Source organism: Microcebus murinus, chromosome 8 (assembly GCF_040939455.1).
Source record: "Microcebus murinus isolate Inina chromosome 8, M.murinus_Inina_mat1.0, whole genome shotgun sequence".
Classification (NCBI taxonomy): domain Eukaryota; kingdom Metazoa; phylum Chordata; class Mammalia; order Primates; family Cheirogaleidae; genus Microcebus; species Microcebus murinus.
In genome coordinates this window covers 38,085,365-38,373,722 of record NC_134111.1, presented here as the reverse complement: position 1 = coordinate 38,373,722, position 288,358 = coordinate 38,085,365, and the positions used below count along the sequence as shown (strand labels likewise).

General features: G+C 39.3%; 1 protein-coding gene, 1 long non-coding RNA gene and 1 pseudogene across 4 annotated transcripts; 2 read left to right on the top strand and 1 right to left on the bottom strand.

The window, feature by feature from the left end:
- Positions 1 to 66,716: 66,716 nt before the first annotated feature.
- LOC105860470 (uncharacterized) lies at positions 66,717 to 72,179 on the bottom strand. 2 transcript variants are annotated; one of them, XR_012920553.1, is made up of 3 exons: positions 71,891 to 72,179; positions 71,055 to 71,318; positions 66,717 to 69,587 (listed from the first exon to the last, which is right to left on the bottom strand). It is a non-coding gene; the product is annotated as an uncharacterized LOC105860470 (long non-coding RNA). The 2 variants fall into 2 exon arrangements; XR_012920552.1 differs by lacking the exon at positions 71,891 to 72,179 and having other exon boundaries at positions 71,055 to 71,806.
- Positions 72,180 to 72,506: 327 nt separating this feature from the next.
- Positions 72,507 to 200,704, top strand: ACVR1 (activin A receptor type 1). 2 transcript variants are annotated; one of them, XM_012745259.2, is made up of 10 exons: positions 72,507 to 72,835; positions 141,464 to 141,537; positions 159,232 to 159,495; positions 161,532 to 161,743; positions 165,219 to 165,318; positions 168,822 to 168,968; positions 172,813 to 173,088; positions 180,240 to 180,437; positions 198,590 to 198,720; positions 199,491 to 200,704. In XM_012745259.2, the coding sequence occupies exons 2-10, from the start codon at positions 141,471 to 141,473 to the stop codon at positions 199,623 to 199,625; spliced, it is 1,530 nt and encodes a 509-aa protein (XP_012600713.1). In that variant the 5' UTR covers positions 72,507 to 72,835; positions 141,464 to 141,470; the 3' UTR covers positions 199,626 to 200,704. The 2 variants fall into 2 exon arrangements, with proteins under 2 accessions (XP_012600713.1, XP_075861670.1); XM_076005555.1 differs by lacking the exon at positions 72,507 to 72,835 and adding an exon at positions 72,965 to 76,461.
- On the top strand, positions 82,825 to 82,957 carry LOC142872789 (uncharacterized; annotated as a pseudogene).
- Positions 200,705 to 288,358: the final 87,654 nt, after the last annotated feature.

Sequence of the window (288,358 nt, the reverse complement as noted above, 5' to 3'; positions counted from 1 at the left end):
TTAACTTATTTCTATTTTTGGTAGAGACGGGGTCTCGCTCAGGCTGGTTTCGAACTCCTGACCTTGAGCAATCCGCCCGCCTCGGCCTCCCAAAGTGCTAGGATTACAGGCGTGAGCCACAGCGCCCGGCCTGGAGAAGGTTTTTACTAACAAGAACATATTACATGGATGGATACTTTCTGGATAGCCCTTGTATAGCATCACAATAACTGGGGGCTACTGGCCTTTAGCGTATTAGTACTGGGAATACAATATTTCTTAAAATGCATGGGACTGCCCCATGCAGTAAGAATTGTCCAACATCCGCATACTTTTCAATGTCTACCAAAGACATATATTTAGATGAAAAAGGAGTTTTTAATGATCTGAACTTAGAACTTAACTTCATTTTATGAATAAATACCAAGTATTTCCTGCACATATTTAATAGATCCAAATTGTATGGGAATATTTTGTTAGAAATTTACCATAAGTTGTTCAACATTTAGGAAAATCATACCACCAGTAGCAATGCTGCATATGGTTCTAGAGTTTGCAATATAATACACCTGTAACAGGCTACATTTATAGCTGTCTCATGTATAGTGATTCTGCATATAGGTGTAAGCATCTGGTTATTATGTCTACTAGTCACTTCTAGACATTTACTTATTGAAATACATACTACTTCATCATAAACAACTTAGTTTTTTATTACTTCTTTATATTATTATTAAGCATTATGTTGCTTTATTGAAATCATATTCATTTGTAAGTTATCTATTAATGTAATGTCAGAATTAAAGCAGGTCTTATAAAATATCTATTATAGAAAGGGGACTTGGGCTTTGATAGAGTTAAAAATCACTGGTTTTAATGGCAATCTCATTTCTTTAAGAAACTTTTAGATAGTATTTAGTATTTTCTATTCAAGATGACGAGAAAATGTCTAAAGGCAAAGAAAGTTCCTGGTTGTTTGGAAAGCTTGACCCTAAGCAAGAAATCCTCAGATTTTGAATAACCGAGTTTATACTTTCTGGCTGTTGACTCAGATCACATTTAGCTTCACTGGGTAGCAGAAGTTCCTGCCACTCATCCGCTCCTTGCTGCCTGCCGGGGAGGGTTCTGAAGAACCTGCGTTTCCAAGAACTTGGACGTCATTCCTCTGAAGGAGAGAACACAAATAAGGAGGGCCTACTGACTTATACATGGAGAAGGAATGGTGGAAGAAATATAACTTGTCTAAGATAATGCAAAAAGGAACGAGTGTTAAGAGTTAAAATTCAAATTCAAATTTTCTGAATCCTGGGGCTAAATAACGTTTAACTCATTAGTGTGTGTTTTCTGTTTGGAAAAAAAAGAAAAAAAAATGAGAATATCTGTGTGTGGTTCAGAAAAATCTCTCCACTCTTGAAGCTTAATGACTTTTAAAAAGTGGCTTTTTTAAAGTCCACCACAGGCAACAAAAGCAAAAGTAGACAAAAGGAATTATATCACATTAAAAAGCTTCTTCACGGCCAGGCGTGGTGGCTCATACCTATAATCCTAGCACTCTGGGAGGCCAAGGCGGGCGGATTGCTCAAGGTCAGGAGTTGGAAACCAGCCTGAGCAAGAGCAAGGCCCCGACTCTACTATAAATAGAAAGAAAATTAATTGGGCAACTAATATATATAGAAAAAGTTAGCCAGGCATGGTGGCACATGCCTGTAGTCCCAGCTACTTGGAAGGCTGAGGCAGAGGATCACTTGAGCCCAGGAGTTTGAGGTTGCTATGAGCTAGGCTGACGCCATGGCACTCACTCTAGCCTGGACAACAAAGCAAGACTGTCTCAAAAAAAAATTAATTAATTAAAAAAGCTTATTCATGACAAAGGAAACAATCAGTGGAGTAAAGAGACAACCTACAGAATAAGAGAAAATATTTGCAAATAATACATGTGATATGGGGTTAATTTCCAAAATGTATAGGGAACTCCTACAACTCAATAGTAAGAAAACAAATAACCCAATTTAAAAATGGACAAAGAACCTGAATAGACATTTTTCCAAAGAAGACACACATATGGTCAGCAGGTATGTGAAAAAAATGTTCAATATCACTAATAATCAGGGAAATGAAAATTAAAACTTCAATGAAATATCACCTTATGCCTATTAGAATGGCTACTATCAACAAGACAAAAAATAACAATTATTGATGAGGATATGGAGAAGAAGGAACCCTTGTACGCTGTCGATGGGAATGTAAATTAATACAGTCATATGGAAAACAGTATGGAAGTTCCTCAAAAAATTAAAAATAGGCTGGGTGCAGTGGCTCATGCCTGTAATCCCAGCACTATGGGAGGCCCAGGTGGAAGGATCACTTGAGACCAGCCTGAGCAACATAGTGAGACCCTATCTCTACAAAAAACTTAAAAATTTAGCCAGGTATGGTAGTGTATGCCTGCAGTAACACCTACTCAGTAGGCTGAAGCAGGAGGATCACTTGACCCCAGGAGTTTGAGGTTGCAGTGAGCTATGATGATGACACTGCATTCTAGCCTGCGCAACAGAGCAAGACCTTGTCTTAAAAAATTAAATAAATAAATAAATAATAGAACTACCGTGTTTCCACGAAAATAAGACCTACCCATAAAATAAGCCCTTGCAGGATTTCTACGCATTTGCGCAATATAAGCCCTACCCCAAAAATGAAAATAAGACCTAGTCATGGGCATGGCTACACAGAGTATCTGCACAACCCAAGCATTTTGTCGTGGAGCAGTAAAGAAGATGAGCAGCCCTTCTCATCTGCCCCATGAGAGCTCTATTGCTCGACATGGAAGATTGGGGCAAATGGTTCTAAAGGAAATAGAGTCACAAGAAATTCAGGATGGAATTCGGGGTTTGGAGAGTTATAATGATGTTCCACAAGAAGACAACTTAACTATATTTGAATAAATGTAGATTGTTGTACCTACCATACTTAAAAAAAAATAACACATCCTCTGAAAATAAGCCCTAGGGTGTCTTCTTGAGGAAAAATAAATATAAGACCCTGTCTTATTTTCAGGGAATCATGGGACCACATGATCCATCAATCCCACTTCTGGGGACATATAACCAAAGGATATGAAATCAGTATATGAAAGGTATATCTGCACTCTCATGTTAATTGCAGCACTATTCACGACAGCCAAGATTTGGGGCTGGGCACAGAGGCTCATGCCTGTAATCCTAGCACTCTGGGAGGCCAAGGCGGAGGATTGTTCCAGGTCAGGAGTTTGAGAACAGCCTTGACAAGAGTGAGACCTCCAGTCTCTACAAAAAATAGAAAACTTAGCCAGTGTGGTAGTGTGCACCTCTAGTCCCAGCTATTAACATTTGCGAGGCTGAGGCAGGAGGATGGCTTGAGCCCAGGAGTTTGAGGTTGCAGTGAGCTATGATGACACCACTGCACTCTAGCCAGGTGACAGGGCAAAAGTCTGTATCAAAAAAAAAAGAAAAAAGCCAAGATATGGCATCAACCTAAGTGCCTACCAACAGATGAATGGATAACGAAATTGTGGTATATACTTAATGAGATACTATTCAGTCATAAAAAAGAAGGAAATCCTGTCCTTTGTGACAACATGGATAAACTTGGAGAATGTTATATTATATAAAATAAGCCAGGCACAGAAAGACAAATATCCACATGATCTCACTTACATGTGGAATCTAAAAAAGTTGAATTCCTAGAAGCAGAGAGTGGAATGGTGATTACCGGCCTGGGAGAGAAGGGGGATTAGGGAGGTAAATGTTGGTCAAAGGACACAAAATGTTAGTTAAACAGGGGGAATACATTCAAGAGGTCTATTGAACATTGTAGTGATTATAGTTAATAACAACATATTGTATACTTGAAAACTAAGTGTTCTCACCACTCACGAAAAAACTGATAAGTGAGATAATGTATATGTTAATTAGCTTGATTTAGCCATTCCACAATGTACACATATATCAAAACATCGGAGCCGGGCGCGGTGGCTCACGCCTGTAATCCTAGCTCTTGGGAGGCCAAGGCGGGCGGATTGCTCAAGGTCAGGAGTTCAAAACCAGCCTGAGCAAGAGCGAGACCCCGTCTCTACTATAAATAGAAAGAAATTAATTGGCCAACTGATATATATATAAAAAATTAGCCGGGCATGGTGGCTCATGCCTGTAGTCCCAGCTACTCGGGAGGCTGAGGCAGCAGGATTGCTTGAGCCCAGGAGTTTGAGGTTGCTGTGAGCTAGGCTGACGCCACGGCACTCACTCTAGCCTGGACAACAAAGCGAGACTCTGTCTCAAAACAAACAAACAAACAAACAAACAAAAAAAACACATCGTGTTGCATATCATAAATATGTATAATTTCCATCAATTAAAAAAAGAAAAGGAAATAAAGGGTGGCTCACACTTCACCTATTGAATCTTCTTTTTTTCCTAAGTACAGTTGTCCCTCATTATCTTCAGGGACTGATTCCAGGACACCAAAATCCATGGGTGCTCAAGCCCCTTACATAAAATGGCATAGTATTTGCATATAACCTACACACATCCTCCCCTATACTTTAAATCATCTCTAGATTATTTATAATACTCAATAAAATGTAAATGTTATGTAAATAGTTGCTATACTGTATTCTCTTTTTTTGTATTATATTTTCTGGTTGTATTTTCAGCTTTTCTTTTTTTTCCCCCCCAAATATTTTTGACTGAGTTTGATGGAATCCTTGGATGTAGTATGCATGGATCCAGAAAGCGTAGATATGGAGGACTGAGTATAATTTCACTTGCATAAGTTCCTTTGAGCCTCACAACAATCCCATTGTCCCATTTTATAAATAAAGACAGTGAAGGAAAAAAAATTGCAAAGGTCACAGAATTATTAATTGACAAGGTGGAGGTGCAGCTTCCTGAAGTTGTAGCCAAGCTTCTTTAATATAGTAAAATATTTATAAAGGGAGTTAACCTCTTATTATAGATTTAAAGTGTCTCCTTTGCTTTTGTCACCACTCCCTACTCTTGCATCCTCATCTATCTTCCTGGGTCTGTGACAGTTTCTCGCCTCTCATACTGAGCTCTTTCCATTTTGCTTTACCAGACAAATTTCATTTAAGTGAATTATTAGAATCAGATGAGAGATATCAAAGGCAATGTGGCACTGGGAATAGTCTAAGACTTGGGCAAATGTCTGGAACTCCCCATACCCCAGTTCATTGTAGCTTCCTATCTCTTTATAAACACCCACAACAGGGTTATAATATCCCAGATATTAAATGAAGCTGTTAAACTGCCTGCGATTTCAAGTGGAGGGGAAAGGGAAAGAGAGAGATCTGATTCTGCTGAGAATCCAACAGGGCTTTGGTGATGTGGACTTTTCCCTATTTTGCCTGTGGAGCTAGTCCAGAGCTAAAGTTAGAAAACTTGTGGAGGATGTGGATGTGAAATGCAAGGCAAAAAGGTAGGGAATCGATAAAAGAACAATAATATTTGTATTGTATATTTTGTAATTAAGAATTTAAAAGGGAGTTGGGATCAGTGGTGAGCACCTACAGTCCTAGCTACACAGGAGGCTGAGGCAGGAAAATCTCTTGAGCCCAGGAGTTTGAGGCCAGCCTGAGCAACATAGCAAATACACACACACAAACACTGAATCAACAAACTCAGAATTAATAAGGAATTTAGGCAAGATTGATAGACATAAGTCTGTACTGAAAATTGGTTGCCTTTAATCTCGATAACCAAATACAAATATTTTTTTAAATGATGTGATTCATTTTTGAAACAAAAGCAAAGTGTCTTAAGTTAACCAAGATATTTTGTTAACATTAACAGTAGCCAGTTGACCTCTTGGCCACAGAACATCTGTGGAGGAAATTTTAAAATATTAATTATGGGCATAGATATTATTTTAATACATCAAAAGACTTCATGCTGTCAAACTTCGTATTTTAAACATCTAATTTCTCCACAAATTAATCAATAGATTTAACGCAATTCATTAAAACTCCAGTTGGATTTGTAAGGAAATTTATCCTCTAAAACTTATATGGCAACTAATATCCTCAAATAACTAAGTTGACTTTAAAAAATCGAATAATACTTTGAATATTAAAACATGCTATAAACGATAGTAATAAGGAGCAGGATAGCATTTATGTGGAGGAGGAATTGAAAAGAGAAGCAGAACCTCTATGAGAGGTATAGAATAATGGATTTATCATAGTGTTAGACCTTAAGCTATTATGGGAGCTGGAAGAAGAGTCTATATAAGCTGTTGCATCTGCATCTAGTGTTGAAGTGTTTACAGGTCAGATAGACCAGCAGACAGAAAGGAAAGCTAGATATGGACGAGAGGATGGGCGAACTGGGACTGGTGAAGACAAACTATGTCCCCAGGACAAAGTAGAGCCAACATGTGTCTCTCACCATTTCCAACCTTACTGCTAGGAGTGATCAGTAGAAGAAGGTGGGACCTTTCACCATGGAACTGCCCATACACTTGGGACAGAACGTGGAGAAGCTGGAGCTGCAGGATCTGAACGTCTCGGTTGACCCAACAATATAAGTTGGCAGATCAGTGACAATGTGTGCAAGATATCATTGTACCTAGCACTTTCCACTGACCTTCAGAACATTTGGAGAAATATATATTTGTCTATGGCCAAACCACCCTGAGCACACTTGATCTCATCTGATCTCGGAAGCTAAGCAGGGTCGGGCCTGGTTAGTATTGGATGTGAGAAATACATACATGCATAAATAAATAAATGGCTAGTCCTTCATTTTACCACATTTCAAATATCACACAAAATGTCTCTCGTGGCCAATACTAACTGAGCCACCATCCAGAAAGATAGGAAATATAATTCCAGCATAGGTAATCTGACACAGTTCAAAGCCACCACAATATTATAACGTTGGTTTCGTTCAAGAACAAACAGAGACCAAAAGGAAAAGAAGGAATGTTTATGTGGGAACTTAATAGACACTAAAGGAAAACTTGCTATATGCAATGCACACAAAACTGGATCTTTGTATAACACAATAAAAAAGATGGACTCCAGATTAGATTTACAAATAAGTATGAAAATTACAACTATAAATTCATAAAATAAAACATAGAAAAACATCTTGGTGACTTAGGAGTAGGGAAAATGACTTCCCCCAAACTTCAGAAGTACAAAGGAAAAAAGTAAATTAATTTGATTATATCTAAATTGAGGCTTTCTGTTAAAAAAAAGATACTTTGGACAAGTTAGAAGATAGATGACCAAGTAGAGTCTGAAACTGATAAGGGATTAATATCTAGTACAGATAAGAAACAATTATGAATCAAAATGTAAAAGTAGCAAACTCAGTGGAAAACTGGACAATGAACATTATCATACCATGGCTTTCTCCAAAAGTAGAGCCTGAGGCCAAGGATTATGTGCAATTGCACATGTGCATTATTAACCCTTTGCACTCAGATGTCGAGTGTGGATGATGTCAAGTGGATAATGAGAAAAAAGCAAGGGTACAAAGGGTTAAGGAGTTCAAACCCACAGGTCAGGAAAGAGGAAAAGAGAGTAAAGAAAAAAGTACAAGAAGGAGAGACAAATAACTTATTTATACATGTATAGACTCATAGCTTTCTGTTTTATTCAATGGGTTCTAATTCTTTAAACTTAGTATTTTCATGCTCAAGCTTTCCCTAACTTGGCCAGTTAGCACTTCTTTAAGCTGTTTTATGTGTCCTTTTGATATATCTTTTAACACTCTACGAGCACCCTTAAGAGATTATCTTCCGCAGATATCTCATGTTTCTGCACATCTTGCAAGCAGAAACACTAACTGCCCTTTTGTTGTGAGTCATATTTTCAAGGATATTTGTATAGCAAAGAGCTTTGCAAGATAGAGATGGTAACCCCCTCCAGAGCGGAGGTCAGGCAAGTTGCTTACTGCCCATTATAAAAGTTCAGCTTCACTAAGCTCAGGGTTCCTGGGCTGTGACGCAGCCTCACCGCACGTGCAGCTTCCCCTCTTGGCACGCCCAGGGAGGGTGGAGGGAGGTCCGCGGAACAGATACAAACAGGAGAAGCTCCTGCTGCGTGCTGTGCCCTGACTAATAAAGCTCCGTACATCTGTCCCAGGAGTTTCATGTCTTCTGTGGGCATCAGTGAAATCATGGCTTGTTACTTTGCAAGGATGGCTTGTTACTTTGCAAGGAGAGTAAACTCTCTGACCCTCCACAAATCTTAACAAACACTTGCTTTCTAGAACAAGATGTTTTTTGAGCATATTGTACTTTTGCTGCCCCAGTCCTGGAATCAGCCATTTTTTTCCATGAGCCTTAGGTCCTTCCAGTGGAAAGTGGTATTTAAAAGCCTTATCTGAGTGTTAGATTGGCAGTACTATTGGCGTGCCACTGCTCTTAGTTCCCTTTGGTGGGCACAGCTAGACATGCACACACACACACTCTACAGAGTTTCATGTTTTTTTATTTCTATGTACGTGTATTAAAAATCAAGAGTTCATTCCAATGTCTAGAATACTAATCCAAGACCACAAGATTTATTCTGATTTTCTCCTTTGCCGTGTTGATACCGACCTGCTCCAACAGTGAGCAAACTGGCTTCCATTGTCTTTCAAATATTTACTTGTTTGATTAATTCTCTTGGTGAATCTCCCAACTCTGCTGCCACTCTCTCTTCCACAGCTGTGCTTTCCTCCCCTGATCAGCTCTGACTCTCTGTCCCATGCTGGTGCCAGCCTGAGGACGCCTTCCTCACATCCACATGGCAGGGTGGAGGCTTAGCAGTGGCGTTATGGTTGAGTTCTCCAGGAGTAAACCCCGAGACAGAGTGTACTGTGAAGGACATTTCATAGGCATCGACACTCATGGCAAGAAGGGCAGGAAGCAAAACTGGGCAAGGGGAGAAGCTCTACTACAATGCAGTCCTGGCAAAGTCTTGACTAATGCCACTGGGAGCTCTGGACTGTACATGGACAATTGTCTTGAACTGAAGGTTTGTGTCCACCCAAAATTCTTTTGTTGAAATCTAATTGCCAATGTGATGGTATTTGGAGGGGGGCCTTTGGGAGTTAATTAGGCCATGAAGGTGAGCCCTCCTGAAAGGGATTAATGCCCTTATAGGCAGAAGCCATAGAGCTAGCTCGCTCTCTTCTCTGCCATGTGAAGATTCGATGAGAGCTCAGCCATCTGCAACCCAGAACAGGGTTCTCACCAGAACCCACCATGCTGGTATTCTGGTCTTGGACTTCCAGCCTCTGTAACTATAGGAAATAAATTTTGGTTATTTATAAACCACCCAGTCTATGGTACTTTGTTATAGTAGCCTGAACTGAGGAAGACAACAATCAAAGTTGTTCTACAATAATCCGTATTGGCTGGGCTTTTATCTCCCCACATGACTAGTCGCTGCATATAGGCTACCCAGGACTGGGCGTGCTCCTGGGCAAGGCAACTCTCTGCAGCCAAGGCCACCCCTGAAGGAGCCAACAGCCAGGGCAAGTCCTCTCTTGACAGGGGACCTATGTAACTCATTTCCATACCCATTACAGTCCACTCTTTGTGTCCCTCTTTCATGGAATACTGCCCACAAGTCTGGATTTATTTAACATCAGGCCACTTCTCCTTTTACACAAGGTGGATAAACAAGGCCGGGCACGGTGGCTCACGCCTGTAATCCTAGCTCTCTGGGGGGCCGAGGCAGGCGGATTGCTCAAGGTCAGGAGTTCAAAACCAGCCTGAGCAAGAGCGAGACCCCGTCTCTACTATAAATAGAAAGAAATTAATTGGCCAACTGATATATATATAAAAAATTAGCCGAGCATGGTGGCGCATGCCTGTAGTCCCAGCTACCCGGGAGGCTGAGGCAGAAGGATCGCTCGAGCCCAGGAGTTTGAGGTTGCTGTGAGCTAGGCTGACGCCACGGCACTCACTCTAGCCTGGACAACAAAGTGAGACTCTGTCTCAAAAAAAAAAAAAAAAGTGGATAAACAGGTGAACCCCCCCCCAGACTGCCTATAGGAAGATTTTCTCTCACTACTATCTTTTAAAGCCATTTCAGAATGAGGCTGTAGTTGAGTTGCTTTCATTTTTTAGCACCCACATACTAAGCTGTTCTATTGTAAACTGAGCCTGGAACTTTTGTTGTTCCATTAGCCGGTGATGAGAGCTCCCCAGTGTGTTCATAGCGAGATTTGGGAGGGACCCTGGTGCGTGGTGGTGAAAGTCACGGGAGTCTGGGCTACGGGGTTATGCTGCTCGTGTTCTGCTCTCTAGCCCTTCTCATGCTCACAGCTCATGCTTATCTTATGATAAACTGCTACAGGCCCCAAGCAACCTTATGACTTGGGGCCTCTGTGTGACCCCAGCTGAAGACGGGCAGTTCTGGAGGCATGGTCATTTGGTGTCTCACAGTCAGGCATTCCAGCTCTACTGATGCCCAGCAGTATAACAGGAGTTGTTTTGTTTGTTTCGTTGTTTTTCAAGTATGTAATTCTTGCTCCAGAATCTCAGGGCCTGCACTGTTATTCTCCCACTGGGACTTTCCATAGCCCCATAGCTTTCCATATATTTTCCATAGCCCCATTGCCACACTGTATCTTTTCCTGCCATTGATGTCTCTAATACCTTAGGATCTGCAGGGTCTTACGGACCAAGAAATAGGGCCGCTAGTACTACAGCTTGGATTAGTGAGGAACTCTTTCCTGCATTGGGATCCTCTCAAAGCTGGTAATATTTCTTTTTACTTGGTATATGGGCTGGAGAAGTATTCTCTGGTGTGGAATATGCCATCTCCAGAACTGAGGGCAGCCTATAAAGGACAGGGATTCCTTCTTTGTAGGGGGAGGTTACAAGATTTCTTACAAGATTTATCTTTGACTTTGAAAGGCATGCCCTGGACACTCCTGACTATAGGACCCCTAAAATTTTACTTACATGTCAAGCCCATGGTTCTTTACAGGGTTTATATCATATTCTATGGAGCATGTGCATCTTACTAAGTCCTCTAGTGCACTAGCTACTTTTTATTCATTATCACCAATTAAGAGAATGGCACTGATGTGGGAGGTCATTGTGAAGTTCTTTGGGATGTCCAGATGGTCCAGATCTCTTTGTATTATATTACTACAGGAAGTGGGAGAATTAACATAGATTTGGGACTAAAACATAGTGTGTATCATTACCCATTCCATGTGAATGCAGACTCTTTCTGATCAGAATATAAAAGAATATTGTTTCTAAGTCAATGGCCATGTACCATGTACATGAAATCATGTTAATCTTCTCTAACAAAGATATTAATCATATCTAGTGCTGTGGCTGCAATTAGGGGATAACTGAAGTTTTCAGTAAGCTGCCATTTTCTACGATCAATCTGGTTTCTTCTGGGGCCAATTGGCAAATTAAATGGAGATATAATAAAGTCCATCATCCCTGTACCCTTTAAATCCTGAAAGGTGCCACTAATTTCTGCCATAACCCCTACTCTGGGGTTGTTACATTGTTTTTGGTCCTTGGATGATGTCTTAGTCCATTCGTGCTGCACTAACAAAATACCACAGACTGGGTAATTTATAAAGACCAGAAATTTATTTGCTAACAGCTCTGGAGGCTGGGAAGTCCAAGATCAAGGCACCAGCAGGTACTGTATTTGATGAGGGCCTATTCTCTGCTTCCAAGAGGGCACCTTGTTGCTATATGCTCATATGGCAGAAGATGGAAGGGCAAAAGGGATAAACACTGTGTCTGCACATGGCAGAAGAGATGGAAGGGAATAAATCTGCTCCCTTAAGGCTTTTTATCCTTTTATAAGGGCCCTAATCCCAACCACTATTGCTCTGCCTTCATAATGTAATCACATTTCCCCAAACCCTATCTTAATACCATACATCGACCATTAAATTTCAATATGTGGATTTGGGGGGACAAACTTAGGCCATATCAGATGGGATTGAGGGGATGGTGGAGCATTTTAGAGACCTCCACTGGCATTTCCCACTGTGAGAGCCCTTACTCCATAGGCCAAAGACCCAAAGTTAGGCTTGTGCCAACTATTACATAGGGCAATCTCAGTTACACATTTGGGGACCAGAGAAACAACTGCTGATTGGGTAAACACATACAATAGGTCCACTGTAAGCAGGACTTTGATCATAACTTCATAAGCTCTTATTCTAACAGGGAGACCATGATGTTACTTTGGGTCTCTGGATATCAAGGTCAACTCAGACATTTGTGTCCCACAGTCTCCAAAAAGTTTGGGATACCTAATTAAGTGGGTATTGGTCCCTTTTGTCATGAGGTGAGGGTCCTTCCTTCTGAAAACCTGGCCCCCTCTTCAGTCAGTGGGTTCTGTACCTGAAAACTCATTTAGATCCAGGAGGTAAGCAAGGAATTATAAACTTTAATTAGAATAATTGCCCTCAATCTAGTTGTGACCCACTTCAATCTCTTCTGATAGTGCAAGGTGAGTTGCACCCATGTTCTTGCCCATATATTTTGCCTCTAGAGATACTGTGTTCTATTAATCACCTCCTTTATTCTTTGCAGGTGAGTCCCCGTTGGTTAAACCTATAACTTTGACTCTTATTAAGATAACGATGTCTGCCTGGCTTCCGGCAGTGCCACATCATCACCCACCCTCCATTGTTTTAGATTCCTAATATCCCCATTGCTATCATTTAGCTTAATTCTGTAATGGCCTCTCCTACTAATAACCCTGAGAGGATCCATCACTAAACTTCTTAGTGATGCTGGTACCCCTCTCATCAGTGCATTACTTTTTATTTATTTTTTATTTTTATATTTTTTACATACAGGGTCTCACTCTGTTGCCCAGGGTGGAGTACAATGGTCCAATCAGTGCTCAATATAGCCCCAAACTTTGGGACCCAAGCAATCCTCCTGCCCCAGCCTCCCTATAGCTGGGACTACAGGCACACACAACCATGCCTTGCTAATTTTTAAAATCTATTTTGTAGAGATAGGGTCTTTCTATGTCACCCAGGCTGGTCTCAAAGTCACCAAGGTATTACTTGTGGCCTTGGTAATGATATATTCAATAGTCCTTCCTCTGGTACATACCGATCTGGTGAGTTTTCCAGCATCACATAGATAATCCACTTGAGCATGTCCATTTCCCTAAGCCTATTAATCCTTTCCTCTACTGCCTACCATAGCAATTCTGACATTTCAACTTTATTTAGTATGAGCTGTTACTTTTTTCCATGCTTCTAGGATCCATCCTAGTAGTGAGTTCATATCATTTCATTGGATCCTTGATGGGTGTTAAATGTTATATTTTGGGAGAGTGTCTCTAATCAATAAACTCTCCCCCATCTAATATATTGTTCTTGCCTACTTAATGGAGCACCCTCAGAATTCAGCCCCGATAATGCTCCCTCAGCCCCTACCAATACATTCTGTTTGGGCCTTGCAACTCCTTTAGATAGAGCTTCTTTCCTTCCTTTGCAGGCCCAGCATGTCCACAGCTGTGTCATGTTGGAAGAAACTCTAGTAATAGATCTGGTATCTAGGAAGGGAAATGGGAGAAGAACATGAGGGAGGCACAGGTAACCCTACAGGGAACATTGTCTTCAAGCAAGGAGGGTATGCTGGCTCTTGGAGACGGATGGTATCTTCCACAGACCAGGAGAATTTAGAGAAGCCTGGGGGTTCAAAATCTTGGGGTTTTTGTTTGTTTGTTTTGGTTTTTTTTGAGACATAATCTCACTCTGTTGCCCGGGCTAGAGTGCTGTGGTATCAGCCTAGCTCACAGCAACCTCAAATACCTGGGCTCAAGCAATCCTCCTGCCTCAGCCTCCCAAGTAGCTGGGACTACAGGCATGCGCCATCATGCCTGGCTAATTTTTTCTATATTTTTAGTTGTCCAGCTAGTTTCTTTCTATTTTTTAGTAGAGATGGGGGTCCCGCTCTTGCTTAGGCTGGTCTTGAACTCTTGAGCTAAAGCAACCCTCCCACCTTGGGCTCCCAGAGTGCTAGGATTACAGGTGTGAGCCACTACGCTTAGCCCGGGGTTCAAAATCTTAAATGACATCCACCCAAACATTCCCAGCTCAAGGGAATCTTTCCTAACCTTGGCCCTAATCTTGGCATAACAGAGTTGATTTGATTCAGCATTTAATCTTTTCCCATTATTATTATTAAGACAAAACAGCCCTATATGTCTGTATGTGTACAAGTCCACACACATGCATAGATATACAATGACATGCACATTAATTTTTTAAAATTTCTAGGAGGAAATATCAAATTTTTAACACTGATCAAATAAATACATAGCAAGGAGTGAAATGGGAAGATACAGAGAGAGGAACTGGCATCATTTACTGTACATTTTTCTGTGTCTAAATATTTCTTAAAATATTTGTATCACATTTGTAAGTATTAGGAAAAGTAAAAAGATAATTGCTTTAGGGGTAGAGACCTGGAGAAGGAAGAAGACTTTAGCAATGTCTTTTATTCTCTTCAAAGAGGTTACACCTCACTTGGCCCACCCCAATGAGAGAGAAGGAATGGAGGAAGGCCATGGACAGCTGTGCCCCGAGCCATTCCCCTGCCCCTGGGGAAGGTGAGAGTGAAGGGAAGGGGGCTTCACTATCTGCAGTCGGCCTTATTCTTTCATTCCTCCTTCAGAGGGAGCCTAAGGGTTTGGGGATTGCAGCTTTGATCCAGGGGCAACAGAACCACATCAGAAACATGTGAACCGGGGTGCCTGTTACGGAGGGTGATTCAGCTAGGGGTGGTCTGTGCATAACACCGCAGGCGGATGTGAGTCTGTACAGAAACGACTCGTTACAGTTTTTTTTTTTTTTTTGAAACATTACCAGAGTAAGAAAGGGCCAAATAATCTATATAAATAAAATTAAGTTTCTGTTAAAACAGTTAGACAGATTTTCAATATATTTGACAAAGATATTTAGAATAATGTATTCATTTCCTATAGCTGCTGCAGTAACAAATTGCCACAAACCTGATGGCTTCAAACAACATGAATTTATTCTCTCACAGTTCTGGAGGCCAGAAATCCACAGTCAGTTTCACCAGGCAGAAATCGAGGTGTTGGCAGGGCCATGCTTCTTCTGGAGGCTCTAGGGGGAGAATCTAATCCCTGACTCTTTCAGTTTCTGGTGGCTGCCAGCATTTCTTGACTTGTGGCCATGTCACCCCAATTCTAACTCTGTCTTCACATCATCTTCTTCTCTGTGTGTGAATGAAATTTTCCTCACCCACTCCTTCCCCCCATAAAGGCACTTGTGATGACATTTAGAGCCCACCCAGATAACGCCAGATCATCTCATCTAAGATCCTTAATTTAATCTCATCTTCAAAAACCCTTTATCCTTATAAGTTAAACTTTAAAGGTTTCAAAGATTAGGACCTGACATGCCTGGGGGCCATTTTGCAGCCTACTGCAGATGGACGGATTTAAAACTCGTAACACACATGAAATTAACTAATGAGCAGTCTGCTTCTAAAGAGCCCAAAATTGAGAAACAATAGGAGTTTCACTTATCTGCCAATCAGAAGAAAGCTACCATATATATTAAGATACCATAACTGAAGAAAATAATTGGTGGTTTCAAACTTGAGCTCTGCCTCACCACCCCAATATACTGAATCAGAATTTCTACATCTGATTCTCACCTTCACTAAGGCTAAGAGTGGACACCGATGTGTAGTCTGCAGTTCGCAGTCAGGCTGCTTCTTACACAAGCAACTCCATATGGCCGACTTCTTTGTAATCAACAGGGAGGTATTTGTTTAACTGTGTAAAATTCATCAGGTAGGAAGTCAAATTGTAGTATTACTAGCTAACATTTATTAAGCGTTTATTTTATCCCCAGTAATGTGCTAATTACCTCACATGTATTATCTTATTTAATTCTCAAAGTATGGCTTGATTCATTAAGGCTCTCTGATGGTATCCTACACAAAAAAGATTTATTGGAAGGTCTCTGGGCTGGCTCACAAATCAGAAGAGCTGCAAGACAGGGTTAGGAAGGACAGAAACAATAGCAGTTTGATTCCAGTCAGCTCTTGGTGCTTTCCTCAGTCTGTGCACCATCATCATTGGATAACTGTTTAAACGACCTTCCACCTCTGTGGGTTTTCACTCATAGTTTGAATTCCAAGCAGAGTTGTTAATCCAACCTGGTTGGGACAAGGGTGCTATCATTGGCTTTGCCTGGGACAAATGGCCACCCTGGGCCAGTGCAACAAGTTCAGTTATGAAAAAAAAGAGTGAGAAAGAGCAATGGAGGAGGCAAAAGTGATAATTGCTTCATAAATAATGTTATTGTTCTCATTTTATAAGTGGAAAAAATATAGCCTCAGAGAGTTTACAACTTAATAGCAGGTTGCAAAGACACAATTTGAACCCAATTCTACCCAACCCAGAGCCCATATTCTTAACTGCTGTTCTATTCCCAGTATCCACTACAACCAAAAAGGACAGATTGTGAAGCAGTTTCCATATGCAGCTACAAGGAAGAGCTGAGGTATTCTGGTGAATGTTGAGACCCAGAAAAATATTTGTATAGTGAGAACCCTCTCTGTTCATTCTGAACAGGTATCGAATGCCAACACTGGGGACACCATGTTGAACAAGATGGACACATCTTGTGCCTTCCATTGCTAAAGTGTGGTTGTGAGGAGCAGAAACTCAACTCAAATGAGCTTAAACCAAAGAGTCATTATTGACCACGGCCATGGGCACTCTAAGGAAAGACGGGCTTCAGCAAAACTGAATGCAGTATCATCAGAACTTCTCTCTCTTGATTACTCCCTCCCTCCTTCTCTCCCTTTCTCCCTCTCTTTATCTTTAGGTTTTATTTTTCTCTGTGTTAGCTTCATTGCCAGGAAAGTGCCCTCTATATGAAGGAAAAGGTGGCCATCTTGTTTCTCCCAGCATTCCTGGCAATTCTCTAAGAGGATTCTGACTTGCCCTTCATGAGCCCTTCATGTCCACACCTGTGGTGGAATAAGCCGGGAATAGGTCAGTATGATTGGCAGACACATTATGATCACACTTCCCCCCAAAGAAAAAAGCAGAGTGCTATTCCAGAAAAAGGAGGAAAGGATAGTAAGCAGGAAAAAAAAATTCAGATTATATGCAAATCAGATGTCTGCTCCCATGACCTGGAGAGTTTATCTTCTCAAAGCGTTTTCTGTATCTGCCAGTCATCGTTGTACGTACTGGAAGTACGAGCTGATCTTCCCTCTAGAGGAGAAAGGAAAAAGGCACAAACACTTTGTACAGGTCAGCTTGTTAGGAAGTCTGAGGAGCTTGTCTACACAGCACTAGCATATTGCAGGTGTGATCTACCAACCAGCCACAACATCACCACCTGAGAGCTTGTCTAAAGTGCAAAGTCTTGGGCCTCTCCTCACCTAGTGAATCAGAATCTGCCTGTGTGATTCTTACGCATGCTAATGTTTGGTCTGTACCAGAGTTTATAGAATGAAAGCAATTTCAGGACAAACACTGAGGCAAAATAAGATTATAAAGTGACAGAAATAAATCAAAGCTGGGGTGAAGAGCAGAAAATTAAAGAATGAAATAAAGGGGAGAAAGGGAAAGAAGAAAGAAAGCAAAACACAAGCAGTAGCAGAAGCAGCATTTGGGTAGACAAGGCATGTTCTCAGCAGGGAGAGCTGGGAGGCAACTTTACCCTCATCCATCTGAGGAGTTTGGGGTAGAAGACATGATTTCCCCAGCATGATGGTGGGAAGAACATGGGCTTAGGAGGCAGAAAGGCTGGGGTTTGAATTCTCATTTTGCCACTTTCTGGCCTTATGAATTTAGGCAGATTACTCATCCTCTATGGCATCAGTCTTCTGATCTGTAAATTGGGGAGAGTGATATCTCCTTCACAGTATTCTCCTGAGGCTTGAGAGAGATAATATGTGGGAAATACCCAGCAATATACTTGTTAGCTGTATTAGTCGCCTCCCACGTCTCTTAGTATTTTCTTAACATTTTCCACAGAAGTAAGACAAAGAGGTGGAATGTAGGAAGAGAAGTTTGGGCTTAATATGAAGAAGAGCTTTCTAACAATTTAAGGCCCTCCATAGTCCATTGAGCTGTGACTTCCCTGCTTTGGACTGAATGTTGTTCCCCTCACCACCCCAATGTATGTGTTGAAGCCCTAACCCCCAAAGTGACCATATATGGAGATAGAGCCTTTATGGAGGTGATTAAGATTACATGAGATCATAGGGTAGAGCTCTGGTCTAATAGGATTGGCGTCCATATAGGAAGAGGTACCAGAGAACCATCTCTTACCTCCTTTCCTCCCTCTCTGCCTCTATGACACAGAGAGAAGGCAGCTGTCTGCAAGCCAGGAAAAGAACCTCAGCCAGGAAACAAACCCTGTGGGAACATTGACCTTGGGCTTTCCAGCCTCCAGAACTGTGACAAAATAAATTTTTGTTATTTAAGCCACTCAGTCTATATTTTGTTATGGTAGCTGGAGCAGACTAAGCTACTCCCCTCCCTGTAATCATTAAAAAAACAGAAGCTGACAGCTACCCTCCATAGATACAAAAGGACTTTCTGCAGGAGGAAAGTGGAGTGAGAGCCAACTATCCCTAAACCACGGCATTTTGACATTCTCTATGCATTAGAGCCACCTGAGGAACATTTTAAAAATACTGATGCCCAAGATCTTCCCGCCAGACCAATTAAATCAGGATCTCTGGCTGTGTGCATTTTTAAACATTGTCCCAGCTGATTTTAATGTGCAGCCAAGGCAAGGTTGAAAATCACTCCCTTAAGAGATCTGAGACCCTTTCTAGCTCTTGGTTATTGTTAATTTACTGAAGCTTACATTTGGTGACATAAGAAGGGAGTACGTTTCACAAACTCTGTTTTGCTAGAACGAGAATTGTGAAGTTAAGTTTCCCAAGTTACTAAACAAGCTGGTAGTGAAGCTATTATATATTTCAGTCTGTGATCTTTGGAACTCTTAAATAAGATGCAAACTACATTTGGCTGTGTAGCAGACATCTGATGTTTTTGCTAGGCCAGTGCTAAATTGTGTTCCCCCCAACCCCAAATTCACATGTTGAGCCCCTAAGCCCCAAAGTGATGGTGTCTGGAGATAAGGCTTTTGGGAGATAATTAGGTTTAGATGAAGTCATCAGTATGGAGCGTGCTCTCTCCCTCTGTCTCTTTCTCTGTCTCCTGTGCGAGGACATGGTGACAAGATGGCTGTCTGCAAACCAAGAAGAGAGTCCTCACCAGAACCCAACCATGCTGGCACCTTGATCTTGGACTTCCAACCTGGAGAATTGTGGGAAAAAAATCCGTTGTTTAAATCATCCAGTCTATGGTATTTTGTTATGGTACCTCAAGCCCAGTAAAACAGCCAGCATCCTTTTTCCTTGTTTTAGAAGTAGCTCTCTTCTTTTGGGAAACTACCCCTTCCCAATTCTATTTAGTCTTAATGGGACTGTCAATCAATACGGTCCCCCATGTGACCCAAACTAAGCCAATCAGACTCTCCAGGAAGAATGACAACAGGACTCTATGTGGGTGGAATAGGGTTATTCCCAGGTATGACCTAAAGAAAGTACTTATATTTCTGAAAAAGTTCAAGTAGCTTCTTGCTTTCCTTTCTTCCCAAGACCTGGCTTTTCAGTATTTCCTTGAATTCTGTGAACTGCATAGTATCCTTCCAAGAAATTCCCTTTCCTTCTAGGTGAGTCAGAGCTTCTTTCAATTGCTTGCAAAACTGATTCAGAAATTGGTACCTGGAAATGAGCACTGCAAACAACAGAACTTTGCTGTGGAAATAGCAGAATTAGGTAGATGCACACAGTGAGAACTCCCTAATTCAGTTGAGAAAGTTGAAGCCAGTTATTTTTCTTAAACTCCCCAAGTTTTACACTCACCAATAAATTTCCCTTTTTGCTCAGTCTAGTCCTGATTAATATAGGCTATTTATGCAAAATGCAAGGATTTATACTAGCAAAATGTCTCTTTCCTTGTGGTTATTTGGTGGATTGAAGTGGGCTGACATTGGGTATGTGCCTGGTAGCACTTTTTTTTTTAACCCATTAGAGTAGCCTCTGTGCACATCAATACCTGGCCCCAAACCAAGCATTTTGCTTTTACAGCCCTCAAGCCAATCAATGGGAACCGGAAATTTAGGTGCAGAGAGAAGTATCCAGCCAAACTCCCCGTCTTTCTAAAATTAGCGTGCTAGAAAGAGCCTATGGAAAGCAAAAAGGCAGAGCATAGCAGGTGAGCATGATAATAATGGCGATGCCCACCCTTTGTTAAACCCTTACTATGTGTCAGACATTGAGCTATTATGTCATTTAATCCTAGAAGAGCAATACTATTTTGTTTTGTTTTATTTTGTTTTTAAGGTTGAGCTACAGAGGCACAGAACTGAATTGATTCAATCAGTCCCTCATTTCCTTGGCCGGCATGATATAATCATCTGTCTAGACATGACCCCAACTTTTCCTTATCGTCTTCATCCTTCATCCCCAAGTGTGTCTAATGTGTGTCCTTCCAATCTATTTTCCATAGACTTACAGATCCGTAAAAATATGTAGTATAGTGTCTGCTTTTAAAATGTATATAAATGAATCATACTGTATGTCTCACTCTGCAATTTGCTTTTTTTACTCAGCATTATGTTTCTGAGATTCCTCCACGTTGATATATATAGAGCGAGCTAGTTCATCTGTTTAAACGGCTCCATTGTATACTATCATATCAATATACTATACCTTACTTATGTATTTTCTCCTGATGGATATTTATACAGTTTCTAATTCTTTCCTATTACAAAATAAAATATTTCAATGAATACTCTCGTATATGTCTCTCAATGCACTGTGCAAAAGTCTCTCTGAGATTTACCTACAAGTAGAATTGCCTACTATCTGCATTTTCAGTTGTAGTAAATCCTGCCAAATTACTTTTCAAAGTAGCTTTGCTAGTTTACACTCCCACCAACAGTGTATGAGAGTTCTTAAGATAGATACTATTACTATCTCCATTTTACAGATGAGGAAACTGAGGAAACACACAAAATGTCCAAGGTTAAACACCATATCTATCTGAACAACGTCTATGTAACTCCGGAACTACAGTATACAATGTCACTATGTGATAGAAACTAATTAACAGTTAGAAATATATTCAGCTGCAAGTGAAAGAACCATCTACCAGTAGCTTAAGCAGTTTAGGCATTTCCCATCTCACCAACAGACTACAGGGAGATCATTGCAAAGCAGGTGAGTCGGTCAGCAGCTCAGCTGGTCAACACAGGCACTTTTTAGTTTTTCGTTTCACCACTCTTAGCTGTCGAGTTTTTTCCCTTATCTCCTCTCAGTCCTAGGATGGCTCCCATTGCTCTGACATCGTGTCTGAGTTCCAAGCTGGAAAAAGGAGGACACGGCGGCACCATGAAGCTCCTTTGCCCTTATCCTCATCCCTCTTCTGGGCCAGGTGCAGTGGCTCACACCTGTAATCCTAGTGTTCTGGGAGGCCGAGGCAGGAGGATTGCTTGAAGTCAGGAGTTTGAGACTAGCCTGAGCAAGAATGAGAACCTGTCTCTACTGAAAAAAAAAAAAAAAAGAAAAGAAAAAATTAGCTGGGCTGGTGGCGTGTACCTGTAGTCCCAGCTACTCGGGAGGCTTAGACAGGAGGATCACTTGAGCCCAGGAGTTTGAGTTTGCTTGCTGTGAGCTAGGCTGACATCATGCACTCTAGCCCAGGCAACAGAGCGAGACTCTGTCTCAAAAAAAAAAAAAAAAAAAAAAAATGTCTTCTGGAATCCCTACTCCTGCCAGTTTGCTTCCCTTTTCTTATCTGATTGGTCAGAGCCCACTGGACCAATCTTCAGGCAAAGTGGGATGAGATGACCATGTCTGGTTTAGATCAACCATGACTCAGCCACTGGGGCTACAGGAAGGATCTACTTCCCTGAATCCAAGGCTATCCCCAAGTCTAAAACTGGTTCTGTTAGCAAGCAAGAAAGGGAAGAACTCCTGGATACCAAAGTGGTTTTTCTGCCAACTTGGTCTCTTCTTAGATTTCTTTGTTGACTTCTCTTCCCCGCTCAGTTATTTAATTCTTGCTTGGTCTTGGTCCTCTCCTTGCAAGTTCTTAAAAGGAGGCCAACAGATCGCCAACAGGCCATATTTGAGTTTTTAACCTCTGTTGTGTACTCCCTAGGCTGGTAGTATCCATTTTCATAGCTTTAATTACCATCTACATATTGATGACTCCTAAATTTATATCTCCAGCTTCCTCCTCTGTCTTGAGCTTCAGATCCATATGTACCATTGCCTACTTGGATATTCCTAAGACACATCAACGTCAATGTGTCCAAAACTGAGCTTTTCACCTCCCACCCAAACTTACTCTTTCTTTTCTGGTGCACACTGTCTCAGTGAACACCACCCCCTTCCACCCAGTTGCCCAAGTTAGAGCCCGGCAAGATATCTTGATACTTTCACTCACTTCCCACATAATAGCTCTCAGATTTGCTTTTCTTCATCTCCAGTGCAACCCTGATCTAAAACTTAGTTACTAAAGTGTTTGTAGCAGGGAATGGCAGCATAGGCACCTGGGAGCTCATTCAAAATGCAGAATCTCAGGCAACACCCCAGTCCTACCAAATCAGAATCTTTTTAATTTAATTTTAACAAGACCTCCAGGCAATTCATTAAAATTTGAGAACTACTCATCTTGACTTTTGACAAAACTCACTCAGTGATCTCTGCATCAACCTCTTGCCCCACAAAACTCTTCCTCTTTACATTGCAGACCTCTAAGTCACTGCCCCCATTAAAGCCCATAACTAGCTCCCCAGTGCTTTAGAGACAGACTGCAAAAACCTCCCAGTACAAAGCCCTGTGGAAGCTCCCCTCCTGCCTGTCTCCAGCCCCATTCTGCCTTGCCCTGTGGACTCCAGCCACATTACTCTCCTTCCAATTCCTGTGCCAGGCCATGTTTTTCCCAAGTCTAGGCCTTTCTGCCTGCTGCCCCTCCCCCCCACCGCACCACCCCCAGACCCAGCATGGTCTCAATTGCCCTGGCACTTAGAGAACTAACTCCTACCCTTCCACTTCCTCCAAAAAGCCCCCCTCTCTCACAACCCAACTGAGACCAGCCACTCTCTTATTAAGCTCTCTTTGCCACACTATGCTCCTTTAAACATTTATCACAGTTGTATTTAAATAATGAAGTGTGCGTTTCATCGTTCAATGTCAGTCTTCCCGATTGAATTGAAGCTGTAAGACAAGCGTGCCAGCTCTGTGCATTGTTCCATCCTTTCAGCGCCTAGCACGGTGCTAGATCCACATTAGGCGCTCAATCAGTGTCAGTTGACTTAATAAATATGAATGAATAATCGTCCCCTAGGAGCTGTTCTGGCTCAGGGTGGTCCTGCTTTCTTAGTTCAATTGGGATCAAGAATTGGAAAGAGTGCAGAGGGCCAAGGAAGTAGAACTTGCCCACCAGCAAGCTAATCAGGGATGCAAATGTCCAATTCTGATAGATGTACCCCGTGCGCGTGCTAAAAGGAAAACAGAAGCAGCCCGCCTGAGGGTGATGGTAAACATTTCGTTCCGGGGCCAGTGCCCTCCTCCTCAATACACTCCCAAACTGACCTTTAGAAGGACGTTTGTATAGTGGGAGGTCTCTTTTAACCTCCAGTGAATAGGGGTATGAAGTGGTGTTTGCTTTTTGCCCTTTGTTCTCTGGCTGAGAAAAGTCTGGAGGCGGTGGAGTGAGGCTGAGTAATACAATTGCCTTCCCTTTCAAATGCTAAAGAGGGTTTTTGCTCCTGGTTTAGTATAATCTGAGAGTTGTGAAGGTCTGGAAGGGATCCACTCCTCTTCATTTTTGGCATCTCATTTCCTGCAGGCTAGGGGTAACTGCAATTAATTTACAAACCAGAGCTGTGGAAATGTAGTCCACGTCGCCCTCCAAGCATCTCTGCGAGGTAAGGCACTGTAGGAGAGTTAAATGCTCAGTTTACAGGAAGGACATCTGGGTGAAAAAAGGGGATATATAAAATCCAGCAGTCCTGAACACCTGACCATGGGTCCTGGTGTTCCTGGGATTCTCTGCACACAGGAGAGAGCAGAAGTCCAAAAGATGACTTACTCAAGGTGGCATCTTGTCCCAGCCTTTGATTCCCACAGAGTCATGGATGTCAGTTTTGGGGCATGGCATTTGTACAATTTGGAGGGCTCTCCAAATTAAGAAAGAGAACATTATGGATAAAGTCAGGTACAGGGCTTTGGAAAGATCTAGTGTAACTGAAGGCCTTCCTTGGCTTCATGATACATTCACATCCCAGCCCTCCAGCCCCCAACCAAGGACCTGGAATAGTGAAAGCTTGGAAGCCCTTGGACAAGTGACTCACTGCCTAAAGGCTTTATTGAGTAATCTGTAAAATGGGACCCTCAATTCTTTTTCCACAGAGATAATGTAAAGCTGCCTGAGATAGTGGTAGAGAAAGTACCTAGTATTTGATAGGAGGGCCTCACTACAAATGTCCTTATGGAGAACTTCTTCCTGTGTGTTTACAGATTCCTTCTGGGCTACCTTCTTCCCTTTAGTATCTCCTTTGTCTTTATTGAAGTTTTTGCAGATACTGCTGTAATCCATCTAAAATATGTATTTTTACCTGGAGACCTAAGGAAAGTTCCCCAACTGGAAGCTGAAGTCAACACATTTTTTTGTGTCAGGTTTTAATCTGGAATATTGGTTCTTAGTGCGCTCATGGCCAAAGAATGTCAGATGCACCAAAGTAAGGCAGTATGAGGTGAGTTTATTGAGGGAGAGCAAGATAGGATTATAGAGCAAGAGCAAGACAGGTTTACAAAGCATGATACAGACACTACAGATGATGACCGGACCCCTTGTCACAGCAGAAACAGAGAGAGAACTTGGTTATGGTCTGGGTCTTGTTTTATGGTGTCCAGATAGGGACCTCCCTGTGGTTCTAACATCACCATAGAACCACTTTGATTGGACAGTTGGGAGCTGCATGACCTGAGTCTTACTTTGCACCTGGGTTCCAGGTCACTTTCCAAACTTGATGGTACCTATGCTGCTTGGCCCATGGGCTAGAGAATCCTCTGCATTCTTTTGCAGCTGGAGCACCAGGTTCTGATTGGTATTCCCTGCTCCCCCAGGTATGGAGAATCAGGGTTGGGCAGGACCCAAATGGGAGCAACAGCACCCACCTTCATCCCTACGAGACCCAGAATCCCTCACTATCTACCTAACATTTAGGCATCACAAGATTTTTTTAATAAATTCAATTTGTTTCAGTTTTTTCTACCTTTGGTTTGTTTAATTTGATTTGTTGTTTAATTTTTTGCCACTGTGCAAAATGTAATTCAAAGGTCATACTGGGGTTGGCTGTGTGTGTGTTTCCGTACAGGATGAGAACCATATTGTTTACTGTCCCTCAGCACCTCCACATTTATAATTCTGAGGGCATCTGAGTTTATAATAAATCAAAATCAGCTAGTACACCTATAGAAGAGTGGGAAAGGAAGAAGGAAGATGATGATGACATGAAGCAATATGTAGCAAGCAGGGCAATAGTATTGGAGTTAGGCGGGGAGCCTCTGGCCTTATACCACCTAGTTCAACTCCCAGATTTGTCACTTACCAGTTTTAACCTATCACTGTATTCATTTGGATTTTCTGAATCTCACTTTGCTCATCTATAAAACTGGGATATTTATAGAATTTTTCTAAGAGTTTCACCGTGAGGATTAAATGAGAAAATCCTCTTGAAGTGCTAAGACAGTCACTGAGACAGGGTAAACCCTCAATAAATGTTAGTTATTATCAATAGCACCTCCTGTATAGCCTATAGTGAGCTTTATAGATGCCACCTCAAGTTCACAGAACTGGGAGGTTAAACGACCTGCCCAAGGTGGGAAAATGTAAGAGTTTAGACAAGAAGGTAGTTTCGGCCAGGCCTGGTGGCTCATGCCTATAATCCCAGCACTTTGGGAGGCTATGCTGGGAGGATTGCTAGAGACCAATAGTTTAAGACCAGCCTGGGCAACATGGTAAGACTCCATCTCTTAAAAAAAAAATTAGCCAGGTGTGGTGGCCTACACCTGTAGTCCCAGCTACTCAAGAGGCTGAGGCAGGAGGATTACTTGAGACCAGGAATTTGAGGCTGTAGTGAGCTATGATCGCACCACCACACTCCAACTTGGGTGACAGAGTGAGACCCTGTTTCTAAAAAAAGAAGTTTTAATGAGGTTTCATATACTTCTTTTTACCAAATCAAAGACTCATGGATTTGTAAGATGAATGCCTATTTCTAAGCATAAAAGTGTGGAAAAACTGTGTGTCTCAAAAATGAAGCATAATGGTGCTCTTTCTACCACACTATATCTTGCATTTCTTCCCTAAATTTCTTTTCATTAGCACCTTGTCCAATAGTAGATGTGCCTATTGCCAGCATTATTTATTAGCTGGATTATATAGAGAGACATCAGTGTGGAGTCCTGTAGAGTTTTTATTATACCTTCCCTTGTCATCACTTTAAAATATGATCCAAATATGTGGCAGATCAAGCTGAGAAGGTGACCTTTTTCCCAACTAAAGAAAGCCACTAGGCAACTTTCTGGCAATGTTCAATTGTATCCTACTTCAAGTTTTGAGATGACCTACTCTGTAGACCACCTTGGCAGAGGCTGGGGAGACTTGGTTGTGGAAATCTCCCTGTGGGAAACAGAGTAATATAGGATACAAACTCAGCATTTGGTGTGGAAGACTTGAGTCCAGTGGCAATTCCTCAGCACATGTAGCTATGAGACTTTGGGCGAATGTCATCTTCCACAAAACGAAATTAATAATCCCATCCTACCTACTTCTGAACATCAGAGTGAGAACTCAAGACGTACAGGTTGAGCATCCCTAATCCAAAAATCTGAAAATCCCTAATCCAAAAATCTGAAATTTGAAATGCTACAGAATTTGAAATTTTTGAGCATTGACAGGATGCCTCAAATGGAAAATTCCACACCTGATCTCATGTGACAGTTCACAATCAAGATACAGGCACACAACACAGAGTTATTCAGCATTCCCAAAGGAAAAACGACCCTCCTGGACTGCTTTAGCTATGAAATCTTTTCCGTGCACACCCATGTTCTGCCAGGAAGCCAGGCCCACAAAAGATAGAAAAATTGCAATGCGCAGGCCAGAGGCACCAATGCCAGGCTCCCCCAAATGCCCAAATGGGGCCAAGACCTAGTGTGCAATGCTCACTGTGGGTTTTTGCTTATTCTCTGCTCTGTGTGGTAAAGATATTTTTGAAAATATCACAAGGGCCTGCAGATACCCTTACAGGTAACAGTGATAAGCAAAAGGAGAAGCAGTTATGTTTATCTATAGAACAGAAAGTCAAGCTATTGAAGAAACTGGACAGTGGTGTAAGTGTGAAATATTTTGTAGCAGAATATGGTGTTGGAATAACTACCATAAATGACCCGGAGAAACAAAAGGATAGACTGTTGAAGTTCCGTGCTGAACGTGATGAACAGAAGTTAATGAAAAATAGGAAAACACCACATAAAGCTAAAAGTGAAGAGTTTGATTGTGTATTGAAAGAGTGGATCTGTCAGCATTTCAGTGAACGCAGGTCACTTGATGATACGCTGATTATGAAACAAGCAAAGATGTATCATGACAACTGAAAATTGAAGGGAACTGTGAATATTCAACAGACTGCAGAAATTTGAGAAAAGACATGGCATTCAATATTTAAAGATTTGTCGTGATAAAGCGCTTGCTGATCACAAAGCAGTGGAGAGATTCATTGATGAGTTTGAGGAGGCCATTGTTGATGAGAATCTGATGCGAGACCAAACTATAACGCTGATGAAACATCACTGTTTTGTGGTTATTGTCCTAGAAAGACACTGACTGCAGGTGATGAGTCAGTCCCTGTAGGAATTAAGGACGCCAAGGACAGAATAACTGTGCTAGGAGACACTAATGCAGCAGGCATGCTTAAGTGTAAATTTGCTATGAGAGGCAAAAGCTTGCATCCTTGTCTTTGTCCTCGTTATCACTGTTTTCAAGGAGTGAATTTCTTACCAGTTCACTATTATGTTAAAGAAAAGTCATCGATCACCAAGGACATCTTTTCTGATTGGTTTCACAAACATTTTGTACCAGTGGCTCATGCTCACTACAGGGAAGCTGGATTGGATGATGACTGCAAGATTTTGTTATTCCTTAACAAGTGTTCTGTTCCAGCTGTTTCCTCCAGCTGAAATTCTCACCAAAGGTAACGTTTATGCCATGTACTTTCCCCGAAATGTGACTTTATTAATTTAGCCATGTGACCAGGTTATCCTCAGATCAATGAAGAATAAATGTAAAAACACTTTCTTGAACACCTCTGGCAGCAGTGAACAGAGGCATGGGAGTGGAAGGTTTTCGAAAGTTTGGCCTGAAGGATGCCATATATGCTGTTGCTGGTGCTTGGAACACAGTGACTAAAGACACAGTTGTGCAGCCTGTCACAACCTCTGGACCGCGATTATGTTCAGTGATGATGATGAACAAGATGGTGACTTTAAAGGATTCCGTATATCAAGTGAGAAAAAAATGATGTCTAACCTCCTTACACATGCAAAAAGATATACCTTCAGGGGCTGTCCTCAGCAAGCTGGAAGAAGTGGATATTGACGGTTTTAACATCGATCATGAGACTTCAGTTGTTCATTCATTTTCGAATGGTGAAATAGCTGAGACGGTTCTGAATCAAAGTGATCGTGATAACAGTGACATGAAGATGACATTGTTAACACCACGAAAAAAGTGCCTATAGGCGACATGGTGAAAATGTGTGATGGGTGTTTTGAGGAACTAGAGCAGTGTGCATTTGTAAGAGAACAAGCTACCGTGTCAGTTTATAACATCAAAGAGAGACTTTGAAGACAAAAACCGTTGTTAGTGAGGCAGATGACTCTGGAGGGAACGTTTAAAAAAGCCATCCGGCAGCATGCCTCCCTGTCCCTAGAGGACCCACTTCCTGGTCTCTCAACTGCTTCTGATGTTTCTTCTCACCTAAAAAACAATACAGTGTGCAGCAGTAAGCTTGTAATCAAAATATGGCACTGTAGGTGGAGACTGAAAGGCCAGCGCTGCTTTTGTTGCTGTTGTTTAATAGCTGATGCAGGCGCTCGGGTGATGCTACTGTGCCGTGTAGTTAATCTGAACACAAATTTTATCACTGTATTAATCGTATGTCAAGTACTTGAGTGTGAATAAGTGTAAAAATTGCCTCTTGCTAGCATATAAATTCAGAGTCAGGAATGATGGTGACAACAAACTACCATAGATTGGCCACATGGGTGTCTAAGATACAGACATCCATGCTTTCTGATGGTTCAATGTATACAAACGTTATTTCATGCACAAAGTTATTAAACATAGTATATAAAATTACCTTCAGACTATGTGTATAAGGTATATATTAAAACACAAATGGGCCAGGCATGGGGGTTCACGCCTGTAATCCTAGCACTCTGGGAGGCCGAGGAGAGAGGATCGCTCAAGGTTAGGAGTTTGAGACCAGCCTGAGCAAGAGTGAGACCCCAGCTCTACTGAAAAAATAGAAAGAAATTATCTGGGCAACTAAAAATATGTAGGAAAAAATTAGCCAGGCATGGTGATGCATGCCTGTAGTTCCAGCTACTTGGGAGGCTGAGGCAGAAGGATTGCTTGAGCCCAGGAGTTTGAGGTTGCTGTGAGCTAGGCTGCTGCCATGGCACTCTAGCCTGGGCAACAGAGTAAGATTCTGTCTCAAAAAAACAAAACACACACACACACACACAAATGAATTTTGTGTTTAGACTTGGGTCCTAGCCCCCAAATATCTTATTATGTATACACAAATATTCCAAAATCTGAAAAAATCCCAAATCTGAAACATTTCTGGTCTCAAGTGTTTCAGATAATGTATACTCAACCTATAATGCATGTGAAATGTAATGTGTGTGAATGTGCTATACACACGTAACCTTTATTAATGTCATTGTTAATTGCTACAGCTTGTTATTTGGGGGGAAATAGGAAATAGGATGGTGGAAGTTGGGCAAGTCACTTTTGGAAGATATATGCACATACAATTGTGTATATTTTCCAAAGTCTGAAAGGGTATATTACAAATTGTATGTGGTAGTGGGGCTTTCATATTTGCTTCTGTATCTGAATCTGAATTATTTAGGTTATTTTTACAACAAACACATTTTTTAAAACTTGTATTTCAATAAATTCCCATAAAGACAACAAAGAACCCCTGTGCTAAACAGCAGGTCTTTCAAAAGCTGTGGTTTGATCAAATTGAATCCATTTTTAAACAGATCATGGGAAAAAATAACCCCTACTAACCAACTGCTCTGTAAACTCTCTGACCTAATTTTTGGTAGTGGTTGGTTTTAGTGTGTTTTTTCCTTACAGAACTTTAGTTACAAACCATCACATAAGAAAGGGATGCCCTTTTTGAAGGAAAAAGCAACAAATTTGCACAGCACTAATTATTAAGATTTATAATAAAAAGGAACCAAATTTGAGCCGGGAATCTGCAGTTTCCTCAAATCAGAAGCACAACATCTCAGAAATTGAAATTTTCTTATAAAAGGTTAAAGACCAAAAAATATTACCTTTTAGGAAAACTAAAACATACGTAATTTCACTGCAGTGGCCAGTCTTTGACTGGCTCTTTTGCCAGTGGGACTCCCTTCTCTCACCTATGAGATTGACAAGATGTTTATACTTTGCCCTCAGACCCAGTCTGCTCCCTTACAGGCTCCTTTTTGGAAATATATTTCCCTCGAGTTCCTCAACATCTGACATCACCTCTTTACATCGAATTTTCAAATATTTTTCTTTGGCCTTAACCACCCCTTTCAGTTCTGTAAAACTTCTCAATTATCAGTTAACTCAATTTACGTTCATTGCTGGTATCTCAACCCAAACATGCTCAAAACCAAATTAATCTTTCTTCTTTTCTTTTGCTTTTGCTTTTGCTTTTTTTTTTTTGGTACACCATAATTCTTCCCAGTGAACGAAGGCAAGCCAAGACTGTTATTTTTTCCTTTGAGTTCTTCCTCCTCTGTGCCCCACAATCCTTCATTTAGATTTTTTATTATTACATCTGTTGCTTCTTCCCATATCTACTACTCCTACCTCCATGGCTCAGGCTCTTGCTTTCAAAAAAAAAGTGGAGAATGACAAGCAATAGAAGGTCAGAGAGCACTTACAATAGGTCTAGCATGTGACTCAGAACTTGAAAGGTACTCTCCTCCAGTAGAAAGATATTCTAAAATAATAGAACAGTATCAATAGAGGCACCCCAGGCACAGATAAGCCTGGTGTCATGAAAGAAAGGCAAGGAGCTGGTGGGGTTTTGTTGGTGTTGGGTGAGTATAAAGATTCTCAGGGATTAGGTTGGACAGTTATGTTCATTCCAAGAAGACTTTGAATTCCATTCTCTAAGCACTGGAAAAATACAGTTATCTGGCAAGAAAATCTGGTCTAAAACTGTTGTGATAGCCAACGGGGCAAATCATGAAAGCATGAATTATGGCACTAGGAATTGATTCACGACCTCTTTTGCCGTTAGACTCCATTGTTTTGGTGACTCGTTACTTGTGGGAGGGGGGACAGGTGGGGGATAGAGATGCCAGAGATGACTGAGTCTGGTCGCCTGGGTACTTAAAAGCATGACTAGCCCTGAAGAGAAATGCAAATTAAGCTTTGTGCTTCTGAATGACAGTCAAGTTCAGCGTTAGGCATGCAGACTGTGACATGTCAGTGGGATATACAGGTGGAGAGGTCCAAAACACACTATTACCTCTGCAAGGATGATCTCCTGGGAAGTCTATTCCCAGCTCCCTGTTGGATGGATGGCTTTTATTTATATATCCCATCAACCCAAAGACAGCCTGTCTGTCCCTGAATCTATCATGGCTCCTTTGCCACAAACCACCCTCACCTTCCCACTGACCCATTTTGGCCGACGATATTTTCATTTTCCAAACTCCTTGTCTAGGATGTATGGGTTTTCAGTTTCTCTCCATCCTTTAATGCTCATCTTCATGTAGGCGGCAAATCTCATTGATTTTTCTCTCACAGTGTCTCTCATTTTCACTTCTTCTGCCTCTTCTAACTGCTACTGCCTAACTCTGGCCCTTATATTTTTATAGCTTAGTAGTCACCCCTTCATGGGGCCTTTGCCTTCAGTCTGTCCCCTGACAACCCAATCTGTCCACCACAATAATGTGACTCTTCCTAAAACCCTAAACTGATCTTGTTACTCTCTCCCTCACAAACCCTCATTGACTTTCTGTCATCTACAAGATAAAGTTCAAATTCCTTAATATTATACAATTCATAGTATCTACACTCTAGCATTCTCTCCAGCCAAACTGATCTATTTGGCATCCTGGAAACCAACCTTCTCTCTCTGAGCCTTGCTTCATTGCCTGCTGTTTTATTGGAGTATGTGAAGGGTGAAAGATAATTTTACAGAAATACCTTGAAATGCAAGAAAAGAGGTGCTTGGTATCCTGGCGAAGTCTCAGGTGGAACTCTGTTGAACACATCTGGCTAACTTGCCAAGCTGGGTGGGCTCCAGTCACAGATCTAAAGACTAGGTAAGGAAAAGGAAAGAGAAAAGAAGAGAAAGTAGGAAAAAGGAAGGAAGAAGAGAAGAAAAGAAAGAGATGCATAGGAGTTGGCCACAAATGACACAAATATCAGCATTCTGAGGCCTGTTTTAAATAACCAGTCTTTATACACTTAAAAGTGGTTATCTTCTTGTCTCTGAGCTGTTCAAGGGCAGGGACCAGGTCTTGGTTGCACCTGTCCCCCAGCACAAAGGCTGGCACACAGATGGGGCTCCAGAAACGATTCTCGAACGAACCATGGGCATTCGACTCACCTTCAATTAAAGGATGTCGTTTCCTTCACCTGCTCTCAGGTTACATTTTGCAACTGTACAGATTTTTTTCTTTCTTTCTATGTGCCTTTTCCAAGATGTTCAGAACAACATTGAGGGGGAAATAATAAAAAAATAAAAACAGCACTCAAGAAAGGATTTCAAAAATACAGTATATAATGGGAAAATTGATTTACCCCAACATACTCTTATTTGTCAGTGCATTTTCAGCACCACGCTTGACTTTCTGTCTCATTTCCAGTTAGGAGCAACTTCCACCATTAACTCTTTCCAGCCGCAGTCATTCGCGGTTAGTCACTGCCCTTGCTATGTTGGGATAGTCTGTTTTCTCTGTTAATAAACGTATTACTCTGTGATCATTGCTAATGAAGTTCATTCTTTTTGCCTCCACCTCTTCTCCATCTTGCCAGACCATTTGGATTCTAATCCTGTCCTGGATGCCCGCCTTCCTCACTGACGATGGGTGTCATCTGCTAGCAGCATGCTCTCATCTGTCAGCTCTAGGAGCTTATTTTCTGTTCTATCCATGTAAATCATTGATGAAATATTAAAGGATCAGTCCCAGAAGGGAGTCCTGGGGGACATGATTTCTGATGTCCCTGAGTTTGACATGAGTACCATTGATAATGAATTTGTTGCAAAACTACCCACCGCAGAGCCACAGTTCCCTGGTGTGTTGATTGAATACAGTCTTGAGGAGGGGACTCACGATGTCTTTCTGGGGCCAAATAGCTATGGAAAACTTTAGGGAGAAGACTGACATACTGACGGCCCACATTTCTGCTGGGTACTTTATGTATATTTATTTAATCCCTCTGCAACTCTATAAGGCAGTATAGTATAGTGGTTAACACCAGGGATCCTTAGTGTACCTGTCTGAGGTTGAATTTATACTCCATCGCTTTCTAGCTGTATGAACTCGGCACAATATTGAAATTCTCTGTGCTTAATTTTATCATCTGGAAAATAAGAATAATAGAATTCACCTCAGGGGATTGTTTTGAGGATTCCATTGCATGGAAAGCACTTAAACAGAACCTGGCACACACTGAATTTTCTACAAATATTAGTTATCTCATTATTATCTCATATTAAAGTTGAGGAAATTAAAATTGGTATGCCATGGAGCCAAAATCTGAGACCCAAGGGTGTCGGATTCCAATTCTCAAGCTCTCTCCATTCTATTTGCAGACTTTTAAATTCATATTCTATATATTTCCAAAAGTGACTTTAGAAGAAAATGGCTCTAGCAATCAGAAATGCATAAGATTGTACCTAAACCTCGTAATTTAAGCCACTATTTCTTTGTTGGAGAGGTATCTATATTTGGTTGAAATCTTTTTTAAAAACACATTGCTTTATAAGAGAAAAAAAAACCCTAAGTTTAAAATAAAAATCACAAAATATTAGGTTTGAAAAAAACTTCAGGGATCATCTAGTTAAAAATATAGCATAACGAAGTCTCTTTGGGGTTTTTTTCTTTTTATCTTCTTTTTTAATTACATATGGAAGTGGTAAGTGCTCAAAGTAGAAAACTTGGTTTCCCTGAGAAGTCCAGAGGAGAAAAAAATCACCCATAATTCAAACACTACTGATAATCACTATTAATGCTTTTATGCATGTACTCTTTCGTATTATCCTTCTTTGCAAAATGAAAAAATTACAGAATGAAAAAAAAATTATTTATCTTTCTTTACAAAATGATATCACTATATATATATACTAGTTAGGAGCCTTTTTTGACTTAGTAGTAGATCATCAATTTTTTCCCATGTCATTATTTTACTGATTTTTAATATTTATAAAATCTATAAAAAATAAATCATATGAAAGTACCATAAATAACCTACCTAATCCCCTTTTGTTGGACATTTAGGTTGATCTATTTTTTTCCCCTACTATTATAAATAAAACTGTCATGAAGAGCGTTGTATTATGTTGTTGCATAATTCCCTCATTATGCACAAATCCTTCTTATCCTTAACAGATGGTTAGCCAGCCTCTGTTTGATCACTTCCAGTAACAGGGAGCTCACTTCTTTGCCAGACAGCTCATTCCATTTATGGACAACTCTAATTGTTAGAAAGTTCTTTATTTTTAACCAAAATCTGTTCCCCTTAACTTACACTCATTGATTCTAGTTTTGTGGTCTGGAATTACCCAAAGCAATCTTTCTTTTTTGTACTTGGAAGTCCATCAAATACTTGAAGAAGGCCATAATGAAACTTCCTAAGTATTCTCTTCTTGAAGATAAATATCCACACTTATGAGTCTTATGACAAAAAAGGATGAGAAATTGGTAGTGGTGGGGGTTTCCTCAAGAAAGATGTAAATTTGGTGACAGATCATATTTCCCTTTTTGCTTTGGCCTCCTGGAAGCTCAGAGCCTAATTGGCTGCTCCATTTTTATTACAGTAGAACCATGTCACCTCCATATATGTATATTATCTTTTCCCTTGGATCTAATCATCCTATTTTTGCCTATAGTCTTCCTGGCTATAATTTTTCTTTTAAAAAAATTCGCTGGTTGATCTCATGAAGATAGAGTATGGAGTAGCAGTTACTAGAGGCCAGGAAGGGGAGGGGGAGGGGGAGGAAGGAAGTTGATTAATGAGTTCAAATACACTATTAGATAGAAGAAGAGCTGGTGTTCAGTAGATCAGTAGAGTGACAATAGTTAACATTAATCTATTATACATTTCAAAATAGCTAGAAGAGAATAATTCAAATGTTCCTAGCATAAAGGTAAATATTTAATTTAAAGTGATGGATATCCCAATTATCCTGATTTGATGACTTGATTATATGAATGCATCAAATTATCACATGCACCCCTAAAATATGTACATTTATAACATGTCAGTAACATATAAAATGAATGAAAATTAAAAACTTGCTGAATTGTGTCTCTATAAGCTCTCATAAATCCTCTGTGGTGCAAGATATATTATTATCAGATACGTTTCTCTATTTCCTTTATCCACTCTTTGCATGAAATCAGTTGGTCATTTGGGTTCCCTCTCACCATTTTGGTACACATGCCTGTCTTTTGCTTCCAAACGCTATCAGAACAATAGAATAGTATTAATTCCCTGCCCCTTTTCTCTGGTGGAGAAGCTGAATGGAATGGCAGGATAGAAAACATAATCTTAAGTTTTCCTGAATCCTCAGTAGTTTCTATCACATTTTCAGTATCTCCTGTGTCATCCAGCAGCACCGTTTTCTATCTTAAAGGGCGTTGGAGCACACGACTCGCCGACTCCCAGAGTAACCATCACCACGTGTGACACTGCAGGGTCGATGGCCTTTCCATGCCACGTGGGGAGGGGTGATCCTCTCCACAGTAACCCCGAGAGTAACATGGTACTGTCCTCATTCTACCTAAGGAAACAGAGGCTCAGGGAGAGAGAGACTGTAACCCAGGCCCCGTAACTCTCAGTCTAAGCGCCCATCCATCCCTGCCCCTGAAACACACAGGCCTCAGAGGAGCTCCGGGCAGACCCAGGCCAAGAGGATTTCGCTACTGTTGGACAGGAGGCAGCAGCCCTGCGTGCTCCTGCTTGCAGTCGGGAATCCAGCTCTGATTATCCTCTTCCCGCAGAGAGGAGCGTGGTGGCTGCCAGTTGCATATGGCTTGACGAAGATAGGAGAGGACATAAAGACACCCCCCTCCTCCCTGTGCCCCCGGATGAGAATCAAGCAGATTGTTCCCCACGTGGAAGAAGTAGACGTGAGAAACCTAAGGCAGCAGGCAGACCTCAAACGGGGAAGAATAAAAACCACTCCCCCGACCCCCTGGCAAGTTCCGTCTAGAGGAGCCAGGTACGAAGCCACCAGGGCTGTCTGTGGGCCAAAGAGCTAGAACATTCCCGCCGCGGGAGCTTCCTTCCTGAGATCCCCTCCTGAAGAGAGGCCTCGTTTGCCTTCGGCCTCCCTGGAGGACCTCCGCTGCTGGCAGGCTGGCCGATGGAACAGCTCAGAGTTGAAACCCTCTTAAAAATAGCTCTGTTCCCTTCTGGGTTTAGCAACTCACACTTGAAAAGCTCTTTATTCTCTATAATGAATAGAGAGCAGGGACTTTTCATTGACAAAGAAGAGCTCTAATACAAAATCCAGGCAGACCGATGGTAGTTATTCTTTTTGAAGCGGTGGACAGAGAAGGCTGCGGCACTCAGCTTTCACAGATATCAACCCTTTCCTTGGGTTATTCCTGGAATAGAGGCGTGGAGAGGCTTTTGAGTGGCTCTTGCTGTCAAAAGCTCATGTGTGGTGGGCAGTATTTCAGGTGACAGCATTAGCTAGAGACCAGCAGAGCAGCTTGAAGTTGAAATTTCAATCTAATTAATTGACTGAAGGAGCAAAAGACCTGAAAGAAGGGCTTAACTCTTCGCTGTCCAGACCTCTGAGGCTTGTGGTCGTACCGAGCAAGGACTGGGCAAGCTTGAGAGTAAAAGGATGGGAGGAAAATGGTCGGGAAGCCGACACTCACCTTGGGGGGAAGAACTGCTGCTGGGTATGTGCTCAGGGACCCTGTGTCAGAGAGGCCATAAATTCCTCAATTTATGTCTTTTCCATAAAGAAAAAGTAATTCAGATAGAGAGATAAAGTAAAACTCTTACTCTGTAGTGTTCACTCTTGTTTCAGAGTAATTTATTTTCTTTAAATCAAATGGAATGCATCTCTCTGAGTCCCACTGAGCTAGAGAGAAATTCAATCTCAGCTATTAGTTGGGTCTCCTCCCCTCCTTCCAAATATAAGCATCTGGGAAGCATATGTGTTGCATGGGAAAGAGGGGTAAGACATCTAAATTAGGCAGGGTAATTGAAGCTGGTCATGTGCTAAAAACTCCAAATCCCACTGTCTTAAGATAAGAATTTTATTTCTTGCTCACACAAAATCCAATGTGGATGGTCATGGTCAGGAAGCCACCCCAGGCGGCAGGCAGCTGTCTTCCAAGCAGTAACGCAGGATCCAAGCCCCTTCCAACACGGGGCTCTGTCATCACCTGGGCTTTGGAATCCTTTGATTCCTGCCACTCAGACTGGAGAGGACTTGGAGGCACAGATAAGAGACATCATGAGGACATCTTTAAGGGTCAGGCCCCAAAGTGGCATACATTATTGTAGCCCACACTCAGTCAGTCAGACTCAGTCACTCGGCTCCATGTAGACACAAGGGGCCTGGCAGACAAGCAGAATTGAACTGTGTACCCAGTAAACAGACACCTATGGATGAAATTTAGCAATCTCTACCAAAGTATCTAATCTTCAGACTATATATGTATTTTTTTCAGTAATTCTCCCTGTTTACCGCACATGGTCCATAGAAGCCTGGTGCTCTGTTTCTCAGTGAGATTCAGTGAGCCTAGAAACTGCACCTGCAGCCATCCTGCTGCTTCTCCTAGAGAGGGGCATCATGGACCCACCAAACCCTGACCCTGCTCTGCCTGGGGAAAACCTCTTTCTCTCTCCTCTAAAGCCCACGTCTCTCTTCCTCTAAGACTCCTAGCATAGCTTTTCCAACAAGCTTAGCCTTTCTCAGAAGACAAGCAGTAAGGCCACCAAAACTCCACTTCAGCTTCAACCAAGCAATGGCCCAACCGTTTCCTTGGAATGAAGGGAGGAGAAAAATACGGACAGCACAACACGAATCAGTACTTCAATAAATTGCCACACTACCAAAGTACCTGAACCCCTTGAAGTTCCTGAAGCATTTGACTCAAGACCACCACAGACTTCCAAATTCAGGAATGTCATCTTTTTTAGACCTTTTTAAACTTTTATCAGAATAGGAGATAGCTTTCTTTTCAGCATCATTTTCATAAAGACAGAAAATTTATAATCACTGTAATGAGATAAAGAGTAAGAATACAAGTGGGGTACAGTGGTTTAGGCCTGCAGGCCCCGCTACTTGGGAGGCTGAGGTGGGAGGATCACTTGAGTCCAGGAGTTTGAGACCAGCCTAGGTGATATAGTGACACTCAATCTTTAAAAATAATGAAAAAGAAATTAGCCGGGTATGGTGGTGCACACCTGTAGTTCCAGCTACTCTGGAGGCTGAGGCAGGAGGATGACTCGACCCAAGGAGTTTGAGGCTGCAATGAGCTATGATTGTGCCACTGTACTCTAACCTGGGAGAAGAGTGAGACCCCATTTCTTAAAAAAAATAAAGAGTAAGAACACAAAGCACATAGTTGAGTTGGGCATGACGGGCAGTTAGCTAGGCTCAGACAGTAGCTGGCAAGCTGATGCCAGTGGGCCAGAGTCTAATGCAGGGGTCCTCAAACTTTTTAAACAGGGGGCCAGTTCACTGTCCCTCAGACGGTTGGAGGGCCGTTGGAGAGTGCGGTGCACATTCCACACATGAGCACTGTGGGCCCAGGACGAGTCGACTGCTAAGCAGGACAGGAAGCGGTGGCAAAAATACCAGACGGGCCAGATAAATGTCCTCGGCAGGCTGCATGTGGCCTGCAGGCCATAGTTTGAGGACCCCTGGTCTAATGCCTCAGCAAAGTAACAAATTTCTACCTCTCTGTATCTCTGAATCTCTTCTAGATAGTTGAAAACTCTGATTGACAGTTGCCTAGTTTGTTTAATTTACCTAAAAGAGGCAAGATTTGGTAAGAGTTCACCTGGTGGTTTTTATGAATTCAAGTTTCTAGACCTTGGGAATTACACTCCATGGGACTGAAGGAAATTCAAGTACCATTTAACCACCACAGTCGGCAATCTCAGAGGAAATGTGGCTCATGGCAGTGGCCTCAAAAGACAACAAACGCAGAGGTGAGGTGGGAGGATCACGTGAGCCCAGGAGTTTGAGGCTGTAGTGAGCTATGATGACAACACTGCACTCTAGCCCTGACAACAGAGTGTGAGACCCTATCTCCAAAAAAAAAAAAAAAAAAAAACCAAGAAACCCACAAACAAACAAACACACAAAAGACAAGAAATGGAAAGGTAGCTTGATTTTTAAAAGGAGGAAAAGTGAGAATCACAGGAACTAGAAATGTATACGTTCAAGGCCAAATCTTTTTAATACTCATCTAGATTTTACTATTCAATAGATAACTTATAACTTTTAAAAGAAACATAATAACCTCTTAATAGTATGATGAGTTTGCTCAAAATAAGTCACATTTTTGAGCCAAAATGAGTCAAACTCCTTTCCTTTCCTTTTTTAGTCAGATTATTAAGTTGTCAGCTTAGGGGAATATGATAGATCCACTTTATCTGGAATATGTTGAAGGCCTCAATAATAATATGTTTTGATGGATTTGAAGCTGTTGAACAATTAAACTTACAGTGTTGATTAAGATTGTGCTTTGGGAATAGTCAATTAATAACAAATTGCTCTTACCTGTCTAAGTTTAAAGCGATGGCTAAATAAACACAGGTGTCAACCAGATGGAGGAAAAAAAAAAAACCTCACCCTTGTTTTTGGTAAAACTAATGAGAGAATATGGGATCACCCTATTGTTCTTATTTTACATGCCAAGTTAGGACTGCACAGGGAGGGACAGAGTGATTCCTTCTGCCAAACAATGGGATAATCTACAGTCCTCTCTTCTTGCTGCTGTTACACTCAACATTTGCTATTTGATGCATATGAAGGCATACAAGGAATATATATCTTTTTTGAAGTTGGTACAAAAATAGGAAGAATGATGGGACCACAATTAAAAATTATCTCAACTGAGTACAACCTAAGCTGAAATCTCCTACCTAGATGCAATTCAACAGCAATAAATATTGTGGCCTTTCTTTAGATTAAAAAAAAAAAACAAAACTCCATACACCATGCAACTGCTCAGATACAGGGTAAAGAACCATACACCATGCAATTGCTCAGATACAGGCATCAATTTATATGAAAATGTTCTAGAGGCTTTAGGTCACCTGAACTGAATATAAGACAACTATTATGCACCTGCTAAAAATGTTAGTGCAGTCTCCAGCTGCATTTGTTCAACAACTGATTGTTGAGCATGTATTCCATGGCAGGCACTGTGGTGGGCCCCGGGAATTAGTGATACCATAGTGTCTGGAGTAATCTGCACACTTAAGAGCATATACTTTAAAAGCACCATTAGTGAGTTAAATTAGAACATTAGTGGGTGGAGACTTAGTCTTATTTCTTCAGGTTTCCATGTGGCAATGCTGCTAACCATAGGAACAATATTTGAGTATTTTATTGGTAAGAATTCTATTAGCTGAAAATGACAGAGACACTGGCATAATTAGCTTAAACAAGAGGAAAATTAGTATATAACAACAACAAAAACTTTAAATGTAGAGCAAACATGTTATAATTGGGGCCAGAGATCTATTTCTCAGCCCTTCTTTGAGCTCTTCCACCTTCTACGAGGATGATTTTTTTTTCTATTAACTGGTTCTTCTTGGTGACTGCCATCAGTCCCTGGAATAACATGCTTCCTCATTAGAAAATCTTTCTTCCAATCTTCAGTCTGGTTAGGCTAGTTTGTATCACGTGCTCAACCCTGGTCCAATAGCAGTCTCTAGAGTAATGTCATGCACTGACTGGCTGAAGCCTAAATTCTAGAACCAACCATTTGCAAGGGGATTAGAACTACTATGATTGGGTTGAGTTGAGGATAGGGTCAGCTTCCTAAGATATTTGGGCAGCGTAAAAGAGGGAGGGCTTCTGTAAATAGCACCAAGGTTCTATTTGAAAGGAGGAAAACAGTGGGAATGGATGGTAAATAAGCAATCCTGGGAGAAGGAAGGTCTCCTTGGATGGGTGGCTTTGAGGGAAAAGAAGTTGGCATCTTTCTTGTTTCTCTTCCAGGAAAACCTGACCTTTCTAGTGTAGTTGCCTTTCATTATGTGATAATAGTTTTAGCTCATGCCTTCAAAACCTTGCACAGTGGTGTAGATTCAGTTGTCCTGCTTCTCGGTATGTGACTGTGTCAGATAAATTCAATTAGGGTAGGGATTAGTAGGAAAGCTGGTTGTGATCAAGGTCCAAATCCTACTCTCAAATCCATGTTTACTGGAAATAAATATGACCGTTTGACCTTCATCTTTTGGATTCCTGTGTCTATTTCTAATTAATTCATAACCGGCGGGGGATGTGATGATCACCCCTAAAAACTTCTGGTGTGACCTCAGGAGCAAACCGGAATCTAAAGGATTCTGACAACTCTGGCCCATGGAAGAAATGCAGAATTTGGCATTGAGACTTTCTGCTGCCATCAGACAGCTAGACACAGCAAATATCCGGAAAGTCCTGAGGACATGAAATTTGTAGGGCATAGGTGTAGAGAGAAGAGGGCTCTGCTCATAGTGGAAACCTTGTCTTTGGAAGTATTCACACACAGACTGGATGATTTTCTCTCCAGGATGCTTTAAAATGGAATTCTGCACCTTTGGGAGAATGGACACAGTTATTTCTATGGTATAGTCCAGGGTGAGGGCCTCAGAAGCCAAAGTTTTTCTCTGCCTTTCTGTCCTCCTGCCTCTTAGACCCATTCTCCCCCAAGGTAGCCATAGAAACCAGAATCCCTCTTCCCCAAGGCAGGTCATAAAACCTGAACCCCTTTTCCTGAAAGCCAGCCATAAAACCTAAAATTATTCTGTATAAAAACTGGCCATAAAGAAATTATCTGATCTACCATATTTGATTGTAGGTCATACGACCCCCCATTCCAGTGAGGGTCCTGCCCCACTCCAGAAGGAAGGAATGCATGCTCAGAGAGGCCAAGAAGAATCTAGACAGACAGGCCCCGTTGGGTTTCCCCACTCAATCTGTTAGCATTGGCTCATACCCTTTTTGTCCAATCATATTTCTACACAGCTATCCATAGTTTCTTGAATCTAAGCATAAAAATGGACAATTTCCCCTGTATCTTTGGGTCTTCATTCTGAAGGTTTCCACACGTTAAGTAAAGTTGCATGCCTTTTCTCCTATTAATCAATCTGCCTCATGTCAGTGATGTTTCAGTGAACCCTTAGGGGGCCAAGGGTCTTGGTCCCTACATACTCCTGCTATAGTCATTGTTTGACTTGTGATTTTCAAAGTGGTCCTTGGAGAAGCATCAGCAGCTGCTGGGAACTTGTCAGCAATGAAGATTCTCAGGTCCCACCCTGTCCCTACTTTCATGGGTTGAATTATATCCCCCAAAAGATACGTTGGACTCTTCACACCAACAACCTCAGAAGGTGACCTTATTTGGAAATAGGGTCATTGCAGATGTAGTTAGTTTAGCTAAGATAAGGTCATACTGGAGTAGGGTGGGCCCCTAATCCAATATGTCTGGTGTCCTTATAAGAAGAGGAGACAGAGACACAGACACACAAGAGGAGACCTCCATAAGGTGATGGAGGCAGACAGTGGAGTTATAAACCTATACACCAAGGAACATAAAGGATTGCCAGCGAACTACCAAAAGCTAATAAGAGGCAAGGAAGGATCTTCCCTACGGGTATCAGAGGGAGCATGGCCCTGCTGACACTTTGACTTCAAACTTTTAGCTTCCAGAAATGGGAGAGAATACATTTCTCTTGTTTTAAACTACCAGCCACTTTGGAATAATTTGTTATGGTAGTCCTAGAAACTAGTACATCTACTAAATAGGAAGCTCACATATTGGGACCCAGCAATCTGTATTTAATAAGTTCTCTAGATCTGTCATCCCCAACTCCTAGGCTGAGGACTGGTTCTGGTCTGTGGCCTATTAGGAACTGGGCTGCACAGCAGGAGGTGAGTGTTGAGCCAGTGAAGCTTCATCTGTATTTGTAGCTACTCCCTGTTGCTGACCAACCTCCCCCTACACCCTCCTCAACGCTGGTCTGTGGAAAAACTGTCTTCCGTGAAACCAGACCCTGGTGCCGAAAATGTTGGGGACCGCTGCTCTAGATGATTCTGATGCATGCTGAAATTTGAGAACCATTAATTTCTATTCTAGATCCAGAGAGCAATGCCTCTCTCACATTGATATGCATGTGAATGAAACGGGAATTTTGTTGAAATGCAGATTCTGATTCAGTGGATCCAGAGTAGGGCCTGAGACTCTGCATATCCAATACGCTCTTATGTGGTGGCATACTGCTTGTCCAAGGACCAGACTTTGAGTAGCAAGTGTCTAAATCAGTGATACCTGGTAGAACTTCCCATAATAATGGAAATGTTCTATATCTGTGCTGCCCAATAAGAAAGTCACTAGCCACAGCTAGCTATTAGATGCTTAAAATGTGGCTAGTCTAAGAACTGAATTTTTAAATTAAATTCAATTTAAATTAATAAATAGCCACATGAAACATACAGTGTAGGTCACCATTTTCCTGTTTCTAATCTTAAATGTCATGTATTGCAAAGCTTTCAGGCCTCTCAACATTTGTTCATCGGAAATATCCATAATTTAGTAGTCAGGACTGGCAGTGTACACTATACAAGACTGTGTGTGCTCAGTAGTATATTAGGAGCCACTGGAGAACGTAAAATAAATAGATTACAGGGTCTTTGCCCCTGAGGAACTTCCTGTTTATTAACTAGCTCTCATTGTGTTTCTTCCAGTTTCTGCCAAGCCTGAAAGTGTTAGTTCAATGTTACAGGAGGGGGTGGGGGGAATTAAGCAATAATTAGGAGAGATGATGCTTGGCAGGGACTTTTTTATCTCAAGGCTACCAGATTTTGTTCATGGAATTTGAGAACATGAGTGATTTGCATATGTTGCATAAATTTGCATCTTGTATTCAAGAGACCTGACTCCAAGTCCATGAAGTACAATTTAATTAATTAGTGGAACCTACTATGGTTGCATTCAGAACAGAATTCAGGGCACAACACACATGAAATAGCTAGCTGTTGACAACAATTCAGGAGATTCTAAGACCAGGTCAGGAGATACACAAAAACAGAGCTGAATAGGTTGACAGTGAAAGGGGAAGGAAAAATATGGGGGCTTTAGTGTTGTTATGCCTGACCCCTGGCTTCGGTGACCCGCAAGCCTTTGTCTGTTGGGCGGCTGATTTCCCACAGACTGCGCTAGGTACAATGAAGTTCCACAAAAGTGTAGAATTTTGCCTTATGTGCCCACTAGTATCTATTTCCTTGTCTTTGGCATACCCCACACTTCTTGCCTTGCTTCTTTGCCTACAACTGAATTCTGCAGGGATGTTAGCAGATAGTTTTAAAGAGGAAAGACAGAGTAAAAGAGAGGATGTCTAAAGAAGAGAAGTGGCAGGTCCTTTTTTTCTGCCCTCTCTTCTTCATTCCTTCCTCTCTCTTCTGCTAACCACTTACTCATTGTGTGTGCCAGGTCTATGGGAGGCCCTGGGGTGCGAAGTTAACTAACGCGGGCTCCTGTCTGGAAGAAGCTCAGCCCTGCGGCAGGGGAGGCAGCCACAAAGGCAGAAACCATCACGCTGTGTGTAAAGAGAAATGATGAAGGCGTATCTGGGGAAGGGGGCCCCAGAAGAGAGAGGTGCACTCCACTCGCGTGGAGGGGTGGCAGGAAAGTGGTCACACAGGAAGAGCTTAAAGCAAGAGAAGGACTGTGGTGGGGCAGTGCATTCCAGGCAGAGAGAACTGCATGTGCAGAAACAGGACGATGAGTTTTGCACGCTGTTACGTATCTCTAATGTGAAGGGGAGGAGGGAGGTCAGGGAGAGGAACAAAATCCAGACCAGCCTATAAATGCCTTATTAACTTGCTTTCAAGAACTGGGGGAATGTAACTAAAAAAAGGTTACATTAGACCACCTTGCCCAGGAATGAAAACATGGCACAAAACCCTGTAGAAGGGCTAAAATATCCCCCCCTACGAACCAAGTCCTAGCACGTTAGCTGTGACTCTTCCCTTAACATTTCTTACTTGCACTGCTTTCTAGGAGAACCTGAGGTTTTGTTTTTTTTTTTTTTTTTTTTTTATGGCCCAAGTTGATTAGAAATAGGCACATGTATAATATATACCTGCTCTGTTGGCTGCTTGTAACCAAATATACCCCCACCTGGTGGGCAGGCTGTAGAGGTCAGTTAGAGCAGAAGGATCATCTTGAAATCATCCTGCTAATCACCTGAAGGACTCCCCTTTGATTCTCTTGCTGCCCCCTTGTGTTGGTATTTACTCCCTCTTTATTTTGGGAACCTCAGAACCAAAACGTGGCATCTGCATGCAGACCCCGAGGTACTGAAAGTTCATCTTGTCCTCTCGGTGGCCAAATCTGGGAGCCACAGAGCTACCCTCTCCCTGCAGGACGGCACAAGGATGGAGGCTGTGTCTAATGCCTGCCTCGCCTTGTCCCTCTGCACCGTATGGCAGGACTGGCTTCCATATTTCAGTGATTTACTGAATATTTTAGAAAAACAAAAAGTACAGAGTAAACAATAACTAATAGGTACCTGATCTTCAGCTTAAGAAATGTAATAAAACATTTAAAATTCAACTGAAACTCTTCCCAACCCCTCCCTAGTTACATTCCTTTCCTTCCTCTCAAGAAGTAACCACTATTCTGAATGTGGTGTTTATTATATCAAATGCTTATCTTTATATAGATACCATAGTATATTGTGTTGTTTTAAATATTTTAATATTTATAAAAATGTCATTCAGTGATATCCTGGTAAATGTTTAACAACTGGATCTCCAGGGAGGAGAAGAAAAATTTGATTTAATACATTGACTGCCACACAAAAAACCTAGAAACTTTTCCTTGGGGACACAGTGCTTTATTAATATTACAAAAATAGAATAAAAACTTTGAGTGTAATTTAAAGGTAAACATAAATAGGAAAATGAAATTTATTGACTTCTATTCATTTAATCAGCCACCCAATAGACAAAGGCTTGAGGGGCACCAAAGCCAAGGGGCAGGCATAATACTACAGCCCCCATACTTCTCCTTCCCCTTTCACTGTCAAACCTATTCAGCTCTGTCTTTGTGTGTCTCCTGACCTGGTCTTAAAATCTCCTGAATTGTTGTCAACAGCTAGCTATTTCATGTGTGTTGTGCCCTAAATTCTGTTCTAAATGCAACTATAGTAGGCTCCACTAATTAATTAAATGTTATTAGATTTAAATTGTCAAATTAGTTGTAACCAGAAGAACGTTGACAAGTAAGATTTTTTTTTGAGACAGAGTCTCGCTTTGTTGCCCAGGCTAGAGTGAATGCTGTGGTGTCAGCCTAGCTCACAGCAACCTCAAACTCCTGGGCTCAAAGGTCCTTCTGCCTCAGCCTCCCAAGTAGCTGGGACTACAGGCATGTACCACCATGCCCGGCTAATTTTTTCTATATATTTTTAGCTGGCCAATTAATTTCTTCCTATTTTTAGTAGAGATGAGGTCTTGCTCTTGCTCACGCTGGTTTCAAACTCCTGACCTTGAGCGATCTGGCTGCCTCAGCCTCCCAGAGTGCCAGAATTACAGGCGTGAGCCACCGGGACCAGCCGACAAGTAAGAATTTATATATGCTTCATGCATCCCCAGGGTCAAAACCAGAGTGAGTTAAATACAACTTTCATGGCAGTTAATGTGTTAAAGCATCTGTTAATTTCCATGGTGTAAATATTCCCACCATGGCCAGTTTCAAGCTATCATGTCAGTAAACAATGAATTAGGAGAGAAGAACCCAATACATGTGAGCCCACTCCAGCTCTCACTGAATTGATATGCTCTATGTCCTTTATTAACTTGATTTTTTTGCTCGACATTATTGTATTTGAGATTTATTGACATTGATACATGTATTTCTAGTTTTTTTTTTTCTTTCACTTCCACTGATATATAGGGTTGATTGTATGAATGCCCCAAAATTTATTTTTCCTTTTTTTTTTTTTTGGATGGATATTTAGGTCGCTCCCAATTTTTTGGATCTTAAAAATAATGCTGGAAAAATAATTTTTGAATGGACTTCATGATGCACAGATGCAAAAGACTTTCCAAACAGAGTGGAATTGATGGATCTTGGATATACATGTTTCTACATAACTAGATTTTGCCAGATTTTTCTCCTAAGTAGCTATGATAATTTACCCTCCCACTAGTTGTGCATGTGTTCCCATTACTTTCATTTTCTCCTGTTCTTAGTTTCGATAGATGTTCTAAACTAAATTGTGTCTGCCCCGAATTCATATGTTAAGTAAGCCCTAACCCCCAGTGTGACTGTATTTGAGAAAGGGCCTTTATGGAGGTAATTAAAGTTAAATAAGGTCATAAGGGTGGGGCTTTAATCCAATAGAATTGATGTCCTTATAAAAAGAGAATGAGACACCAGACGTCCCCCCAGCATGTGCACAAAGAAAAGGCCACGGTGAAAAGGTGGCCATCTACAAGCCAGGAAGGGAGCTTTTACCAGAAAATGAATTTGCCAGCACCTTGATCTCGGACTTCTAGCCTCCAGAACTGTGAGAAAATGAATGTCTCTTGTTTAAGCTAGCCAGTCTACGAGATTTTTGTCTTGGCAGCCTGAGTAGACTAATACAGTAGACTTTTAAAATTTTGCCTTTGAACAGGTGTAGTTTTCCTTTATTTATTTTTATTTTTTGTTTTATTTTTATTTTTCAGAGACAGAGTCTCTTTCTGTTGCTCTGGCTAGAGGCAGGCGTCATGATAGCTCACTGCAACCTTAAACTCCTGGGCTCAAGCGATCCTCCTGCCTCAGCCTCCTGGGTAGCTGGGACTACAGGTGTGCACCACGACGCCCAGCTAAGTTTTCTATTTTTTGTAGAGACGGGGTCTCATTCTTGCTCAGGCTGGTCTTGAACTCCTGAGCTCAAGGGATCCTCCTGCCTCAGCCTCCCAGAGTGCTAGGATTACAGATGTCAGTGACCACACCTGGCCCTCCTTTATTTTATTTTTTAAAATTTTTTGTTTCCTCCTAATCAAATCTTGACTCGTACCTAGTTTGAAGAAACTCTCAAACTGGCCTCTCCCTTAATAATCCATCTAATTTATTTATTCCCAACTTACCTGTTTCAGAATTGCTACATTCAGGTTGATTTTCTCAAATTCCCCAGATATACCATGCTCACCTCCACACTTTCATTCAAGTAGCTCTACTTGCCCAGAAAACCCTGCCTTTTCTCCTAAGCATATCAAGATGCTAATTACCTCTCCTCTTCTGAGTTGCTGCTGTAGCTAGGGCATCTCTTGCTTAATTAACAAGTATCTTGTGTTTTGTGCTAAATCATAATCTTAAAATTAGGGATTATCCCAACTACTCAGGAGGCTGAAGCAGGAGGATCACTGGAGTCCAGAAGTTGGAGGCCAGCCTGGGCAACATAGCGAGACCCCATCTTGGAAAAAAATATAGGGATCATATCTTCACTTATTGTGTATCTTGCACAGTCCTTAACAGAAAACTGAGCATATATCAGACATCGAATAAATACTTACTGATTCTCAACCTGTGACCTGCGGATCTTTTAAATCCATTCCTATTGACTTCAACTGCAGTTTTAACTCAAATTACAATTGTGAAGTAATAATGAGATTCTGGAGGTAACATGGCCAAAATTGTGTATAGTGCATTGCAATTTAGAAAATACTCTTATAGTCTATGATCTTTACAAATGGATAGGAGGCATGCACTGTCCCTATTTTATAGATGAGGAAACTGAGACTCAGTGTGGGTAGTCATCTTGCCCAAAGTAGACCCGCTGGTAAGTGACAGAAATAGATTAGCCACAGTATGACAGGGCCATGGGAGCAGTGTGCTTTCTGTCACAGCCCTAGAGAGAGCGGAGTGTTAAGGGAGGTGTGGTGAGGGACTCTTCTAGAAACACAGCTCTGCGGGGAGCTTTCAGGAAGCTCTGATCGTCGCTCCATTGTGTGAGGGCTCCATGAATGGACCTGTGGAAACTCTACCTACATTTGGGCACCCGCTATCTGGAGCATGTGTTGGAAGCCCAGAACCAACCAAAGCATCTCTGTGGCCCTGAATGTTACTGAGGAGAGATGCAGCCACATTGAAATGCCAGATGATAGAAGCAAGTGGCCAAGCAGTGTAGGCATTTTTGCCAAGTTGGAAGGGGAGCAAGTGTGACTAAGCCAATGGGACTAGAGGTGGCAAACAATTCGTGTCTGGTTGGAATCAAGCTCTGTGTTGGTGATAACACTTCCAGAACAAGCAAGGGTGACCATAAACTCGTGTTCCAAGGAGCCCTGTAAAGGAATGAGCTGCACACACTCATGCTATTTAGCAGAAACCCACTAATGGGGCCCATATTCTAACCTCAGCAAGAACAGCGATGTCGACAATGTCATTGCCAGGCTTCCCCTGCCTGCTGCTAGCCCAGCAGAAGCTTGTAAAGGCAGAACCTCGGGGCCCAGACGTCTTGTTTCTGCTGCTTTTGCCAAAGAGTTGCTCCAGAGGAGGTTTGCATTGTGTTATAATCACATGGTTTGCAAAATGATAGTTAAGAGTCTGTTAGCATTTCCACCCCAAACTTCATATTTTCAGCTGCTCACAGTGACTCAAATATAAGAATTCTCTTTAGGCTGAAATTTGGCACACAGGGTCTCAGGCCCAGCTGGGGAGCAATTTCAACCTTTTTTTGGGACCGGATTTCAATAACATCCATTTGGCTGTTTTTGAATAACAGCAGAAGTACAACAGAAGAGAAGTTAGCATTTTTATAGCAAAATGTTGCCATTATGTGACTCAAGAATTGGTACGGAGGGGTGCGGGGAACCCACCCTGGCACCTCCCAATAAACCCTGGCAGGTAATTAGCCTTTGAGTGGACTAAGCATGTATACTTTTTTCTTAAATATGTATTAAAAAACCCAACTGCTAGTCTGTTGTTCAGAACAGAGGAGAGATTGTGTTTAATAACATATTGTGTTTTTGAAAAGCAAAGTTGACTCAGGAACAATGACACATACCAGTGGATATTGAATTTCTGCTACACCCACTCCTTGGTGCAACTGGGGCAGTGGCAAATTATAGGATGCAACTGAGTCCCCAAATGTACGGGGAAAAAACTGTGAGGGGGTAGGCGACGGGGAGGGGAGGGCAGCATTGTGACCACAAAGAGGATATGAGGAATATTCCTGATGATCTAAGATCACGGACCTGAGATCGGGTCCTTCTTTCTGGAAGGAAGAAGACATCGGAACTCAGATCCTTTTCTGCTCCTCCCCACTCACTAATGACAGTACATCAAATTACAAACGACAGATTCCAAAAAAGCAAAATGATTCCAAGCTTGTTTTGTTTTTAATGAAATATTTCAGGGGGAAAAAAAATAAAGAATAACAAAACACATACTCATGTATCCACCACTTGTTATATGAAATAAAACATTGCAAATACAAAGTTCTCTCTGTGTATTTATTTATCAGCCATTTTGATGATTTCCTTATCTCTTAATGTGAAGATTTATTGTTCTCTTAATACACAATGTTACATCTCCAATTTGTATTTCATGGAAGTAATTATCTATGATTCCTTCTCCTCTTCCTTCTATCTTATTCAAGCTTATCTAAATTCTGTTTAAATTTATGCATTTTCTTCCTAGAAGTTCCTGGGTTTCACCACTGAACAGTAGTCACCTGTACGAAGGTTGGCAACCTGAGATTCAAAAGCACCTTTCCTAGTTAAAGTCACATGAAGACCATTTTCCTCAACCTCTGCCAAAATGGTACCCCAGCATACCTTAGGAATTTTCTGGTAGTTACATTATAGGGATTGATCCCTGGCACCTTCAAATTCCAGCCTTCATATACATTCTGCCACATTGAACTGCCTCTTCTGCAGTCTAGGAAATCCACCCCTGGCGTGGCCATCAACACCACCCCTTCTGTGCTGACCAACACCTTTGCGAACAAAAAACCTTGATTTACAGGCACCTTGATTCCATGTGAGCTGTAGCCGGTGCTGTCCTGACGGGCTAACCATGATCTCAGAGACAGCTTCTAGCCAGACTATAAAGAAACTCAGTCACGGCCGGGCGCGGTGGCTCACGCCTGTAATCCTAGCACTCTGGGAGGCCGAGGCGGGAGGATTGCTCAAGGTCAGGAGTTCCAAACCAGCCTGAGCAATAGCAAGACCCCGTCTCTACTATAAATAGAAAGAAATTAATTGGCCAACTAATATAATAGAAAAAATTAGCCAGGGATGTCAGCGAATGCCTGTAGTCCCAGCTACTCTGGAGGCTGAGGCAGCAGGATTGCTCGAGCCCAGGAGTTTGAGGTTGCTGTGAGCCAGGCTGACGCCACGGCACTCACTCTAGCTTGGGCAACAAAGCGAGACTCTGTCTCAAAAAAAAAACAAAAACAAAAGAAACTCGGTCAATCATCAGATCTGGAGATACATTTGGGGCATGAAGTCTCAGTGCAGCTGTGTGTGCAAATCATGGTAGTTCCCTCTTCAGAAGCCACCCCCAACCATTCCCCTCTCATAGACCCCTGATTTTGTTCGTGTGCCTCTGGAAGGCTGGGCCCCTCTCCAGCCCCAGGGCAAAAAGCAGCACAGCATAGTGATTAAGGGTCTGGGTTCACGATTCCTTCATTTAGTACTTGCGTGACCTTAGATAAGTTACTAAGACTGTGTGGGTCTCAGTTTGATTCCTCTTGTCAGAGATTGTTATAGCCAATATGCTATGGGTGGCAGAGTTACAAATGCAAAAAACAAAAAAACTTGGGAAATTGTTAAATGCTGTTGAGTCACCAAATTAAAGCAACCATAGAATATAAGCTCCCTGAAGGCAGAGATTATTGTCTCCTTTATTCACTCATAAATCTCTAGCACCTAGAACAATGCCTGGCACATAGTAGTTGCTCAATAAATACTGACCAAATTGAACTGATGTGAATCCCAGACTCACCAAATGTCAGGCAAGACTTTTTGTTATGTGAGATAATAAATACCCTATTACCCTGTAGCCCAAAACTCTTGATAAGCAAATATCATTTGTCTGGACAGTATCATCCTTTTCCAGCAACTGGCCCCTCCCCACATACACAAACATGGTTATGATGAGAGCTGAGTTAATACATTGTGACCCTGTGGCTACCATTAATTCATTCAGGGGTAGGTACTCTACCCAAACTGGACCAATCTTAGTCCTTTCCCAGGAATTTGGAATCAGAGTGAGATTCGCACGCAGTCTTGCTGCTGATTGAAATGGAGGAAACATGAAGTTGTAGCCTACTGGCTGTCGTGTTTCCCAGGTGCACCAGAGCAGGTTAGCTGTCAGCAAGGCGAGAATGAAGCAGACCGATGGGCGAGACAAAGACAATAGAGAGACAGACAGAGAGTCCCTGTGGTATTCAAGTGTGGTTCCAGTTGTTTTTGAGACCCACCTACATTCCAGTTCTTGGAGTCTGGGAAACATGGATTTTCTTATAATAAAGTCTCGTTTCTCCTTAGGCTATTCTGAGTTGGGCTCCTGCTAATTGCAGAGAAAAGATCCTACGAGTTTTTTTGTTTTTAATTATAACTATGAATTCTGAGCAAACCACACCTCACTTCCTATAACTATTATGTAGACCCATGAAAAGTAAACACTTTAAATAAAATAGAAACACTGAGGGACAAATATAACCTAAAACATAACCCTAAAACCTTTGCAAACTTACATGACGAACAAACTATAGAAGCCCAGTTCTCAAATCTACCTTTAAGCCGCTCTTTACAACACTTCCCAATCCAATCCTCTTTGTCCATACAAATATGTTGATCAAGAGCTTCTTCAAGGTTTCTAAAGCTGTGCTCTAATACCATCCCCTGGCTTTTCCATGTGGAAAACTCAGTACCTGGAAAACCTTTCTCTTCTAGCTGTTTGGTACATAATTCCTGAAGTTCTCCCTTTTTCTAATCAGCTTCAAATGACTTCATAGTTTTGCTTTTATTTTTCTTTGAGGTCTCAAGGCACAATTGCAAGTACTAGCTATGTCTACCAACCTGAAACTGGCCGGGTTCCATGTTGATAATTTTTCACCAGATCATAGGGACCATCTGGTCTGAGGCCACGACTCTGTTTGCCATTCATGCAGCTGCCTGCACATCTGTAGGTTCTGATGCATTCTTTTATTATTGCCTGCTTCCCATTGCATGTTGTCAAAGACCTGGGGACTGCATCTGTTTGAATTTTGTCTGTAGAGCTCCGAACATAGAACAGTGTGTGGTTAAAGAACACAGAAAACATTACTCTCAGCAAACTGGATTTATAAAAGAGTCATGATGAATGGAAATGATGAGATAAATTTGAGCCCAGGAATAGGGACTGAATTCTGTATTTACCTCCTACCTAAGAATGATTACTTTAAATGTTCCCACATTGAACTACCTTATCAATGCTTTGAGCTGAGACCCGCTCACACAATGATTATTTCCTTATAAATACTTGTTATTTAGTTGAGTTAGCTGTTTAAATATTAATAGTTTTTATACTGGGTTTGTAGAATTGTTCATCATATATTCTTACTCTTTAACATGCATTCCCCTATTCTCTCTCTTTCTCCCCCACCCCAACACACACACACAGACACACACGTTCATTTGAAAAATCAGGCCTTAAGGCTGGGTCTATACTTGGCCAACATCTTCAAGGTCACTAATGTTACTTCTTGCCTCTCCTGTGTGGGAGCCAGAGAGTGAGTCATCAGGGTGAATAATGACTCTGTAATACTACCAGATTGTGTTTGTCTCCACTTCAAAGCTCTTAGTTTGAACAGAATAGTATTTCTCCATTCCGCCCACCCAAACAGCAGTCTAGATGGCTGAGAGCTAACAGTTAGATGAACAGTAGTATCATTTCCATAGGGTGGACTCTTACCCCACCTACATTCCTCAAAATACTAGCAGGACCCCCTGCGGAAGTTCTCATGTTATATTCTAGTTGGGTTTTGTTGACTAGAGATCACAGCTCATCACCTGTTTTCCTTTCATTTCCTCTCCTTTCCTTTCCCCTTTCCTTTCCTCTTTCTTTCTTAGCCTCATCGAGGACTATAATTATGCCTCTCCTGATCAGTCTTCAGTTACTTCTTGTCCCTTTAGCTCTTCACTTTCTTTTCCATAAACTCATCAGTATTTATGACTTTGAGTTGGGGATGGGGGGGGGGGTTGGGAGGGAGAGAGAACTCTTCAGATCCAGGAATCTATTCCCATTTCACAGCGTCCTCATGTCTCCTCTTGTAATAACTCTTAGTTTTAAAAATCATGTGACTTTGGTGACACTCAAGCGCAGAGTGGCCAAGATGGACAGAACAATGGTGGGACTGCCATTACTGAGCATCTAACCCTGGTGTCAGGTGGTTCATACACACATTTCATTGACTCTCCACAACTGAAGGAAGTCTTATTATCTTTTTTACACACAAGAAAAGTGAGATTTAGAGATATTGAATAACTTGCGCAAGATTATAACTACTAAGCAGAAAGGAGGAAAACATCTAACTCCGTGTGGTCCCAAGATCCATGCTTTATTTTTTGCTCAGCTACTTGGTGAGAGAGGATATATTAACCAGTCTAGATTTCCTAGTTTTTCCATGCTCTGCTTTTCTTGATGCCAATGTATAGGATAATATGAAACAGTACAGTTTTCTCTGATCATTCCTACATCACTTCCCGAAGCACCTTCTTCTTGTTGCCAATGGCATTTAGGTATAGCTTCCCTACACTAGTGAAGAACATATCTTAGAAATTTTGATGGTCCTTACTCATGTCCTATGTGTGCTAAGCAAATTTCATCTAGGCCTAGTGGTGTGATATACTCTACCATCCAAACTGGGACACTTTTGAGATGAAAAAGAGTGCTGTTAATAATTATGCTGGGCATCCTGGAATCTATGGCCACCCTCTTAGAACAAACTAAAGCCAACTTAGTGTCTCCTGTGGACAAGGAAGGTGGCACTAGTCCAGGCTTAACTGAACACTATGTAAAACAGGAGAACAGAGGTTGTGGGTAAGAGAAGCTAGATCTGCCAGATGCCAGTAGCTTTGTCTTGCTAACAACTGCTGCATTTCTGGGTCTGAGTGTGTATGGTAGAAAAGGGAAGGTAGCTGGAATCACTCAGTATCCCCACTTCTTAAGGAAGTGGTGCTTGAAAGTCAGTGTGCTTGAGAATCACCAGTCATTTTTAAATAAAATGCGGATCTCTGAACTCTATACCTTAGAGATGCTGAAAATATAGTCTGACGTGGGCCCAGGAAACTGCAACTTAACATGCTCCTCTAAAAAATTTGATCTGGGTAATTTTTCAACTACCCTAGGCAGAAAAACAGTATTTTATGATATAAAATCTCTACATACTCACTGTACAAAGACAGGCACAATTTCAGAGGAAGTTCCTGTGGGACTCAACAACACAACAGGTTACAAGATTAAGATTTGTTCACAGATACTATCTGTATGGCCTGAATCACAATTGGAATAAAATAATTTAAACCACATGAACCTTATAATTACTTTCAACATAGATGCTCAGGGACTCTTAGCCAAATATATATGTGTATGTGTGTGTGTATTTATGTTTATATATATGCTATTATATTTATTCTTAGTATCTTTATCTTGTATTCAGAGAAAAGAGAGAACATTTTGTGTGCTTTCTGATAATCATAGTAATAATATCTGTCATATATTGAATAATGTACTTATATCAGGCATTTGTATACATCACCTTGAAGACAGAGACCATCAAAGATAAGTTATAGGAACTTTGTTTTATACTTGATGGATCACAGGCTCAAAGAAGTTAGGTCACTTGCCCGAAGCATCACAGTAGTCTCGGGCAGAGTCAGAGTTGCAATCTGAAACCAGGTCGGCTGCCTCACACTTGAAATATTTAGTGAACTCACAAGCACCCTGTGAATACTGAAAAATACTTGTTGGAAGGCCACATCATGCATGTTAGCTAGTGTGATTGTTCAAGAATACTAATTCCTAGACAGAGAGAAGACCTGAATGGTGACTTTGAGACATGCTAAAGCATTTTTTTTTAATATAAAAAAGCTAAATAAAGCCAATATTGGTTAAAATTTGGGAAACTACGAGTCAACAGTTAACCATTTTCCAGGCTAGCCTTTGGATTTATTTCTCTTTTGTTGCCTGTGCTGCTGCTACACTCTTTATTCATATTTTCAAGGAAACACAAGCAAAGCGAATGTTCTCTAATTGCACTCCCTTCCTGCAGTAAGCCTGCTCCCTCTGAGCACCACGGGCTGGTGCCACACGCAGCTCATCGTGTGGAAGGGCTGGTGGCAGCTGCAAGTTGGTGTGTGACACATTGAGTAGTCATATTTCTCTTCTCTGTGGCCCTCCAAAGCCCTTTCCAACATAACTTTTCCCCATCTGTTCTCGTTTGCACTGCATAATAGGGGACAGGTTTTGGAACTTGGGATTCAAAAAAACATTAAGAGAAAATAAAAATGAGATGGAATTTGAGTAGAAAGAAACTCACTGGCTTCCCCCCCCACTTCCCCTCCTCGGTTGCTGGGATCACTACCAGAGTATTAAATCGATTAAGTTTTTACTCTGGTCTATTTGGTTCTCTTTATGAGGTAGTGGGGAAATGTGAGAGCATTAAAAAAAATCTTTTTAAACTGTCTGCATAGCAATGAGATAGGTGGCAGGGCTGAGTCATTAGCAGGGATGGCATTGCCCAATACCTGACTTAAAGTTTTTCCACATTTGCTTAGAATCTCTAATAAGTTACATTAATTGTCTCAGGCTTAAGGTTCTTCTCTATAAAATGGATGCCTGATGTGAATTTTAGGATATTTTGAGACAGCGTTTGCTGAAGTGCTATAAAGCCACCTCTGTGCATATCCTGAGTGATTTTGGAAATGATACAAACATCTTTAAATTTTAATAGAGATAAATTTCTTCTAATATGCATTGGGGGAAAAAAACTGCCAGTAGCACAATATACTTTTGATTTCACAATGTATTTCTTTTTGCTTAGGATGTGGCTAAACTAGGCATTTAAGATTAAAAAATGAACAAATTTAAAGAAGAATATTCGGTAAATAATAAAAGTTAATATGGTAAAACAAAAACAGAGAACAAGAATGGCTGCGTTTAAAAGCACCTATATCAGAGCAGTCGTTCTTTTATTTTTTTGTTTATGTTTTCTGAAAACCTTTATTGTATAGGCCTCAGGTTCCCAGTGTTAGATCAGTCATAATCCTTGGGTCATGCACACTATCATCATTGGTCCAGCAGGGGCTTATATTCCTTCTCACATAGCAGCTGTCTTTGAAAATCTGATGAAACTTATAGATTTCTCTGGAAAAAGTATATTCCCATATACAAACTTATATGGGATTTTTCTGGATTTTCAGGACCATTTGGGGTGAATCTGTGGTCTCCTGGAGGTTTCAGGCATGTCCAAAATTGTGTCTACTTGTTTCTCTGCTTTCTGGAGTTCACAGGTCAGCAGTAGAGAATTTATGCCACATCTTCTTGTTTTCGTTTGTTTCTTTTCCTTTTAGAGACAGGGTTTAGCTCTGTTGCCCAGGCTGGAGGGCAGTGGCATCAGCCTAGCTCACTGCAGCCTGGGCTCAAGAGATCCTCAAGAGCTCAAGAGCTCAAACTCCTGGGCTCAACAGATCCTCCTGCCTCAGCCTCCCAAGAAGCTGGGACTGTAACCTTGCATCACTGTGCCCAACTAATTTTTTTAAAAAAATTTTGTAGAGATGGGGTCTTGCTACGTTGCCCAAGATGGTCTTGAACTTCTGGCCTCCCAAAGTACTGGTATTACAGGCATGAGCCACTGCACCTGGCCAAGCCACACCTTCTATATTTCTGCAAGAAACACCATGTTCCCTCACTGTAAGCCCAGGGAAAACCTACCCAGCCTGCTGCCTGTGATCATATAGATAGTATAGAAAATATCCACTCTCTTGTCTAGCTCCCCACTTCCATCTTTTTTTAAACAGAAATACTACAAAAATGTCTGCAGTTGGAACTTTTTATTATTGTTTTTCCAGCTCACCTCCTCATCCCTTGGGATCTGCTCCTTCCCACTCCAACAGCATGGTGCCATGAGAGCTGCCATCTCTGCTGGCGGGTCCACAGACAGGCATCTGTCCCAAGCCAGACCAACCAGTATCTTTCCACTTTCCACATCAGAACTTGGAAAGTACATGCTATGAAATTCAGGGGCAAGGGGGGCCTTGTTTGTTAACTATGTGGAGAAGAGTGCCAGGTGTGGACAGGGGTACTATAAACAGTTATGACGATATTGATTCCCTCGGCAGAGCCCTTTGGAGCTGAAAATGTTTTTAGTAATCAATTCCATAACTCCCACCATCACTCTCCACCCTGTTCTCCAAATACCCAGTTATTATGAGGAGGATGATGATAATATTAATCAGAAGAGCATCTACTGAATACATCCCAGGCACTGTACTAGCTCCACTGCATATATATCTATGTCCTCATCAACATCCTCCGCTCCCTCAGGAGGCAGGTAGCACTATCTGCTCCATTTTACAGAAAAGAACACTGAGATTACAGGGTCAGAAAGTGCTAGAACCAGAATATGGAATCAGGACTGCCTCACTCAAGAAACTATTCCTTCTTTTCAATTTTTGAATAGGTAATTTATTCAAATAGTCTTTTTCGGTTCTGTTCAAACTTAGCGAAACATTTGCCCTGTCCTTTCCTTCCTCCCTGTTGTTCCAGGCCCCATCCTGTCTCTGAGAATTTGTGTCCAATTATACCAGCCAACACAGATGTATGTCCTTCCTCCTTTTTCCACTTAAATGGTAGTATATGGTAGCAAGTGATCCATTTTCCTGAATCTTGCAGAGTTTTTTTTTTTTCTTCACTTACCACTATATTGAGGAGCTCAGTTCATATCAATACATTAAGAACTTCCTCATTATTATTCTTTTTAAAAAGCTTCATAGAGTTCCATTGTAAGGATGTATCATAATTTCCTGATTTAATATCCTATTGATAGACATTTAGGTCATTTTCAGTCTTTTGTTTTTATTAATATATATATATATGTATAGTGCTGCAATGAAAACCTTCTACATCCATCTTTTCACAGTTGGGTGAGGAGATCTGTAGGAAATATTCTTAGAATGGAATTGCAAGGCCAAAGCGTATGCACATGTATAATTTTGCAAGGGAATGTTAAATTGCCCTCCATAGACCTTGTACCAACTTTCCACTTTGGCCATAATGTATGAGAGTAACTAGCAGCATTCTTCATGATTTCAAGTTCTTCTACACCCACGTTTTAAAGTTTCATCTGCTCCAAAATGTCTTAAGTTGCTTTACTAAAAAGAAAAACAAAACTCTTATGCTCAGTTTCTGCCCCCTACCCACCTTCCCTACACACATACACATAATTTTTTGTTGTGCATTTTCACCTCCTTTGCTTAGAGCTCCCCCTATCTTCCAAAGGAAGCTCAGGGAATAAAAGGTGGGTAGGGCTCGGGACACTCAGCAAGTCACTCTGGCTTAACCACTCAACCAGCTGATGGTGGATCAGGCATCTCCAGCCCAAAGGCCCCTGCCTCCAGCCTTCCTGATAGTTCGCCCCAGTTATGAATACATCTTTGGAACCCTGCCACTTTATTCTTCACATTCTTTGGAAGGTTAATGACTTTTTGAAGATCTAAAACAGTCCCTCCTCAGGAAGTGGTAAAAATCTCTTGGAATAACAGAAACAAGTCTTGAAAGAGCTGTTTAGTTCATCTGCGTCTTAGGCCAATTAAAAATCACAAAAGAAACAATGATATGCATAAAAATTCCAGATGATGTAATGGGCAGTGACCAAACTCTGATAAATGTATATGGATACTGTCCTTTATGGACAATCAGAAAATATCTAAAAGAGGAACACACACATCCCCCACTCTCTCTTCTTCACAAATTCAGGCCCCTTCCCTCCACTTTAGGTCATTTTAGATATCAATTATTTAGCCAAGAAGCAGCAGAAGCAGCATCCTCTTTGTGGTAATAAGGCTTAGTCTTCACAGGAAGTCAAGTTCAGTTCGGAAACTTTCAAACATGGTTTTTAAAGGCTTTTGTGAGTCCACTGTTAGTGAATCACACAAAAGGGGCTTTTATTAATAAGCATATTCTGTTCATTACAGATAAATGAAAGCCTCAGAATAATTCACCAAATGTTTAAAGGGAAAACAAAAACAATATGGTAAACATATCAGGCCTTGATGAGCTGTCTAGGTAATTGGTTGTTTCTGCGCACCTGGTTCAAAAGACAATATTTAATGTGTAATCTGTTTCGTTTGCTTGGGGAAGTTAAGTGTAACTCTACCCCCTGGATCACATCTGCATTAAAATGAGGGGAAGGCAGAGTCTCGTTTCAGTGAGTGGAAATTTATGCACATGAGTTGTCTTTTACATGGAGACAGCAATTATACCCCTAGAAATGCAGTCTGTGGGAGAAAATGACATATTCAACACTGGGGAACAAAAGCCTGATGCTAAGGGGACATTAACAAGGTTGGGAACCCCTTCCCAACAATTAACATGATCATTTACAAAATCTGCAATCTATAAAATTATTTTAAAAACATGTTTCTCAAAACAATGTGGTTTTTCTTTTTCCCAAAAAGAAAAAAAAAAAATTCAGCAGCAACCATCTAGAATCTATTAGCTACTCCACGGTGGCAAATAATATTTTAAAATCTCTACCATATATCTGAGGATTGAAATAAATAAACATCAGGGAGTGGTACGTGATCCCGGGTTTAACAGCCGTATAAGGACCCAAGGGGAAAATGTGGCCAAGAATTTTTCATTTTTATGTGGGGAAGTTATGATGTTTAAAAACAACAATTCTTAATCAGAATTTTAAAATACAGAAAGATTTTTTTTTTAATCGAGCATATTCAAATAAAAGTCTTTCTTAGCTAAAACTCTTTTTTAAAAAAGTGATTTGTTGGTTGATTTTATTAATGTCAAAAAGCGCAAAGCTGGAGCCATTAAAATGAATTTAAGTTTTTGCTTCTCCTATCTTCTTTGGTGACTTTAAGAAATGGATGAGGAAGGATATGTTTTCTGTTCTGAATGCCCGTGTCCTCTCCACCTTTGTACTTCCTGGACAAACGGACAGGATTTATTTCTCACACTGAACTTCACTTCATGTACTCATTGTATCACCAACAGGAAACTACAGGCCCTGCTTAACTAAGGTAGAACACAGTAAGTCAATGAAACCTGTCATTTGTTTTTAAAGTTCTCTAAGTTTTTAATGCTTAATCTTAATTTTTGGTACATGTGTATGTGCATAATCTTTGCTGAAGTAGTTTTGCTTCAAAATCTCAGTGAAAGCACTAGTACTTTTTACTGATTTACTCTGCTGTTTATTTATTTATATGGGTTTTTGGAAAATGAATGGTTTTTCAATTAATTTTGATATATTTTCAGAAAGTAACATTGATAGGGTAACTTCACGGGGTAAGCTGCAAATTCTAAATCCTGAAAAATACTAGGTATTTTAGATGTAAATAAACATGGAAGAAGGAGAGTTTTAAATGTTTCTAATATTTTCAGAACCACCATGACAGTAAAATCATAGATATTGTAAAATTATAGCATGGCAATGTGATATATAGGAAAGGGCACAATAGAATAGGGTTAGAAGACCTGAATTCTACTCTGTATTAACTACTTCTTTTGGAGGAATTCACACAAGCTCTTTAAGCCTCTATTTCTTCAACAGTTGGGAAAAAAGTAAAATGGCGAAGCCCACTGACCTGGTTTCACCAACAAGTCAATGTCACCGTCACCATCATCATCATCATCAAGAACAATAGTAACCAAAATGGGTAGGGGAAACAAAAAAGAAGAGTGGGGAGGACTAACTGATTTCAAAGTTAAAAGAGACTTAAAAGGCTGAACAGTCAAATGCAGTAAGTGGTCACTGCCTGGCAGCTGATTTGACAAAAGGCCTTTCTGAGAAAATTCAGGCAATTAGAATCTGAACGGGGATCGAAGTATACAAAAGAATCATTAATTTTGTTAGGAACCATTACTTTTCTTAGATGAGAAAATGCCATTATGGTTATGTAAGAAAATGTCCATATGTCTTAGAGATGCTTATTGAAATATGTAGGGATGGGATGACATGATGGTTGAAGTTTACTTTAAAATACTCCCCCCCCCCAAAAAAAAAAAAAGTAGAAAATAGATGAATCAAGCCTGGCCTGATCTTGATAATTGCTCAACCTGCTGATAGACAAATAGAATTCGTCATACTGTTTTTTCTCTTTTTGCTTTTGTTTCAAAATTCATTAAACAGAAGTCCTAACATTATCAAATTCCCTAAAAGAAAAATTAGAGGCTGTATTAAATTATTTATAAATTCTCTTCAAAATTGAAAATTTCATCATTCTATTTCAAAAGCTGAATAGTGATGACTGTAAAAATACAAATGTTTGTTTTAGTTTGAAAATCAAATACTATCTAATTAAGACTGTGTTCTCATGATTAAATTTCACTGCTGCCTAATATGTAACTAAGAATCAAGTGGAAGCAGACAATTCACTGTGGAAAAACTTCTGATGATCCCTTGATTTGTCCACAAATCTACATTTGCTTTGCCAACAGGGAGCCTCTGGATCTTTAGCAGTGATAGAGTAAGCTCATCTCAGCTCCATGGGACATGGTGGAGAATGGCCTTTGATGTGCGACAACCCAGATCAATATGTTGCCCTTTTTTTCTCTCTTTTCACCAAATGGATGATGTGGCTATTTTCTATCCAAAAATAATCACTGTCACCAATACTTTTTTTCCTTATTGGATGTGTATTTCTTTTCCATTCCAAGGTCCTTCCCTTATGGAGAGATTCAAGTGCTTTCACATTTCACATTTTGAAACTCCAGTTTCGTAGATGGGATCAGTGACATCTTTAGCTGTTAAAGAGTGGGACGTTTATTTCCTTCATTCCAAATTGGATCTCTGTGTTAGCAACTGAAGGATTTGGTAACCTTTCGTAATCTGTGCTAGAGCACTAGGAGGAACTGAGTCATAGTCAAACTTCAGACTGTTCATTGGTTTAAAAACTCATGTTTGTCAAAGAGAAAAGTAAAATGAGATTTGGTGCATTTTATACTCTAGTATACCCTAGTCTATCTGGCTCACTATTGATATTAACCTTTACAGGGATGGATGGACTTGGTTGAACACAGTGTATCTGACTACTTAGGAAAATCAAACGTTATATAATGTAGTTTTTATATTATTATTAGTATCTACAATATTATTTTCGGGGCTTTAGAATGAAATTGGCCAATAATCGTTTTATCAAAATATTAAAAACTTCTTCCCAGACCATTCCTCCCTCATCTCTAGCAATTATTTTGGTACAATAGACATGAAAAGAATCCCCGGAAGGAAGGCAGCCAAGTACTGCTGCAAATATGTGGAAAGTAATAAGTGAAAACCAGGTTAATCTTTAAAAGTTGTTTATAGATTCAGATTTTTACCTGGTCAGTCCTCAGTATGAAAGAAAAAAAAAAAAACCCACTTCTTTATACTCACTAACATTCCAATGGAACAATAGGCAAAGGGCATTAACTAAAAAGAAAACTAGAAATATACCAAAACAGTTAATATATTTATGAGCAAGGTATACCTTCATTAACAAATACATTCAAATTTATTTAATTAATTTAAATGTAAGCAGATAATTTTTTAAATTTCCAAATTGGCAAAGATAATAGAGGGTGGGTGACAAAGATAATAAAGGATGTGGTGAGATGGACAAGCCACTGGAAAGAGTTCAAATTACTTACCAATTGGAAATACATGATCTGGATTCTGAATTTTAGGAATCTATCCTAAAAAAATAATGAGATTCTGTCAAAGGTTGTGGTACATCCGTAAGTCAAAAAATCCTATTCTCATAGAACATCTAGTGACCTGGGAAAATACTCATAGCTAAAAAGAGTAAGAGAAAACTACGTGTACTTGTATGTAATATGTGAATATGAATAGAAAAGATGAAGAGAAAGTTATCCGACATATTAAATCTATTTACATTGGACAGTAAAATTAGTTTTACCTTCTTTGAAATACTTTATTTTCTCTGTATGTTTTTTATCATCTATGTCATATTATTTTAACTTTATTTCTAACACATTTGTTTATTTTTATTATAAAAGTAACAACTATTGCAAAATTTTTAGGAAATACAATGTAAAAATAAAAAGTGTAAGTATGGTAAGAAACTGCTAATGGATGCAGGGTTTCCTTTGGGGGTAATGAGAATGTTTTAAAATTAATTTCAGTGATAGCTGCACACCTCTGTGATATACTAAAAATCACTTAATTGAACACTGATTAAAAATCACTTTTAAAATGGGGGAATTGTATGGTATGTGAATTATATCTCAATAAAGTTGCTACCAAAACTAAAAAAACAATATAATGATCACCAGCACTGCCACCATCCCAAGATTACCACTGTCAGGACCTTGGTGCACAGCCTTCCAAACTCATTTCTGTGCATCACACATGCTAGTTTAAAGAACAAAAATTGGATCATACTATGCGTACCACTTAAAAAGTATTTTTAATTACAAAATGTATAACTTCATAATCGAAAGTAAAATCAAACTGGAGGGTGGTTAGAAGAACCAAGTTCTAGTTCCAGCCTTGCCTTAACTAGCTAGAGACCTTGAAGAGTCACATGGCTTTTCAGGGACAAACTTTTTCTAGTATAAAAGGCAGGGTGGGAATAGATGAGATCTTTGGTCTCTTTGGAGTCTAGAGTTCTGTGATTCCCTGAGTGGGCAACACAATAGGATAGTGAAAACTTGGATGTAATAACTTTGTTGTAATAAGGAAGACGATTTATCAATAGGAGACTAGTAATCTGCAAGATGAACTACTACGTTAATTTTAAAAAAGCAAAGGGTAGAAGATTGCACACATTGTTCTTACTCATGTCATCATCTGTGTTAAGGCAAAAGAGAGTACATGTATAATTTCATATATCTAGAACATTTTCTTTAAGGATGTTAAAGAATTATTGAAAGGGAACTCAGTGGCTGGGAATCGATAGTGGTTCTGGAATTTACTTTTCACTATACAATATATCTTTTTGTATTTGTGTATCTTTTAAAAAATAATATAATAATAATTAGGAAAAAAATCTGGTTAAGAATGGAATATGGATGTCTTGGGTATAGCAATAAATGATGTAAAGCAAACTTGTTACTCACTTCTTGCTTAAACCCTTTAATCATGTTCCCCTCCTACCACAAGTGACTTGTGAGACCTGCGTAATTTGGTCAGGCCACCTCAGTCCTCCTCCATGGCCACCTGGCCACTTCACTCCAGTAACCCTGGCCTTCCTAGAAATCTTAAGCTCTTTGTCCCCAGAAATGTCAAATGCAGCATCAGTGACTTCAGATAAATTAGCTTCTTAGGAATTCCATCTCAAGTTGAGGAATTTCAAAACTCAGAGACCTCTAGGGTGCAACTCACTCTACACCTGAGGAAAAACTAGGCTCTGAAATCTGAAGTTACTTGCCTAAGGTCACACAGCTAGTTCTCCACTACATATATGTAATTAACCTTAGCAGCTGCTCTCTGGAGTTTCATTAAACAAAAGTAGGTTAATAAAAAGGAAGCCTTTGGATTTTAGATATTGGTAGAATGGGGCTACATTAGGACTTAGAAAATTAATTTGATTTCTTATCCATGAAATTGTCTTCATGATGCCAACGCTCAGAGGGACCAATCAGGAAAAAGAATGTTTCCTAAAAATGAAAGGCCACTGTAAAGCTGGATTCTACCAAGAACCATGCAGTTATATTTGAAATGTATTTGTTTAATTTGAGGAAGAAATTAATTTGATCTTCCTGGGGGCATTCATCCAAGGAACTAGCTTTTAAAATCCACATTTAAACAATGTAGCTAAATTAACCATAGTTAAGTAAATTAGAAACTCAAGGAACTTCAGAATGTGAGCAAGACCATGGAAAGTCCTGACGGCCATCTATCCCTCCAGGCTTCAAGGAAGTGGGTCACAAAGAGCCCAAGATTCTGGCAAAGGTTGCAGATCAAGGCTGAGTCCTCTGGGAAGTTTTCTTGCGATGGAAATGGACCTACCAGCAGAGCACAAAAATGTCAAATTTGAATTCCATTCTCAACACTGCACCTCCCACTTTGCAAATATAAATCCATATGCATCCCTCACTGGTTAGATTTTGTTCCACAACTATCAGACCTTTTAAAAATATGTGTCTAAGTTACAGAAAAATTGGAACACAGACACATGTAAAGAAGAAAGTAATAAGTACTGAATAAGTAATAATTACTGAATAAGTAATAAGTGCCATGATAAGTACTGAATATCCTAGAATATTTCCTTCTAGTCTTTTTTCTTTGTGTATATGTGACTATCAGGGATGAATGTGCTTATAAGGATTGAAGTCTTATTTATACCTTTGTGCTCTATTTTTTTTTCAATTTATGCTTGTCACCATTTCTAAAGTTATTAGATGCTGATTATTCTTTTAAACAAATTTTTGTGTAACTGATGATTATTTTCATAGCATTAATTCCTGAAATGGGATTAATGTGTCAAATGTTATAAATATTTTTAAGATGTTTGATACATATCACCTAATTACTTTCTAGAAATTGCTTTCCAGTTTACATTCTCCATGGCAACTGTGTCCTTTATAAAGTCAATCTTACCAATAGACAGTATTCTCAATTGCTGACAAATTGTATGAAACATTTTATCTGTTTTGTTTCCATTACTTTTTCTTCAGTTTTTACAGTGAGTAAAATTTTTTTCTAATTCTCATATATAATAGATTTTTTTCTCATCTATTCATGATATTTGTCCAACTTTCTATAGAAGATTCATTTTGTTGATTTGTAAGACTTCTTTCATATATTAAAGATTTTAACCCTTTGAGCATATGTTATAATATGTGTTAATATAATATAGTGTTGCTTCTTCATTTCTTCTTTTGTCTCTTATTTGTTTGGTTTTTTGCTAAAAAAAATTTAGGGGAAATTTTGAGAAAATAGGGAAATATTTTTATGTAGTCAAGCCAACCAATCTTTGTTTCTTCTGCAGCTTTCTTTCTTCCATGGTCCTTTTCCAAAGTAAAGATAAGTATTTACCTATATTTGCTTTGAGTTAATTTATGATTTTCTAAAAAAAATATATTTAACATCTTATTCCTTTTGGAAATATTTTCAGGAATGGTATGAGGGGAGGCACTAACAGAATTTTTGGCAAGTGCTTCAACATCATTTAATGAATAATTTGCACAATAATTTGCACAATTTTGTGATGCCTCTTTTATCACATAGTTGGCCCACAGTCACACACTGGTTTGCACATAACCTGCTGTGTGCCAGGAGTGACTGCACCAACTTCCTTAAACCATAGGCAGCATGAGGACTCCCTGCTTAGCTCTCACAGTTCCCTGAATATGGTAGATGGCCAATAACTCTTGTATGAAATGCACGATTAATGAGTCATTGATACATTTGGGAAAGTTTAACTTGAAGATAAACAAATGTCTGCCCTGACTGGTTTAAACGTTTACCTTTTGGGAAAAAGGGTGCCAAACCCGACAGAATCTTTAGTGCAACTTTCGGCTTTTGATTTTCTCTTCTTCTCTCCACTATTCTGATTTAGTCACTTCGATTTTTAGAATATAATATCAGTTTCTTAGGGCCTCAGGATTAGAACTAAATTTCAGATTCAAGGCCTTTTAATTCATCATTCTCCAAGAACAGTTATGATGCATGCAGCTGGGGTAAGTAGTGTTTCTCACACTTAAGTAATATACAAAACTTTAAAAAATTACCATGGAACTTCAGTGATGCCCCGTTGTTTTTCATCAAAATATTACTTAAATAAACTGCACGTCCTTATAGGTACATAGCAAAAGAGGCAGTAAGATTGTGGTTGCACTCATATGATCCAGAATTTGCATGATTTTGATTTCTTTAATACAGCACTCATTCTTTTAAAAATATCGTAATTGAAGTAAAAGCACAGATTTCATGGATTCATAGAGAACTTGGAGACTCTTAAGAGTGTACGTTCTGGTTCTAGTCTAACAAAACAGAAATTGGAGAATCACTTTACCATAAACCACATTCAATTCTCAAACTTTGCCATTTTTCTAAGCTGTTTGGATGCCTACCCAGTTTTCAATGCTCAATTTTAATGTGAACAGTCACTACACTAGATATAAACTAATCTGCATATGCTTATAACCATTACACAGTTATGAAACCAAAACTAAATATGAACAAAACTATAAAACCAATGCTTCAAATAACCTTAATTAATGAGACAGATGCCATTGTGTCGCTGAACAAAAATGTCTGCTTACATCATAAACTTGGTACTATTGTCTACTCGGAAAACAGGGTTTTTTTTTGGTTCCACATGCCCATTACTTACTTAGTAAACAGGCTTATCTGAATTTGTTCATTCCTTCAACAATTACTCTATTTTTCTTCAAGAAACCTTTAGAAATTGAATGGCAGCACATCAATGCATCAGGATTTTCATCAACACCCCAGTTCTTGAATAGCCCAGCAATATTCTGAAGAATTTGCTTCTGGAAGTTGATAACTAAGCTGATTTTTGCTTTATAGGTTTTAATAAAACATATTCTTATCCCATTATGAAATGAAAACTCTGAAACCAAAAAGAAATGGCTTCAAGATGAAAGAAAATTACTCAATGTAGTTACTTAAATATTTTAAGTGAAATAATTTTTTAAAATTATGATTTATAACCTGTGTCCTTACAATCTGAGTGCAGACAGGATGTGGTTATTGTTTGTAAGTCTAAGAGCTTCACTGCAACTGAGAAGCTTCTCTGCAAAATTTTATAAAATGAATTCTCCAAATTTTATAGGAAAATATCATACAGGTCTCTTAGGTTGCTTAAGACCCTGTTTCCTAATAGTTTTTGAAAGCTGTTGACTTTTAGAAATGAACATGTTGATCTGGGCATAAAGGAGGAGGATATGCAGAAAACAGAAGAGATGCCAATTCACAATGCAGCAGGCAATTAATTAACAAGAGTTGTGCTCCTTGAAACATACGACCGAGGAGATCTGAGAATCTCAGAATAACAGAAGATGTATTAATATTTCCTCCAAGTAAGTATACTGGTGTGATTTTCTACCAGAGTTAAATCAATGGATTAGGTCTTGGGGCATGGTGGTGGTGGTTTCAACAGGGGGCTGATTTTGCTCCCCCCCAGGAGACATTTGACAATGTCTGGATCATTTTCAGTTGTCACAACTATGGGGGGAGGGTGTCCTACTGGCATCTAGTGGGTAGAGGCTGCTAAATATCTCACGATGTATAGGATAGCACCCACAACAATTATCTAGCCATAAATGTCAATAGTGCCAAGGTTGAAAAACTCTGGATTATGATGTCCAAGCTGTATCCTTGAGTGCACAGGCTTGTGTAGAGGGCTGGATCCTAGGGTATCCTCTTGCTTTATATATATATATATATACACACACACACACACACACACACACACACACACACACACACACAATTTATGCTGCAAGGCTACAAGTACCACTCAGAATCCTACCAGACAGTCTCCTAGAACACACGTGGGTCCCAGGAGGGTTGTATTAGAGGGTTTTGCCTCAAGCCAGCTACACAACAAGACACTACCAAAGGAATTACTTAAGGAATAGATAACAGGAACTGTTCAAAACATAACAGAATTCATTAGTTCATTTAGTCACTTATTCAGCAAACCTTTATTGAGCATCCTCATGTACCATTCTGCTAGGCTGGGTGATGCATGATGAACACAGCCAGACCTGGTCCCTGCCCTCATGGAGCTTACAGCCTAGGGGGGACGCTAACGAAGGTTACCAACAAGAGGCCAGTTTGGACAATGGGGATTCCATAAATGTTCATGATTGAGCTTGACAAGCTTTCACATATGTGTAATCTCATATGAACTGCTGCACAACCACCTCATGAGACAGCCTTTATTCCCTTCTTAGATTAACAATGTGCTCAAGGTCATAACAGTTTGTAAGTGGCAGGGCTGACACCACAGCCCAGTGACACTGAGTCCCTATTATATTGCTCCATAGAGCAGGGATACATATAGGCATCTTACCTTGAATGGTCCTGGAATTTCCTCTCCTGATCCCCAGCAATCATATAGGTACAAAACTTCTCCTTGTGAAAAAATGCCCCCACCTACTTCATCCTCTTGCTTATATAACACCTGGGGATTATTTTCTAGTTGTTTCATGTACATATGCCTTGTGTTGCTAATTAAATTGTAAACTCCCAACCTGCAGGGGACAGATCTTCCATTTCCTTTGCAACCTTTTGCAGCACTGCAGTCACCCAATAAATGCCCTCTGCATGAATAAACCTGTAGAGATAAAAATACTTTATGGTATTCCCATTTATTGGTTTCATGCTTTTATTTTGCTTTGTGATAGGACTGTACGTTATAAGCTTCTACAGGGCAGAGAAAACGGCTTGGTGCTTTCCTTTACACTCAGCAGGCACCACGCAAAATTTGATCCTTGCACGCCTTTTTTGATGCTCTGGCATACTGGGGTGTTTTTGTGCATCGAAGGACCAAGGTTGTCAGCCTCTCTGCAGCGAAGAATGTCCCTTCCCTTCCAGTGTAAGCTCCCATGGCGCCTAGGACAGGCTAGATTACTGCGGAAGCCCCGCCGTGCTTATTTTTATTGCTAAGGAAGACGACTGCGAAAATGGCAAGCTCTTGCATAACCCAAGACCCTGCGAGGAAATGAGCAAAGTGGAAGGGGATCTGAAGGCAGGTCAGAGATGGCCTGGATGAGAATGCAGCCCAAGTCTGACAAGCCGCACTCGAGCCGCGCGCCGCCCGCAGTCCCGGGGCCCGGGACGCAGCCAGCCCGCCCGCCCGCCCCGCGCGCCCCCGGGAGCTGTCCAGACGGCCCCGCCCGCGCCTACCTGGGCACTCACCCGCGCCGCGCGGCCTCTCCTCCTCCCACCCAGGCCGCGGGAGCCCGGCTCGGGCCTGCCCCGCCGCCTCCCCGCCTCCGAGGAGCCCCGCGGGCCGCGCGCCCGCAGCTTCCACCGGCCGCCCGCCCGACCGGCCAGACAGCGCCAGGCGCCCGGGGGCGGCGCGGGCAGGCTCGGCGGGGTTCGGCGGGCTCGCCCTCGGCCGGGCGCCTGCAGGGGGCGCGGGGACGGCCCCGCCCCGCCGCCTTCCCTCTCCCTCCCGGCTCCCTGGATCCGCGCCGGGAGGAAATGATGTGTTGCTGCCTGGTTAATCACAGCTCCAGACACTCATTGGCCGAGCGCTCCGCAGCCACTTCCTCCTCCTCCTCCTCCCGCTCCTCCCGCTCCGGCTCCTGCTCTTTGCAGCCGCCGCCGCCGCCGCAGCCTCCCCCTCGGCGCTGGGGGAACTTTTCTACTCTCTGTGACCGTCTCCCGCACCGCCCCCGGGGGCCAGCCCCCAGCCTGCCCGCCCGCCCCGCCCGCGGCCGGCCTCCCAGCCCGAGCCTCTGCGCCTCGGGAAGTTTATTCCGCCCGCCCTCCTCCCCTTCCTCCTCCTCCTCCTCACCCCGCCTCCCCTCCCTCCCCCGGCTCTTTCCCCCGGGTGGCTGCCGCTGCTGCCGCTGCCGCTGCCAGCCTGCTCCTCGGCCAGCCGCGCCGGCCCGAGGGCTGGGACGCCCGCGGCTCCACGCACCGCCCCGCTGCAGCCGCCGCCGCCGCCGCCGCTCGGGGCCGGCCCTCGGCCCCCGGCCCCGGCTCCGCAGAGTTCCGGGCTCCCTCGCCGGCTGCGCCGCCCCGCCCCGCCCCGCGCCGCCCCGCGCCGCGCCGACCTGCAGCGCCCGGCTGCCTCGCACTCCGCCTCCCCCGGCTCAGCCCCCGGCCGCCGCGGGACCAGAGGTGAGGGCAGGTCGCCGCCGCGCCTGCGGGAGCCGGGAGGACCGAGGGAGGAGGCAGCCTAGCGGGAGAAGAGGCAGGGGTTGGCGGTGGGAGGGTGGGCGTCTGCGGTGCCTCCCCCTCGCTTTCATTCCTTTCTCCCCCAAGCCCGAGCCCCTCTCGGCGGGGGAAGCAGCCGCGGAACGAAACTGTCTTGCTCTGGGCCTGAACTGCTGGTGGGATATGGGGGACGGCAGAGGCTTGGAGCGGGGGGCGCGGGGTTGCCTGCACTGGTGTGTGCTCTGTGTGTGTGTGTGTGTGTGTGTGTGTGTGTAGTGAACTCCTTCAGGGTGTGCACCTCCGACTTGTAAATCGATCTGGCCGCCGGGCCACGGGGCTCACCTTCCTCGCTGAGCTTGGTAGAGTAAAGAGATGGGCGAATCACCCCCACCCTCAAAATATCCATCTCTTCCAAGAGGAATTTTCTGCTGGAGAGACAGCCAATAAACTCTGCTCAACTCCCGCCCTCCCTCAGTTCTTCCTAGCTGCAGTTTCAAAAAGCTTCAAAGCCAGGAATGTGGGATTCATCTTCCGATCCCCAGAAGGCAAATGTGGTTACAGATGTTGCACGGTACTTTGCCAAGTTTAAAACCCTTCCTTCAACACTGTAACCAAAACAGTGAGGCTAGAACCTTGGGCGCGCTGGGGAGGGATGTGGGCCTCTGGGGCCGCTGGATTCAGTAACTTCTGTCGGGTTCTAGACCGGCTCAGCTCTGTCCAGTTTGTGCCAGATATGTCTCCCACCCTCTCCTCACCTCCTCTTCTTCCCCCTGGAGGTTTGAATGCTCCTTGCATGGGAGAGAAGCTACTTAGGGAAGAAAACATTCCACTTAGTAGTAGCAGAAAAGTCTTGGTTGAAAAGTTGTCATTAATTTGGCTTTTGGAGGGAGGTAGCAAGGTGATACCATGGATTCGTTAATTTTATTGGGCTTTTCTTCCTTGTGTGAGGGGTGTATGATAGGCGTTAGATGATGGGAAAAGGAACCGGTTCCATGCACGTGTTAATGTATTTTTGAAAAGAGACCCTTGAATTGAGACATAACCCAGTGGTTTTAAAGAATCCTGTCCCAGAGATGCAGATTGCTCTGACAGCCCAAGGGAAGGCGGTGGCAAAAAATAGACACCACCTCCCTTTTCCCCAAAAAAATTCTTCCTGGAAAGGTGGTGTTAAGAAATTTCAGAGATGGGCTGATCCAAGTGGCGGGCCTTAAATGGAAACACTATAGTATGTCCTGGCACTTGTCTCTGGAGGTGGGTTGCTGGCCAGGGGCCCGGGCTTGGGCAGCCAGCAGACACTAGGCTTGTGCTGACCTCAGACACTGCCTTGCCATGTGGCTTTACAGTGTGCAGACTGCTTAAATATGAAATAAGGGCCTCATCCATTTCACTGGTGGGGACATGGGTCAGGAGGTTATCTTAGGCTTGGATCGGACCTGGATCACTGTATTCTCAGATCAAATCACTTATTTTGTGATTCATTTGTTTTTGTTTTCTGTCTTGGAATGAAAAAACAGAAGTCTTTTGAAGCTGAAATGTAGACCTTAAGTTGATGTAATTGGGAGTCGGATAATACTATCACTGCTGTCACCCCTTATACAGATACTCACAGTGTTCAGATAAATTCTGGTTAGATCACAAAGACCAAGGCTTGAGATGGGTATAGATTGAGTTCATTCTCTCCTTTTCCAGGTGTATTAGTGAGTTTTACTTGAGGGTGGTTTTAAATAAAACTTGATGTAGGGAGTAGTCTTACAACTTTCGTATCTTGGAAGAGAGTGATCATTTGAGTCCAAATAGGTTTCTTGCTCTCTGTAAGTAATTTAAAACAATATTAAGGATGTGGAATAAAGATGCCATATTCAGGAATGTAATGTATTAATTTCAGAAGTGAGGAACTTAATTTGATTAATAGCATTGTAATGATTTTTTTTTTTTTTCAAAGTAGTGCTTTACCAAATTTTCTTCATGTATCCACGAAAGAGATAACAGTGATTGAGTCAGTAAATAGAGGTTATGCCTCTGGTCTTACCCTAGATCAGACCAGACTAGTCTTGTGATGATCATGACAGGCTTCTAGGTAATTCTCAGGGCTGGATTGAGTAGTCCAGCTTTCTGAGGGAGGGAGGGGAACAGGACAGAAATGGATTTGAAAAATGATCCTGCTCTTCAAGGTCATGAGGTGAAGATGGAATCAATGCTGGGACTGGGAGCTGTCGTCGGTGGCTTGTTTGGCTGTTGGATCCCTGCATCTTGATTTATTTTTATGTGAAGAGATCTCATGCCCAACTGGTTAGGAATTCTGCAGAAGCAAACCGGTGATGGTGGCAAGACCCTTTGATATGTTTGGGGTGATTTTAATGATGGGATAATTTGGGGGTACTGGATATGTGCCAGGCACTGTGCTCAGCTCTTTCCATGCACTTTTTCATTCCATTTTCACAACCACCATATGTCTTATTATCATTTTATCTTCTACAATAAGAAATCAAGGCTCCGCAAATTTAAGTGGTGATGTGAGGATTTGAACCAGGGGTCTCCGGGACTCCAGAACTCATGTTCTTCAAGCCGCTTTTGCCAGTAATCACTCAACTAGCATTCGTTCACATATGGTCTTTGTGAGTTTACCATGGCTAAGTCTCACTTAATCTATTAATTACTTAATATTTTTATTTAAAGCAATGATTCACTTAAAAAAAAAAGACATCATCTTTTAAGAGGAAACAATATATCACTGCCACATTTGGAAAGTCAACTCACTTGTTAGGAATAGGAGGTAGTCATAAAGATGCATTCATACTTGTGCTGAAACCCCCCAATTCAGGATAATGGTTGGGTGTGTGTGTATGTGTTGTAGGAACCTGGAATAAGGATGGAGGAGGTAGGTAGATGATACAATATTGGTGATGTTCTGGTTTTTGGATTGGGTGATGGGTTCATGGGCGCTGATTTTATTTTTAGACTTTATAACCTACATACACGATACATAGACATTTTTGTAAAACGATAAAGAAAATTAAACACATAACCATTAACAGTGATTACTTGGGGAATATTTTATTGCGCTATGCTGACTATATAGACTTAGCTTGGTGCCTTGTAAAAAGTAGGCACACAAGACTATTGGCTGATTGACAGGACCCCAGGTAATAATTTTAAAGCAAGCTTATTGTTTGTTATAATTGAGGAAGGTTGAGGTGTGCCCCCCCCCACTCCCGCCCTCACTATTTTCTTCTGCTTCCATTCTGATTTCCAATATTGTGACTAAAATAATAGTGTGGGCTACAGCGAGGTTTTGCCTGACTCCAATTATGGCAGACATGGTCTGGGCTGAAGCTGGTACTTTTCAACATCACCTTGTCTTATATATCTGGGACTTGGGATGGGGCAAAGAATGCTGTGGTGAAGTGTTAAAATGCTTTCGTATTTTTTTCCTAGTGGTAACCTGTGTGACCGTTCAGAGCTGGAAGTGGTGTTTAAGTTAAAGCAGTGCCTAGGTAAAATGTTAACAACATTAAACTGGTGAGGCTGGGAAATACAGCCATCCGAGACTTTAATTGGAATCCACAGAGTCTCCTGTTTTATTTTCCCAAGTAAGTATTGGGCACTGTGGCTTTATTCCTGGAAATGAGGATTTGGAATTGAGTTTCCTGGTACAAAATGCCCTCTTTGATCTTTTGGAGTGAAAACTTTGTGTTTCTTTCTGTGGCCAGTTCCAGCTCTCAGAAGAACCAAATGGAAGATTTACCTCTTCTTTTTTAGTGGTTGGCCAGGGATGGCTCCTGCTTGCCATGCTGGTTTAAGAATCAGAAATTCCAAACCAGGATTTGTGTGTTGGAAAGGACGTTCAAATGAAAGACTCCTTTTGAAAGAGCTTCATCAAGTTGGTGTGGTCAGCTTTTGGTTCAGATGGGAGGTAGCTTTGCCTGAACTAACACTCTCAAAATTAACTACTAAGAGATCCAGGAGCTTCCTTCTCAGAGTTTAAAAAAAAAAAAATCCACCCTCTGTTCCCAGGATTCAAACTGACTACACAGTTGAATAATATTATTGTGCTCTTATAGGCAAGTTTTGGAAATCTGAGCTTGTTTATATGTCCAAAGGCTCTTATGTGATCCATGAGAGCTTTGTTTTTCAGAGCTGCCACTACTCAGTTGTTTGATTTTTGGGTTTCACTCTCTGACCAACATTCCACTCTGCCCATTAGTGTTGCTTCATTGTTGACTCTGGGTATTTGGCCTTTATTTCTGTGACTGGGAAGGTAACTTTAAATTTCAGTCCTTCCAAATTTTGTGGAGGTCGTTTTTTGGGGGATGGGGCGAGGTGAAGGGGCCACATTTAGCACAGGTGATGCTAAATGGGGATGATGTCCAGGAGGTCAGCTCGCCTTTGTTCTAAGGCCAAGCCTTGGCTGCTCTTGCTCTCTGCATCACCCTTTCCCCTCTCTTTTGTGGAGAGCCAAATCCTTCAGGCTCAGAGTGATCTCCTTGCAAGAAAGAATGCTTCCCAGATTTTGCCATTTTGCCTTTTGACAGGCTCCTAGCATTTTATTGTCCTCACTTCTCATTTTGGGATTTGATGGATCTCTTTGAGGGCAAGGATTTAAAGTTATTTATTTCTCCATTTATTCTTTTGACATAACTCATTCCCTTTCACTAATTTAAAACCTTCCAAGTTCTCTTACTGGGCTCCTTGAGGGCAGGGACTGTGTTTCTTATTCATCATATGTGTATCTTTGCGCCTAACACAATGCCTGGCCCAGATCATACAGTCCATAAATCTTTTTTTAATTGCTAAGAGAATGAATGGATGATTGCATCTGAGGGGAGCAAAGGGACCCAGTCCTCTAGGGAGTTAGGGAAGTCTCAGAGAAGACGAGGCCAATCACTGTGGTCCTTAAGGATGAGTTTGGGAAGCAGGGATGAGAGACACTCTAGGTAGAAGGAACTGTTTTTGATACTCCTCTATGCTTGATGTTGTAACTTGTGCTAAGTCAATTCAAATGTTTATTGTGTTCTTTCCAGTGTATGTTTCCTTTTTGGTTTGTTTTTGTATTTAAAGGTGACACTTCCATTTTGGGGAAGAATATTTCAACTAATTTTTTATATTGCACAGAGCAAGAAATCCTGCAGTAATGTGTATGTGGCCGGGACCCAAACACTCAGCGAATTGACTCCTTTACTCCGACTTTTTCCTGTTGCATATGTTCCCACAGTCGACGTTGAAAACACAGGGTGGTAGACAGTGCTTATGTGCAAGGTGGAAGAATGTGTATGACCTCTTTAAAAAAATGGGTGAAACCCAAATTAAATTCTTCTTTTGATAGGTTTTGAGGGCTGATTTGAGTGGACACACCACATAGAACTTCAGCTTGCATACTTGATGGCTGGGTGTTTTGCTTATCTGTGAAAGCCAAGATTGGCCATTGCTGGTCACTATGCAGCATAGATGCCATTGAGAAATAAGATTGCTCCAGTTTTGGGGATATTTCTTTAGCCATTATGGAAGAATTATTGATTAAACCTTGAGTTTGATGAGAAATGTATAGAGGGAATAAGGAAGGTAGGGGGTATATTGCACAGAGCTGGATGTTAGAAGTGAGATGATAATTCGAGTTTGGAGAGTGACTACTGAGAGGACACTTTTCACGTAGCCTTCTGTTGGCCACGGTTGAACTGTGCAACAAAAAGAATTTGAGAAAAAGCATTCTGGAACAAAGGGATAGGTTGAGGTGATATTGTAAACCAAGTTCTGAATCTTCCACTGTTGCAGCTATTGATGAGGGAGGAGTGCTGCACTCTGGGTGAAAATAAAATGTGTTTGACTACTGTCCTTAAGTGGTGGGTTAATACTTGTAAGCAAACATGACCGTGAAAGCTGGAGCTTTTGGACCAGTTTCTCTTGTCTTGATGTCACGGACTTATAGAAGGTAGAAATGTACCTAGGAACAAAAAGCGTAGGTGGTTATTCTAGAGTGACCCTTATCTTCCTTTTCACGAATAAGGAAAATGGTAAGGGACAATTGTGCTGATGATATGTTTCATATGCTTTTTTGAACTTGAAGAACCTGTACTGTTGTGAACAACAGGTGGCAAGAACAAATATCTTATGTGTATGGCCTAGTAAAACATGGAAAAAGCTCAGTCAGTCAGCAGAGATTACTTTATATAAACATTAAATGATCTGTTTCCGTGTTTTTAAAACATTTTTGACTCCCAGCAATACATTTTACATCATGACCTAGTATATACACATACACACACGCATATTGAAAAATAAAGCTGAATTACAAGTTTTACAAAGCAATATTGTAAATGTTTTGTAGTTTCTATTTAATTTTTATTAAAATTCTGGTCTCTATCTATTAAATTGATTTCACAACTTGCTAATGGGTCCTAATAAGAGGTTAGAAAAAACTGTTCTAGGTGTTGTGGAAATTAGCCTAAGTTTGTTTATTGAATAGTTGCTGGTCTGGGTGGTAATTTTTTGGGGGGAGTGGGGTATGGATTTCAGTCATTCTACAGAAAGTCCACACTCCTGTTCTATGCTCTCTTCCCCTGCCAAATTATATTCTCTGTGTAAGGGTCTTTGCTTGTTTCTCCAAATCAGATTAAAGTGAGTAATGTGTGGTTTGGACCAGCTCCAAGAGTGCATCATCATCATCTTGATCCCAGTCAGCATCAAAGGTGGGGCAGCTTCATCTAAACTGGTGGCAGGAGCCACTTAGCTCCCTGTTTATTTAGATTCTATTCGAATAGGATGGCAACTTCCAGTAATAAGGGGGAAAGCAGGAGTACCTTCTGAGGTCACATGCACTCAAAGGGTGAGAGGGAAGTGGAAGACATACCCCATATATTGTTAGTGTGGACAGCTCTTTGCAATTAAAGACGTAAGAGCTTAACTGGTGCCAGCAGTCATCATTATTATCATTGTCCTCTTCATTAAAATCTCCTTGTTTTCCTGCTCCTTCATCTTGCCCTGTTTTCTTTGTCCTTCATTTATTAAGCATTTATCAAATCTTTTTGTACTTTGGACTGGACATGAAAAACTCAGTAAAGCCAAGTTGATCTTAACATGCACTTGAGTAGGACAGTGAAGAACTACACTTCCAACTATGAATGACAGAATGCTGAGTATCTTGGTCACAAGATACAGAGGGATAAGGATCAGCCAACACCTTTGAGGAAGTGGCCTTTGAAAGAGGTCCCAGTTTGATGTTATCATGTTGAGAGGTATCTATATAGCTTGTGGAATAGGCACCATTCCAAAAAGAGGGAAGAGGGCAAGGAAATACGAGGTGGTTGTTTTTGCTTAGGAGCCGTGTTGTATAAAACATAGTTGCACATATTTTTAATCACTAGAATCAGACTCTGTCTCAAGTCGCAGCTTCTTAGGGACAAGAAGACAAGACTGGAGACAACCGAAAAGAACAGCAGGAAAAAAGAGCAGGTTCGTTATTAAAAGTGCTTTGTGATGTGACTTGACTGTACAGAGTCAGTAAGGTGAGCATCCTAGAAGCAAGCCTAGGAAGGAAGATTGGGAGCCAAACTATGATTTATTTTGAATGCCAGGCTGAAGGTTAAGATAATACATGTACAACAGGCCTGGATCAGACCCCCCTGTAGTATCTCATTTAACGCTCACACTACTTTGTGAAGTACTTCCTCTTATTATCCCCATTTTACAGAAGGAGAAACTGGGACCGGGAGAGGTGACGTGACATGTTTGAGGTCACACATCTGGACTTTTAACCTCTCTACAGCAGAGGTTGAAAACTGGTGGCCCCTGAGTTTAATACACCTCACATTTGTGCTCTGCCTGATACTGTATTTAGAACTTTTTTTTTGTTTTGGCAATGGTTACCATCATTTAAAAATGGGGAGATTTCATTAAACAATTTCAGATTTCCAGCGGCTCCTGCCACGTTGAAAACTCTGGCAGCACCAGGATGGTGTTCCTGCAGGAACCTGCCAGAGCTGCTTGTGACTGTGTCAGTCTGAGGGGACATGTGCGCTGTGTTCACCACAGTCCCAGCTCATCCTATTTTCTCCCAGACACTGGGGCCCGGCATTAGTTGCTATTTATTGTTTATTCTTGTGTTGGTGAGTTTCTTTCTTTTTTCTTTTTCTTTTTTAATTCTTAGCCTGCATCATTTCTGTGTTCTAACTGCATCGCTCCTGTAGGTGTGTGGGTTTGAGTCCCTGTCACACAGCCTTCTGTTGGCCAAGGTTGATCGGGCTGGTGGCAGAGGGTGGGGTGCCCAGAAGCCGAGAGGAAATGAGAATGGATGGAGCTAAGGCTTTGCCCTTGAGCTGGAGAAAGCCACAAGGCTTGGCAAAATAAATTACTTCTGTGATGAGAAGGAGGGTAGGGGGTGGACAAACATACTTGAATTCTGGAACCTAGGTGACTGGGAGAATGGCGTTGATCCTTAAAGAAAATGAACAGTTGGCGAGAGGAGCGGGTTTGAGATGGACTGTGGTGTTGCGGTGGAGGTTCTGGTGGAACAAGAACATAGAAGGCTTGCTCGGGTTCTGTGAGAAGTTGGGAAGATGGTACTGAACCCTGGGGACAAGGGTTTGAGGCTTTGGCTTTGTACTGGTTATTGGATCTGTTTTGGCTCTGGTAAGAGGATCGGAATGCTCTGGAGGAAAGCGCCCTTTTGGAAATGGGAAGCAGCTTTTTATTATTGACCAGGAATAGCCAGCTACAAACAGTTCAAAGTCTCTTATTGACTTTTTTGGGTCAAGTGCCTTATCTTGCAAATAAATCAAATGTTTATCCTAATTAAGGAGCAGAATCACAGTCTTCAACTTTTGAACATGGGAACTGATAAACATCTGCTCATAGAATCAAAGGCAGATATGCTGTTTGATGGGTGACACCTGTAACTCGTGTTTACATCTATTTTGCTAAACCTTATTTAGGTGAAACTGATTCTAACTATGACTTTTTTTTTTTCTGTATCACAGGTGATACAAAAGGTGAAAAAGAGGTTGCTGGAGCCCTGAGTTGGGGGAAAAAATGCCAGAGAAGAATGACTGCTAGAGTTTACCTTTGCATTTTAGCCAGTTTAGAATGGAATGTCCTTTTCAAATTCAGATGAGTTTTTTTTCCCCACTGGCTTGTTTGCTTAGGATTCCCTCCAACTCTTTGTTTCTTAATGGCTAGGTCCACCTCTGCTCCTCTCCCTTCTCCCTCTTGGTTCCCCTTTGATCCCTTAAAGTCATATTGTTTTAGGACATTCTGAGCATTGGTGGGGAGAATCAACCTCAGGTGTGGGTGTTGTGCATGGGAATCTTCCTGGAGGGCATTTCTTTTGTTCTCAGAGATTTGTCTCCTTTTGGGGCCTTACAACTCTGACTTTTTTTTTTTTCTTTTTATTTGAATTGGTGTTCTTATTTTAATCCCAGAGAGCACAGCAGTATGGGTTCCTATACATTTTTGCTTAGAAATTAAATCATTTTATTAAGATGTTTTCTGTTTTTGATACTGTTTTTGTTATGAAAGGAATATGTGTACACAATACAAGATTCGAAGTAAAGGAAAGGTGTACAAAGCCATTGTAAGTCACGGACTGTCATTATATTTAGGATTCAGTACTGTCTGAGGTTTCAGGTATCCACTGGGGGTCTGGGAGAAGGTATCCTCACACCTACAGATAAGTCACTCTGTCTGTCTGTCTGTTTATCTCCTATATATCTAGTGATAAATACTAAGGCTTGAAATTGCTGAATCAGAGTTATTTGCATTTTAAATTTCAATACCGTGAATTTGGTTTTTGTTTTGTATTTGTGAAGTGATGTGGCTTGGTGAGAATGAGAGAACAAGCCGGAGACTCGAGCGCTGGTCAGTTCTCTGGTGTAAATCAGTTTTGTGGCCCAGGAAAGTCCTTTTCTTAACCTTTGTCTTCGTGGGGTGTTTTCCTTTTCTCACCTGTCAAGAAGGGCACAGATGGCTTTGCGCGGCAGCAGTATCGTAGCCGATGAGGTTTGTCCAAGGCGCGATTATTGCTAATTGAAAACTTTTTCCAATACCCCACCGTGCAATATAGTCAGCATTAGCAATTTTCCATAGTCTCTTCGGAGACAATAAGAAAAGAAGGAGGATGTAGACTTAAGTTATTTCTAAAGTTTAATAATTTGTTGATTCTCTTTCAGTTTTTCTTTTTTTTTTTTCTGTTCCTTCCAGTAAATGGAGCTTGTTTTTATTTTATTTTTTTTCCTTTGTAAGTTTGAGTCTGTGAGGAACTCTGGGCTTTGGAAGCCCTGCTAACCACAGCTTTACTTTTGATTGTTTTAAAGCACCATGTCTGGTTTGTGCTTTATGTTAAAAGCAGAGCTTCTATGGCTGATTATCTTTTCCTTTTTTTTTTTTTTTTTTAAATATGGTGAGTGGTAAGTAGGCATTTAGTGACCAAGAAACTCATATAGTCAGCTTTTTATTATTGATCAGGAATAGCGGCAAAGGATTTTTAGACTTAGGGAAAAAGTTTTATTTTTATAATAGCTTTAAAAAAGGCAATAGGCATATGACAGTCTTTAAAAAACAGCAATATTTTATTTATGACTTTGGAATGTACCAGAGGAGACAGCTTTTGATCTTTTGAAGTATTTTGTAATGTGAAGAAGGTAAAATAGGGATTGTTGAAATTTAGAGCTATGTAACCGGTATTACTTCATCCGATGATTGGATTTCCTGGTGGTTAGCAAACTGGATGTATTTAAAAATTGAAGCCCAAGCAAATAAAATTTAATGTAAAATTCATGTTTATTCCTTGTACTGCATTTTTTTTTTCTTTAGAATTTGCTCTCTCAAAAGCAAGCCATGTATTTGGATTCCAAGTTCAAAGACTTGGAAATTTTGAGTTGTTCATATAAATGTAATTTTTCTGGAAAACTTTTGAGCCTTTCGTTACTCATTTTAAAAAATCACTCATTAAATCTCTTTTTAATTTCCTTTTTTTTTTGAGACAGAGTCTCACTCTGTCGTACTGGGTAGAGAGTGGTGTTATCGCAGCTCACTGCAACCTCAAACTCCTGAGCCCAAGGGATCCTCCTGTCTCAGCCTCCTGAGAAGCTGGGACAGGCGTAGACCGCAAGGCCTGGCTAATTTTTCTATTTTTAGTAGCAATGGGAGGGGGTCTCACTATTGCTCAGGTTGGTCTGGAACTCCCCAGCTTAAGTAATCCTCCTGCCTCAGCCTCCCAGAGTGCTAGGAATACAGGTGTGAGCCACCTCACCTGGCCTAAATCTCTGTAAGTGTACAAATTTATTCATCTAGCTGTAGAGTAGCAAAAAAAGGAAATAAATGTTCTACAATAGAGGTTAGGTTTATATATATACACACACACACACACACATATATATATACATATATATATTCATAAAATGGAATCTTATGTGATCACCAAGAAGACAAGATAAATTTTTAGGGACAGATCTCACTTTAAAAGTTACCTTTTGAAAGAGGCTTTTGTTGGCTATTCCATTCTTAATTATTTTCTGTAACATATACTACCCTATATATACTATAAATGTGTGTGTGTATATATATATACATATATATGTGTATATATATACATATATGTATATATATACACACACACACTACCAATATAAATAGGATATGTCTACTTGATACAGTGTGTATATCCTTTGCTTGGTATACTGCCTTATCCATAGTAGACATGGAGAAATTTTTGCAATGAATTAACGATCACAGAGAGTACTCAGAGTAACATTACACAGAAAGCAGGACACAACATAGTATGATTCCATTCATGTAAATTAGGTACAATAGAATAGTACAGTTCCATACACATAAACAAACCATAGTACAATTTCAGATTTGTAGTTATATACATATAGATATAGATGAAAAAAGGGTTGGTTGGAAATTAAGCAAAATGTTAACAGTTATCTGTGTGCCGTGGGTCATGCATAATAATTTTGAAGAGACAATCTTGAAATACAAATGAGTGGAGTAAATATTAGAAGATTATGTCACCTCGATAATGTATTTTACCCTTTCAGCATTAAAGGTGGTCACCTTACCTAAAATGATGAATTACAATACCATGGCCTTTTCTCCTCTTGAGTAAAATGTACTGTATCTCCATAGTGTGACAGGTTTTATATCTACTTTAGGATTAAATTATGATCTGAGAGTTGCACTTTAAAGAAACTGGTTTTAATTTCACATCAGTTGAAGTTAAAGGGTAGTGAAAGTATATTAGATCTGGTACAAGTGTCTAATTATAATTATTGACACATTTTCAAATGCTCTCTTAAGTGTGATGCATTGCCCATGATTTTGACAGCTGTGACTACATTAAACCTGCTGGAGTACTCTTTTCACAAAGGTTTGTTTAAACTTAGAATTGTCAGAAGGATTCTTCATAAAGTAGATGAACACAGATTTAGAGGTGAAATGGTAGTTCATTTCCCACTGTGCTTGTTGAGTTTTAGTCTGTTAAATGTTAAAAAGAAGATTTTCTAGATTTAATTTTCGTGTCAAGAAACCTAGGAATTTTATTTTCTTCTACAGTATAAAAAAAAAGCATGGTGTTGTTCTTTTGTGGTTTGACTCTGAAATGCTAGTGCAGATTGTACTTATTTTTCCTGCTGAAGATCTCCGGCCACATAACTTCAAACTGACAGACTTGATGTTGCATAACAGCCTTATTTTCTAAACGTCTCCTTCAAAGTTTATGTATTATCTCTTTTTCGTGGCCATTCCTTCCTTCTATACAGATTTATTGAGTAGCTATTATGTGCTAGGCACTGAGTGTATAGATAGAAAGGCTGTCAGAGAGCTCAGCTTGGCAGAGACAGAAAAATAAATAGGCAATATACAACAGAGTGAAGTGTCAGATTGGGGCTCTAAACATGAAGTTGAGATGAGCAGTTCTGTTTGAGAGGGCATCGAAGGTCATCTTCCCAAGAGAATGATGTTCTTGAGCATCTTGAAGGTTTGGTAGGCAGTCATAAGGTGGAGAAAATGTCTTCCAGGCACAGAGGCTTGCAGTAAAGACAGCATGCTTTAAAATTGAATGTGGGCAGATCGGCAGTGATGGCATCACTAGAACTGCAGTCTCAGGCCGACCTGAATCCTACCGAATCAGAGTCCTCTTTGCAACAGTATCCTCAGGTGATTTGGATGCTTCTAAAAGTTTGAGAAACATTGGATTCCAGCATAGGAAGGGACAAAAGGTGGGAATGCTGAGAAAATAGACCACCTGCAAAGGAGTTTCAATTTTTTTTTTTTTTTTTTTTTTTAAGCACAGGGTTAGATAATGGAGAAGTAACATTATCAGATCTATGTTTTCTGAACATTGTCTGGAAGTACGTGCAGGGCAGCATTTACGAAGAATCTTTGTTGAAACTTTAATTGTACATACGGTGCATCACAGAAAAAAGTCCTCAAAAAAGTTTGGCAAATGCAGGACGTTATATCCTTCTTTTAATGTAAAGTATCATAGTACATTGAAAGTTCTGAGAAGTTGGCATTGAAGAAAATCATTAAGTTAACCACTTATCCTGGCATGTCCCTGGGGTGTTGTTCCACCTTTATTCCACAGTGGATCCCGGGGTAGCCTCACAGCTGTTAAATACCACAGGGACAGTGGATACATTCTTCTGAACACATTTTTGGGAAATGCTAGCACTGCTTCCCAAATTTCAGACACTGCTTTATCTGAGTGGGGTGACTGACTGTCCGGGTTTGACTGGGACTGAGTGATACGCTGGGACGCCAGACTTTCAGTGCTAAAGTCCTGGGCCAGTTGGGCACCCTTCCTGTCTGTTTACCATACATGCATACAACTATTTACTTTCTGTAGCTACACTCAGCCTTTCCCCCCCTCAAATTCTTGTTTCAGGCTCATTCTAATGGACTGGTTCTCAAACTTGTCTGCATTGGAAGCACCTCCTGAGAAGTTTCTAAACCTGATGCCTGTACCCACCACATGAGGTTGTGATTTAATTGGTCTGTGCAGGGGTATATATATGGCCCATGGGGCATGGGGCGGAATTTTTCAGAAGTCCCTAGTTTATTCATGAAAGTTTATTCAAAGCACTTATGCTTGTGGAAATGCAGTCTTAATGTGCTATTTATGAGTTTATTTTAATATATAATAGGAAAAACACTAACTAATAAAAAGGAAAAAAAAAAGCCAAAGAAACACCTACCTAGCAGCGTGTTAGGGGACCACCAGTAGCGCATGTTCCACATTTTGGGAAACATGGAGGGGGAGCAGCAGTCTAGGTAAGAGATGAGGAGGGCCAGAGCTTGTTGTTGGCCAGGGTGGCTGGAGAGGATGTTGCGAGACCTCTGTGTGAGCCGTGGTGACTGATCTAATCTGTAGGGTGGGGTCAGGTAGATGGTGATCACTTAAGAGAATAGGGAGGAGAGTGGGGAACGCTGGGAAGTAACAGGCTCAGTTTGAGTGGACTGGTGGGCTGTCCAGTGGGTAGTCAGAAGAAAAAGAATGAATAGCTCAGGACAGGGCTGGGCGGATGAAAGCTTCTCCCTCCTGGTCCAGGGGGCAGTGAAGTTCAAGGGGAGAGGGTGGATCTGCCCCTGGGGTCCCAGGGATGAGGCTTGGAGGAGGACCCTGAGACACGAGTCTGGGGACAGCCTGGGAGGTTGGAGGACACTACAGAGGCTCCTGTCATCACAGAGGAAGGCAGGGCTCCTCCCAGGTACTCCTGTGAAGCCAATGGGAGAAGAGCTCAGGAGGGCAGTCTGTGTTGGTAATTTAGTCGTCTTTAGCAATGTTTGTGTAAGTTTGGCATGAAGGAGGAAACCAGATTATAGTGGGTTGAGAGGGAGGAGATGGCTAGAGCAAGTGACTTTTTCTAGAATTTCTAACTGAAGAAAAAGCCTGGCAGAGAATAGGATCTTAGGGAATAAATCTGGGTTAGTCATCTGGTTACTCATGGAAGTTATTTCAACAAGGGAAAAAAAATTACAGGGAATATTCAGATATTCACAGAAAAAGTGCCAGAGCCCTCTGGGGGCTCCATGGAATCCCTTTACTTGCAAACTGTAGCCGCTCAGCTTCCCTGAAACTTCCCTGGTCATTCCCTGGACACTACAATCCCTGTTTCTGAATATATATATATATTTATAGCTGTCATTAAGGATTTTTTAATGGTGATGATAAGGCAGCATCTGGTTAAGGATTCAACCTTTGCTGCTACATGGCACGCATTTGTGGAGGGCTTTGTAGTTTACCAAAGCAGCACCACGTCTTACCTGATCTTAACCTCATGCAGGAGGCAGGGCAGAGAATAGTGTTATTTTATTTTACAAGGGGAAAAAAACCCTTTGAAGTTTAAATATATTAGGGAGAACTTGGCTGATGGTTAATAATGTAGTGATGGATGAGGATGGAATCCTGCTCTCCTGGTGCAGTATTTCTTCCATTATATCGAGGAAGAGGGTGTCTCCATTTTTTCCCCCTGATTAGTATATAAATTCCTTTAGAGTAGAGATGGTGTGTTCACTGCCGGAACCTTGGGTGGCAGTGGGTAGGAGGGTCCTTTGGTCCAAGCTTCCCACTCACAAGGGGCTTCACATTAATCTTGGCATTACTTTTGAATGATAGAGCCCCAGAAATATGCTAGCAGGATTAGAAGAAGGTGGCGTGGATCATCTAACTTTGAACTTGTGTCTTACTGCTAGACCATGTAATTATGTTGAGACTAGCCTAATAGTGTTGCCTGGCGTGTTTTGTAAGTATTTAAAACATGCACAGTGTTTGTCACCCTGTTTCATCATTTAAAAAAGTATTTTAATACTGGAAATCAGTTGCAGTGGAAAAAGCCCAAACCCCTCTGGACTTCAGAGAGGCCCTTCTGTGTTTCTGCTTAGAGGGCCGAGAAGATGCATCAGCCCCTCCTACAATGCTTAAGTCCCATAAAGCTGATCTTGTTTTGTAACCACTACACAGCCCATCGTGTGCTGTGTAGTGGTTACAAGGAATACTTACACTTTTGAATTGAGGGAGGTGTTATTTTGTGTTATACATCCTCCATTGTATCACAGTGGACCACTGTCAATTTTTAAATTTCTAAAAATGTCTTTCCCATGTGTCATTAAAGATGCAGAGTTAGGATTGGGGGAAGGAGAATGATGAAAGAGAATACAGAAATGGGATCAGCAAGTTTTAGGACAAGCGATGAGAGCTTTTGAGTGAGTGGTAACAGTTGAAAGCAGGAAGGAGTCACTCAGGGGAAGCTGGAAATATGTGGAGGCACTTTTAAAAGAGCACACCAAAGGGATTTGAGGATGAGATAGGAGTAATTCAAATCTGATGGTATCATGGAGGGGAAAACTGAAGGCTTTTTTTCCAACGTTAATTATAACCAGAGGACAAAAACACATTATAGCACTTTTTTTCTACCTTTACTAAGGGCTGGTTGGATATAATCTCTTTTGTAGATTCATGTAGATTCATCTGTACTTCAGACTATGTTGAAATTTACTTTTTGGGATATCATAGGTTGAGGAGAAGGAATAAACATTTGACTCCTAGCTGGGCATGGTAGCTCATGCCTAGAATTCCAGCACTTTGGGAGGGTGGCTTGAGCCTAGGAGTTCGAAACCAGCCTAGGTAACATAGCGAGACCCCGTCTCTATAAAAAATTTTTTAAAAAGTTAGCTAGGCTTACCTTTAGCTAGGCACATTTAGTTCTAGCTACTATGGAGGCTGAACTAGGAAGATCACTTGAACCTGGGAGTTGGAGGTTGCAAAGAGCTATGATCATGTTGCCCACTTCAGCCTGGGCAACAGAGCAAGACCCTGTCTCACCAAAAACAAAAACAAAACTGACTCCTTTTTCTCTGTTTACATTAAAATTTTAAGCTGCTGGTTCATGATGAAGCAAGGAACTTTTTAGTCATTGAAGAGATTTAGGTGGGTGAGTTAATGTTTGGTCATCAGAAAATGTAGCATGAGGAGCATGTTTCTCTTGGGAGGAGAAAAAAGCAAAATATGAGTCAGAAAAAACATAAAGTCATTTCCTTGTACTTGATTCAGCCACCCTTCTGCTGAAGGACCAGCGACCCTGCAAGTATAATTCAGACAGTAATGACCACTGGCATTTGTAGCCAACTGCACAGTTTATAAAGCTCTTCCCCCCAAACCACCCACAGTTGCTCTGACTCTAGTATATAAAGTTGGCACTTCTGATGAAGGAGGGCACAGATGAGTTGTTTTCGGGAAGGTGCTTTGATCGATTTAAAGCCTAAAAGTGCCATCTGTGAGTCTGAATGGGAAAAAAATTTTCCTTTGCCATAGCCCATCAGTTGTTTATTGGCATTTATGAAAAATACGAAGGGGTGGTAAACTAGCCTGTAACATTGGGACAAGGTAAAGTTTGTTTTATGGATAAAGACAGACACTCTTCTGTGCATTTTGGATTTGCCAGTCCAACGGCAGAGCACCACCATTCCCTCCTTCTCTCTTTGCTCTTGAGCTTTCAGAGGTTTTTATGTTGTGTTCTGTCTTGCTGGGGATTGACATATCATCAAATCTTGGTGCAAATCAAGGGAGATAACTAATTAGAAATGTGTCTATAGGATATGGGTATGAAATGTTAGGAATAAAAAATACTTCTATCATTTTTTTTAAAGAAACTCTTTTAGGGTCTATTTGATTCTATTTTTCTTTTCTTTTCTTTTTTCTTTTTTTTTTTTTTTGAACATTATCTATGTGTTAGGCTCTGTGCTGATGACATGGGGACCAAAGTTGCTATTCCTGGCTTCAGGAGAGTTCACGGCTTAGGAAGGGGAGCACGTGAATCAGTGGGTACAGTACGGGTGGATTGCTTGAGGTCAGGAGTTCGAAAGCAGCCTGAGCAAGAACGAGACCCCGTCTCTACTATATAAATAGAAAGAAATTAATTGGCCAACTAATATATATAGAAAACATTAGCCGGGCATGGTGGCACATGCCTGTAGTCCCAGCTACTCAGGAGGCTGAGGCAGCAGGATTGCTTGAGCCCAGGAATTTGAGGTTGCTGTGAGCTAGGCTGATGCCACGGCACTCATTCTAGCCTGGACAACAAAGCGAGATTCTGTCTCAAAAAAAAAAAAAGTGGAAGGTAGCTTGACAATATAGGGGAAGGGTATTCTAGCACAAGGAACATTCAATGTAAAGGTATTAGGCCTAAGAAGAGCATGGTGCATGCTGGGAACCACATGTTGTTTAGTTGGAGCGTAGCTTAGGGTACGAATGGGAGCTGATGTGACAGAAGGCTGCACAGATGGGTGAAGGCTATACCATGAAGACTATGGACTGTGTGCTGAATGATTCAGGTCTTATTCCCAAACTATACTAGCTATTGGGGAATTTTATGTAGGAAACAGATCTGATTAGATTTGGATTTTGGAACAGTCACTGGCAGCAGTTTTAAGGATGATTGTTTAAAATTATATGTATCCATCTGTACTGTGGACTGAAGTGTGTCGTGCTCCACTCATGTGTTGAAGCTCTCACCCCCAGCGTGGTGTTGTTTGGAGATGGGGCCTTTGACAGGTAATTAGGTTTAGATGAGGTCATGAGGGTGGGGCCCTAGTGATAGGATTAGTGCCTTTGTAGGAAGAGACACCAGAGAACTTTCTCTGTCTCTCCCCTGTGAGGACACAGGGAGAAGGCTGCCCTCTTTATTTAACCTGGAAGAGACCCTTCGCCAGAACCTGACCATGCTGGCTCCCTGATCTGAGACTTCCAGCCTCTAGGACTGTGAGAAAGTAAATTTCTGTTGTCTAAGCCACTCAGTCTATGATGTTTTGTTATGACAGACTAAGCAGACCAATACAATCTATTTATTATTTGGATAATTGTGAAACTAGGAACAGAAAAGCTATTGCAGTAATTCAAGTTGGTAGCAATCATTTGGCCATTCTGTTCTGTTTTAAAAATATTTGAGCATGGAACAATTCCTTTTAACTTAAAATCTAGTTTTGAGATGTTACTGTTGGGATATCACTAGTGATGGTAAGTTTTAAGGGAGATCTTTCTCCCTCAAACATCTCAACATAGTACCTTTTATAATATTAAAATAATCCACTAACACCATTTACTAGAGAAGCCTTGGGTCTTTTTATTGTCTTTCATTCAGCGGGTTGGTACAGCTCAATTATCAGTACCTGATACCTAGTGCCTGAGGGTTAAATCTGTTACACAGTCCTCTGCTGCTTCTAATTTTGCTACTGTGACATTTATACTGTTTTAAAGGAATCTTCTATGTATGCTTTTAGGAATTTCATGGGAATTAATATCATTCAGAGGATCATGGAACTATGGCAGATTGTGGTGTTTGTGATAAAACTGCTACCTATCCCATGTGTGTTTGAATAACTGTTTAAAAGAACTTTTTAAAAATAGTTTTCTTTGTGTGTGTGAAGATGTGTCTTAGACATCTTACACAGTGCCTTACTCTGTGCCTAATATTTTGAGATTGAGTGTAGGTTTCCTTTTCTGTCTCCAAGGTCTTGCTCTTCATTTTTAAAACTCTGTCTTTTTCCCTCAACTCCTTCCAGCTGTCCTCTTTTTGGCTTTTCCTCCTGAGCTTAGAAATAGGCTTAAGTCTTTCCTATCATTAAAAAAATGTTTTGACCCCTGTGCCTTTCATAAGCCACTTCCTTAGGAAGCATTTCAGAAAAGAGTCCACATTCGTTACTGCCGCCTCTTCAGTCTCTGGTCTTCTTTGGAACATAACATTATGTCTTTCTCTTCTAATATTCATCTGACGTTGCTCCCATACGTTAAATGTTTCTAAAGTGCTGACCAAATGCCAGGATTAGACGTGCGTGCATGCGTGCGTGCGTGCGTGTGTGTGTGTGTGTGTGTGTGTGTGTATGTCTTTCCATCTCAGGGCTGTTCATGACTTACCCAGGAGACTCTCCGTAGGGTCACAAGATCGGGAGGAGGTATTCAGTCCATCCATTAAGTGCCTGCAATTGCTCTGCATTGTACCCTGTGAGTGCACCCTCCCTCATCTGTCACCGAAATTGTGCAAAGCTAGGGAATGTGATATCTACCAAGAGCCCACTCTGCTTTTAGACAACTCTGGTAAGAAGGTCTGTTTTAAGTCTATAGTAAATACAGCTTCTGTTTATCCTTTGCTCATAGATCTTCTCTTTTCAGCTGTACGGAATAGAGTATAACAGGATTTTTACGTGATTAGAGCTGTCATGTTCACCCTTCATATTTTTTCTAAGCAGAATATCTCCAAGTGATCATTGCCATCCTGCCTACCTTGTGGCCCACCCTTCTGTTTGATTGAAAGTCTTTAAAAATCAGTATCTACAGCTGATTGCAGTATTTCTGATTGGGTTTTCTCTTCCCTTTCTTTCTTTTTTTATTTTTTACTCCTATGCTTGTATTACACAGCCAACACTGCTATATTTCAGACAGTCATGTGGTCCTACTTGGAGAATTGGCTGCCAACAGAAACCCCAGTCTTTTCCATAGATGCCACTGCCATGCCCTCTTTCCCTCACCCTCTGTGTCTGCTTGTGCCCCTGTCTTTCATTCCCTTTACTACATGTAGAACTTTAAATTTACCTTAGTTAATTCTATTTCCATCATTTTAGGGAAGATATGTGTTTTTCCTAAACAGCACCCTTTGAATGGAGTAATTTAACAGATACATTTGTTTAACTTTTTATTCATCTTGATCACAAATATTTCCTAAGAGATTTCTTTCAAATGCTTTGTTAAAATTTGGATGTGTATGTTCTCCTGAATTGTGGGAACATAGGATTTTTTTTTTTTTTTTTTTTAAGGGACAGGGTCTTGCTCTGTCTCCTAGCCTGGAATGATTACAGCTCACTGCAGCTTTGAATTCCTGGTCTCCTGACTACAGGTTTGCACCCCACATCTGGCAAATTTTAAAAATTTTTTTGTAGAGACGGGGTCTCGCTATGTTGCCCAGGCTGGTATTGAACTCCTGGGCTCGAGCCATCCTGCCATCTCTGCCTCTCAAAGTGCTGGGATTATAGGCGTGAGCCACTGTGCTCAGCCAGGAATCTTAAAAGGAAACTAACTGGGTTAATCTTATACGACTTGCTCTTACTATTGGGGAGCCTAGGGATTACCACTTTCTGGGTGTTTAAAATCGATTCTCAAATTTTGCTTGGGACTTTGGTCTGTGTCTGTATAGGCTGTTGGTATTTTTTCCTCATTTTAATTTTCTGAAGCATCTAATGATCACTTGATCCTTTCTGATCTGGTTCTTTGCTGACTTCTTTTCCTAGAAATTTGAATTTTCTGAGATTGCTTTTCCTCTTTTTTTCAATCTCTGTTTTCTAAGATTCTCTATACCTGCATTGTCCGATAAGGTAGCCACTAGCCACAAACAGCAAAGAGACGTTACTGGCGCTAAGGAATCTACCGACTTCAAGTTGAAAGCCAGAGCAGGAAACGCTGACACATGGAGTAGAAGGTTAAGGTCGACTATTCCGGGAATCAAGAGAGGAGCATGAGAGAGAAGTTGTCACAATTTAACCAGTTTGACTTGCTTGTTGCTGTTGCCAGATTATCCATGTATGCTCGAGGCCCTGTCTGCTCCTAACAATGAGTCATTCTTGCAAATAAAGTAAATATTAATAAATTTATGTATAGAGTACTTTTTATAAAATCTTAGTAGTAGTTTGCCAAGAGGTAATGAAGCAAAATAAGTCCCTAAATTGGCAATTTTGATATAATTTTGTGTAGTGCTGCTAACCTTACTAGGTTATTTGAATACTATAGAATAATGTTTGTAGACATTTTTCAGTGTTTGAATATTTTCTTTAAGCTACTATTTTTATAAATGCTATTAACCTTAATATTACTTATTAAGCAAGCAATTTAAAAAAGATATTCATAATAGTGAGTAAAGAGTATTGGAAGTATTTCAGTACTACCCAGGAATTTCCAGGAATTCCAATTTTTTCTTTCTAAATCATGAAGATTTGATATCTATAGAGAATTTGAAAACAATAGTCTATAGTTCTTATCCCAAGAACTATTTGTTCCTCATCTATAATATGATAGGAACAGACATTGAGACTAAGCGTTTAGAGACTATTATGGCAATTTGACATTACCAGAACTGAACAAGTGGTCATGGACTGAACTCTTGATGAAAGCATTTTACAAAAGTATTTGTCCATTACAGATGGTAATTTATTTGGATAAGCACTGGTTTAAGTGAAACATAGTGATTGCTTGGACCAGGCTTGGAAATATGAGAAGAGGATGGGTAGAATCAGGATATACTTTGATGATAGAGCTAAAGGGATTTGCTACTGGGTTAGATGTCAGATTATTCTAGATTATCTTTCCCTCTCAAGTGCTTCACTTGTAAAATAGGCATAGTTATGAGAGCCACATTCATGATTGTTGTAGCTATGTCAAATGCTTCTTTGAGCTTGCTGGAAATGCACATTGCTGCTAATAAAATCTTCCTAATCCAATCATGTATTTAATAATTCCCTTTACCTTCAACCCATCAACTGCTCAACCATTTTATATAGAAGAAATTTTAAACTGCTTAGGTTGACTTTTAAGATATTAGGTGCATCTTCTTTCAAAGTCTTCTCCATGGTTATCTTCTACGATGTCCTTTATATTCTTGACAGTAGCCCAGCTAGACTGGCTACTGTGCCAGTCAGTCTCCTGCTGCATAATAGACCACCCCAAATATGGTGTCACAAAACAATAGCCATTTTATTATGCTCACAATTTATTGACTCAGGCATTTGGAACATGCACAGCCAGGACAGCTTGTCCCTGTTCCACAATGTCTGGGGCCTCAGCTGGGAATAATTGAAGGTTGGGGTCTGGAATCATCTGAAGGCTCCTTTATTCACAGCGTCTGGCGGTTGATGCTGGCTGTCGGCTGGGAGCTCAGCTGGGGCTGTCAGCTGAAACACCTACATGTGGTCTCTCTGCATGGGCTATTTTGAGCTTCCTCAGAGCATGGCGGCTGGGTTCCAAGAGTGAGTGTCTCCAGAGACAGGAAGTGGAAACTAACAGTTTCTTAAGACCTGGTTCTAGAAACTGTTACAGTGTCACTTCCACCATATTCTCTATTGGTCAGGCTGTGACAGCCTGATTCAAGGGGAGAGGATATAGAGCCCACCCCTTCATGGGAAGGACGCCAGAAAATTCTAAAGCCATGTTTTAAAACTGCCGCAGCCTGCTATTCACCAGACTTCCTCTACGTCTTCTGTGTCTAAGTCCCTCTGTCAGCTGCCATCTTCCTCCACTCCCTGCATCCCTCCCCATGGGTGGGTACAAATGCCATCTCATTTTCTCTGCGGTCTTTCTCGTATCTCATCTCCTGGCTAAAGCCAGTTTCTCCCTTTTCTGTGTTCCTATAGCATTACCTTTTGTTATTCTTTAGTAGTCATTTTTCAATATTTTCCCTCCTTGGTAGATTATAAACTATTGGAAGGCAAGCATCATGTCTTGTTTCCCTTTGCATATCTCATAGCAGATAGGTTCCTTAAAGTGAACACTCAGTATCAAACTGAGTCTCAGATTTGGGACCTAGATGGGTTGGGACTTCACAGTAGTTAAGTAGAAAAATCATAATGAGAAAATTAAAAACTTTCCTGAAAAACACATGTTGTATTTTAAAGCTTTTTAAATTGGCTCTCTGTTGTAAAGTAATACTTCTAAATAAGCCTTTCCCCCTATAGCCATGAAGCTAGAAGAGTAGCTTTTTTGATATTATCAGCATCTTTTTGCCCAGGTCAATCCCTGATACTCATACCTTAGTGTTTTTTTGCAAACTGTAGGTCTCAGCACATTACTGGATCAATTTAGTGAGTCACACCCAAGATTAGAAATAAAAGGAAATAGCTGTTTTGAATAAAAACTCACAAGTTGCTAGAGTAAGAATTGTTTCATGACAATGTTTGTTTTAGTTTTATATGCGTATGTGTGTAATGAGTTGAAATGTAAAATATATTTTGTATTATAATTAGTGATCAAAAGTGTTTGAAAGGTAGTCTCCTAAGCAACCCTTTTTAAACTCTTGATATTCTGGGTCATTTCTTTTGTTTTTGTTTTCTTAGCTTATTTCTTTTGGTGTCCTTTCTAGGGGCTTATATACAGATACCTTCTGGGGACCATACATACATGTTCCTTAATGCTCAATCTTCGCCCCTCAGCCTCTTTTTAGAACAAACCTCAGTTTTCCAGGGCGACATATGTTACTTTCTCCCTTCTCCTTTGGAGACTTTAAACCCACTCTCCCGCCCTCAAGAAGTAAGGAAGGGGACTCAGCTTATTCTTTTTTATGTTTTTAATTGAGGTATAGAGCCTATACTGTGAAGTGTACAAATCCTACGTGTACAGCTCATCGAATCTTTGCATCTGTTTTCATCCATATAAGCATCATCACAGATGAAGATATAAAAACATTTTCATCACTCTGGAGGGAAGCAGCTTATTCTTAAATCCTTTCTGGAACAGGTGGGGGTGTCAGTAAATTAGCAGATTCTCTCCGACTCCTTTATGTGGCTCATGCCAGTAATGATGTTTAGTTTCGAAGGGTGCAACGGTCTGAAGCAACTGAGTTAGGAAGTGTTAAAACAGAGCGAGATGGGAGATGGGATGTGGAACGTGAGCTTTGAAAGAATTCAGTGGGACCAGCTTGGGTGAACTTAGGGGAAAACCAAGGAAGAATCATTGCAGGAAGAATTAAGGGGAAGAAAGTTTTGTCAGAATTCCAGAGGAGAAGACATAAAACTTAGTTTGCCGTTGCCACTGTAACAACGCATGATAAATTTAGTATCTTGAAACAACACAAATTTATTTTCTTATAGTTTTGGAGGCTCTCAGGGGAGAATCCACTTCCTTTTGCTTGTGTCCCTTCCTCCGTCTTCAAAGCACATTACTTCAGTCCGTTTCCTCTGTCATATCACCTTCTGAGCTCTGCAGGTAAATCTCCCGGTCGTCTCCCTCTCAAAGGACACTTGTGATTATATTCAGGGCCCACCCGGATAATCTAGGATAATCGACTCATCTCGCAATCCTTAATTTAATTACATCTGCAAAGTCCCTTTGTCACATAAGGCAGCTTTCATAGGTTCTAGGGATTAGGATGTGGGCACTTGGTTTTTGTTTTTCAAGAACCTTTCTTCACAAAGGAAAGGTCTGCCGGACATTTGCTTCCAGTTCATTCTCCTTTTTAATACTAGATTAATTTTCCTAATACAGCACATTGTACATTTTATTTCCTTGTTCAGACATCTTTGGTGACTCCCCATTGGCTAATAAAATTAAGAGGGCCTAGAAATGACATTCAGGTTGCTGTTTAACCCCAAGTTACATGTCGAGCTTTTCTCTTCCTCTTTCCTCTCTGAGGCAGCAGCAGCTCCTCACTGTTGCTTCCCTGACTGCTTCCCTCTCTTCCCTTTCTCTGAGTCTTCCTTCTGCCCCTGGGGCCCTTGCCCGGCCTTTAACCCTTTGCACTCGGGCTTTTAACCCTTTGCACTTGGAAGTCGAGTGTGACTCGACATGGTTAGCAAAAATTATAGAAGTTAAAATTACTCTTTGAATGTATCAGTAATTTGAAATATAAAAAAAATCCAAATAAGTTTGTATGAAAAGAAACTCCAGTTTTTTATCCTACTGGCACGCTTTGTAAAATCTGGGGAATTAAAAAAATTAAATCCCAAGTAGAATAAAGGAATCGAGAAAAAAAGCAAGCGAGTGCAAAGGGTTAAGATCTTCTCCAGCAGTGTTTTCCTGCCATCAGTATTAGTTTCCTAGGGCCGCTGCAAACCTGGTGGCTTAAAACAACAGAAATGTATTCTCTCACAATTGTGGAGGCCCAGAGTCTGAAATCAGGGAGCCAACGGGGCACACCCTCTTTGATGGCTCTAGCAGGGAATCTTCCTTGCTCCTCCTGGCTCCTGATTCCTCCATGTGTTTCTTGGCTTGTGGCAGCATAACTCCAGTCTCTGCCTCCATCTTCATGTGACCTCTCTCTGTGTCTTTCCATGCATCTCTTATAAGGACACTTATTATTGGATTTAAGGACCACCTGGATAATTCGGAATGGTCTCATCTTGAGATTCTTAACTTATTTAAATATGCAAAGACCGTTTTTTCCAAATAAGATCACATTCACAAGTTTTGGCATGAGGACAGGGGCATGTTTTCTTGGGGGCGACTATTTAACCCTTGACACCACTTCAACCAGCAGTTGTAGTTTATTTCTTTGACCTCTTGACATTATTGGCATGCTTGTACGACTCATTTGGACCACATCATCTCTAGCCTTACTATTATTGAACAATTTTTACTTCTTTTGCCAGATTATGACCCCTTATCTTAGCCCATTTATTTGTGCTACTATTACAAAATACTTAAGGTAGGTAGTTTATAAACAATAGAAATTTTTCTTTTCATTCATTCACTAATTCATTTAGAGATGGGGTCTTGCTATATAGCCCAGGCTGGAGTGCAGTGGCTATTCACAGGCATGATCTTAGAGTTCTATAGCCCCAAAATGGGCTCAAGCAATCCTCCTGCCTCAGCCTCCAGAGTAGCTGGGACTACAGGTGTGCTCCACTGCACCCAGCTGTAAAACATAGGAATTTATTGCCCACCATTCTGGAGGCTGAGTTCAAGATCATGGTGCTGTAAGCTTTAGTATCTGGTGAGGACTCGCTCTCTGCCTCATAGTTGGTGCCTTTTTCTTGCATCCTCACATAGTGGAAGGGGCAAGGGATCTCCCTGAAGCCTCTTTTATAAAGGTGTTAATCCCGTTTGGGATGGAGCCCTTATGACTTAATCCCTTTCTAAAGGTTTTGCTTCTTAATAGTATTGCTTTGAGTTCCAACATATGAATTTTTGGGGGTGACACTAACACTCAGACCATAGCAGCCCTGAGATGATGATGGCTTCTTTTGCTCTGTAACTTTTCAGCTACTAGCAGCAGCCTGCTTAGCCATGTGGTGCTTAAGAAATGTTTATCAGGTGATCAACATTTTTTGTGAATAAAATGAAAGATGGCAAGTAAATATCCTGGCATGGTGATTACTGGGAGAGTATTTTGAAATATAGCATGTGATTTTTCTCACTGCCAGTTTTTTGTGTTTTTGTTAATTTTTGGTGTTCTACTTTTTGGGAGGAGTAACTAACTGCTTTTTATTTCTCTAGAACTGTAAGTGAGTCGTTGGGAGGGAGCAGAGCTGATGTTGGGACTAGCCAAGCTGACTGGGTTTGGAGGTCAGCCAGATAAAGCTTGGAGGCCTGTTGGCAGGTCTGTCCCTGTTACTTGGGCATTTGTCTTACCTGGTATTTTGGAAGTCTTTATCTTCCCGGGAATCCTTTGCAGTTGCGTTTACAAACTTAGAAGACCCTCTTGCAGGCACCTGCACCAGCAGCAGTGGAGGACTATGGTGAGGGCAGCCTCCAATCTTGCTTTCTTTCCATAAGGAGATGGTTTCACAGTAGATCTGCATGACAAGGTCTCCTTGGCCTGCCCTGTAAGCACAGCTGGTCTCTGAGGCTTACCAATGAGCACAGGTCTTAGGCTGTTTTCCCAATTATTCTCTTTTCTTTCTTTGGCTTAATTTCAAGGTTATCTGCTAATGTCTCCTTTTTTCTTTTTCTTTTGTCTCAGTCTTACTTTGAATAGATGCTGGCAGTCTAACCCTATCAAAGTTGAAGTGATTTTTTTTGTACTAAGCATTTGAAGGTAACTGATTTTCAGCCTTTTTGGTATTTTTAAGCAGGTATTCAATGATTACCTTCATTTGGAGTTTTACTGTATCCATGGTTCGTGATGTAAGTGCTCAAGTCTGTGAAATGTACGTAATCGTTACTTTCAGCGAGAGTGTTCTATAGAAAGGTTGACCCATAAGGTGCAGGTTAATCCTCTCCCTTGGTATAGTGGGAGAAAGGAGAGGCTGGAAAGGAATGCATAGACTATAGCATTATGGGTAAGAATGGCTTCTGGTGTCAGACACGTGTGGGTTTGAATCTCATTCCTCCACTTCCCAGCTTTGTGACATTAGGGAACTTAATTCACCTCTCTGAGCTTTAGTTTTATTATCTGTAAAATAAAGATGATAATTGCTATTGTATCATTATGTGTGTTGCCAGGATTAAGTGTGGTAATATGCATGCAGATCTCTTTCATGATAGTGTTTGGTACTGTGGAAGTGTTCAAAAAATTGTGACTGCTATTATCATTTATTTTTCAGGGAAAACCGAGGCACTAGTGATAATTATGAAATGTTTCCAAGTCGCCCCACAGGAAGAGTCTAACTTGTGGGATTTAGAAAACAGACCATTAATGTGTTGAGTAATGCAATATTGAATAAGTCAGTTATTAAAATCTGGCTCTGTGGTGTTTATTTGGTTAGTTTGGAGAAAGATAGACAAATGACAAGAATAAAGGCACTTAATGACTTTCTTACTGATTTAAAGCATTTATCATGCTAGATGTATAAAACTACACTTCCTCTTAGTTTAAAGTCTCTACCTCCAAGCTCAATGGGAGGATAGAATTTAGAGTATGGTTTAATTATTAGTGTTAACTTCGTATTTTTAGGAATAATTTTATGACTGAGAGATTTGTTCCAGATCACGTGTCTTTTATAATAGAGATGTGATTAAATACATTGTTCTTTGTATTAGGAAACCATGAATTTCTACACTGCTTCTCTGATTTTCTGATCAAAGAAAAAAAAATCATAGTAGATGATTCTTAGAACAGTCCCCTCCCCAGAGTTATATTTTAGATTAAAATTACTTTGCTTAAGCCTCTCTGTGTATTACATCATTTCTGAGCTTTTCAGAGGGGGAAAAAGAGGAGTAGGGGCATAAAGTGTTAGAAATTGAGTAAATTGCATCATTATCTGACCTTGAACATTGATATTGTGACTGGATGTTGAAGACTTTACCAAAGTTCATTGGTTCATGAGTTGAAGAATTCCTTATGTAGGGGCATGTGTTCTTACATGGAAGAAATCTTCTCAGATTTGGGGTCTTAGAGCAGGAGATACAAGGTTAGATGTATGAAAGAACTTCCCATGTGGAGTCTTCTGCCCAAATGTAAACTCTATGAAGGGAAGAACTTGGCCCCTTTGCTTTGTACCTCCCATGCTCAAATCAGTGCCTGGCTCACTGTTGGTGCTCACTGGTCCAGGGCATGGATGATTATGGGGAGGAAAGGCAGTGAACTTGTTGGGGTTCAGGACACCGTCTGTACTCTGTGCAGTTTATTTCAGGCTTGGCCTTTGCTAAGGGTCAGAAAGTTGGTTGGAATAGAGATCCATCCACATGTTGGAACTACAGCTGTATTTGAGCACTTTGCCAGGTGCAAGAGATGAGATGGTACAAAGTCCTTCTGCAGTGTATTTTTCAGTATTGAATTGTTGGGGGTTCTATCTTTTTAACAGTGGTTTTAACAAGGGATATTTCCCTAGAATGGTTCCTCGTGAGGTAGTAGAGTGATCTCTGGGTTCAGGGTATTGGGTGATTTTTTTTTTTTTTTAAAGGGATGGGGTCTCACTATGTTGTCCAGGCTCACAGGCATGCCTAATAGCACACTGCAGCCGGCAGCCTCCAGCCTTGAACTCCCAGGCTCAAGTGATCCTCCGGCTTTAGCCTCCTTAGTGGCTGGTTCTACAAACATGCACCACCATGCCTGGCTCTGGGTAGATATTTAGCCATTAAGCCTAAGTAAATCCTGACAATTTTGGTTCATTTTATCGTCCCTGAGAAGAAGCTCGGTGAATGTGGTCATTTAAATACATGATTTCCTTGTTTAGGCAGCATTAATGGCCTTTCTGTGCTTCTTTCTGCTCCTTCTTAAGTTGGGAGTCTGGACAGATCCCCCTGCCCCCATTCCTATGCCCCCAAATAAGGGTTTGAAATTCCTATGATCTTCTTCAAGGAGAAGGGTTGAGAGTGCTTTGGTCTTCCTGTTTTCCTCCCTGCCTCCCTGTTGCAATATTGAGCCTGTGTGTTCTACAGTTGTTTTTTTTTTTTTTCTCAGCACCAAATTGAGATCTTATTTCTGTCTTTTTCAACTTTAACATCTCTTCTTTTTCGTGTTTGGGGATCAGAAGCCACATATGGACCAAGAGGAAAGTGGGAAACAAGGCTGGCCGGGGCAGTCGGTAAGCTCGTATGTACATTTCATAATTTTCACCATACCTGGTGAGTTGTGCTGAATCTTGGGGAAAAGGCCTGAAGTTCTGTTACTAGCAGGGGAACGGGAGTTGTGGTTGCTGTTGGGACCACAGCCAGGAGGATATTTATAGTCCTGAGTGAGTGGCTGTGAGCCCACCGTTCTGGGTATGCCTCCTGCCTTACAGTTCCCGGTGTTCTTGAACCGGACCCTGCCCTTGTTGGCCAGACAGTAGTTAATGATAAAGTGGATGGCTGCAGGATGTGGCGCGTGATGGCCTTGGCGGCTCCCAGCCTGCAGGTGCTTGCGCTTTGGCCGACCTGAACACCCAGCCGCAGAGCAGGTGCTCCCCTCCCCCACTCTGGTCAAGGCTGCAGTGACTTCCCTGCCTTCCCTGAGCTGGCTTCATAGACATGGAGCTGACGGACCACTCACTGACCAGAGTCCACTTTCTTTATACCACACGTGCAACGTTGGGTTAAGATTTGAGACATTGAAAGAAAATGCAGGTCATGAATTTAGCTTCTTCATCCTCTTTGAATTCAGGTCAGATATCTAGACTTGCCAAAATCAGGTGACATTTTAGCACATTTTAGCTCACTTTAAGGTATAAAGACTGAAAGGAAAAAGTGAAAGAGTAAGTTCTCACAAGAAATAACCAAAAATGCAAAAATTTTTTTCTTGGTTACATAGTGAAGTATAATATGTGCATTTGTGTTGACCCTTGTGTGCTTTGATGGTGGAGTGATAGTTTATGTGTTTGCATGTGACAGAAAACTCAACCCAGACTAGCCTTGGTAAGATGAGCATGCCATTCTGGTAAGGGCAGGTTTCAGATCTGCTGTGACCCAGGGCTCAAGCAGTGTCCCTGGGGTCTTGTTATTTTCCCCTCTAATTCCTCTTCTTTTGTAGGCTCCATTCTTAGGCAGGTTCTCCCTTCATGGTAGCAAAATGACTATGGCTTATTCTCCAACATTCAAGTATAATGAGAAAATCAAACTGTCATTTCTGGTAGTTCCTGTAAAATCCCAAGAGTCATTCTTTTTTTTATTTTTTTATTTTTTTTTTTTAATTTTTTTTTTTTCTTTTGAGACAGAGTCTCGCTTGTTGCCCAGGCTAGAGTGAGTGCCGTGGCGTCAGCCTAGCTCACAGCAACCTCAAACTCCTGGGCTCAAGCAATCCTGCTGCCTCAGCCTCCCGAGTAGCTGGGACTACAGGCATGCGCCACCATGCCCGGCTAATTTTATATATATATTAGTTGGCCAATTAATTTCTTTCTATTTATAGTAGAGACGGGGTCTCGCTCTTGCTCAGGCTGGTTTCGAACTCCTGACCTCGAGCAATCCGCCCGCCTCAGCCTCCCAGAGTGCTAGGATTACAGGCGTGAGCCACCGCGCCCGGCTTCAAGAGTCATTCTGATTGGACTAGATTAGGTTCTGTCCCACCCCAGAATCAAATGTGGTACGCTGATTGGTGTGGCCCCTCTTCTCTCACCTGTGCGGGGTGTCAGAATAGGACTGGGTATATATACCAGGCCGAATCCAGGGCTTGTTGCTGGAAAGGGGTGGGGGAGAAGCTGGGGAAGCAAGCAGCTCCTGCAAAATGATGCCATGAAGTACATATTGGGGGCTTTCATTATCAGGAAAGAGCACTGTTCTTGGGCTTCCTAGACTGTTGGCTTGGTTTTCAAAAAGTAGTAAGTTCTTGGTATGGTTTCTGAGTAAGTCTGGCATCCCCCAGAAACATGGAGCCAGCGATTTTGCTGACGCCCCTGGGGTGCTCACTGCAGGGTATCAAATTACAGTAGGTCATAATGGATGCCAGGCTAGGTAGTGCTATGGTGTGACATTAGACCAATTAGCGTTCCCTCTATGCCATTACATCAAGGACTGTAGCTGGACAGCTATTCTCAACATATGTTTTGTTTGTCTGCAGAAACACGTGTTCCATTTCTCTCTGGCCATTCAGATTCATTTTGGGTGAATGTCTTGTCAGCTTGGGCTTGGGGAGAGAGGAGGACAGGCTTTGTGTTGGCAGGGCTTCAAGCCTGGAGCAGCATCCTGCAGCCAGCACCGTAAGCTGTCTAATTTGTCCATGGAGGCCTATGCATTATAGAAATGAAAATTCCTTCTCTGACAGCATTCATTGCTTAGCACGCAGCAATTTGGTTGTCAGAAACAGCTGGCCCGGCAGGGTGGGACAATAGAAAGGCGAGACCCGAGAGGCTGGTGCTTACTCCAGGCCCCACTGTGAGCGGATCAGGTTACTGAGACTGTCATTGACTACAGGCTGTTGGGGGCTCTGGGCACAGTGAGCAGGAGCCCATGGCTCCAACAGTTAGTGATCCCCCCCCCTTCTTTTTACTGAATGTAACAAAAATAAATAAATTAAGAGTAAACTACTAACCTTTGCTGACACCCACGTGTTCAGTTATGATGGTGTCTTCTATTGGGTGATGTGCATTTCTGGGGAAGTAAATCCCTTCTAACCTAAGTCAAGTTGCTACCAACATGTTGTAGAAAACTGGGAAAGAAGTAGGGGTTTGAGGCAGGACGGATCACTTGACCACCTGCATGTTGGAGGGCTGGATTCTGTTAGGTCCTACTTGCCTTAGAAGCAGTGTTGAAAGGACCAACACTGGGGACCTTATGAGGCATGTTGAAGCATGAAATAGAAACCAAGGTGTGCGTTTTCCCCAGGTGCATGTGCTGGGAAGAGTCATGCAGCCAGGGGGAGGGAGGGGGACAGAGTAGCTGTGTGGCTTAAACCTCCTGTGTGAATCTGCAGTGGGGCTGGCTCTGTGCTTCCTGTATCGATTCTGTGACTCACAGAGCATGAGCTAAGCAGAAAGCAACACTTAACTACAGAGGAGACAGCTGTCTGTTACAGGAGGACATATTTTCTGGTTTCATGGCGCCACGTTTTTTTCTATTAGTTTGTACACTAGAGATGTATTCACTAGAGATGTAATGTCTCATAAAGGGTCCTTTTTTTTCCTTTTTGGAAAAAAATAAGCATTCTTTAAAAAATCACCTTCTAAATATTATTCTTGGCTTTATTATTTCCCAACTGGACTTCCCATTTAGGAAAACAGTACAAAAATTTTGTTTTCCTTTTTGTAAAACAAAAAAAAAAGCTACATATCAAAATGGGATTCTTTTTCTCATGATAGCAAGGTCTAGCGGAGATTTAAAGCACTGCAGTGGGCAGTATCTTGCCTTTTTGAAGTGAAAGGCATTTCAGAGATATTGGGCAGCTCAAGGTTAGTTTGCCTGTTGGAATTTGATGGTTGTTCAGTGTGGCTGGAACTGTACCTCTCCCCCCTCCCCACCTCCCCCCTAAATCTGTTTCCCTTTTACATGATAGAGGCTGAAGTTCCCAGATGTTGTTTAGATTAAAGAGTGTGTGTGGGGAGGGGAAAAAAAAGCTTTCTTAATGATAATAACAGAGTCAGACTGGCTGGTTCTGTACTGACAGGAAAATGGAGAGATAAAAACTCCATTAATGGTGTGTGCACTGCCTAAGTAGCCAATAAAACAATGCTGTCCTCACTGGAAGCCGGTCCCAGACTGGCAGAGCTTCGTGCCAACTGCAGGAGACAACAGCTGCAAAGAGGGGAAGAGGTATTCCAGTCAAGAGTCCATGTTAAATGACTGGCTTGGGGGGGCGGTTCTTTTGTTCTCTTCCTCCTCCTCCTCCTCTTCTTCCTCCTCTGCCCATTTTCCTTGATGAGCCCCTCTTAATGCTCACTGTTCCAGAAATTGAACCACATCTGATTAAAACTTAATAGTTACTCACAAAATGAAGTTGGCTGGTAGTTTCTAAGCCTGTTTGTCTGGGTTAGTTTGAGTCTGTGACAATAGAAATTGTTAATTTGTATAAAAATGTATCCAAGCCTTAGCGTCCTTAAAGCTTGACAGAATAGTCACTTACCACAGATTTAATGCCATATATTCTCCCCAAATACCTTTGAATTTTCTTGCTCAAAATTAATAGTAAAAAAGCAATTTTTTGAAAAGGCATCTTTTTTTTTTTAGAAGAAAACAAAGAGTGGCAAAAGGCTTGGTTTAGTCAGCTTTCATTCTATTTTTTTTTTTTTTTTTTTTGCGACAGAGTCTCACTTTGTTGTCCAGGCTAGAGTGAGTGCCGTGGCGTCAGCCTAGCTCACAGCAACCTCAAACTCCTGGGCTTGAGTGATCCTTCTGCCTCAGCCTCCCGAGTAGCTGGGACTACAGGCATGCGCCACCATGCCCGGCTAATTTTTTTTTTTTATATATATATCAGTTGGCCAATTAATTTCTTTCTATTTATAGTAGAGACGGGGTCTCGCTCTTGCTCAGGCTGGTTTTGAACTCCTGACCTTGAGCAATCCGCCCGCCTCGGCCTCCCAAGAGCTAGGATTACAGGCGTGAGCCACAGCGCCCGGCCCAGCTTTCATTCTATGTGTGCTTCCTTTGCCCCTGCTCTAAGTGAAGCCCTCTGCTTCATTCTCTGAGCCAGGTAAGGCTGTGTGCAGAGGAGACCTGACTTTGGGAATTTATTGTTACATGGTCAGGTAAGCCCTTAGATCACCAAAGAAGGGAAGGAAAGAAATGCTATTTAAATGATGTAGAAAAGCATCCTTGTAAATTGAAAAGTGAGGTGATCCAGTTACCTAGCTCTATCTGTGTTACTTGCAAATTTAAAATCTAAGTTACTTTTACTTTTATTCATAGTATACAGGCAGGGGGGTGGGGACAGATATTTGAGTGATTGTTTTCGTGCCATGGCTTGTGCCACAGACTTTACATATATTAGGACGTTTGTATCTGTTGCTTCTTTTGACAGGTAAAAGAAACATACATCTTAAGGAACTAACTTACTCAAGCCTGCAGGGTCGGTTCCTCCTGTTCACGGGTGTAGCTGTGAGGATATGAACCAACAGTCTGGTATTTACTGCACATGATTACAGTGGACAGCTAGAAGAGGAGGTGGGGTGTTCTTTATCTAGACCCTTCAGAATGCTAATTGGCATGGGGTAGAGGCACACACTGCTTTTAAATCCTGGAAGACTTAAATTCTGGAAGGCTTCGTGGAGAAGTAGGGACATCCACTTATTTTTCAGCACATTCCCTTGAGAGCACACCCCGAGTCAGGTACCCTGCCAGGGACTGAGGACTCAGAGCTGAAGAGGACAAAGGGCATCAGCTATGAGAGGGTGGTGATCATTTCCTGGTGGGCAAAGCCATGGGAGAGAAGAACAAGGGTGGGTATCCAAGCATCCTGTGGCAAGTGAATCTTGAGAACGGTCTTTGGTGATGAGTTTGGCTGGGGGTGAGGCTTGTCCAGGTTACCCTCCTGAAATGGACTTTGAGTGCAGAGTGAAGATGGTGGATACAATGGTGTAGGGAGTAGCAATAAGTAATGCTTTTAGGTGTAACCTGTGTTTCCTTTTTGGAAACTACATGTGGTTTGTGAGATGTCTCAAGGTTTTTGGCTGTAGACTTCTCATTCTCAGGCCACTCCCAGGCCACACCAAGTGGCTAGTGGCCATAATATTTCCAGCGTGGTTTCTTCTCTCTTGGGACTAAAGACGGCAAAGTAAGGTCATGGGAAAACTATTTAATATGTTCTTTTAGATAAAGCTTTTATGATAGGCATTTTTTAAAACAGTATTTGGCCTCTCTTGGTATAGTTTTAATTTACATGGCAAACTAGGGAATCTGTTCTGAGAAAATATGACTCCTCAGTGATTAATATTAGATATAGAACAGCCTTTAACATGTCATGCTTGTACTACTGTGCTAGCTTGTCTTTTTCTAAATGTCAGGCCATCACTGTGTTAATTGTATATGTTTAAAGGACTTGGGTGAATTCCAGGTGTGACACTTTGGTTTTCATTTTTTCATTTTACAATAGTTTAAATGGCTCCATAGTGTTCTTGACAGATGCTTGTCTGTGTCCATATTGATGAAGAGTAGTGTATATATTAAATTAAAGGCATTGTTGGCTGATTAGATGGTGATGACTTGCTTTTCATTTTCTGCTCACTAGATGACACTTGGAGGATGGAATTTGCATACTGGTTATCAATCTGAAGGTTTCCCTTTATTCTATCAAAAAACTTTACTGGTTGAGGAATCCATTCTTTTACCATTGGTATTTAGTCCCACAGAGCTAGACTGTAGTGGTGTTGTGAGTATTGCTAAGTAATTTAATATTTATTATTGAGGTAAAGACATTTTGACATACATTAGAGCTGACTGAGCACCATACCCTCCCATGCATTCTTACGGAGTAAGAAAAGGGAATTCAAAGACAAGTCAAAGTAACTATATTTTCCATTTGGTAAAAGGTAAAAACTATTAGGAAAAGGGAGGAAATATGTATCACCAAAGTCAGGATTAACAATAACTTACCCTTTAATAGTGCTTATATCAGGTTCTGTTCTGAGTGCTTTACATATATTAACTCATCTAATTCTTGAAATAATTCTGTAAGGTAGGTACAAATTTTTACCTAAATTTAGCAGATGAAGGAAATGAGGCACATTAAGTTAGCATTCAAGGCCTTGAAGGTAGCAAATGGCAGGGCCAGAATTCTAACTCAGCCGGTCTGACTCAGTTCTGGGTTTTAACCACAGTGCAGGGGAGGAAGGGGGAATAGTGACAGAGGACACATGGGGTGGGGCGGGGCATGGAGTACTGGCAGTTTCCTAAAGAAGAAACATTAGGGTGCCCGCTAAGGGTTTTAGTTGCAGTTTTAGTATCTATGGTTGTTTTAATCCATTTGGGCTGCTATAACAAAATACCAAAGGCTGAGTCGCTTATAAACAACAGAAATTTTTTTTTTTTTTTTTTTTTTTTTTTTGAGACAGAGTCTCACTTTGTTGTCCAGGCTAGAGTGAGTGCCGTGGCGTCAGCCTAGCTCACAGCAACCTCAAACTCCTGGGCTTGAGTGATCCTTCTGCCTCAGCCTCCCGAGTAGCTGGGACTACAGGCATGTGCCACCATGCCCGGCTAAATTTTTATATATATATCAGTTGGCCAATTAATTTCTTTCTATTTATAGTAGAGACGGGGTCTCGCTCTTGCTCAGGCTGGTTTTGAACTCCTGACCTTGAGCAATCCGCCCGCCTCGGCCTCCCAAGAGCTAGGATTACAGGCGTGAGCCACAGCGCCCGGCCAACAACAGAAATTTATTTCACTTCTGGATGCTGGGAATTTCCAGATCAAGGCACTGACAGATTTGGTGTCTGGTGAGGGCTTCTTGGTTCATAGGTGGCGTCTTCTTACTGTGTCCTCACATGGTGGAAGGGACATGGTAGCTTTCTGGGGTGTTTCTGATAAGGGGATGAATTTCACAAGGGCACCCATCCCATAAGGCTCTGTGCTTATAATCTAATCATCTCCTAAAGGCTCTACCTCCTAATATCACATTGGTGGTTAGGTTTTAATAAATGAATTTTTTGGTGGGGGGAACACATTCACACTATAGCATGGATTGAATATATATATATATTCATATACTATATATTACTATGTATGTATACATGATACATATTGATATTTTCCATGAATTTATACTATATTTGAGAAATCCCAGTAAATGTGTATGTGAGATATGTAGTTGTTCCCTTACCATTCTTGCTGTTTGATATACCATAAACCTCACAGTTGGGAACCACTCATCTACCTCTGGAGAGAGAACATATTCACATATGGAAGCTATGGAAGCTTTTCCCAACCCTGGCATACCCCTACTTCTGTGGAGTAGTCACATTTATTTGGCTTAAAAAAAACCAAACAAACTTACCTTACACATTGGATCTTGTCTTAGCCAAAGGCATTAGGAATTGACTGTAACTCAGAAGTAGTAGTTAAAGCATTTTTTATGTGTATGTGTGCTAGGAAAGTTCATCTAAAATTATATTTAAAATCAGATATCTTGTATGTGACCTGCTTTTTTTTGTTTTACCAATTCTAATTTGTTTCTCAGAAAAGTTTTCTTCTAAATAATCAAAACTTGCCCTCATTTCTACCTAGTTGTTCCATTTACCTTAGTAAAGTGTGCAGACAGCTGACCTGCTCTTCATATGTGCAAAGTAGAAAACAATAGGAGGACACTTCACAGTTGTATTAAACCAGACTAAATTTGGTTCAAAGTTCTAAGAGACTCAGTTGAATTTATGCTAATATGTATTATCTTAAAATAAGCCTGACTGAACAGCAATACTGGCTGAACCAACAAAAATGCTACATATGAAACAATTAAAATGTTTTTTTTTTTTTCTTAAAAAAGCTATTATCTAAGAGTCTCCCCCCATCCCATACTTAATGCATTTAAAATTAAAACTAACAGAAGCTAGCCTCATCCTTCCTGACAATTTTAGAAAATAAGCCATTCTGAAACTTTTAGAAGATTATCATTTCCCTCCTGGATTTAAAAAGTAAAGAAGCAGAATCAGGGAGACAAATGTTTATGAAATGGCCTAGGGTTCAGTGACCTGAAACTCAACTGAATTTTTCTCAGAATTGTTGACAGTGGGAATGGCAAACAAAGGCAATTGCTAATGTTTTTATTTCCTTTTTATATGCGTGTTGTACTTTCATGCTTCTTTTTATTGAAGCGACACTGAGGGTATTAACTGTTTCTTATCGTGTCTCTCTCAGTGATACTCAACTCTTCGGGGTTGTTCCTTTGAGTCACCTGGAGAGTTGGGACAATGCAATCTCCAGGCACTTTTAATATTTGGCTGAGGGTTTTGGGTCATCCTTGCCTGCCCTGCCTTGTTGGCCCACTGAGCTAGACATCCGGGATGCAAGGATACAGGAAGCCAACCTCTGCAACATGGAGACTGGTTTATTAACCTGTTAGTCTCTGGAGGAACTTTTAGTGAGAGAATTTAGCTGTAATGTCACCTCTACCTGAGGGAGGATAGAGCTGGCAATTTGCTAATCTCTAGCTCTTCTTGAATTGCTTTTAAAGGCAGAAACGTGTGTGGCATAAATTATATATATGTATGCAGATGTACGTGTGTATACATATATTTATATTTGAAGATTTTTTCCCCCTTTAATTATTGCTTGGACAAATAGAGCACATTTAAATGAGAATGGTGTTAAGACCACTCTGAAGAATGAATTTCACATTAGAAATTCTGGCCCAGTTGGGAATTTGGGTTATTGATGGTAAATATAGATTGTTCGTATTAATTGTGAGGTAAGTTGCTTCTTAAGAGTTGCAATATCACAAATGATCAAAAAGCTGATGTTTCAACTTGTGCTGATGTAAATTAATCACAGGTGTGGAATCTTGAGGCTCACGATGAAAAGACTGCTAACACAATCAACTTCAGGCATGTTTAATTTTATAGAATTAATCTATAAAAGATGAATCCTGGTGCAAAACTATGTGTTCTAATTAATAGTAACCAAAACCAAGAGGCTGTAATTCCATTAGTCGATTGAATACTTAATGACACTTGAGCAGATTAAAGTATAGAAAATGTCTCTGTTGTGTGGTTACTCATATAAAATTACTTGAGTTAAGGAATACAGAGAATTTAAGTATCATAGATAATGTAGTCTTGATAATAGCACATAATTCCGGGAGTAGGCCGATAGCCACCTTCCCACCCCACATTACGCCCACCCCAGAGTATCACTGGAACCCCAAAGAAGATTCCGTGTAGGTTGGCCCAACTCTTTGCTTGCCATAATCCTGCCTACTTTTTTGTCTTCCCTTTTATTTTCTTCCACTATCTCACATGTCCTTTCTTAAAGCCTGTTTCATTTTAATTATCTGAGTATTAGTCTGAAGTTGGTGGTGATTTGCAGGTTCTCAGGGGTCCTTATCAGATAAGTAGGTGGTGTTTGCCTCTTTATTAATAGATGGCGACACAGGTTCAGAGCAGTGTGGTCGAGGTTGTAGTACCTGGGAGGTAGCAGGCCTAGGTTCAGTTTCTGAGCTGTGTGATTCCAAAGCTTTGGCTCGTTCCACAAAAATGAATTGGGAGACAAAGTATGTTCAGGTATTAACAGGTACAGTACAGCATACACTCAAGGTCTAAGTTGTACAGAAAAGGCTTGAGCTTTCAGACTGATTTTTTTTTAAATAACAATTTTACTGAGTTACTTCATATTCTAAGACATTCACCCTTTTATAGTGTACAATTCAGTGGTTTTGGTATATCCACAGAGTTGTGCAACCGACACTACCATCTAATGTTAGAAGATATTCACCACCCTGAAAAAGAAACCATTAGCATATAAGACTGATTTTAAAGCTAAAATCATCGGAATAGAAGCCGAGGATCGGCCTCCCAATTATTCTGTGAACCGAGAGAGGGTAGAAACCAAATTCCTGGCCCAGACCTGTTATAGGCACAGAGTAGACGCCAGTGTTGACTTTCACAGAATCCTCCAGAACAGTGAATTCTCAAATTTATCTTAAAAACCCATCTCCAATTTTGATGAACTCAAGAATCTCATATTACTCTGCCCATTTGTATTAGAAAAACAATAGGACTTAAAATTTTTTTCTGGGTGCACATTTGTGTTTTTTGATTTTTCCAAAATGTATCTGCCTCCCCCATTATTTTGATTGGGGAATCATTTGCATCTCAAGACTTCTAGGTCATTTTCATTGCAGGATTGCTTGAAGACAAGAAATGATTCAATACAGTCATGATTTGGAATGACTCACGCATTAAACGATTTCATGTGTAAACTTAAAGTGATCCCGGCCAGTGAATGCTAATAACAGGCAAGTTTATTCCTTGGATCTTCCTACTCTTTTATTTAGCATTCAACTTTGACCTTGGCCTCCTTTCTGTTACCTTTTTCACTCTTACTAAAGTAGGCTAAGTAACATTATATGGCAATTTATGTTATTTGTTCTTTTCTTCCCATTTTGCATTACAGACAGGTTGGGGATGGGAAAATGGGTGGTGGGGTGGGCAGAAACCTTTAGGAAGATAGCATCGACCTGGTGACTGGAAGGAACACATCTTTTTCCTACCTCAGCCTCTTCAGTCACCTTGACTGACAGTATTTGGAAGGAGGCCAGCCAGTGAGAGCTTGGCTGCGGGAATTGTATGGGGGCATGGCTCCAGGTGACCATCTTGGGAATAATTTTCAGGAAAAAAAGTAGCATTTTTCTTGGAAGATGAAGCATCTCCTTTATATTTTTACTGACAACATCTTAGTTTCCAGTAATACTACATTGTCACCATGGTATTTAAGTGTTGCTCTCAAGTTATTTTGTGTGTGTGTGTGTGTGTGTGTGAGCATACAAAATTTAGAAAAAAGGTTATGTTTTAAAGTGTTGGAGTGGGGAATACTTCTTTGTTTTCAAAAGTAAGTAAGTAGGAAGCTGTGGTTGAGGGTATACATTAAGTTTACATGTTGTCTTTTCGCACAAAATAAGATATACTTGTTTTCTCTTAGTCTCTGTAACTTAGGGTTTAGAGGAGTTGGTTTTTTTGTTTGTTTGTTTTGGTTTTTTTGCTTTGAATTAAAAGCCATGACAACACTAAAAGTAGGTTATGGTAGAACTACCTGCTCTTTTTGCTATTAGCACAATTATTTCTCTTTCACTTTTTAATTGTTAGTATTTCTCTTGGAAGGTCACTTTTATGTTCTGATGCTATTATCAGGGTACACCATTCATTCATCAACATTTATTAAGGGCCTATTATTTATATGACTGTCTTTGATATTTCAGAGGTGAAAAATACAACTTATCTTTGAAGACTTATTGAAAGAAAATTAAATTAAAAGCAAACCTGTAAGTTAAGAACTAAACTCCTAAATTAAATGAAAACTGTTACTTTTACTTTTTTACTTTAACTAGTGTGTTGGGTGCCATTGCAGTACTGGCACCTTATACAACTTATCTTTGAAGACTCCATGGACATAGTAAAATTAAAACATTAGAATGAACTTGTAGGGGCCATGATAGTTAGACTTGGGAACACCACAAGAGGGGCATATAGCTCAGACAGGATGTGGACTTGAGGGCTTCTGGAGGTGATGCTAGAGCTGATCCTGAAGCATAGGATTTACCAGATGGAAAAAGACATTTCAGGCAGAAAGGTGCAAAGGCAGAAGGTGTATGAGAACATGGCATCCTCAGGGAGCTGTAAGGTATAATTAGGGTAAGGGTACCTATGGGGTGATGACTTGATGAGGTTGGAGATGGATTGGAAAACTATCCGTTAGCATAATTCCTGAGGAATCTGATAAGTAATTGTAAAAGAAATGTCTAAACCGAGTATCTTTTTTTTTTTTTTTGAGACAGAGCCTTGCTTTGTTGCCCAGGCTAGAGTGAGTGCCGTGGCGTCAGCCTAGCTCACAGCAACCTCAATCTCCTGGGCTGGAGCGATCCTTCTGCCTCAGCCTCCCGAGTAGCTGGGACTACAGGCATGTGCCACCATGCCTGGCTAATGTTTTTTTTATATATATATCAGTTGGCCAATTAATTTCTTTCTATTTATAGTAGAGACGGGGTCTCGCTCTTGCTCAGGCTGGTTTTGAACTCCTGACCTTGAGCAATCCACCCGCCTGCCTCGGCCTCCCAAGAGCTAGGATTACAGGCGTGAGCCACCACACCCGGCAAAACCGAGTATCTTTGAGCTAGAAAGAAACTTAGCAAGTTGGGCCACCACCCTGGGCTTGTCATTAGGAATAAATGGATACCAGAGAACGGTGAGTGACTTCCCAGTGTCACCCAGCAGTGGTGCAGGGCATGGCTAGCTCATTGGGCCAGTGTTTTCTCTGTTGGACTTTGATATCTCCCCGCATAATTCCATAGACATGATGGGCAGAGTTTGAAGAACTCTGATGCGCAAGATCACTCCGTCAGTGGTAGACCCAGAGTTACCTAAATTCTTGACTCTAATCTTATTTTAAATTAACTCACTGTTTATAGGTCAACAAGTATTTGTTGCCTATCTAGTATGGAAGGGATACTACCCAAATTATTATACAGCTAAAAGATAAATAAAAGGCTATTTCTCTCTTCAGGAATCTTGCAGGGTAGTTTTCCAGATAACTCATTTACAGGACTGGCAACTACTTCTTAGAAAACACATAGCTAGCTTGTCTGACAATAATTATGGGTCTGTAATATATATATATATATATACACACACACACACAATAAGAAAATAAGGCCATACCAAACATGGGAACATTGCCCCCCCTTTAGCTTTACTGATCTTTTTTTGCTTGTTACCTTGTTCTTTTTGCACAGAGGGCAAGCAGTTTCTTGACTAGCCTTGGAAATGCCCATATATGCCTGCGGGCAAACAATAAATTAAACCAAACAATTAGAAAAAGAATGTTGGTTGTCTTTTATTCAGTTTATTTTTGTTGAACCTTAATTAGGTTGTGTGATCTGGTAAAAATTTTATTTAGGTTGGTAACTGACATAAATATTTGCAAGAGGACATAGGATATTTGTTACCTTTTGCTACTGCTTTGCATTTAAGCCTAGGGTAGACACTTAGCCTTTTAGTGATAGAGAAGTTTTCTTACTAAGTTTATGAACTTGAACTTGGTAATGCTTTCATTTTTTCTGTAATTTTAGACTTCATTCAGTCCACAGATATTTAAGTCAGTTTGGTACGATGGTGGACCAGGCATTGGAGATACCACAGCACAATGGATATACAGAGTGTCTACTTTCAAGAGGTTCCTCAATGAAGCTTTGCTAAATAATATCTGTCTGGTGAAGGTAAATAGACACAAGAACCCCAGAAGAAAGCTTAGGAGAAACAAAATGCCAGACACCTCATTAGAAAACCAGAAAATCTGGTCCTGGCCCTGTGGGTGGCTGCCTTGCGAACTCTTGTAAAAGTGCTTTGAGATCTTGAGTTGATGAAAGCCTGTGTAGTCTTATGCATGAGGATAATCATCAAGGATTACCACACTGCTGTGAGATGACAGCTAAAGCATGGCTGTCTCATGGTCCTGGGGAGTGCTGAAGTGCTGCTGGAATGGGATGTGCACACAGGAGGGGCGATCTCATCACCAGCGAAGTCTGCTTCTGTTTAGGGAGTAGTGGGTTGGGAGAATGGAAGAAATGACCAGTTCTTCCTTTCTTCCCTCTGCCTGTTCTTAATCCCTGCCTGCCATAGGTGCTCTAATTCCTCTCTCAGAACCTTTCTAAGATGTTGGAATAGAGCTACTTGGGTTTAGTTTGGGGGAGAGGTCATGAAACTCAACTTCATGCAGAAATTGACCTGACTCCAAGGAGCAAGGACAGATCTGCTAATTGGGTGAGAACTGATGGGATTTGAAAAAAATGAAGGACAGATAGAAAAAGAAGGAGAAAAGTGTGATGGATCCATTGGATTTCTTTATTGAGCTACCAACTGCTCTAAAAGGCCTATAGAAAGACTGGTTGTAATTGGTAGCATTATGTAGACCTGATAAGTTGTGTCTATTTCCTTTCCCAAACTAGTTAAAAAAGACTCCAGAGGGCCTTGTATGGGGAAAGAAATAAGGAGAGAAAAGGGACAGAGCAGGAATGGGGAAGAAAGAGAGAGAAAGGAGTAATGATACTCCTCTTGACTCAGCTAAATTATACTTTAAATTCTGGAGGAGAAAGGTGCTCTAATATTTGGGCCCTACATCTATCACAGGGACCAAAATGTTAGGAAAGCCCATCTTCAGCGTATCTCCACGTTGGCCAGTCTTCTCCCCAGACAGACCTTAATCTTTTCCTTAAGCTGCTTATGAGTGAGAAAAGAGAGAGAGATAGTGTTTGTGTGTGTCTTTCTGTCTTTTGTGGAATCTGTTTTTCTCTGAACTCACACCTCAATATCTAGTGAGTTGACCAAGGGGCTATTCTATTTTAGTCAGTAGCCTTCCTATTTGGTGTCTGGATTTCTAAGTCACCACCAACAGAGGAATGAGTATGGAGCTATTAGTCTTTCATGTTCCCTCTTTTCAGGCATTCTTGCAGAACCTTCTATAATATTTATTTAAAAATTGCTATTTTGACCAGGTGTAGTGGCTCATGCCTGTAATCCTAGCACTCTGGAAGGCCAAGGTGGGAGGATCACTTGAGGTAGAGACCAGCCTGAACAAGAGTGAGACCCTGTCTCTACTAAAATAGAAAAATTAGCTGGGCATCATGGTGCGTGCTTGTAGTCCCAGCTACTTGGGGGCTGGGGCAGAAGGATTGCTTGAACCCAGGAGTTTGAGGTTGCAGTGAGCTATGATTATGCCATTGCACTCTACCAAGGATAACAGTGAGACTATAAAAAAAAATTGCTATTTTGATGAGTTAAAATGGTCAAATTTCAGCAGTTTCATAGGATTCAATGTAATAAATTAACCCCAGTCACTGTCACTCTCTTCTTACAGCCACTCCTACATATTAAGTTTATAATAATAGCTACCATTTATTAGCTCCCACTCTATGCCATGTGCTTCACATGTGGCAATTCTGCAAGGAAGTCATGATGCTCGTTTTGCTGGTGGGAAACAGTGTCTAGGGCAGTTGGCTCAAGATTACATGGTGAGTGATTGGCAGGGCTGGGGTTTAGTTCAGGACTTCTTGGTTCAAGCCTGGAACCCTCTTTGTGCTCACTGCCTTTGTTCCCTCTGGATTTATCCTTGATCTTCTTACTTTATATTTCTGGCACAAATAAATGAGCCTTTGGCTGGACAGATGAAAGAGATTTTGATGGACCACCAAACCACTTCAGTTGAGGGTTTTGAGGTTACGAAGTATAAGTAGGTTGTCTTCAGAGGTGTAGTCTGGTACTTAATTAAGTCAGTAATTAAGTAATCTACAATGGGCCCCTCTTGACTCAGCTAAATTATACTTTAAATTCTGGAGGAGAAAGGTGCTCTAATATTTTGGCCTTACATCTATCACAGGGACCAAAATGTTAGGAAAGCCCATCTTGAGGGTATCTCCATGTTAGCCAGTCTTCTCGACAGACCTTAATCTTTTCCTTAAAACATTCTGGAGATTTTGTTCTTCCTCATGCCCTGCCTTCCCTCAACAACTTTTTTTCCCCCTTTATTCTTTAAAAGTCTTGTGAGTTTGATCCCTACTCAGTATCCAGATATACATCTAGAGAGAATAGTCTTTCCATGGCAGGATTCCTTCCCCAGATTTCTTGGGAAATTTTTGTGTTTTCCCAAATCTGGAGAAAAATCAGTTATGAGGTAAATGGGAAAAAAGTCTTACAATTCTCTTGTGAGAATTGAAACAGTCAGCATAAGGACATGAGTGGATAGAAGGAGAATCCACTGATGTCAGGTTGAAAGCAGGAACAGGAAAAGCTGACCTGTGGTGCTGAAGGGTAAGATTGACTTTTCTTGGAGCCAGATCAGGATAGGAGCATGTGGGAGAGAATTGGTCATGCTTGCTTGTAGCTGTTGCTATGTTATAAATGCGTGTTTGGGGCCCAGTCTACTACCAGTGCGTCATCCTTGCAAATAAGACAAGTTTATATGCATAGCATACTGTATACAGATCCTACGCGTGGTATTCCAAGAAATAAGTTTCAGAAGCAAAATAAGTCTTTAAATTGTCAATTTCAACATGTGATTCTGTGTAGTACTGTTAACTTGTGTGTAGATCTGAATGTGGGTCATTGCACGGGTCAACAAACTTTCTCTTTAAAGGGCCGGATAGGAAATATTTTAGACTTTGCAAGCCATACGGACTTTGTCACAACTATCAACTCTGCCATTTCAGTGTGAAAGCATCCATAGAGTATGTAAAATGAACAAAGTATGCCTGTTCCAATAAAACTTTTATTTGCAAAACAGACTGTGGGCTATGTTTTTGCCCACTATTAGAATACCATCCAATAATGTTTGCTGGCATTTTTTAGGATTTTAATATTTGCTATAGGCTACAATTCATTGTAAATACTAAGTGTGATACTTCCTATTTAATAATGTTTTTAGATATCCACAATAATGTGTAAAGAATGTTTGGAAGTATTTTAAGAATAATACACTTTGGGGAATTCTGGAGAAATTCCTGGAAATTCCCATTTCTCATGCTTATTCTCTTATGTATAAAATGAGAATAGTACTTTCCCTCAATTTTGTTGTTATTAGGATTAAGTCAGACAATTGAAGCACTGGCAAGTAATTCCACAGCAAGATCCACTGTGGTTTATTTGGGTTACGGGGCTGGGTGACAACAGAGAAGAAGCTATAAGTGATTCTTGAAAGGGCAGGAATTTGCAATATTTGGAAGCCACAATTTCTAGAAGCCAAGGATATAGTTATAACTAAAAAATTGAGAAAACTTGTCCTGATTTTTTTCCATGTTGCTTAGCTGCTGTGTTGACTGCCAAGAACTTGTTTGATTCTAAGTACTTTTTACGCTTGACTGTTATTCAGGTCTCATCTTATTACAATGACTTTTCAGAAACTATGCATGTTCCAATAACCAAGATTAAAGAAAAATGTACTACTATGTTAAACGCCCAAAATTGGAGTTAGAAAATTTGAATGAGTGTCCCTTTTCCTTTTACTCACGTGAGGTCGCCCTCCAACCTCCTTTACAGGAATGCACCCTTGACCTTTATGGGCCAGGTTTTTGCACAGGTTGATTGGCTGCCAATAATTAAAACTCCATAGCCAAACAAATAAGTTGACTAAAGTTTTAGAAAAAAACTGAGCTCAATGAAAGTTTTGTGACAGGTGGCTTGAGTTTGTTATATAGATATTTATTTTATAGCACTGATTTTAGTTGTGCATGTCATTTTTTTGAAGTTTTTTTTTTTTAATTTTTTTAAATAGCTCTTGGGATTTTGAACACAACTGCTTTCCACTACCTTTCAGGTCTGCCAAGCTTGCATATCGACATGAAGGATATTTGTGGGGAGCTGGATCGTAAGAAGAACATTTGCAGAGTTAAATATCCAGAATTTGTTCAATACTTGAGCTGCTGGTTTACCAACCTGTTCTTCCATGTAGTACACCACCGTTTTTACTTCAATCCATGGGTTATTTGAGAGCCCAGTGAATTTTAAAACAAATGCGAAAATATATTTAATTTGGAGATTTGATGTTTATGCAATAACTTTTGAGCACTAACTATATGCTAAGTGCTGTGAAGGAGGGCTGGGATAGAAGAACAGCAGGGGATCTTTACTTAGTTGTAAATTGGTTTGGAGACAAACCCAGTTCATGGCAGAGTTTTAAGTGCCAAGTTGAGTCATATAGAATATAAATACCAGAGGAATTCGAAGGGGAAAGATCTGGAAAATATAAGAATCTTTAGAAAAGGCTGAACAGTGCTAGGAGAACCCAAACACTGTCTTGAAGGATGAGAAGGAATTCCACGCAGTGAGGATGAGAGGGCTGGGATTCTAGAAGGTGAGAAGTACCTTTGTAATTAAAAAAAAAAAAAAGCTGATCTCTGATTTTTAAAAAGAGAATTAGAAAAATATGCACCAGTGTTTCCTTATTTTCTAGCTTATAAAGCTCTCACCTATACAGCATCTGTAACTTAAGGACATGGTTGACCCGAGGCCAGACAGGTTAGCACTGGCCTCCTCCTCAAATGCAGCTGGCCTTTGGCAGAGGAGAAAGCAACTGTAGTGTGTGTGAACCTGCCAAGTTTCCCTGGCCCCAGTGTCTTGGAAAATACCAGTATTTCAGCAATTTGTTCTGAAACTCAAATGTTTGTAGGTGCTGCCCAGCTGATGAGTTTGTTTTCAAGGGTACCCACTTTAGGAATGGATTTTTACTCTTAAACTTCACTAAACCATTGCTGAAAATGACACATTTCTGGTTGACCTCTCTATGGGGGGATATTTTCATGTGTCCTATTTTTAGTATGCCTTTTACATGTCTAGATTTTCTTTTCAAATAGATTGTGAGCCTCAATTTAAGCTGACATGAGGAACAGTTTGATCGTACCTGTAAGACATCTCTCTTGATTTGCAAGTTGGATAGGAAGATTTTCTTTTCCACATTATTATTTAGGAATGGGTATTTGGGGCTTGTTTTCTGCTTAGATGTATTTATGTGAAAGTTTTCTTGGCACAGTGTTCTTTGAGGTTAAAAAAAAAAAAGGTACGGTTTTCCAAAAGAAGTAAGTTCTTCAGTGTTTTGTGTTATTTAACGATTTGAATGGGAAAGTTTGGTTCTAATAAAAATTTCCTTTTCCTCTGGCAAATGTTGATGTTTTTCCAGTCTTCCTAAAGGAAAAGGGAGCTTGGGTGGCTTTTTGTTTTTTGTTAGTTATCTCAAACTCCCCTTCCCTTCCTTTAGGCTTGGTGTTCCTTCTCCACTATTGTTTTATGAGTCTTTGAACTTGATCTATCTACCCCTGAGAATGTTGTTTGAAAATGGACCCAAACCAGATATTTCTAGTGAATACATAAGGAATTGGTTACTCTGGCATACTGAATGTCTTTCAGAGGGGCCAGAGGTCTGGGAAGGGAGGAAGACTTTCCTTTCTATACGTTGTACTGTTCAGAGTTTGTTTTTAACCAAGTATTAATACATATAACAATTACTATATACAAAGTCATTGTTTTTGTTTGTTTTTGCAGGGAGGGGGATGGTCTAGCTAGAGTGCATGGTGTATGTATGGGCTTGAAAGGAACTTGATCTTGAAATGTACCAACTACAGGTCTTAACTGGGTTTTGGTGTTGTTGAGAAAAATAATTTAAAGACCAGTGGAGATCCATGACCTCCACACACTGCCTATCAGTGTTTTCCAGCTTTTCCATACTTGCCTCACTCATAAATAAATCGGCTTTGTTTTATGGTCCCAATTGAAAGGCGTGTCCAGTGTGCACTTCCTTTAGCCAGTGTGTTCACAACTGCAGAAGTTTCTTCTGCTTAGCTGGTTTCTTTTCTTCTTTCCCTCTGTAGCCCACTGAACGTCTTCACATTGCTATAGTGAGGGCTGCTGGAGAACTCGTAATTCCAGAAGCACCTCTCCTACTCCCCGAGTCCCCCTGTGAACAGAGAGAGAGAAGCTCTGAATGAAGGCACACTGCTCGAAGGACTGTGGGCAGATGTGACTTGGAACCAGCTTTAAGGCAGCTGAGTCAGCTTTACCTAGGACCTCTCAGTGCTGTTGCCAGAGCTAGCAGTGCAGCCATGTCAACAAATCACCTCTTTTAATGCTCTAAATCACCTCTTTTAATGCTCTTCGTCAGAGATCCAATCTATAGGGTAAATTCTTTGCCACAAATGATTATGTTGTTGCTTTATATTAATCTATTATAAGAACATTAGGACCGGGCTGATAGTTCTTAGTTCTTGCATTGCCTTCGTGGTATACCTTGTTGGGTGCATCTGCACAGCTAATTCTTTAACTTTAGCCAAGTTGTTCAAATACTACCAACATTTCCCTACATATAAAATGCTTCTGCCATATTTTTCACCTTACAGGGCTACTACATAAGTTTTTTGCTTTTAAATAGACCTTAATTTTTAGAGCAGTTTTAGGTTGAGCAAATTGAGCAGAAAGTACAAAGAATTCCCATATATGCCCCACCACCTCTTCTACCATCAATATCCCACATCAGAGTAGTACATTTATTACAATCAATTGACCTACATTGGCACATCGTTCTCACCCAAAGCCCACAGCTTACACTGGGGTTGACTCCTAGTGTTGTACGTTCTATGGGTTTAGACAAATGTATGATGACATGCATCCACCATTATAATATCATACAGAGTAGTTTCAGTGCCTTAAAAATCCTCTGTGCTCTGCCTGTTCATCCGCCTTTCCCCACTAGCCTCTGGCAGCTACTGGGCTTTTTACTGTGTCCATACTTTTACCTCTTTCAGAACTACATTTTAATAATGAGTTTCCTGTGGAGTACTTTGAAATCTGTATAAAGAAGTCTTGCAATTCAGGATGAAATGCTATTAAGGTTGTGATAAGTTATGGGGATAATATGAATACCTACTTGGAATAGAGTCAGTAAGATGTTTCTGTAAGGGGAGACCAGAAGTATAAAATGTTGGTGCATGTGTCTGTCTGAATTTAATGTTTGCATTGCTCAGATGTGGTTTGAGTCTTGTATTTGGAGAGAGAAGCAAGGAACTCAGGATTAAAACCTGCCAGCGTTGGTCTTTATAGCCTCCTTGGATTTAACATTTTTTTAAAAAAAAAGTTATGTTTTTGAATTTTTTTTTTTTTTTTTTGAGACAGAGTCTCACTTGTTGCCCAGGCTAGAGTGAGTGCCGTGGCATCAGCCTAGCTCACAGCAACCTCAAACTCCTGGGCTCAAGCAATCCTCCTGCCTCAGCCTCCCGAGTAGCTGGGACTACAGGCATGCGCCACCATGCCCGGCTAATTTTTTTCTATATATATTAGTTGGCCAATTAATTTCTTTCTATTTATAGTAGAGACGAGGTCTCGCTCTTGCTCAGGCTGGTTTCGAACTCCTGACCTTGAGCAATCTGCCCGTCTCGGCCTCCCAGAGAGCTAGGATTACAGGCGTGAGCCACCACGCCTGGCCTCTTTTTGAATTTTTTTAGGGACAGGGGTCTGGCCATGTTGCCCAGGCTGGTCTCGAGCTCCTGGCCTCCCCCATTCTCCTGCTGCAACCTACCGAGTCACAGATTTAACATTTTTGAGGAAGGTCTCTGATAGCTGTAAGGTGCTTTTTTTTTTTTTTTTTAAGGAAAGCTTAATTTATTATTTTTTAAACAACTATTCTTTATGTAAAAATTTATTTTTGATAATTTACTTTCAAGTAGTATAAAACAGTATAAAATACAGATATATAAAAAGGTAAATGTTCTTCCCTTCTTTTTCTTTTTTCCCTTTGGCTGATAGCTTGGAACACACACTTTCCCACATACACAGCTTTTCACATACAGACATTTTTGTATACAAACAAAATATGCATATTAATTAAGTTTAAAAATTGGTGGAACATGACCATATATCTTATTTTACAACTTGCTTTTTCCCTGCACTTGACATATTGTGGACTTTTTTCCTTTTAAGCAGAATGTAATCTCAGTCTAAGTAATGCCTGCTTAGTGTTCTTTATATGGCTGTAACATAATAATAACCAGTCCTCAAGTGAGAGAGGTTTAACCTATAATTTAAAGGAGGATGGGGTGGGGGGAGACCTTTCACATTAGGGACAAAACTAAGTTCATGATTGTTGACGTTGGACTTGTAGTCATTATGGATGTGAGTTTCTAATTTCTAAGGGAGATGATCCACTTTTCAGGCTGTTGCCAAGGCGTCAGTTTTGTCAGATTTTTATTTTCCGGAGGCTGTGTTAATGTATTAGCATAGTTGTTTGTTCTGGCTACTGTCCTTTGAGCGTTTTGAGATACTTTCATGCCCTTTAAGGTGGTGCAGGGTTGAATTAGTTTTGAGAGGAAGTAAAGGATAACAGGGATAGCATTAATGGTCTGACTTTATTTTGTGTTTACATTTGAGGGAGGAGAAGAAGATGATGGCTGTAGTCAGTTGCTAACCCTGTGATTCTTAATTATGAAACAGGGTTAGAATTGTTCAGCTGTGTAGTTTCCTAACGTGGTTAACAGTGAGAATCATCAGAGAAGTTTTCAGATTATCTGGTGTTGGGAATGAATCTTTGTCTTTTTGTTATTATATAAATTATCTATTTGTAGAAAGGTAACATAATCCATGTATACAAGATTAAAAAGATGCAAAAGAGTGTAGGGTGAAGAAGATGTCTCCCTCTTCCCCCTGTCCCCCAAGTACCCAGTTACCACCACTGTTACCAATTTCTTTCAGAGATTTAAGATCATAGATAATATACAAGCATATAACCTTATAGATTATTTACATATTTTGCTTTATTTTACACACATGGTAACAATACACAAAACATTGTATCTTTTTTCACCAAACTAATATTTCTTGGAAGTTCTTCCATCTTGGCGCTGCATTTGTTTTTAGTGGATGCTGATATCCCACTGTCGAGATGTGCTGTAATTTATTTAACCAGTACTGTATTGATGGGTGTATAGATCATTTCCAGTTTTTATTATCATGAACAAGGCTATAGGGAATAATCTTGTACATACATCATTTCAAACTCCTGTGAACGTATCTGTACGATCCATTTTTAGTAGAATTGCTGGGTCAAAGGCTACACACATTTTAATTTCTGTAGAAATTTATTGCCAAGTTGCTCTGTTCAAAGACCTTGAGAAGTTTTAGATTATAGCAGCAATGGGTGAGAACACTGCTTCCTCATACGTACCCTTGCCAATCACAGGATGATCGTCAAACTGATTGGTTTTTTTTTCTTTGCCAAATCAATGGGTGATAAGTGGCAGTTTAATGTGACTTGATTTGCATTTTTAAATGTTTGATTGACATCCAGCATCTTTTCATAAGTTTAAAAGCCATTTTTATTTCCAGTTCTGTTCCTTCTATGCTTGTGTCCTTTGTCTTTTCTCCTATTGGGGCTATTGACTTTTATGATCAAAATATTGATTTCTTATCAAAAGATTGATTTTTATTATCAGTTCATAGCCCCTTCTTTTTTCTCCTTGTGATATGTGCTGTTTAAATTTTTCCTCAGTTGTCTGTTTGTATTAAAATAATAATATTTTGTGGTACAGATTATTAACAATTTTGTATAGTTAAGCTCACCAATTTATTCACTCAACAAGTATTTATTGAATGCCTCTTATGTATTAGGAACTTGTTCTAGGCACCATGCTATAGAGTAGTGAAGAAAATAGACCCCAATTCTTACTTTATGGAACTTACATTCTTATATTGGACAAGGTAGTCAATAAAAGATGACCACATGGATTGATAGAAATGAATAAATAATCTTTTTGTGGCTTCAGGGTTTTGTATCATAGTTAAAAGACCTTATGCAGTTCTAGATTTAAAAACCTACCTCCCGGTTCCTTTTAGTGTCATGTGGACTTTTTAAGATTTAAATCTTTGATCCATCTGGAATGTTAGGTATGAATTCAACTTAATTTTTCTCTAAATACTTTATTAATTAGAGAAGGCTGAATTGTTGTAACCAAGGGACTGAAATATGCTGTGGTTCAAGGAATACAGATTATTTTTTCTTCATTTAACAGTCCCAGTGTGAGTAAAACAGGTCAGCGGAACAGCCCATATCCACTGATCCAGGTGTCCTCAAACTTTTTAAACAGGGGGCCAGTTCACTGTCCCTCAGACCGTTGGAGGGCTGAACTATAGTTAAAAAAAAAAAAAAAACTATGAACAAATTCCTATGCGCACTGCACATATCTTATTTTGAAGTAAAAAAACAAACGGGCAGAAATGCCTGCATGTGGCCCACATGCCAGAGTTTGAGGATGATCATTCAGAGGCTCGGGTTCCTTCTGTCCTATTGCTCCGATAATTGTCACTGTGGTTATCTGCATGGTCAAAGCTGAGTTGCCGCCATAACACGGTCCCCTTAGTGGGGAGGGCAAAGGAGAATGTCCAGGGCAAGTGGTTAGAAGTAGCAGACATCCCTGCAACTTGCATTGGTGAGAACCTAGTCATATCTGTCTAGCTGCAAGTTAAGCTGGGAAATGAAATCTCTGCTGGCTACCTTGCACCTGAGAAGAAGAGAAGAAAGAATTTTAGAAGAAATTTAGAAGATGGAAAATTAGCAGTCTCTGCCACATTGACTAGTCATTTCAATTTTACTGAATGGTTCCAACTTTTCTCCTTTGATTTCTTTTGTAATACAAATTTCCTTATATGTGTTAGTCTATTTCTGGGGTGTCCATTTAATTTCATTGATCTGTCTGCGTATGCATGTACCAGAATCACATTGTTTTAACTTTTGAAGCTTAGTCTGTTTTTTCTTTCTTTTTGATAGGGATGGTCTCCTTCTTTTAAGCCTTGTTTTACAGAATTTTCATACTTAACTTGTGTGTGTGTTTATAGGTTTTTTAAAAGTATGAATTTTAAAATAATCTGGTCACCACTCCCTGGCCCCCCAAGAAGAAAACCTGTTACTATTATTACTGGGATTTTGTTAAATGTATAGATAACTTTGAAAGAGAGGGTTAATATCTTCATGATCTTAATTTTTTTTTATTTGACTGTGTAGTGTCATGCAGTTCTTTTGGGAAACATTGATATGGATTGTAGTCTTTCTATATCCTTTTTGACCTATCAAACTTAGTTAATTGAAGTAAGTGAGAGGAAGGACCAACTTATACAATGTTGTCATAATTTTATTTTCATACATGATTTCTGATTATGACCAGGAAATTGATTATTATTTCTCTGTTCTACTAAAAATAAACTTGGAACTTGTAAAAACAATTTTCCTCAGTTTGAAGATATGGAAGAGATGATATTTCAGAAGTTTACTACATAAATTATTTGTAACATACAAACCTGGGCTAATTTTTGCACATATATGATACACAGTACTTGTTACTTCCTCATTGTGTGTGTATGTGTTATATGTGTGTTGTGTGTAACAGCACATATTCAGCTTTTGTCTTTTCCTTTTTACTGTTTTAAATATAAAGTAAAGCAGTTTTACACATAATGTGTCAATAACTTAGTTAATTATTGAAAGGTCAGTATTTTTTGTGATCACCACACTGGTCAAGTAATAGTATATTATGTAGTATACACATGGTAGTAATTGCTCCCTTGCCTTTCTTCATGGTGTGTCACCCATATATTCATACCTAGTACTATAAGTTAGTTTTGCTCATCTTTTTAAGTTTTTTAAACCTTATATTTCACCTCTAGCCCTTTCTTCCCTTACAGTTTTTATGATGAAGAACCCAGTCATTTGACTTCTAGTTCCTTACTGAATGGATTTTGGTCATTGCATGCTTATGGTTCAATTTAACTTTTTTTGTCTTCGTAGTGAATGCTATGTTAACACCACAATCTGGGCACCAGGGATGGTTTTTGCTACAGGGTGGGCTATTATTTCTAGGCCTTTTTAATGGACAGAGCCAGAAATTAAATAATTATAAAAAATACTTCATGAGTTCATTCTGATAGTTCCAATTTGAATTCAGTTTATAATGTTTTTACTTAACCTTTTCTATATTGCATCTATATCTCCTTTATTCCACACAGAGAATTCTGATTCTCAAAACAGCAGGAGAGGATAGAATAAAGCACATAGTTACTCATTTGCTTTCTTCAATATTATACACACAATGTTCTCAATACTGCCACAATATTAACATGGCACCACTGGTTATGATAACTAAAAACTGATAAAAATTTCTTTTTTGCATGCTCTCCCCATTCTCTTCTTGATTTTTTTTTGGGGGGGTAGTATTTATAGTTGTTGAAAGTTGGGCAGATTTAAAACACTGATTAGCTCTTAGATGACATTTGCAGGAGTAATTTTAACTTTGTTAGGTAAAATGTTGGATTTGTAGTTATGTTTAGAAAAAGTCCTTATCTGTTAGAGAATTTGTGGGTGATATGATATGACATCTGTGATTCTCATTAAAATATCCCAGGAAGAAAATGTGAATAGAGGAAATGAGATTGCTTATTTTTGAAACTGGGGGTAGGATGTCGCTTATTTTTGAAATGCGAAGGTTTCAAAAGAAGGTATATTATACTTTCTGCTTCTATGTAACTTGAAATATTTGTAATAAAAAATTTAAATACTAATTTTATAAACAGTGAAAAGATAAGAATATATAGGGAAGAAGGTCATAGGTAATAGGGGAAATGACTAAAGAATGGGTGAGCCCATTCTCTACTTGGTGGTCCAGCCTGGTGGTCAACAGTGGAAGAAAATGGATGATAATTAGAGTAAAAAGAAGGGAAGGCTGAGGTGTGGGTCCTTGAAGAAACCAGGATATAAGGGATGAGTGGCAGAAGAGGAACTCCCCCTTCTCAAGGAAACTGGAAGGACCAAAGTATAAAAGTAGAGATACCGGAGAGTGGAGCCTGTGAACCTCAGCTACAGAAGAACCCAGTAGAAGAAGGGGTTAAAGGGGTTCATTGACACCACCATCCTGCAGAATAGATGAGACCCCCCAATCATTCTGAGCATCTCCCAAATTGCTTGGGTGAGTACGGATTCCTAGACCCCATCACAGATCAAAACCAGTAGGCGTGAGGCTTGGGAGTCCATGTTTTGAGATAGTCCTGTGAATCTGAAGGATCAGGTAAGGACTAGGACGAGATAGAAACTTAGTAAGGGGATGTTTCAGTGAACCAACTGATATAGAACACTGTGGATTGAGGACTGGATAGAGGACATGGAGGGCTCCTGCATGGATTGCTCTTCTAGAAAGTTCTCTGAGAAAGGACGAAGAGGGTAGACATGGAAGGGCCTGGGGCGTGATGGAGGGGGTGATTGTTGAAGGAATTGTTGCTTATGATGATACATACAAAAGAGATGCCTATAAATGAGGAGAGTGCAAATGGCTTGAGTAGTCAGGCTACGTGTGGGCCAGGGCCCCCATCACTAGAGAGATTATGTTTTTTGGAAAGAAGGAGATTTTTGATGGAAAGCTTGAAAATCATTGTCATGGATTAGATATTCCTTTCATTTGTTACTATTTTGAGTTACATGTTAAAAGAGGAGAGGTTATTAAAGTCTTTTCAGTTTCTTAAGTTTGTATTGGGCCTTGTGGGCCCATCCCTGAGGAGGAAAGAAGGAAGGGAGCCTGAAGTTCTGGATTTAGGAACCCACCTCCTTCACTGCCATCACCATGTTCCCATAGTTCTCGTCATTTCCTTGCCTCTTGTTATATGGCAGTCTTGTATGTGTAGAACCTCCAACAGGGCTTGTCTGGTACGCAGTGCTGCTTTTCAGTTACTTACTTCGGGAGTATTGGAGGGATTCCCGCATTTCCATGATGATTTCATAATCATAGCGTTGGAAGCCTGTGGGCGAGGATGGAGGTGAGAATCCTCTTCCTCCTGTTTTCCTCTGCTTTGAGGGGAGGGTCTTTGTTTTGTTTTATTTTTAAAAACACAGCAGATTTACCATTTTCTAGCCTATAGGCTTTTCTACCTCTGTGTACTTGGAAGCATCATCTATTTTTAAAATTCTGTTTCTTTTCCCCCACTTCACATAGTGCATTTATTTTTACTTTTAACATTGTTTTCCTTTTTAGGCCGGTGAGTGTTTTTGGTTGGGTGGGTGGTTTTTGGTTACATCCGTTTTCTGGTCTCCGTCCACTCCGTATCTACCCAGAACCTCTCCCTGTCTCCTCGCCTGTCTCCTCCTTGTTTTCTGTTGTGGTTACTTGGATGCTAACCCGTTCAACTTGTGCACTGACCCTGGTACATGGCTCGTTTTCTTTCTCATGATCATATTTATACTTTTGATGGATATATTTAAATGAACAGCTGTGCATTTGTTGAGTCATACCACAATTATCTGATTCTGCTTTAGCTGCTCGACTGGCAAAAGCATATTTCAAGCTAAATTGTGAGAGAATTCCATTAATCACATTCTATTCGGGGGAGGGCAGAGGAGAAAGACCACCAAGAAAAGTTTTTTTTTTAAAGATCGATGTTAATTAGTGACTCCATTATGTAGAGGAGGTTGATGTGGTTGCTATTTGATGTGTCACTTAGAGAAACTTTACAAAGGTGTAAATAACTATAAACGGTTTCATGATGTCAGCCTTAGTAGGCAAAATTCCCTGGAATAATTGATGTGCATACAAAGTTAGCTGCTGGTGCTAACTGTAAAGACCAGGACTCTTGACTTACATTCCTTGAAGTCATTGACTAAGTATTTTGTTTTAAACCTCCTAAAAAGATAGCATCTAATACAGATGATGTTACAACTTTCCTTTTTTTTTTTCTTCAAATGTATGAATTGGTAACTGTTACCTCTCGTTGAATCTTTGGCTTCTATCAGCTGGATCTATTTTTCCCTGACACTTCCTCGGGGTTCTTTCTGAAGGTTATTAATAGGCATGGAAGCTTGACTTTCCGAACAGTGTCAATAAATGTTAGAAGACTTCAGGGCAGATAATATGTCAATTTCTGACTCGTAGGAGATGTATTTTCAAGTTACAGAAGCTGTCTCAGAGGTCACTAGGGATAGCTCTGGGCATATCAGCTGGTGTCTGCAATTGGAGACCCAAGCAGTCCTTTCCAAATGGGATATTGGCTACCAGGGAGTTGTCTGGTGTACCAGAGCCTGCCAGCCGTCCTTTTGTTTGGCTGTTTCTCTTGGATGACACCCTTGAAAACTGGAATCAAAGTTACAAATGATATCTTTTAATTTATCTCAGATACCCAGTTGCTACTATATTAAATTGAGGACATGGAACAACTACCACCTCCACCTACCCTCCCCCGTCATTTCCTTGTCAGGGGGTATAAAACTTAAACTACACCTTCCTCTCCCCTCCCAAACCAAAGTGTAGCCTAGACTAAGGAGTTAGAGGGAATGTGTTTTACTTTATATTGAGTGCCCAGTAGGTGCCAGGCATGGGATGCCACGAGCCAGGCAGAGTTCTTCCTCCCATGCTGCTTACATTTGGGTATGTGGAGGCTGGTAGGAGAGGGGGAAACACAATAAAATAAACTAATCAGTGAGTGACAAATTTCACCCAGTGTTAAGTGATATGAGGAAGATATGGCAGGGTAACATAGAGCATGGGGTGGGTGAGAAGTCGGGGGCAGCAGTGGGCTTGGAGCCTGGGGATGAAGGGAAGGTTGTGATCAGGCCAGGCGGTTATTTTCACCTCCACAGAAATGTATTCCAGGGTCTCCGGTTATAGGAGGGAGGGGATATACTTCCCTGGCCCTGACATCCCTTTTATCTTATCCACCACCCCCTCTTCAAATTATCATGTTAGCCTTAGAATTGAGACAGCCGTGTCAGATGGTAGGTTCTTCCACCAGCATTTGCCCAGTAATGGGAGGGATAGAAAGGTCTACTTTATTAGGTTAAAGAGGAATCTTGAGGTCAGGCACGGTTAGAGGGCTGAGACAGTGTGTACCGGAGGACTTTCGGGAAGAAGTGGGATTTTTAAATGGATTCCAAAGTTACATATCTAAAAGAGTTTTATGGGTGGAATAGCGGGGGCCTCCTACCTGTAGGTAAAAAAATGGTTCCGGTCACATTTTGCAAAATAGCAGCAGAGGGAATGGGCTGTGAGTTGCATCGGAGAACATCACAGAATAGTTGGGAGGTGAATCAATTGAAACAAAGCAGGAGAACCATGGCTATTTGATACAGAGGGAGTGAAGTGGAAAATGAGGGACAGTTTCCAGGAAGTCAGGTGTGTTGAAATAAAACCTAGTTTTGAGGTAAAGCATGCAACGGATGATCAAAACATTGCATTCTCAGAAGCTTAGCGTAGTTATTTGTATATCTGGTAGGGATGTAAGCAAAGTCCATTTCATTCCATGTACAATTAAATTTACTGAGGATTCTTTGATTCTTACGTAGTAGCCCTAAGCTAAACCTTTCACTTATTTTCATTCAATAAGCCTTATCTTTTTTTTCTCCTCATTTTACAGATCATATTGTTTGTTTCCCTTCCTTCCCAAACCATATCTTGGGTCCATCTGTCACAGCTGGAATGTTTGTAGTGCAACTCAGTCAAAAACCTTTCTTTCCTGAAATAATCTCTAATTATTTCCTCTAACTACAGGATAAACCGATCCAGGGCCTGGTTCTCAGTTCTATAGGACTTGTCCAAGAAGCTATTTGTATTCATCTATCACGAAAGATCAAATTACATGCTAATATTCTGAAAGTAACACCCCACCAGAAACTCTCTAGCAGCAGTGAAGTCTGTATAAAACCAAGCCCTGGCAATGTGCACATCGCCAGTTCAGACGGAGTGTGGTGTTAAAAATATTTAACAGGTCATTTCTGAACTGGAGAAAAGACCCTGACTTAGCTTACATGGTATGATGGTTTCTGCTTAGCCTCTCTTTGCAGCTTTTACTGACAGCCCATGTCCCTTTTCACCTTTCCCAAAGGCCCAGCTAGTTTGGAGCAAGCTGCCCTTGGGTTAACTCATTGCATATGGAGCAAAGAAGAGATATAAATGTTCTCACATTATCTAATCAGTTGCAGAGATTTTTGCCCCACTTAGTGGTGGTTGGTGTAGGTCTATCTTCCTTCAAAGTTTCATGTCTAGAATTTATCTTACTGGCTCTAACTTGGCCCCCACATGTGCCTTACATTAATTTCTCTTTTTATTTTGAGGTATGAGCTACAAGAGAACTGAAGAGTGCAGAGAGGTTTGGGAGCTAGAAACTACTGATACACTCTTGAGGAGGCTTATTTTTTCTTTGACATCCATGTCTTGTTTTTTCTGGGGAATGAGGGAGGAAGGAGGTAATTGGAGGTTATAGACTATATGCAATTAATTTTGAAGCTAGAGAAATAGAAGGTATGAATAAAAGGTGGCCCAAATAACCAGGAGTAAAGATTTTCTCTGAGAGGAAAACAAGATTATTGAAGCTCAGAATGATTTGAGACTTGTATAAAATGTTAAGGATGACAAAACACAATTGCTAAACTATGGCTGGCTAGTTAAACAAAAGTTGTGTAGAGTGGGGGTTGATTAAGACCTGAACTCTGGTTGGGTGGTCTTGGGTTTGACCTTTTGTCCTTGGGCAAGTTACTTCTACCCATCCATTTTCTTATTTACAAAATGGAATTAATATGAGTATTTATCTTAGGGTGTTTTGGGGAGAGATTGGATGACATAATGCATTTTGTTCCAGTGCCTGGCTCATTAGTAAGTGCCACTACTGTTAATGTGATAATGATACAATGTTGAAAGATGACTAAGAGAAAGCTGGATTACTCTAATTCTTTTTCTGCTTTGCCTCTGCCTTTTATATTAAAAGGCAAAGAGAATGACTTTTTTTTTCCTTATAGAAGGCATAGCACAGACCGCATGAAGAGATACAAAGAAAAAAAAAAACGCTATGGGATAGTAGTGCAAGCCCTTCCCAGTGGTGAGCACGCGTAGGTTAGAGAGTGACTTCACGTGGTTGATATAAAAGTTATTCAAAATAGAGATGGGTTAGATCGTATGGCCTGTCTTTCAAGATTCTATTAATAAAATCCAGTTGAGATGAATATCAAGAAAGCCCCTATTGTGTGACTTAGGCACTCAATAAATTGTGTATTTTTTAAAATTATAATTTATTTTACTTTTTTCTTCTATATATATATATATGTATATATATATATATATTAGCCAATGAAAGTATGTGTTTTGCTGAATAAATTATGTATTGGACAAATGGCCAAACCAAATGAGCTTAGGCCACCAAACCAGACAAATGGACATTTTGTTGAATTTTCTGATGGGAAAGAATCTTAGGTTTCATCTTACAACTTTCCCCTCACTCTCAATATCATGGATAACAAATCCTATGCTGCTCATAAGTCTAGGTTTTAGAAATATCCTTTATTGCCATATGGTAGGTTGTCAACTAGACTGCCTAATATGGAGTCTAAAAGTTGACATAGAAGTGTATTCTACTCAGTTATTCTGTGGCCAATATCAAAATGTTTTTTGGGGAAGTGTATTGCGGTGTATCTCTGGCTTTATCCAGCTGTAACATTGTGATGAGTGAAAGAAGTGCCGAACTTGGTCTCAAGCCCACACATGTTAGAAATTGAGCTAAATGCTAGCTAACTGGATATCAGTCTGGTCTATAAATGGAGTTTGAAAAGCACCATGGGATTTGGAAGGTGGTTCTGTCTATCCTCGTGGTGTATCTGTTTTTAGTAGAGTATCATGGGAATGTTCTATCTCCCAAGAGGGAAGGCCTGAGAACATTGTAAGAGATGCTACTGATTTAAAGAGGTTACCTTAGTTAAGGCTGGAATTTTCTAACCATTTTCTGAATAGCTATTTTTCTTGTGTCTGAAGTGTTAAGATCATTTACCAGGGATAGAGGGTCTTATCCATGAGCAGAAGGGAGATGTGTATACCCTAGAGGGAAAAATGCATACTCTGAATGCTTCAGATAATATTTTACAATCCTCAGTAGCCTATGGTTTTTCAGTTAGGGATTTTGGCATTAGGACATGGCATAAGGATTTAGTTGAATCTAAATGAAATGAGCAGTTGTGAGTATCTTCTTGTTACAAGTTTATATATCTCATTTTAAAAATATTTGTGTATGTAAATTATGCCTACATGAAAAAATATCTAATGCTTTCTTCCATGACTGTTAGACTTGTTGAAATCCTTGATAGTAGACGTTAATGAAATTTCTTAGAACAGTAGCATTTTTGTCAGGTATTGGGTAAGTTTTCAGGCTAAACTGTCTGGTACCATTTAGTTATCTGGTATATTAGAAGGACTGAGCATTTAAGGAGCAAGGCAGTGGTTTTCAAAGTGTGGTCCAAGAACCTCTAGGGGTCCCCAAAATTTTCTCAGGGTTTCTGCAGGGTCCTCTGTCTTCCAGTGACATGTACAAGGCTGGATTTTCTATATATATTTTTTAACCAATACAATATGTCATAACAAATTGAATGTAGCATCATATATGACATATATGAGAATCCAGCTGTCTTCTACTATGCCAGAGAGATTTACAGTGCAAAGCAATGCAACTTTTTTAGTATGTTTTTTTAAAATATATAATTTTTTTCAAAAATTTAAAAAACCAGGATAGTATTTTTATTGCTATTTTAATATGAATACAATATTTAAAAAACTGTTTTAATTTCTAATTCGGTAACTATCAATAGACAAGCACCTCGGAAATTTCCAAGAATATAAAGAGATCCTGATACCAAAAAGTTGGAAAACCACTGGAGTAAGGCATCTCTGAACTATTGAATTATTGCCCGTCCCATTTTTCACTACCAACCTCTCTTTCTTGCCAACTGACATCTGAAAACTCCTTAGCCAAAAATACTTGACAGCAGAGAAGTTGAAAATTTACTTTTAAAGCCCATATTTTTTTAGTATATTTTAAAATTATAAATAGATTCTTGGGGCTTCAGGTTGAGACTTTAGCACCCTGATGTTTATTATAATTAAAATGTGGTTGGGAAATTCCAGAACATTCTCCTATCTACATTCTTTTTTTTTTCCCCCTCCTTTCCTTTTGGGAGTGCTATTTTTAATAGCTGAATTAACAGGTCAGGAGAGGCACTCCAGACCCTGAACAAAATGGCAAGCAGTAAGTGATAGTGACTTTTTCCCCAAAGATTTTTGGCAGATTTTGAGTTATCTTTAAGCAGTAGATTAGTTGGGGGGACTGAATTTATAATTCTTTTTCTGTCTTCTATTTATGAGCCTAAATTAGTATTTTAATTTTGCTTACACGATTGTTAATAGGTATTTATTTGGGGTATGGGTTTTCTTGGAGTTTTCTTGGTATGAGTTTTGAGACATGGAAAATATGCCAGTGGCGATTGTTTCTTAGGTTTTCTTTTTTTATAATTTATAAAAGAATTTATAATTCTTTTTCTGTTAATAGGTATTTATTTGGGGCATGAGTTTTCTTGGTTTTGAGACATGGAAAATATGCCAGTGGTGATTGTTTCTTAGGTTTTCTTTTTTTTTTTAATAGTGAAAGGATTCTTTATTTTGAGGCTTATTGACTGATAACTTTTACTATTACCTGAACTAAACTACAGATTAAAGTTATGGAGATGATAAATCTTTTAACCCTTTGCACTCGGATATTGAGTGTGGATAATGTCGAGTAGATAATGAGAAAAAAGCAAGCGAGTGCAAAGGGTTATTAATCTTGCCATTCCTTTGCAGGTGTGTGTGGTAGGGAGATGGGAGGGGGCACTACTAATTCTTTAGAATTTAAACTTAAATTGAGCTGATTAATTCAGGGGAAATTCTTATTAAACAGGTATTAAATGTGCACCTACTTGGCTCTGGCCGTGATGAACAGGAGAGACTATAGATTTTGCTACCATGGAGTTTACAGTCTAGTTAGAGAGACAGATGTTCAAAAGCACACACAGGTGTGAATATGTAATTATTAATTGTGATGATTTCTGTGAGTGAAAATTAACAAAGTGGGATATGGAAGTGAGAAGAGAGTGTTTAAGGGTTTAGTCAAGCTTCTGGAAGGAAGTGACATTTGAGTTGAGATTTGAAGGATGAGCAGGAATTCGTCCAAGTTGGGCCTTGGGAAAGGGCCTATTGCAGGGAGCATCACGTGTGAAGGTCCACAGGTAGGCAGGAAGCAGGCTGGCTCAAGTGACTGGAAGAATAGACAGCGGAGACTAAGGGAACTAAGGGATAAGGTGAGAACCAAGGGGGCTTCAAGGCCATGAAGATAGAGAGGTGAGTAGAGGGCTTAGGGTGCCCTACCACAGTTCTGACCCCCCCATGGAACCTCCCTCACCCTCTTTATCATTCAGAGAAGAATAAGAAAATGATGAGCCTGACATTGTCTGTTCCTAGTGGTTCTTCCTTAAATGCTTTACTAGAGAAAAAGTAATAATATGCAGTTCGATCTGACATGAAGCAGTCTCCTCAAACTGGAAGTTTAAAAATATTTGAAAAATGGATTTGTATCCACTGTCATATATAATAAACATCATCCTGAGTGCCTTGAGATTTGCATCAATGATAGTATGATGCTACGGTATTGCCATTAACAATGCCTTAAATATTTCATCTTTAGTTTTTTTAATTTCTATTTTTTTGTGTGTCTTATAATATGTACTTTTTTTTTTTTTTTTTTTTTTTGAGACAGAGTCTCGCTTTGTTGCCCAGGCTAGAGTGAGTGCCGTGGCGTCAGCCTAGCTCACAGCAACCTCAAACTCCTGGGCTCGAGCGATCCTTCTGTCTCAGCCTCCCGAGTAGCTGGGACTACAGGCATGCGCCACCATGCCCGGCTAATTTTTTTTTTATATATATATCAGTTGGCCAATTAGTTTCTTTCTATTTATAGTAGAGACGAGGTCTCGCTCTTGCTCAGGCTGGTTTTGAACTCCTGACGTTGAGCAATCCGCCCGCCTCGGCCTCCCAGAGAGCTAGGATTACAGGCGTGAGCCACCGCGCCCGGCCAATATGTACTTTTTATTTTATATAAAACACACAACCAACTTACATATTGAGGATGCACCAAAAAACTTTTTAACTAATGGGATATATTAACTAAAGCCATTGAAAAACCACTGAACTAAACTGTTTCTTATCTCAGTCTTACCTTTGAATTCCCAGTCCTTCATTCATTAATGTTTTCATCCACTCGAAACCTACTGAGAGCCTACCATGTGTTACACATTAGAAACCTAAAATGATAAAGACATACAAATGTGGTCATTGCTATCGTGGAGCTCACAAGATCTATGGCACCTTGCATTAATAACATACTCAATCTCTAGTTTCTTTAATGGTTTTAGAACACTTGTCATTTGGGGAGGGCTCATTTTCATTATGACTAGCCAATATAATTCTGCTTAAATGGACCTCCAAAACTATAGTGCATGGCTGTGCTTCTTAAGCAAATTGTGCCCACCCTTTCGCATTAGGTAACTCCTACTCTTTCTGACAGACACCTCTTCTGGACCGTCACAGGCAGCTGAGATAGAGAAGGCTCAAGTTATTTACCACTTTATTAGATTGTAACATTTTTATAAAAATGAAATTTTGTTACTTTCATTTCATAGCTCAGTGAATGACCCTTACTTGACCCTTGGATGTGCCTACCTGTTTTGGAGATGAGTGGGCCAGTACTTGAGATTACCGTAGACAAATGGTTATGATTCAGAGTGGTGTGGACCGGTGCTGGGGGCTGAAATCACTGCAGGCAGAGGGCTGTTTCACCAAGTGCTTGCCTTTGAGCTAGATCCTGTATGGCAGGAGTAGGGGATTGGGTAGCAGAGGCATAGAGGAGGAGGAGGTTCAGGGCAGTTGAAGCAGAGGGGAACAAACAGCTTATCTCTGCCAAACAGCCCAGAGAAGTGTTGGATGAGGCAGCCTCAGATTGTTAGGGTCCAAGATGAGAGATTTGTATGTCCCCAAAAGGGTCCACCATAGAAAAGATCTATATGGACATAGAAATAATAATAATAACAAAAACAGTAAAAGGGGCTTGCTCAAGATTCATATGCTTTTTTAAAATTTTTTATTATTATTTTTTTTTGAGACAGAGTCTCACTCTGTTGCCCAGGCTAGAGTGCCGTGGCATCAGCCTAGCTCACAGCAACCTCAAACTCCTAGGCTCAAGCAATCCTCCTGCCTTAGCCTCCCGGGGAGTAGCTGGGACTACAGGCATGCGCCACCATGCCTGGTTAATTTTTTCTATATATTTTTAGTTGTTAGACGGGGTCTTGCTCTTGCTCAGGCTGGGCTTGAACTCCTGTGCTCAAACAATCCTCCCACCTCCACCTCCCAGAGTGCTAGGATTATAGGTGTGAGCCACGGCGCCTGGCCTCAAGTTTCATATATTTTTAAAGATATGAAAGGAAGGTATATAAAAATCCACCTACTTCATTCCTCATCTTGCTATTACAGGAAGGATAGACTGAAATATAATTATGGAAAAAGAAATAAGTTAAAATGAGGGGTAGTAAGAAGTATTGGGGATATAGGGAGTAAACAGACTACCAACTAAAAATTTTAATAACGGTCAGAAGAGCAACACTCCAAACAAGTTAGATAGCAACAGGCTATTGTTCTTTGTTGTAAAGCTACAAGAGAAAGATAACACACAAACTTATTCATTAAAGGACTTTACCCCTTTACCATCTAGAAAATTGCAACTCACCAAACTTCCATCATATTTTTGATGTTTTGTGGGAATTATTCAAATGGAAGAGTTCTTTATTATAGTCCTTTGACCCCCAAAATTGAGCTTCTGCCAGTGAAGTTTGTAGGCCAATACCCACTTGAAATTTATATCAAATATCTTCTTTTCTCTAGGTAATAATTTCATATTTTATAGATTTACATGATTTCTTATTTTAAAACTCTTCCTGTCTTAGTTGTGTCTATCCACTGTTAAATTTGAAGTTAATGTAGAAATGGATTGCTTTGCCACAGATGAGGTATAAGGCTTTTTGTGATTTTTTTGTTGTTGTTCTTTTTTTGTTTTGGGGCTATATGAGTATGTAGGTTGCTCCACCTCCAACCTTTTTAAAGGAGAAGCAAGGCTCCAACATAGTAATTTGGTTTGAATTATTCAATCGCTTGATCTTTAACATGATGTTAGAATTGTCTATTTATGCTTCTCAGGGTTTTTAATTTAGTGCCAATTTTGCATTCAATAGGGTAAAATAAAATTCAAACCCAAAATCTTTTGGGAATGCCTAGACTTAGTTTTTCATTTCCTTACTGATTTCTTGCTAAGAGGAGACTCTGAGAAAGTAGCCTTAGAGTGGCTACCAGTTGGAGGTAATATGTTTAGATTTATGTAAAGGATACATGTTACACGTGGTAAGTAAGACATAAGGCGATTAATGGGCAGGATTTGTATGAAAGGCCTTGAATGGCAGTTTGAAGGCGGTGTGCTCACTTTGATTTGTCATCCTGCAGTTAGATTTTTTGTTCTGCTTACATCTCTTCTTTTTTTCCTCCACAGTTATACAATGGTAGATGGAGTAATGATTCTTCCTGTGCTAGTGATGATTGCTTTCCCTTCCCCGAGTATGGAAGGTAAGTGACTCACAGACATTTGGGTTATGATAAGTACACTGGATTGTTCGGCTTACTGTAAGCTAGTTCTTAATCCTATCAGATTGAACACATACTTTTCATAATAAATATTGGGTAATGCCCCTTGACTATTTTAAAGTGAAATTCTTCTACATACTTTATCTTAATTTTTACATATATGTAATTTTAGAAAATTCAATATAATTTCCTACCTGGAATAAATATAAAGGAGAAATAAAGATAAAATTCTATAATTAACAATAAAACAATATGTATAAACAAATGTGATACATTCTGGTGTAGTCAGGCAAGAGTACACTAAAAGATGTAATGAAGTAGAGCATGTTTGGACCTGTATAGGTAATACTCTGACATCTTCAAAAACAGATTGGTATTGGTGGCTTCATTGTCACCAATCAATGGTCTTACCTTCAGTGATTGAATTTTCTGAATTGGTGAACAAATTTTAATGGAATCCCAAGAAAACAGAACTGTTGGCCCTTGATTTATATAGTAGTAATATTTTTGGAAAATTTAATATACATTAAGACAGTATATGACATACTCTGTGTTTTTATGTATGACAGACCTAGAAACTAGGTGCAGTTAATTATTATTCATATAAATGGATGCTCAGTGGGATAGTCAAAAATTGTGAGGGCATAGGCTATGTCTTAGCCTATTCGGGCTGCTATAACAAAAATCCATAAACTAGGTGGCTCATTAAACAATAAACATTCATTTCTCACAGTTCTGGAGGCTGGGAAGTCCAAGTTCAAGGTGCTGACAGATTCAGTGTCTCACAAGGGCATGTTCCTCATGGACAAAATCTTCTCTGTGTTCTTTCATATTGGAAGGGGCTAGCTAGCTTTCTGGGGTCTGTTTTATAAGGGTACTAATCCCAATCATGAGGGTTTTTCCTTCATGACCTAATCATCTCCCAAAGGCCGTACCTCCTAATATCATCACCTTGGATGTTAGGATATCAACATGAATTTTGGCGGTGCCACAAACATCAGATCGTAGCAGACTAATTCTTAGTTGTGTGGTACCACCTGGCATTATAGGACCTTTGGCATCTCTGGCCCTTGCTTACTCACTTTCACTACCCGCCCAACCCCTACACCCCCCATTTCTAAAAAGTTGCTTATGGATGGTGCTGCCACTGTTGAAAAACACAAAACAGAAAATCAAAGGGAAAGATAGTAAAAGTTACTCATAATACCCGGAACTTACATGCAGGGAAAGTGCTTTTAACATGTTGGTATATATTTTTCTAGATATATAAAATATAAACAAATCCTATCATGCAATGACCAGTGCTGACATTATTTTACAAGGGTTCCTCCATGAAGAGGAAGCAGTGCTTATAGTGTGAAGCTCAGCCTTGCTGTGATCAGATGTAACAGTAAGACTAAGGCCCCTGTTACAGGCTCTTTGGGATATAGTGGTTCACTTTGTATAACCAGTATTTCCAAGGAGGCATATAATTTGACAAGTTAGTATAGCCAACACTATGGAAGAGTCAGTGCTTAAGATACTAGAAATCTATTCAGTTATAAGGTTTATAATATTTGATCTCTTCATACCTCCTTTGCATATTTGACATTTATTATACATCTCCATTTTCTTATATGGTAGCCAATAGTCACATGTAGCACTTGAAATGTGGCTAATATGAGTGGAAACATTCTGTAAGTGTAAAGTACAAATTAGATTTTCAAGACAATTTTGGGAAAATGTTAATTTCACCTCTTTCTCTTTACTACTGTGAAAAAATTTAGAATTATATTAGGTGGCACACATTTTGTTTTTATTGGATGTTGCTGTTATAGACCAATTTAGATATCTAGAGTCTAGATTCTGCCCTAAGCAATGTTGTTAAAGATATTCCAATAATATGGCAATTGTGTCAATTAGTGCCAAAAAGGTGTGGAAAAAGGATTCTGTGTGGCAATGTTGAAGGAATTAATAAGAGGAAATAGGCTTATTAAAGCTCGGAAGATTTGATGATTTAACAGTGGTTTTCAATTGGGGCTGATTTAACCTCTCAGGTGACACTTGATAGTTTCTGGAGCCATTTATAACAGGCAAGTTTCTAGGAATTTTTTCCTCTTTTAAGTTGCTAAGCAATATGATTAAAAATCTGAAGAATGTTGAGGACTAAAGTCCAGATTTGTACCCTTCCCTATGTACCATATAAATTCTGTGTGGTATTATGCAGTTCCTTTGGGTTTCTGTTGATATCGTGGGTAGACCTGTGGTGCAGGCAAGATAGAAAAAAAAAAAAAGAGTGGAAGAGAAATAGAGGTAGAAATGTAGTGTGAAGAGAGAAGGCGAAGTGGAGAAAGAATGGGGAAAAGAGAGAGGGCAAAAAGGCATTTATGGAACAATGGTAACAAACATGCCATTGGTTATTTTCTTCTGCTTTGAGTTCTTAATCTATCCAAGAATCCAGCAAATGATCTCTTAATGCTGCAGTGAAAACATGTCATGAAACCAGTTAGTTTGGGCTAAAATGGAAATGAATTGCCACTAAAGTATTGCTATTTGATACACCACTACACCAGGATGTTTACAAGTATGGAAGAGAGCACATCATCATATATAGAAGGTATGTGGTTTTTATATATTTACTAGGAATTTATAAAAACCATTGAGAAACTATTTCTAATATATTCAACATTATACTCTCTAATATACTCAACATTAGTTATAAAGCAAATGTTATATACAAATACTTAACCAAAACACGGCAATATTAGGGCAGATAATGAAAATTTTTATAATAGCACTGTAGCTTGTGTGGTGCTGAGCTTTGGATTACCAAATTTAAAAAGAAACAGACCCATATTTGATGTTTACAGAGCATCTAGGGCATCTTATTCGTTGTGCTTCAGTGAAGGTGGATCACGTTCTTAGGGCATAAATAAGAAAGTCTTAGAGATTTTGTTCTAATATATTTTGTTTGGTAATGTACTCTTCTTAGTCCATTACAAAAACAAACAACTTTTACCCTTTTGTCTCCAAAATATCTCTTAAAGATTTATTAGAAATAATGGTAACAATTCAAATAATAGGTTCAAAACATTGATTTTGGTAGAATTGAATGTATTTCAGAACACTTGTCAAGTTCTATGGAGCCCTAAATGCCCTTGGCAAAAGAAAAGATTTTTTTTTTTTTTTTTTTGCCAAATAAGTTTGGAAAATACTGCCTACTGTAACTACCTCTTTGATGATTATAGGTAATATTTAATGGGTGCGTAATATGTGCCAGGTGTCTGGCTAACTGCTTTTATGCATTATTGCACACAATCTTCACAATTACCCTAATGAGACAGGTTTTTATGGATGTGCTTTTGGATTGGTTAAAGCTCTTGCTTAAGGTTACTCAGCAAACAAAAGGCATGATATAGTGTTTAAGGGCTTCAGTCATTATCATTCCTCTTCATAATTTTGCATTTTTTTTTTTTGGTGCCCTAAATTAGCTATATCCACATTCATGTAATTTCTGGTGCATACTAGAATCCAGCTCAATCTGGTCTATTTGAGAGGGTGAGAAGAGAGCTTGTAATAGCAAATGATGAGGCCCCTTCATTTGGGTTTGTGTTTAACTTCTCTTGTCTCTCCTACCAGTAATAATTTTTCATGTTCATTATATATACAGCTTTAGCTGCAGGAAGAGTTTTATTTGCTCTCACAGAGAAGAGCACTTAAGTCCTAATTACCTGTATATCCTTCCCTTTCCTCCCCATTAATAAGACTAATCATGCTCTAATACCACTATTATACCACCGGGGCGAAGGCAGAACCTCCATGTTTGGTTTTTCTTTTGTCACTGTACACATTTGCAGGTGAAGACTATGACACAAATACTTAAAATGGATTATCGCTTCTTTGGAAATACTGCAAAGCCAAGACAACCCACATTTTATTAAATTTGTAAGCTACAGTTAGATTTTATTATAGGAAAGAAGGCTGGACTTAATGCAGAGTTTTGTTGCAAGAGATTTTGGCTTGTTCTGGAGAAGATTGGTAGGCAGTAAATTATTTTCCTAGTTGACTTGATTTTAGTATTTCCAAAGCCATCACCACTCAGACTTTCCAGCCCAATTACCCAGTGAGGGAAAGAAGGGGTAACTTCAATGGACTTTTTGTTAGGGTCCACAAAGGTGCCCCTCTTTGCCACTGGGGGTAGGAATAGAATAAGCCTTTCTTTGAATTTCTCATTATTAATGATTCAGGGAGTTCTTCAAGGGGTGAATGAATGTAATGGAAATGTCTTAGTATTAAATTTGTTGCTCTCATTTCTCATTACTCATTTCTCGTAGTTTATCCCTTTTGTTCAGAATAAAATCTTTTTCTTTGACATATCATCAAGTGAGAGACTTTTTAGGGAGAGACATGAGAGATACTGAGCGATTTGCCACTGCCAGGACCTAGAATGTAAATATCTGATGAAGCTGCACACTTTTAGGATATTGCTTCTTTATTGTTAAATTTTCTTATGTAACAAAATGATCGTACTTTAGTTGATGCAAGGGGAGCTATGGCAAAGCTTCCTATTAGCCTTTCCTTCCTGGGAAATGTTTGTTTCAGCCATGGGTAGTTAAACTGGAGCCACATACATTTTTTTTTTTCCTAAGTGGATGGTATAAGAGAAGTGTGGGTAGCAGTAGGGTGTGGGAGGACTCTAAAAATTCAATCAAATAAAGTCAAATATTGAACAGATGGAAAAACAAGTTCAATAGCCAAGCTCATGAAATGATTTCTTTGTGGTCAACAGTGAGTGTGCAGTGCACAAGCTTCTAAGCTTTCTCTTTTATAAAGACAGGTCTCAAGAATGAGAGGATAGACGCATTCTCCTCTTTATGGAAAAATGAATAAAGGAAGAGGTTCGTAGGAATATCATATGCAACTTCCACTCTGGAAAAAGAAAATGCAAGGGAAAATAAAACACACTTACAAACTAATCAGCAACACTCCAAACCCTGCAAACTGTCCTTAGGAACTGCAGCCCACGATGACCTCAGGCAAGCTTCCATAGATAATGATTATTTCTAATAGCCATAGTGACTCAGAACTCATGTCATTTGAAGATAGTGTAAGACACGGGTGGGGTGGCTTTTAAACTTTTGACTGTGACTCATATAAGAAATATTTTAGAGTAGGACCCAGTGTGTACATAGGGCCCACACACATAACTGAAACGAAAATTTCATGAAACAATAATTACTCTCACTATGTTTGATATGTTCCTATTCTCTTTTTTATTTTATTCAGTTTTATTTCACTTGAAAAGACAGAAAGAAACCTTGTCTTAAGCCACTGAATTGATTTCACTACCCACTAACCCATAGTTTAAAAAAAAAAAAGACAGCACCAGTCTGCTCCCAAGAGTTCATTGCCCAGAAGTTCCTACTGCCCTCAGGTGAAAGCTCTGACAACTGACCTTAGGTCATCTGGTATCTTCTCCAACAAAGCTGGCCTAGAACCTTCTATATTTTTTTCACAACTTCGTGTAGCCTGACCATCCTCTTTCTCCAAGCCGGTGATTTGGCAGAAGAGGGAAGTTTGCATTTGCACCTTCTCAGCCTTGGTCATAACACTGGAACAGCTGCTGCCTGACTCTCATCAGCTGAGTCTAAGCCCTGCAAGCGGGTGTTTGCTCAAGCCATGGCTAATGCGGCTTCTAATTCTTTGTTATGGGTTAGAGCAGAACATGGACTTTGCTGAGGATTGTGTGTATTTGGGGGGTGTGGGAAGGAGAGAGGGAATATGAAGAAGGAGAAATTCCTCTTGGGGAGATGCTTGTGACATTCACTTGAAAAAAAAAATCCTCTCCCTATATTTTGTATTCACGTGGTGATTTTGGGGGTGTGGGGATGCCCGATGGCCTCTTCCTTTTTTTTTTTTTTTTACTGCATTTGTTTTATCTTCTGAATTCTGGTACCTATACCACGACAGTTTCAACTGAAACAAAACAAAACAAAACAAAAACACCCAGAAAACCAGAGATTCATTCAGGAAAGTTATAAGGAATAGATAGAAAAAATATCCATAGTCCAGTTCAGGATTTTACTCCTGTGATTGACATATATGTCAATACATATATTTATACATATATATGTGTAAAAATACTGCAGAATGCCCCATAGAGTTCCAGTCATGACTTCTGTTTATCTTTAACTTCATGTCCTACTTCATATTCTTTGCAGTCTCAGTTTTGCAAAGGGTTAGGATAGTTTTTGACTTTCAAATGGTGTTGGTCAAAGTCAAAGAATATCCTCTGAAGGGAAGGTTTTTGGCCATTTGTTGGAATTAAGCCTTTCTCAGGAAAGAGACAAAGCCAAAACACCATTGTTATCCATCTTTTTACTACCTGTGTCTCTGTATGTATGTTACTTCACGTCTCTATGCTTGTTGCTGCAGGGTATAATAGAGACAGTAAAAGCACGCAGCTTGCATGGGTGCTGTGGGACTCCAGGCAAAGTGTTGGGCACATAGCAAGCCCTAGAGCATGAACTTGTTGGTGTTCATTGTATCATCCCCAGCATCCAAGACACTGCCTAGCATGCAGTCTCAATAAATATTTGACAAATGAATAAGTAATGTTAGCTACAATAATAAATATTATAACATTAAAAAGATAATATGAGACAGAGGGACTGATCCGGGCTGAGGAGATAATAGCAGAGCGTACACATCCTTTCAAAGAATTTATTCTGAGTTTGAGAAAAGTGAATCAGTTGTAAAACAATCTGACATTTTCTCAATGGATAAATCAATACGTGCACCTGTTGGCAGCACTGGTGGGCACTGGTGATGTAATTACGAGTAAGAAGTGGTTCCTGCTATCCAGGAGTCACAGTCCAGTTGAATAAAACAAAGGCTTGTCATATAGCGCATAGGGTATGGACAGGAAAGACCTTCCTCCCACGCAGAGCTGGGGTTGGAGATGGCGATCAGGGAGGCAGAGCTTTGATGGATGAACAGGCATTTAGACCAGCAAAGGAAGGGTGGAGCCCAGAGAAGTGAGACCACAGAGACACCAAGTCATGAGAGGAGATTAGGGCAGAAAGCAGAGTCCTACAAGCGTGGGAGAAGCAGAGCCTAGCGACTAGGGTGTTTGTCTTAGATCCCGAAGGCAATTCGTGTGTTTTGAAAGGGTAGTGTGGTGAGGTGGGCCATAGAGTGTGGCAAATAAACAGATGCGACAAACTAGTCCTCCTGCATTTTGGGGGCAGGCAAACCCACCTGCTGCGTTTTCAAAGGCACCCCAACTGTAGCAACTAAATGGTGACAGACAAAACAAAACCTTAGTTCAAAAAGTAGAAGAACTTTATTACAGGCAGCTCACAAATAATAACAACCGTGGCAGACAACAACAATCTAATAATAATTCCACTGCTGGTTTTATTATGAAAACAGAAGCCTGAGCTGCTGACTTTTCTAGCAACTTTTGCAAGACATTTAAATCCCTCTAGCTGGCCCTTTGTTCCTGTGTTGCTATGGAGTGTCAATAAGCCCAGCTCAGAATAACCCGGGCAGTGAAATGAGAGGGACAGCTCGCTCACTGGCATGCTGGCTGGCCAGGTTACACTGTTTTCATTGCTCCCGTCTTGGGAGGAGCACCGGGCAGCTGGTTGCTCTGGCAGTTGTGAAAGGTGTATGTCTCTTGGCCGCCTAGAGTTTGAAATGGAACCAAAACTTGCCTGCCTACAGAGCATGTGCAGCTCCCGATTGAGCTGATAGCAGCTGAAAATAGCCCACTGAGCACCTGTCCCTTGCACACCAGCCCTTGGCCAACTGCCACGTCAGGACAATGTGGGCTCACTTGGTGGACAGGTGAGGTGCTGAGCAGATTTTAATGGTTCTTAGGAAGACCTTGGGAACTTTGGCCCTACTTAAAAGGAAGAAAAAAGCAGTAGGCTTCCGAGGCATTCCTCTTGGCACTTGTGTGGTTAGTGGGTGGCTGCATTGGCTATGTATGTACAGCATGTGCCTGAAGACTCCGTATAGTTCTCCTTGTTCAGCCAAACAGTGGCCCAATGGGCTCAGCAGCATGAGTTTTCTCTTGGAGAGAAAGGCTTTCCTAAAAAACTCCTGGATGGTAGCCACCCACGGTTTATGCTGCCTCAGCTTTGGAAAGGGGAAGCATCGAGTTAAACTGTTTTGTTTCATTTTATACCTGCTCTTTAATCCCCAGTGATTGTCAGCAGCTCACTTCTACAAGGTGTCTCCTTGCTAAGTTATTTCTCAGTAGTCCAAGTGTGAGCACATGTAGACTCGCAGGATAGAATCACAGCGTGGTAGGAGCTGCCTATTCCCCTTTGGGACTCCTTCCATTTCCTTCTGGGCTTTCGTCTCTGCAGCGGGCTTGCCATTGTGGGACAGGCTTGGCACGCCAGTGTGGATGGGAGCAGGCTCTGGAAGGAAATACTTCTGAAATGACTGGTGGTATTAAAGCTACTATTTAAAAGTGACCCTTCGTAGATACTTGGGTTATCTTTAGGCCGGCAGTGATCTGCAGCTACAGGAGCCAAAGGGAATCTGCAGGAACTCTCGCCTGCTGCTCTTGCCTGGGTTTGTGTTTAGATATTCTTGCTCCCCAGCCAGTGGCCTCGTGACAGATCTCAGATTTATCTGGCTTTCTTCTGCCAAGGTCCAAGATTATTGTGGACACTGGGAATGGTTTGCCATGGCACTAAGATTGAAGAGAAAGGATTGTGTGTTTGAAAAGCCAGTTCTGGTTCACAGCACTCAAAAGAGAGGCTTTCTGTTTCTACCTGGAGTGTAGGCACCTGGAGCTTTTCTGTGAGCTCAGGGGTAAAAAACCAAAACAAAACCTGTAAGCTCTAAATGACCCAAACACAGCCATCTCATGGTGACTGCAAGGTCTTTATAAATAATAAGCCACTATTCTTCAATGTGCTGAATTTGGGAGTTAATGAGGTCTTTTGGACCATTTAATTAGACTAATGGGAAAAAGAAGATATGCAAAGCCAAGATCAAGTTATAAAGGCTGGCATACAGATGCACAGGCATGGATTCATGGGATTGAAGACATGGTATTCCTTTCTTCATTAACCTCTTGTGGAATTCCAGGCCTAGTAGGGCCTCAGGAAATGAGTTGGGAAGCTGGGGAATATGGAAGTTGCAATATACAGAGGCTTAGACTCTGGCCCAATTTTTTACCCTTTTCTTTTTAAATCTCTTTGGCTTCACCTTGGATGGAAAGAAAGTACAATAGTCTCTACTTATCTGCAGGGATTGTGTCCCAAGACTCACAGTGGTTGAAACCTCAGATGGTACAGAATCCTATATATATTATGTTTTTTCCTATACATACATATGATGAAATTTAATTTATAAATTAGGCATAGTAAGAGATTAACAACAATGGCTAATAATAAAATAGAACAATTATAATAATATGCTGGCATCACTACTCTTGTGTTTTGGGCCATAATTAAGTAAAATAAAGATGACTTGAACACAAGCACTGCAATACAATCGATCTGATAACCAAGCCAGCCACTCAGTGACTAATCAGCAGGTAGCCTCTGCAGTGTGCAAATGCTGGACAAAGGAATGATTCATGTCCTGGGCTGGATGGAGCTGGACGATGTGAGATTTAATAACATTACTCAGAATAACGCACAATTTAAAACTTATGAATTGTTTATTTCTAGAATTTTTCATTTAATATTTTTGGACTATGGTTGGACGAGGGTAACTGAAACTGTGGAAAGTAAAACCAGGGATGGTGGTGGTGGGTGGCTGCTGTAGTCTAGAATCCCCTCTGTGCTTTTCTCTAGGGTAGGATAGGGTAGGGAGCTAGGGAAGGGGAATTTAACTAATTCAGGACATTTTCACCTGTAGCTTTGGGTGCCACAATGCCTAGAGGCCGCATTCCAAGACTGTTGTTAAACAAATTGGAGCCCTGCCCAATTTTTGAAGTGTTTGTCTGTGTGGTTTGAAAGCCTTCATAAAGGGTGTAGGGGTGTGGTGTAGGCTTGCTGATGGCAGCCAGAGCCAAGACTGGCAACTGTGGAGGAGGCCTGGTCCCGGACTCCCGGAGAGAGCAGCAGAGTAGGGTGCAGGAAGAGAAATCCAGGTGGAAAGCCAGGCACTGAAGCCACCTGCTGTTTTTCCTCCAATGTTCTATCCCATCTAGAGCCCGTTGTCTTAGGTTTTCTGTAAAACCAAAGTTGCCAAATGGAGCCCAGGTAGAAACCCTGGAACGCTGTGCACTCCCTGGCTAGCCCAAGGAGGTGGGAAAAACAAGCAAAAGTGAGTCAGCAAAATCAACACTTCTTTCTGTACTGGGAACAGCGCTAACAGCCCAAGACATTCAGTAGATTCCATGTTCCTGGCTCTCTTCTATGGCTAAACACTGAAATGTTTACAGTTCACTAGGATGAGCTTTTCCCCCCTCTTCCTTCAGGCTATGGTACTCTTTGTTACTCTTCCTGTAATTGGAGCTTCGCTTAGACATGGCCATTGGCAGATATGGGGAGGAGAGAGTATTTTCTGGCTCTACAAGTATTCCGCAATGGGTAATTCCCTTGTAATTGTTTGTTTGTCTGAAGTAGAAATTCAAGAAGTTTGAAGACAAAGTGAAGAAAAGGGTCATTGTTTTCTCCCATATTTAGGAGTCGCTTTGCAGACATGTTACATTTTTTAAAGACAAGTCTTTGCTACCTTCAGAGAATCATAAAGTGCGTGGAAAAGACAAACCAATACTGTCTTAGGTCATTACTCCACAACGTTCTTTAATTTGTTAGTCACTTGAACACAGGCTGAGTTTTTGGCTTTGAAATAGAAGGTGTGGCTGCTGCAATAGGCTTAATTTACAGGGATTATTTCAGAGACAAGGAGTCAGCCCAGACACAAAATAAACAGATGGCACTTTTTTTTTTTTTTCTCAGCTTCAGCAGTTCAAATGCAGGATGACTTAGGAATCCTTATCACCTTCAGCAAAGCAAGAAGGGGAAAATGATGTAATTTACTCTTCCCCACTCCCTGCAGAAAGTGCCATTATTTCACTGATGGGGAAACATGGCAGCAAAGACCAGGGGCAGCTTTTACTCTGCTAAGCAGCCAAGTCCTGCACGGACCCCTCTAAACTGACCAGAGTTGAAGGCACTTCGTGTGTTTTGCTGATCTTGATCCCCATAGCATCATGGTAGCCCCAAGGCCTCAAATCAGCCATCCGTAGAAGGACCACCCACCAAAGGCCAGCTCTTCTATTAATGTATTAAATAGTACCTTATTTAGGAAGTCTTATATTTTACCTATTTCTTCTAACAAACCAACAAGCAAACAGGCAATCTACCACACCACAAAAAGTACTCATTTTCTCCATTCGTGAGCCCGAGTAGCTGAACAGATGTGCCGGTTATAGTGAGCTCCTCTAGGAAGAGATGGTTTGCACAGACATGCCGGCTGGGTGACTAAGCCTTGCCTTAAGATCTATGCTGACATTTAAAGACTTTATGGGCTCAGTCTGCTCTGAAAACCAGCATCAGGTCTCTGCCCACCTCTAACTCTTTTCTGTGGAGAGAAAATTCATTCCACAGCAAATATTTATCAGGCTTGTACTCCTGCCAAGTACTGAGGTAGTTGCAGAGTATATGATGAATGGTGAATAAAAGTAGATACAGGTCTCACCCTCAAGGTGCTTACAGTCTGTTAGGAAAGGGTTGGGCATTCAGCAGCCATACAGACACAAGTACGGGAGCTTCTAAAGGGAGTCCCTGACTCTAAATTCAGGTGTGTGAACAAAGGCTTCTCTGAGGAAGTAACATATAAGGTGAGATTTACATGGCAGAGCGGCACTAAACTGGGTGAACAGGGTATTGGTGAGGAGAGAGATACGTATTCAATCTGGAGAGAATTCTTCACTTAATGGACCTGAGATCCCAAAGCAGAAAGAAGAGGCCTTTTAAGAACTAAAGAGGAGGCTGAAAAGCATGCAGGGATCAGATCAACCAGGATTTATGGGCCAGGTTAACAACTGTGGTCTCTATTTTTGAGAGTAATGGAAGCCTAAGAGAATCGGACTTGTGCACCAAAATGAATGGCGATGCCATTTGCTAAGTTAGAGAACACCGTAGGAGGAACATATCTGGAGTCCAAACTCTTGGAAATTTTTGTTGTTCTAATATATGCGATCTCATGTGAATGCCTCTTCGCTCTTGTAACTCCTGGAATACATTTTCTTCTTGGCTTTACAACCTTACTAAGTATCAATCCTTCTGATAAGAAAAAATAAAATAAAAATATGATTTGTGCTCCCAAAATGAGTGTTTTATAATGAGAGAGCATTTGGGCACTTGATGTATTTTATCCCTGAGCATATAGCCTGCCTTCTTGCCAGAGGATCAAATGCCCTTCACTAGGCATTCCGGATGGACCTTTGTGTTTCTGTCTTAGGAGCAGGCTTGCTGGCAATGATACCTAGCATTGCTAAATCCTTCCTTAAGCCTTTGTTTAATGCCAGAGATCTCAAATGCTTTCAGATTCTGGAGAGGTGCCAAACTGTGCTCCCGGATTAGGAGAAGACGGAAGGACTCCCATAATCTATAAACCTAATATAAGCTGCCATTTCAACTGAATGAATCGCTCAGACTGTTGGAAGGAGTCCAGGGATGTTTGAGTTCCTTTTTTAGCCTATACAAATTCTGAGCTATTGGACTTTTATAATTATAGTCTAATTACTGTATTATCATTTGTGCTGCTTTGAGGTGAGCCTGTAAAAAATTCAGTCTGTTCCTTTTGCTGACCCATAGAACGGATCATAGCTACAGGGTGGTTTACTTGTAGCATTTTCTCATTTGTCTTTTGTGTTAAAAACCTTAGTGGGAAATGTGGGGTTTTGTGCACCATTTAGAATGATACTCAGTTTAAATGCCTCAAAGCATGATAGGGAGCATGACTGGCAGGTGGGGACAGATAAGTCCGCAGTGTTGTGCCTAGCTAGATCACGAAATTCCCACTTAAATGTCAATGTGAATACTTTTACTATGAAGTGCAAGATTATCCCAAACTTTGGACAATTTAAAAAAGTCCACGATGCTCTTTGCTCTGCCTCTTTCTCTGCCAGCCTTGCGTTAGACTCAGAGTAGGTGTGTCCAGATGGTGAGCTTGAGTATTGCCCAGAAGAAGAAAGATCTTTTTAAAGATTTGGCCGTGGTGAACTCCTGGGATTCCCAGCCTGTGCCTCCGCTGTGCAGAGCCAGCCCCGGATCCTCCCTGGCGGCGTCCGTCTCTTCCAGGCTGTCTCCATTTGTGGTCAGAACTCCCTGCTGTTCCCAGCCAGCCCGGGCTGCAAGTGTTTTCACACGGCCCCAGTTCTGGTGATACAAAGGGCACACAGTGCCAGCCATAACACTGAGTAATGCCAGGAGGTGCCTTCTAGAACAAACAATGTGGGTGAGCTCCGCAGAGAGGGAATACCTCTGGCTTGACATTTAAATTACTGAATTATTCAAATGAATGTCAATTAGGTGGAGTAGACTTGCTGCCTTCTGCCAGGGCACTTCCTGGTTATTTGCACAGGCAAGTATAAACTACTTCGCATCAGACGTGGTGCTTCCTGTCTGTACTGTTGAAAATCAGCCACAGAACGTGATTATTTGTTCCTTTGGTGTTCCTGGATGTGTGCTGTATTTCTGTCACAGTCTGAGCAGTTAGGAGTCCACACACCCTTACCTGTGACCCTGCAAGGGGTTTTGTGATCATTCTGGAGCCCGACCTCCCACTCCACACCTATCCGATATTAAATATCACAGGCCTACACAGGTTATGCTTATTCCCAAATACAACAAGACTGAAAAAGTGAGTCATGGGCATTTTGGGGCCTGCTGTGGTTTTTAGAATTGTGGATATTAAGATCCGAGAATGCTGCTACCTTGCTTTTAACCTTCTCTGTTAACTTAGTAATCCTGGCTCAGAAAATCCTTTTTGATAGCTCTTCAAATTCCTCTATTCTGTCAGATGAAATGGCATTTAACTAATAGGTGTGTATGTGCATGTGCGTGCACGTGCAGTCATTCTTACATTCTTGTGAACTTAGGGTCTTCATTTATTAATATATTTGAGTGTATATAAAAATAATACATGAAGGGCTCTGCTAATTAGTTATATGGGAATATATAAGTTAAGAAGATTAAATGAGGAGCAAAATAGGAAAGAGAAGTTGGGGAAGGTTTTGTACTTTGCCATTAGCTAACTGTTGGACTCAGCTCACGGTTCCTCCATATATCAGAAGTTGAGTTAATTATTATGTATCCTTAACAACTGCCTTTCTTTGCCTTTTCTTTTTCCTGATTGGGGGGGTAGGATATGAAAACCCTGGTTTTAGACATCTTACTGTAAAGAAGCAACAACTTAAAAAAGTTAACCCCTGGTTGTTTATATGCAACTATAGGAAATGTATAAGGAATTCAAGGAGCGTATTTAATAAATGAGTTAATTCCTTACACTTAGTTCATGACCCCACAGGATTAAGATCTGATTAAGGTCTATACCACTTTATAACTGGGTTCACTGTAGAGTTGGGTATAGTGAGTTTTATTTTACTAAAGATGGTGTTTACTCGAGACTGCTCACTTCTGGCAAAATTCTTTAGGTTTTAGTCCAGACATCTGTCGGACTGTGCACATCCTGTCAAAAACTGGAGACCTTGGAAAGGCAGTATCCCTTCTTGCATCTGTGGACTTAGCATTTAGTTTGAGCTGGAAATTTAAAAACAGAGTTCATTTCGAGAGCACGTTAGAGGAATTATTGTTTTTGTTATTTTAGCTTTAAAAAACTTGACTTTTTTTATTAGAACCACAAAGTGCCATTGATTCTTTGGGTCCCCAGACTGTCTGTTTCTATAGGATCAATAACAAGTGTTCCTAGTGGACCATAGGTGCAGCGAATTGAGTAAATCATACTGCTCAATCTATTTTCAGTCTGTGAACAGCTACTCTCCTATTTTATTTTCATTTTGTCCCTTTATCCCAACACTGACCCCTCATCCCCAACACAGGGTCAATAGGCACATACTCTTTACTATGTTAGGTATATATCCTTGGATATCTGTACTCTTCTAAAAATATTCAGGGCTTTAAAATATATGTTTACGTTTCAAATTTATGTAGGTTGCATTATTTGACAGTTTTGAACATATAGTCTTTTCAATTCCCTGCTGTATGTCACAGACGAATCAGTCTGACACCATTAATTCTCCCCCTCACCCCACCCATCTATTTCCCTCCAAAGAATCATCACCTGTTGGCAGCATAGTTGGCAGCCCTCAGCCCCGCTTTGTGCCATTCAAGAGTGGCAAGCATGTCTAGACTCCCTAGAAATATTATCTTTCAACTCTCTTTTGGCAAGTGTAAACTTTTTGCTGGATTATGTCAACAGATATGTATGTTTCTCATCCTCATAGAAAATAGATTGGTGCTGGAATTTCTTTTGCATTTCTCTAGGCAGGGAAAATAAAAGCTATCTCTTCACTCATTACAATTTTTTTGCTCATTAAAAATGTCTGAGGGCTCTTGATTCTCAGGGGTGAGACTGGTGACATACATAGACTGTCAGCGGCTATTTTGGATTTTCTGCTTTCAGGCATGTCTTTGCTCTTGGATGAGCCCCTTGTGGTTTTCAAAAGAACTAGCAAGTCAATTATAAATAGAAGGCTTGTGTCTGTGTGTCTGCGTGCACTTACTCTGTGGGACGAGGCACCCACATTACAGTGGGCAGTGAACTATTTTTCCACTTCTTTGAAGAGGGAGGAAGAAAGATTAAGAACGCATTTCTCTTTTTGAGATAACCTACATCTCTACACACACCCACACAAATCTGTGTAAATGAGCTTGACATTTTCAAAGACCTTACCTTAAGGTCTTTCTCTGGAAGGCACAGCCACCCGACCTGTTATTTTAAGAAAGAGGCAGTTATCTTAGAGACCCACTACCTACAGGGATTAGAAGGCAGGGTTCAGGGATTAGAAGGAAGCCTCAACATGCCTTGGACCTTTGGAGGGAGCTCTGAGAGCTAAATTTCCTTATGTGAACAGTCTTTGGTGGAAATGATGGCCTTGGCCAACTAATCAGTGGCCTCCAGGAACTGGCTGTTTACATTCTATCTTCACTTTCCTTACCCGCTAGAGGAAACTGTTGGGACCAGCAAGTCTGAACTATTCATTCCAACAAGGGAGGGGAAAAAGAGCGATATGAAAAATGAAACTGTAAATAATTGTTTTCAGAAAGAGACAATTAAGAGGTGTGATTAGATGTGCTTCCCTGATGATAAGTTTCTGTCCCTGTTTCCATCACGTCTGGGACTCACCAGGGGTGGGCCCTTCCTTTGGTCCTACCTGTTAACTTATTCTTCCAGCCTTGTTTATGTTTCCTTTGTCTCCTTTGCCCTCAATCTCAATATTTAGTGCTAACTTTTTTTCTGCCAGTTGAAAATTCTTAAATAGCTATTAATTCCCATTATGATCAATGTAAAAACTTCAGTGTTGCCACTATTGAAAAGTTAGTCTAGGAGTCTAGCTGGAAATATTGATAATATGGATTTGTAATTGTAGACTATGCGTCCTTGCATATTCTTCTTATATACTACAAGTTGAGCATCAGAAATCAGTACTCCCAAATCCGAGACTTACTGAGACATTATGCTCAAAGGAGATGCTCATTGGAGCATTTCGGATTTTTGGATTTGGGATGCTCAACTGGTATAAATGCAAATATTCCAAAATAAAAAAAAAAATTCCAAAATCTGAAATGTTTCTGCTCCCAAGTATTTCAGATGAGGGATACTCAACCTATAGTATATTTCCTAAACAATCAGGTAACTGCCGGGATGTTGGCGTTCCTTGTTTTACTAGTTGATGGAGATTTGTATGGCGCTAGCAGGAACTGGTATTAACAGCTACCATATATGTAGGAGCCATTTTGTGTATAAAATAAAGGTGTTGAACATTATGTTTCAGTAAAACATTTCATTTTGATGCAAGAATTGGGATATGAGTGGATGTGGTGGCTCATGTCTATAATCCCAGTACTTTGGGTGGCTGAGGCAGGAGGATTGCTTCAGGCCAGGAGTTTGAGGCCAGCCCGGGCAACATAGCAAGATACCATCTCTACAAAAAAATTAAAAATTTAGCCAGACATGGTGGCATTCTCCTGTAGTCCCAGCTACTCAGGGGACTGAAGTGGGAGAATGACATGAGCCCAGAAGTTTGAGGTTATGGCAAGCTGTGATCATACCATTGCACTCTAGTCTGGGTATCAGAGCGAGACCCTGTCTCTAAATAAATAAATAAATAACTTAAAAAAAATAATTGGAATATGAGTGTGAACCCATTTAGCTGAAGGTAATATGAAAACCATCATGCAAGAAGCTTATTTTCAAAAGTCTATGGACAGATGACAACCAGTCTTTGGTCTACTATGATCTAAAAGCATGCCCAGCTTATATAAATGCATTCCTATGTTGAGAGGCGATTATTATTTGGTGGTTGGTCAAGTGACAAGGTCACAGAATGTGGACATCATGGCCAGTGGTGATGCTGAGCTTGACTTTCTATTTGGTGAAGGTATTTGGAATGGTCGTTCTCCCAATGGGGGCAAAACAGTGTACAGTGATTGTTTTTTTTTTTTTTTTTCCTTCGTCTCTCCTTTACAGATGAGAAGCCCAAGGTCAACCCCAAACTTTACATGTGTGTGTGTGAAGGCCTCTCCTGCGGTAGCGAGGAACACTGTGAAGGCCAGCAGTGCTTCTCCTCGCTGAGCATCAACGATGGCATCCAGGTCTACCAGAAAGGCTGCTTCCAGGTCTATGAACAGGGGAAGATGACTTGTAAGACCCCACCATCCCCTGGCCAAGCCGTGGAGTGCTGCCAAGGGGACTGGTGTAACAAGAACATCACAGCACAGCTGCCCACTAAAGGTTCCCATGGACTTTTTCTATTTCTAGATCAAGGAGTTTTGTTAGTATGGTCCCGAGTTTGCATATTGTCCTGTGGTTAAAGATCTAAGTAGCCATAAGGCTTTTTCCTCCTATTCTTTGAGCCAGAGGTGATGAGCAACCAGAAGGTAGCTGTAGGTGAAGAAGAGAGAGGCATGGCCTTTGGGCATCTAAAAGGAGGATGGGCATTTTGGGGAATGTGGACAAGGTGGCTTCTACCTTGGGGATGGGTTGGCTGGTCAATTCTCTTTTGGTCCCTGCAAACCCTCGGTACCCTGCTTTATGAGGAAGGAGACAGGAAGGCTTGCTAACCTCTTCTCCCATATCTGACGCCCAGTGACCCGCCACTGAAACTTGATGCAGGATGAGGTTTCCGTGAACCCTGTGGTTTATATGGAATCTTCTCTCTACTGTATTCAATACGGATTCCATATCCTACGGAAATCAATCCTCCTCTGAAACTGTTTCCCTATAAAATGCAGTCTCCAAAGTCCCTGCAAATATTGATGTAGACTCACCCCAAGCCAAGTTTATTTTCTTTATGTAGTACATTTTTAATGGATATAATCATTTAATTTTGTACTCACAAAAGAAGAAACAACCCTCCAAAATGGAGTAGGAAAGTCTACTAGGAGGATACACTACCAGAAATGTCAGCCAACAAGGGAAGGGACAGAAAAATGGAAACAGCCGATACAAGATCAGGTTGTAGCAATTTTGAAGTTACAGAGATGACCTTAAGGCGTATTGAAAAGGTTAAATTCTGATAAGCAAATAGGGCGAATAATAAAAGAAAGCTCTAAAAAGAGAGATACAGTATTTAAATACTTACAACTAAAGGAGTCTTTATTGGAATAAACTTTACTCTTTAACTTTGTGTGACTTAAATTGTCATTAATCGAGTGGGGGGATGTGAAGAAATGTCTGCATTCATACAGAAGTTATCCATATCAACAGTATGAAGTTCCTGGTCTGCACAAAACTGCTGGACCCTGAGTTTTCATAGATTTTCTCTATTTAAGGAATTTCTACTTTAATTAGGGAGGTCACAATATTTGTAACTTAATGTTGTATTTCATTTAGTTTTACACTTTATCATACAAAAGACGTGCCCCATGGAGTATCATATGTGCTTAGTCATTAATTATTTGGGCTTGGAAAGTTAAAGAAAATGTAAAGGCTTGAGATTGGATTGCTGAATGGACTAGGAACATGGGAACGAGGAAGGCATATGTAGGGAAGAACAGGACCTAGTGACATAATGTCATGACGGGGTCTGGAATCCAGAGATGGTGATTGTTTTGTGACTCTTTACTTATGGACCTTCACTGTCCAGCTGAGAAATTTGGATTTAACTTGCTTGGCAAGTAGAAAACCTTTGTGAATATTTGATCACCTGATAATGTGAAGTGTTTTGAGCGAATGCACCAACGTTAGAATGGGTAATGTAGTAATGCCTGAACAAGGGAGTGAATCAGGGAATGAATGGTTGAGTAAACAAGTAAATGAACAGATGAATGAATAGTTTTTCCTAGGTAGAAATCATGATGTCAAAAGATCAGTGAGAATTCAGCAATAGACATCCAAGATATATGGAAGAGAGAGACCACAGATTGTATAATTTGGTTTTAATTCAGTACTTTCTCATAGGGATGTTACAGCCTAGTGTCTGTCTGTAAGGGCTTGATGATGAAACAAAACAAATCCAAGTTAGTAAGAGTAATATCAAAGATTTGTGCAGTACTTTGTATTTTAAAAGTACTTTCATATACATGTATTAATACAGTTGATTCTCAGTGGAGTGTTTTTCAACTTCCAGTTGTATCTAATTGAATGATAGTTAGAATGCCTGGGCCATTGGCCAGGTATTAGGAAGTATTTTAGTTTTAATTCTTTGTGACATGCAAGACTGTGTGCTCAGGATCCAGGAGCTACTTATTAGGATATTATTGGTTATGCTGAATTATAAGTAAACAGTGGTGCTTACAGCTAATTCTCCCTCTTTTCCCCATCTCCAGGGAAATCCTTTCCTGGAACACAGAACTTCCACCTGGAGGTCGGCCTCATTATTCTCTCGGTAGTGTTTGCAGTATGCCTTCTAGCCTGCCTACTGGGAGTTGCTCTTCGAAAATTTAAAAGGCGCAACCAGGAACGCCTCAATCCCCGAGACGTGGAGTACGGCACCATTGAAGGGCTCATCACCACCAATGTTGGAGACAGCACTTTAGCAGTGAGTTTGTGACCCCACAGGCAATCCCAAGCGTAATGAAGATGACTCAAGATGCATGAAACGCTAACCAGTAAGGGGTGACTGGATAGGGTACCCACATGCTAATTGGTCATGTATGTGCTATGCAAACATATACTGGCACCTATTTAGTCCACCCTACATTAGAACATCCACTCTAGACAGACCTATAAATAAAGGAGGGGATTTATTTTAGGAGATTCTTAGTAGTTACTTTTCTTTCTGAGTAAGGAAAAAGGACAGAGGGAGAATGGAGGACAGTGTCATTTTTTGGAGGGCTTGGAGTTTGTAGTCTTCAGTTCACTCTATTTTTAGTAAAGAAAGTGTTGTGGTTTTTTTTAAGGACCTTTTGCTTAATATTAAAAATCAATTTCCCTTCTAGATTATTTCAATACCTTGTAATTTAAGACTTTAAAACTTGACATCCAAGAAAGTGGCTATTACATTTTTTGTGCTCCTGTGCTGCCCCCTTGTGGAGTGCAGTCGTGTGGTGAAACCAGTGCCGTCCAATAGAAACAGGGGCACCACGTATGTAATTTTAAATTTCAAGTAGCCACCTTAAAGAAAGTAAAAGTAAAAACAAAAACTAGGAAAGCTAAAAAAAAAAAAGAGTTGAAATAAATTTTAACAATATATTTTACCCAACATACACAATTTTTATCGTTTTAACATAAAATCAATACAAAGTTTTTAGTGAGATATTTTACATTATTTTTTAAACTAAGTATTCCAAATCTTTTGTGTATTTTACAGTTGCAGCATGTATCAGTTCAGACTAGCCACAGTTTACTTGCTAAGAGGCAGCATTTGACTGCTCACTACCTTATTGAACAGCACAGGGTTAGAAACCATTGTATTTATACATTTTAAAATGACTCTTTTGCATATTTTGAAATGATGAAATCCCATTACAAAGTGACTGTCTTATTTGCGTTTTAAGGTTGTTTGTCAGGCATTAATTTTAAAGAACCTTGAAACTTTAAGTGGGAAAAGGATATCACTTGCCATAAATAGAAGTTACCGTAAGATGCAAAAGAAAAAAGTAGTAACATTCCACACGGGTGCTATGCTGGGTCAAATGCTTACTCTGAAAGAATTTTGACATCTGTGGGTGTTAGAGAGATGTGAGAGACATGTCAATACCAAATCAAGATTCTCTCCCTGTCACAATCCAATGAATTGAAAGACAATCAAGGTAATAACTTTCTAATGTGACTCAATATTATTCAATGCCATGCCTGTGTATTATCCCAAATCATCTTGGAGTAAGTCATGTTCTGCTAGATGACAAGCTTAAAAGTGCCTGGTAGTTCTGCAGTTACACTTGCCCAAAGCTTCCTTTTTGCTGGAGAAGACTTCCCCTCACCAGTGGCCACCTTGGTAGCACAGGTGCTATCCCTGGACTACTGCAGGACCCACCCTTGGCAAGTTGTCAAAATATTGGGGTGGTGGCGGACACAGGCTGGGAAACATCCCATCCTGCTGCCTGCCCCATCACTGGGCCACCAGTCTAGGGTACTTGTAGCTTCCTTTCCCTCCTTTAAAAATGGAGGTACAGTGGCACTGGAGAAAGAGGGTACATACAGTACAGTCTAAGGACATTCCATTTTGAAAAGTAGAGAAATGCAGTTTTTTTCTTTAGAAATATACTTAGAAGTCTATTTCAAGCTTTGAGGAAAATTAAATTAGTTTATTGAGTTAGTAGCAAGAAGATGTGAGGATGAATCCTGACAAAGCTTCAGCAAAGCAAGATTCTAAAATAGACTAGTTAGAACTTCGTTCCTCGGAGCTGCTAACATAGCTAATTACCCAGGGCAATAATAGGAATATCTAGTGTAAATTGCCATTTATAGAGCTTTTAGAATGTTGAAAGAGGACTGGGGTGTATGCCAAAACAGTCTTCTGATCTCAACTGTGTCAGATGACAGTATATCACGATATAATAACACAGCAGAGAACGCTGTTGAAAACAAGTTGTCATTACTGGTCTACATGCCTGCTTATTTCAGTGGTATGCATATTTATATGATTCAACAAAGCATACCCTTACTAAACCACTGGCCTATGTTGAAAAAGAAGCCTTGGGATCTGGGAGGTAAGGTTGATGTTTATTAGTCTTTGGTTCATTTTTTTACCCCCTTGAATCCATGAACTGGGTTGAGAAGCAGGATCCATACACTATGGAAAAAAAAACAAAACACAGCACATTAGTTTAATTGTCAGAATTATTCTACCAAAAAAATATTGAACGAATAAAGAGAAAAAAGAACCGCAAGAGAGAAAATGGTTAGGAGATGTGAAACTCTACTTCATCTGCACTCATTTTCTTGTTGATTATCCCTTTTGTGGTTTGTAAGGGTTCTAAATTTCTTCCGTTGGATGTTCAGCTTTTGGTAATTTTGTCGATCAACAGTACTTCACAGTAGTGCTTAGAGGAAGTGCAAGAATATGAAATTCACAAAAATCAATGTTTTGCTTTAATAGACCAGCTAAAATGTTTTGGAAAGGATGAGATTTGGGGAATCCAACATTACTGCAGTCCTACCTCTGTCATCATGGGCCCAACATTGTTTATTACAGATAGCCCATACCTGATGCCAAAAGACTTCTGCTTCTTGGCTTATGCTGAGAGTAAGAAGGAAAACTTTATGAATGAACTAACTGGGAATCTTTTTGCCAACATAATTCATTTGTAGAAGTTGATTTGGGATACTGGTTTGATATTTTTAATGGACATTTTATTTGTTTTCTTCTCTGATTTATGAGCGATCCATATCAAGAAATAACAAGTAGGTGTTGTTAATTTAGCCACCCTTTTGTTCCTCGTTCACCAAAAAGGAGACCTCCCTGCAGGGAGCCCATCCCTGTCCGAGTGTACCAATTTAATGTCTATGTGGTTATTGGGGTCTTTTCATTACCAACAACATTAGAGTTGTTTGTTCCTTATTCCTAATTTGTTTGTTCCTAATTAGAGTTCCTTAGTTGGTATGGCAACTAAAGTGAATCATTTAATAGATATTTAGTGAGCATAGCAGAATATGGTAAATTATACCCAGCATTGGAGCTGAAAAGAACCCCCCCTCCTCTTCATGTTCCACCTGCTATTCTTTCTACTGCTTCCCTTGTGCTCAGCCATGCTTCTTGGACTTTCCAATTTGCATCTTAAACTTTGCTCTGTCTGCTCAGCTTGTTTCATTATGTATTTCATTCTAAAACTCTGGGTACAAGAAAAGCAATCTTATCCCTCAGGAAAGGGCTATATTAGGGAAAGGGCTGGTTTCTAGTTTTTCTAAGAAATAAAACCAGTCTTTTTCCCCGTGGAGCTTTCCATTGACACTAACGGACCACGTATCCAGGATTGCTACCCTCCATGTGAGTTACAATAGCATGCAGGCTAACACCCCAAACTGGGAGCTACTGCTCAATCGTTTCTTTTTCTCCTTTTCTTAAACCACAGGATTTATTGGATCATTCGTGTACGTCAGGAAGTGGCTCTGGTCTTCCTTTTCTGGTGCAAAGAACAGTGGCTCGCCAGATTACTCTCTTGGAGTGTGTTGGTAATTGTTCTTCCCCTTCCTTTGTGGGTATTATACAATGTTAGTTGTGATCTTAGAAGGAGGATGGAACTTGGAAAATCTCCTTTTTGTTGCCTATTGCTTTTTTTAAAAAACTTGTAAGTTGTGAGGGAGCCGTGTGGTCTCTATGCTCTGTGACTCATATTTGAGCACCTGAACTTGTCGAAGCTCTCATCTAAGGAGTCTATCACTAATTAGTACAGAGAGGGACTAGTCGAAAGCTTTCAGTTGCAAGTGTACCCTTTTAGGATGATGGGAATGCTTGAAAAATGAATTGATATGATTGCTTCTTATTATAGCTGTTAATGACCTAAGGTAAGTAGGCTTTGGGACAATGAAGTTGTTTATTAAAATTCTCAAATCCTTCTCACTCTTCCCTTCCCTTTAAAAATAATTAATGAAGCCAACATTAGTAAAGGTACCTTTATAACTCCTTTATTTAAACAGGAGCTACCTACGTTTCTCTATGACCTGTCATATTTTTGCCATATATGAACATATGTATATGTAGAGATAATCATGATATGTATATGATTTGTGTCCCTTGTCAGTTTTAAGCTCACATACATCTCATGAACACATTATAAGCATCTTAAAAGATTAGGTGTTATAATAGTCCACTGAATGATAGTTTTACCATAACTACTGCAGACATTGCTTCTTTCTTTTGAGTTCTCAGAATAAATTCCCAGGAATGAGGAGTTCCTGGGTCAAAATTTGTGAATTTTTAATGGCTTGTTTGATATACTACTGCTGAATTGCTCTCCAGGAAGATAGTGTAAAGTTGCAGTTTTGAAAGTCCTGATCTTTATTAGTTTTACTTTTATGTGACAAGTATTTGCAAAGTCCCATGATAGTTTCTGCTAATTTCTCCTTCAGATAGCACGCAGGGATGGCTGCAGTAGCCATAATGCGTTGGCTGTATTTCCACACTCTCCTCCTGGTGCTCATGGATTTTTTGGGCTGAGCTTTACACGATGTCTTTTGCTTTTAGGAGGTGACAAGCCATCATAACCTAATTCCACCTCTTGGCTGTTATCCTCCAAGTTTTCTTCTTGTTTTCATGGAAAGAGGGACACCCCCAAACTCGGTAGTAGAAAGGGGAACTGGCGGAGGTAGGACAAGCAGCTGCCGGAAGGCACACAAGCAACCAGCAGGGGCTTGTTGCCTCTCCTCTAGGTCTGGGGCTACTGCCACCGTGACTGTTTCCCTCCTTCTTGCTTCTCCTCCACAGCAGATTGTGAATAGAGAAAATAAAGTTGGAAAAGCCTCAAATGTGCTCATTCTGTACAACCATCCTATCGTATCAACCATAATAGTGTCCTGTTTGATTATGAACGACGGTATTTGGGTAGCGGCAGGAAGGTCGAGAGGGGTACATCCAGCTTCCCCTTTCCTGCCCTCTCCTCCTTCCCCTTCCCCCCTCCCCTTCCCTCCCACACCACTCACCATTCACAAAGCAGTGCGCTGTCACAAGACCAGTCCTGTAGATTTCCTTCAGCATTTTTTGGAATAACATAACTACAGTTATTACATTTTGTTGAGTTGGCACTAAGGACTTTAATAAAGTCAATGCCTTTTCAGGAGCTTGTGGTTAGTGCGTTTATGTGGTGCAGGTTCAAATAAAAATCTATGTGATCAACTGCATGGATAGCATGTTATCACTTTTGGTTGAGAAACATGGGGAGTTGGACTAGGTGAGTGATATCCAGATGATGATCAGTGAAAACACAAATTTCAGGTGCTTTAGAGATCTTTGTGTGGCTCCCTGGCCAGGCTTTTGGGAAGCTCTTTTGTTTTAGTGGCTTCTGCGTAATATTGCATTTGCAAAAAAGCATTTGAAAGCCATTGGAAAAGATTTCATTTATAATTCGATTTGTCTGCCTTGCCATCCGTCCATCTTCCACTTTCTTTCTTTCTTCCTTTTTTTTTTTTTAAAAAGATTTGTGGTAACTTTATGTCCATAGTTCCCTGGGAACTTTTCTCTCTTTCATAATGAGAAAATGAGGACAAAGGGAAAATAAAGATGCAAAATGGAACCAAAGACAGGAAAAGATTACCATATTATTTTTCTAGTAGTTGGCTTTGTAGTGTCTTATCAGTAGCCCTCATCTTGAGCTACCAATGCTGGACAAGTGCTATGATTATTAAAAAGAATCCTGCCTTAAGTAGTATTCGTGTGACTCGACAGTGGCCCACGAGGAGCACTTACTGGCCACATTTAACATCCTTTTGGATTAGTCATTGGTATTTATTTAATCGGGACATTGTTTCTTGTCAGGGAATCTAGATTTAGTGGTTCTGATTATGTTTCCGGTGTGTCGCACGTACAGACAGACCCGCTTCCCTCTCCGTGTTTGCATTTGCACTGGCTCAGTGTTCCAGCAAAGAGCTGTGTTCCTGTGTGTGCAGGTGGTGCCGCAGCTGCTCGTTAGGAGCTGCGTGATCCCAGCAGCCACTTGCCTGGGTAGAAAGCCCCACTGCCCTGCAAGTTGTATCTCCTGCTGCACTGTTATCTCCGCTGATTATACCCCTTCTTGATGCCCTTAGTCTCATGATAATTACCTCCTCCTCCCAGCCTCCCTGATCATCCCTACCTATAATTAAAGAAAAGAATGGAAGAGGGAGGATGCAGTTGACAAGCTGACAAGCGTGTTGACGCTGCACAAAGAGGCCATGCACCAAACAGATCAGATCACAACTAAAGGCACCACATTTCTCAAAACGTGGTGGACTTTTAATTGTAGCCCCTTTGTGGCATCACAGAGCCTGTCTGACAAAGACCCATGACCAATGTCAGAAATCAGAACTGCTCTGGGATTATGTGTTTAAGACTTTGCAAATCCTCTTTTGAACCATGTCTTCTGCCAAGAAATCCTTTAGGGATGGCAGTGGCTGCTTGTCTGTCTCCTGTACTGCATTGTGTTTTGTTTTTGTTTTTTAATCCTCAGAACTCACATCTTAAACTTAATCGTCTCCTTTATGGGAAAAAAAATACATATGTAAATTCACAAATGTGGACAGTTTAGGAAATGCCCATGTTGATCCCGTATGAAGGGAAGGAGATGGTGACGCTGTTCAATTGAGTGACATGACATACTTTTTTTGACTTTCAGCACCAAATTGATGTCTGATCAGTACCATTTTCTAAATTTTACCTTCGTGTGTTTTTAAAAGTCATATACATTTTATGCCTTTCAGTGGAGGAATTTAAACGTAAACAGAATAATTAGTAGCTAATTATACGATGCAGATACAGAAGGTGGTTTGATTTGTTGTCACACTGGGTGGGATAGGAGGGGCAGTTTCCACCTTATTTTTGTATATCTTTACAGGCAAAAAGTTGTGATATTTATATCTCCGAACTGAGTTTCTCCTGTAAGCAATGGGAGGGATTAAGAGTTGCAGTCGCTAAGTTTATTGGCGGGCTGGCTGCCTCTTTATGTGCCTAGTGTTCAGTGTCACCTGTGCTTTGCTCTCCACAGGGAAAGGCAGGTATGGTGAGGTGTGGAGAGGCAGTTGGCAAGGAGAAAATGTTGCCGTGAAGATCTTCTCCTCCCGGGATGAGAAGTCATGGTTCAGGGAAACAGAATTGTACAACACTGTGATGCTGAGGCATGAAAATATCTTAGGTAAGTACAAGGATAATCCCCTCGTTAATTGTAGCTAGATAGAAATACTTGCCTGCCTTTGCCCTCTCTGTTTTGGTGCCTGTGAATTTGAGAATCCCTCCCGAAAAGCAATATAGGGATTTATATACAGCATTTATATACAGTTTAATTTTCCTTTAACACCAATTTCTTGTTTAAATCTGCAAATAAGCTTTAAGATTCTCTGGATGATGAAAAGGAAATCCGTCACTGCTAATTCTTCTCCCTACATCTGCAGATCGTTATTTAAACAACAAAAATTTGCCCTATATTGTTCACTTCAAGGCTTCATTGGTTGTTCTACTTACCCCACCCTTTTTGAATATTTATTACTTGAATCAAACTAAGAAAGATCTTTGGACTATTTCCTAGAGATTCACAGCTCCCAGGGATATCGTAATTAAATGCATATTCCCTCAAACTAGGCATCATTTTTAAAGCCCAGATTTACAGAGGGATTCAGCATACATTTTAATTTGGAAGCTAAAGCTTAGCAACATTTGTGAAATATGTAAAGTGCCCGCCGCAGTACAGCTATGGCAGTATAAAGGGTGAGCGTACTCCGTGGGCCTATTGACTTCTATATTTTTGAAAAGTTTTTCTAAATGTGTTTATATTAATACATGTCTGAGGAAGGCTGCCTAGAGTGCTTCTTTAGTAGTGGATATAAGGTCTATATAGTTTTAACTCCGTATAAGACAGGGTTGGCCACTTTTTGGCTATTGGATTAGGTCTGGCTTATAGGAAGGCCATTGCTAGAATTTATTTCTATACCAGTGCTGCCAGTTTAGTATTTAAATCTGAGTTGAGTTGTCTGCAAATAATGGTGGTTTGACAGTTGTCCAAAGCTTTGCTTGAACGGTACGGAGGTAATGTTCCATCTCGGAATTGTTTGAGTTTCTGCTGTTGACTTCTCACTTTCCTTTCCCCCGTGGGCCTTAGCTATCACGCAACCCTCCTCACCTCTCTGTCAGCTCCCCCTTCCAATCCATCTCTCCATACCAAGTTGTCTTCTGCTGGGGACCAGAGATAATTCTGCTCAAGGTGTCTTTGATGGCTCCCAAGTTGCCTGCAACATTTGTGACTGGCATTCAAGACTCCATATTTTGGGGCTCCAGGAGTCTCTTAACCTTCACCTACAGATATGCCCATATTCAGCTACTATCAGTGTTTGCCACTCCTTGGGATCATCACAGACATTTAGGCCTCTGTGCCCATGTTCATGTGGCTCTCCAACTGTCCCTATTCCCTTCCCACCCTGCCACTCCCCCTTCCTCCATCACAACATCTCAGCCCTATTCCATTTCCCCCCAGTGGGACTGACTGTGCTTCTCTGCACTCCCTCACTTCGCACTGCTTCCGTAACTCTTGTCACATGCCGCCTGCGTCTCACCTTGGTGTCTGTGTGTAACACAGCAATGACAGCAATGACAACAGCACAGTTGATAATGGACAGTACTAGGCAGTAACCACTGCTTTAAGTGCTTTCTGTGCATGTTCCCCTTTACTTTCCACCATCACCCTAAGAGGGTAGGTGCCTTTATATTCCCAGTTTTAACTGATGAGGTCACTGACACTCAGAGAGGTTAAATAGTGGAGGTGGGAATTGCACCAGGCAGTCTGACCCTCAGCCTCAGTTCTGCACTCAAAACACAAACATCCCATAAAAGTGCCCTCGCCTTGTGAAGCAAACATAGGTACATTAATTCACACTTGAGAGAGAAACAGTGAAAACAAATCTTGCTTATTTAAAAGTCATTTTTTCCTAACGGTCGAGAGCATAATTAACAGGACAAAGATCCTTCTCCGAGACTTAGGTGGCTTAGAGAAGGCGAGAGAACAAAAATTTACTTTTTCATTATTTATTTATTTAATTGGAAGCTTCACTTCCTTTTGGGGGAGGAACTACACAAATATACAGCAGTAATTTAATTTATCTTGAGTGGTGCTTTTATATTTGGGGGCATTTATTTTTGAGAAAATCATTTGGTTTAAATTGTTAAAGCAGGAATGTCTTCTTATTAAGAATAACTAATTCTTCCTATTATGGCCAGCTAAGGCCTCCAGGAGAAGCAACTGTAGGGGGACAAAGACAGACTGGAGACCAGGGGAGGCGTGGGGCACTCAGGGCTGGCCATAGGAACTGGCTGAGAAGAAGAGAGAGAAAGAGGTAGGGGGAATAGGTGCTGAAGTGTTACTCAGTTCACTCTTCAGATGTCCCATAGGTGTGATGTCAAATTAGTTTTCTCTGAGTAGAAGTCAACTAGTTTGGAGTACTGTGGTAGATGGTAAGGGACTGGGTTCTAGAGCCAGACCTGCAGGGACCATAACTGACCTAAATGTCAACGATGTGATCTGCCTGTTTCAAGTAGTCATTGGAGGATTGCATATAACGTGTCAGGCACATAGGTGGTACTCAGTAATAATTAGCTGCCTCTGTCATTGTGGTTGTCGATGATGATGATAAAACAGAGGACCTTTTTTGGCTCACGGAGCATTCCTGTGCAAGGTCTCAGAACAGCTGGCACTAAATTTGGAGTTGCTAGCAACTTAATAGCTGTGTGATCCTTGGCATCTCCCAGGAGCAACTTTATTATCTGTAAAATGAGTATAATGATGTCTTATCTTGCAGGCTTGTTGAGAAAAATCTCATGAGAAAATGTGAAAGTGACATAAATTTTATATAAAGCACTATGCAAGTGTGAGGCATTTTTATGTATTTTCTTTTACATTTTCACAAGTCATTTAATTCTTCCTCAAGCCATATCTGTCCTTTTTTTAAAAAAAGTTTTCTTCTCGTTCTAAGCCCCAAACTTCACTGTCCATTGCATGGTTCACATATGTGGGAACATTGCTAGCAGGCACCTGGGTAACGGTGAAGGGAGGCACACATCATTTATCTCATAGCATAGGGAGTGCCTCTAACTTCTAGAGCTCTTCCATTCTGCTCAAAAGTTCTCTCCAAATGTCTAGAAAAATCACTTCCTACCTCTTTATCCGCATTTGTCAATGTTTTAACTTCTCTTCAGGACCAGTTTAGTTGTCACTTCCTGATGGAAGCCTATTATAACATCTAGTCTGAATTATGATGATTCCCTACTCTGGGCCCATGTTGCTCTTTGCAAATATATATTATAGTACTTTTCACATTTTATTGTAATTCTTGCCTTTTTCCATCTGTCTTCTTTTCTAGCCAACAAACACTATCATCTTGGTTTTTCTGAGTGACTGACAAAGAGCATCATGAATGCTCATTATATTTGATTGGTTCCTTTTTTTATTTGATGAATTAGTCAATCGTTTACCATAAACTCACCGGTTTTATTTTACATCTGAGCAGACATAGGCCAGGGAGTCTAATTGAGTTGACCTGTAATACACAGGAAGTCACAGGCAGTCAGGAGGAGAATCCAGGTATCTAGGTTTTGGGTTTGGTGTTCTCTTAGGATGATTGATGAATGATCTGTGCTGGAAACATCAACAGGATGAAGAATTTGGCACTTTCATTATGGGTAAGCACAAAGATATTGCTGTCTGAATCTTAATGCAATGTAAAATATTTTTTAAAAGGATTACTTAACAATGGAAATGAATATGAAAATTTTCTATTTATTAGCCGTGCCCTTTTAAGAGATGAATACTGCTATTTTTCTCTGTTGATGCTTTCTGTAAACCTCTTCTTTTGACAGTGAACCAATTATTATAGGTGTTCAATTATTTTTTTTTATATAGGTGATGTTTACTGTATAGGTCACCATTTCTAAATACTATAAGGTATAGTATAGAATTTTTACATGTGTATTAATTTTGTTCTTGCTCTCTCCAGGTTTCATTGCTTCAGATATGACATCAAGACACTCCAGTACCCAGTTGTGGTTAATTACACACTATCATGAAATGGGATCGTTGTACGACTATCTTCAGCTTACTACTCTGGATACAGTTAGCTGCCTTCGAATAGTGCTGTCCATAGCTAGTGGTCTTGCACATTTGCACATAGAGATATTTGGGACCCAAGGGAAACCAGCCATTGCCCATCGAGATTTAAAGAGCAAAAATATCCTGGTTAAGAAGAATGGACAGTGCTGCATAGCAGATTTGGGTAAGTTTTGGGGGAAAAAAAATACTTTTTTATGACCAATTTTACTTCTTTTGTCCTCCAGTGTTCAGCTGAGTTGCATCTCTTTTTCCCTCCTAACATATTGTTAGGAAAAATTTCAAACATGCAGACAAGTTGAAAGAAGTTTACAATGAATAAAACTACACACCCACCAACTCAATTCTCCCATTAACATTTTACTAATGCAGCATTTTATATTTATTGTTTATCCATTTTTTCATCCCCCATCCACTCAGTCCATCTTAATCTTTGATACACTTCAAAGTAAATTGCAGACAGAAGAACCCTTCCTTCTAACAATTTCAGCATGCACATTACTATGTCATTAACTAGAGTGTATCATTTTTTTTAAGTAAAATTTACATACTGTGAAAAACACAAATCGTAAGCACATTTTCAGAGTTTTGACAAATGCTGTAAAACTCACATCCTTATCAAGGTACGGATTTTCCCATTACCCTAAAAAGTCACCTGAGGCCCATTCAGTAGGTGCCTGCCACACCATACCTCTGAGATAACCAGTATTTGTTGCATTCTGACTACACAAGCCTTCACAGGAAGTAGGTGCACAATTAGATATTCTATGGAATAAGTTTGTCTAAAAAGTGTTTTCTAAAACCATTCTGCTATCCCCAAGATAAAATTCTCAAATTGAGAAAAAGGAAAATAATTCCCAAACCGATTTACCCTTTGCCCTACTGGGATATCTCATTTTTACGGTGTTAGGGTAATGCTCAGTGTAGCTTTAATAGCATTATAAATAAGATTGTTTTTATTTATACTGGTATTTTTATATAAAACCATCTTCATCCTAGACTCCTAGAATATTGGCTGAATAATTGTGCTAATGAGAACTGAATTGCAATAACCATATTCATTCCAGGGGACTATTGAGAGACCTTAAGCTACTTCACTAAAAAATGGTTTATATTATATTATCACAGTTATTGTCAGACTGATAAAGGCACAGATAAAAATAGCTTTAATTGTATAAATAATGAAGTTTATTTTTGTTTGTTTTTAAACACAATAGACTTGACATGTCAGGAAAATTTACTTTCTTTGAATCCCTTTAAAGTCTGCTTTTAGGTTGAGAAATTATTTTACAATGTTTCCTAAGTATAAGAAGAAAAAAATATTTAGGGTAAGCATTTAAAGAGCCTGGCCTTACAGTTTTTTGCAGGCAGTTTTAGTTGTCGTATAGAACTGTGGTCCCCAACCCGTGGGCCATGGACTGGTACCAGTCCCTGGCTTGTCAGGAACTGGGCCGCACAGCAGGAGGTGAGTAGCGGGTGAGAGAGGGAAGTTTCATCTGTATTTGCAGCTGCTCCCCATCACTGGCATCACCGCCTGAGCTCTGCTCCCTCCTGTCAGATCATTGGTGGCATTAGATTCTCATAGCAGTGTAAACTGCCCATGCGAGGGATCTAGGTTGCACGCTCCTTATGAGAATCTAAAGCCTGATGATCTGAGGTGGAGCCGAGGCGGTGATGCTAGTGCTGGGGAGCGGCTGCAAATACAGATTACCATTAGCAGAGAGGTTTGATAGCACAGAGACCATAATAAGTCAATTGTTGCAAACTCGCATCAAAATCCTATCAGTGAGTGGCAAGTGACAATTAAGCTGCATCTGGTGGCAGGCTTTAAGTCAGAATCTGACACTTGTTTTACTCTGTGTGTGGCCCGCCCATTATTTTATTTACCACTTCTGTCCGTGCCGCTTTCCCACACTGCACACCTGTCTCAGTCACAGTTTTATAAGCCCATGAGCTAACCTTGCAAAAATGAGTAAAAAACAAACGTTGCTGGAGAGCTTCTTTGAAAAGGGAGAAAGACCTAAAGACAGCAGAAGACTCTAAGACTGCCAACAAAATGAAAGCTACATTTAAAAGAAAATACCAAGAGTCCTGGTTAAATTACAGGTTCTTTGCAACAGGTGACTCACATTCTCCAAGCCTGCTTTGTATAATATATGGTGACCAGCTATCCAGGGAAACCATGAAACCTTCAAAACTGCTTCACCACATGGAGACCAGGCACCCTGCATTAAAAGACAAGCCTTTGGAGTTTCAAAAGAAAAAAAACGTGAACACAAAGAACAACGGAAATTATTGAAGGCCACCACTTAAAGAAATGGATTTGCATGGAGAGCATCATTCTTAGTGGCTAACTGCATTGCTAAAGCTCAGAAGTCCATTGCCATTGGTGAAGAGTTGATCCTGCCTTCTGCTAAGGACATTTGCTATGAATTTTTAGGAGAGGCTGCAGTTCAAAAGGTGGCACGTGTTCCTTTTTTAGCTACCACCATAACTAGGCGAATTGATGAAATAGAGAATATGGAGGCATAGTTGTTAGAGAGGATTAATGAGTCACCGTGGTACTCAATCCAGGTTGACAGTCTACTGATGTTGAGGACAAGGCAACAATTCTTGTTTTTGTGCGATATATTTTTCAGGAGGATGTGCATGAGGATATGTTATGTGCACTTTTATTGCCAACCAACACCATAGTTGCAGAACTATGCAAGACTTTGAATGATTACATACCAGGAAAACTGAATTGGTCATTTTGTGTCGGTATATGCTTGGATGGAGTGGCTGCCATGACTGGACGGCTTTCTGGTTTCGCTACTCAGGTTAAGGAGGTTGCTTCTGAATGTGAGTCTACGCACTGTGTCATCCATAGAGAAATGCTGGCTCGCCAAATAATGTCACCTGAACTAAACAATGTTTTGCAGGATGTGATTAAAATTATCAACCACTCTGACAGCGCTTTATTGAAAGAAAAAAAAAATTATCAACCACATTAAAGTACATGCCCTTAACTCAGTCTGTTCTTGCAGAGCACATACCTTTTCTCTTATGCACAGAAATAGTTACCAGAGCTCCTACTGAGATTTCTTTTAGAAAAGCAATTACCACTGGCAGCACATTTTGGTGACACAGGATGGGTCACAAAACTTGCTTACTTGTGTGACATATTCAACCTGTTCAACAAACTCAATCTGTCACTTCAGGGTAGAACGACAATTGTGTTCAAGTCGGCAGATAAAGTGGCTGCATTCAAAGCCAAACTGGAATTATGGGGGCGACGAGTGAACATTGGGATTTTTGACATGTTTTAAACATTAGCAGAGATTTTGAAAGAGACTGAGCCAGAATCTACTTTCTCACATCTGGCACATGATCACCTATCTCGACTTTCAAAGGAGTTTGACCATTACATCCCAATCACAAAAGACCCCTGAACTGGGAAGGAATGGATCTGTGACCCATTTGCAAATAAGCCAGATGAATGAATCAACTTCGTTTGTGCTAGAAGAGGATCAACTGCTTGAGATGGCAAGTGAAAGTAAAAGTATGTTTGAGACAACTTCAGATCTCCATACGTTCTAGATTCAAGTCAAGGCAGAATATCCCGGGATTGCCACAAAAGCACTGAAAAGCCTGCTTCCATTTCCAACATTCTATCTTTGTGAAGCAGGGTTTTGTGCAGTGATGGCAACCAGAACGAGATTACGGGGTAGACTGGATGTAAACAACACACTTTGGGTGTCACCGTCTCCAATTGCCTCCAGATGAGACCGTCTAGTTGTAGGAAAACTAGCTCAGGGCTCCCACTGATTCTGTATCACAGTGAATTGTATAATTATTTCATTATATATTACAATTTAAGAATAATAGAAATATATTTCTATTTATTCTATCTATATATTTATAGAAATGTAAATTTCTATAAATATATATTTATAGAAATATATTTCTATTCTATCTATAATAGAAATATATTTCTAGCACAATAAATCTAATATGCTAGAATCATCCAGAAATCATGTGTGTGTACCCCCACACCCAGCCCCTATCCCCCTGAACTCCCCAGTCCTTAGAAAAATTTTCTTGCATGAAACCAGTCCTTTGTGCCAAAAAGGTTGGGAACCACTGGTGTAGATGACTTTTATGGTTTATTCCATGGCTTTTAGAGCCAGGGTGATTTGAGTTTGAATTCTGTCTTTCCCAGTTATTCACCCTATATTTTTGTGCAAGTCTATTTACCTGTTCACATAGCTATTTATTTACCTGGCCCAAGTGCTGACACTGCTTACACTCGGTGAGATGGACAGGGGGGCCTTAGCCAAGAGACTCCAGTGTTTGACGCCGAGCCCTGTATTTCTGCATTGTTTGAAACTTTCTTAACAGTGTGATCATATATTACTTGTGTAACTAAAAAGCAATTAAAACCACCTCACAGGACTCAGATAAAATTAAGAAGTTATTCTAAATGCCTAGAAAATAATGAGGATTCAAATGGTAGTTGCTGTTTTAATCCAGTGATCTGGGAAGGGTGGGCAAGTAGAGGCAGCTCTTGGCTTTGGTTTTTGGGACTTGGTGGGGAGGGAGTGTGGGGAGTTTTGCAGTAAGTCCAGCCAATTAATTCTTCAACTACATTGTGGCTTGCAGCCTTCTAATTAGGTACATAGGTTGGTGTAAAAATCTGTATTAGGGAATCATTATTCAGGGTATGATAGATACCATACTACAGAAAATAGCTTCTGTAAGACCATAATTTGTATATAATTTTTCACTTTATACCTAGTAATGAAGCATCTATCATTAGAAATAGTGTTCTATTATTAGTACTGCAAAAAGACCAGTATACTATTTATTTTTCAACTTTTTATTGTAACAATTCAAACATACAGAGAGTTGAAAGACCATTATAACAATCACTTAAATCCTCAACACCTAGATTCAAAAACAGTTGAAACTTTGCCATATTTGCTTCATCTATATGTAGTTGTGTGTATGTTTTTGCTAGCACATCTGAAGATAAAGTGTTACAGAGATCACATTTTATTCCTCAATACTTAAAAATTTATGCCCTAAAAATACTTCAAAATGCATCTCCTGTATAATTTCAGTTTATAACACCTAAAAATTATTGGTAATTCTCTAGCATCATTTCATATTCATTTTTAGGTGTTTCCGGTTTTTTCAAACAAGAATTCAGTCAAGGCTCACATACTGCATTTGGTTGTTTTGTCTCTTTAATGTCATAATTATCTATTACTAGGAAACAAATTACTTGTCAAATTGAGCACTTTAAAACAATGCATATGTATTATCTCATATCATCCCTTGAAAGTCTAGAATCTTGGAATGGCTTAGCAGTGTGGTTCTGATTCAGGGTCTCAGGGAAGATGCAGTCAAGCTGTTGGTCAGGGCTGCAGTTATCTGAAGTCTTGACCGGGGCCAGAGGGTACAGTGCCATGAAGGCATCCTCACATGGCTGGCAGCAGGCCTCAGTTCCTTGCCCCGTGGATCTCTGCACAGGGCCATCTTCATAACATGGCGAGTGAGCGGAGAGAGAACAAACAGGAAGCCTTTCATACTTTTATAATGCCTTTATGACCTAATTGTGAAGACACACACTGCTACTTCTGCCATATTCTATTCGATACACTAAAAGGATGAGGAATTATGCTTCGTTCACCTCTTGAAGGAAGAAGCTTCAAAGAACTTTGGACATATTTTAAAGCTACCAGAGAAGTATCTCCATGTTCTGTTTCATGGAGATATTTTGATATTTTCAGATATTTTGACTCCTTGGTTCTGGAAATGGTGGAAGGGCATACAGTAGGTCCCCCCTTATTCACAGGGGATATATGTTCCAATACTCCCAGCAGATGCTTGAAACCGCAGATAGTACTGGATTCTAAATATATTTATACTATATTTTTCCCTCTGAAAATTGACCAAGGGCTTGAAAAAAATATATATGTACTATATTTTTTCCTTTACATACATACAGGATAAAGTTTTATTTATAAAGTAGGCACAGTAAGAGATTAACAACAATAACAAATAATACAACAGAACCCTTATAACAATAATAAGCTGTAATAAAAGTTATGTGTATGTGTTTGTGTGCATGTATACTCTCCTCTCTTTCTCTCCCCCTCCCTCAGAATATCTCATTATACTATACTCACCTATTTTCAGACTGCAGTTGACATGGGTAACTGAAACCCGGGATAATGGGGGACTGCTGTATATGATTTGGGAGACATTCACAGTGTCCATAAAATTCAGTCTTGGGGTTGTTGATGAAAACAGGGCGAGGAAGAACCTGGCTGCCTTAGCCGAATGCAGCTGCCAGTACCGTGCTAATTGTTAAGGATGAGATGATGTGTGCCAGCTCCCTGACATCATATGGAGTCATCATCTCACACAGTCAGAGCCACGGGGTGGGAGAAGCATTCTCTATAGATGGCTTGAGAGATCCCCAAGGGAGCTTAGGATTGCCAAGGTTTACAGGACCTGCTTGCTCCAATTTGGCACTTTTCATTACATTGAGTGTTACAGTAATCATTTTCAGTTGGTCTGCATGTGCATCAGTAAATAATTTCATCCTCCGATAAAGCATGCATGTATTTGTCTATTCCCACTGGCCAGTGAGGAAGGCCAGGTCTCCCTAATAGGCTAAGGGATTCTAAAATGAGGCACAGTTTAAGAAAGCATTTCAAAGCCATTTAACCTGAGAATTGTGCTTTCAGTTGAGGTCCAGTTTAATGCTCTCTGTTCTCATGATTCTAGAGAAAGGCCTGTGGGTTTGGTCAGTGTTATTGCTCAGATAAGCAGCACTTCCTTTAGGGATAAAACAGTGCTTATAGCAGTCTGCCCTTTATGTAGTGGTAAATTACTTCAAATGCTTTGTCTCACACTGTTCAGAATTTGTGTTTGGAGACTAGTGGGAGCAGTGGTGGAGTTTGAGAGATTAATTTGCTTCTTGTTAAGCCACTTTGAGGCTCACAGTTAACATGTGAGGCTGTTTTCCTGTGGACTTCAAACACTGGCCTCATGTTGGTTTAGTACATTGGTCTGCCATCTACCCAAAACTTTTTATCTCTTAGAGATTTGTATGTTAACCTAATAGCCTCAGAATATTTCTGGCACTGGTCCTTTTTCCTGTTCTCACTCCAGAAGTCATCAAAGGGCACTCCATGGATTATTATGCAACAATGACCATGGGTACCACAAGAGGGCGCTTTCGATTGGGGTTGGTTAAAAAAGCCTTCAGCAGCCCCTTATGAGAAAGGAAGTGAGCTGATTACCCTGTTATCTTCTTCCTTTTAGGCCTGGCAGTCATGCATTCCCAGAGCACCAACCAACTTGACGTGGGCAACAACCCCCGTGTGGGCACCAAGCGCTACATGGCCCCTGAAGTTCTAGATGAAACCATCCAGGTGGATTGTTTTGATTCTTACAAGAGGGTCGATATTTGGGCCTTCGGACTTGTTTTGTGGGAAGTGGCCAGGCGGATGGTGAGCAATGGTAGGTGTCTGATCTAATATAATATTGTCTTTGTCCACGTTCTCTTGATCCTGATACTTTTAAAAGGGCAAAGGGGAATATTGAAGCCCACATTGTTCCTTGAATCATACTTGTCAAGTTATAGACATGTATATTTGACTTACAGCTGGTAGGTGGAGTATAATGGCTTTTATGTATGAAATACACAATAGCAAACGATGGTTGAAAAATAATATTTCTGGAAGAGAATAGCCATTCCTTGAATTTTTTTTTTTTTGAGGATTGGTCCATATTTCTTTTTTAATAATTTTTTATTGATATAATTGTACACATTTATGGGGTGCATGTGATATTTCGACATGTGTATACAATGTGTAGTGATCAAATCAAAGCATTTAGGGTACCCATCACCACAAACATTTATCATTTCTTGGTGTTGGGAACATTTCAAATCTTCTAGCTATTTAGAATTATATAATATGTTGTTAACTGTATTCACCCTACTGTGCTATTGGACACTAGAGCTTATTCTATCTAACTGTATGTTTGTACCTATTAACCAATCTGTCTTCATCCCCCACTACCCTTCCCAGCCTCTGGTAACTATCATTCCACTCTCTGCTTCCATGAGATCAACTATTTTAGCTTCCACATATGAGTGAGAACAAGTGATATTTGTCTTTCTGTGCCTGGTTTATTTCACTTAACATAATGACCTCCAGTTCCATCCACATTGCTGCACATGATAGGATTTCATTCTTCCTTATGGCTGAATAATATTCCATTGTGTATATACCACCTTTTCTTTATCCATTCATCTGTAGATGGTCACTTAGGTTGATTCTATATCTCGGTTATTGTGAATAGGGCTATGACACCATGGAGGTGCAGGTATCCCTTTGATGATGCACTGATTTCCTTTCCTTTGGATAAATACCCAGTAGTGGGATTGCTGGATGGCAAGGTAGTTCTATTTTTAGTTTTTTGAGAAACCTTCATACTGTTTCCCAGTATGGCTGTACCAATTTACATTCCCACTAATAGTGTATAAGAATTCCCTTTCCTTCACATCCTTGCCAGCATTTATTATTATTTATCTTTTTTATAATGGTCATTCTAATTGGGATAAGATGATATCTCATTGTGGTTTTGGTTTGTATTTCCCTGAGGATCAATGATATTGAGAATTTTTTTTTCATATATCTGTCACCGTTTGTATGTCTTTGAAAAATATGTATTCAGATCCTTTGCCTATCTTTTTAAATTACAATGTGGTATTAATAAATTCATTATTGCTACAACATGCTCCTTTCCCCTTTTAATATAAAGATTTTATATTCCTACCCAATGATAAGACTTTCAGTGTCTCTCGTGGGAGAAGCATATTACCCTGTCCCATTGACATTGAGCTTGGTCATGTGTTCTTTTTTGACCAATGGAAGGTGAGTACATGTGTCACAGCATTTTCTGAAGAAATCTTTCAGAATTATTGCATGGTTCTGCCATTATCTTTCATAGGAACAACATGTCCTAGATAGTTATTACTTCTTAGTCTGGATTCTGGAATAAAATTTCTTTGAGCAATGCTGGCATCTGTCCACAACCATGAATATCTATTATGAATGAGAAGTAAGTGGTTGTTGTTTTAAGCCACTGAGATTTTGAGTTGCTTGTTACCATAAATAGCAGAAAAAAATGTGTAAACACTCATTGCATGGGTGTGACATGAGTAATTTCATATATCAGTAAAACTTTTGTTTAGGAAAAAAACTTTATACATTTTTTTTGATCTTTGCCCGCTTTGGATTGAAACTGTTTGAGGTTTTTTGCTATTGAGTTGTTTGAGTTCCTTATATATCCTCAATTAGCCTCTTGTCAGATGAATAGTTTGCAAATATTTTCTTGATTCTAAAGGTTGTCTTGTTAATGGTTATTGTTTTCTTTGCTATGTAGAATTTTTTTTCTGGAATATTATGGGGGTACAAATGTTTAGGTTATATACATTGCCTTTGCACCACCAGAGTTAGAGCTACAGGCATGCCCATCCCCCAGACAGTGTGCACCATACCCATTAGGTATGAATATGCCCCTCTCCTCCTCCCCTAGAAGTTTTTAGTTAATATAGTCCCATTTGTCTATTTTTATTTTTGTTGTTTGTGCTTTAGAAGTCTTAGCCATAGAATCTTTGTTTAGAACAATGTCCTGGAGTATTCACCCTGTGTTTTCTTCTAGTAGTTATATAGTTTCAGCTCTCATGTTTAAGTCTTTAATACATTTTGAGTTGATTTTTATATGCGGTAAGAGATAGGGTTCTAGTTTCATTCTTCTGCATATGGATATCCAATTTTCCCAGCATTATTTATTGAAGATGATGTCCCTTCCCCAATTTATATTCCTGGTGCCTTTATTGACAATCACTTGGCTGTGACTACATGGATTTATTTCTTGGGTTCTCTATTGTGATCCATTCGTGTAATGTGTGTGTCTGTTTTTATACCCATACCATGCTGCTTTGGTTACGATAGCTTTATAATATGTTTTGAAGTCAGGTAGTGTTGTGCCTCTAGCTTTGTTCTTTTTGCTCAGTATTGCTATGACTATTTGGAGTCTTATGATTTCAAACAAATTTTAGGATTGTTTTCTCTATTTCTCTAAAGAATGTTATTGGTATTTTGATAGGGATTGTGTTGAATCTATAGATTGCTTTGAGTAGTATGGTCATCTTAACAGTATTACTTCTTCCAATCCATGAGTATGAGATGTCTTTCCATTTGTTGGTATTCTCTAAAATTTCTTTCATCAGTGTTTTATAGTTTTACTTGTAGAGGTCTTTCACCTCCTTGGTTAAATTTATTCCTAGGTATATCATCATTATTATTTTTTGCAGCTATCCTAAATGGGATTGCTTTCTTGATTTTTTTCCAGCTAGTTTCTTACTGGTGTATAAGAACGCTACTGATTTTTGTATCTTGCAACTCTATTGAATTTTTTTTATCAGTTCTAAGAGTTTTTTTGGTGGAGTCCTTGGGATTTTCTAGGTAGAAGATTATGTCATCTGCAAAGAGGGAAATTTTGACTTCCTGTTTCCTAATTTGGATGCCTTTTATTTTTCTTGCTAGATTGCTCTGGGTAGGACTTGCAGTACTATGTTGAATAAGAGTGGTAAAAATGGGAATTCTTGTCTTGTTCCAATTCTTAGAGGAAAGGCTTTTAGCTTTTTCCCATTCAGGATAATGTTTATTGTTGGTTTGTCAAATGTGGCTTTCATTATGCTGAATTATGTACCTTACATGTCTAATTTGTTGAGAGTTTTTCTCATGAAGTGATGTTGAATTTTATCAAATGATTTTCTGTATCTATTGAGATGATTATGTTTTTTGTTTTTCATTCTGTTGATGGATATATCACATTTATTGATTTGCATATGTTGAACCATCTTTGCATCCTATGGGATAAATCTCACCTGAACATGGTGTATTATCTTTTTCATGTGTTGTTGGTTTTGATTTGCTAGTATTTTGTTAAGAATTTTTTCATCTATGTTCATCAGGGATATTGGCCTATAGTTTTCTTTTTTTGTTGTATCCTTGTCTGGTTTTGGTATCAGGGTAATTGCTGGCCCTGTAGAATGCATTAGGAAGAATTCCCTTCTCTTCAATGGTTTGGAAAGTTTGAGAAGAATTGGTGTTAATTCTTCTTTATTAGGTACAATTTGGCAGTAAAGCCATCTGGTCCTGGGCTTTTCTTTGTTGGAAGACTTTCTGTTAGTGATTCAATGTCATTACTTATTATTTGCCTTTACAAATTGTTTTTTGTTTCTTTCTGGTCCAGTTGTGGTAGGTCATGTGTGGTCAGGAATTTATCTATTTCCTCTAGATTTTCCATTTGTTAAAGGATAATTGTTCATAATAGTCTCTGATGATCCTTTGTATTTTTGTGGTATCAGTTGTAATATCTTCTTTTTTGTTTCTGATTTTATTTACTTGGGTCTTTCTCTTTTTGTCTTGGTTAGTGTAGCTAGTTGTTTATTGATTTTTGTTTATCTTTTAAAAAATCCAACTTTTTCTTTTATTGATTCTTTTTTTTTTGTGGGGGGGATCTCCATTTCATTTAGTTGTGCTCTGATCTGTCTTACTTCTTTCTACTAATTTTGTATTTGGTTTGTTCTTGCTTTTCTAGTTCTTGTTTTTCTAGTGAGGTGCAACATGAGATTGTTTATTTGAAATCATTCTTATTTTTGATATAGGCATTTATTGCTATAAACTTCCATGTTATCATTGCTTTTGCAAATCCCATAGATTTTGGTATGTTGTGTTTCCATTTTCATATTTTCCTCTCAATTTCTTGATTGACCCAATGGTTGTTTAGGAGCATCTTATTTAATTTCCATATATTTGCATAATTTCCAGAGTTCTTGTCATTGATTTCTAGTTTTATTTCATTGTGATTCAAGAAGATACTTGATTAGATTTTAATTTTTTTTCAGTTTGTTGAGACTTGTTTTGTGGCCTAACATATGGTCTGTCCTGGAGAATGTTCCATGTGCTGATGAGAATAATATGTATTTTGCAGCTGTTGGACAAAATGTTCTGTAAATGTTTGTTTGGTCCATTTGGTCTAAAGTACAATTTAAATTCAGTGTTTATTGATTTTCTTTCTAAATGATCTGTCCAATGCTGAGAATGGGGTGTTGAAATCCCCAGTGGTTATTATACTGGATTCTATCTCTCCCTTCAGATCAATAATATTTGCTTTATATATTGGGGTGTTCTAGTATTGAGTGCATATATATTTAGAATCATCATATCCTTTTGCTGACCTGATACCTTTATCATTTTACAGTTGACCCTTGAACAACATGAGTTTGATCTATGTGGGTCCATTTATGCATGGATATTTTTCACCCAAACATGGACTGAAAATACAGTCTTCATGGGATATTAAAACTGTATATATGGAGTGCCAACTTTTCATATATGGGTATATCTACCATCGTGGAAACACATGTGAGTTCATATACAGGTTCCACAGGGATGAGTGAGGGACTTGAGCATGCTTGTATTTTGGTATATACAGTGGATACTGGAACCAATCCCTGCATATACTGAGGAACCTCTGTATAATGATTTTCTTTGTTTCTTTTTTTTTTTATAGTTTTTACTTAAAGTCTGTTTCAGCTGATATTAGTGTATCTACTCCTGCTCCCTTTTGGTTTTCATTTGCATGGAATATCTTTTTTCATTCTTTCACTATCAGTCTATATGCATCTTTACAGGTGAATTGAGTTTCTTGTAGGCAGCATATAGTTGGGTCTTGTTCTATTATCCATTCATCCAGTCTATATCTTTTAAGTGAGAATGTAATCCATTTACTTTCAAAGTTGTTATTGATAGGTGAGGACCTATTCCTGTCTTTTCGTTCATTATTTTCTGGTTGTTTTGTGTATCCTTTGTTCCTTCTTTTATTTTTTATATATGTGGTATAGTAGTTTTCTGTAGTGATAACATTTGAGTCCTTTCTCTTTCTTATTTGCGTGTCTACTCTAGCACTGAGTTTGGTACTGACATGTTTCTATGATGGTAGATATCATTTTGCTTCCAGATATAGGACTCCCTTAAGCATTTTTTGTAGGGCCAATCTAGTGGTGATGAATCCCTCAATTTTTGCTTCTTGGGAAAGGACTTTATTTCTCCTTCACTCATGAAGAATGGCTTTCCTGGGTATAGTATTTTGGGATGGCAGGGTTTTTTTTTTCCCCTCCTTCAGCACTTTGCATATATTATCCCATTCTCTCTTGGCCTATCAGGTTTCCTCTGAGAAATTCACTGTTAGTCTAATGGAGATTACCTTATATGTGACTTGATGATTTTCTCTTGCTGTTTTTAGAATTCTCTCTTTGTCTTTGACTTTTTAACAGTTTGACTATAATGTGCCTTAGAGAAGACCAGTTTGGGTTGAATCTATTTGGGGATCTTTAAGCTTCCTGTATTTGGATTTCTATATCTCTTGCAAGACTTGGGAAGTTTTCAACTTTTATTTTGTTAAATAAGTTTTCTATGCCTTTGCCCATCTCTTCTCCTTCTGGAAAACCCAAAATTCGAATATTTGGTTGCTTTATGGTGTCCCATATGTCACACAGGCTTTCTTCCTTCTTTTTTATTCTTTTTTCTTTTTTTATCTGTCTGGGTTATTTCAAAAGACCTGTTTTCAAATTCAGAAAGTCTTTCTTCTGCTTATCTATTCTGTTGTTGGATGAAACTCTCAATTGTATTTTTTATTTCATTAACTGAATTCTTCATTGTAGGATTTTTATTTGGTTCTTTATTGTGATATGTCTGTGTGTTGAATTTCTCATTTAAATCTTGAATTGTTTTTCAGATTTCTTTGTATTTTTTTAATCTGTGTTCTGGTATATCTCACTGAGCTTCTTTAATTCATTATTTTGAATTCTTCTTCAGGCATTTCATAGATTTCTTTTTTGTTGGAGTCTATTGCTAGAGAATTATTGTGTTTCTTTGGAGGTGTCATGTTTCCTTGTTTTTTCATGTTTCTTCTGTCTTTACATTGATATCTACATATCTGATATAATAATCACTTCTTCCAAGTTTATGGATTGGCTTTTGTAGGGAAAGACTTTTTCCTATAGGTGTATCTATAGTGTTGGGTGGGTGTTTTGGCCTTGATTCTGGGTGGGCTCAGTAGCATAGTCTTTATATGTAATCAGAATCAGTGGTATCTGTGAGATATTCTGTAGCTTAGGCTGTGGTGAGGTTTTGCTGGGGAGAGGGATGTCAGGTATGCTTGTCCTTGGCATCAGTGGTGGTCCTGCCAGTCATTGGCCCTCCAGGTGACATACACAGGCACTGGTGGTTATGGGTCTGGGCAGGCAGATCCTTGGGCCCTTGGATGCCAGGCGTGGCAGTAGTGTTGGCAGGCCAACCCTTAGGCTCCCAGGTGGCATGCATTGGGTGGGCCGGTCCCTAAGCACCCAGGTGGTGTGTACTGATGCGTGCCAGCAATGGTTGTGGCATCAGGCTGGGCAGGACCATCCTCAGATTTCTGGGAGACATGCACAGGCTCTGGTACTGGTGCATGGGGTAGGTAAATCCCTAGGCTGCTGGATGATGTGTGTGGGTGCCAACAAGCTGAACAGGCCCCTCCTCAGGCCCCTACATCATGTTCATGGGTACCAGTTACAGCAGGCTGGGGAGGTCGATCCTCAGCTCCCCATATGATGCACATTGGCATTGATGGGTGGTGCTGGGCAGAGCAGGGCAGACCTTTACTTCAGGCTCCCTATGGCACATACAGTGGGTGGGGCAGGCCTGTCGTTAGGCTCCCACTTGATGCCTTGCAGGCACCAGCAGTGACAGGCTGGCTGGTCCATATTTCATTCCATTCTTCCTCCATCTTCCTATTTTGCCTTTCTTCCCACCCTCCTTCCTTCTTTGCTCTTCTCACAAGGTAAGTTTAACTTGAGGAGAATGCTCAAGTAAATTTAAGGGTGATTTCTTGTATTTTAGGTTATTTTTACTTCTTAAATGTGGATTATTGAGAAAAGGCTCAGTTTTTACACTCAGAAATCACTTCTTTGTAATAAGCAGGCTGTATCTTCTGAACGAGGCAAATTTAAATTCAGGAAGCCCTGAATAGGTGGCTTGTGTTGATGTTTCGGTGAGTAGTTTCATGAAATGGTGATGCCTTAGCAGTTAAGGCAGCACTTGTCAATCACTTGTGCCCCTTGCAGTGCACTTTCACTCTTGTCTTTGATGTACCCAAATCAGCCACAAATACATCATTGAACTTTACTTTAAGTACATTGTATTCTGAAAGCACTAAGTATACTCTTTCAAATTGGGTATGCCCCAACTACCCACAAAGTGGTTTTTTTAGCAGAATCCTTTGACTCAACTAGATGAACCTCTTCATATCTTCACAGCTGAAAATCTTATTTCACAGAGCATGTGTCTGAAATTGTTCCAGGAAAACAGAAGAAAGTGCCATATATTTAGATTATTGTTCATTTCTAAAAGATGCTTTTCATTTTACCCTCCTGTGACCCTTTGGAATTCTGGATTTGAAATATTAAAGAGATAACGCATGAAGTTTCTAACATCTGTGCTCTATGCCACTGTCCAAATCCAAAGGATTTGTGGGGCAATCATAATTTTCGTTAATAACATAGCCAGAGATTAGGAGGTTTTGTGAGGGAGGTAGAATTGGGGTAATTTAATATAGTTTTAGTATACAATAATTAAAATTGGTGTGCTTCTATGTTAGCTTTTTCCCTAACTACAGAGCATGTGTGTGCCCTGAATAAATCCTTAGAGGATATCAAAGCAAGTGTTTCAGATTAAACATGCATGGATTGTAACTTGACAGTTCTTCTAAAGTTTTTTTTTTTTTTTTTTAATGGAGTTATGAACATTTTCTTGGTAATTGTTTCTCAATCGTTGGGAGCTACTGCCTTGCAGTTTGTGCCCTTGAAGCCCCTTGAGAACTGTTTGCAACAGAGAGATTGTTTTGATGATTTATAAAGTTCTGAACTTTGCCTGAAATTACACAGTTGACTTCATTTCCTCATCCCCTTCCCCATCATTCTTGATCACCTTCAAACTGGAAAAAAAAAAAAATTAATTCTGATTAGTTTATCTTAACAGACAAGGTAGAGAAGGATTGGTGTCAGAATAACTGTGATGGGGAACCTGCCCCAGATGAAGAGGAAGTTGGCATTCCTCCGCCAGGACGGTAGCATTTCCAGCTGTGGGTGGGCCGGAGCAGAGCCAAGCAGGCCTGTGGAGCAGAAACTTGGGCTCTGGGCTTTGTAAGAACTCATGTTGCAAACCCGCTCCCTGTGTTGCAGGCGTATACCCAAATGGCTTTTAAAGATCAGCTGTGATTAATAGTAGTCAGAGTTTGAAGTTAGAGTCATCAGTTTAAAATTTAGCTCAGCAAATGGTAGCTTGCTTGCAAGTTCCTGTATTTAACATTATTTTTGAAAACAAGAAATCACAGAGGGCAGAGGAAGGGAGAATGTTTTGGTCTTTTTTTTTTATTTATTGATCTCTCCCTTGTGTCATCAATTCAGAGTGTTAGAGCTACTTCCTAAAATTTTGTGGGTCGAGCTTCTGTTCTGTGAGGTGGTTTGATTTTTAGCAAGGGTATCTCACGTCTCATTTTAAATCTGCTACTGTCCTTTGGCAATGACTAATTTGATATTTTCCCCTTTTCTTTCTCTAGTCCCTCTTCTCATATGAACATTCACGTGCATATCCACCCACAAATCAGTTTATCTAAGCTTAAAAAGTGTTTACTGAACTTGAAAAGTGTTCACTGTTGCTTGAAAACCTATTTTACTAACACTAATATTTAATTATTAGTCCCCCAAAACAGAAAAAAAATTAGTAGAAAGAAAAATAAGAGAAATTTTGCCCTAAAATTCCCACATTCATTTTTCTTTTTACTCCTCTGTGCATCCATTTTTAAAATTCTGTTGTATTCATAATATATTCTGTATCATCTTTTTCACTTTTGTGTGTGTTTTAATGTTGTTTAATTGTCTCTGTTTTTATTTCAATGGTCACATATTATGTTAGTAACTCAGCCATTTCCATATTTTTAGACATCCCGTATTCGCCATTTGTGGCCTATACTAAGATTTTTGTGCATATAACGATTTCATTTGGGGAATTGATTTTTAATCTGAAAGAAGTAGATTTAATAGGTCAAAGAGTATGGACGTTTTTATGGCTTGACACATATTGCCAAGTTGCTTTCTACAAGAGTTGTACTAATTTACAGCACCCTCTTCACCCCAGGGTGTGATGTACCTATTTCACTTTCTTACCAGCTTTAGGAACTGTCATTAAAAGAATACATATTTTTGAAATTATTGCATATAAAATGTACCTCATTTAAATATATGAATATCTTATATTAAGAAGGTCATTATAATTATGTATCCTTTGAGTTTCTGAGTCTATTATAAAAATTGATGACCAGATAGTTCTTTTGGAGCAATATGATCCTCAAGTGAACTATAAGCATAAAAATATGTTACATTTTATATTTTTATTGGAATTTTACATTTATTTGCCACTAATAATAAACCTCATGCTGTTTCTGTACAGGAAATGAGAGTTAAGGCCATTTTCATATCTGAAAATTTCTCAGCAGTATCTTTTGGAATTTACTTTTGGCGTTTAATTTGACACTGAATTTGGAATTGGTAGGAAAGAAAATGGTTTTCTTACGTTTCTTGTGTGAATTTTCTATATGAATTTAAGGCAGGGGTTTGGATGGATCAATAGTTCTTAAACCAGCGCATGCATCAGAATCACCTAAGGTGCTTGTTGAGACATTGAGTGCTGGACCTTAGTCCCTGAATTCCTGACTTAGTGGTTCTGTAGTTAGAACATGTGATGCTAGGGTTCCCATTCAAACATACACTGGGATTTTGGAAAAGGCCTTGCGCCCAGATTCTACAGGCAAACACCCGTAGAATACACCTTACTGTGATGTGCTTCTGTCTTCCCTCGCTGTGGTTCTCCCAGGGCATTGCACTGCACACAGAAGAAGCCCGTGTGAATAGTGCCCTCCAGAGACGTGCGGTGCCTCTGGGCCCATGGAAGGCAGTGAGATGGAATTGGTCATGTTCAGGCTCTGATGTCATACTCTAACTTGATCACTTACATCAGACTCATCATTGAAAAAAATATTGATGATAATAGTATCTATTTTAAAGGGTTATGGTAACTAAATGAGATCATGTATATAAAGCATCAAGTGTGAATCTGGCATTTAGTAAGTGCTTTGGTATTGTTGCCTTCCATTGGGAATGGGTGGGGAAGGCCATCTGGGTGCTGGCAGATCCCAGTTGCCATGTCCTGCATTTTGTTGTGCTCCGACTTGGCCCTTATACCACATTTATTTCCCTTTTTCACTGACCACAGAAAGCCTCTGTGGACACACTCTTATTTCATTGTTACTGGCTCTGAATATTTTGTGATGGCGTCTAGTGTGAAAATGTGTTAAAAACCATCTCATAGAAAAATCCTTGCTGACCAGCATGCACCTCTTACAGCATAAGGACTAGGAAATACTTGGTAGAAGAACCTTATGTTTGGCCCATGTACTTTGGAAAAACCTCTTGTAATTAATCCTTGAACTAGCCAGGGAACTGCATGTGCTCCCGTTCCTAAGCACAGTGGGCTTGTGTATGGAAACCATGACAACTCTTATTTACTTCAGCAACTTAATATCCAACACGTCTCATGATTTTAATTCACTGCTTTAGTGTATATTAAGGTTTGAATAAAAGGATGAATCATATTAGGGAAAATTTGTCATATTCATTAAAGTAATTTTAATTAGTTTGTTTATTGTAGCCTTTAGATAAGTGACGAGGGTGGGGCAGGAATACGGAGGTGTGGGGTAGGAGAGAAGAATTTTTCCACCTTGATTTCCTGGAATTTCATGTCCCTGATTTGGAGAGCCAGAACAGAGTAGGGTAGTCAACTGACCTCATGACAAAATAACCTGAAGCCCCCAAACTATTGGCTGCTGTTTACTCATGAGTAGTTTGTTTTCCTTGACACACCTGTAAGAGCAGTCCTCCACCAAGACAATTATCAGTGTCTTAAACCTTATAACAACCCTAGCATTCCGCAAATGGAACCAGCTTCTCAAGAGGCTTCCTTCATAGTTACCATGTTTGGTACTCTTGTGCTTCTCCCTTTCTAGGATTTGGTTTTATGCAAGCTCTAAGGCATCTTGTTCATAGCTTAACTCAGAGAATGACTATGCATCTCTCCTAGGCTTCTTGCCCTCTTCTCTGAAAACTTACAGTGATATCGACAAATATTTTTAGTAGGACCCAACTACACAGGAATCTATAAATCATTTACTTTTGCTATGTTACATCAATGAGAATCCCAGTAATAGAACAACATAATTTTGTAATTTTAGCATAGATTCCCAAGAATATACTTAGTTTTGACTTTGAGTAATGTTCATGGTTCCATATGCCCATGAATGGCAGTAGAGCGGGAGGGGTGAGGACACAGCTGTCACAGCATGTTCTTTACCTAGTAGGGGACAGGGCTGTCCTTCCAACTCCTGCTTTCAGAAAGGAGTACCTGCCGTGGATGACGGGAATGCCTGAGGTACTGACTCTCTTAACCCTCTGGCAGGGAGGCAGGGCCAGGGAGCCAGAACTCTCTGGGCTATCATCGTCTCTGCCATGAACAGCCTCATTTATCTGTAAGTCATTTTTTATGTGTGCCATGGCATGGAAAATACTCTGAAGTCCTCTTGTGAGGCATGTTAGGTGAATTTACACAAATATTAGATATACCTTTTTGAATACTGTCTTACCAGGGAGAATTCCCTTCTGTAAACTCAATGTTTCTCAAGATTCATTCAAAGGTACGATACCTTCATGATTTTTACCATAGCCAAATGCTACCTATACCATTATTCACATACGCTTTTCCTTCAAACTGGCCGATTCTTTCCAAACTTACTTTTCTTTTGAAAGAGAATTAATGTCACTGCTGGAAATGGAAAAACCAGTATCACGTGGCATAAAATGGAAGGTAACTATGAAAAGAATTGTGCAATTAAGATGAAAAAATTTTGTCCATGAACCACATCACATTTTCTCACAGGCCGCCCCTGAAGGAAACACTGTATTAACTTATAGTCCTCTCAGAAGCCAAATATGAACCATTCTATTTTTTTCCCTCTCTAAAGTGGCTTTACTTCTAATGTTCTAGTCTCCTAAGGATTTCAGTATTTCTGTAGGAGTTAACTGTTAACAGTAGCTCTCTGTTATGCATATAGATGCTGGGGACTCTGTCCTTACCCTGGATATCAGATGTAACTACCCAAGTTGGAGGACAGTGAAGAGAGACAATGTGACAAGAAGGGAGCTTGCTGTGGCACAAGGTTCATGTGGAGAGGGCACATTTCATTATTCCATGGTTGGCTTGTTGGGGAGAATGCTAGAATCTACACAGGGAATTGGATTCTAGTCTAGTTTCACTTTGTCATTAATTAGCCGTGAAGTTGAACAAAGGCTTTTTCCAATGTGGTCCTCACTTTTTCCTGAAGGAAAGGAAGCTGTGATCCACATGTCTCTCACATCCCATCAAATGCCTCTTCATCTCACCTTTAGATTATTCAAAGTATAGTCGGGTCCACAATTCGTTATCTGCAGCTGAGAAGTCCCCAAAGCTTTGAAACGCAAAAGCTTTTTCATAACTTATTTGGCAGAACTCCTGACCTGATCTCATGTGATAGTCAAATCTGATCTGAATGAACATGCGTCTATTTATAGCACTTATTCATTCCATGTAGTATGACTATTCATGTATTTTGCTGAAGGAGTGTATTTGGTCATGGGATGCTCCTCAAACTCTGCTGGTGGCATCATGTAAAAAACAGGGTACGCCTGTTGTTACCTTTATAAAATGTAAAAATTCCAGATTCTGCAAACATATCTAGCTTCAACAATTTTGGATAAAGGATTGTGAATATATATATGTATGTGTGTGTGTGTGTATGTGTGTACATATATAAAATCAACACTCAATATGTATTTTGTGTCTGTAATATTGTAGGTATTGTGTTAAGCTAGGAAAGAAGTTGAGGGAAAAAGAATCCAATTTAAAGGTGTTCACATTTTCATTGCAGGGGTCAAGTTATTATAAATGAATAGATCAAGCCACTATGGCTGAGGTATACAGGGAGGAGACTGAGTGTGGGGTAGGCACTGAGCTTTGTCTAGGCCCTCGTGCTGTGTTAGCATGGTGTGTGTGGGGGGGTGTTTGTTCTCAGTGGACAAGAAGCATGAAGTGAGTCATAAATAAGTTGAGTAAAGAGCTCAGTTGGACGAGGTTGGGGGGATGTGAGGTAAAACCAGACAGTGATGACCATTGCTCTGCCAGGCAGAAGGAAGCATGGAGGGAGGTCATAAGGGTACCCTATTAACGGAACTGCAAGTAACTGAGGTGTGGGCGATGCCCAGGTATGTAAGGACGGGGGGCGGGGGGAGCTCGCTCCCTGGGTAGCACTGATGGACCGCACGCAGAAGAGGGGCACATGAGCTGTTCCCTCAGTTTTCTCCTAAAGATCTTGCTGGACGCAGTGAGATGCGATGGAGGGGAAGACCGAAGCAGAGGGACCTATAGGTCCTACATGTAGCTGTCCAGGGGGGAAAAGGTGAATGTCTGGTCCAAGGCCTCTGTGGGCAAGCCCTGCAGGAAGGACTTATTTCTGGACATTGGCACTGTGTAGAGTCATGCTTTTCGAAGCACTTCTAGGGCATTCTTGTTTATCTGCATGTGAGCTCTGTGATGTGTGCTTTAAAGGTGGTGGAAAACCAAGACCTGGCAGCTAAAGGGTTTGCTCAGAGCCATATAGCAAATTAATAGCAGATATTGGTTGGCAAAAACAGGCTTGCCCCAAAGAAGGGAAAACTTTCAATTAGACATATGCCCAGGAAAAAAAAAAAAAAAACAATTGTATAAATCAGTTACACATGCCAAACAGTTGTGGGGGAGTAGGTTATGAATAATGTTTCTGATTCCTTTCCTGTGGTCCCTTTGAGTCACACCAGCCGCCTTATATAGGAAGGCAAGGCCTGGCTCAGTCTGTTCCTTCCTTGACCACTATTTAAGAGCTCCTCTTCCCCTGCATTCCTGTATCATTTGTTGTTTGTACCACTCATTTGGCACTTGAAGTACTTTGTATTTTTAGTTGCTTTCCCGAATGCATGCTGTCCTCCGTGCAGGCTCACGATTTGGCAGCCAGCTGCTCATTGGGTGCTGCCTTTCAAGGACTCCGAGTTCACTTTTTTTGCCTGGCTATCCTGATTGTTTGTCACTTTCTGGCAGAATTGAGGCACAGTTGCAAGTCAGTCACTTCCTACCTTGACAGCACATGCCACTTGACAGGCTAGCCTCCCCTCCCGCCCACCCCTGCTTCTCCTCCCACTCTCCTGCTACCGTGTGTACCCTGTGTCAGCCACAGGGAGCGTCCCTCCATCACAGGGGATTGTTTGTAAGTTCTTGTCTTTGCCCTAAACCCTCCCTCTGCCTGGACTGCGCCATCTCCTTGTTTTTTTACTCTTCCTTGTCTTCTTTTCTGCCTTGTAAATTCCTCGTCTTTCTGTATCTGCCCAGGCCAGGGGTCCTCAAACTTTTTAAACAGGGGGCCAGTTCACTGTCCCTCAGGCCGTTGGAGGGCCGTTGGAGAGTGCCGTGCACATTCCACGCATGCGCACTGTGGGCCCGGGATGAGTCAGCTGCTAAGCAGGACAGGTAGCAGTGGCAGAAACACCCCGCGGGCCAGATAAATGTCCTAGGCGGGTGGCATGTGGCCTGTGGACCGTAGTTTGAGGACACCTAGCCCAGGCCCTAGTTCCTTCCTGGAAAGCTTCTTTGTGCTTCCATGGCACCATTTATCCATGGCGCTCAGTAAGCCACACAGGTGATCCTCCTTGAGCCCTGCCAAGTACCACTGTCCCATTCATCCTCTTCTCCTGACTCCTAGTCTGTAATATTATTTTGCTAGTCTGTAATATTATGCTAGTCTGTAATATTATTTTCCATTCTTCCACTCCTCGCCACTGGCACCTCATCTTTTTCATTTTTGTAACTCTTCCGCCAAGCAAGATCTCAGGCATACACAGTTGGAGGAATCAAAATGGTTATGGAATCAACTTAGGAGCTAACAAGTGAAAACGAAATGGAAATTTCGAATCCACTTTTGCCCTTCAAAATATAAGTGGTGGGGTGAAAAAATTTTGAGGTTCTTATTGACAAGATTTCCATTATCTAAGGAAAAAAGAGAGGGACTTGTTCTGCTCTTCCACTAGATTTTAATTTCCTTGAAAAACAAGAGCACGTCTTATACTTTTATCACCTTTACCACTTAATGTGCATTTTATACATAGTAGGTACATAATGTACATTCTACTGATTGAAATAATGCTTTCCTTGATCAGAAGGTGATCCAAGTGACTGCTGGAGTTTAGTCCCAGCTTTATTTTAGTTTGGAGAAGCATGGCCAGTGTCAGATAGAAACCATCAATACTTGGTGAATAGTTGAAGAAAGAAGAAAGGCTTGACTAAGTCCCAGGCATAATCAGTTAAATGGTCTTTTTAAAAAAGAAACAACAACAACAAAAAACTTCACTTCTTTTGTTAAAACACAGGGGCATTTAATAAGATTAAGATATAGGAAATAAAAACAAGGGAAAATTTCAGCTCCTGTAGTGAAATTCATTGCTGGATGTCATCAGACCTATGTTTTAAAAATCCAGCCATGCTTTATTTTCTTTGGCATGTATAGAAAAATCCAAATTTGTATTACTGTTCAAATTTCACATAACTCATCTTAAGCTGAACAGGCAAATTACCCCAAATAGCTGGCTGTTAGGATAGTTTTTTTTTTTTTTTAACAGTTAAGCCATGCTATTAAATGTGTTCTCCCTCAGAAAAATTGATAGTGAAGGGCATATCTCTTACTGTTTTCTGTAAATTCATTTGGCCCTCAGAAAAGGTATAAGTCACCACTTTGGGTCCATGTTCAGTTGTGTTTTAGGTGTTGTCTGTTAGTACTGAAAAAACTAAAATATTTTTGTTTGAATACTTTCTGGGATCCTTACAAGAGAAGTAGGTAAGGCCTCTGCAATAAGGTGTTCTAAGTCTTCTGAAAGCCGCTGTTTATGCCCAATATGTGTGGTTTATGATGTGCTAGGAAGGGTTTAATCCATTGACTGATACACATTACAAATGTAGTTACACAATGTAGATAAGTTATTTAGAATTAAGAAAGAATGTTAACTAGAATTTTTAGAAATATAGACCACTTTCCATTTTTAAAATAAACTCTTATTTAGTTTAATTTGTGAAGTTTTAAAAAAAAATCTGTAGTATTTCTTGAACAGATGCACCTTATCATATTTAATCTTTGCAGAAATGGTTTGTATTTATATGGGATTTGGGAGAATGGATTTCCACTGTTAAGTAATTTCTATGACAAAAGAAAAGGGGATTGAAGCTTTTCGGGTGGCTTGTGGGAACTAGAAAAAATTAAATGATAATTTTTCTCACATCCTCTGTCTCCTCTACCAACTTCTTGGATATTTAGGAATAGAAGAAAGTTACATAGAGGAAGGCAAGAGGGCAGTAAACCAAGTTACCTACTGACCTCATTGGTAAAGACTTTGAAGAGGGAAAGGAAATCATAGATATCTTGGTTTTATCTCTGTAAGGTGGAGAGTCGGTTTTCTAATTCCAAATGCTGATGTTTTAATTTTTTTTATTTAAAATAAGGAATTGATGTAATTTTGCAGAAAAAAACATAAAAGGCTTCCAAGCCATTGGAAATTATGCAGGGATAGAAGCTGAAATTAGTCATTTTCATATTTGCTTTGAGGTGAGGGAAGAGTTTCTCCATCTTTAGTCTCCTCTGCCTTCCCAAGTGGCTGTCCCCTCTACATTTTATTTTGTGCCAACAATCTGAGAGTAAATAATGGAGCCATCAAATAGGCAGCTGTGTCTAACAGAGGGTACCCAGTACACATAGAATGAATGATGAGGAAATCATTTTACATTATTTGCATTCCTCTTAATAGAAGGGATTGTTTTTATAACAATGATTTTTTTTGACAAAATAATTTCTTAACAAATTGGGGTATTTTGATGATAGTCTTGATTCATTTATTTGCCTCTAGCTCTAGTTTGTGGATGATTTTTTACTTCTATTTATAATTTGAAACCACAAATCATATACTTTCTTTAGATGTCTTGTATCTTTTTTAATCACCAAAGGAATTTTTATCCTAGGTCTCCAGTGCTCCTGTTGGGCATTATAGAACTATTAATATACACTATTGGAGTATTTTGTTAATAATTGTGATTACCTGAGAGGTTTTCACATGTTTTCTTCTAACAGTTATTCTTCCTCCAATTCCCAGCAGGGTATATTTCTATTGCCTTGTTCTCCACTTATTTTAGGACCCACTTATAACTTCCAGAACTGCCATGAGATGTGAGCAAGGTGATTAGTACCTTTTTCCTGTTGTATTAAAATCTGTGACACTCATCAATAAAGCCTTGGAGGAACCTTCACTGTCTTGCTAACCCAACACAATTTATGTGCAGGTATAGTGGAGGATTATAAGCCACCATTCTACGATGTGGTTCCCAATGACCCAAGTTTTGAAGATATGAGGAAAGTAGTCTGTGTGGATCAACAGAGGCCAAACATACCCAACAGATGGTTCTCAGACCCGGTAAGAGCACTGGTTTCTAGTTTTAGAGCAATCCCCAGTTCTTTGCTACTTGCTTGCCCTTGAATTTTACCTGGTACAGTGTCTGAGTGATCTCCCCTGCGTATGTGTCTTCTCTTCCTATTTTATGTAAGAGGATCTTAGACCTAGTTGAGTAGGTTCATAAAAATTCTTGCATAAGCCGTATCTAATAGATCTTGCTAATGAATGACAACATGCACAAGAATATCTGTGATCAACCAGCTCCAGGAATCCAGAGACTCACTACTACTGCTCCTAGCCCTAGAACTGCAGTGTCATGTTTAAAACAGGAGACTCTAACTGATGCTTTTATTCTCTTTTCCACCTCTGTGTATCTGAAATCCCAAACACAGGCTCCTCAATGCTGAAGATCCTGTATTGCTACTCATAAGTAGTAGCAGATCTAAGACATTGAGAAATGACTCTGGAAATTTCAGTATTATCTCTAGGTCAGTATTATTGCGTTTAGCACCCATAAAATCATCAAAGGGTTCAACCTGGCCTATGTCATTTATGTAATAAAGTAAGTTGGTAATATTAGAAGTCCAAAGGACAGAGTTCATAAAATTCTAACAGTGACTTCTTTATCAGTAGGTAAGGCCTGGATTATTTGTTTAGAGAAGATGACAATAACATCACTTTAACCACAAAAGACCTTCAGAGTTTTTCAAAACAGTTGACATGATAGCCCAGCTGCCAGGGCCACTAAAAAGCCAATTTGTCCTTGTGTCATTTGTTCTTTCTCTCTTCAGACATTAACCTCTCTGGCCAAGCTGATGAAAGAATGCTGGTATCAGAATCCATCTGCAAGACTCACAGCTCTGCGTATCAAAAAGACTTTGACCAAAATTGATAATTCCCTAGACAAATTGAAAACTGACTGTTGACATTTTCACGGTGTCAAGAAGGAAGATTTGATGTTGTTGTTGTCCAGCTGGGACCTAACGCTGGCCTGGTTGTCAGAACAGAATCCATCTGTCTCCCTCCCCAAGTGGCTGCTTCACTACGGCAGACATCTTACCCAGCCGTGTGTTGGGGAGACACCAAAACCACCCTAACCTCGCTCAATGACTGTGAACCGGGCATTTCACGAACTGTTCACACTGCAGAGACTAATGTTGGACAGACACTGTTGCAAAGGTAGGGAACTGGAGGAACACAGAGAAATCCTAAAAGAGATCTGGGCATTAAGACAGTGGCTTTGCATATCTTTCACAAGTCTCCTAGACACTCCCCACGGGAAACTCGAGGAGGTGGCGAATTTTTAATCAGCAATATTGCCTGTGCTTCTCTTCTTTATTGCACTAGGAATTCTTTGCATTCCTTACTTGCACTGTTACTCTTAATTTTAAAGACCCAACTTGCCAAAATGTTGGCTGCGTACTCCACTGGTCTGTCTTTGAATAATAGGAATTCAATTTGGCAAAACAAAATGTAATGTCAGACTTTGCTGCATTTTACACATGTGCTGATGTTTACAATGATGCCGAACATTAGGAATTGTTTATACACAACTTTGCAAATTATTTATTACTTGTGCACTTAGCAGTTTTTACAAAACCGCTTTGTGCATATGTTAAAGCTTATTTTTATGTGGTCTTATGATTTTATTACCGAAATGTTTTTAACACTATACTCTGAAATGGACATTTTCTTTTATTATCAGTTAAATTCACATTTTAAGTGCTTCACATTTGTATGTGTGTAGACTGTAACTTTTTTTCAGTTCATATGCAGAACGTATTTAGCCATTACCCATGTGACACCACCGAATATATTACTGATTTAGAAGCAAAGATTTCAGTAGAATTTTAGTCCTGAACGCTGTGGGGAAAATGCATTTTCTTCAGAATTATCCATTATGTGCATTTAAACTCTGCCAGAAAAAAATAACTATTTTGTTTTAATCTACTTTTTGTATTTAGTAGTTATTTGTATAAATTAAATAAACTGTTTTCAAGTCAAACAGTGAAATTGTTTTTCAATGTATAAAAAAGATCTGTATAAATATTAAGCATTTTCTTATGGGAGCAATAGAAGCACAAAACTAATTTGTAAATTGAATTTGCTTTTAAAGTCTAGTAATGAACTTGAGGGTACTATAAGGATGTCTTACAGCTTGGATTTGCTATCAGGAAACTTGAGCTTTATTTGTGTCTTCTTTTGGCTGTGAGTTTTTTCTCAGTTTCCTCAAATTTAAAGTGAGGGTAACATTTCTCTGACCGTTTTTCTTGCAAGGGGGTTGTGAGTATAAATGTGATGAAGGGTGTCATAGCATCGTTTGGTATAAGGAGTTACATGAATGTAAAGCATCCCACCTTGCTGCTTGGACATTTTTCACTTATTGTGCACAACAGAATTAAAAAGGTAGGGATCAGAGTAGCCCAGTAAGAGAAGAGGAGTGAAAATTCCGGAATATCCTACAGAGGTAAGTTAATAACTTGATTAGGATGCATTTACTTGGAGGGTAGATAGTAGAGTCACATTCAATTTTTTTGAAATTCAAAATTAAATTTTTATTTTTTGTTACATATAAAATTTACTATCTTAATTTTTACTTGTACTGTTCAGTAGTATTAAGTACATTTTGACATTCTTGTGCTACCATCACCATCATCCATCCCCAGAACTCTTTTCATCTTGTAAAACTAAAACTCTGTATCTGTTAACTATCCCTTGGCCTATCCCTGTAGACCCAGGCAACCCCCACTCTACTCTCTGCCTCTGTGAGATTCATTACTCTAAGTACCTTATATAAGTGGAATCACACAGAATTTGTCCTTTTCTGAGACTGGCTTATTTCACATAGTGTGATGTCTTCAGGGTTCATCCATGTTATAGCGTGTGTCTGAATTTCCGTCCTTTTTCAGGATGAATGATATTCCATGTATGTATACACAGCCTTTTGTTAATCCATTCATCCATTGATGCATACTTGAGTTGCTTCCACTGTTTGGCTTTTGTCAGTAACATTGCCATGAGCATGAGAGTACAAATGTCTCTGAATTCTTGCTTTAATTTCTTTTGGGTATATACCCAGAAGTGAAATGGAGTCACATTTAGCTTTTATTGCAGTATAATGTACTTATATAAAAGTGTATATATATATAAGTGTGCAGCCTGATGAATTTTGATAGTTTTTTTATAACTTGATTACACCTATGAAAACAGCCCCCAGAACAAGACGCAGAACATGCTAGAAGCTTACCTCCCACTTCATCCCACCTAGAGCTCCCACCTCATCCCCAACCCCCAAAGTAACTACTCTCCTGACTGCTAAGAGCACTGCTAAGAGAGTTTTATTCACTTACTGTTGAACACCTTATAAATGGAATCATACAGGCTGTGTGCGCACAGGGGTGGGATCTCTGGGTGATAGGGCATGGTGTATGCTCAGCTTCAGTGGATATTACCAAACCATTTTCCAAAAAGTGTTGTCCAGTGTACATTCCCGTCAGCCGTGTATGAGAGTTCTAATTGTTCTGCGTCCACAACAGTACTTAGTATTTTCCTCTTTTTCATTTTATTCATTCTGGTGGGTGTTGTACTCATTTCAGGAAAACAAAAACAAAAGGGAGAGAGTGAGCAAATGACACTCTTGCCATTCTCCTCCGTATTTTCGAAGAGCCCTGCTCCTGCCAACCTGCTTCCGGTTCTGCCAGCCTTGGCCCAGCCTCCTTCCTAACCCTAGAAGGGGCAGTTCCGTGCGGTAGCGGCAGACGAATCCAGTTTGCAGTTGTTCCGATCTTTGCAGAAGCAGCTTTATTGTGCCCCCACCTTGGAGACACTAGCATCAGCTGACCAGGGTCACCACTCAGGGGCCAGGTCCCAGCCACACGGGGCCCTGTCTCTAAGCTCAGCCCAGCCCAACGGCATTCCCTCCTCCAAGTGTCAGCTGTGCGGGTGCTCGTCTTTACAACCTCTAAATTCTAATAATCCCACCCTCCTCCTTTTGTTCCGCCAGCATTAGGGGTGTAGCTGCAGTAGCTGTTTCCTTCGTGCTTTAATGTTGTGTTTTTGGCCTTTTCAATAACTCAGCTAATAACTCGTTATTCCTAGTCAACTATTCTCTCTACAAAAAAAAAAAAATAACAAAAGCCTGGTGTGGTCCTCTCTTTCCTGACTGGACTCAGACCGATTCGAGCATTATCCCGTTATCTCTTTCCTGATACTTTTTGAGGTAGGTAGAACAGAAGTCACACCCCCAATTTACAGATCTGAAAACTGACACTGCAGTGAAATGTGACTGTTCAGCTAATTAGTAACAGAACTGAAATCGGATCCTTGAGGTTTTTAGTCAGAGCTCTCGCAGTTCCCTGATTCCTTGAATCCTCCCTCGTCTCCCAGATTATCTCCCTAGGAGGATAAAGGACAGAAAGGTCGTCTGGCCTGGCATTTGTTGTTTTATTTCTTAATGTGTTTATATTCCACAGGAAGATCAAGTGACACATGTTCTGGACGTGCTTTTTTTTCTAGAAAGTTAGCTCCCTCACAGACGGGCTGATCTTGCTGTCTCTTCTCACCCCTCTCCCTGGAATGCCCTGAAGGGCCCTCAGTCACTAGAGGTGTGTGCCATGTCTAAGAACGAGCACTTCTGTGGCCCTCATGCTTTTCTTACAAAGCTTCCTGCCTGGTACTCTTTCTGTTTCAGGTACACCAGACACAGTATATTGGTCCCCTGGTATAAGCAAGGGATTGGTTCCAGGACCCCTACATATGCTCGTCCTCAAGGCCCACAGTCAGCCCTGGGGGACCCGTGTATAGGAAAAGTCAACCCTCCCTATATGTGAGTTTTGCATACCAGGAATACTGTGTTTTCCATCACGTTTGTCATATGTAAGTGGACCCAAGCAGTTCAAACCTATGTTTTTTAAGGGACAAATGTAATTCAAAACTTAATTAATTCACGTGTTTCAGGAAGTTTCCAACCACAGAAGACCTCTACTTTAGAGGGTTCTCTGCTGCACTCTCATTTTGACAGTTTCCACCCTAAATAACTGTACCCTCCTCATACATCCATTTCTTAATCCAAAAGTCTGATGAGGTCACTAACGTTGCTCCAGAATTCCTCAGCTTTGACATCAAAGTGCATCCGTGATTCACTTCATTAAATCAATACTGAGTGCCAAGTACCAGAGAAGAGGGGCTTCCATCCTGTCTGTCCATTCACACTGCTGACCCTATGTGTTTGGCTTTGTTAGAGTCCTTTCTTTATCTTGCTTGATCTTACGTATTTTTTTGGTGTAAGTTTTACCCACTAGATGGTTATTAATCATAATAATTACAGTTGCTGTTAATGTTTACTGAGCATTCACTACCTGCTAGGTCCTTTGCTTACTGTTGAACAGGCACTCCTCATAGGAACACTAGCAGGTAGGTGCCATTATTTTTATTTCACAGTCAGAGAAACTGGGGCTGGTTGAGGTCATGACCGTGTCTATCCTACAACAAGAAAGCAGTAGATCTGGGATTTGAAGCCAAGGTGGGTTGATTCTAGCACCTGTAAAATTATACATTTTTTTCTGCTTTTTCTGCTTTTTTGTATGAAAATGATGTCATTGACTTCTTTTCAGTAGAATTTGCATACTGAATTGCTATGTTATGAGAAGTGAGAGGTTGGCTTCCGTACCCTCCCCCACCCCCGCAAATGATCTTTTTCTCTTACTTAGTTTCAGTGTTTTTAGAAATGAATTTGGGATACAAACTTACATGGCCAGTATGAACTCAGTTATTGAAAAAATGACTAGGAAAAAAATTACCCAGTTATACGAAAATATTTAACATGATGATCTTTGAATGATGCTGCCCTAGGTTATTTTTTCCTATTTTCTATATTTTCCATCTTTCTAAAATAAGAATGTGTTTTGGAATATTGAAGGAATGGCAGTTTTGTACTGGTTTGTGAGGTCAGGTCAGTCTGCTAATTACCAAGTAACTTAGGTGGCAAATAATCATGTTAGTGGATTTGTAATTTTCATCTTTTTCTAAAGTATACACGTCAGTGTTTAAAAAGAGAAAGAGTTCTGCAAGATTGATAACAAAAAGTAGCAACCCTCTGCTATTTCCCACTTCTGTTTTCCGACTCCCCAGCAGCAAAAATTTTTTATTTTTTAAACTGATCTCTTCTGATCTTTATTTTTCAAAAATAGCATAATTACCCTTCTATTTCTTGTTTTAAGTTGTAGACATTATCTATTAACTTTTACTATGGAAGATAAGGATGTAGCTCTTTTACCAGCATTTCCTCACCTTCATCCTACTCACATATACTCCTTCTTTCCTCCCTATGTTTATTCTTAGACTCAACAAATATTTATTTTATTTATTTTTTTATTTTAGCGTATTATGGGGGTACAAGTGTTAAGGTTACATATATTGCCCATGCCCCCTTCCCCCTTGAGTAAGAGCTTCAAGCATATCCATCCCCCAAATGTTGCACATCTTACTCATTGTGGTTGTATATACCCGTCCCTTCCTCCCCGCTCCCACCCTCCCAACACCCGATAAATGTTACTCCTAAATGTCCACTTAGGTGTTGATCCATTAATACCAATTTGCTGGGGAGTACATGTGGTGCTTGTTTTTCCATTCTTGAGATACTTCACTTAGTAGAATGGGTTCCAGCTGTATATAGGAATATACAAGAGGTGCTATATTGCCATTGTTTCTTACAGCTGAGTAGTATTCCATGGTATACATATACCACATTTTATTAATCCACTAATGAATTGATGGGCACTTGGGTTGTTTCCACAGCTTTGCAATTGTGAATTGTGCTGCTATAAACATTCGAGAGCAGGTGTCTTTTTCATAAAGTGACTTTTGATCTTTTGGGTAGATGCCCAGTAGTGGAATTGCTGGATCAAATGGTAGATCTACTCGTATCGCTTTGAGGTATCTCCATATTGCTTTCCACAGAGGTTGAACTAGTTTGCAGTCCCACCAGCAGCGTAGGAGTGTTCCTCTCTCTCCGCATCCGCACCAGCATTTGTTGTTTGGGGACTTTGTAATGAAGGCCATTCTCACTGGAGTTAAGTGATATCTCATTGTGGTTTTGATTTGCATTTCCCTGATGATTAGAGATGTTGAGCATTTTTCCATATGTTTGTTGGCCATTATTCTTAGACTCAACAAATATTTATTGAGCACCTACTACATGTCAGACACAGCTCTGATTGCCAAGAAAAAAGTAGCGAACAGAACAGACAAAAACCACTTCCTTCATAGAGCTTTATAGAGTATAATTTTAAGTTAAGTCAATGTCCCTGTTTATTATCACCAAGTAAATATTAATTCACCAATGATTATACTTTCTTTCGTATACAGCTTTTTATTTTCTCTGAAGTCAATGATTTTCTTTCCCTTTGCATTTGGTAAGTTTACAGTGCACTGTCATTAATTCCTGATCAAACACTTTGTCAAAAGTATTAATTTTAACTCAGTCCATTCCCATAAGGTACCTACTGATATTTCTCATGAAGTATTCCTCTTGGTGTCCTCTGTCCTTTAAACCTGCTACTACTGTCCTCCTGGGACCTCCAAGGTTATTTTTTTCCTATTTTCTATATTTTCCATCTTTCTAAAATAAGAATGTATTTTGGAATATTGAAGGTATGGCAGTTTTGTACTGGTTTGTGAGGTCAGGTCAGTCTGCTAATTACCAAGTGACTTAGGTGGCTAATAATCATGTTCGTGGATTAGTAATTTTCATCTTTTTCTAAAGTATACATGTCAGTGTTTAAAAAGAGAAAGAGTTCTGCAAGGTTGATAACAAAAAGCTTGGGTATCTTATGAATACCCAAGCTCATTCCTGTTTTGGAACCCTGGTTTCTAGCATCTTCCTTATCATTTACTCTCTTATTTTATTGAATTGCATCTTCTGGTAAGTTCCTTTGTGACCTTTCAGATCTGAAAATGTCTTAATTCTACCTTCACAACTAATTAAGAATTTAATGGGACATAGAATTCTAGGTTGAACTTTTAGAATTTTGAAGGTATTGCTACATCATCTGGCTTTCTGTGTTGATGGTGACAAGTCTCAGGTTTTCTGATTGTCAAGTCCTTGTAAGTGACATTTTTTTCTCAGCAGAACTTTTAGGATTTTTTCTTTATTTCCACAGTTCTCTCTCTCTCTCTGTCTCTCTTGAGCTCCTGTTATTTGGATATTGGACTTCCTGGGTTAATCTTCTAATCTTTGAGAAATCTTTTTTCTCCTATTTTGCAGATCTTTATCTTTGCAGTGTAGCATAAACATTAAGAACATTGACTCTAGGAACCGATGGCATAATGATAATCCCAGTCCTGCTGCTACTTAGTAGCGATCTAACTTTGGGCAAGTCACTTTGCTTCTTTTAAAAAAAAAAAAAACAACTAAAATAGTTTCTTTGTTTGTAAAGTAGGGGATAATATAATAAGGGTACCCATGTCGTAGATTTATTGTGAGGATTAGATGAGTTAATACCTGTAAAGTGTTTAGAACATAGTAAATTCTCAAGAAATATTAGCGATTATTAATATTTCTTTGGTTTTGCCTTCTACCATTTATACTGTTTTCATTTGTCAAGATTACACATTTAATAATATATGTTATTACATATTATTTTAATTCTCAACATTTTAATTTCCAAAAGTTGTGGAAGGACCTTTTTAAAGACTCTTATTCTTATTGCAGGATGCTATATCTTCTCATATCTCTCTGAGAATGTGATAGTTTTTTTTTAAAGTTTTCTTTTTTCTTCTTATTTTACTAATCATTCTCTTTATTTATTTATTTTTAATTTCTGAATATTATGGGAGTGCAAACGCTTTGGTTACGTATATTGCCTTTGCACCACCAGAGTCTAAAGTTTTCTTTAACTCCAAGTTTCTGCTTTTTCAGGGTTCTTTTATTCCCCCTGTTGTTTGTTTTAGTTTCTGTGTTTCTCATTAGAAGAATTCCTTAAATGTATGAAGATCCTCAGCTGTTTATATTTAAGAATAAGACACTGGAAAGCTAATTGGAAGAAAGAATTCATTATTAATAATAGTGTGTATCCATTCATATTTAAAAGTCTTCTGGATAATTTTTTTCCTCTTTTGGCTAACCTGTTTAATTTAATCTAATTTGATGATCATGCTTTTTACCTGATAATGTGGCTGATGTATATAGCTCATTCTAAGAATAGGGAAAATATCAGCTCTGCCATGTTCTTGTTCATTTGCTGGTATTATTAGTATTGCATTTAACCTGCAGTTTCCTTGTATGAATCAATTGTCAATTTGTGAGAATTAACTTGGCAAGAAGTGGATACATAATTCACACATCCACTTCACTGAATACACCTTAAGGGCAACTTATTTCAATACATTGAAGCAAACATCCTCGGGGAAGGAGTGCTCCTCTCTGACTGGTATACGGCACAGAAAGGCTGCCAGTGCTCAACCTGGATTAATACTAGCAATGCTTTCAATCTTTTTCTACATGTATATTAAATATATTTACATAGAAATTTCTTCCCACACTTCAGTGGGTCATTGTGTACACCTCTATGTTGTATGAGCCCCCAGTTTGCACTTTGGAGACTCCCTTTCTCATCATCACTGGGTCAACTAACTCAGATCTCAGACAGCTGGGAGGCAGCAGTCAGAAACCTAGCTGCTTGGCAGCATTCTTTGGTGCTAACGAACTAAAAATGTGGATTTTCTGATAATAGCACCACTTACGTCATTCTGACTAGAGCCTAGGAGATTGTAATTTTTGACATCATGTTAGTGATTCAGAGAAAGTGGTTGCCATCTACATTAATTTTGGGACCATTGGCAAGGAAAGAATACTAGACAGAATAAAGAAGTGTAAGTTCAGGTACCTCCCTGCCAGTTTACTTACCTGGGGAAGGCACTTTACTTCTTTCATGTCTCTATTCAGTAAGTGAAAAAATTTGGATGAGAGATGATCTTCTGGTTTAAGGTCTTTCTCATTGCTAACATTCCATGAATCACCCACATGATAGAAGATAGGTTTTCTTTTTTTTTTCTTTTTTCAACCTCAATGGGTTGAAAATTTTTTAATGACATTAACATAACATTTCTATTACCCAATATGTTTGTAACCAAAGGTGATCTCTAGCCATATAAAAACTTAAAAATTGAGATTCAGAGAAAATAATCCCTAAGAGTTAACTAGTTGTGTCAATCCATAGTCAGAAATTGAACCTCAGTTGAATTTAGTGACATCAACCTTTCATCGCCCAATGTAGATTTTTTAAAATTTCAATGAACAGACAATTCATTTTTGCCAATACAACAGCATAAATGGACAGTAAGTGATCAAGATAGTGACCAATTACTTTTGGGCAGGGCCCTGGATGAGCCACCTATTTGGAAGGAATTCTAGACAGAAGGAAGTGCAAGTATAGAAACCCTTGGGCTTGTTAGAGAAAGTGTAAGGTGACTACAGTGAGGTTGAAATGCAGATGAAGTATAGAAGGGAGAACCCAGATAGCAAATGGCAGAGAGTTTATGCTTAGTGACTGGAAATAAACTAGAAAACTACAGAAAGAAATTGTATACCCAACTGGGTATTGATGCAGTATCTCTGAAGTTCATTTTGGGGCCTGGTAAACTCCGCAGAAACTAATTGAGGCTTCATCTGCAGGAAGGGGGCTCTAAAATACAGAAATATGACATACTACCAATCTTTGAGTCTAAGTGACCCTTAACTGCCATGCCTCCCAATGGTAGACTTTTAAATCAAACAGTCAAGAAGCCAGATATAACATAATCTCTGCAGCCAATCCATTTGTTCTGGTTACTGTGATTGCTAAAAAGCATCTGAAGACGTTGTACTCTTTGATGACCATGATGATTTAAAGAATTTTGTTCTGTCTTTCCTGTTTGTATCTTATATTTCTTACAGTATAGCATTTGTATGAATTTTTCGATTGGTTCTTAGAAGATCCACAATTGAACTTCAAAGAACCATGAAGGAGTCAGTGAAGAACCGAACCATGAAGGACTTCATCCCACTGTGGTCTGCTGGCCAGGGTCATGAAGTACTTGCAGGATCTCTGTGCAGGCAACTGCCTGCAGGAAAGCAGCTGCATTCTTAGGGTTTGATGATGGATTTTGATGACTTTCTTTAGTTTTTCCTCTAGATTCAACCTCCAGCTCTTGCAGACACAAGAGATGAATGTCTATTTGGTCAAGAGGAAAGGAGTAAACTTCATTCTCTCTCATATTCTTGCTCCAACACCAATGCAAAGTGCTTGCATCTCAAAGCCTTCATTAGCAAAGTATCTTCTTTTGAATAAATCTGTTCTTTTCCTGCCATTGGATCTATCTCTTTAAAGACTCCAGCAAAAAGTTCTATAGGTATAAGCTAATAATATGCAAAGGTAAGTACATCTTAAGAAAAAGGCCTAAATTTATTTTTAGGCTGTTATTTGGCAGAGGAAAAGGGAAATTATGTTAGGTACAATGTATTATTAACCTCTTCCTGAGGAAGGGCAAAATTGATGTAGGGGCTAATAATGTAATAAAAATTTTAAATGTGAGCCCTGTGTATAGAACATGTGAAATTAAAAGGATAAGAAGAATCAGTAGATACAAAACATACAACACATAAATGTTCTCTATTATAAGCATCCTTTTGGTTAGAAAATGGAATATTTTCATATCATATGCTTTTTCACCCTTTTTATTGTGATAAAATATACATAACAAAATTTACCATTTTGGCCCTTTTTAAGTGGCATTAACCCTTTGCACTCCCTTGCATTTTTCTTATTATCCACTCGACATTATCCACAATTGACATCCGAGTGCAAAGGGTTAAGTACATTCACAATGTTATGTAACCACCTCTATTTTTTCCAGAGCTTTTTCCATCCTAAAGAGAAACTGTATCCATTAAACAATAATTTCCTACTCCCTCCTCCTCTTAGCCCCTGTTAACCACTATTCTACTTTGTCTCTGTGATTTTCACTACTCTAAGGACCTCATATAAGTGGAATCATTCAGTATCTTTTTGTGACTGGCTTATTTCCATTAGTATAGTGTACTCAAGGTTCGTCCATGCTATAGCATATGTCAGAATTTCCTTCCTTTTTATGGCTGAACAATATTCCATTGTATGCATATACCACATTTTGTGTTTATTCATTCTTCCGTGAATGGACATTTGGGTTGTTTTCCCATTTTTGCCATTGTGAATAATGCTGACCCTAGACTTTGTGTAGAGTACATTATATACATGTACAGTTCGGCTCACGTCACTTTCAACATTTTGTGTCTGAAGTTGTCTCTTGAATGGGGTATATTATCAATGTCACATGCTATAAAAGGGTATGTAAGTTCTGACTGGTCACAGGTGCTTACGTATAGCCTTGTGTAGGCTCAAAGGAGAGAAAGATACTTAAGTTGGGAGGTTGGTCATTGGGCAGGAAAATGATTATAGTGTCCATTTATTAAATACTCAGCATGTGGCAGGATCTGTGAATGAAATTTATACTCTCTAATTTGATCTTCATGGAACCCCACAAGGGAACTTTTATCCTCTTTTACACATGAGGGAACAAATTTAGAGAGGTTAGGGACTTGCTGAAGATAATACTGCCAGTAAATGGTTGAGATTTGACTATCTGGGTCAGTTTTAGTCCAAATCCTGTGTGCGTAAAAATTGTACTTTTCTGCCTATCAAGGGATGGTTTATTGATCATTTTGTGATTTTTAGAACTCTGGGCAAGTCTGAAAGGAGCTATGAACAATCAGGGATTAGACTGAAGAAATTTCCTGCATTCAGAAAACAAGAATTACTTTTATTTATGATGAGTAGTTAAAGTGGTTCTGGCTATTTCTGGGGGTTGGGGAGACCCAAAGAAACCCTCAGACAAATCCTCATGAATGGATTTGTCTTTTGTTTGTTTTCCCATGAAAAAAACCCTTCATTTAAGAATTCCAGATTTTCTGTAATTTGTTGCTTGACAAGAAGCTAAAATAACTTTTGTTGATAAAAGTAGATTTAGGTGTGGATAATGGAGATATAATCTTTTTAGAATATGAATGACCAAGTATGATTTGATAATAAGCCTAAGATAAGCAGCTGAGAAGTAGGAAAAAAATAATTTCCCAAGAAAAGAAACAAGGCATACCTGAATCCCTCAGAAAGTGGGAAGCTCCTTATAAGTCAATTTAAGTGTAAAAGCTGACTGCATAGTGACAGCTATATCTCATTAAAAATAGCTCTTGTAATGAAGTTAATCAAGACTGTTTTTTCCTATTTCATTTCAAAGACAAGGGCATGCTGGCTTTATGCTACCAATGAGTCTTTCCCAGGCCCTTTTTTTCCCCTTCCTTTATTTTTTTTCTGGGTTTATGTGAGAAATTGAAGAGCTCATCTAGATAATTCCTAATTACTCAAGGAGGCCTGGAAGGTAAGTTTTAAAAATTTAAATAATTTAAAAATCATATATACTTACCCATGTAGTTACCATTTCCAGTGCTCATTTTTCCACTGTGTAGACCATACTTTCATCTGATGTCATTTGCCTTTTGCATTTAGGATTTCTAGTAGTGTGAATCTGCTGGTAATGAATTCTTTCAGTTTTCATATGTCTGAAAGGTCTTTATTTCAGTTTCAGTTTTGAAAAATGTTTTCACTGACTATAACCTTCTTAGTTGACAGTTTTTCTTTGCAACGTTGTGATATATATATATATATATGTATATATATGTTGTTCTACTATTTTTTCATTTGCATTGTTTTCTATGAGAAATCTGTTAGCATTCTTATCTTTGTTCCTGTATATGTCTTTTTTCTCCCTTCTGATTGCTTAAGAGTGTGTTTTTTTTCACAGTTTTTGAGCATTTGATTATGATATGCCCTGGTGTAGTTTTTTTTTTTTTTTTCATTTTACTTATACATGGAATTTGTTGAGCTTTTTGAATCTGTGAGTATATAGTTTTCACCAAATTTGCAAAATTTTTCATTGTTTCTTCAAACTTTTTTGTAGTTACCCATCTTCTTCTGGAGAACTCAATTACACATATGTTAATATGAGGCTGATTGAAGTTTTCCTGCAGTTCACTGATGCTCTGGCCGTATTTTTTCATAACTGTTTTTTCTCTCTGTGTTTTATTTTGGATGGTTTCTATTGCTCTGTCTTCAAGTTCACTAATGTTTTCTTCTGCAGTGTCCAATCTGCCATTAATCTCCTCTAATGCATTTTTTTATCTCACATATTATATAGAGAGTTTCACTTCTAGAAGTTCAATGTGTTTTGGAAAAAAGTATCTTCCATGTCTCTAATTAAAATTTTTCCCTTATGGAATATAGCTATAACAACTTTTAATGACTTTATTATAGGTCATATTTTCTTGCTTCTTCACAGTATTGGTAATTTTTTATTGAACATCAGACATTGTGCATTTTACCTTATTAGGTACCAGATATTTTTATATTCCTATAATATTCCTAAAATTAGTTTAGGATGCAGTGGTTCTTGCTTTTAAGCAGTGCTCAGCCTAGGGATAGCTAGTGCTCACTACTGAGTCAAGACCATTCTATGTAATTTGCCCAGTGTTCCATGACTCATAAATTCTTGTGGCTCAGCTAATAGAAACAAGCATTCTTCTTGGCCCTGTGTGAAGACCAAGGGAAGTTGCCTCTAATTCTTTCAGGTTGTTTTTTCTCCAGCTTTGGATAGTTTTTTCATACATGCACTGAGCTCACTCAGCTGAATGCTACTGATACAATTATAGGCCTTTGCATCCAGAAGATCCCATTTGAGATCCTTACACTTTTAAATGGCATTCCTTTTTCACTCTGGTGCTAAGTGATTAATTTTTCAGATTTCAAAAAATTGATACTTTGAGGGAAGTGGGTTGATACCTTAGGGCAGTGGTTCTGACAGTATGGTCCCTAATCAATGGTATCAGTATCACCTGGGAACACATAACAAATGCAAATTATTAGGTTACAATTCAGACCTACTGTGTTGGAAACTCTGGGTAGTAAGGCATTAGTAAAGGCATTATATAGGGCCAATGTTAACTGAATGAGAGTCACACTCAATTGAGGTTTATTAAGGCAAGATTTTGAGGACACACCTGGGAAAAGCATAGCCCACAAAGTCTGTTGTGAGCTGGGCTCTCTGTAGAAGACGTTGGGAATTTCACATTTAAAGGAAAAAGGAGGTGCACAGGAAAAAGGAGGGGAGAAGGTGAGCAGTGAGGCAATTGATGATATTCTTGGGAAGTTCTATTTGGTGCTCAGTAAATCTACATAAGATGAACATTCAAAAAAGCGGGTAGTAGAAATAGTCAATGTTGTGATCTTCACACGGTGGGTACAAGAGTGATCATATCTCTTCCTTGGTTTACATCTGTAGAGAAAAACTTGTAATTAACATTTAAGAGTTTATTCAGGCTATAATCCTAAGGTTATAATTGAAATGCACTCATTTTATAGGGGCTGTATATCTTGAAGTTTTTTTTTTTTTTTTTAGGCTGAAGGAAATAAGAAATATTTTACCCCAAAATACATTTCTTTGAATATTTTGAGATGGTTGTGGGCAAACAGGAATAATGCTGTAAGGCTGTCTAGGTGAGGAGGCTGGAGAAGAGATTTGAATTTGTAGAGAATACCTGGGTTTTTTATTATTATTATTATTATTTCAAAAAATTAAGGGGGTACAAATGTTTTTGGTTATATGCATCAATTTTGTTATGCTTATGTCAGGGTTATAAGTGTGCCCATTACCCAGACAGTGTTCATTTTACCTGTTAGGTTTTTGTCCATCCCCTAATCTCCCCTCCCCCCACTTACTTCCCTCTATGCACATGGCTAGTTCTAATTTAATAGTGATTATATGTAGTGTTTGTTTTTCCATTCTTGAGATACTTTGCTTAGGACAGTCGTCTCCAATTGCTTCCAGATTGCTGCAAAAGGCATTAATTCATCCTTTTTTTAACAGCTGAGTAGTACTCCATGGTATACATATACCACATTTTGTTAATCCACTCATGAATTGATGGGCACTTGGGTTGATTCTAGATCTTTGCAATTGTGAACTGTGCTGCAATAAGCATCCAAGTGCAGGTGTCTTTTCGATAAAATGACTTCTTTTCCTTTGGGTAGATACCAAGTAGTGGGATTGCTTTTATTAAAAAGTTCAAAAACAATAGATGCTGGTGCAGATGCAGAGAGGAATGTTTCTATACTATTGGTGGGACTGCAAATTATTTATAGTACAACCGCTATGGAAAACAGTATGGAGATATCTCAAAGAACTAAAAGTAGACCTACCATTTGATCCAGCATTCCATACTGGGTATCTACCCAAAGGAGAATCTCTATTAAATGCAGTCAGACCCTGCCTGTTTGATCTGGGACTGGTTTGCTGAGAATCTGACACCTTTAAAGGTCTGAACAAAATAATTTCCCTGAGAGCTGTTGTCGTGAGGCTTACCTGCCTAACAAGGCCACCTTGCCAGCCAGGCTTCCTTTCTCCCTCCCATACCCTGTCCACCCTGTTTAGTTATTTTCTAAGCCCCTTCATTTCATGAAAGAGGACCCCTGTACCTCATTGGAGAGAGGCTGGCAGTGCTCATGTGACTAAGTTCTCAGGATTAGTTTTCCTTTTGGCCTAATGAATTTAGAGGGGGTCCTGAGATTTTTATTTTCCTTTACAGCAGCAATCTGTATTAACAAACCTTCCAGATAGGTGCTCAAGTTTGAGAACCATTGCCTTAGAATCAATAGTTTGGGTAGTGGGGCAAGGCGTCTTAGGAAACATTTTAAATGCTCTTGAATTGGGCGCTTGCCAATCTCACCTGCACAGGTGGCCCTAATCAGGCAGGGAATTGAAGATGACAGGGGCAACTCAAACTGAACAGAATACAGGGAATAGAAAATGTATTTCTTCTTGGAAAGTTTCTTGGTTAGAAAAATTATTTCCAAATCCCCTCTTTCCTCATAGAAGAGGGAGTTAGGGAGGTAAGAGAAAGTTTGGCACAGATAGTAACTAGTGCTATTGTGCATGTTGGGCTTTCAAGGCAAACGAGCTAAGGGACTGTGCCCAGGGACCATGTCCCCAGCTTTTGGGATTTCTTGGTCCCTGATGCCATGTCTGGTAAACAGGCTATTGGCTCCACAGGGGGAAGTTGGCAGCATCGATAAAGGGGAGAGGGGTTCATGCCATAGGGCAGTGTGCATTGGACAAGAGTTGCAAAAATGTTGGGCAAAAGCATTTTTCCTAAGAAAAATGGCCATTTAACAGCAGTGGGCCAGGTTCCCGGACAGGCAGATTTGTCCAAAAGGACTCACTCTGGCCTCCCCATCTGTCCCCTTTGGCCACATGATGGCCCCGCCTCTCTTCTCTGCCATTCAAGGATGAGACAGGAAGAACAGGGAAGAGGAGACAAAAGTTGCTGCTCTGCTTGTTTCTCTAAGTGGTTTGTTTCTTTCCTGCTAGAGGGTAAAATCATTCATCTTTACATAATCAGGCACTTCCTGAACAGACCCTATTTGGGAAAGAAAGATCAGTAGCCTGAGGAACACCTGGCATAGTACAAAAAGGTGATCTAATATATATATAAAGAAAAAGAAGCTGGTTTTTTTGCTAATGGCTGGATGATATACACCGTTGATACAATTGCCCCAAAGTTGTGAGTACTCAGGAGTTGTTTAAATAGGTACCATATATTCTATGGAGCTGTTTACTCCCCTAGCTGGGGCCCATTTGTCCTCTCCTCTAGGCTCAGCCCTGCCGTTCCCAAGCCTCTGGGGTCAATCCTGTTTCAAGTTTCCTCATTTGTTCATATACTTCTTTTTTTTTTTTTTAATCACCTTTTATGATAATCTACTAAGAGCCAAGCTTGTAGAAGGTGCTGAGAAACACAAAACAAGAAGTATCCTCCCTGTTTTCAAAGAAGACAGCCATGCAGAAACACACAGAGTACTCTCAGAATACCAGGAGTCCTGGGCCAGGACCTCTTCATTGCTCCTGCAAGGTCCATACAGTCTCCTGTCTGGGTACACCACCGAGCTCTGCACGTGTTCCCCGTAACCCACACAGGCCTGGTCTCTGTCCCCACATTCCCTCTCACGATCACCACTATAATCAAGTTCTTACCGTACAGCCTGTCTAAAAGTTATTATAATAGTTATTAAATCATAATAATAACTAGGATGTATAAGCTAGTTTATATGTGCCAATAGTTTCTGGCAGGGGTCCTCAAACTACAGCCCCCAGGCCACGTGTGGCCCACTGAGGACATTTATCCGGCCCACTGGGTGTTTTTGCCACCCCTGCCTGTCTTGCTTAGCAGCCGACTCGCCCGGGGCCCACAGTGCGCATGTGTGGAATGTGCACCACACTCTCCAATGGCCCTCCAGTGGTCTGAGGGACGGTGAACTGGCCCCCTGTTTAAAAAGTTTAAGGATCCCTGAAGGCTTAAAAGCAACTCATCTAATATATCAACTCATTTAATTCTCACAGGAACCTAAGGAGGGGCTTTTATTATCCCCATGTGCCCATGAAGAAATTAAGGTTTGAAGAATCCTCATTCCTGCCTTGCAGCACCAGTGTCCTCTAGTTTTTGAAGTTTTGTCCTGAATGCAGATTCCCATGTCCGAGTTTATTCTTCCTGCTGCTAGAAGGACTCTTGCCAGTGCCTGCCCAGAAGAATGCAAGTTGCAAACACAAAGCTGTTCCTTACCTAGGTTCTGGTGTGTATCTTATTGTACTGGGGCTGTTTGTTTCCTTGGATTTTCCTTCTTCTAGAATGTAAGCTACTTAATAGCAGGGATCATTTGGCACATTCTTGATACCTGATTATTCTTTTTTTACTCCCTTCATAGTAGATACTGAATGGAGGTATCTTAAATGCTGCGGGAGCTTCCTGTGGGACCAGCCTTTCTTGGCGGTTTTGTCTGGTCCAGGGCTCTGATCTTTAAAGGAACCAGGTAGGCTGTGGGAGTGGAGGGGACTGGGACATACTGGAGAGAACAGGTCTGATTGATGGAAGTAACTGCTACTCATGTTCAGCCCATTTCTCTCCACACAAGAATGATGACCCCATGTTGTCAAATTTTCTAGTTTTCAAGATAAGTCAGGAATCTGGATTATTACATAAAATTTTCCACTTTTAAAAACCACTGTGCCAACTCCAGAAAAATCTGAGGTCCAAGTCTTCTACATCAATTCTACATGTTTTACTTTTGTAAGAAAGATAGTTTTGTTTTTCAGATGGTTTAGCACACAGAGACACACAAACACGTGAGCACTCAAAAATTGGTAGGTTATGACGCTATCCAGTAACAGGCTAGATCAGGTGCAGCAGTCATAAAGCAAGTGGATGGGGTACCTCCAGACAAGTGAGCTGATAGGCAAGGATTTCTAAACAAGAGAGAACACAAGTGGAGGAAGATGGAGACCAATGATAACAGCTCTGGGATAGTGGAAAAAGTCTAAAAAAATCTCAACACTGCCCAAACAGGGCTTTTATTAAATCTATCCTTGTTGCACTAACATGGCCGTTCATGGGATATGGCTAAGAGGTTGTGATGCTTCGTCATTGCAGTGTCAAAATGACAGGGTGGCAACTTCATCTGTCTTGGAGAGGTAGAGGGAATATCGTTGCTGGGTTGCTTTTTGGGGAATTTGCTACTTTGTGGAAGTGTTTTCTGTAAACTCCTTTGGATCTACAGTCACACTCATGATTATTATTCATGTTTGCTGTGAACCCATAAAATCACACAGGTTCTAGAAGAATAACTTTTCATGAAAAGATGATTTTGAAAATATCATACATTCATATGAAATATATTAAGAATTTTCTGGGGGATGGCACCATCTTCAGGAGAGTGAGAGGTGTTTGCTGGTTTTATGAATGTTTCCTCAATACCTATTATGCACCAAGCGTGGTCACAAGCAACTTCTACTGCAGAATGATGGGTAAGAAAAAAATAGAAGCTGTGATGTCTATTTTTTCAGAAATATACAATTGACTTGGGAAGAATACAGAGTCAGTCACAGGGGAGCATGTTCAAAGAAGTTGCAAAATGAGAAGGAGGGGATGAGAGAAATCAGAGAAGGGAACAAGCTTTCTGACTTTTGGCAGAGAATCTCTGCCAGTTTCTCCTCACATAGGAAGACTTATTTACTTTGCACACTATTGCAATCTGTAATATTGCAAAACATAAAGTCAGATTCCATCCCCCCTTGTTTTAATACTCAACAAGGTCGCAGCCTTATTAGCTTTTAACAACTGTTATGAAAACTTAATATGGCCTCTTAGTAGCATTATCCTCAGACCATATTCCCAACCGTGAATGTTATACCTAAAGTCAAGAGATGAGATGTCACATACATGAAAAATAAGAATTATAACCAAAGAAAAACCAGAAAGATCCCACGTCTTAGAATAGGAGATGTTCATGCATATGAGCACATGGCTTTATAGTAAACTCTGCAGCTACTCTGTAGGAGATGAATGGCAATGACTCTCTCTGTGTATCTATCTATACATTTACTACAAATTGTTAATATGTATTAAGAAAAATAAGTGATCAATATTAAAATCTGTAAATGAGAATTTTTAATTTATTTTCACATCTATGTTCCAGTTCACAAAAATGTAAGTGAAAATTAATTTTATGCTTTTGAAAGTTTATTGCCAATGGCATTTTTAAGAGAGTAAATAGCAGGGTTTTAAGGTTGCATGAGAAGTTACCTTTTTTAGATTTAAGTTTTAAACCAAATCCAAGATCAAAATCAGAGGATGTTATGGTGGATTTTTTATTTGTCCCTTGTGGTGAGCAGTCATAGTTCTCAGAACCATGACTATGTTAGGTTACATGGCCAAGGAGGATTAAGGGTGCAAATGGATTAAGATTACTAATCAGCTGAATTTAAAATAGGGAGATTATCCTGGATTATTCAGGTGGGCCCTATGGGAACACAAAGGTCCTTAAAATTGGAAGAGGGAGACAGAGGAGAGTCAGAGGGAGATATGACTATGAAAGAAAGGCATAGGAGATGCAATGTTGCTAGCTTTGTAGATGCAGGAAGGGGGTCTTTTAGAGACTGTAAAATTCAAGGAAACAGATCCTCTTCTAGAGCCTCCAGAAAGGACTGCAATGCTGCCAATACCTTGCTTTTTGCCTAACCTGTGTTGGGTTTCTGACCTGCAGGACTGTAAGATAATTTGCATTGTTTTAAGCCAATAAATTTGTGGTAATTCATTACAGCAGTGAGTAGAAAATTACTACACCTTAAAATTAGTCAATTTTAAGTCAAATTAAACTTTTTTCCAAATGTTAAAAAAATTCACCTAAAACACAGCAGACTTTTGTTTCTGACCATGAGAAAGTAACAAAGTTAAAATTACCCTTTGACCATAAATAGAAAACTGGAAGAAATATATGAAAAAATAGTTTTAACTGACAATAGGCATCACAGGACTGTGACACTCAAGAGAAGGAAAACAAGTGAAGTAAGCCCTATAATCATACCCACTTTCTGCTGTAGAAAGCAAAACATCAAATGAGATAAGCCTTACAAATCAGGTAAGCTCACATACACTGGATTTCTATAATGTAGAAATGGAGAACCACAAAGCATCCTTACAATATTGCTGAGTTGAGACTGGACAAACCAAGGCAGCTAGAATTTGTGGGGCAGAGTAATGGAGAGGAAGGAGTTATGCAGAGAAAGAGGGCCAAAAGATTTATAGGAATGTACTTGAAACTTTGGCTTAATAACAATTTGCACATGTTTAGGCTAAAATCACATAAGGCTAGATCACAAAAACTTCTAAGAATAAATGATTATAGGGAAGCTATAAGCCAAATAATTCCTCAAGCTCATGCAGGAATAGAAATTGTTTGTGACAGCTAGAGTGAAGAATCCTCATTGAATACATGGAACATTCTACAGAGACTCCAGAAGGGCTGCCTCTTAGTAGGGGATTTTAGGATAAAAGCTCTCGTAGGCCTACTTTAGAAAAGAATAAAAACAAGCATTCTAATTATCAAACTGATTCACAAATAACTTAAACATTCTCCATATCAAAGCCTGAAACTCTTTAAAGGAATATAACAAAATCCTACACTCAACAATGTAAAACTGACAATGTCTAACATAAAATAAAAAATTATTACACATACAAGGAAACAGAAAAATGTGATCCATTGCCAAGAGAAAAACCCGAATCTGTATAGACACAGAAATGGCAGAGATGATGGAATTATGAGGCAAGGATGCTAAATCAGCTATTCTAAATATGTCTGATATGTTCATGAATTTAAAAGAAAATATGAACATAATGAGGAGAGGAAGGAAAGATATAAAAAGAACCAAATGGAACATCTGAAGATGAAAACTACAATATATGAAATGAAAATTCACAGGCTAGGATAGCAGCAGATTAGACAGTAAAAATCAAAAGTTCAGTTATTTTGAAGACACAATAAAATTACATAGAATGAAGCCCAGAAAGGAAAAGGAAATCTAAAAGAAATGAAGAGAGGCTCAGTGATTTTGGAACATATTAAGTGCTCTACCATATATGTAATTGGAGTCCCAGAGAGCAGGGAGGAGAAAGAAAAGTATTTGAAGGAATAAAGTCTAAAAATTTTATAAATACCATGAATGCTATATATACACGTATCCAAGAAGCTCAACAAAACTTAAGAAATCAAATAAAACAAACCCCCAATAAACACTAATAAATACACATATCCCAAGATGTATCATAAGCAAATTGCTGAAATTCAGTGATAAAGAAAACAGTTTAAAAGTGGCTAGAGAATAAAAAACATACAGAGGAAAACAAAGGTAAGAACAAATGAAGGCTTCTTTTTAGAAATTGTGCAAGCCAGAAGTCATTGGAATGACTTTTTATAAGGTGTTGAAAGAAAAACTATGTTAACCTAGAATTCTATAGTCGCTGAAAACATCCTTCAAAAATGAAGTTACAATAAAAAGATAAACCAAAGCTGAAAGAATTTATCAGCAGAAGCTCACATTACAAAAAATGTTAAAGGAAGTTCTTTAGGCCAAAGAAAATGATATCTGATGGAAACTTGCATATACAAAGGAATGAAGAGCATTAGAAAAGGTAAATATGTTGGTAAGCATAAAAGACTTTTTCTCATTTAAAATTTTCTTTGCAAGCAGTTGACCAAAGCAAAATAACAGCAATGTATAGTTGAGTTTATAACATACACAGAGATAAAATGTATGACACAAAAAACAGGAGAGGAGAGGTGGAAGTAAATTCTTACAAGTGTACATATATATGCAGGAATTAGTATTATTTGAGGGTAGTCTATCATAAGTTAAAAATGCACACAGTAAACTCTAGAGTAACCACTAAATAAACCCCACCAACCCACCCCCCAAAAAACCCAGAATCATAGCTTAAAAGCCTATGGTAGAGCTAAAATGAAATTCCAAAAAATAATCCATAAAAAAACAAGAAAAGAGGAAAAAGGAAAAAACAAAGAACAAATAAAACAAATAGGAACAAATAGTAAAATGGTATATTTAAATCAATAGTTACTTTAAACATTCCCATTAAGAAGCAAGCCCCAACTCTATGCTGCATATAAGAAACTCACTTTAAATATACAGATGAGATAAAAGTAAAAACATGGAAAAAGGTACATAACCCAGATTCTAATTAGAAGAAACCTGGTATTGTTTTATTGATGTCAGACAAAGTGACTGTTAGGACAAGGAGTATATCCAGAGATGAAGAAGGACTTTTCACAAAGGGGTCAATTCATTAAGAAGACATAAAGATATCATAAATGTGTATGGACCTAAAAACAGATTGAAAAAATCGAAATGAGAAATATAATTGGAGATTTAAATAGTCTTCTCTCAGTAATTGTGAGAACAAATAGAGATTTACATGATTTAAACAATTTTATCAACAAACTTGACCCAATTGACATTATAGAACTCTTTAATCATTCTTTTCAAGTGTACATGGAACATTCACCAAAAGAGATTGTATCCTGGGCCATAAAAGAAGTCTCAATAGATTAAAAATAACTGAAGGGATATAGCTTATGTCTTTGACTCCCCAGAGAGTTAAACTAGGGATTAAAAACAAAAAGAAAATGAGAATATTATCCAAGTTTGGAATTAAACAACCAAGCAACCAATAGGCTAAGGAAAAAATCACAAGGGAAAGTAAAATATGTTGTGAATAGAATGAAAATTTTGTGGGATACAGCTAAATCAGTGCTTAAAGGGCAAAGTTACAACATCGAAAGTTTATATTAGAAAAGAAACAATGGTTCAAATAAATGGTCTAAAATTCCTCTTTCAGAAGTTAGAAAATAAAAGCAAATTAATTCCAAAATAACAAAGAAAGGAAATAAATATAAGAGCAGAAGTCAATAAAATATGAAATGAACAAACAAAATGAAAATATCTGCTTCTTTTAAAAGCTTAATAAATGTACAAAAACTGTTCAAGACTGATTAAGAAAAAAAGAAGACAAAAATCAGTGTCAGGAATGCAAGATGGATTATCACTAGAGATCCTATAGACATTTAATAAATATGAACAAATTTATACCAATTTGACAACCAAGGTAAAAATGAGAAAATTCCTTGAAAGACACAAATTATGAAAATTGATTCAAGAAGAAATGTAAAACCTAAATAACCATATGTCATTTATGTAAGTTAAATGTACATTTAAAAACCTTGCTGTGAAGAAAATTCAGGACCAGATATAATCACTGGTGAATTTATCAAATATTTAAGGAAGAAATAACACCAATCATATGCAAACTCTCAAAAATAGAGAAGAAAGAAACACTGTCCATCTATTTTATGAGGCCAGCATCATCCTGATACCGTAACCAAAGATCTTACAAAAAAACTATAAACAAAAATTCTCATAGAGAAATTCTTAAGAAGATAATAGAAACTGAATCCAGCAATATATACTTTGAATCTAGCCATATATAAAACCCGGGGTGCATTCTAGGGATGCAAAGTTGGTTTATCATTCAAAAATCAATGTATTTCAATATTGTTAGTACAAAAGAAAAATACCATATGACAACTTCAGAAGATATGGAAGATGTATTTGACAAAAACTTAATACCCATGCATGATAAAAAAGAAATAAAATAAAAAAACAACCACTGGGTAAACTAGGAATAGAAAGGAATTTCCTCAACCTGATAAAAGGCATTTATAAAGAACCCACAGCTAACATGATACTTAATGGTAAAATAATAACTTGCTTACCCCCTAAGGTTGGAAACAAGACAAGAACATACCCTTTCACCCCTCCTATCTGCCATTGCATTAAAAGATCTGAGCCAGGCAATAAGGTAAGAAAAAGAAATAGAAAGCACAGTGATTGGAAGGGAAGTAATAAAACTATATTTACTTCTAGGCAACATGGTCATATAGATGGAAATTCTAAGGATTGTATGAAAAAGCAAGTAGAACTAATTAATGAGTTTAGCAAGATCAGTTTACAAAAATCAATTGTACTTCTACCTACTAGCAGCAAATAGTTGGAAATAGAAATTGAAAAACAATGCCATTAGCAACAGCATCAAATACTATCAAATTTTAATATTGCTAATGGGAATGTAACAACCCACAAATTTCACTTTTAGGTATTTGCCCAAAAGAAATAGAAATATATATCCATATGCAAGTAGCGTAAAAGACTTGTACACTAATATTTGTAGTAGAACATTAAAAATAAAACCTAAAGGATATAGAAGTGCATAAAATAGAAAGTGAAAATAATATCCCTCTCCCCAATCCCAATCGCTAGATATATCCATTGTTAATAGTTTGTCATATATCATTCTGGACTTTTCAACGCATAAATAAGCACATACATAAAACTATAAAAACTGTTGTACAACCTGATTCCTTGTAACACTATGTTGTACCATGGACATTATCTATGTTACTATCTCATCTTTCATAATAGCGCATGATGGCACTATAATTTACTTATCAAATTACCTATTAGGAGACAATTAGGCAATTAGTGTTGTAAATCATTCTTTAGAATTAATTCTTAGAAATGAAATTTTAAATTCTAATAGCTACTGGCATATTGTCTTTAAATATTTTGCCAATGTACACATCTATCTACAGCATTATTAAAAAGTTACTTTAAATTTAGATAATGCATAAGCAAATGATTTCGGTTTTTTCTTCATTTCTCAACTTACTTTGAGAAAGTTTCCTCTTTTATTTGTAGCTGAATTAAGGAAATCTGAGGGACAACGTCAGCTTCTTTGTAGCTTCAACTTTAGGATCTGAGTTTTGAACACTAATTATCATTTGCAGGGGTTATTGAGCATTTCTTGTTCCAAACTTTTAGAAACAACTGGAAAATCATTTTTTTTAAATAGTGAAATTAATCCAAGTGGTACTAGTAGTAGAATTCATTTTTTTTTTTTTTTACATTTTCAAAAAACGTTTATTGTCCCCATTGTCTGGATAAACAATGATTGCTGATGTTCACATGAAATACACTACCAATATAAACAATCATGCTAAACCAAATGAAATCTGTACCCTATGGGAGTGCTAGTGGTGTGGGCTAGGGCAAGTTTCACTTTCTTATAAACAAAGATACTAAGACTTCACAATACGCAGCTGTACAGATGTCAGACTTTTCATTCACATCATTTTCTAGATTTTTACTTCATCCTTACTCTTTCTTTTAAGAAATGTTCTCTCTTATCTACTTATTAACTTCACACTAGTGTAATTTTTTCTTTATATACTTAATTCATTAAGAATTGTATTCTTTTTTCTATATCTAACCATTGCTAAGAGCTAAAGCAGCATCTAAAACACCCTGGCCGAAAGAATAAGATTTTCAACAAGGTGGGAATGGTAAAAACAAAGTATAATTAACTTTTATGTTAATGGGTGTTAATGGGCACTTGCAATGATAAGATATTGGTTAAAATCATTCTCTATCATTTAGTGAAACCCTACTGTGTGTGGAACACAGATAGGCAGACATTAAAGAGACTTTACCACTCCATTAGGCATTTGTTAAATGAGTTCTGAATCATTAGTAAACTGAAGCCCTAAGAAACCACTTACATGAGCTTTTTACCTCGAGAGATGGTAACTATTTAAAACTATGGCTTAGCTGGTGGGCATTGTGAGGGGCCTGTCTATCCTCCTATGTGTGTTCAAGGCCTTTATGATCAAAACCAGCAGGCCTCTTGATATGTAGGTTAGGATACTTAAGCCCAGTTTTTATTGTATGGTCTAAACCCTTTGAACTCATAATCATGCATCTATGAGATTATAATATTAAGGAATGGAAATACACAAGCTGTGAATGTAACATCTTTGGGATTTGTCATCCCTTTCCTTTCTCCTCCGACGAACTCAAAGCCCAGGAGGACCTGATGCCCAGCTCCATCAAGGAAGGGGGCTATATGTGCATCTGAAGAACCTTTCATTTTAAGAGGAACAAAAGGTCACTCAAACTTAGCTGATTTTGACTAGGGACAAGTTGGAGCTCCTTAATTGAATGAGGCTTGAGGGAAGATGACTTTCTGAATGCCTAACCAGACATAGTTAATTTAGAATCAGTGCCCTCATATTAGAATTTCGTGGCAATGTCTCAAGGCTTCATATATCAGGCTCTGTACCACTTAATAAGTCTCTGAAATTAAAGGCTCTAGTTAGTAATGTGTAGGTATGTGTTTAACAACTGGCTGTCTGAAGAGAAAAGAAAAGAGAAGAGCCTGATTTGTAGGATTTGCTCACTTCCATGGTGTAAATACTCCTACCAAAGCAGATTTCAAAATACCAAAGTGAAATGACTGAATGCAAAATTGGGTAGAGCTGCATACAATTGACTCTAGCACAGCACTGGCTCTGAGTAACAACCCTAGAAGGAAATGTTGATTGAAGGACTTTAACCAATTTGGGGAGTCATTAACAGCTCCCTAACAGAAAGATGACAACTACAGTTAAATGTGGGCAGTAGCTCAATGTGGAAGATTCTAAATTGGGGTTAGCAAATGAAATCTAAAAATGATACTGTGTACTATAAGGACACCAGAAAGTTCAGCTTTTCTTAAGATTGTTTTTGTGCCTCATAATTCTTTATGAGTTAGAAGCTTAGAAATCACTAAAACATTTTTTCTTTTCTTTTATACATGCAATGACTTTTTTTTTTATCTGACAAATATTTTTCATTGAACAAATAATTACTGGGTCCCTGCTCTAGGCCAGGCTCTAAGTAAGTGCTGAAATATAAAATAGACATGGTCTCTGCTGTCATAAAGCTTAGAATCTAGTAGAGGAGAAAGGACTTTTTGTGTTTATGATTGGAGACAAGTGCTGTAAAAGAAAAGAATACAATCTATAAAGCATAAAAGGATTTGTTTCCCTAAGGAAGAGATGTTTGAGGGACTTCAGAAGAGAGACATAGGCATTAACCCAACACAGGGGAAGCTGGAAGAGGCGGTGGGAAAAAAGCTCTTGCTATGGTGAGTTTAACCATGAAAAATGGCCACAATAGCTGTGAGTGAGTGCTGGAGGCAAGGCTAGACCAGTGAGCATGGGTAGCACGCAAGCACGTTAAGTGTTTTGTTTATTCTAAGACTAATGGACCCCCACTAAAGAGTTTTAGGCAGTGAAACAATGAGATCAGGTTTAGCTGCAGTGTAGGAGAATAGATTCCTACCTCATTCACTCATTCCTTCTTCAAACTTTTATTAAGAACCCACTGGCTAGACACCGAGTCAATCAAAACATGGAGGATATAGTCCTTTGAAATGTTCACAGTCTAACTGGGGAGAAAGGCATGTATATCAGTGTCCTATTGCTGCTGTAACAAATTACCATGAATTTAGTGGCTTAAAACAACACACATTTCTTGTCTTATAATTCTGGAGGTCAGAAGTCTAAAATGGGTTTCACTGGTCTAAAATCAAGATGTTGGCATGATTGCGTTCCTTCTGCAGGCTCTAGGGCAAAATAAGTTTTTAAGTGTATTTATTTTTTTCCAGCTTCTAGAGGCTTTCCATATCCCTTGGCTTGTGTTCCTGTTTCACTTCAACCTCTGCCTCCATGGCCACATCTCTGACTCTCTTTCCTTCCTCTTTCCCTTTTAAAAACCTTGAGATTCTACTGGGAACACCTGGATAATCCAGGATACTCTTCCCATCTCAAAACCCTTAATCATAGCTGTAAATTCTCTTTTCTCATATAAGGTTACATATTCACAGGCTTAGGGGATTAGAGGCACTCTTCTTTTTATCACAGCATGTAATCAAATGATGGACATAAGGTTGTTGCAGAGGAAGGTTGGAACCAAGACTAGAACATTTCTCTAATTTGCCTTATCTCTTGGGAGTTACCTAAGAGTTCACTGTCACAATTCTGCAAAGGACAGTTGGCTTTCCAGTTTCAAATCAGACTATTTCTGAATATTTTTAAGTCTTAAGTGAAAAAAAATATATAGAATTTTACAAATTGTGACCAAAAAGGGATAAGACTGATGATTATTTGTTTTTGTGGTACGGGAAATAGCAAATGTCATCAGGGTTTTTTTCTAGCTCCTAAGTGTAATTGAATAGAGTCTAGAACAGCCCTTTTCAAAAGTTAATGTACATTTTAATTCATTAGATCAAGAGTACAACCTGAAATATCACTTTTATGAAAGGCTCTCAGTAGATGTAGTGCTCCTTCTCTTAGGACCACACTTTGAGTAGCAAAAACCTAGATTGTTAATTGCCAAAAATCCTCCTGCTATGTATAAGAAGAACATAGAGAGTGTATAACTTGAGGGAGAAAAACAATCATTAGTCCATGAAGAATATATAAATATGTGTGTGTAGAGATGAAATACTTTATTAACTAGTCATGCTATTTCATTCAGAAGAAGAGCATAATGTCTATGCATTTGCTTAGGATCAAGGATCAAGATATGTAGTAAGTGCTCTGAATGTCAACTTATTTGGTCTGAGTTAGAAAATTTGAGGCCTTTCACCAGGGACTATAAGAGGTAAATAGTTTTATAATATCTTAATTGTCCAATAGTTAAAGCCAATGACTGATGGAGCCAGTGATGTACCAGACCTGAAAGGAACAAGTGATTGTGAAATATTCAGCAATTTGTGAGCTAATGGTTGTTGAACTATTGGAAGCTTGAATTTGTCCAAGTATTTCCATGGGAGTATTTCACCATGGAAATTGATCAACACTACAAATCAGAGCCTTGCTTCCTTCCTTCTTGCTTTCCTTCCTTCCTTCCTCCTTCCCTCTCTTTCTTTTCTTTCTTTCTTTCCCCCAGGGAATTGTTTTACTAGCACATCACTGTCATGGACCCATTATTTCTTTTAATATGTTCATTTCAGCCATTGGCAAATGAGTCCAGACTCAGCCCTTCTCCCTGACCACACCTATCTTTGCATGCTGTCCATGGTTTCCACTTTGCAAGTGCAACTCTATGTGTGGAAGTGGCTTTATACTGATATCCTCTAAGTCCGTATTTCTCCTGGTTTGCTAAAGCTGAGTTGCTGTTTTTAGTCATAAGTGAGTTTCTTGGAAGTAATCTAATGTACTCTACAAAGAATCATACACTCCACTTGAATTATTATATTTTTCTTGTGAGATGCTCCAAGGGCATCTAGGAATAAGCCATTTATTTACAAATGACTCCATTTAGAAAGAAAGTTGGGCCAGTCATGATATTTATTTTGCCATTAGTGGTTTAATCTGAAGAGGAACAACTGAAAGAAAGCATACAAAAACCAAGCCTAGTAGGTGGAAAAAGAGGGTCCTAGGACACAGTGGGAGCAGGTAAGAATATAGTGCTAGGGATGTGGTACCTGCATGTGTGTGTACACGTGTGTGTGTGTGTGTGTATGTGTAGCAGGAAGTGTGAACAGAGATTAATAGGTGGAGAATTGGGGAGAGAGATAGAAGAAAGGAAAACAAAGTTGATAGTTTGCCAGGAGGCCAGTATTTGTTGGTTAAGCTTCAATGTTTTGTTTGGTAACTAAACAATTATGCCAGCACTGGACAGTTTACAAAGTGATTTTATATAAATTATCTAATTTCATCCTCAATACAACCTTATCATATACTCATATTTACTGATGAAGACAATGAAGTTCAGAAAGTTTGAGTTTCTTCCCCCAGGATCACAGAAGTGGTCTGAGAACAAGCTCAGACCAAGGGTAGACAGACTTCACTTTGCAGACCAAATAAAACCCACTGTCTGTTTTTATAAATCAAGTTTTATTGGGACACAGTCATGCCCAATCGTGCACCATTTTCTGTGACTGCTTTTACCCTTCAATAGCAGAGTTAATTAGTCATGACCGAGAAGTCTCAACAGAGACTGCCTGGCCCACATAGCCAAAAATTCTCAGCAATCTGTCCCCTCACAGAAAAATATCTACTGACACCACCTGTAGATTTCAGATCCCACTGTGCAAGCTGAGTCAGTCTCATGCCCGTCGAGCATATGAGCACAAACTTGTCACGACGTTAGCAGAGTGTTATATACCTCTGGTGTAAAAATTATACCAAAAGAGAGCCACAGTAATGGCTTAACATTCCCATCATTAATTGCTACTGGGAGCTAAGACATGGAAGGTCTTATTTAAGATATTATCTAAGGAAAAATGGTAAGTCTTGATCAGTTTGTAACATTCTACCAAATAAACGTAATTGATTTATTTATTAACCAAAGGGCAGTATGTCCTAAATGGATGGACCATGAGATAGAAAGTTTTGGTAGCAGAGTAGATATCATCTGCAGCAACATGTATAAAGGAAAGACTCTAATAATCCTGTATTCAGTCCCATTTTTGATAATTACTAACCTGTGGCCTCAAGAAAGTTGATTAACTTCAATGAGCCATATGCAGAATGGTTAAAATAGTACCTATCTTCTAGGATTACTGTGAACATTAGAAATCATGCATATAATGTCCTTCACACAAAATATACAATATATGATAGTAACAGTTATTATAGGAGAGGTAGTACTTTGAGTGATTGCTGCCAGTAATAGTAGCAGGAGGAGCAGTAGTAGGTAGTAGAAGTAGTAGTGAAGAGTTGGTAAGGGAGTACCTGAGTAACAGAACTCCAGGACTTTCTGGGGGCTCACTAAGGGAAAATGCAATCGAAATTAGATATCAAGGCAGCTGAACTCAAACTTTATTTGTTGTCAGTGATGCCAAAGATGTGTGATTGATCATTAGCTCCATAAAGACAGTCAGAACCATGTATGCAGTAAGTGCTTTTTTTGTTTGTTTTTGAGATGGACTCTCGCTCTGTTACCTTGGCTAGAGTGCCGTGGCGTCAGCCTAGCTCACAGCAACCCCAAACTCCTGGGCTCAAGCAATTCTCCTGCCCCAGCCTCCCGAGTAGCTGGAATTACAAGCGCATGCCACAGTGGTGGCTAATTTTTCTATTTTTAGTAGAGATGGGGTCTCGCTCTTGGTCACTCTGGTCTGGAACTTCTGAGCTTAAGCGATCCTCCTGTTGGCCTCCAGAGTGCTAGGATTACAGCTGTGAGCCACCACGCCTGGCCTACAGTAGATTTACCCTTGGCAAATCATGATTTGACTTCTACACTAGCATTTCCAGAAATGGAGCCTTGGTAGGGCTGCTCAAATGTTCTACACTTTCTGGTATAGACTTCTTTCCTGAAGTTCAGGGAAGGATGATAACTGGCTGGTAGTTCATGGGTATTTTGAAATACCCATGAGCTTTACCAAAAAAAAAAAAAAAAAATGAATTGATAACTAACATTTGAAAATGGAAATATTTTACATAAAAATACAAGTTTACAACTTTGCTTGAAAAATTGGAAAACCTGGTGTCATTAATCCATTGCATGGCTACATATGTTGGAGAAAACAGCAGCTGCCTTGCTGTAAGGCATATTGACATTTCTCACCATTGGGCTGTAGGCTCATGGTCAGGGGCTTCCAAAATCAGGTGCTCAAAAGAGCCAGGCAGGTACAGTGAAGTGAGTCTAAAGAAGCCCTGGCGACTGGTGTACTGAAGAGGGATTGCCCCGCCCAAACTGGGGCAGCCTACAGGCAGATCAGACTAATGCCATCTGAGAAGGGCCCAGAGTTTTGGTATCCTGTTTTTCATGAGAAATTTAAAGTCTAAAGTTTATATTGAAATCTGTATGTTTTTAAACTATGATGATCACATTTTTTGGCCAAAATATTGTATGAGCAAAATAAAACATATGTGAGAGCCAGTTCTATTTGCTGCCTAGTAGGCTGCAAACTCCGCATTGACCTACCAATAATTACCACCTGGTGTGCATGGGCAGGAGACATTTTGAGGCAGCCATTTTGACAATGTGGCCATTTTGATGTGTTCACATTTACTCACTTTGTAACCCCTCAAAACAAAACATTAAACTTTCAGCTTTTAAAAAATTATCACTCCACAGTCCATCCTATCCCATCTCTAAGTCTTATACCACTTCAGCTCCATTCCATTGAGGACTGTTCTGTACCTTCTTTTCTTCCACTCCAGCCCCCAATGTTTCCTTACAGGCTGATGCACAAGTGTTAGATGCAGCTGTGGTAGATCTTTCTCCAAGTTCAACTTCAGTAAATGAATGTATTTTATTAAAAAAATTTTCTTGTTGATATTTCACAAATGAGTTATTTTATAAAGTAGAAAACTTTCAAAATTCTGCATAATATGTTAAATCCTTAAATCCCATTATAACTAGGGAGTAACATGGCTCATTGTTTTTCTTTCATTTCTATTTTTCATCTTGATAAACAAACTAAAACAAAATATATTAGTTTACCTGTAGTAGACAAATAGATCAGTGAGTACATTTTGCAACCTGTGGGTGGTTTCATATACTCTGGTGGGCTCTAATTCTATTAAAAAATGGGCAAAAGACCTGAATAGACATTTGTCAAAAGAAGAGATACAAATGGCCAAGAGATATATAAAAAAATGCTCAATATCTCTAATCATCAGAGACATGTAAATTAAAACTACAAAGACATACTACCTCATGCCTGTTATAGAGGCCATTATGAAAAAGAAGAAAGATGACAAATGTTGGCTAGGATGGGAAGAAAAGGTACACTGTTGGTAGTAAATTAGTATAGGTGCCTTGGAAAATAGTAGGCAGGTTCCTCAGAAAACTGAAAAAAAAAATAGAACTACCATATGAGCCAGCCATCCTACTGCTAGGCATACATGCATGCTTCATTTGATTGTGCTTTGCTTTATTGTACTTTGCAGATATTGCATTTTTACAAATTGAAGGTTTGTGGCAGCACTGTGTCTAGCAAGTCTATTGGTGCCATTTTTCCAACAGCATGTGCTCACTTCAACTCTCTGGGTCACATTTTGCTAATTCTTGCAGTATTTCAAACTGTGTCATTGTTATTATGTCTGTTATGGTGATCTGTTACCAGTGAACCACGGCCATATGAGAAGGCAAACTTAATCGATAAGTGTTGAGTGTGTCCTGACTACTCCATTGACTATTCCCTCATCTCTCTACCTCTCCTCAGGCCTCCCTATTCCCTAAGGCACAACAGTGTCAAAATTAGGGCAATTAATAATCCTACGGTGGCCCTCTAAGTTTCAAGTGAGAGGAAGAATCACATGTCTCTCACTTCAAATAAAAAACTAGAAATGTTTAAGCTTATTAAGGAAGGCATGTCGAATGCCGAGAGAGGCCAAGAGTTAGGCTTCTTGCACCAAACAGTTAGCCAAGGTGTGAATGCAAAGGAAAATTTCTTGAAATAAATTAAATATGCTACTTCAGTGAACACATGAATGATAAGAAAGCAAAACAGCCGAATTGCTGATATGGAAAAAGTTTGAGTGGTCTGGATAGAAGATCAAACCAGCCACAACATTCCCTCAAAGCCAAAGCCTAATCCAGAGCAAAGCCCTAACTCTCTTTGATTCTATGGAGACTGAGAGAGGTGAGGAAGCTGAAGAAGAAAATTTTGGATCTTGCAGAGGTTGGTTCATGAAGTCTAAAGAAAGAAGCCATCTCTGTAACATAAAAGTGCAAAGTGAAGCAGCAAGTGCTGATGTAGTAGCTGCAGAAAGTCGTCTAGAAGATCCAGCTAAGATCATTGATGAAGGGGGCTACACTAAACAACAGATTTTCAACATAGACAAAACAGCTTTCTATTGGAAGAAGAAGCCATCTAGGATTTTCATAGCTAGAAAGAAAAAGTCAATGCCTGGCTTCAAAGGACAGGTTGACTCTCTTGTTAGGGACTAATGCTCCTGGTGACTTTAAGTTGAAGCTAATGCTCATTTACATTCTGAAAATGCTAGGGCCCTAAGAATTATGCTAAGTCTACTTTACCTGTGCTTTCTAAATGGAACAACAAAGTCTGGATGATAGTACATCTGTTTGTAGCATGATTTACTAAATATTTTAAGCTCACTGTCGAGATCTTCTTCTCAGAAAAAAAAGATTCCTTTCAAAATATTACTGCTCCTTGACAATGTACCTTCTCATCTAAGAGCTCTGATGGAGATGTACAGGAAATTAAAGTTTCCATGCCTGCTAATGCAATAACCATTCTACAGCCCATGGATCAAGAAATAATTTTGACTTTCAAGTTTTATTATTTAACAAATGCATTTTGTAAGGCTATAACTGCCATAGATAGTGATTCTTCTGATAGATCTGTACAAAATAAGTAAAAAAACCTTCTGGAAAGGATTAAGCATTCTAGATCCCAGTAAGAACATTTAAGATTCATGAAGGAGGTCAAAATATCAACATTAATAGGAGTTTGGAAGTTGATTCCATCCTCATGGATGACTTCAAGGGATTCAAGACTTCATTGGAGGAAGTAACGGCAGATGTGGTGGAAATAGCAAGAGAGCTAGAATTAGAAGTGGAGCCTGAAGACGTGGCTGAATTGCTGCATCTCATGATAAAACTCAAATGGATGAGGAGTTGTCTCTTACGAAGGAGCAAAGAAAATGGTTTCTTGAGATGGAATCTACTCCTGGTGAAGATGCTGTGAACATTGTTGAAATGACAAGAAAGGATGTAGAATTACATAAACTTAGTTCATAGAGCAGCAGCAGCAGGGTTTATGAGGATTGACTCCAATTTTGAAAGAAGTTCTACTGTGGGTATAATGCTATTAAATAACACCACATGCTACAGAGAAATCTTTCATGAAAGGATGAATCAATTGATGTGACCAACTTCATTGTTACCTGATTTTAAGAAATTGTGACAGCCACCCCAACCTCCAGCAACCACCACCCTGATCAGTCAGCAGCCATCAATATCGAGGCAGGACCCTTCATCAGTAATAAGATTATAACTCAAGTGGGAGGCTCAGATGATTGTTAGCACTTTTTAGCAATACAATATTTCAAAATTAAGTATGTATATTATCTTTTAGACATAATGCTATTGCACACTTAATAAATCATAGTAAGTGTAAATATAACTTTCATATGCAGTGGCAAACCAAAATATTTGTGTGACTTTATTGAAATAGCCTGGAACCAAATCACAGTATCTCTGAGGTATGCCTGTATATCTAAAGGAATTCTGTTAAGTACATTGAAGAGATGCCTGCATTTCCATGCACATTGCAGCATATTCATAATAGCCAAATATTATAATATAGTATATTTCCTTCAAACTTCAGTGTCTGCATACCATCCTCACAATTTTCTTTCCATTTTCAAGTACCAACTATCCCATCATTTACTTAATATATTTCTTACATCAAATTTAGGGCACCATGTTGTGCTACTTCTTAAGCAATTTACGGTAGTCACAGATTTGATGTGTTTTATTTTTTCTAATACTCATTAATATATACATATAACTTCTAAATAAAGCTGTTAAAATAGGAAAAAATGTTTACAAATGGTCCATTAATGGGTATCCTGCCTGGAAAACCTACTATGTAGCCTCCTAACTAAGCTCTTCATTTTCATCTTTGTCCATCTTCAACCCATTCCCCATACTGCAGCCAGAGTGATCTTTTAGACAAAAAATATGATCATGTCACCCTTCCCTGCAACTTAAAATGCCTTAAAAGTGGTCTCTCCTTGATCAGTGAATGGCAACACCATTCAACCAGGCTTCAGGACAAGACCTTGGAGTCATTCTTGACTCCTTCTTTTTCTCTAATACTCTTCATCCAATTCGTTGAAATGCATGCAGTATCTGACCACTTCCACAACCACCCTCAACCAACCCATCACCATATTTTGCCTGGATTATTACAATAGATTCCTAACCACTTTCTCTTTCTGCCCTTACCCACCTGCAGTATATATTCACAGAGTAGCCAGGACGATCCTTCTAAAACATAAGTCAGATTATCTTATTCTCATGCTCAAAATGCTCCATTCACTGCCCTTCCCATAAGCCAAAGTTTTTTTTATCTCCAAAGCCCTCTAACCTTCTCCTTCTAAGGTCTCTTCCCAGATCCTTACTCTTCCCCTTGCTGGCCGGGCTCCAGGTACATTGGAACAGCTTCTTTGCTGTTCCTCGCATATTCCAAGCATGTTCTCATCTCAGGACATTTGTCCACACTATTCCCTCTACTCGCAGCACTCTTCCTTCTTAGAGCTAAAAGGCTCTCTCCTTCACTTCTATCTCTGCTCAAAATGCTTCTTCACAATGAAGCTTTCCTAGTTATTCTTTCTAAAACAACACTTCACACCACCACTCTCCATCCCCCTTTCCCTGCTTCCTTTGTCCTCATGGCACCTTTCACCACCTGACACATTATATCTTTTACTCATTTCTTATTATCCTGTGTTATCCTTGTCTCCCTACCCATGAGGGCAGGGACTGTTTTGGTGTTTGCTCCATCTTTAGTGCTCAGTACAATACTCGTTTCTTGGTGAGTGCTCAAAAATGTGTTGGATGAATGAATGATGTAAGGACAACTGAGGAAATGGATAAATGAATGAACATGACCTACAAGGTCTTTTGTGGTCTACCTTCAATATCGCTCTCCAGTCTCCTCTCTTACTGTTCTGCATTGTCACAGAATTGGGTGCCTTACTTGTCACTTATCCCAGCTCTAATTCTATAGTTATTTATGAGCTTATTGGATTGTCCATCCACAAAGGTAGGACGGTGTTTTTCTATCAAGGTGCTCAATAAATATTTTTCCGGTGAATAAATGAATGCAGACCCAGGTTCTAGCAATAGACCTGCAGCTAATTTCTGTGTAGCTCTGGACAAGTCAGTTTTTCTCTCTGGCTAGCATTTTCCCTTATAGTAAAGTGGGAGGCAGGGGCGGGGGAAATCTGGTTTATACAAGGGTCATTTCAGCCTTCCCTTTGATCTCTCCAATTTTCTTTTGAAGTGAAGGTAGCCATACTCAATACTGCCTTCTGGTGTAGGCAAAGAAAATCTAGTAAACTCAAAATGCATCCTATAACCCAGTGAAGCAAACTCTGTGTTCTTTTTTTTGAGCTCAGTTCATTTCATAGGCAAAATTTATTTTCTGGGTTCTTTATCTCTTTTTACTTCTTCTTTTCTGATCCTTTCTCCTGGGAGGACACTGTCATCATGAAGCCTGTTTAACAAAGATGAGTAATGGCAGAGCTACGCTAAAGTTCTCTCCTAACCCCTGGCTCTTCCCACAAATCGTGCTGCCCCCTGACAATGGGTTGATCCCTTTGTGGCTTGTCTGTTCCCTCATTCATCTCTTCACAGGAGTGTTGAGGACACTGTTTGCTTTAAGAGGCTTATTAGGGGGTGAAAGAAGAAAATGTGCTCCTGCATTAATGAAGCAGGCCCTAGAAAAATATTTTAGGGAAGGACAGTTTTCCAGCTAAAGTTGTTTAGCTCCTATACTTGCCATCTTTAAGTTTCTCGACGGATTTTTGAGAATTGTGCAATTAGCTGGAAGGGACCTTATTCAATCCCAGCCCGAAACCCTGAGAAACTGGATGAATTATCGAAGATGACAGAACTAGTTAAATGCAGAGCTAGGAATAAATTCCTAGTCTGATTCCTAGTCTAGTGTGTTCCTAAGCACACTTAGGCTCCTAGGAAACTCTAGGGACCTAACATCAGTTATCTAAGTTGATGAGGTGGGCATGACTAAGTTAATGCAAATCAGCCCTCCCACCACTGAATTCAGTACTGAATTTCAAGGCCCCACATCACAGCGTGGGGTGTTCAATTATCTCTATTTTTAAGTATTCAAGAGTCAGATTGTGTTACAGACCAATCTGGGCTTGGTGGAGGCAGGGTATCAGCACCCGAAAACCCTTCATTTCAAATTCTAAGTAAATTCACTCTGTTTTCCCTCCAGGTGGCTCTTTGCTTTAGTTAGAGCCTTTCTTTCACAGCTTTAAGCCACTGTAGGAGGCTCCTATGTGCAAAGCTGTTGGTTCAAGGCCAAGTGGGTCAAAACAGATTGCCTGAAGGAAAAAGAAAAACTGTGTTTAATCAGAAGTTTCTTATTTCAAATGAAGAGCAACCTGAGGACTTTGGTGGGCGGCTTCTCTTTCAGAAAGAGCTGTGGGACTGCAGGTGGTACTCAATCAAGCACATCCAGAGGATGTCACTAAGAAAGACTACATGACATTTTGGAAGGCCCCTGTGCTCACCACTATACCACCAACGCCACTAGGTGTCTTTGATGCCAGGGGAGCCACGGTGTGGGGGTTAAGAACGTGGGTCCTCCTGGAGGCCAGACTGTGGGATCTTACCCTAGCATCTCCAGTTACTAGCCATGTGGCCCTAGGCTAGAAGCTAAATCTCTTTCTGCCTCAGTTTCACAATGTCAAGTGGAGATTAAACAATGGCATCTACCTTGGAGGCTTTTTGTGAGTTTGAAATGAGTTAAAACACGCATGGTGCTTTGGACCTGGCACATAAAATATATTAGCAACTGTTTTTTGTCATGATAGTTATTGATATGATTCCTTCTCCTGCCTTTCTGGTCTTGGAATCACTTCAGTGAGAGGTGGGAGGTCTCTGGGTGGGGACCTCCCTCCAGACCTGCAGGACGGCAGATTCCATAGTCCGTGGAGAAGTGGGGTGAGGAAAGGTTAGAAAAGCACCCCCCAGACGATTTTCTGCTGGGAAAAGCTGAGTATTTCCTTTCTTATGTCTTTTTTTTTCTCCCTTTGGTGCTGTGGTAGACACAGAGATGGGCTATCCAGATCCTTCTTCAAAGAAGGACTTGTCACCCTAGCTGTAAGAAGATGGCCTCTGGCTGTCAGCTTTCAGCCGTAAGGGACCGTCTCACCAAAGGTTATGCTCTTCCTTGGGAACTTTGTATTTAATTACTGATCAAAGGCCTGGTTGTAAAAAGTGACAGGTCTGCCCCAACATGGGACTCTCTGAGGGCCCATAATACTCCTCTGTGACCTCCTTGGCATTAGCAGAGGCTTTGCTGGCTCGGGTCACAGTCTGACTTTCACCTCTGCCCAATTCTGCTTCTTCCACCTCCATCCCACAGAGATTGATCCCTGATACACACTCCGCGGACAGCTCCATCTCGGCTCCCACACCTGGAGAACCCACCTGGGAAAACTGACTCCTGAATGATGTTACTAACATACAAAAAGAGTTTGGGGGCCGCTGACAAAATATCAAAATTTGGAAAATTACTGGAGCTCTCAAAGTCTCAGTTTCCATATCAATGAAATGGTGGAAATTATCTTTAATTTGCAAGGTTGTTGTGAGGGTTAAAGGAAATAGCAATGTGCCAAGTATAGTAGGGAGCCCTGAGCAAGTTAGTTGAAACTCCCTCCATTTGGCTTCTTGTTTTCTTCAATTTTCTTTTTCCTCTTCCTTTTCCTAACTGGGTCAAAATTTTCTTTTCTCTTATTTCACAAGTTCCTTTTTCTCTTCCTTTCCTGGGTCTCCATTTGTTGCTGCTTTTTAGTTCTTTTCTTTTCTTTTTTTTTTTTGAGACAGAGTCTCACTCTGTTGCCAGAGCTAGAGTGCTTTGGTGTCAGCCTAGCTCACAGCAACCTCAAACTCCTTGGGCTTAAGCAATCCTCCTGCCTCAGCCTCCTGAGTAGCTGGGACTACAGGCATGCACCACCATGCCCGGCTAATTTTTTGTATATATATTTTTAGTTGGCCAATTAATTTCTTCCTACTTTTAGTTGAGATGGGGTCTCACTCTTGATCAGGCTGGTTTCGAACTCCTGACCTTGAGCAATTTGCCGGCCTCGGCCTCCCAGAATGCTAGGATTATAGGCATGAGCCACCACTCCCAGCCTGTTGCTGCTTTTTAATTTGAATTTAGTCTTTTAATCAGTGTTAATGCGGTATAATTTACATACAATAAAATGCATACATTTTAGCTAGTGCAGACAATGAGTTTTGCAAAATGTGTACATATGCAGATCCACCACTACAAACAGGAGAAGAGCAATTCCATCACGAAGAGAGGTAGCCTGTACCTCTTCCCATTCAATCCCCATTCTGCAACCCCAGCACAGGCAACTATTAATCTGCTTTCTGTCACCATAGATTGGATTTATCCTTTTAGAGTTCCATATGAATTTAATCCTACAATATGTACTGTTTTATTGTCTGGCTTTTTTTGTCTCAACATAATGTTTCTGAGATCATCCATGTTATTGTGTGCACCAGCAGTTTGTTCCTTTTTATTGCTGCACAGTATTCTATTGTATGAATGTATTATAGTTTGTTTCTCCATTTACCAGGTGTTGGACCTTTGGTTGTTTCCAATTTGGGATTACTATGAATAAATCTTCAATGAATATTTATGTACAATGTTTTGTGGAAATATACGTCTTCATTTCTTCTGGGTAAATATGTAGGAGTAGAATGACTGAGTCACATGTTAAGTGTATGTTAAGCTTTATAAGAACATGTCAATATCATGGTTCCCCCCCCGCCAAAAAGTATGCATGTTTCAGTTGCTCCACATCCTTTCCAACACTTGGCATTGTCAATCTTTTTATTTTAACTGTTCTAATAGGTGGGAAGTGGAAAGTTTCTCACTGTGATTTTCACATTCATTTCGCTGATGACTAATGATATTAAGAATCATTTCATGTTTTAATGATCTTTTGTGTATCTTGTGTGATTTCTAGTTAAATCTAATTAAATCTTTCTATTTCTAATTAAATCTATTTCTAATTAAACTTCTAATTAAATCTTGTGTGTAAGTTTGGTATGTACTGTAGATACAGGTTCTTTCTTAGGTACATGTGTTGAGAATTTTTTCTCCTGATTTGTGTCTTGCCTTATTTTGTTTAGGTAATTTTCCAAGAGGAGTTTTAAATTTGATCAAGACCAATTTATCATTTTTTTATTTCATCATTCATGCTTTTTGTGTCTTATCTGAGAATCTTTGCCAACTTTAAGGCTGCAAATACTTCTTCATATTTTTTTTTCTGAAAGTGTTTTTAGTTTTAAGTGTCACACTTTGAGTTAATTTTTTTCAAAGAATGTGAGATACAAGTCTCATTTTTGTTATAAAGGTACTCACTTCCAGTACCATCTGTTAAAAAGTCTTTCTTTTTCCCCATTGAATTACTTTGGCACTTTTGTCAAAGTCATCTGACCTTATTTATATGGTCTATTTTCTGTTCCATTGTCTGTATGTCTCTCATTATGCCAGTAACAAACTCTCTTGATTATTGTGGTTTTATAGTAAGTCTTAAAATCAGGTATGTAAGTCCTCAAACTTCGTTTTTCCTTTTCTAGTATACTGCTTTGGCTACTCTAGGTCCATTGTATATCCACTTGAATTTTGGGATCTGCTTGTAAATTTCTACAGAAATGCCTGCTGTGATTTTGATTGGGATTGCATTGAATCTATTTAGGGAGAATTGGCACCTTAAAAATATTGAGTCTTCTTATCCATGAACATGGTATTTCTCTTAATTTATTTGTCTAATTTTTCTTAGTGATATGATTTAGTTTTTAGTATAGATATCTTACATATCTCATGACAAATTTACTCCTTAGTATTTTATGTTATTTAAAAATCTTTTCCTTAAATTTCACATCCTAGTTGTTTATTTCTAGTATGTAGAAATACAGTTGATTTTGGTGTATTAATATTGCTTCCTGAAACCTTGCTAAATTCACTTATTACTTTCAGGAGATTTTTACATAGTTTTTTTAGTATGCATACATGGACAATTATATCAACTGTAAATAAAAGCACAGTTTTACTTTTTGTTTTATAATATGTGTACTTTCATTTCATTTCTTTTTTTCATTATTTCACTGGCTAGGACTTCTAGTACAACAATTGAAAAAAACTGGTAGGAGTGGATATCCTTTCATATTTCTGATTGTAGACAGAAAGCATTCAGTTTCTCACCATTAAGTTAGCTGTAGGTTTTTTGAAAGTGCTTTTTATTAGGCTGAGGAAGTTTCTCTCTATTTCTAGTTTGCTGAGTTTTTATCCTGAATAGCTATTAAGATTTGCCAAATGCTTTTTCTATATCTATTTATATGATCACATAATTTTTTCATTTAATTCTCTTAATATAATGATTTATTAATAAATCAATCAGTAATTAAAATGTTAACCTGAACCTGCATTTCTGAAATAATACCACTTGGTCATGGTACATTATCTCATTTATATATTGCTGGATTCAATTTGATAATATTTTAGTAAGGAACTTTTCATTTATGTTCATTAACAATTTTTTGGTGAGACTAGTTTTGATATTAGGGTTATACTGGCTTCATAAAATTCGTTGGGATGTTTTCTGTCTTTATTTTCTGAAAAAGTGTGTGTGGGCTTGATATTTTTTCTTCCTAACTATTTGATAGAATTTAACAGTGAAACTCTTTAGTCCTGGAGTTTCCTATTTAGGAAGATTTTTCATTAGAAATTCAATTGCTTTAAATGATATAGGGCTGTTTAAGTTTTTGGGTTTTTTTTATTTCTTTATGAGTTTGTTTGGTACTTTGTGCCTTTCAAGGAATTTTTCCATTTCCTCTAGGTCATCAAATCTATTGGCATAAATCTGTTTATATTATAGTCTGTTTATATTATAGTTTATATTATAATATATAATATATATATTATATATTATATATATTAATGTCTATAGGCTCTACAGTAAAATCCCCTTTCATTCCTGGTATTGGTAAGTTGTGTCTTTTCTCCTTTTGTTTGTTTAGTTTACTTAGAAACTTATCAATTGTATTGAAAATTTCAAAGTATAAGCTTTTAATTTCATTGAGTTTTACTTGTTGTTTCTGTGTTTATTTCATTGATACCCACTCTTATCTCCATTATTTCCTTCCTTCTACTTACTTTGAATTTAATTTGCTCTTAGTTTTTCTAGCTTCTTTAAGGGGTAAATTTATATAACAAATTTTGGATATTGTCCTCCTAAAATCATCATAAATGATTGGTCATTTCTTCTAAGATAGTGCTGATTAGTAGACTTTTCTATCATGGTGTACTATTTAATGAGGTGGTCACTAGCTTCATATGGCTATTGAGTGCTTGAAATATGGCTAGTGTGACAGAGAAACTACATTTTTATTTTTCAGTTTTATATAATTAAAATATTAAGTAGTCACATGTGGTGGTACTGTATTAGACAGCGCATCTCTAAGTACCACTGCATCACACAAATTTTTATGTGTGTTTTCATTTTCATTTGTTTTAAAATATTTTCTCTTTTCCCTTGTGATTTCCCCTTAAACTCACAGTTACTTATATATGTATTGTATAATTTCCAAATATTTTAACATTTTAGTTATTGATTTCTAATTTAATGCTATTTTGTCCACAAAAATACTCTATGATTTCAGTCCTTTTAAATTTATTGAGAATTATCTTATTGCCCAGCATAGTGTCTACTTTGGTGAATTTAGCATGTATACTTAAGAAGAAGTTATATTCTTTAGTTTTGGTTAAATGTTCTATTCATGTTAATCATTCAATTTGCTTCATGGAGTTGTTAAAGTATTTTATTTTCCTAATATTTTCAGTCTACATGATCTATCGGTTACTGAGAGAGGCATTTTTAAATTTCTAATTGTAATTATAGGTTTTTCTATTTCTCCTTTTAGTTCTTTCAGTTTTCATTTCATATATTTTGAAGCTCTGTTATCATGTGCATACACATTTAGAATTATTATATTTTATTTAAAAATTGACCACTTTATTATTATAAAATGAACCTCTTTGTTCATTGTAATAATTCTTGTCTTGTATTCTACATTGTCTGGTTGTAATTTAGCCACTCTACCTTTCTTTTGATTATTATTTGCAATGTATCTTTGTCATGCTTTTAATATATTGGTGTCTTCATATTTAAGGTGAGTTTGTTGAAGATAGCTTATAGTTGAATCTTGCTTTTTATTTGGTCCAATGATATTTTAAATTACAGAGTTTTAATTATAAACGGAATTTTAGGTGTAGAGTTTAGACTATTTATACATAGTATATTTATTTATAGGTTTGAGATAAAATCTATTAATTTGCAGTTTGTTTTCTGACTTTTCTATCTGTTCCTTGTTTATTTCTTCTTTTCCTTCTGTTAGATCAATTCATTACTTACAGTCTTCCATTTTATTTCCACTATTAGCTTATTAACTATACTTATGTTTCATTTTTTAAAGTTTTTGCTCTAAGATTTACAATATGCATTTTAAACTTAGCATAGTATACCTTCACATGTTGAAAAACATCACAAATGGAAGATATTTGCAACAATAAATTTATTTCCTCTTTCCCATCTCTCTAGTTCCCAATGTGGCTTCATTGACACATATTAATATTTTACTTCTATAAGATTATAAACCTACAAATACATGGTTTTTATTATTGCTTTATATGTTAACTATCTTTTAAAAAATTAAAAATGATAAATATATCTATTTACCCAATTATCATTACTGAGTCCTGATTTCTATGTGTAAATTTAAGTTGCCATCTGATATATTAATATATTTTTTCTTGTTCGACTAACAATGCATTCACTCAGGTTTTGGTTGTATAAAAATGTGTTCATTTTTGAAAGATATTTTCTTTGAGTATAGAAGTCTAGATTGAAATTTTCCTCCAGCACTTAAGTATATTGCTACATTGTCTTTTGGCTTTCGTAGTTTTTGTTGAGAAACTTGCCGTAACTTTTAATCTTTGTTCCACGTTATATAATGGCATTTTACACCCTCTAGCTGGCTTAATATTTTCTCTTCATCATTGGTTTTAAACTATTTACTTATTATGTGCTGTGATTTTCCTTATACGTGACCTGTTTGGGGATTATCATGCTTCTTGAACTTGATTTATAGTCTTCTTCAAGTCTGGAAAAATTTTGGTGTGTATGCTTTGACATAATTTTTCATGTACTTTCCTACTTCTCTTTTCCTGGGATTCTAATTAGATGTATATTATGTTAGACACTTTGATGTTGTTCTACATGTCACTGAGGATCATCATCTTCTCCTCTTTCTTCTCCTCCTCTTCTTTTTTCTTCTTCTTCAAGTCTTCTTCTTCTCTAAGATTCCTTTTGGAGAGTTTATATTGCATTGTATTCAAGTCCATTATTTTTCTGCAGCTCCTAATCTATTGTTAATCCTATCCAGTTAAATTTTTATTTCAGATGTTTTATTTTTTGTCTGTAGAAGTTCTTTTTTTTATTTTTTCCCTTTCCCTGTTCTTTGCATTTATTTTTCCTTAATTCTAAAGCACAATGATCATAGCTGTTTTAAAGTTCCTGTCTACTAATTTCGCATCTCTGTAATTTCTAGATTTATTACCATCAACTGACATTCCTCCTGTTTATTTTTGTACTTTCTCTTTTTTTATATATGTATACTAATTTTTTTACTGCATTCTGAACATTGTAAATTTTATGTTGAGTGTTGGATTTTGTTGTGTTTCTTTAAAAAGTTGTTTCTTCTTTGTTTTGGTAGTCATTTAAGTTACTGGCAGATCAATTTGATTCATCTTTCAAAGTTTATTTTTTTGCCTTTATTAGGGAAAGTCTATAATAAGCTTTAACTTTATGACTAGTTAAGTATCCATTATTAAGAGTTGACCCTTCTGTGGTCTCTAGTGAAGGTCTCTATTTAATAAGGAATTTTCACTTTGGCTCATGTGTATTAAAACTCTTCCCTTGAACATTAGGTGTGAAACTATTAGAATCCTAGAGAAAAACATTGGAAATACTCTGCTAGACATTGGCCTAGGCAAAGAATTTATGAAGAAGACCCCAAAGGCAATCACAACAGCAACAAAAATAAATAAATGGGACCTGATCAAATTAAAAAGCTTCTCCACAGCCAAAGAAACTGTCAAGAGAGCAAACAGACAACCCACAGAATGGGAAAAAATTTTTGCAAACTACACATCCGATAAAGGGCTGATAACTAGAATCTACTTAGAACTCAGGAAAATCAGCAAGAAAAAAAATCAAACAACCCTATCAAAAACTGGGCAAAGGACATGAACAGAAATTTTTCAAAAGAAGACAGAATAAAGGCCAACAAAAATATGAAAAAATGCTCAACATCTCTAATCATCAGGGAAATGCAAATCAAAACCGCAATGAGACATCACTTATCTCCAGTAAGAATGGCCTTTATCAAAAAGTCCCCAAACAATAAATGTTGGTGTGGATGCAGAGAGATAGGAACACTCCTACCCTGCTGGTAGGACTGCAAACTGGTTCGATATCTGTGGAAAGCAATATGGAGATATCTTAAAGCGATACAAGTGGATCTACCATTTGATCCAGCAATTCCACTACTGGGCATCTACCCAAAAGATCAAATGGCACACTACAAACGGGACACCTGCACTCAAATGTTTATAGCAACACAGTTCACAATCACAAAGGTGTGGAAACAACCGAAGTGCCCATCAATACATGAGTGGATTAATAAAATGTGGTTTATGTATACCATGGAGTACTATTCAGCTTTAAGAAACAGTGGTGATGTAGCACCTCTTGTATTTTCCTGGATAGAGCTGGAACCCATTCTACCAAGTGAAGTATCTCAAGAATGGAAAAACAAGCACCACATGTACTCACCAGCAAATAGATATTAACGGATCAACACTTAAGTGGGCATATAGGAATGACATTTATCGGGTGTCGGGCAGGTGGGGGGGAGGGGAGGCAGGGGCAATATACGTAACCTTAACATTTGTACCCCCATAATATGCTGAAATAAAAAGAAATAAATAAATAAAAAATAAAACTATTCCCAATCATGTATGAACTCTGGGACTGTATTTTTAAAGCTATCCACGATTGTTCTCTCTTCAGCTTTTGTTGTTGTTGTTGTTTGTTTGTTTTTACACAGATTTGTAGAATTTCACCCAAAGTAAGAGCAGGTTGGTATTCGGCCAAATTCTAAAAGGGACCTCTGTATTTCTGAATTGCTTTCTCTTTCTCTTCTCTCTTACTCTTTCTTGCGCACTCTATGCGTCAACTCTGAACTCTGTCTCTTCAACTCAGTAAGACTGTTGGAGTCTTTTTGGGCTCCCTCTTTGTGCACTGCGTTTTGTAAATTACCTCTACGCAGAACTTGTAGGCACTCATAGGGCTCATCTGTTATAATTTGTTTCCTATTTCTCAGGCATCACAGTCCTCTGCTGCCTATTGGTCTGTTTAATAACTATTGTTTCATATATTTTGTCCAGTTTTCTAGTCGAATATGGCCTGACAGTAAGTCCAAACTTTATTTCTTCCTAATAGCCAGGAGCAGAAGTCCTAATTTTAATTTTTATCCAAGGTCATACATGTACATAATTTAAAGAGTCAAATAGTTCAACAAAGCTGTTATAAAAGCAAAACAAACAATGCAATGACATTCTTTCATCCTTGACCCTGTTGCTCAAAGGCAACCACTTATAAATCTTTCCATTGTTTTCTCATTTTCCTTCATTTTGTTTATGTTGCTATTTCTTGAGTCTTTAGCTTTTAAACATCAACTTCCCACCAGGGAATATACAGTTGACTCTATCATCTTCTCCAAACTTACCCAATACATACACCTGTCCCATCCTCCCATCCTCCCAGTATTATTACATCTCATTTTCATTGGATAAATATTCAGTATTTTCATTCTTATGGTATGTGAATATTTTTCATATCTAGGCTATATAGTATACTATGATTATTTTTATTTATTGAATGTATTTTTTAGTTTCACTGGAGTTAACGATCTTGATTTTTTAAATTTGTTTAACTTTCTAGGTCTAGAATAGTTCATCTCTAAATCTCCTCTAGTTGTTTTTTTTTGTTGTTGTTGTTTTTTTGTTTTTTTTTCTTGAGACCGAGTCTCACTTTGTTGCCCAGGCTAGAGTGAGTGCCTTGGCATCAGCCTCACTCACAGCAACCTCAAACTCCTGGGTTCAAGCAATCCTTCTGCCTCAGCCTCCCAAGTAGCTGGGACTACAGGCATGAGCCACCATGCCCGGCTAATTTTTTCTATATATTTTTAGTTGGCCAATTAATTTCTTTCTATTTTTAATAGTGAAGGGGTCTTGCTCTTGCTCAGGCTGGTTTCAAACTCCTGACCTTGAGTGATCTGTCCGTCTCGGCCTCCCAGAGTACTAGTATTACGGGTGTGAGTCACCATGCCTGGCCTCCTCTAGTTGTTTATTTCTCCTTTTATTATGTGCAAACACTTCAGATATTCTATCTCTATGATCTTATTGAAGACATTTTTAGAGCCTTTTAACCCACTCTAAGCTGGCCTTATCACAAGTGCAACATTTTTTGTGGCATCTCCCTTTACCATCATCCTAGGGATTACTTCTGCCTGTCTCTTGGGTTAGATTTCCGGTTTATATCCCATGTTTCCTTTCTTCTTGGTTTACCACCTCATTTTTGGTGGAGTAAATCCTCTGGTAACTACCTGAGAAAGGATTCACAGAAGCCGTTTTGTTTTGTTTTTGTTATTTGTTTGCTTTTTGTGAAGTTATGTGCCTTTATTTTACTTGTATATTTCATTAATATTTAATAGTTTGGTTGGTTATATTTTTATAAATACTTTTTATTTGATTAAAGATATTTCCTCTCTTTCCCTATTACCTAAATGTCTTTTCAGAAATGAGTGTTAAATTTTATCAGATGCCTTTTCTGCCTCTGGTTATAGCTACAAAGGTTGGAATTTTTTTCTTCAGAACGTGAAAAACTTTTCTTCATTTTGTTCTAGCTTTCCAGTGTCGCTATTGTAATACTTGACTCTCTGTATGTGACCTATTTGTTTTTCCTTCCAGAAGCTTTTAAGGTTTTTTTCTTTATGCCTGGTGTTCTAAAATTTCATGATGATATATTTTAGTATGTTTTAACACTAGTTTCCCAGAAAGTAAACTTGAGGCAAAGGCTTATTTGCCATCACTTTATTGGGAGTACAAATCTAGAAATCAAGAGGAAGGGACAATGGGAGTGAAGTGGAAAAGAAATAGAGCCAATATGGAGACAAATTAGTCAAGGTCTGATACCATGGAACCATCCTCCGGGATAGAGTGGATCTGAGAATCACCCATCTGAGATGGAAAAAAAGAAAAACAGGAGGGGAGAAAGAAGTTTATCTGTCAGCTCCCACTTCCTACTGGTCAAGGTGTGCCCTGAACTTCAGGGTGGGCACATCTGTGGGTGTCAAATAGAGTTCTGGGGCATCCCTCTCCCCAGTGTCAGCAGAGAAGCCTCAGGGCAAGAGTGAGAAGGCATGCAGTGCCGCCTGAGGTGAAATGGGTGCAAAGCTTGGCAGAGCCTGGCAGGTCTGGTTGCCATTGCAGTGACTGAAATAAGAGACAAGGGAGCCCAGGAGGAGCTGATGTGATACAAAAGAGGTGTATGATTCAGTGTGGGTCTTTTTTGCTTCTAGCATGCTGAGCTTCTGATGAGCCTTTTCAGTCTGGAAAATTATGTTGTTCAGTTTTGGAAAATTTTCTTGAATTATTTCTTTGATGATTCCCTCCCCTCATTTTCTCTGTTTTCTCTTTCAGGAACACCTGTTAATCAGATTTTAGACCATCTGGACTCTTTCTGAAATCTCCTTATGTTTTCTCCCTTATTTCCATACTATGTCATATTGCCCTACTTTTGGGGGAGATTTGCTCAACTCTACCTTCTGATTCTTTGGATTTTTAAAAATTTCTACTACCATTTAAATTTCCAAAGGATTTTTTTTTATCATTGTTGTTTCTGAATATCTATGTACAAATGTATGTATGCACACACACACACGTTCTTGTTCAATGGTTGTAATATTTGTCTTTGAATTCTCTGGGTATTAATTATAGCTCATGTGTGATTTTTGAGATTTTCCTTATGATCATAAGTTGTTTGCTTCCTCTCTGATGTTTTCTTATCAGTTTTGACTTCTGTCTTCATATTAGAATTGCTCTCCAGATGTTTGCTGGTTATATACAAGAATGGGGCTCTGAAAAGCTGATTAAAATCTCTCTGTGCACTGGTGAGATATTTAATTAATGAGCTTCCAACATCATTATCTTGAAAAGGGCTGGTCGGATTCTTTAGAGAAAGTTCTGACCACCTTTGACCTGGAGGGTATATACCAAGGCTGCCAATATTAAGGAATCCAAGTGGAGCAAAGGCTGGGGGGATCACAATGTTTACTATGCAAACTTTTATACATCTTTTTTTTCTGGTTAGAACATCTACTGCCAATTGTGTCTGGAGTCTCCCAGCCAGAGACCCTCTACTTCACTTTTTGCAGAAAATGAACTCCAGCATTCTCTTAACAAGGGGAGGGAATCTTGGAAGCTAACTGTTTCTTCAACAGACCTAGAACCAACCAACCTGATTTTAACCCTACCTTCAGCCTCTAGAGGCAATTCTGGAATCTCTGGGGGTTCTGCATTGTAAAATAATCTGCCTCTCAGCTCCCCTCACTGCCAGTTTGGGGTTTAGCTTCTTGGGTCTGCTAAGTCATCCATCTGCTTTCCAGCTTCCAAAAATCTGTGGCTGGGATCTCTTCTGTTCTCTTTGTGGTATCTTCTTCCAAATCTATTTTTCATGGACTGTAAACATATACTTGAAGGTCTGCTCTTTCTCCCACTCTAACAAATATAGATGTTGACCAAATTAAGTCTAGTGGAAATTCCACTATTTCTTGTGCCTTGGAATATTTAGGTCCCCTTAATGTGAGTGTACCATAATAACATTTGTGTTTTTAATGTGTCAATTCTGGCTTACTGGGGGTTACAAAAGACTATACAGATAGCATAGTAAGTAAAAGAAAACCTCATTCATGGATTTTTATTCCATCCAAACACAGTATAGTAGAACTGCAAATCTTTCAACTGGCTTCATTTTTATCCCCACTGCACTCAGTTTCTAGGTGAGAAGAATAAATTCAAAGTTAACAACTTGTCAAGAATTTAGTTAAAATAAAAAAATAAATATCTCTGTATGTATCCTGGGGCTGAGGAGATGTGGGGCTACATTCTATACTTTCTGTATCTAAATGACAAAAAGAATTACTATTCCAAATGGTAACCTTAAGACACAGAATATATTGTATTGAATAAATGTTCTATCTAAAGTGGAACCATAGACATTTCAGAAAACGTTTAATGAGAGTGGAACATGAAGGTATTTCAGGTTAGCTATATGCCATTTACCAGAATGCTCCAATCCCCAAAGTTATTCTAGCTTTATGGCACAAAAGTAAATAAATAAAGAATTGTCCAGAATATTTAACCAGGGAGTGTGCTCAGTCAGAAGAAGTTGAGCCTACAGAGTTGTAGGCTTGAGCCTACATTCAACACAGAAAACTATTTTTCACCCAGAATCTGTTTAGTAATTGCTTTGCAGTTGATGCCTCTAATGAAACTCCAGAACCATAATGAATCATCAAAGCAATCTGGTATGGAAAATTAATACTTCACATTGACAACTCAAAAACTCCCGATTAAACGCTCCTGAGACAGATTTTTCCATTCTGAGCTCTGGGGGACCCAAACAAGTATGAAACAGGCTTTTTCCTTGAGGGTCTTATAATTTAGTCAGGGAGAAAGACATTAGAGTAGTCTCTTCTTATCTATGGTTTTGCTTTCTGCCGTGTGAGTTACCTGTGTTCAACTGCAGTCTGAAAATATTAAATGGAAAATTCCATAAATAAATAAATCATAAATCATAAATAAATTTTAAATTGCATGCCCTCCTGGGTAGCATGACGAAATCTCACACCATCCCGCTGTGTCCCACCCAGGGCATGAATCCTCCCTTTGTTCAATATATCCATGCTCCCTGGATGTTAGTCATTGAGATTGTCCTGACATTCAACCGCTGATATTGTCAGGGCTCCATGTTCCAAGTCACCTGAAGCAAAGGATCCTCCTTCTAATGTCTCATCAGAAGGTCAATAATAGCCTAATGCTACCTACGTCACAATGCCTACATCTTTCACCTGACTTCATCTCATCATGTAGACATGTTATCATCTCACACATCATCACAAGAAGGATAAGTACAATACAATAAGATATTTTGAGAGAGAGAGAGGGACTATATTCACATAATTTTTGTTACAGTATATTTTTATAGTTGTTCTATTTTATTATTGTTATTGTTAATTTCTTACTGAGTGCAATTTATAAATTAAAATTTACCTCAGAAGGAAAGTAAAGACACCAAACTGGAGGAGAAATTAATTAAAGTCATTTTGCTTTTACTTCTTAGCTCATCCTTAGGTCTTACTTAGGTGGTAAGAACTCAAGAGAGTAGTTTTGATGCAGCAAGTTGAAATATAGTGGCAGCTCCACTGACTATATTTTAATATACAGTTTGGATTTCCCAAATATATTTGAAAAATATGTATGTATTAATTGAGTTTCTTCTGGTGCCAGAAACCTATCTTAAAATAAGCAAAATGACAAAACCAATGTATTGACCTATATGATTAGCAGGATCGATGGTAGAATGGGTCAGGTATTTATGGATCTGGTTGCTCAGATGATGTCAGCAGACATTTCTTTATATATTGGCTCTGCTTTCCTGTATGTTAACTTGAATTTTAGGCAGGCTTTCTCCACGTTGTGGGCATTATGGTCAACTTGAGTCTTATGTGGTGTATGCAGCATCCTGTCTAGATTAGAGAACCTTCAGTCTTAGCATCCACATATAATAAGTGTCTGGGAGGTACTCTGACTGCCTACTTTGTGGGCCAAGCACAATGGACAAAGGATGACTGAAGGTCCTTACTCACATGAGATAAAGGAAGAGCAGTTTCTCAGTGAAAAGTTGCACTGGGAAGGGAGAGACCACAAGTGTTGTTGTTACAGACTTGAAATAACTCATTTTGGCTTAATTTATGCCAATTCACAGACATATCTGTTCCTTGACTTTTAGATTGTATATAGAAAGAGTCACTTTGGCGTAGGTGAAAGGGTAGAGGGTTGGATTTGAAGATATGACACATCTTAAATATAATTTATCCTATCTTTTAGGTATTTTCCATCATCAATGACCCCACTCATGAGAGCTTATTGCTAATTGTGGCCCCTATAAGCCCAGTCCAAGCCCAGTAAGTCTCCCAAGGACATTTGGTAGACTGGTCTAAGGAAACATCCAGAACACGAATGTTTAGATTGCTGCATGGAATAGGCAATCAGAATTATAAAATGCGTTACTCTGCCAAGTGTTGTAGAAATTAAAATAAAAAAACACAATAGATTCCTCAGGATTGTTGGTTGGGAGGTAGAGTTTGGGAAGACTGATGGAGAAATACATAGAAAGGATTATGTCAATGGCTTCAAAAATCACTTGTGAAATTTTTGGAAAGAATTTGTGCTTAGTAACCAAATAAATGCAAGGACTATTAGAGCAGACTGACAATTAGCAATCAGGCACTGCTGAATCTCCATGTTTGTCAGTTTCAGTTGCTACTCAATTTAAGAATGTTACTTTATATATGAAATAATACAAAGTTTCCAAGCACCTTCAAATGTGTTTTCCTCCATTCAGTAATCAAATGTTTATTGAGGATCTACTACCTGCCAGATGTGCTGGGCGCTGGGACACAAGGCTGGCTATGACACATTTTCTCCCAGTGTCAGAGTGTAATAACCATTCCTCCAAAAATTCAGTGCAACAAATGCTCCCACGACCCTCAGCCCCTGAGAGGAAAGAAAGATTCATCATGCCTCAGGATTTAGAAACTCCTTCCCAGAGAAGGTGACATTTGAGACAGGCCTTTAAGAGTTGACTCAATGCCATTGACTCCAAAATTTCCCCCTGATTCACCAGTGGGCTTTAATTTAATTGCCAGATATTTATTACATATTTATAAACTGCTAAGTATTATGCTGGACCCTGAGGATATAGAGGAAAAAATGGCAAAGTCTCTTTTTTCTCAAGAAGATTAAAGTTGGCTGATTGGAAAATACAGACAAGTAGACCAAAAATAACAATAGAGTGAAGAATGTTCTAGAATTTAGAGGACGGTAAGGCTGGAAATAGAGGAATCAATTAGAAACTTTCTGCTGCAATCCAGAGGCAAAATGAGGAAGGCTTAAAGGTGGTAGAAGCAAACCCAGGTTTCTCAATAAAAAGATGACATAGTTCTTACATAACTTTGGGTTCCAAAGGAAATAGCCATCTTTATTGAGAGGCTATCTAGCACAGAGTGGTAAAAAGTACAGCGCTGGAGCCAGTGTGCCTAGTTTTAATATAAACTTAGATAAGTAACTGCACCTCAAAGTCTTCCTCTGTAAAAAGAGATATGGGATGGTAATAGTACCTATATCCCAAGGTTACTGTGAGGAATGAATGAGTTAGTCTAAGCTAACGTCTATATTCCTTGGCACATAGCAAGCTCTCAATAAATGTTAGCTAATATTATTATTCTTTTTGAAGACCAAGAACTAGATTATATAAATATTCCTATTTAGGCTCTATCTCATCAGGTGTGAAAAATTTCCAGACCCTTGTAACTTTAGGCATCCTGGTTAATCAGGTGTGAGACCCAAGTTGGGGAGGACAGGGTATCACAGATTGTGAGGTTTGCTTATTTTCTCAATATAGAAAATCTATTCAAATGCTTTTTTAAATCCATCAAAGGCAATGCTGCACCCCCATTTTCTTACTTTTTTAAAAAATTGAGGAATAATTAATATAGTAAAATGCACAGCTCTTAAGTTTGCAGTTTAATGTTTTGTTTTGTTTTTTTAACCTACGTATATGTCCATGTAACCATCACCCAGATCAAGGTGCAGAACATTTCCAACACACCAGAAGGTTCCAAGGCCATTCTTAGCTGGTGTTTCACAATATCAATTGCTGGGCCACCAAGGAGCTTTGCTTTCTCTTGGTTTTCATTTGAGGATTCTCACATCTGTACCTACAACTCAGGGCCTGATTTTTTTCAAAGCGATAGATCTCTCTCAGTCCGAACTGAGATTGTGGAATGTTACAATATTCTCCTAAGATGTGACTATATTAGAATCAATCCAGCTGCTTTCAAAGCCAGATCTCACTCCCCACAGCATCTGACATTTGAACTTTGCTAGAGGCCACAGCATATAGTAAGGGAACATCACTCTCAGTTTCTCTGAGGAGATGGTCCACGATCAACTAAGTTTGGCTACCATGCTATGTCTTCCCTCTTAGGATCCCTCTTGTATGTTGTGTATTAAAGGTACTGAGAAGTCTTGTGGTAAAGAAACCTGGTAATTAAATGTCACCCAGAAGAACTCCACCCCAAAATGCTTGTCTAATTTTTTTTTAAATCCCATCTCCAACTTAACATTTGGAAAACTACGCTCATTACTTTGTTCCACAAACTGGCTGTATTCTTTTCCTAACTTTCCCAATGTGGTAGAATTCCTTTCTCAGCTCTCCAGGTTCAAATCTTGAACCTCTATTTTGCCCCTTATATAAAGTCTCTTACGAAAATACTACTGAGTCTGCAAAATCCCTCAAAATGTTTTATGTCTTCACCCGTTGTATTTCTCATGAAAGCTTTAAAATGCTTGAAGGAAAGGATTGTAATCAATTAGTTTTAGATCACATTTGAACTTTAGAAAGGTGCTTGCTTGTGAAGAAAATCAAGGTTGTCATCAATGCGTCTCAACCCCTTCCATACATTCCTTCATACTGCTGCTTATTGCATTAGTTGTGAAGGCTTAGCTAGTATCACAAAGAGACCCCCAGAACACAGTGGGTTAAATAAAATATGAGTTGACTCCCTTTTCACAGAACAGTCTTCATGGTTGGTCTAAGTTGGCGAGGCGGCTCTTCTCTATGAAGAAATTCAGAGATTTTTTTTTTTTTCTAATTATATCTCTGCCAGCCCCTAGGACATGTCCTCATCTGCACAGTTGAAGCATAGTCATTGTCATGTCAGAGTTCCAGCCCATGAAAAAAGGAAAAATCAAAAACCAAGAAAGCAGTTTGTCTTTAGGTTAAAAATAACCTGGAAGTGGCACCTGTCACAGAAGTTGGCCCCAAATCGGTCACATGGTCACATCTAGCTGTGACCAGAGAGACTGGGAAATACATTGTCTAGCTTCTTGGCTACGTGCACAGGAAGAGAAGTAAAATAGGTCTTAGGACAATTAATCTTTTGTGTTACTATCTTATGTTTACTCTAGCCATAAAATACTTTATTCCATCATTCATTCATTCATACAGTCAGTCAGTGGGTCACTTATTGTATTTGTTCACTCAAATCAATACATGTTTGGTACTCTGTCTTATTCTGATTGCTTTCTTTAAAAGGTCCTTGCAAAGTTGAACAAATGATGGATATTTTAAGACCCCTAAAGAATCTGGCACGGGGGCTACTTCATCTTTTTATCAGTGAGGTTATCTCTGTGGGAATGCTCACCCACCAGCACAGGGTAGAAGCCTACTCTACTCTAGTGGTTGGGAAAGGCTGTTTGGAATGAAGCTTGCTGATTAGGTAGATTGAAGTAGTTTGGATGCATTTCTCTTTCCTTCTGAAATGTGAGTAATTAGTGAAGAAAAAGGTAGGCCAAATTCTTTAGCAGCAATATCACAGCTGTTGTTTCCATTTTGTGTTCTAGTATTCTGTACCTAGTAAATTGCTATTTTAATTGCCTCCAGAATCTGTCATCTGTTGCCTAGACTATGGGAAGTCTGTCAATGGTTGCACATGACATAATGGAATGGATTTGTAAAAGCAAGCACTCAGATGTTTTCATGTCAAACACATAGTCTTATCCTGTCCATTCTTGATAAGAACTTCTTAATGGACAACGAATGAAAACCAAATTCTACTCTCTAGTTTCTCATCCCCAAGTAAGACGTTTTGTTTGTCCTTAGAAAATCTGCTAACCTTTTGGAACCTACATTTCTGCAATGGGGAACCACTGATAATTAATTTTGTGATGTTAGTAATCTACCTGGAGCCCAGTTCCCCTCTTTTCTTTTTTTTTTTGCTTTTACTTCCAGTTCCCACTTTTCTTGTTCCTCTTTTGTCAAAGTTTGGCAAAGTCAAAGTCACATTTCATTGGTACTAAGCAACTTGCCATTAATGTCCAAACTGATAAAATATGAGCATTATGTGTAATGCCTCACAGTTTTAAACATAATCCAATCCACACTAATACCTTTATTTATTACATGCCTAGTTTGCATAAGCTATTGATGTGTTATAGCACAAGTAAGCCTACATCATCATTTGATAAGCTTTACACAAAACTCTTCCGGCTGTTCTTACCATCCTGAAAGAGACTTTTATCTTCATTTTACAATTACGGAAAATTGAGGCATTGAAAGGTTATTTAATTTGCCAAGATCACAAGCTAGAAATGGCAAGAAACATGACTGTGAGTCCTTGCCTATGAGATCTGATACACCAAAGGAGTAGTTTTGTGGTTTGAGATATTTTTTTCTCAGTAGCACTTAATAGTCAGTCCTTGTCTTCTAAATAGTTGATTTTTTTTCTGTCCAGTCAAAAGTTTGCAGAGTTCCTGATATGAAGTATTATAACAAAAACAAGAGATCAGCACACATTATGAATACACAGGCTCCTTTGACCTAGCAAAGCCATTATTTTCTAAAAGCAACAAGGATAACGTTAATAAAAGCCTGCCAAGTACAATAGTGGAGAGGAAAACACCATATGCGTCTCATTTCCTTCTATCTGTCCTTTATTTATTCAATAAATATTTAAGGAGGCTGTTGCCTGTCAGGAACTATGCTTGGCACTGAGCCACAGTGGGGAGCAAGATATAGGACCTGCCATCAATTGGCTTCTAGCTTATTTGGAAGATGGCAAGAAAACAGAGGATGCAACACAGAGTGGCAAGTTCTGTGATGGAATTAAGTTTGCCTGGAATTGTGAACACTTAAGAGGAAATACATAGTCTAGACTATGAGGAAGGAGAAAAATTCACAGTCTTGTCCTGAAAGTCTCAGAGATCACACCCTTTGCCTCATTTTTGTAAGAACATCTATTTTAGATCACTAAGTTAGCAAAAGTTTTAATTCAAGTATGGCCAAGTCCACTGCTGGGACTTGGTTATTCCCCGGACATTAGTTGGCATGAGAGATACAAAAAGCCTATTAGGTGCCAGTCTCTGTAAATGCCTGGAATAGAACACACCCTTGATAAATGGTAACCGTTAATGAAGGAATTTACTCAGCCAAGAATACTTATCTGAGAGGCAGTAAAAACATAATGCAATTCCTCCAATGCCTCCAAAAACAAAGTTAGCATTTTTGCAGGCCTTTATCTGGGGCCTATGAAATTTATATCTGCTGTGAAATTCATATCTTAGGCCACTTTCTCTTCCCATACTACACATTTTCCATGGGAAGTTTATGGTTTTATGGGCAATTACTATCTACATGGCTATGACCATCCAATCATATATCCAGTCTGACCTTTTCTCATGTACTTCAGATTCATATATGTAGCTAATTGCTGATGGGTATTTCTGCCTGGATATTCCATAACCTATGAAACTTAATATGCACAAAACTATATTCATAATCATTCCACCTCACTTACAACAACCACTGTGCCTCCTCATCTTATTGATCCATTGATCCACCACTACAGATCCATTTACTTATGGTAGAAAACTAGAATTCATCCTTAACACTCCTATTTCTCCTTCTCCTTGCCACCTCATCCCAACAGTCAACCTAATCGATTATCCAAGTTCTGCAGATCTAGGTCCCAAGTAGCTCTTGACTCCATCCACTTCTTTCATCTCTGTCGTGACAACCCTAGCTGAGGCCACCATCATCCCCCACTTGGATATTGCCGTAGTTGTCTAATGACCTTCCTTCCTCCAGCTTTGCTACAATGCAGCCAGAATGATTGTTCTGAGGCACAAGTTTGGTCATGTCACCCTTCATCCTAAATATTTAACAGCTTCCCATTGCCCTTTGAATAAAGACTTACATCTTTCATATGGTTTATAAGTAGGCTGACCATATGTCCCACTTTCCTAGAATAGACTGAGTGCACGCTTGCTATTTCAGCATAATTATTAACAGTCCTCCCTTCATTCTCACAAGTGTCCTGGTTTGGTCAACAGATTACATAGCTAACCTACTTAATAAGGCCTCTCAATATCTGGGTTTTGCGTACTTTTCTAGCCTTCTCTCTCACCACTCCCTACTTCAACTCTGCTCCAGTTTCACTAGATGCCTTTCCTTTCTTCCGACACACTCTCCTCTTTTGGCTTCCAGACTGTTGCCCGTAGTCTTCTCTTCTCCCTGATCACTTTTCATCTCCTTTCAAGCCTGGCTCATGGCAAGTCATTCTTCAAGACACAGCTTAGTTCAGTCACAGCATCAGTTCTGTCATCACTGAGTACCAGTATTTCTATCCTCATGTTCTTCCCACATCAAAGCTTAACTACGTATTGATATTTATTTGTCTGAAGCCACCACTATACCATAGACTTTGAGGACAGGAATCAGACATGTCTTGTTCATGTTTTCTCCAGGACTTACTGCTATCTCAGTTAAAAAAATAGATGCTCAGTAAATATTTTATGAATAAATATGGGAATGCCTAGTAGAGTATTGACACATGTAGGCTCTCAAGAGTGGAATGGGTAGGTTTAGGGGTGTTAACAGTTAGCAAGACCAAGGGGTGGGCCATCTCTCAGTGCCTTCAGGGATGTGTTTCCTTCTTCTGGCTCCCCCCAAAAATTTCAATTGTGATTTCATCTGTATTAACAAAAGGCTGGTGGTCAGAACACAAGCTCACAGGGTTGCATATTCCCGTGCCATTCCTAGGTCCCTAGGGAAAACCCAAGATGAACACAGGTAAGTCATATGTAAAATTGTGAAGTGGGATAAGTGGTGGGTACTGTTGTACCTCTGCCTCTCATGTCCTGTCTGTCTAGGGCACCAGGCTAAGCTTCTAGGGGGATTCCAAACTATCAATGAGGATATTCAATCCTGAGTTTGCTTCCTGGTTGCTCCCTTGGTTGGATTCTGAACATATAATCTTTCGCTTTGCCTTTATTAGGCATGGGTAGAGCAGGGGTTAGCAAACTGTGACCTATGAACTAAATCTGGCCAGCTACCTGTTTATGTAAATAAAGTTTTATTGACCACATCCATGTCTACTCATTCCATACTGTCTGTGGATACTTTCTTGCTATGATGACAGAGTTGAGTGATTGCAACAAAGACCCTAAGCCTACAAAACCTGAAATATTTATTATCTGGCTCTTTTAATAAAACTTTGCTGAGCCCTGGTTTTGAGTCCTAATCTAGGAGACCCTGGGAAGAGTCTAGGAGCTCACTACTTTCAGTATGGCCCACTGACTGGCAGCATCGGCATTAAGAAATTTATTTTTTTATTTTTATTGTTTTTTGAGACAGAGTCTCATTCTGTTGCCCGGGCTGGAGTGACATGGCATCAGCCTAGCTCACAGCAACCTCAAACTCCTGGGCTCAAGCAATCCTACTGCCTCAGCCTCCCAAGTAGCTGGGGCTAACAGGCATGCGCCACCATGCCCGGCTAATTTTATATATATATATATATATATATATATATATATATATATATATATATATTAGTTGTCCATCTAATTTCCTTCAATTTATTTTTAGTAGAGACGGGGTCTTGCTCTTGCTCAGGCTGGTCTCGAACTCCTGAGATCAAACGATCCTCCAGCCTCAGCCTCCCAGAGTGCTAGGATTACAGACGTGAGTCACCACGCTAAGAAATCTATTATTTTTTTTTTTTTTTTTTTTTGAGACAGAGTCTCGCTTTGTTGCCCAGGCTAGAGTGAGTGCCGTGGCGTCAGCCTAGCTCACAGCAACCTCAAACTCCTGGCTCAAGCAATCCTGCTGCCTCAGCCTCCCAAGTAGCTGGGACTACAGGCATTCGCCACCATGCCCGGCTAATTTTTTGTATATATATTAGTTGGCCAATTAATTTCTTTCTATTTATAGTAGAGACGGGGTCTCACTCTTGCTCAGGCTGGTTTTGAACTCCTGACCTCGAGCAATCCGCCCGCCTCAGCCTCCCAGAGAGCTAGGATTACAGGCGTGAGCCACCGCGCCCGGCTAGAAATCTATTATTAATATAGAAATCTTGGGCCCAACCCCAGACCTAAGGAATCAAAATCTGTATTTTAAGTAAGATATCCAAGTAATTCATGTGCACATCAAAGTTGGAGAAGCAGTCATCTAGGTGTCTCCAAAGACCAAGGAGAACCCCTAATGGAACTCACTCTTAAGAACACATTGCTCTAAGATGTACAGAAAGTCTGGATGGTGGCTAACGTTTTGGGGTTTCAGGAGCATCACTACGTTAACAGGCCATCTCTCTTAACCCCAAGAAATAAAGCCTTAACAATGAAATCTTTGGATTATGGAAACTGACAGGGTGAATATTTTGAAGGGCAGAGAGACTCCAAGTACACCTCACACCACACCTTTAGGCAGCCACTACTTTACCTATGAAGTAGGCCAACCCTGAGCACTTTTTTTTTAGCTCAACAGTGGCTAGGAGAGATTAGACTGGTGATGCCAATCAGAAGCAGTAGCTGCTTTATGACATGCCACCGTGGTCTGTTTTATTACAATGACAAAAATACCCCCACTCTCTCTTTGTCCACTCCACTATTTCTGATTTCTTTTATCTTAAAGTTGCAGTTGGTACTAGCAACTTTGACGAGAAGGGGCTTGTTGAATTTCTAAAAGAAATAGTCATTTGCTATACATGATTTGTTTTGGTGGTTCTAAAAAAAAAAAAAGTCATGCAAAATAAGGCTTTTTTTTTTTTTTATTGCTGTTTAGACATCACACTGGGGACAATTCCTGGAACCCTGCGAGAATCATATTGAACAGTGGAACAGCATGATAGTGTGCAACACAAGAAATAAATTGATTACCACCAAACAAAGCTTCCATGTGGATACCAGTAAGGGCTATGGAATATTCTGTAAGTCACTTAGGTGGTAAGGCAGAGAGTTTCTCCAATAGCACATGGTATCCCTCTAGAGCTGGAGATGTGTTTATACTTCAAAGCAATCCAAAAATAAAAAACTAAATTAAGGACACAGAATACTCTCTTGTCATGGTAAATGACCCAGTGTGTCCACCTGGGAAATTTAATAAATCTCAACATTACCTATGTCACCATAACAATTTGTTACAGTGAGAAAGACACAGAAGTTGGTTTTGTCTGTTTTTGTTGCTATTGCTTTGCCAAAGACTTTTATTTCACTAACCTTGGGCTCAGACTCCTTTATCAAAGAAAGCCCTCTAAATGTATTACCTTATTAATTTGGGTAAAAGTACACTTTGTATCTTTTGGAACCTGAGAATAACAGTCCTAGTCACTCTCAAATTCACCACTCTAACAGCGGATGGCAATGGTTTCAATGTCATCTTTTTCTGCCCTTTCTGAAACCATTTCTATAGCTAATAAATAATAACTTTGATTGAGCTTGATAATTTTCTTTATTTCACTTTACCATGTCCCTGATGCAGGTTCAAATGAGCCAATTAAAATAAAAATTGTGTCTAAAAGAAAAAAAAAAAGAGAGAAACAGAAGAGACTTGGTTACTTCAAAGTGGATATTCAAACACTTTAAATAGGAAGCCAGTTGTGTGGATTCATTGAAGTAGTCTCTCAGCTAAGCAGGGCTTGAGATGCTGGCTGGAGGGGGTTTGTGGTCCTAAATTTCAAGTTGTGTTCCCTAGTACTCCTAAATGACTTGAGCCCCACAGCTTAGGAGCACATGATGAAGGGGGCAATTATACTGATGTAAGATTCTAGATTCTTGCAAGTTGTTCTTGTCAAAATTCTTTGCTTGTTATAAGTGTAGTCTACAAATCCAGGAAATAGAGACTATCTGTAAATGTTCTTCATAAAGAGTGGAAATTCACCTTCTTGTCCTGTAGCAGGCTGTTCTAATCCAAATAAACTCTGTGAATAGATGTAACTCATGCCCTTTGCTTACCTATTAACTCATTTAAACGTATCTAAGATCCTAGTTTAGCAAACAGCCCAAGAGTACTTTCTTTGGGCCAAATCCTATGTCACCACATTTTTTTTTTTTGAGACAGAGTCTCGCTTTGTTGCCCAGGCTAGAGTGAGTGCCGTGGCGGCAGCCGAGCTCACAGCAACCTCAAACTCCTGGGCTCGAGCAATCCTCCTGCCTCAGCCTCCCGAGTAGCTGGGACTACAGGCATGCGCCACCATGCCCGGCTAATTTTTTCTATATATATTAGTTGACCAATTAATTTCTTTCTATTTATAGTAGAGACGGGATCTCGCTCTTGCTCAGGCTGGTTTCGAACTCCTGACCTCCAGCAATCTGCCCGCCTCAGCCTCCCAGAGTGCTAGGATTATAGGCATGAGTCACTGCGCCCAGCCTTCACCATATATTGATTCAGTTATTCCTTACTGTTATCCAGTAGGATGGGTATCATTCTATTCAATTTATGGATGAAGAAATGGTACTCACAGAGGGTAAGTGTTCTAGCTCCTACACCTTGCTGAACTGTTTTATGAGTGGGTTTAAAAGACTTCATTTTTTAAAATTTATTGTCAACAAATAATGATTAAGGCAAAGAATTGCTACATGCCAGGCACTGTATTCAATGTCGGGGATACAAAGATCACTATTTTTCTCTCATGGAACTCTGCCAAAAGGGAAAATATGGATTTCATTTTGCCTTACAAACTTGAGGGTTTTGTTTTTTTAAAATCTCTTTTATTGCTTTTACTTGGCGTTAAAAGTACACTTGCTACATGGCGATGCTGAGTGGGACCTGGGAGAATGAGCTGCGGCAGAACCTTTGCTCTGTGCATGTGCATATGTTCATGGCAGGCACAATAGACTTACGGAGATGACTGAACAACTCCATCATCCATACGGCGATGACAGATTTGCTCACTAGCTACAACAGCTCACTAATTCAAGAATCTCAAATTTTGAAAAAATAACATCAATCCAATAAGTAAAAAATCCAATAAGCCTCTAAGCACCCAAAATAGAAGTCACTGAGTCTATCTAAAGCTAAACTAAAGCTCATGTACTTAATTTGCAGGAAAACAATTCAGGCCCTCAGTTTGAGCCAATTTACTCTTATCTCACCCCAAATTTTCCCAAAACAATTCGGGCCCTCAGTTTGAGCCAATTTACTCTTATCTCACACAAAATTTTCATCTGCTTGTAGCTTACAGCAAATTTAAAAAGGAACCTGCTTATCCTTAGGCATTGGTCAAAAGAAGAGAGTAGATTCCCCCCCCCCCAAAAAAAAACCTTATTAATAATTTTGCTGAGGGCTGGCTCTGTTCAGCTGAACTGGGAGATAGCATTGAAACATGCATTCAGAAGCACAAAACGTTTAAAATAAACACATTCGATTTGCATTTCCCATGAAGAGAGTGACTGAGGTTAAGTCTGCTTTCAAAGCCACCATACCTTTTATTGAAAACAACCGCATCCCTTACCCTTTGCTCCATCCCCTCCCATCTCCCTTTGATGTGTGCACTGACAACGGGTCTAGCGCACTGGTAACAGAGCCGGTCCATTAACTACAGAGTTCCTGCAAACCAAAAGAGAGTGGCTTTTAATCTTATAGCCCCACAATTTCACGCGGACCCACACTTGAGGAGGAAAACCTCAAGCTGGAGTTTCACTATGTTTTGGCAAAGCAGTGCTTCCTGGAGCCTGTCCAAACTGCATCCTGTTGCCAGTCGTTAGACTTGGTTTCTCCAGGGAACAGCAAGACTAGTGAAACTAGTGGCCCTGTGAATTAGAAGGGGAGCCAAGGGGCACACTCCATTTAGGGGTGAAACCACTGACCATCTGGGATTGCAGAGCTTGGCACTGAGAACTTGCATTTCCAGTTACATCATTGACTTGAGAAGGGTCTTTTATTGCAGGAACACGTGGCTAAATGTTTCTCATCGTAGATTTGTAAAGCAGTGTCCAATGGTGGCTCTGTTCCTAAGGGGGAAAAAAGAGGAAATAAAAAAGGGTGGCAGAAAGGCTTCATTTTGACATTTTGAAGAATTATAATGTTAGTTACTTAAGGAAAATTGGATCTTTGAAACTAAAGATGAGATATCAACTATATATTTTCGTTTTGCTTCCAATGATGTAGGAAAGGTATGTATAGTACTTTTGTCACTTTTAAGAATCCCATATTTGGATATAGAGCATTTCAGAATCTTGACCAAGGGGAGCAGAAGTATGACAAAATGGAGAGAGCTACCAATACGACACGGATCCCTTGGTTTGCATTTACATGTTCTACATGCTAGTCTCATGTTTCTGTAACTTGTTTGGATAAGTGGCCTACTCTTCAAAGACAACATTTTATGACCAAATGACTGAGAGAAATCCATCTCTAGCTTAGGATGGTGAGACAAGCACAGGATGAGGTACACCGCTGGATAAGAACAAGACAGGGAACGCTATATTTGGGTTCACTCTCACTGAGTATCTATTTCTTTCTTTTTTTTTTTTTTTTTTTTGAGACAGAGTCTCACTCTGTTGCCCTGGCTAGAGTGCTGTGGCATCAGCCTAGCTCACAGCAACCTGAGACTCCTGGGCTCAAGCAATCCTTCTGCCTCAGCCTCCCGAGTAGCTGGGACTACAGGCATATGCCACCATGCCTGGCTAATTTTTTCTACATATTTTTAGTTGGCCAATTAATTTCTTTCTATTTTTAGTAGTGGCCAGGTCTTGCTCTTGCTCAGGCTGGTCTAGAACTCTTGACCTTGAGTAATCCTCCCGCCTCGGCCTCCCATAGTATTACAGGCATGAGCTACCACGCCGGGCTAAGTATTTCTAATTAAAAAAAAAACAAAAAAACTTACCTGTGACTGCTGTTCAATCAACGCCCGTAGGTGAAATCAAATGTTTAAATTTGATGTAGTTTTGTATTAATATTTAAAGAAACACATAGAATTAGAGATTTATTTACTCAAGTTGTAAGTTGGCACAAGTTGCCTTAAAAATGATAAAAATGTACATGAGACTTATATGACAAAGTTTCTCAATTGAATTTCTCCCTTGGCCACTTTGTGAGTGTGTGTGTGTGTGTTTGTTGTTTGTTTTTTTTTTTTTTGAGACAGGGTCTCACTCTGTTGCCCAAGTTAGAGTGCAGTAGCATAATCATAGCTCACTGAGGCTCATTTCTGGGCTCAAGTGATCCTCCCGCCTCAGCCTCTTGAGGATATGAGACTACAGGTGAACACCAACTATGCCCAGATAATTTTTTAAATTTTTTGTTCAGACAGGGTCTTGCTATTGAATATTTTGCCCAAGCTGGTCTCAAACTCCTGGCCTCAAGTGATCCTCCTGCCTTGGCCTCCCAATCCTGCTGGGATTACAGGAGTGAACCACCGTGCCAGGCCATGAACACTATATTTAATCACACTTTGTGTTCTTCTAGAATTTTATATAGTTTGTAGATTATCCACATCCACATTTTTTTTTTTACTTTACAGTCTTCTATCATAATACTCAGTTCATAAAATTGCCATCATCATCACAACCATCACCATCTCCATCATTGTCATCTGCTATGGTTTGAATACTTGTCCCCTCCAAAACTCATGTTGAAATTTAATTGCCATCATAACAGTAGGACCTTGAAGAGGTGATTAGGCCATGAGGGCTTAGCCCCCAGGGATGAGACTGATGCTCTTAGAAGAGGGCGAGTTTGGCCCCTTCATGCTGCCTCTCACTGTCTCACCTTCCACCATGTCATCACGAAGCAAGAAGGCCCTCACTACATGCCAGCACCTTGATATCGGACTTCCTAGCATCCAGAACTCTGAGCCAACAAATGGATGTTCATTATAAATTACACAGCTTCAGGTTTTATGTTATGGCAGCACAAGATGGGCCAAGACACCATGCAATTATTGAATATGTGTTAGGCTCTTGACACATATTAACTCACTGGTGACTCTCAACAACCCAACAAGGTAGATAATACCGTTATCCAGATTGTCCTGATGAAACTGAGATATAAAAAGTTAACAATCTGCCCAAATTTACATAGCTAGTAAATATCACTGAGGACACCTTCTCAAACACTATTCTATGTTGTCTTAGACCTGGTAAGACCTTGAGCATTTTAGCCCTTCATTTTGCAAAATGAGTGAACTAAGTAAAGCCTAGTCAGAATTGACTTTCCTTTGGCACTTGGCTGATTCTTGACATAATTATGATTAGAATGCACATTTCCTGACTTCCAGTGCAGTGATGTTTCTAGTATTTTAAATATGATACTTGTCCCTTATTTTTTAGGTAATACAATCTTCACCAGAATGTCCTCTTCAGAGAGAAAAAAATGTAGACAACAAAGCCTTACACTCTTCCACAAATAAAATGTTTGGTAGGAGTGAAGAAGTCTTCTGTTAGTGAAATTGGACTCTAGGAATATATTTATATTCACTGCTACCTGTGAAGCCCTGGACATTTCGTAAAATGGGCATTTCATGACCGAGATATTTCATAAATGGCATAAAATAATCACCCATCTTTAGCCGTTTAGGGGAAGCCATTTTATCTCCAATGTCCTTAATTATGAAGGGCTGTGGTCCAGTAGTCTTATTTCAAGTGTCTTAATATTATTTGTAAATGAGTCATGTTGAGTTACATTGCAAAACACTTAGTATACATCTCTAGTATCTAATAATAAATTTAAACATCCACCTTTCTGGAACAAAGTTGAACAGTACTTGAGTAACTGAACAGCACTTGATTTGCCTTCTTCAGTTCTTGGAGGAATCTGTTCCCTCTGTGATTAGTTTCAGGCATATGCAAGAAAAATAAGTAACATCTTTTGAAGATTGAAAATGTATTATTGGTTAATGTCTGTTGAATACAACTAAAGATTCAAATACACTAACGAACATGTGGGAAACATGCTTTCTTCCCACTAGTAGCTGGCATCCAAAAACCATGGAAGTGAAGGTCTTCTGGTATTTTAGGATGCTGAATGGTGTTCAATTATGAAAACTAAAGAACATGGGCCTTATTCTAAGCTCTGCTAATTACAAAACAGAATTCGGTTTGAATGAATTAATTTTAATCCTTCTTTGTGGCGAGAAATTTAGATCATGAAGTACCCAGAGGACTTCATTATGAAGCAGTTTCACTTATAAGCAGAGCATCAATCTGCCCATTTTGCTTTTGAGCAAAATTTAAACTTATGGGTAAAATATTCCCTTGGGTTAAGGCAGACGCCTTGAGAAGTTGCATTAATAACTATTTACAGTAACTGTTTATGATTCATGAGCTAAGCAGGGGTATTTTCCTGCGGCTCGCCAGACCATCTGTAAATTGGCCTGACACAGGGCTTCAAAAGAATAAATACATAATAAAAAATTCAGAGTTAGTATTGAGGCTGTTTTCTTAATTTAAAATCCCAGTTGTTTTGAGACCCACTCAAGTGCCTTTTATTTTAAGCTCTTTATCAACCATTTCTTTTCACTGAGGTCTAAATGTTGACTATAGGTTAATTTCAGCATATAAATTTTAACATATGGCAGACAAGTAAATATGTCTCAGTTATTTGATATGCATGTCCTAATGTTTGAGCATATTGAGTATATTAAGTAGAAACACAGTTGAAAACATGCATCTCTGAGAAACTCAGACAAAAATAATAAAATAACTTAATATTATATAACCACTGGGTCCCTGACATTTCCATCCTCCAGATACAAATAAAGTCTCAATGACTTAAATTACATACGGTTTATATTTTAACATGAATGTAACACATGATCTTGTAAAATTCAAACAAAACAGAAGTGAACAAAAAGAGTGATTATCTATCCCCACTCTATTTTTCAGATATCCATAGTATATAAAATTCTGGGACCTCTTTCATAAATATAGCTACATGTGTGTGTTACATACACACAAGTGCTTTTTGTTTTATAAGCATTGGGATCAGATTACACTTATTGTATGATAACCTATTTTTTAAATATTAAAAGTGAACAACTGTGTATAAAGATTAAATTAATTTTTTAGCAGCTGTACAATATTCCATGTATTACCTTTTAAAAAATCATTTCCTTGTTGATAGATATTGAAGTTGTGTTCAACATTTTTTCTATAAAAATGCTGCCTGGTAAGAATGTACTTGTAGATTTCCCAATAACAATAATTATAATTTTAATAGATAATGGCTATACTGTATTCAAAATTCAAAAGGTACACACAGATTGGTGAAAAACAAATCTCCCTCTGATTCTTATCTCCTGACCATTCTGTTTCCTTCATTTTTAAAGAATTTTCCCAGAAATTTTCTGTGTGTGTATATGTATACAAAACTTTCCCCTACATATGCTACCATAATCTATACACTCATCTGTACCTTGCTCTTTAATTTAACAATAGGTCAATCTGTTTAAGCTGCCTGTTTCTTTTCCTTGACTATGAAACATTCCCTTGTACTGATATAGTGTAATTTATTTAACCTATTAAATATTAAACAGTCCCTTATTAATTAGTTTCCCATCTTTGCTATTACAACAGAGTGACTATCTCTATAAATATGCCATTTTCACAGGCGATCATATAACTGTAGCATTGTTCTTACGTGTGGAATTGCTAAATCAAAAAGTATGTGCAATTTTGTTTTGAAAAATTTTATATTTCAGACCTCTTATAAGGAAGTTATACCAATATACTCTTCTACCAGCAATGTGTTAGAGAGCGTTTTTTCTACAGCTGTCCAACATAATTTCTCTCTCTCTCTCTTTTTTTTTTAGTCATGGCTAAACTGATAGATTAAAATGGTACCACATTATGATTCTGTTTTCTATATTTTTAAATTATCAGTGAGGATGAACAATAATTCATGTATTTAAGAATCATTTGAATTATCTTTTCTCTAATTATTTATTTCTTCCTAGTTTGATTCTTGGATTTTTCTTACTAAGTTATGTGAGCTCTTTACATTTAAAGCTATTGGCCTTTTATTAGTGATATTAGTTGCAAATCTACCTCCCTCTAACCCCTGCCAAAGTCTGTCATTTGTCATGTGGCTTTGTGGTCATTTCTGCAATGAAAAAAAGTTTTAATTTTTATATTGTAGTATTATTATCTATTTTAATGGTTTCTGAGTGTTGTTTGATATTTAGAAAGTTAATTTCCACTTCCAAGTTGTTTTTTAAAAAATCACTTGATCTTTTTAGTACTATGGCTTATTTATTTTTGTATTTTGGTCTCATATTCATTTGAAATTATTTTATTTTTTTCTGTCAAATTTCAAATCTACTTTTACTGATTTCATGCTCCACTTACATGACACAAAGACCTACTTACTGGATTCGAGGATATTGGCCATTACATTAATCTTGTTCAGTTGTAATTTCATGACCCATCTGAGTATGAGGCAGGATAACTTCTCGGTTATAATTGTGGCTTCTGGAATCAGACAGATTTTGGTTTAAATTCTGGTCCTTTTTAGCAGCTGTGGCACCTTTGGAAATGCCAATAGATGCCAATGGCCATAGTAGCAGTAATGCCTCCATGCTAAGTTGCTTTGAGGATTAATGAGATGATACACGTCAAGTGCCTGGTACACAGTAAGTACTTGGTAATGTTGTCATCATCATCATTATTAATGTTGTTATTAATAATAATAATGTTGTTGTTATTGTTATCATTAAAGCCAGTAGAGTAACAATGAGCCAGCCTTCTCTGCTGATGAGGAGAGGGCCCAGGGATCTCAGAGGTACACTTAGTGGAAATGTCATATCTAAGGTGCTGGCTCTAAACGTGTCATACTACCAAAGCCCCAGAGTTTTAGAGCTGGATTATGTTAAAGGTGGATATAGGGCGTGTTCCCTAATTATGCACCAAACATTTCTGCTTGGCCCTAAAGGGTCCTGCTTATGCCTGGTGTCCACCAAGCTTTTCAAGAAGCCTGAAGACTCATATCGATATAATTATGGGATAAAAATTCAGGCCAGCAGGCCCAATGGGTAACGGGTATAGAAAATAAAGGAAAATATATTTAGTTGAGGTAGGTAAAACCTTCTTGGGAAGTCACAAAGTTCAGAAGTCATAAAGGAAAGCATCAACAGATTTTAATATTTAAAAGTTCAGAATTTGTGTGTCAAAAAGTTCAGAATCTCTGTGTCAACCTTGTTAAAATATTTTGCAACACATACATGTAAAAAGATAACAACCATAATATCCAAAGATTTCATGCAAATAAGGAAGGAAAAGACAACCTAATAAATTCAAAGAATTACAAATGACTAATAAAAATTTGAAAAATGGTCACACACAAATTAAAACAGAGACATATTTTTGGCATTTAGACAGGCAAACATTTAAAATATTTGCAATAGCCAAAAGCATGGAATATTAGGTATGCATACATTACAGAAAGAATGCAATTTGGGAGTACCTAAAAATTATACTATACATACACTTTGAACTTACAAATGCCACTTTTAGATAACTCACACTTCTACTGTTAGGGACTGACCTTCCACAGCCCCACCGGACAGAAAAGCAGAGACATTGAGGATGCAATCACACAAGAGGAGGTTTATTTTCTGGCTAGCCAGGGTCCAAGCCCCAGAGCACCAACGCAGTGGCCACTCTCGCAGGCAAGGACCCCGACCGGAACAACGGCATGCCTTTTATCCCCATGGTGCACAAGCTGCGCACAAGCCAACTACGCATGGATCATGCGTTGACCTTTAAAATGATTGGTTGCCCACTATTGCCTTTTGAAATAATTGGCGGGTTGGTTGCCCTCTATTGCCTGATGGGCCAGTCGCCCGTGCTTCAATGACCTCATCCCATAATTCCCCCTACAGCGGTGTAGCAAGCAAGCAATGACCAGAAGCAAAGGTTTGCGGTTAGCTCATTGCCCCACCCAAGTAAATTCCCGACAATTGGAAGAATTCCTCTGCCCTTCCTCTGTCCTACAAATTCCTCTGCCTTACACTACATACTCACACATGTGCACTAAGATATACGATTAAGGGAATGAATCGCAGCATCATAAAAAAGTAGAAACAATCTAAATATCCATCAATACAGGACTAGTTGATATGGAATGCTATATAATAGTTAAAAATCATGTAGTAAATTCTGATATGGAAAAATTTCCCAAACGTGGAAAAGCAAGTTGCAGAATGAAATGTATAGTGTGATTCCATAACTGATGAGAAATCCTCCAGACAAAAGAATATGTTGCATATATAACTATGCAGAAAAATGTCTGGAAAAATGCACACCCAAGTTTTAACTTAGATTGCCTCTCATAAGGAGAGTGGAATTAACGGAGGAGAGAGGGGAGGGCAGTGAGGAAGTAAAAGAGAAAGCATGGGAGATTTTCACTTTTTATTCTCTGTATCTCATTGTCACTTAAAATGTTTATAACCAGAATGTGTGGAAACAGCCCAAGTGCCCATCAATCCAAGAATGGATTAATAAAATGTGGTATATGTATACCATGGAGTATTATTCAGCTTTAAGAAACAACGGTGATATAGCACATCTTGTATTTTCCTGGTTAGAGCTGGAACCCATAGTACTAAGTGAAGTATCCCAAGAATGGAAAAACAAGCACCACATATACTCTCCAGCAAACTGGTATTAACTGAGCAGCATCTATGTGGACACATAGGTACTACAGTAATAGGGTATTGGGCAGGGGGGAGGGGGAGGGGGGGCGGGTATATACATACATAATGAGTGAGATGTGCACCATCTGGGGGATGGTCATGCTGGAAACTCAGACTTGTGGGGGGAGGGGAGAAAGGGCATTTATTGAAACCTTAAAATCTGTACCCCCATCATATGCCAAAATTTAAAAAAAGAGGAAAAGTGGAAAAAAACCCATAAATAATAATAATAAAAAAGATATCTTGGTTATCCTTACACAATACTGCTTCCTATGGAGTATAATGGAGTGATTACTTCTAAAATCTAGCCTAAGATCATTTATATTTTCAGAATACAATTGGACAACCAATTATGAGATTACAAATATTCATGGCATATAACAGGACTGTTCACAAAACATTAAACATAGGACTGTCTTCGCCACAGCCCGCATTTTAAGATAATGCATAGATCCTCATTAGAATGGGAGCTGGGATATAACGAGGTGATTTTGCAGACAAACTGCACCCAGCCCCATCACACTAAATTCTGCTCTGTAGCAAGTAGTGTCGCATCCCACATCATTGGAATGGACTTTCTTTCTCTGCTGCAATCCTACTGAACTTTTGCTCTTTAAAATATAAGAAAAACGGTGGCAGAATAAATATCCCCTGGTATCATTAAAATAGTGAGACGGACGTATAATTGTTTGGCAAAGCCATTGCACAAAGACATTGTTTCTTCTTTCTTGAAATTTCATGAGAAAGAGATCGATGCCCTAATATCCATGAATTTTCTGCCTCCAGGAGTGGCCTTTTTTGTCTGTCATTTGTTTTCCTCCTTTTGGCAGCTATCTATATAAGCAAAACAACAGTGAAAACACAATAGTAAACATCAGTGACATTCATCTGCAGTGGCAGGGAGGCATCGAGGAATGAAGAGGACTATGATAAAATTTTACAGAGAAGCAAAAAAATCCTGATTTTATGGGATTTTCCCCCAATTTTTTAAATATTTGGAAATATAAACCTAAAATGTAAAATATAAAAATCACTTAGTCAACCCTGTAAAACTTATCTGAAAACCAAATTTAGCTTGTACGCCACCACTTTGCAACCTGTGGAAGCTATTAAAAATACAGACTCTGAAGCTCCACTCAAACGTACTAAATTCGAAACTATATTTTTAACAAGCTCCCCTATTGACTGTGCATAGTAAGTGCAACAACAGCTTCTGGCGAGCTTCCAATCAGCTATAATTGGAATGGTAGAATGGTAGATGGAATCTATCTTGAATGCAAATTCCAATTCCTTCATGGTGACTGCTTGGAACACTGATTTGAGGAGGACTGTCAGATTGTGACCAGGTTCAGTGGGAAAGATTGCTGATCTTGTAGTAATGTCTACCTTGGGAACAGGCAAGTGGACAGAGGTGGTCCATGTGCACGTTTTTTTTTCTGGCCATTACCATAAGGATTTATGCTTTTTAAGATAACATTTAAATCCCTTCATGATGAGGCTCCATCTTCATCTTCTTCCCTAAGAAGTTTGTGTGTGTTTTGACATAGACAGAGAGAGACAGACAGACAGACAGAAAGACAGGTAGAGATTGTGAGAGTACGTTTGGAATCAGGACTCAGAACCATTACTCCTAGGTTTCTAAACTTGGATTTCCAGAATGTTTCCAAGAATTTATTACCTTTAATTTTCATTTAGTAGAAATTGGTCTAATTAAATATTTGGCTAGGAAGCAAAACGCTATTCCCCTGGGCTGCCAATTCTATTCCTAAAAAGACCTGTCTAGTCTAATCTGTCCACTGGCTATTCTACATTTCTTATTTAGGTTCTCTCATTTGGTCACAATTTTTGGGAGAAGTGGCATGTATGTGCATGGTTGAAAATATCTCATCATTATTTACATCAAGATGCTTTTGGTTAAAAGTAAGCAGCTTAAACTATATAATCATGTATAATTCATTACAGGAAACTGGAGGCAGGCAGTCTCAGTGTTGGTTTGGTCGATCAACATTGCCATAAAGAACCAAGGTTCTTCTTTTTCTTTTGTTCTGCTATACTCAGTGGATCAGCATTGTCTCTCTTTAGGATCTCAGAATCCCTGCTCAGTTCCAAGCACTAATTCCTCACATGAGTGTGTCCCTAGCAGGAAGGCAGAGAGTGGGGGCAAAGGGAACCTTTCTCCTTGAGCACTATTCTCACATCATGGAGGAAAGACTCTCCCTAAAGCCCCAGCTGCCCTCCCCTTATTTATCATTGTACAAAACTGACATATCAGGAAAAACAGGGTATTAAATGGTGGGGAAGGAACCAACTGTGTGCTACATCACATTTAGAAAAATAATGCAAAGAACAGATCCTACTACTAGGATGTTGAAGTACCATCTCACACCAACGATGGCATTCCTAAATATCAGAGATTTGTGTTCATAAGCAACTTGGTAGATAGAAGGTGCACAAAAGTGATAAATATTATGAATTTAGTTGTGGTGGTAAGATGTATTCTATTTAAAGATTGCTCTAGGCTCTGTGCACAAATGAGATATATTTCAGAAAACTCCCATTATTTCTGACCAGTAACTGGTGTTAGGTAATAAAGAGATTTTAGTTAATGAATAGGATTAGCATTATTTGGAGATATTCAATAAATTCTAGTCGTTCCCAAACCTAGCCATGCATCTGAATCGCATGAGCTTTAGAAATTCCAAGGGGCTATGGGATAGATGAAAAGCATGAATGTGAAAAATGAAATTGCCCAAGGTCTTTGTAATTTGAACGATAAAGAAGTTCAGAGACAGTTTAGTGATCTACAGAGCTTAGAGTAATGATATATAAAATAAACATGCCTGCTCTGGGCACATTGCTATTCTTAAATGGTGAGTGTGGTATAGTCAGACATGAGTAGAAATCTTCATTAAAAAGTAGAGCAAACCAACTTGCATTTGCCTCTATCCAGTGGTGTTTAACCTTCTGGGTTTAAGGGCCTCATTGAGAATTTGAACAAGGTTATGGAATGCTTCCCAGAGAGACACACATTTGCATACTCACACGATGCTTTGAATATTAATAATCTCTTCTCTAATGTTCTTGGTCTTATTAGAAAAACTAAAGCAGCATAACTAATAACTAACAAAAGATACCATTAATTGAGTCCTTACAAGTTTTCCAGGTTCTACCCAGATTTACTGAACTTGAAGTTTCAAGGGCTGAAAAATACATAATTTTATAAAGTTCCTTTGTTGTTTCTGATGAAATTAATTGAATCCTTTCTGATTAGTCAGAGAACAAAGGCTTTGGAGTGAAACAAACCTGAGTTAAAAATTAAAATGTTACACTCATAGAGCAAGGGCAAGTTTCCTAAGCCTTCTGAGCCTTAGTGTGCATCATCTGTGAAATGGGAAGGGTAACCACCCTCACGAGGTGTGGTAAAGTTAAAACGAGATAATGTATGACAGCGTCAGAGTATGCCCCTAGCGTGTGGCATGCACTATGTGTATTCTGTATCGCAGGCACTCCTAAGGGACCTGATTTGTTTGCAATGAGGATATTGACCAAATATTAAATAATTTTTTGAGCCAAAAAATTGATGGCTGTAATATTTATATTAAATGTCAAAAATTGAAATTGTTATACAAAAACATAGAGAAAATAGCATGGTATGATCTGGAGATGGCTTTTATTTGAACTATGTAATATATAAATACATTAGCAAGGCAAAATTTCAGAAAACAAAACTTGCTGACCCCTAGGTCCCCAAGTCTCATCTTCACTCTAACCCTAATTTTGCAAGGCTTTTTGGAAGATTTCCAATTACTAAAGCTTTTACATTTTCATGCCAATACAGTAAATTCTTGGTTGTGTGAAAGGAGACTTACAAGTGTCCAAATTATTCTGAATTGGGAAAAGAATAAAAGGAACAATATAAAGTATCTTTGAGCATGATGCAATGAACTCTGTGGAGAAGGGTGAAAATTTGAAAATTTACTCTTTTTTGTTTGGTCAGCAAAAAAGAATATTCTTATTGCAAATGACTCCTTAGAAAAGGACAAAAATGAGGAGTCTGGGATAGACCAAAAAAGGAAAGTAAAGGCATGGGCTAAAATAACTTGGGGAATAGAGAAGGAAAGAAAGAGTGGACAAAAACCAGGGGAAGTAGTTGTGATTGCTAGCATTTTGAGAGAGATTTTTAAGTAATTTTGCATAGGTCAGTAACTTACCTGGGATATTTTTCATCATTTCTAACGTGAATATATTTTTGACCCAGCCAAGGACCTACAGAGGGAATCAGGAGCATTAAGGTGAACAATGGAGTGTCCAGAAAGGGAATCAGATCAATGAAAGCTCAGTGACATTTAACAACCCATGAGGCCACTATTGCTGCTTAGAGAAACAACATACAAGATAAATATGTGGCCTGAGCTCATGAATGTTCTCCCATCATTGACAGCGGGGAGCAGGGGCTGCAAGTCAGTACGTTCCTAAAGAACACAGCTCACTACATTTGCCTCTTTCCAGTAGGGCAGTTTTGGATCATGGACCTCATTGAGAATCAGAAAAAGATTATACATACTCTTCCTAGAGAAGTAGTTCACATTTACATGTAAGCATGGTGTTCTGTGGATTGATCACCCCTCTCTAACATTCTTGGTCATGTTGGGAAATGGAAAGATACAACTAATTGCCAGTCACAACAGTTTCAATTAATTAAGCTAATAATAACCAATAGCTACTATCAAGGCCTTAGTATGTTAAACACATGATGCTAAACCTTTCATGTGCCTTACCTCATTTGATCCTCATCCCTACCCTATAAGGTAAACAATGTTATTTGCCCTGTTTTATAGATGAAAAAACCGAGGCTCAGGGAAATTAAATAGTTTGATTAAAGCTGTATGGCTAGCAGGTGGACAAGCCATGAATCAAAGTGAGTCTGTCTGATGCCGGAGCATGTACGTAAGAGTACACTACCTGTGGTTTTTCTATAGACACTTAACATCTCATATTTCAATCTGGGCTCTATAGGATTTGTGAATCCTCTACATTTCTATGCTGTGATGTGGGTGCATATGTGTTTGTGTGTGTGTGTGTGTGTGAGTGTGTGCACACAATGTTTGTTTTCCTGAGGGTCCATAGCTTTCATCAGATTCCCTGGGAAGATCCCATCTAAAACAGCAAGGGATTAGTCAGCATTCAGCTCTAGATCAAGTTAGGCTGTCACTGAGCCATTTCCCTGGGTCACACTGATCACCTTCCTTTTACTTTTTTCACAGAATTGCTGTTATTAAGTTGTTTTTGGAATCAGGTTTAAATCGGAAATTAAGGAACACTACCTGAAGAAGCTGTACAAATCCACTACTGCATTTACTTTGGGAACATTTTTTAGTATTTTCTAATATGTCTTTCAGTGTCTTTGAAATAAAATTCCAAGTAATAAACTACGTGTGGAAGAAAGAAAATATTTTCCTTATGTATAATCAAAAATATAATGGTGTTTCTCTTTACTCAAAAGCCAAAATTTCAGACTCGAATCTGCAATCCAACTTTAGTCCCTATGTAGGAGTCTTTGGCCTACATATTTGCATTTTAACTTCCCCCTCAGTCATAGCCATGTACTCCAATTTGTATTTTCCTTTGTTCTGAATATATATACATATATTTCACTCCATGTATTCTTGTAAGGCATCTCAAATTCTTTGAGGAACAAAGAGGAATATAAATTAAAAATTTAACTTTTTCTCCTTCTTCCTCTTCTACCACCCCATGCTTCAAAAGAAGCAGAGCTTTGAAATCTTGCACAAATTTTGTTCTTTAATATCTCAGCCTTCAAAGATACAAGGAAATGATTCCCGGTTATGGCAATATAACAGATTAAAATAACACAAAAACCTTCAATGACAACCACTTTTCTTGCTGATTATTTAACTAATAGAGGACTCTATCTTGCTTCCCTCCTTCTCACTATTTTCTTCAGCCAAAAATAGATCTTTCATTCATGATTGAATTTTCTGGGAGTAGCTGTATTGTAGCTATTTTGTGTTGTGAATATAATGAAAGTAATATGGTTCAAACCCCAGGTTTGAAAGGACAAAGTTCTTTCAGTTGTGTACACTTGAGTATGTGAATTTAAAGTCTATCCCAGTCAAAAGATCAACATACCAGCACAGGTGTGGGCCAATATAGTGGTATCTACAGATAGAGTCAACATTTTTCTTAGGAAAGAACTTTGGATTTTCTTAAGCAATTACAATAAGTAATCAGTGAAGAATTTAAACCTTGGTGCCATATAGCATGAATCTTGAAAATGTTTTAAGTCAGATTGAACCAATTATGAGCTTTGCTAGGAGACTATAAAAAAATCAGGGAGCACCTTCAGATAGTTTCATTGGATGTCTGATCTAAAAACATTTATTCAGAAAATCTTACCCACAACTTTAGTCTTTAATTACTTCCCATATAAGAGATCCCTCAAATTTTTACTTCTAAGCCAAGACCAGTCCTTTAAGCCCTAGACCTATATATCTACTTACAGATTCCTTGGTTCTGGTTGGGCATCTCACAGCCATTTCAAACTTAAGGTCTGGAAGGGAATTTATACACATTCAACCTGACTCTTCTTAGCGGTCCCTCTCTGAGTGAATGGCATCTTTGTCCACCCAGTGCACACATCAGAACCCTGAGGGATATCTTGAATCACTCCACTCCTTTTCTGTCTCCTCCTCCTTCAACACAATTCTATTTTCTCCATCACCCCTGCCCAAACTGGTTCCTGCCAACATCTTTTCTTTTTACCCAGCTGACTGCATAATCCTCCCAGCTCGTGCCCTAGATTTCACTCTTGCCTGGCCATAGCCCACTCTCTACACTAGAAGCTAGGGTGACATTTTCGACATTTCCATCTAATTATATCATTCCCTTGCTTGAAATTCTTCAGTGACCTCTCATTACTTTAAAAAATTAAGATTCAAATCCTTTATGTGGCCTAAAAGGCAGCTGCCTGATCTGAATACTTCTTCAGACTCATCTCTAGCACTTTCCATATCTGACCATAGTGGCTTTATTCAGTTTCCTTTAAAACCAACTGCTTTCTTTCCTTGAGTCATTTACACACGCACACACACACACACCCTGATGCCTAACTAATTTCTATTTTACTCTCAAAATCTGCTCAACATTCATCTCCTAAGAAAAATCCTCTTGCCACCTTTGACAGATTCACCCATATGGTACCCTGTATAGTACCCTGTATTTGCCCTTTGTTATTCTTATTATAATTTAATAAACTGTGTAACTACTTGTTTAAAATCTTTCTCTTTTGTTTGACATAAGTTCCATGGACAGTGGATGGCATTTCTCCTTTTCACACTATTTACCCAGTGCCTGGCATGTGGCATTGCACACAGCAGGTGTTGAAAGAATTAATGAATGAAATAGGTAATAAATGATGAACCATCTGAATGAGTTAGAAAAGCCCATTCTGAATAGTTACATGATTTTATCTTTTGGAAATTATTAAAAATTAATTTTCTAACTAATCCTATTTCATTTTGGTAAAATTAATTCTAAGCACAAATTTTAGTAAAAACTAGGAAATAAGAGGATGAGCATTTACATTTATTGAATGCTTACAATGCACAAGGCCTTTAAATAACTCAAAGAATACTAATTTTGATGTAATTGTCACAATTTCCCAGGGTGAATTCATGGGAAAGGAAAGAGACCCAAAGAGTAAATGGACCACTGTTATATAGTTCTCACCTGGTAGAGATGGCAATAATTCAATGGTTTTAGCAAGATAAGCTCACTCTTTTGAAACATCAAGACGAAATTTGTCTCCTTGTGTATCACTGAACTATGATATCACTGTCCATGTGGTAGATATTCAACAAATCTTTCTGAACAATTATGTCAATTTATTCAAATTTTGTTAACAAAAGGGGATGCTGGGACCCAGATCTGTTTAACCTACGTGTCAAGAACCTATTCTCATCCCATAGTAATGTTTCGTCATTTATGAAATAAATGAATAAACAAAGATATTAGCCATAGTGCTTTGATATACTCTAAAGATTTACTAATGGCCTGAAAACTTACAACTTGTATAAGAATTTGGGGCTTTGTGCAAGTAGTCTTAATCACAACAAGATAGAAAATAGCAAGTTTTCTATCTGCTGTTATGTCATGAGCTGTCAGATACTTTGATCTCTGAGGTTTATGAAAGAATATGGAAAATTCTCATTCCCCATTTCATTTTTCCTAAGGACATAGAACTTGCTGGATGTGGCTGTGTTATAGCATGATACATTCCAGGAACTTCAAGAAGCAGATAGCAACTGGTTATCCACTTCTCTGTTCCTACCTTATTTGGGGGCCTTGGCCTTTTAATAGACAACTGCAACGGGGCAATGGGACAAGCCAACCTCTTCAGGGGAAACTCATCTTTTGTGCTTTTGATTGCAGGCTTGACTGCCAGTCATCTACAGAGAGAGAAATCTGGTCTTGCAATGAACTAGGTCTCTTGTTGTACAGCGTGGGGGGAGGGGTTTGGGGATGGGGGTGGGTGTAAATGCCTGTGCCTCCTTTGGTGCTTTTTTCTTTGTATCCTGACATGGTTCTCCTAGGAAGTGGGAAGGCCACACATATTGGGTGGGAGGACAGTGAGGGAGTCTCACTTGAAAGAGTTGGATATTCCTGGAGTCAATCATGAGCTGAAGAGGAGGAATTTTGGCAAAGAATGAACGTTTAGAAGGTGGGCTTTAGAAAGGCAAGAGGGAATGCCTGTTGCTATCTGGAATCAGCCTAATTCCTCCTGTTAGAGACGGATTCTGCTGCGTGCCCCACAGGAAAGTTAGCCCAGCACTGGGGGAGGAAATGCTTCTCTAGGAAAAGACAAGATAAAACATGAGAACATTAGATTTTATGAACTATATTGCCTGGTTGTGTGTTCCTTTCTGGTTTTATTTCCCTCTGTTATCTCTGAGCTTTAAGTGGAGTTGGTTTAAATGCCCCAATGCTGTGTCAACTCTAGTACTGGGAATTTAGAGAACAGTTGTGTTCCACATTTGAGCGGGATCATTAGAGGGTGAACATTTTCTTCTGCTTGTGGTCCTTCATGTTCCCACTCTGGACCCATGTGGTGGTGGCAGAACTGATTATTGACAAATCTTTCTATCCACCTCTTCCCCACAGGATAATATTCTTTCTATTGAAACCTCAAAGATACCAGACTTGATTAAGGCAGATTCTCGTCCTGTTGCAGGAACATCTTCAAAATCTTCTTGAAAGTGAGATTTCAAGTTTTTCTATAGTTCTCAAATTTCTTCCTTATGAGATTGCTGTTTCTGGAAAGTTCTTTAAGAATAAATTTTCTTTCTTCAAAACAAGCTTATAGACATAATATACAAATATCTGCCTGTGGTAATAGCATGACAGAATCTTGTTTATTCTGAAATATAATTGACCAGCCAATAAATGTACAATTTCATAATATTTCATGTTTGAATGGGAGGAATGGGTGGGAGACTAGGAGGCCATTGTGTAGGTGAAAGAGAGCAAATGGGTTGGAAATAAGAGGCTGGAGATATCAAAGATGAGCTGGGGTTACTTATTTTGCTTGGGGCGAAGCATATTTTCTTTCAACTGGATGTGGGCCAGCAGGCCCTATTGCAAGTCCTTTGGCCTTGTGTAGCTAAGGGGGAGAGAAGGGATGATGAGCTATGAGCCAACTTGGCTCCAATATGTCACCAAGTATTGGGTGACATTATCTCCCAACCACAGCAGTTTCTTAAGATGAGCTTGATTCCCAGAGAATTTATGACTAGAGGTGTCAGTGTATTCTACATCTCTATACAATAGATAAAGATAAGAGGAGCAGCAAGGAAATAGTATACCCATCTTCCAAAACATCATAGTTTGTCGTGTACAATAGTTAATAATTTGAATGCTGGAGTCATCTACCCATTTCCGAATGGGTAGTTTGATAATGATTTACTGTGAACTTCCAAGAGCAGAGACACATTCTGGGGCCCTTGTTAAAAGACAAGTATCCCACTTGGTAGCAGAAAGGGAAAAGCTACTGGGTCCCACAGACCATCTAACAGGAAATTGAGTTTGGATTTTATTGAGATCTCCCAGCTTCTTTCCTATCACTCTCAAATTTGTACCTCTGGAGCCTCAGGCAGTAGCAATTTCTGTCATTGTTCTTTTCTTTCCAGTTTCTTTTCCTGCTAGGTATCACATTTGCAATCTTTTTTCTTTTTTACATTTTGTTTTGAGAAATGTAGAGAACCAAGTTGCTGCTAGACAAAAAAAAAAAAGGGCAAATAGAAGGGAACAAAGTCAATCATGTGGTCCCTTTCATTTGGAAACAGGTCATTCATGGCAACCAATATCTGTACATAAACTTCATTTTTATCATCGTAACAGGAAAAGAAAACAAAGATCTAGTGCTTTTCAAAGATTTTTAATAACCACATAACTAAATATTTATAAATTTCAATTATATTTAATATTCTATACTTTTTCATCATGTCAGTAACTAAAAATCTATTCCTTGTATTTGTCCACCTTTTTTTTTTTTAATTCTAAAAGACTTCTTCATAATCTTATCTCATTTACAAAGGTTTTGTGTATGGAAAAATATTATTCCCATTTTGTGATAATAATCATGGTAACACATTGTATTTGTTTCATAGTCTCAAAGCATTCTCTTTACAAAACAAATCTTGGAGGTACATTTTCCAGTTTTATAGATGAAGAATATAGAACACGGTAAAGTTGTGGCTAAAGAGGGGGTATAAGAGGCCCGAAACTTCAGTTTCTGACTGTAACTTTGGAAAGATTAACTTGTCTAACTTCTGGAAAAGTGAGATTAAATTCTTGGGCCTTTGGATCTCAGCTCATAATTTCTTTTGGACCTGTGGTACCTTTGCACATTCATTCTATTTGGAAGAATTTCCTACCTTATGAATTCCTCTCTCTCTCTCTGAATATCCCTGTAAAAGCCTGACACTTAGTTCCCAGGCCTCCTTTGAGCTACAATGAGGATAAAGAAAGCCACATTCAGTGTTCACCGGGCCAGCAGTTGGAGAGCTCTAGCAGAATCAGCCATTGTCCGTCCTCAGGGTGTTGATGGTGCAGGATGTACTGTCTGTGCCCAGGGAGGGGAGGGACAGTAGCTTTTCTGAGGCCAGTCTGTGGCAGAACCTGGCATGTTGTCCCTAGATGTATAACTTCCAAGCCTGGTGCTGTGGCCTTTCTGGAAAAGCTATGAGCTACCTAATATTCTTTAATGAATTTAATTTCTGCTTAAACTTATAAAAGTCAGTTTCTTTTGTTTGCAACTAAAAACCTTGACTGACAAAGAGATAAAGCGCGTTTTTGTTTATGTTTGTTTTACTGAAGTGACTTAGCCTCCAAGCCAGAGAGTTCCATAATGAACACCCTTTGGTCACTTTTAAGGTTCGATGTTCCCTTTCATTTTCTGTACTTCTTTACTCAAGCCCCTGTCTCAGATTTGGCAATATGGGTATAAAGGAGATGAATGTTTAGTTATAAAAATGCTTCTGTTGTTGAGCTTACTCATTTATTCAACACATATAATGTTAGCGTGTGAGGAGCAGAGGGAAAGAGGGAAATGTGCTTAGAAGGGTAGGTTTGGGGAAATATGGGCGAGGGTTTTAAATGCTACTTATGCATTCAACAAATATTTATTGAATGTCTTATTATGTGCCAAGATGATTTCAGTTGCCAAACACAGAACAGTGAAGAAGACACAATTCCTGTCCTGGAAGCTTGTAGTCTAAGGTGGCAGAAAAATGAAGCAAAGCAATTGTAATACATTGTCACAAGTGACCCGATAGATGTCAAGTCAGAGCTGTGGTAGCAAGCTGGAAGAGGCACTTAACTCAGAATTTTTTGATGGGGGACGAGGTGGGAGAAAATTTTCCTGAGATAGTGACTCCTACGCTAAGAACTGTGGAATGAATAGAATCTAGCTGTGAGGAAAGAGTGAGGCAGGAAGTCAGTGTTGCATATAGAAAAACACGGGTCACATTTTCAGAGACAAGGAGGCATAAGACAAGTTGCAGAGGAAGGGCGGGGACATGAAATGAAGTTGGATAGATAAGCGGTGGTTGGATGTTTAAGGACCTTCAAGCGAAAGAAGGAGGTTTGGAATTTAACCTGAAGATAATGTTAAGTCGTGGGAGATTTTTAAACTGGGGTATAGTGGCTTTAAGATCATGAACATCACCCTTATAATCCAACACACTAAAGTTTATTGTCACTCATTATGAGCCAGACACTCCCTGGCACTTCCATGCTATGTCATATAATCCTAACAGCAAACAGGGAAGGAGTCACAAATAGTACCTGCATTTTATGGATAAGGAAACTGGAGTTTAGACAGGTTAAATAATAAATAACGTCGATGTTAGATCTGGCATTATATCTTGGATGGTTTTTAATGATATGAACACATTTGTGCTATAAAAAGATCCTTCTGGCTGATGGGTCTAGAATGGAGGGGAGTGAGCCTCAGGAAAGGGAGAGCAGTTGGGAGGCTTTTATGACATTTCAAGAAAAAGAAGGTGGTGTTCTGAAATAGGCTGGTGGCAGGGAGGTGAAAAGAAGTGAAAAAATTTGGGAGACTTTTATAAAAATTAGAATTCATAGAAACTGCTGATTAACTGGATGCGAAGGATGAGAGAGAGGGAAGAGATAAGGAGAAAAGCAAGGTGACTGGTTTGAATGGTGACAATCATTGAGACAAGAGAGACAGGAGGAGGAGGAGCAGGTTTGGGGAGCAGGGTTCTACTTGACACATTCATTTTGACTACCTTGGGGCTATTTAGATGGAGATGGTGGTAGGATATACAAGTTTGGAGTTCAGAAACAAGGTGAGTGCTAGTGACAGAGATTTGGGAATCTTGAGCACATAACAGAAATCAAGGTTGTAGTACTGGAAATGGGTGAGATCACCTAGGAAAAGTGTGTGGAAATGAACTAAATCAGCATTCACAAGGTGTAACCCAGGTACCCCTGGGGATGTCCAAGACCTTTTTGTGGTCTACAGGATGAAAACTACTGCTGTAAGTAATACAAAGATGTTATTTGCCTTTTGCACACTTAGTCTCACATAAGTGTACATTGGAGTTTTTCAGAAGGTACATGATGTGCAATGATGTCATTGCTCTGAAGGCCAATGGAATGTGTTCTTGCATATCACTATGTTTTAAGAATTTCCCAATTTTAATTTTTAATATGTTAAATACTGACAGACATAATCCCATTTAAAGATAAGTTCTTTGGGATCCTTAAAATTTTTGAAGAGTATAATAGGGTCATGATATCAAAAGGTTTGGGAACAAGTGTGCTAGAGAATTTTGAGAATTTCATCTTGATTCCATAGGCAAGGGTGATCACTGAAGATTTGAAGGAAATGGAGAACATAATTAGAGTTATGTTAGCAGAAAGCTGTCCTGACGGCAGCCTTGAAGATACGTTAAGATGGGGATAACATGAAGTTACAGAGGCAATTTAGTTGCTAATTATGTCTCAAGTATGAAATTGCTAAGGGCTTGGACTACAAAAATAACAGCTAGGAAGACAATGGACAACACAAAAGAAAAATAAACATAACTTGATTATTGACTATGGGTCACTATTGAAGATGGGAAACGGGTAAAAGATAGTTGGAGTTGGAACAATATGATTGGAAGAAAGGTCTTGCTGCTGCTACATTTGAAGCACAGAAAAAAATGATCATTAATATCTGATAAGGATTCATTAGATGAGCATTATCCAGTAGAAATATAATGACAGCCACACATGTAATCTAATATTTTTAGGAGCTATATTAAAAAGTAAAAGGGTGAAATTAATTTTAATAATATATTTCCTTTAACCCAATATATCAAAAATATTATCATTTCAACATGTAATTAATATAAAAATTATTAATGAGCTACTTGAAATTCCTTTTTTAGTATAAATCTTTGAAATCCAGTGTCTACTTTACACTTGTAGCACACATTAAATCAGACTAGTCACATTTCAAGTACTTAGCAGCCACAATTAGCTAGTGGCTGTTACCTTTGACATAGCAGCTTGAAAGTACTTTTTTTATTTGAGTCAAGATCATCAGAACTCTAATGTTGTTTTTGTTGGGGGTTTTTAGTAACTCTATCTTTTTTTAGCTATTTTCCAGGAAAGGATGGATTTATACTGAGTCACCTATTTCTCTTACTTTTTTGTGACCTCACTCTGGGAGAGTGTAATTATGGGCCCATTCTAAGGAGATGATCCAAGTGGTTGCGGCTTGCTTACTTGGAACTGAGTCTCTGACCTGCCCTTTATGGTGCGTGCATTGAATGCAGTTAATCAACCCAACATACTGACATTGGTCAGTGGAAGAGATAGCAGACAAAATCTGAGTAATGCAAAAAGACTATATCAATAGTATTAAATGGATATGAAAATTAGTGAAGAAGTATAGCCATCTTGGAAAGTGGTGAAAAGAAATAATATAGGTACTGAAAGTAGACTTTTAGCTTTTAGCAGTGACAGTAGAGCTAAGAAATTGTTTGCTATCTCCCCATTATCCATGTTCACAGAGGAATTATTATTTTTCTTACTGAAATCCAAGCAGTCCATGAAATAGACACATTGAGGATACCTATTGTAGAGTCTCAATAAAGGTTCTAAAATATGAGTATTTTCATGCAATGGAAATTAATAATATAAAAATAGAATAGAATTGAAACCAAGATTTCCCAATGCAAAGATGTTTGGGATTAAGAAAAGAGACAAGAAGAGTAGAGATGAGTGTTGCATGCACTTCTTAGGAGCAATGTTAGCTTGGGGAAGGAAAAATGCAGTAAAATGAGAAAAGATTAGACCTTGATAGTGCATAGCAAATTATTGTAGCATGCCTCCTCACCATATGCTCATTCCATGATAAATTCATGTTCCAAGATGAAATGAGAAATTAAGATGCATGGCATTGGAGATTCTGGAAAGGATAATAATAAAGGAAACCTGCATGATAAAAAATCCCAAACAACCACACTCAACAGATAGTCTTTTTCAAAGTTCAGTTATTTATCTGCCTTATTAACTTGCAATGTTATTCTGCAAATGTATCAAATCTTTATAATTTAAAATTTCTATACCTGTTTCTCTTGCTTATATAAGATTTATTCACACAAAGTCTGTTTTGCCAATGGGTTATGAACCCCTCAATTATTTGTTGTTATTGTATTCTTTGGTTACAAGAATCTAGGAGTGATGATGTAATGTTGCTATGGTAATGAATATGTGCAGATAGATGATTAAGGGTGGGGGTGAATGTTAAATCCTGAGAAACATATTTGCACGTAAATTTCTTTCTAGTAAAATAAAAAAATCTTGCATGTTAAACTTTTTTCTGTTATGTACAGAAACTTGAAAGAAAGATGTGTTATATCACATCTTGAACAATGCATTTCTATTGTTTATATTAAATGAGAGTGCTAAATATGCTCCAAAGAGTATTTTCTTAATAATAATTTATTTTAAAAGACATTGGATTAAGACTGGATCA

Bases quoted from the DNA above. Each gene is read 5' to 3' on its own strand.
- ACVR1 (XM_012745259.2), top strand. From the start codon at position 141,471: ATGGTAGATGGAGTAATGATTCTTCCTGTGCTAGTGATGATTGCTTTC. The intron at 141,538-159,231 runs GTAAGTGACTCA...TCTCCTTTACAG, and splicing joins CCCTTCCCCGAGTATGGAAG to ATGAGAAGCCCAAGGTCAAC. The intron at 173,089-180,239 runs GTAAGTTTTGGG...TCTTCCTTTTAG, and splicing joins GTGCTGCATAGCAGATTTGG to GCCTGGCAGTCATGCATTCC.